Here is a 288358-nt window from a genome sequence, read left to right on the forward strand (position 1 = left end):
TCCTTGTTTTCCCTTTGCTAAATAGATCACGTGTAGGTTCAACAAAGTAATTTTATGCCATGAAAGCACTTACAAACCTACAGGCACTTTGTTTGATCCTGATGAGGCATTACAAGCAGTTGTCCATACAAGAAGCTTTTATTGAACCTTAAACTGATACTGTCACTTACAGCTCTTTGATCAGATAAATTTGCTTCCTGGCAGGGTCCTGAAGTAGGTAACAAGAATGCATCATTACCTGAACTTTCTCTTTAGTTCAGAAGCCAAACTCTAATTGCTCATTACAGTACCTTTATTGCATTAAAGTTCAATTAGCAAGTGTCAATTAAGATTTACACGGGGGAGAGTGGAGAATTCTAATCCTTCTGTTAGCCAAACAGAGATGCCAGCAAATCAAATCTTCATAGGCACATCTTTATTCCTTTGATTTTTCTTAACAGACTCAGTCAGCCATGTTCTGCATGAACAGAAATTAATGCCACCTCCTTGACTTGAGTGAAGCTATAAATATTGTTTTACATAAGCCAAGGATCTGGTCCCTACTGTTTAAGACCTTTCTTTTCCAATTATGCTTTCCACTCTCCATTTTAGACAACTAAACATATTAGAAGGGAAAAAACCCAACAATGCAATAAAATAAAGATTTCTAATTAATGTATCACCACAACAGGATTACTTAAGAACAGGGACATGACCCACAAGCGTCAGAAAACAATCTCTGAATCTTTGACAGCTGAGGGGAGGATGTGTGATTTTCACAAGACACACCCCAGCATCTAAAGCTTAACTCCACAACAGATTTCAAATAGCAACTTCACAGCTGGTTTTGCCTAAGATTTGAAATGGTAAGAGATTTTAGAATAGATGTCCATAACTTGCACAGATACATTCAATTTAGGCATTTTTATGGTCAAAGATAAATAGCACACCTCAGGCTCCTATACTGCCAGAAATTCTACAACAATCTCTTTGATTATATTTTTCCAATTAGGAAATCTTCAAAGGAAAAGAGGGCAGCAAAGGAATGCTTTCATATCCGTGGAGAAAATACATATGCACCTCAAAAATACATATCAAAAAAATACATATGCACCTCAAAAATACATATCACCTACATGTGATAAGTATTGATAGTCTTTGGTGCTCTCCTAATACCTCCTACCTAAAATCAGGTATTAATTAGTAAAAGAGAAACTTGTAACTTCTGTCTGCTTCCATACTAGCACCCACGATTTTGTGCTCTGAATTGACACCTTTTGAGTCCTGTTCAAGAGTCAGAGACACCTCTAGCTCTGTATTCACTCAATGTGCAGTCAACATAGACCAAAGTTCCAAGCTGTTTTACACATGGTACCAAAATACTGTGTGTTGAGGCAGCCACAAAGCAGAAGAGATAGACAATGCCAGCAACTGCAAGTTAATCATTATTTACAACCAAAATAACCACATGGAGCTATGAAATAAGTCAGGAACAAAGCCACAAGGTGTCAGCACTGGCCTGTGTATTTAGAAAATAACTATCCCTGCATGAGACACTATTTGTTTTAACCTGTGTTACTGAGCATTTGCAAACATTCAGTTGAGGCTAATCTCACTTCATAAATTCTCCTCAATTTAATGATAAAGTAATATCATCTTCAGATCAATGAAAAATACTTAATGTAAACTATTATAGTTTCACTAGTACCAGAAGCTAAGAAAAAAAAAAGTTAAAGTCAATTATTTAAGATACAACATTTGCATCTTTAGATCATCTGCATATACCTTTGCATTTTGGGCTAATGAAAAAATTATTATTTTATGCAGCTCAACTGCTAAGATGAGAAGGCTCCAAATTAAATGTCATTTACAAAATATTGGTGAAAATGAAAACCAATCTTTGGGAACACCATGTCTGATTGCACCCAGTGATTATAGCCTGACTTTATTGCAGAAACAACTTTGTTCATCATCTCAGTTAAAGTGTACGAAATTATCAGCAGAGCAACTCTTGAATGATTCACACAGAAGACTGAATCTTGTTCAGTTAACAAGGGGAATGAAATGCATGGTAGTAAGGCAGAGTGGTCAATAGCACCGACACAAAAGTGTTCAATCACTGGAAAAAGCATACAAAACAGCAGCAGTAGGACCTGTGGATGGACAAAATCCGGAGCACTATCTTTCATGGTTATCCCACATGATAACTGTGTGCACAGAACACGAGCTGGATATACAGAGATCTGAGTAACAGAGGAATGTTTGGGATCCATCAGGTTTTGTGACGAATTCCTCACCAGTCCATCAGCTGTCACGTAATGCAAGACAAACAGAATATAATTTAAATAGATTTGGTAAATGTAATGCCTCTACTGATCATGATGCCTTGGACAGTGCACAAGTAGCTGACACACACAAGATCCATCCTTTCTTGCAGCCTGCAGCTACAGGCTTGCAATAATACTACAAACACATCAAGCAGACCACACAGTGTAAAAGCAATACATTTCTTGTTGCTCTGAGCCAACTTTTCTTCCCAGTCCAACAGCAAGGAGGAGTAAGGAGCTGAAATACCTGCTGAAACCTTAACCATCTCAGAAATTGAAGCATCCCTGTTTGAGAGACTAATACAGCTAGTTTGCTTGCTAAGTATCATGGCACTTCCTCCTCTTTGTTGTCAGTTTCTATTATACTTTCATTTTCTTCTTTTTACAAAAGCCTGTTCTGGCTGCTTCAGAAGCTATTCTGGCGGAGGAACAGGGCAGTGATGACAGTAGATAAAGAATATCCAATTTGTAATATTGCAACTTGATCATATTTGTATCAAATAGTAACAAAAAAAACAGCACAGAGGTCAGCACAGGAACCTCTAAATTCTACATACTTATAGCAGTTGACAGTGTGATTAATACTGTGTTGAAATAGAAATGATCACATTTACTTACAGCTTCATTGTGATTCTCATAGTGGAAAAAAAAAAAGGCAGTCTTCTCACATCTGTTAATTTGCTAATGACCAGCCTCACTGACTTAAATGGAATTCGGCTAACAAATTCAAGACCATGACATGGGAAGGAATTATTAACATAGGCAGCGCAGAGGGTTCTTTAACCTCATGGAGACTTTTTTTCCCCTTTATAAATGCCATACACACATTTTCTTAGACTAAAAAGGCATTTATTGCAACAGTTTTATAAATATCATTGTCTGTCACTGTCAAATAGCTAACAAGGCTCACTTGAACACCAACATTTAGTATAAAACAGATGTTACAAAGCAATACTTTAGGGCATGCACGATTGTAAAGTAGTCCCATAGGTCACTGTAACTTCATTATCTATTCACTCAGTGTTATTTCTGCTGAAAAGACTAGAGCACAAAGAAGTTTGGCAAATTCTTCTGGACTATAAAACCTCCATTCTGCACTCCTATCCAACCAAATGCTCATTGACTTCACATGGCTGCTGGGTGTTGGCATACAGAATGAAGCCTGGCATGGAGAATGCAGAACACCACTTAACACTATAGTTACAAGTTTCTTATTTTTATGTTTTATCTGTATTTTAGTCTTGACAAAGACCTTAATAAATTCAAAAAGTAGAGATGGCATTTCAGGTTCAACCATTACAGTTCATGTAATAAGAAACAAGTGGCAAGAGTTAACACAGTTATGACAGCCAGCTTATTTGCAAAGAGGTTAAAGCAAACCAGACCTCAGGATATATAAGTCAGAAATACCAAGATATATCAGGCATCAGTTATAACCTAAACAGAACTCAACATGCTAATAAAATATATCTGCCTAAATAAAGGCTGGGAACATCACACACAAATGTCAGGGTCCCACTATTTCATTTATCTAATGAGTTAATAGGTCTGAAATTTAATCTTTGAATCTCTTTGTCAAGACTTGAATGATAATTCCAGCTTTAAAAATTCTATTGTGGTAGTTTTTTATATTTCATTATTTATCATTTGTTTCATATCACCAAAGGTAAAAAACTGAAAAAGAACCCATTGCTTTCTACGTGAGAAGTCAAGTATTTCAGAAGCAGATGCCATATTCTGGAGTTAAATACCAAGATTTTTTTCCTCCTAGGTTTAACTGTGGCATCTGTGCTTCCTTTCTTATTACCCTAATACTCTATATGACAACATTCTTTTGACTTATCGAACTTATTCTTGTTTCAGGTTGTATGCAAAAAAAAGTGAAAATAACACTGTAATACATCTAAGACTGAGGCTAATTTTTGTATTGAAGAAAGAAGGTGTGTGTATAAGAACTGCAAACATAACCAGCACTCACGTAATATCTCAGGCTTATACATTTTCTTCCTCAATCATTCTGTCTCCCCAAAATCAGCTAGGAGTCAGGGAATATGTAAGGTTCTGTGTTTTGTCTTGTCTCCAAAGGAGAATTTAGCCTTTTTTTTTTTAGACTATCTTGTATAATTCTCAGACTTTACATGCACACACAAATACCTTCAGCTAAATCACATTGCCTAAATATTAATTCTGTTAAGAATACTTTTCATTATCTAAATCTTACAGATGACTGTTGTGAAAAATCAGCAGGAATATTTTTATTCCTTGGCACAAAATCTAAGTGATTTTTTTCATTTATTTAGTCTTCTACCAATACCACCATAGGAAATTAAACTGAATGACGTCAAAACTAAGAGAGATATGAAGCTAAATCACGAGTTACCATAAAATGCTTGCTTCCCTGAGTAAGCATTGGAGCCATAACAGATTTGCAGCTGCTCAGCACTTCTGAAAAATCCAATTACTTCTTCAAAAATGCAAATATGAATTTAAGAATCATTTAGAAGCAGCTAAGAAAAGTACTGGTAATTTTATAATGTTCTATGAAGTCTATAAAGAGTAAAACACCTTTACAGAAAATGTCTTAAGAATGCCACATGAAAGTTCATCTTGTAAGGATATTCCTAATTAGCCTTTAATTGCAGATCAGATCGAGCCTATGTGGAGCAGCAGCTGTTCTAAGATACAGGATGTGAAGTCCTGCACTAATTCCAACCCCACACTGGTTTGGAAGAACATTCCTACTTAGCTAAGAAACACAGAAAGAGGGCAAAAGCAACAGTTGTGAATGGCTATGGAACCATGTCAGGGGAAGTTCAGATGGGAGCTTAGGAAAAGATTCTTGTCCTAGAGGGTGCCCAGTCACTGGAACAGGCTCTACAGGGAAGTTCAGGGAGTATCTGGATGATGCTCTGAGTCATATGGGTTAGTTTTAGGCAGTCCTGTGAGGAGTGTTTGTTAGGCTCTAAGATCCATATGGATCCCTTCCAACCTGAGATAGTCTATGAGTTCTAATCAAAATACTCAATAATCCAAGGGAAAAAATTCTCTCCCCTTCTTAACATCAGATTCATTGCTATTGCCAAGTTGTAACACAGATTTTCAAAGCAAGTAATGTCTTTTAAGTCTGCATTTTCACACCTATCAACTCCATAAGCTGCACACATCCTCTCTGACATTTCAAAATTGCACTGCTTTTGCCTCACTATCTGAGCCCAAATTAGGTAAGTTAAGTAACCATGTTTAAGCATATATAATTCTATCAAGCCTACTGTGAAAGTAGAAAAAAAAAAGTTACTGAAGGAATTACTTCATATTTATAAAAAATGTTTAGAAAAGGAAGGCTTACCTAGATCTTACTATGTATTTGCAAAAATCAGATACCTTGACATACAAACTGCATATAAATAACTAGATAAGAAAAAAAATATGTAAAAAGCTGGAATATGGTTAAAAAATTATTTTCTTTTTTTATTAATTTTTGTACACAAGGACTTGACATTTTCTTTAAAATCTTCCTTTTAGATCTGAGTCTATCCTGGGCAAGTTGAGGGAGAGCTGCCCAAAGAGACTGCTACAGAAATACTGATAATAAAATTTTAATTAGAGGCGCTAATGTACAAAGCTGTTAAGATTTAGAGTCCCCCATCTTTTGATACACAGACTGCAGCCAGCAGGGTGTACCTGCTCACTGGTCATTCTACAAACTGAGCAGGTACTCACTCCCTGCTGCAGCTGACTGCTGCTGTTGCCTCTGGGGTCTCATTGGGTTTTTGTACCTCTGAAGGCCAGATCAAGCCTCCAGCTCTAAACTTGGAGCCTGACAGCAGAGGACATCTTGCGGCATGGTCTGACCTGATCATCAGCCCTTAAACAGCTGGGACCTGTCTGACAGCCAAAATCTCTTTCAAGTCAGACTCTATTCCTTCCTAACCCTACATCAAATACTACTTAGATAAAGACTGCCAGATGGGCACTGCTGCATGTAACTTTATACAAAACCAGAAATTATGCCAAAACCATTAGCCCTGCCTTGTTATTTGTCCTTACTACCCGTCTCTCCATTCTTCTGTTCCAAACTGTCTGGAGTCACCAATGCCTCACTGTGCAGCATTCAAGCAAAATGCTTTACCAGTTTCATTACATGGGGTTGAAAAGGATCATATCAATTCTTGTAAGCCATGCACATCCACAGCTCCATGGAGCACTGAAACACTGTAATATTTAAAAGTATTTCTGATTCTATTATAAATCTAATGCTCTATGCAAAGTCATCTTTTGTATAAAACACTAACATAATAGCTACTTCTGAAAATAACTGGTATTAGACCTTATGTAATCCTCTGAAATACATATTTTGTTCTTGTTATGCCTATTACAAAATACTTTAATTTGGGGAAATTATTTGGAGGTGTTAAAACAAGAAGGGGGTGGGGGGAAGAGGGGGAATTATTGTGCCAAACTAATGAAACCATGGAGTAACAAAATGCCATTTAAATGCTATTAAAGTTACATAATTTGCATGTAAACTTTAATTCTGCCTCTGGAGTACTGGAGGGTACTCCAGACCTTTGCAAACTTCCAACAGACCAAGAAAAGACATGAAAGGCCAGACAGAGGGTCTACCCTCTAAAACAGGAATAATTTTCTTTTTTTGTAAATCTCTCATGTGTTGGAGGGATGAGAAAGTATGAAGACAAAAAAAAAAAAAAAAAAAAAAAAAAAAAAAAAAGAGGGTCTCTGTCTTCCCTTGAACTTATAGCAGCTATGTTAGTTATAGCAGTAACTAAGAAATAACTTCTTAGCTACTTAGGACATAGAGGCAGCTGCAGGGCTCGTTTTTCAGGATATGGTGCCCCAAGTGAGCTTCAAGACCACTTGTGGTGCCATGCTGCTGTACACCACACTCCAGTCATTCTCTAATCCCTGTGCTGAAGATTAGGAAAGTCAGTACCAAACACAGCTTTAACATCATTTAAGCCAGACTAGGGGTTTCTTCAGATTAGGGAGGCTGCAAGAGTTTATTTTCTTACTATCCAAGTAGTGCAAAACCCGCCAAGACAAAGAAGGCCACAGAGGGAGTTCAAACTTTTCTCATCAATACGTTCTCTTTCAAAAACAGAATACTTCCCTTGTAATAACAGAAGACACAACCACCCATTATCCAATTACATTACCAAATCAGTTAGGTGCTTTTTTTTTTGAGGGGGAAATCAATTAGCATTTCACCTATACCTGAAAAAAAACCAGTTATTTGATACCAGCAATGAAAAAAAAAAAAAAAAGCAAAAAGAAAATCTTTCTAATTAGTAGCCACAGTCAAATTTCCAAACAACACCATACTCTAAATATGCCCTCTCTAAACTCAATGCCTCTGTATGAAGTCACTCTGCAGCAAGAAATTCTTAAAATTAAAGCATTGTAGAAATGTGTTCTTTAATAGTTGTTTGGTAGTAATCACACTAAAGAAACAAAAAATTATTTGGAGAGGGAAATATCTACCTCCTTTTCCAAAGCACACCTTTTTTTCTAGTTTGTGTTTGTACCAGTCAATTAGAAAAAATAATAAAACAAAACATTTTTGAAATACCATAATCAATTAAAAATTACTTTGAAGTCTGTTACTTTATAGTAATTTTGTATAACAGGGATAAATCCTGCTTTTCAATATTAAAAAGAAAAAGAAGACAACATGTGAAAACCAAAATAGTCTCCATGACAAGTTACTATGCCCACTCAAATGTTAAGACTTACCAAATATCATACAAGCTTACATACCACATTTTCCTTATAACCTTTCTCTCCTCAGATTTCATCCTGACTACAAACTTCTAGATACTCACGTCTCCATTGTTTGTCAACTTGAACTCCACAGTCTTGATTTCCCACTGTGAGGAGGAACTCTTAGATAAACTCAGTGCTCAACTCAACCATCCATTTAAATGCCAGATAATAGATTGTTTTGCTGCTTCCTGTGGCCTTTTATTTCCACCCTTTTGATTAGAAACACTTTATTAGGCTAATTAAGTACTGTGAAGCCTAGATGAAAGATTTTTTAGAAGTGCAGATTTCTGCTAGTACTTCAGCAAGAGAAAAATATGATGACAAAAACACAGCACACTGACAAGTAATTTGAAAAAGGAATAAAAAATAATGTAAAATACTTTGCTCTTGCTTCAAATCCTGAACTTTAAACACATCTGACTCCATATATGTACAAAGCAGATTGATAGCTGTCACACAATTTTACCTTGGTATTATTATTGTCATCTATAACATACCTGTGTGCTCAGGTCCAACCAGGCTATCCTAAATCCAGAGCTCTATTAAAGAAGAAAAGAGAAGCCAAACTGGGTTTCTATCCAAGTTCAGTACCTTTAAATTAATAAATTAGCCCTTTAGTGGGTAATCAAGTAAACAGCTGAAACAGTAAAAACCAAGCAACCCTCAGGCTCTGAGAAAGAACTGCAATATCTCAGCTGCCTGAGAGAAAGAATTTACCCTAATGATTTCTTCACTTCACCTCTTTGCTGAATGTAAAGCTCATTATCCAGGCTTTTGCTTATCTGCTCCAGCCAATCTTAAGGCTAAATTACACAGCTGTTGTGGGCCAAAGCAGACCTTATTAGGTGGTCTCTACTTGATCAGATGATGAGTAAGTTAACCAACCTGAGAGAAGTAATTTATACTAAATAAAGCTACTCTATGCACTTTAGAAGTTCACTTCTGAATTTCTTTTCCCTGAACTCTAGTCCAGTAATTTTAAGTGAACAAATCCTTAAAGACATCAATGAAAATATAAAATATTAGTCAATCTTTTGAAATAGGGAGAAAGTGTTTGTTATGAATGTAAGTTCATCTTCAATCTAATTCATATACCTTAAATATAAGTTAGAAGAATTCTGAGCCTAAGAAAACTTAGGTCTACAGACCTCAATCTGTGAATAATGATGCAAACCCAACCAAGCTAATTAATCATTTTATACTCCATGCAGCAATGAAAATAGAAAGGAGTTGCATTACATATACTTTACCAGATTCTATGTTACAGAGTCCTCAAGTGTATCACATTAGATAAAACTTTGGCACTAGTTAGACTTTAATTCTACTTAAGTAGAATTTTAGCGTAAGTTGGAAAGTGAATGAGTAACCTTACCAAGCACATTTGACTGCTATATGTAAACGTGTCTTACAGTTCCTTTTAGGTAAAGAACAGAAATTCTTCACTCCAAGTTTTTATTATAGTCTGTGGCACACATTTTGACACTTTTCATTTCTGTAATTTTTAGCATTCCTCTTGTACTATTTCTTGGTGATAAAAACAGCTAATGTATTTCCTTTTTAGTTCATCTTTTTCCACAATACCTATATTTTAGCAGTGGTTTGATGAACGAAAGATACTGCTGCTCTTATTAATCCCTGTCTTTCCTTACAAGTAATCTCATTTATATTTCTTTGTAAGATTACACCAGGTGCCTACAGTCACCCTTAACATGAACAGGATTTGGTGGCATACAACACAGAAAAAGAGATTACTTCATACTACTGCACAATTACTTAAAAATATATTTACATGCCAGCAAAATTGCTTTTTTTTAATAAAAAGAGAAACGTTGATTTAATCTGTTAGGAGGACATCCTATGGCTTGTTGGGAACTTTTATATTCTGCATGTTTTACACCTGGTTTTCCTATGTATGGAGAATTTATATTGCTGTATTCTCCCTTCCCCTTGTTTAAATTACTTTATATCTCACTTTTAAAAGAAGTAGGCATTTCTTTCAAAGAGGCTATTGAAACACAATAAAGACATTCATCACCTATTTCTGTTGAAAAAAAAATCATGCTAATGCTTGAATATGCAAGTTTAGTTTTGGAAAGTACTACAGCAAGTACACTTTGATAAATATAAAAAAAAAATAAAAATTGAGAGAACTATGCACTACTGAAGGGCAGTTTTTATACTGCTGTGTTGGTTTCCAGGTCTTAAGATTAGGAACTGCACTTGGAGTTGTGCTCTCTGCTCTAGAAGTACCAAACAGCATTGCAGTGTTTTCCCAAATTTGCTTTTTTGTAGCAATTTGGAAGGCAATTTTGTTATTTGATAAGATGTCCATCACTAAATTCATCTGAACACACATACAGGCACCCCTCCCAAACACACAAACACACACATACACACATTGATCTTACAAAAGTCTCATTTTCCTTAAGCAAGTAATCACAACACTGAAAATACTCTCCAATGTGTTCACTGATTTTCTTAAATGATTTGTCACCACTCTGCCACTCAAGGGAGATGGTTATTTCACTCTTCTGAGAAGCTAACTATGTTCAAAAGCAGCTAGATGAGGATGGTGATGTGATATAAATTCCAAAAGAAAAATGCATTGTCCATCCATATAGCCGTCCATCCTGAGAAACTTCCACTGCCAAATTCTTGCTATTTCCCATTGGTCATGGGGTTCCCATCAATAAATAGAAGGTCAGTGCAACAATGAGGAGCAAGCAGAATGGAGAGGAGAAGGTCTGATAGGCAGCCGAAGGCATGAAAATATCTTCGTACTTGTAAATGCTGACAACACGCTCTGACACGGGTGGAGAGTCGATATCATGACGAGTTATAGAACCTTTAGCAGGTAAGAGCAGAAAGAAATAACGTCAGATGCAATTTTTTCTATAACTCTGCTGAGGAAACAGGCAGGCAGGTAATTTTCAAACCTATGGAAGCCTGCAATATTACACTGTCAGGGAGTACAAATGAAATTCAAGTAAACAACAAACATCTTTCAAATGAATTAAGAACTTCTAGTTATGAAATTCTTCTAAATTCAGCTTTAAGAAATGGGGATAGTAGATATATAGCCAGGAAAACAAGACATGTCCTGTCTTTCTTTTTTAAGACTCATGCTGCCAGAATTTTAGTTCTTAAAAAAAAAAAAAAGGTGGGGAGAGGGTGTGTCTAGTAAGAATCATGTAATTGAAAGACATTCATCAATTTTGGCACTTCAACTCAGTTGGTGAGATCAACTCACCCTGGATTGCTGGGCCCCAAGCAAACAGGTAATACCAACTCAAGTGCAAATCCACGATGGTTTCTTCTCGGGGAACATAGACAGGACGCTTGAATCGACACGTTACACGGTTGTTTTCAAAAACCCCCTCCTCATCTCTAGCAGGATTTCTCTGGATTTCTTTAGCCCACTGACCAACATTATAGAAGTGCTGTATTCGGACTCTTCCGTTATCATCATGAACACAAGCCATGACATCATCGCCTCCCTACAAGGTTAAAAAAAAATCGAAGATGGAAAACAAAAGGGTCATTAAAAACTTCCTCATTTATGTATATAATTTTAATTATTCAAAGCTAATCAAGACCTGCGATGCTCTTTCCTTCTTTCCAAGTTACATATACACAAATATTAGTATCCCTAATCAGGTGTCTTCAGTAAGATTGAAAAGCACGTTAAGTGGGTAGCAATAACTACATACTGTTACTACCTGTGAATTCTCTTTTGGATCTTTCTAGGAGTTATTTTACTTAACATATATTTGTAGAATATGATATCACTCTGACATCACATAATTAATTGATCCATGGAAGGCTGCTTTCTTTTGTTATTTGTGAAGTTCTGGCATACTGCTTCATAAAGTGTTGCAGTCTTGAATCCCTGATGTGTACAAAATCCACTGCATCAAATCATGGACATAAAACCAATAAACTTTAGTGAGACAGAGGAAACAAACCTACTACATATGAGAAAATAATAGCATTGATTACAGTAAGTGTTTTCTTATCTCTTCTCATGTTCACTTAGGGAACATCATTTCTCATATCTCTTTTTTCTTATAAGAAATGTTGTAATAACAGAATACAGTATACCACAAGATACAAAGAAAAAAAGTAATCAATATATGCTTCTTCACTTAGCATAAGCAGCCACCAAAGAACCAAGAGACAGAAGGGAGAAGGAGCCACTTATTTGTAGAGGTGATTCATGGAAATACTAAAGCAGTTGCTGGAGTAGTTACTCAAGGTGACTGACAAAGTTCCTGGGATGAGCAGGAACTTCAGGAGTACTACCTCATAGAAGCCTTAGCACCAAGAGCCATCAGAGCACTATCCAAGCTGGATGAGTGCCACAGCTATCAGTGCTGTATTAAACACAGGCCCTACTCCTCCCATATCTTTCTGATATGTCATACTGATGAAAGACATGATGCTTGCTACTGTGATCATCCCTTAGTTCTTTATTACAGGGAAAAGAGAGGGAAAGGGTGCATTTCAGAACTATGGGAATATTGCAATGTGCATTTGTAAAAGATATGCAAGAAGTGGGTGGAAAGAGGAGACAACTAGGTAAACCATATGCTTGAACAGTTTCTGCACCTTGGTGCTGCTGCAAACCTTTCCAGCCTCTGTCTTGAGACTACCACTGCTCTCCATAACTTATTTCCCAAGTTTAACTTCTATATATCTAAGCACAAATCCCTCATCCTTAAGTACAAAGAGGCAAAAATAAAGGTGTTTTTACACTGAAGGAAGAAAACTAAAGAGGAAATAAAAAGGCATTTTGAATCTCAGTTAACAGAATGACATTTTGAAATCTTGCTGAGGCACAAAAGCCTGAAAGTGGAAAAGCATAATGTTATTTGAGACAAAGAAATAGGTCATAAGACTTTAAAAAAATCTATTGAGGACACGAAATAGGTTTTTTTTTTCCTTAATTTCTGAAACTATCCAGGCCACACCATTTTGATCAGGGCCTCCAAAGCACAGCCCATTTCTCAGAGCTAAGCTGTTTTGACCCAGAGCCATTTTATCATCAAAGCCTGTGCATCCCAGGACACCAAAACATCCTGGAAGTTATGAAAAAGATGAAGTCAGCAGGAGAGCCAGACAGGAAGAGAGAGGCTAGCTGGTTTAGCCCAGCTGACTTATGGGCATTATATGATATGTGGAGCAAATTTGGAAGCAAAACCTTTTACTTTACAATTCTTTTATTCTTTTTACCAGAAGCTCAGACTTAACCTGCTGCTTGCTGTGCCTGCTTTCCAAGTGGCTGATGAGAGGAGTGCAGTGGGACCCTGGGGTCCACTGCAGGTACCTCAGAGGTACAAACTGGAAACACAATCTGATAGTTTGGGGACAAATACTTAGAGGTGCTGAGCTGCTTTGAAAACCCTGTTGAGTACCTGCATTGGCAAGCTTCTAAACTCTTCTCAAAATGTGGCTATAAAGCTGTTCTTTACATCAAAGCCACAAACTGTTTCTTGTGACATGAACTGTTCTTTATGACACAAAAACCTTCTACTGTCTTGTGTTTATTTACAGTGTCATATTAAAACATATGTAGTAATGACTGAGAAGCACTTGTCCTCACATTTTCTTTCTATTTCCTATTTTCGGTCAAATGATGCCTTAAGTTTTAGCTTTCACATTTTTCAGATTCTGTACTGCATCAGTATATAACTTTGCATTTCATATAAAGTGTTAGCAAATTCTCTTCACAGCTTAGTTAAACAAAACAACCCTTTTCCAGCCAAGAACCAAGGACATTGTTGCAGCTTCAGGCCCAAAAAGTGTAAACAAGAGTGAATTGAAGAGAGCAATCTGGGACGATGGGACTTCATAAAACTGCTGTTAAGTCAGTGCAAGTCTTCCAATTCATTTTTTGTGGAGGGGTCCTATCCCAGGACATCTAGTCCTGTATTTTTTCAGACTGCTACTTTCAACACCACAAGAAACAGTCCTTTCTTTGACTTGTGATTTAGGACATAGGTCCAGTATTGTTCTATAAACTTAGGAGAGTTTCTGTACATGAACACCAATATTATAAACTGCATTTTAATCCTAAACATTTTACCAAGGATCACAGACAAAACATCTTTGCAAAAGTCATCTATTGCTCGCATTTTTTAAAGTCCACACATTACATGCTTCTGTTTTGCTCACTGAAATTCAATGAAACGTGGAGCTTTTAAATTAAAAAGTAAGTACAGGAATCAGCATAAAACAGAACCCAATAACAATCCAGAGGAGAGAGAAGAAATTTTAACAATACTGCCTTCTTGAGTATAAATGTTTAAATTAGCAGGAGTCATTTTCTCACACATTTGTGGCTTCTCTGGAACAACATATGGGTATGAAAAAAACCAAAAAATTTCCCAAGTTAAACAAAAGTGAAATAAAAATTTATACTGCTGAAAGTCAGCTGATTTTCTCAAGAATAAAATTATTTGCTATTCAGTTTATGATGTGTCTTTAGCCCAAATTACACTGACATAAAGCACAACAGGACATTTCCATGTGAATTGGCAAATCCCTGAGGGCTTTTCTAATGAAAAGGCAAAAAGCTAGTGACATTCAAACATTCAGAGCTGAACTGAAATACTGTTGTAGTTCTCAGAGAAGAAGGGAAAGGAGATGTTAGGAAGGATGAAGCAGTTTTCTGTGAGGCAGTGCTCCCAGGGGGGCTACTGAATGGTGCTTTGTTTTCAGCAAGGCGGTTTTACCTTATGTGCTCTGTTTCTCACCGATCAAATATATAAATGTACATAAACCACTTATATCACAGCATGTGAAAGTGTATGTATATTGCCAACATGAAAAGCTGTACATATCTTACCATTTTCTTGTCTGAGGAAAATCCCACTGCCACCCAGCCATCTGTGTCAGCACTCAACTCAAATTCAACATCAGCTCCAATTCTGCGGTAACTTAGAAAGTAGTCACAAGTCTCTGCATTGCATCCAGGCTTACCATACCTAAATGGAATTGGAAATATACATACTATTTTCCTTGAAATTTCCTGCTATGGAACTTAATTTAAGGTTTTGAAAGAAAAAACTAAAAGAATGTATTTTGGTGTAATGGCAGTAAAGCATTTATTCTGCTGGACATAAAGTAGCATTAATTTTTTGCCAGTATTACTCTTTTAGTGTATAGCATTCAAACACTACAGCAAACAATAACACAAAATTTTACTCTGTTGACCTTCCTTGCTCTGTTTTTTTTAGTGCTTCATGAAAATACAAGAAAGACCTGTAGGTCCATAACTATGACATGTATTCTTATATAAACTAATGTCCTCAAATAATATATGTCCTCAAATAAGACCATACCATAGCACTATGGTCTTAAATAACAAACATTTATTAAAATTACTATGAAACACCAATCAGAGTCTCCAATATCATCAGTCAGCATCTGTAAACATAAAGGTATCTAGACTCTTATCTCAGACTGACCTGAAGCATCCCTTGGTTTTTCCACAGTCATCCACTCTGATTTTTGCGAATGGGTCCACAGGAGGAGCAGTAGGGAAAGGGTAACCTGTATAATCAGAATAAACCATTACTAAATAAAACACAAGGACTAAAAATCAATAATATTAAAGAGAAAGTCTTCCAGTAGCATTTACTTTGCTGATAACTGAAGTATTCAGATGAGTGACTACTTTGTCATGTACAAAACCCACTGCTCAGATGGTCCTGGATCCAAGTAACAAAGTAACATAAATAACTGAAAACAAAACTTTTCTAAGGTTTCCTACATTCATCAAGGAGAGAGAAGAATGCTGGAGAGAAAAAGTTAAATGTAAGGCAACAGGATCATGGACTATTGCAGTGCACTCTCTCCTTGTGCACTCATAGTTCCCTCAGGAAATCCGTAAGGGAACTGAGTCCTTAGCCATAAATGACAGCATTAGGTATAAATGCAGGCAGGGCACCAGCTGCAGAGCTGTAGGAATTGATACTGAAAAGACTTTGTAATACATCCTTCTTTATGAAGTAAAATAAAACACACATTGCAGTAAAAGGTAAGAGAGTATCAGGGCAGGGAATTGCCTGAAGTTATGGCCTTCAATCACTTGTGATGGCAGACCCAGAAGAGCCAGACAGTGAGAGTTATGATTCCAAGTGATCCCTTCTTCTGGATTATAGTACCAAAAAAAAAGTGAGAAAGTTTACTAACAGACCTATTCAGCCTTGGCTTGTGGGAGCTGGTGTCTGTTGCATAAGCACAGATATTTTAATAGGATGTTCTTTTACTTATCCATTTAAAAACCAAAGTGCTATCTGTGGAACTAGAAAGTCCTCTGAAAACGCTTCATTGAGTAGGAAAAGTGCTTCATTGAGTGGGAAATGAACACTGCAGTTAGTTACAGCACCAGCACACAAATTTTGACCTACACAACTTAGGGCATTCAGGAGCCCTGGTTTACTTCCCTAGATTTCTGACAATGGTAATGGAGAAAGTATGCTGCAAGCTGCAAATCACAGTTACACTAACTGTATCAAGGGCAGGTAAATTACCCTGCATTAATAAGTTTGCAGAATTTCACACCAGCGTGTAGCGGTGCATTACTGAAACACAGGTCACAGGACATGCAATTTTCTCACTCCTTACTTATTTTCAAATCCATTGAACAAATGGTTTTCTATGCAGCCTAGCTGCAAAAGTGGTGATTTAACATTCCACCATTTGTAAATTCAAAAAAAAACCCCACACCAAAAACGCACGACCACGCTGCTTCTTGACACTCTAGGGCATCACACGTCCTTTCGAAGCCCTCACACCCCAGGACTCCTTTTTACGCTACCAGCCCGGAAAGCTTTGCAAGAGGGGAAGGCGAGGGGCCGCCGGCTGGCCCCGCTCTGAGGGGAGGACGACGGCCCCCCGGCCTGAGCTCCCGCCCGGGGGGATGCCCGTGCCCGAGGATGCCCGTGACCGGGGATGCCATGTCCGGGATGCCCGTGCCCGGGGATGCCATGTCCGGGATGCCCGCGGAGCGAGGCGGCGGCTCTGCGGAGCGCGGGGCAGGGCACCCTGCGGCCCCGGCCCCGAGCGGCAGCGCCGGCTGAGGCGGCCGGGCCGGCGGAAGATGGCGGCGGGCGCTGGCCTTCGTGCTGAACAGCGCTGCCACCGCCTCCCGCCCGCCGCCCCCGCGCCCGCCCGCCCCGGCCCGGCGCTCCCTCCCGGCCCGGGGCCCCTCGCCCGCCGCTCCCCGCCCCGCCCGGCCCCGCCGCCCGGCCTGGCCGCCGCCGCACCCTCCTCGGAGAGGTAGCGCAGGTCGTAGAACTCGCTGGCGAAGGTGCCGTACGAGGAGTCGTGGTGCCGCGCCGCCTCCTCGCCGTGCTCCCCGCCGCCCGCCTCCCGCCGCCCGCCGCTCTCCTCCGCCGGGCTGGCGGCGGAGCCGGCCAGGAGCAGCAGCAGCAGCAGCAGCAGCCGCCGCCGAGCGCCGCGGCTCCGCTCCGCCATGGCGGCGGCGGCGGGGCGGGGAGGCGGCGGCGGCGGCGCCCGAGCGCGGCTCCGCGGGGGAGCGGGGGCGGCGGCCGGGGGGATCCAGCCCCGGGCACGGGCGGTGCCGGAGGGACCGCGGCGGTGGGCGAAGAGACGGCCCGGGAGGGCGCTGGGGGGAAAAGGTGTCGGGGCGGCGTGTGCGCGGGGATGCGCGAGGGAGCGGCGTGCGCGGGAGGGATGCGCCGGGAGCGGGATGCGCCGGGAGAGCGATGCGCGGGCGGTCACTGGCACAGCCCGGGCAGCACGGAGCCCTCCCGCAGAGACCGCCGCTGACAGGTTGCGTGGTGGCCTTCCCTGGATCACTGATTTCCCGCACCCCACAGCGCGCCCCACCCAGCAGAAACCCCGCCGGCCGCGGACACGTCTCCCAAAGGCCGGGCACAGCCGTCGAGGGGCAGTACCCAGCCATCCCTGGCTGCCCCTGTGGCCTCGATTCACTAAAGCCTCTTGGCATGTGCTTCAAGAGGACGTGATAAATCCTGCTCAGTGATTGCCGGGCAAACTTAGCTGTTTTCACTTTTTTTTTTCTTTTAATCTATTTATTTTATTATTATTGTATTATTTCTAATGACTTCTGGGATGGGACTGGAGGCACAGCGCAACTTAACATTCTTTTCAGGTAAAACCCCATGGCATCGAGCGTTCGCTATCCGATTGCATGTTCTTGCTTTGTATTTTTTACAATGTAACTGCAGAAATACCAACATACTCCAAACCTGGCAGGACTGAAGGAATTCCCAGGTTGCCCCCAAAATTGTCTTGGGCTCTGGTATCTGAAGCTGGACTTGCAACTCGGTATCCACGAGTTGATGGAGGAACCATGTCCTTTCATCCCTTGCCTTACTTGGGTTTGGATTGCTGTCTTTTGGTTATAGCTATAATTTTATTTTTATGTTATTATGCATGGTCACACTTCCTCCTCTGAGAGTCTGGAATAAAATTCGGGAAAACATCATGGGGGAGGGAGGGACAGAGAAAGGAGAACACACAGCAGTCAGCAATATTCTGGAAATTAAAATAACCCTCAATTTAAGTATTTTCTTTTTGTAGTGTCAACGACTGTACTGAGTTACTTTTTGGTGGGGCACTGAGACTGCCCAAGACCTGGGCTGCATTAGGGATAAGTTCATTCCTGTGGGCTGAGCGGTGGCTTGTCACACTGGAGTGTGCTCAGCTGCATCAAGTGGAGGATGTTAATTCACATCTCCATGGTTTAGTCTGGTGGAGTAGCATGCTATTTCTCACTGCAAATAGAGGAATAGCCACACAGAGGAAAAAAATAAGTTGCAAAAATAATACCAGTTGCATGCAAATTCAACATGCCCCACAGCAGCATATGGAAAAAGCTATAGGAAAGCAACAACAAGCTCAACTGCAAAATATTGAGTCCCTTCTCCCTGCCCCACTGAGCTTGGCAAACTTTAGCAGGCTAGTGGAAAACAAGTAAACAAATGGCAACAGAAAAGCCCTTATAAATCAGGCTAACAGGAAAGTAAGGCCGCAGCTTATTCTTTCTGGCAATAATTAACTCTGATGAAGGCCCCCCATCTCCCTTTTTGAAATAGCTAGCCGAGGGTTGTGGTGCCTGTGAAGAAGCATTTGCTCAGCAAGGGAGCAGCTGTCAGCTGCATGCTGGTTTCTCCTCCTTGGAAACAGGCTTTAGCACACTGTGATATGGGCAATGCTTCACAGTTATCGTAAACACTTAGGATATTTGTCATGTATTGTTTGTGCCTACATGACACCTATCATTTTAAATCTGGCAACTGAGATATCTCTCTGTGATTAAAGTGGAGCTGCACTGATATTCTGAAGTGAAGATATGGCTAAGAGACTGACCTTCCTCCTAGTAAATCCTTAAAAATTAAAACTAAAATGCTCCTGAATTTTTTGTTGCTTAGTAGAACCTCTTGTGGTTGTCTGAAGGTCGTCCCTATCTCAAAAATGGGTTGCTCAGGGAAGCTACATTATGTTGAGACAGGTGGAGCTTTAATGAATACCTTCAGTTTTCACCAGACAGAAAGGTCTACACTGCAACTAACAGCACAGCCAGCAGTGCTGCAGGAAAGATCCTTATCTGATTAAGTAATTGAGGTTATCATAAAAAAAAATAGCATTAGCAGAAAGAGCCCAAACTGCAATTGTATGAGCAGCCTTAACCCTCAAATGCCTGAACTCCCTGAATGCCACATTTCTCAGCTTGCACGTGCTTGTAATGCCTTTCTCAGAAGAGACACAAACAAGCACTGTGAGAACCACAGGCTGGAAGTCCTCTGGCAGAAGCAGTCCTCTAATTCAGCTTTTGCTGAATTAGACATGTGAGCATTTCCACCACTTCTTGCACCATCACCTCCTGCCTCAAGGGAATCCAGCAGTCAAATTCTTTGGATGGTTAATTGCTCTAGCTCGGGCAATTCTGTGGTGCTAGCACTCAGTCTGTGGGTGTCTTCCCAGGACTGGAGACCAGACTTATCCCCAGCTTATCCTTGAGGCCGACTGTGCCTTCTTTCTTGGCTGTTTTTTGTCATTCACAGTACACCTTTCCCCTGGAGGCTCATGCTTTTTGGGCCCTTTGGACTAGAATTAAAGTTTCAGGTAAAAGTCATAGTTTATATAACAGACATTCAGAAAAAAAAAAAATCTTAGTTCTCCTGGTCATTTCCATCCAATCAACATGTACTGAGAAATCAGTATGTATCCATCAGTGCTGACTGAGAAAACAACTCCTGAGACTGCAGTTTTCTTACAGCAAATCTGTAGTAACCTGCACCAGAGTTTGTAATTCAAATGCAGTTTTCTCAAACTCTTACAACACTCTTGTTCAATGTGGGGAATGTATCGACTCTACAAGTCATTTATCTTGGGCTTTCCTTTATTAAACAACAATAAATTGAGAAATTTTTTAATCATAAGTTTTCATTAGTAGTCATTTATCCCATGCTCTAGTTAACCACCTGGGACTCTACAGAAGCATGTTTGTGGTATTAGGTACTCAGACTAAGATATGGGAGAAAAAATGGTAGGAATTTCTTGCAAGTAGAGCTTTTTCACAGCATACAAAACAGAAAGATGATGGGAAATATGTCAAATGCCAATAGACGAAGCACTATGAGAAAAGTGAAAACTAAGTTACTGCCTTGGAAAAACCAAAGCATTACAAAGGAAACAGATGCATGCTATTTCTGAAAGCAGCTCACGAAAGAGATGAGTGAGCTTTTTGGAGGCATGGTATTACTTCAGATCTTCTGCAGAAAGGCAAGAAAATATAAACTCTAAATATGCTATCATCCAAATAAAAACTGCATTAGATCCTTAGAGCATCTTTTGCTCAGCACTGGTGAATTTTTCATTTTCTGCTGTCACTGAGTTATGCATCTGGTCTTGCTTCAAGAGTGATTGTGCCATTACTGCCCACAACAGCACTCTTTCTGTAAAATTAATTTAATGTAGGAAAAAACAGTGTCTCCAAGCTCTTTTCCACAAGCATAACATACACCATTCTAAAGACTAAGTCCAGAACTAAATCAGCTTGAGTTTTGCTTCAGTAAGCACTATGGACCCTTCCCAAGGTATATTAAAACTGCAGTTTTGTTAGTTAGTTTGTTTGGGTGTTTATGTGTGTGTGTGTGCGCGTGTGTGTGTGTTGGTTTACATCAGGTAGTTTATAACTTTTCTCCCAAGGCTGCATTTTTTTACCTTCTGGAACTCTTTGCTACCCCAGCTGGAATGCAGTTCTGGGAGGTGTATCTACCCTGAAAGCCAGATCTACCAGATGGTGGCACAACCTGCACCAGGAGGCTCTAGAGCAAAATGTTTCACTTTATTTTTTTAACAAGCCCTCATTACAAAGAGGTTATTTATAGTGTTATTCTAATAAGGAGCCAAAACAGAGCAGCCTTTTATTAGAACTCGCAATAAAGGGCATTACACTGAGGCCTTCCTGTGCATAAATACCACTTACTTACTATGCAAAAGTTGGCCTGGAGAGCAGAAAAATTCAGTTTGTATTAGCAATGGTTCATTTCAGTAGGAAAGTTTTAAAGAGTTTAAGCAGCATTAATTCAATTAATTCCACATGTGACTATGTAATTTTATGCTAATTATTTAAGAGTTCAGAAATGAGGGGGAAAAAAAAGTGAAGCTCTGATCCCTGATGAGACTTCATCTGAAGTAAAAGTCCTGTAAGTTTGCCTGTTGGAAAATAATCATTTAAAACAGCCTTTCCCCAAGCCAAATACAGATATCTCTCAGTCAAAATAATAATAACAATAATAACAATAATAATAATAATAATAATAATAATAATAATAATAATAATAATAATACCCTTATCTTTTAGGTGAATATAAGTGGGTGAGAGAAAGCAGCAGAAGAGCTCCTTTTGGCTCACGGCTCTGCAGTGAAGGTGTTTTCTATATGTCCCAGCATCTTCAGCCAGGGGATCTGAGGGACGTAGGTCTTGGCCCCTCCTGGATACAGGCTCCAGGAGGGTATGCTTTGTTTCAAACAACCCATGAATAAATTCCGGGATTAGGGCAGTTTTCTCTGGCTCCTGGAGTCCTTGGAGTGTGGGTGAAGAGCAGCCCTCAGGCTCTCTTCATGCTCCAAGTCTGGCTTAGGGATGGAGCATCCCAGTCACCCGCTGCTGTTCCTGGTGCTGCTGGCCCCCTGCCCGAACACACCCAGCGCTCTCTACACTGATTTTTGGGCTTGTGCTGCAGGACAGGTGCCTTCTCTCTTTCTACCCCCGCAAATGCAATAACGCGTTGCGTTCCAGCCGAAAGTGCAGCCTCGGGGTGTTTTTGAGGAAAGAGAGAAGGAGGGGAAGACGAGAGAGAAGAAATCGAGGAGGCAGATGAGAGTGTCCGCAGGATACAGCCGGTTCGGGCTGGGGACGGTGCGGGCGGCAGACATGGGCTCGCCTGCCCGCTGTGCCGGAGCATCGCCCCCGGAGCCGCCGGTCCCGGAGCACCGGGGCTGGCAATGGCACCCGCCCGCCGCCGAGCGGCACCAGGGCACCGAGGGACCGCCAGGTGCCCGAAAAACACACGCCATCACGGCGGCGAGGGCTTTTCCCTCTCTGCCAGCAGGAGGGGGACGGGGGGATGCTGACGGGGAGCCCCTTGGAGCCAGCCCGGAGAGCCTGAGGCAGCCGGGATCATCCCTGATGATCATCGTGAGCAAGGCGCACACGCCAGTGACTGGAAAACTAGTGGGACTGCAAGTCAGACTTCTCCGTTCTTAAGCAATAGCAAGGAAAAGGTTTCTGGAGCGGTAGGGTGAGTTACACAGCGAGGAAGGGAAATTCCAGCGCAAATTACAGCTTTTGTCTCAAGCTTCCCTCCTTGCACATCACTATCTACCAGGCATGTCCGTAGATGGTGAAGCCAGTCTGGTGCACAAGTGGCTTCATTGGCTTTTAGAAAAATCTGGGTTTTTTGTTCACATAAAAACTGGGGAAAATTAGTTATAATGAAGGCTTTGGGTACCAAAGAAGTCTACAGTAATGGGGCAGTGTTATACCCCTCAAAAACCTCACTGCAGGCTTTGGTAAGATCCACAAGGTTCACAGGACTCATTGAACCATGGATGCAGGGACCAACTAAACAAAAAATAAGTTTCTCTGATATAGAAAAGATCCCATACATCTGCTAGTGGTTTAACAACAAACAGCCTTAGAGAGTCTGGATATATTGTTTTGAATTGCTTGTAAACTCTGTTAAAAGGAGAAACATTTTTAATATTATCATTTATGTAAGTTGCTACTAATATTCAAATTAGCAAAGTCAAGTTTACTCCCCACAAAATCAATGAACTGAGAGTTCAGTGTGGCTTATTTATCCAGAAATTCTGGAATACAGGAATGCTGATGAAACAGTGTTATTGAGCAGAGCAAAACATTTTGCAAAAGACAAGATTAAGAAACATTTATACCACTTAGTGTGGGAATAAAAACATCGTAACTGAGGTGAAGCTGGGGATCTCTAGCCACTCTTACACCTCTTTTTTTTCTATTAACTGAAAAAATTGGAGCATTGATAAATGGTTGGGATTTTCTAGTTAAGGTCTTCATGTGACCCAAGCCATAAAGAATATTGAACTAATTTTCTTGTTTCTACTGTGCAGGTATGTAATATATCCTAGGGTTAATTCAGTGGTTTACATACAGCTGTTTACAAGGATAAAACTAATTAAAAATAAGTATTTAACTGGCTTATCTTCATTTGGCATTCAATACATGCCTAGAGGAAAGGTTTCCAACAGCCCATGCTGTGCAGTAGCCCCTTCCCTTACACTTCAAAAAATGAGAGCATGTTATGAATTCTGAAGCCATTTCAGTATGCCATTAAGCTGATGGTTATGAGTTTTGTTCTGATGCTGTTGCTATGCCAATTTGAGACAGGAAAACAGCCTCCAAGCATTTACTGAAAACATTGCTCATCAATTGGAAAAAAAGAAGACAGGGAAAAAATCCAGACATCAATCTGGTACTTGAAGAGAAACACAAGCTCCCCTGTTCTGGCAGCCGGTTCTCCCACATGTACACAGAGCCCTCTCCCTGCCATTGTGAAATAGTCACATATGTCAACCACCCAAAAATGTAGCAGTGAAGAGCAAAAGAGCACCAAACAGAGGCTTTCTTGCCACTCCTCACAGGCAGCCACAGTGTTGCTGAGTTGACACCCAACAGTTTTACCAAGCTCAGGCCACACTGGGGCAACAACATTTTTCTCCATAAGAGTTGATGAGCACAAACCCTGAACCCAGACATAGAAAGAGCAGTTAAACATTATTTACTGTGTGATATAGACAGTTTAAATCTGCCCTCTGAGCATCCTTTTGGACCATGAGAAATTAGTTTTTCCCCTCCCTTAGGCCTTTTTTGCCCTGGCCACATGCTGAAGGAAGAAATTGCAGGTGGATAGAGTGCAATAGGCTGAGGAGGTGAGATGATTTCTTTGTGCAGGCTCCAGGCAAAATGCTAACTGTCAGGCAGGACTGGATGCTGCTCTAGTCCCAGCTCTGGGCATCCCTCAAGGATAGAGTTAATGGTGTGTGGCATTAGGGATTGCAAAACAGCACAGCTTTTTCCATCCATGGTAAACCATGCTGCTTCTCATGAAATGTCTCAGCTTTTAGTTGAAGTATATTTAGAAGCATTCACATTTGCTGAAACAACACAGAGAAAAAACCTCAAACTCATCAGAACTCTCATTCGTAGTGAAGTATCAATATACTTTTACCCAAAGTAAAAGTCAAGAATAAGGCTTTGGTTTTCTAATCTTTTTTGGGAATCAGAGTTCTTTGTTTCTACAATTTTGTTCGAACTCATGACATCATACCATTGCTTATTGTATTCATATTTTGTGTGCCAAAAAGAGTTTAATAGCATCAGAAAAGGGAATTTGGATACTTTGCTTAGTATCTATCCATGGGAAAGTTTTACTTTTGGTTCTCAGTTTGAAGCAATTTCTCAAAACACAAGAAACTCTTGCTTCTGACCAGCTGCTCTCTGAAGATCAGTCCATGTTAAGTTGAGGTTGCTGCAGTCACCCCAGCCCCTCCACCCCTCTGCCTGCCCTCGCATGATGACTCAACCTCTAATGACACAGTCACACATGGGTTTTTCCACAGCACCTGTCCTGTTTGACAGCCTGCAATGAATGAAAGGGTTGAGCAATGTTTATTTTTATCTTCTCTTTTCTATTTGAGCTCTGCTTTGGGGACAACTGTCACAAGCATACTTAACCACTCACTTTTAAAGACTTGCACGCATCCTTCCAGTTGCATCCCTGTGCTTATAAAATTGACCTTCAGAACTACAGCAAAGTAAAGTCACAATTGCTGAGTGGAAGACTATTTTACTTTACTTTTCTGATTGAAGAGACCCAGCAGCATTTTGCGTTTCTCTTAAGGGAACATTTCATCTTTGGGGGGAAAATGGAGCTTTTCCAGCTCTTCCACAGCACTCTAGTTTTAATAGAGTCATTCTGCCCCATTCCACACAGGAATGCTATTACAGGTATTGCATGTAAAACATTTAACGAGGCAGCTGGCCATGGGACTGAGGGATGCTCACACAGACAATGCAAGTTGTGTCAACAAACACTAGCTTAACAAGCATGTAGGCACAAGTGCAAAAATAAACATTTCTTGTGCTTCCTTGATCCTTGTTTACACGATTGATGCTCGCATCACTTTCCTTTTTCTTCAGTGGTTGTTCTCTATCATCAAGAGTCTCATTTCCTTGTGCTGTTTTCCTTCTATCTGTTCCCATACTGGGAGGGTTTGATGGGTACCTGACCCAAGAAGGGGCTGGCAGAGAGCCTGAACAGATGTAAACCCTCAGCCCCTCTCTTACCCCAAACTTTCCTCTTCAGTCCTGGCTGCTCTTCCCCTGGAAACCCACCCACTTCCACTGAACATTTGCAGACAGAAGAACTTCCTCTGTGTGTGCACAGCCACAACAGGCAGCAACACACATCTGCCAGCTCCAGCTCATCAGGTGTGCTTGGCCAGCAGAAGTAGCAAAATGCATGCCCTGACAGCATAAGAAACCTGCAGTGAAACCTTTGATGCTTGCACGAACAAGAGCATGAGCATTTTGATTCATTCATGAAGGGCTTCTCTTCTCCACCTACCAGGAGGAGCAAATAGGATGGCCATTCAGGAGCTGTGCAGGGGACCAAACCTTTGGCTTTGTGTGCCCTGGAACTGTGGTTCCCATCTGCTTACATCAGTCTCTTTTTACAGATTGGTTCCTCCAACTTCCATGACCGGGTAGTAGTGGAGAGATTGCCAACAGGGGACTGTGTCATTCCTTATCCATGACCAGAGTCATGGCTTTCCCTGGAATTGCTTTTCCCTAGCTTTTCCTAACACATGCAAGCACCTGCAGTCCGTACTTGTACATCTGTGTATCCTTCAGGGGAGCTACTCACCTAGCCTGACCTTGTCAGATGCCTGAACTGTGCTGCAGGTGAATAAGAGGAAAGAGTTTCTGGATGCAACCATGTACAGTGGCTCCAGCTGCACTGCACACTGCTCTGCTTTCAGCATGTGGCAAAAGAAAGCAGGAAGTGAAGACAACATTTACAGTAGTTATCAGTGGGAAAAAGAGTGGGAGGCTTTATAGAAAATCTCTTCTCCAGATATTATTCACATCCACATCCAAGCATGGTTTTCCAGGGACCTGCCCATCTTGCCTCCCTTTCCCCTCCCAGGGATTTCTGCTCAGTAGGTACCACAGGGTACCACAGCAGTCTTTAACTGAGACCTCTGTCATTAGCTATCAGTGGTTACTGTCATAGGAGGCTCGCAGGTGAGATCAAGGCTTCACTTTTCCAGGTGATGGATCTATAAAGGTGTTGCAGGTCCCTGCTGTAGGGCTGGCCCTGAAATGAGGCCGCAGGTCACAGCAACCTTTGAAATACCAGCCCCAGCTGCTACCTCAAGGTTCAATTTAACCAGCCCAGCTCCCCAGAGAGTGGCATTACCAAGATCTCTTGGTGAGCTGACTCCACAGGCTGGAAGGGAAGAATAATATTTCAAATGAGTGGACTGGCAGAGTTCAAAGGGATAATAAGCATTTAAATTCAACATGAAAGACATCTTCCTCTGCAGAGCTTTAGGATGGAATGTAGCCAGGCAGATAAGCTATTTAAAAGCCCCTTAATCAAGACTATTAACATGGAGATTTTTGTCATAATTAAAAACATCCCCCTATTCAATCACCTTAAAGGGAAAGTGATACAAAATGTAACTTATTTTTCTATTTGAATCCCTCATGAAAGAACAGCAAAAACATTTTTTCCTTGCAGGGAATCAGAATGTAATTAAAATTATCTTTGAGAGAAGATTCATTCATGCTCATATTTTAGCTCGCAGTGAACTGTTGCACTTGTATTTTAACAAAAAAAGGTAGAAAGCCTACATTTTTACTTCCCAAGTGTTTAACTTTCTGACCATAAGCGATAGTGAGATAACTTAAAAGGAAATTTTTTCTTCTCACATATTTCCTGATATCTCAGAAGATGCTGTAGAAAACAATGTCAGCTCATGCAGAAAACACACTTCCTTTTTGTTGTTTTTTCACACTTCCTTTTCTGTTGTTTTTTTGTTTGGGTGTTTTTTTTTTTTTTTTTTTGTGTATTTGGAAGTAAACCACATTAAAAGAAGCCTACCTACCTTGCAGAAGGCAATGAAGACAAAATAGTGCCATGCACTTGTATTCAGCTAAGCTTGTGAGTACCAGAAAGGGAAGATGACACTTCAGGAGATACAGAGTGCTACCAATGCACCTCTCTCCTTTCCTAATTTAGGAGCTCTAAGTCCTGCCTGCTGTGGGAATCCCCTCTTCCCTCTAAAACAACTGTTGACTATTTAGCTTACAATGATGAAGAAAAAATTAACAGGACCAGAGAAACTTTCTCAAAGCAGCCACAGCAGGGATGCTTCAGGCAGAAACATGGCATCTGAATGGAAACAGGCAGTCCTTAGCAGGACAAGGGCTGCTGTTCACTTTGTTTTCAGGCAGATTCTCAGACCTGAGTGGTGACAGAGGAAGAGCAGCAGATGGGACGTGCGTGAAGCCTCGCTGAGCCTCCCACGCAGTGCTGCGGCAGCTAACTAAGAACGTAATCCTGGGCAGGGGAAATATCACCGTCTGACAGAGATTTGCCAATGTGAAGCAGCATTTCTCACAAGCTGAGAAGCTGTTCAGTGGTACAGCTGTGGGGACTCTGAGGATGTCTCCTGTTGATCTTACTAGACCCAAAGAGGTTGCAGAGTCCTTTGCTTGTCGTGCTCCTATTGCTTTGCACTCCTCATATTTTCAGAAAATGCCTTTGCTGAGAATTCTTCTTCATTTCAAACTGATACAGACTGAACTGGAAGATCCAGAAGGAGCATGCATCACAATATATCATACACATCAGCTCAGTGCTACCTCTGGTTTATAGCACAGCTGTGTGCTAACACAGACCCCTTGTTTTGTCCCTGGAACTTGGCTGGCCAGCTTCTGCAAAAAGCCTTTTGTTGGACTGCAAAACCTGAAAATAAATTTGAAAACGCCAATGTTCTTCCTGAAGTCTTGAGCAGTGCAATTTCAAAGTGCATCTTACCCTCTCATGGCATTGAAAGTGATCAAGCATCTCCTTACCTGAATTGAAAATGCTGAAGCAGCTGCATAACCAAGCATCTGCTTGATAAAGTGGGACATCTCCATGCAAGCACCCATCTGTACAGCCCTGGTGTAAGTGCCCTGTCTGAGCCAGAGGACATATGCTGAATGGCAAATACCATATGAGATTGCTGCATGACAGGCCTCTTCAAAGATCAAGATCACCCTTCACTAAAAATATTAGATATGTGTATTTTGTCCTATAGATCTCTATGGGTTCAGAGCAGCATCTACCTTTTTACAAGTAAGGAGCATCTGCATCACCATAGCTATTTATAGTAGAAACTTCATATCAGCTTTTCCAAGCAGGTCTAAATCACAGGCATCATCTTGCTTTCCTTGGCAGCTTAATCCTCTACCTTCACCCTTCAGAATCTTGATGAAATATGCTAATTTCCACCAGGCTCTATCTGTTCCTGTTCCTTAGAAGGTGTCTGTGCAGGCCACAAGCTGAACAGAGCTGTGCCAGCTTATGGCAGCAGGCATCAGCTGTGGTAAGACTTGCTCACCAAGCCTTGGGCACTGCCATGTTCTGCCTTGTGCATTCCAGGCAGCCTTTCCTTGGGCATACACGTCTGGAGGAACAGAAAAGGCAGGATCCACCTGAGGTGCTTGGATGGTTCCTAGGCATTAAATCTATTTAGTCACTGCTTGAAACTAAATCTATTTGAGGGCTGTTTGATGACTTTATTTAATTAAAAGACTCTTATTTAATGCTGGTTACTCTTACATTTAGTGAAAAAAGACTGATTATTTCCAACATTGTCTCTTAGGATAAGGAGAATTAGCTGCTTTTGCTGATATAATCTCCTCTTAGTAAGTAACCAAAGAAAGATTCATTATTGTCTCTTGAACCTAAAGAAATGTCAAAGGTATTAAAACATTGACATTTTGTTGCAGTGAGATCTGTGAGATAAACCAGTAAGCTGCCTGAAGGCAAGATCTGAGATTACTCATCTGATTCTGTTGCTGTGATATGTATGGCATTGTGGCATAAAATTGCTGTGAGTCACCCCCTCCCCTGTCAAGGTTCACACAAATGGCTGTGCACCATTTATCATGGTTATAATGGACTCAAAAGGAACAGAACTAGAAACTGAGAGCTGTTTGTGGTGCTGATTTTCAAAACAAAATATGAGCTTGTTAGAATCTGTATATTTTTTTACTAGTGCCAAATGAAATGCTGCACATGACCTTATCAGATGATGCTGAGAAAAAACAGTATTAAATAATTTGAGTTCAGCCAGTTGGTACTCAGAATTGTCTAAATGCCCTAAAAAAAGATTATTCATCCTAAATTAATCTCTTTTCTTCCACCTATCTTTCATGGTTCCATTTTTATTTTATCACAGTCCTTTTCAAGTCCATTAAGAAGACAACGTGAAAAAATCCTTGCCTGATGAAAAGACCTGTCCTGTCTGGGTGTCCAAGATACCAATTCTTCTTGCTCATCTTCTGGGGACTGTGTCTACTGTCCAGCTGTAGCTCTGTCCTTCAGCCTTGTGCTGGTGCCTTTGAGCTTACCATGGCCCATATTTCTGAACTTGCTTGAGTTAAACCATACAGAGGCAGGCAGTTGTCATCCAGCATGTATCAGCAGCCTGGGTTTCTCTCTTTGCTGGCCAGGACAGCCTGCAGCATGCCCTCAGCTTGTTCCACCCTTCCTGCAGGATGCCTGAAACTGTCACAGATCACAGCAGGTCAGCCATTCCCCCAGCACATTTCTTCCCTTTCTCTCAGTATATGTTTTAGAGGCAATAAATACTTCTGGGCTTTCACAAAACAAACAAAGTCAAAACAGGAGGAATAGCTTTTTTGACGGTTTGAAAAAAGCAGATTAAGGGTTTTTTTGCATTTCTTTGTAATAGAAGGTGGTAAGAAATGAGCTGCAGCACTGCAGCAATGAGCATCATTGAGCTGACATTCTTTCTCCACTAACCTCTGGCCTGCTGGTACATAAACCAGTGCTAAAGCAGAGAGGCCTTGGTGTCACTAAAAAACACATTTTCTCAAATGCCACTTTGGAATTAAAATGGATTTTAACATCAAAAATCCCATCACTACCATCACTTCAGCCTTCACAGAGTAAGGATACTACTCAAGCTATAGCAAGGCCTTCCTGCCTTCTCACTAATTCTGTTCTGGATTTTGTTTAGCCTGGAGAAAAGATAACTGACAGGGAACCTCATTAATGCCTGTGAGTATCTAAAGGGAGGGTGCCAAGAGGGTGGATCCAGGCTCTTCCTGGTGGTGCAAAGCAATAGGACAAGAGGCAATGAGCAGAAACTGATGCACAGGAAATTCCCTCTAAATATGAGGAAGAAATTATTTGCTGTGCAGGTGACCATGCACTGGAAGAGGTTGTCCAGAGAGGCTGTAGAGTGTCCCTCATTATTTAAGATTTGCCAGCCCTCAGGTCTTCTTTTAAGGAGAAGTGAGAACTCTATCAGTTTTGAGTAGTGGGGTTTCTTCAGAGTGGAGGCAATGCTTTATTGCTCTTAGACCCTGAACAAGGTCTATATATCTTGTGCCCACAGCAGAGGGATTTGCATCAGTCTCCATGCCCCTGGAACCTTTCAGGTGAGATAGCTCAGCCCCCCAGAGACAGTAGATTCCCACGCAGTTACCCATGCTACCAACAGTTCGTGTTTATTTTAGAGTGTTTTCAGTGGTGAGCCCTCTTCCTGCCTCTGAAGAGCCCAAAGGAAAGGAAAGCCCATTCAGTGGGGCTGCCCTGGCTGTGGGGTTCTGCTTGGCTGCTGCTGAGGATTTAATTTTCCCTCTTATTGCCACTCAGAAATGCTCAATTTTAGTGGCTCAAATCTCCTTGAGACATTTCAAGACAGCCCTCAACCGCTCCTCACTCAACCATTCCCCGCTGTTCCCTTGCTGGAGAGCAGACATAGCTGCTGTGCTGTGTCTGTGCTGCTCCAAGGAGGAAAGGGAATGAAAGAGCTGGATCACCGCAGTCGCCACAGGTCCAGAGCCACAGATTCATTTTCATGTGGCTCGTGTCTGCATGGGAAGAACCCACAGATTCAGTTTGGGAAATACATCCCATACTCAGACTTCTCTCCATGTCTCCTCTTCCTCACCCGAGGAAGATCCAACCTTGGTCTTGATTATCTATTTAATGCTCAAAAAAGATATCCCGGACTATCCTAAAAAGCCTCTTGACATGGACCCAGATCCAGATGCAGCCTACAGGCAGCCTCAAACTTAGAAAAGTCAGAAGTCACAGTGGACCCCGGCTGGCACTGGCACATGAGACACAGATGTAACCAGGAGAGAGACACCACCAAATGAAAACAGCAGCTCCATCACAGCTTCCAGACCTTCTCTGCCTTTCTGCAGCTCTGTCTGCCTTCAGAGTGCAGGGAATAGGGCACACACCCCATAGCACATCCCAGCAAAACATCAAAGTGAAAACAATCTCTTTTGGCCTTTAGCTGCTTTTGGCTCTTCCTTCTCCTGAAGCCTGGTCCCTGAAGAGGCCAAACTCCCCCAGCCACCCCTCCATCCCTAGGTCTGTCAACAGCACTGGATCCCTTTTGTCATCTAGCTGAGCTGTCCTCTCCCATGGTGCCTGACAAACCTCTTCCCCAGGATTTCTGCCCCACGTCCCATCTCCACCCTGGCACAGCGGATGAGCTCTGTGCACTTCCTGAGACACTGCCAGCCAAACGGGCAGAGCTCAGCCCTGAGGATTTGTCAAACCCTGACATGGCAGGCACAGAGAGGAAAATAACTCTGCTATCTTTTTCGGAGCAGGCTGCAGCTTCGTGCCTTCGTTATGTATTACTCTTGTCATCAGGCAAAAAGCATGCAGGAAAACAGCCAAGCCTGGCTTATCAAATGTGCCTGGTAAGAATATCTTGTGGTTTAAAGCCTTGGCACAGCACACAGCACAGGCAAGTGCTTCTGCTGCAACTGTTTGAATTTTCCTGGCTATTTTGGCGGGAGGCCATGGGGACCAGTCTCCCCCTGAAGTTGGGCATGTGTGAGTGTCTTGCTGAACCAAGGCCAAAATTTCCCTAGAAGAAAAAAGGCAGAGCTTGTATAAGCATGAAAATTAAAAACAACAACAAAAAAATCTTTACTCTCATTTCCATAAGGCATTGAAATGAGAAACAAATCTACAGTAAATTAGCTAGAGATGAACATTTGGATTCAGATTTCATTAACTTGCACATCTGGTTAAAATGATGTGTGATTTATTGCAAGCTCCAAGGAGATGTATGGACCTCTATTAAGTGATTAGGGAGAGGTATCTCCCTCCTCCTCCAATCACTTTGTTTCCTGTTTTAATTTCATAATAGCCAGTTTGAAATTTCCACAAACACTAATGGGATCTGTTTTCCCTCATGAGAGTTCACTCCTCCTCCTTTTATAATAATCAAAGCCTTTAGCAGGAGGGTGTTGGCACATCCCTGGACACAGTCTCCCAGGATGGACTCGGCAGTGCTGCAAAGGGCAAGTCTGCCCTGATGGGGAAGATTTTCTGTTCCCAGAAAGACAGCACAGCATTTATAAAAAGTCACTCTTCCATATTAATGAAATGGCTTGCACTAGGTGGGTGCATAGCTAAGCTGAGCACCAGGCACCTGATGGTGACATTATGCACCTGAGGGTGGGGGTGGCAGTGCCAGCCATGGGATGCTCTGGGGAGCTGCAGGCGTTGTGATTTTTCCACCACCACCAAGAAGTCCTGTTGTCCTGTCCCACTCTTGCCAGGCTGCTGGAGTTCTCATCCAGCCCATGGGCCACACACAGATTTTATGCCGATTTTATGCCCCAAGACTGCAGGATGCTGCTCCCTACCTAGTGCCATGGCATGGGTAGTCCAATCCGTTGCTGCATCCATCCTCTCAGGGGTAAACAGGAGGGGTAAGATTTATGTCCCTTCTCAGGTGCCCAAGGGTAGGAAAGGTAAAGGTGACTCCAAATAACCCCCATGTATATCATTGTTTACTCTAAGCAAGAGTTCAGCTGGCAGTGTTAGGTGTGTGTGAGGGAGAAATTAAGCAGCCGTGGGTTTCATGTGGCAGCTAGAGCTGAATGTACTCAGTTACTGCTCAAGCCCACACAGTAAGGCTGGAAGAGATACATGCATAATTCATATACTTTTAATTAAATGGTAACATCTTTCAATATATTGAATTTACTGCAATTACATTTATTGCAATTACATTTATCTCTTCACACCTTTTGACCTACTGAAGCATCTTTTTTTTTTTTTTCCTTTCAGTTACAATATGAGCATAAACAACATTAAGTGGACTTTAGGACTAGATGTGACAAAGGAGACCTGGAGCTGTTCCAGGCTGTCCCCACTGGAGAGAGCAGTGCCAGAACAGAGATGCCCAAGGGCTAGTGAGGGAGATAGAAGCTGCCCTGAGCTGAGCCACAGCTGCAGGGAACAAGTCCTGCACGTCCTAAAGCTCCTCCTTGGGGGCTGGATACAATGTTCTTGGAAGGGTTTTCAAGCAAGCAAGGCTTTCCTGCAGGAGCTTTGTTCAAGCAGAGGCCACAGTGGGAGCAGCGGTTTGGGCAGAGGTGGCCCTTGGACACCAATTGAGACACCAAGTGCTGCACAAAGATTTTGTTCAGGAGAAGGGTGTCCCTAGGAAGGGGAGCCTGGCCCTTTTCCCATTGAATTTGTAGGCAATGAACAGAGCTAGGAGATGTGTCACCGCTGAGGAGCAGGCTGCTGAGACCCACCACGGCACGTTCTTCTCTGCCAAACTCATTGCTCAGCTCCCCACAGTCTGGGATGGGATCTGCTGGGTGCAGTGCAGGGTCAGTGTCTGTGGGCTGGGCAGGCCCCAGCACAGCTGTGCTGGGCACCACTCATGTGTGGGAGGATGTTTCAAGGCACCAGGGATGGGACACAGGGCTGACAGTGCAGGGATTCAAGTCACTGCACTAACCCAGTTTTTCCAGAGAGGCAACCTAAATTGTCTTGCTGGGGAAGGATGGGAGATAGAAATTCCACAAGGGCAGAACGAGGGTGAAGAAAGGAGACCCCCTCCCTCTTCTACCACATCCCCCATTTATTTCCAGCGCTTCAAAGTTTAGCACAGCAGTATGGAGCAGCATAGCCAAAGACCTCGGAGGTAGGAAGGGATAAAAGGGTGGTCACTGCTACCATGTAGAATTATTGTGAGGACAGGGAGGCTGCAAAAATACCCTGTCTGAAGCAAGAAGAAAGAAAGGAGAGAAGAAGGGAGGAAGAGAAGGAGAAATAGAAGGAAGGAAAGAGAAAGAGGGAAGGAGAAAGAGAGGGAGGGAGCTAGGGAAGGAAGGTGACTTTTGTCACACTTCTTTGGGGTGCCTCCATTCATAACTATCATCCTCACTGATAAAATGGAGATTAACCATCCAAAATACGAGAGCAAAATCACTCACTTCATGGGTAAGGCAAATGATAATATTCTCTCTTTAATGTTTCTCTGTGTCCTTCTCTGGTGCTATGGAGTAGGCAGCAGAGTCATTGAGGATGAGCAGTGTACCCACAGGTATTTACTGGACTTGATGGGAGTTCCTGCAGCCCTGGCTGATGGTAGACCCTCACTAGTTGGTCTCTAATGAGAGATCATCTCACAGAGGTTTCCTGGTTGGTAAGAAAACGTGTTGTGCTGTAATGCCTGTTAGACACTTGACCCAGGACAGCAGGAGTGGAGGTGAGAGATGAGTGAGACACAGAGGAAAGGTAGACAAGTACAGAACACCTTCTGAGGGTCAGGGAAAGCAAGAGCTGGCAAGGGCCTTCAAAAAGGCAAAAGATTTTCAATGGGAAAGTCAACAAAGCCAGAGGTTCTTGTGTGGAAGGGGTGCTCACAAGGGTAAAGGAGGCAGGCACACATGAAGCAGTCTGTGAGTGAATGCCAAGCAGAGGAGGGAGGAGGATGGTTAGGCTGGCATAGAAAGTCACTAAGGGGTTGCAAGGCAGGTTATTACAGGAGGTACCTTCTGTTCCTGGTGTCTCACAATAGCCAGGGCAAGTTGTCAGGAACTCACACTTGAGCCTTGGCATGTGGAGCTGGAAGTGGAGAAAGGGGAATACTCTTGGGCTGCAGAGCTAAGTCAGCTCCAGCACTTCTCATCCCTGTGTTCAGACACCAGCAGCCTTGGCAGAGGAGTTTCTCAGGGGCTGTCATCCTGGCCTTGCCACAGGGGAGCTGTGAGCCACTGTGACAAGGACACTGCTGTTCTCACCTGGAGCAAGCACGCGCACTGCCACAGCACCCACTGCAGCTCTGCTGCAGACCTTGCTCTGTTCCTTGAGCCAAGACTGGTCCTGTGGGGTTTAGTCAGCTTTGGAGGGCACAAGTTTGAAATGTCTTTGCAGGAGGGAGGAGTAATCAGTCTCACAGTGATGCTTCTACCACTAAATCCCTAATTTTGCACACTGTGAGGGCACCTTTCTCCCCAGAGCCTCATGCATCTACTCATGGTCTCACAACACAGGCACAAGGCAGCCTCCAAAACCTCAGAGCCTCAGCTCTTATAGGTGCCTCTTATATACACAAGCTCAACTGCCCCAAACCCTCACTGGCTGGCCATGGAGCTGCAAATATCTCAGCTCCCAGCAAGGCAGTGCACATCCCACCTTGGAGAGCGAAGAGGTTGAGTCGGCCACAGCAAGAAATGCACCCCAAGAACGACAGAAGTGCTGGGTGCTATTAGCACTCATCCCTCCAAAAAAACCCCACCCAATCTTTGTTGTCTCATGCCAAACCACCTTGTGCCCTTGCCAAGCCTGGCATTGCTGGAAGGGGGTCAGCAGCCAGAGCAGAGCATGAGACAATTAGCACAGAAATTATGGGGTTTTTTTGTTGTTTTTGAGAGCAGCAAGGCAAATAATTAAAAAATGTAAGATATTTGAGTTCTTTGCATAATGGGGTCACTGGGATGCTAAGCTGACTGACCAAATATCTTTTAAGAAAATAATTTTTGCTATGGTTTTCTTGGATTTCCATAAGAGTTTGCTAACAAAAGGCAGAGGAAGAACAATGCAGGAGGGTTAACTTGCTCCCTGCTTGAAGAACTGAAATAATCACTGCATGAAACAATTAAGACCCATGTGGCTTTTATGCCACTCTGATGACACAGCTGAGCACTCACTGGCATGATACAGCAAACACACACACACAGTGGAAATACTCATTAAAAAAATAACACAATTAATATCAATTGCATATTGCTTATATAATGAGGCAATTTTGTATTTATAATTTTAAAACAAAGTAAAAAGGCAGATAATGTTTCAGGCAGTACTTTGCCATCAGGCTGCCCAGCAGGTGACAGTGTGGGTTGTTGCTGTTCTTGCTGTTGTTTCTTGTTGTTTTCCCCTATTCTCCTGACCATCATAGACCCTAAAGACTGGTGAGGAGATATCTCACAGGCCATATGCACTACTGGCAGCACATAAGATCGAGTTGTAATTGTCAGGGTTGTCAAACACATCTGATGCCACAGCTAAACTGCTCCAATTTCCAGCTTCTCGCATAAAGGGCAGGCTTGCTCTCCTCATCTGACACCAGAAGCTGGGATGCTCCCATGAACCTGTCCTGGGATGGCTGGGAAAGGGCAATAGTTGATTTTTTATTTCCCTCATACCCTGGTGTATCCTCTCACACATCTGGTCACAACCAAACATGACTCAGGGTTTGCTGCAGGGCTGCCCTTCGGGCCAAGTTGCATTTGGGCACGGGGATCCCAGTGCTGACCAGCCCCAAAGGCTTCACTGTGCTTGGCAAAGGCACAGCCATTGTCTTTCATGAGGCTTGGGGTTCCCTCCCCTTGCCTGTGTCTGCACCCTGATGGGTGCCTTCCCACCCCCTTGCTGCCACAGGACTTTTGCACCACAGCCAGGCTGAAACCATTGCCTGGCTGTAGTACAAAAATCCCCCTGCCCCAGCTTAACAGTGCCTGTATGCAAAGTCTGTTTTCTGCTTGAGAAAGCATGTCCCCAGAGGTATAGAATTAATCTCAGTGACTTCAAACTCAGTCTCATAGATCAGTCATCTGATAATGAACCAAAAGATTGTTCAGATTTACCTCTGAAGTCCCCACACTTCTCCATTGCAGCTGAATTCCACAAGAGTATTTGCTGACCTTTTAGTGCACAGCTTCTCATCACACTGCACCTCAGAACACTGTTCTTTAGCAAAGATCTTTATTAAGGAGAATTAATTAACTAGGTTTGCTGTCTGGATAATCAATTTTCTTGGTATAAATTGAGTGGAGTTGGAAGAACGCTGAGCTGTTGCTCCTCTGATTTCCCTGCACAGAGAATAAAAATAGTAGAAGATCCAGATGGAGAAATTGGGTTGGGATCAGATTCCTTCTGAATACAGAGTTTTGGCAACCTCAGAAAATGGGGTCAACATTTCTAGGATATAATTTCCTAAGTGCACTGGAAAAGTTAATGTCAAAATGTCAAAGATTTAGAGATCTTTCAAGGAAAGGGAAATGTTTCATTCTGAAGCAACTTTCCATTTAGACATTGAAAGAAAGGCAAAATCAAGGGCAAAAATCTGACTGAAATGTTTTAATTGTGTTTGAAAAACAAATGCAGTAAACAGGCTTAGTTTGTTTGGGGGTTTTTTGGTGAGTATGGTTTTAAATTTTTCTCTATGGAGCAGCTTAACAACCTGGTGTGTCTCAGCTCTGTGTGGAGCATTCCTCCCCACCCCTTCCACTCTAGTAATACTTTTTGCTGCCTTTTGATCCCTAGATGAAAGCCCAAAAACCTGCCAAGTTTTGTGTTTGTCTGCTTTAATCCTGCCAGTATTTTCTGGCTCTCTTATTCAGCAAAATGTGCTCCACCTAATGACCCCACAGATGATTGGCACCCACAACACTAGACTATAACTTTAAGCTGAAGAAAACCCTCTAGGCTTTATGGAGAAGTTATCTCTCCATTTTTAATTTGCGTTGTAATTTTTTATATGATGGTGGATCCACTTTCCTAGCAAGCAGATGTTTCCTTTAATTGGCATGTTGCCCCTTGCCTCCTAAATGACTGGTTTGACTACAAATTGCTCAGACTCTGTGATTTATTTTTCATCTCTTTTATTGCAGGCATGAATACAGGAACAGGTAAACAGCGGAGCCGTAAAAGTTTCTCATTAGGCATGTTTTCAACAAAATGCCATCATACACTGTCTGATGATACATGCTGCTACTCAGGTGAAACAAAATGGTGTGAGCAGTCTTGCTTTAAAGCTGCTACCCACCACTCCATGCTGCAGCTGCCAAAGAAGCCTCCACTTGCTCTCTATCTTCCCTCCTTCTCCACATCTTCATACAGCTTCTTTTACGGCACTTAACTTTACAAAACACAGTTGTGAGGCTAATCTTACATGCAATTACAGATCAGTCTCAGTATATTTATTGCAAACTCCTTGAACATCAGGACATTAAAGAAAAAAAAGAAAAGAAAAAAAAAAGAAAAAATATTCCATTGCATAATTACAAGTAGGTTTTTTTGTAGCAAATGAACCAGAAGTGTATTCAGGAAAAAAAAATAAATAAAAGCAAAGGCTATTTGTAAACAGTTCAAACAAAACATGATGCTGCCTCCAATGAAATGTTTCACTGCATTGCTAGCTCTGTTTCAAATGGGCACGTAGGCATCCTGTTGCAAGAGAGTGAAGCCATGAACTGAAATTTTGGAGGAGTTAATTTTCAAATTTTGCACTTCCAGGGTCTATGAAACATGAAAAGTCGGCACACATGATGGGATCTGAGAGAGGTGTGGAATCTCAACCAACACTTCTAAAGAAAACTCAGTTATTCCTTTTAAAACAAATAGTGGAAACAGCTGAGCCACACAAAAAAACAAAGCACAATTGGTTGGCTTCCATAAGAGACTGCAAAATGAGAAAATATTTAACTCCTTGCATAGCTATTTAAATGGCCAATAAATTTTGCTGGAATCACCTGAACATGACAACATTGCATTCCGCTGCTTAGAGACTTGGCGCTGAAAAGCTGGGATCTGCTGACGGGGCCGGAGCATCACTCGGGGCACTGTGAAAAGCCAGGGCCACCCCTGGTTAGCTTTGCCAGCGTGGCTATAGCAGGAGGTTTCATCAACTCCCAGATGGAGCATGACTACAGCGAAGCCTCTGCACTTATGTCACTGTAAGTTGTTATCCCAGCTCTCTGTTCTGTCAAAAGGATATTTCTGGCAGTTTATTTACACCTAACGCTCAGGGCTTTCACTGGCACAGCTACGCCGATCCCAAATCACACCTCGAAGCTGAACCCTGGATGATGCAGCTGAGTCAGCAAGGGCTTGCAATGTAGACCTAGCCAGAGGGAGGGAAAGCAGGATTCATCTCACTTAACTTTAGTCAGTATAAAGGTAGACACTAAAGTCAGAGGCACCTCCGGAAGACAGGTCCTTTGATCTCTCACCAGGTGAGAGCTGGGCATTTTAATGTTAGATGAGATGAACCCTTTCCCAGGAGAGCTGAAGAGACAAAATCCTTTCAGCCACCCTCTTCTGTCACCAGTTCTGGAGCCCATGCTTCAGAAGGCTGCTGTTCAAATGCGTTATCTTTACACATGTCAATGTACATGATAATGATAGCCTGTGCTGGGCTTCATGCTGCCACAACTACAAATGCAAGCTTAAAGCTAGCTCAGATACTTCTGCACTATTATATAGACATACCTTCAGGCAGAGTATCCTTTAACACCTGTAAAGTTAAATTATAGGAGCAAATCTGCAATATCTGCCCCTCTGCAATATGTTCATGTTGACATTGTCTTGTTCACAGCAGTTTTGGGTAACAGGTGTCCTAACACTGTAATCCCAACCAGAGGTGAGGCAGAAGTGTTTCTTCAGAGGATGTGAAAACTGAGACGCTCAAGCATGGCTGAAGAAGGTACGTAGTAAGAAAGAACAAGATGATGACGTTCCACAGTTAAAAGTTTAGTTTGATTTCAGTAAAACAGTTTTAATAAAGCTCCATTAGACTGCAGAATAGGAAACAGTGGCAGCCAGTGGATAAGACACTAAAACACAACAAGGCAACATACTTAGAGTTGTTCTGTAGAAAATGTCCCACAAATACTAAGCAGCCACATGAGCCTTTCCCTCTTCTCCTGGTGGGAACCAAAGAAGGAGGAATCTCTGCCCTTCTTCAGCTATCCCAGAGCATGCCTCAGCCATAAAGATTTGGCCATATAAAGTAAACTTGGTTCACGTTACCTCTGTTCCAGTTCTGATTATTTCAGCTGAAGAAATTTTATACAATGGGAGCAAAAATGATGCATTAAAAACAACACTGTTTTAGACTGTTTATGAGCCAGAATATCTTATAGGCTACTCTGACTCAGGCATTCAGTTTTGCTAAAGGCTTTTGCTTTAAGTGACCAGAAAGTCCTAACATGGATCTGTTTTGCCCCCAAACCTGAGGGCATATTGTGGGGTTCCTAAAGTCCACTGCATCAATCAGTATGACTGAAGGGTGTGTTCAGATTTTTTTCTGTTTGTTTGGTTGGGGCTTTTTTTCTGGGTTTTCTTTGACAATGACTTTGTGAAACTGTTGCCAGTTCAAACACAACTGAGGGTTACCTAACAGACAGAAAACCAGATTGAGCAGTCAGCACAATGGCCATTCTCAGTCAGCACTGTGCCATTCTCAACCTTACTTCATTTCCTTTCCCAAACCAGCATTTCTAGTTTCAATTTTCTTTTATTTGTTCTTCAAAATGCTCACTCTCACTTGGACACACTCAAAATGTGCTGCTGCTTCTCCCTCACCAATACCTTCTGGGAAGTGGTGAGAAAAGAGTAACAAGAAATTGCATTCTTTTGTGTCTGTGCATTTCCCCCTCCTTTCCAATTTTCTCACAGGGATTTAATGTTCCTAATCAATTTTTGAGAACCCTGGATTGATGGACTGGGGCATTAAAACAAAAGGAACAGAAGTGTCCTGGCACTGCCACTAGCAGGTGGACAGCATACAAGTCATATCTGATTACCCAGAAAAGTCACTGGAATGCTCTTAAATCTACAGTCCAGGTGTGTTTTTGTGGCTCCTTGTGCCCACTGCTCATGTTGAGCCACTTGATTAAATTTTGTAATGTGATTTTCTACCTAACAGTTGTGCTGTGTATTTTGACCCAATTTATGGCAACCAGAAAGTTTTGTGCTTGGTGGATTTAAATGGGAAGCCTAAAGCTAATTTTTGTCCCAGCAAATATAAAATAGACAAGTCATCTTATACCTTCACACTGCAATCCAGTCTTACGAAGGTCTCCAAAACTCTCATTTTAGGAAAACAGCAGAAGCTAACTCTGAAGGAAATCCAATCTCACAGCAATCACTTCCCAGCCTCCACACAAACAAACTGCTTAAGCTGAGATAAAGCCATTGTAATCAGTGCCAAATGAAGGGCAATATTTTATCTTAATACAAATAAGAGAACATAGTGTACAGAGTAACAGAACAATATACATCTTCAGCCATACAAAATGCACAAAACCTTTCCTGTTGAAAGAGTACCTTGTAGCTGACAGTCAGATATTGTTAGTTTTCTAGATGACCCTGCGCTACTGAACAAGGGGAAGCTGAGACCTTTTTTTTTTCCCTAGGAGATAGTTGGTAGCGTTACCTGTATCCCATCAATTCCCTCCCTGTGGCTGTGGCTCTGCTAGTGTTGGACTACCCACCCCACTTCATGCCTGAGATAGCTCCACTGGATGTAGAGGCTGCTTGGGTGTTGGAGGTGAACGGGATGTATAGCACAGGATTGCTGGGCCATACACTCTGATTAGTAGAATTAAAAATATGGGTATAGGCACAGCTATGCCTTAAAAGATCATCGTTCTTGTTCTTGAAGGGGACCAATCAATTCATGTCAGCCAGGAAGGTGTTTTTTTATCCAGGAAGGAAAAAATTCTCCTTGTGTGAGCTACACACCGCTGAGGCTCTGCAACCTTCAGTGCTGGGGCAGAAGATGTCTGAGCGTGGGCTAGCCTTAAAGCCTAGGCAAACTGGAGAAGGTAAAGCTCCTCACTTGCTCTAAAAAAGTCAGTATCAAGCTAGAAAGTCAGTAGCAAATTACTTTAAACAACAGATTTTTTCACCCATTAATGGAAATAGGGTAAGATTTTGTTGAAAGTTTAGGTCAAGGTGATAAGCTATAGGAAATATTGGGTGTGTGTATCTGTATGGTGGAGTGTCTCTCCCAGTTGCAGCTATTTATATCTCTGAGGGAAGGTTAAGGTTAGGAATTTAATAAGACAGCCATTTATTCTGTGGAGACTAACAGTCCTGGGGTTAGGATGTAATAATCATTCTTCTGCTTTAAAAATGGTTCTCTTAACAAATAGCAGTAGCTCATTGCAATTTTCAGTTGTACAAAATGACATATTTTCTATGTTACTATCAAAATATTCTGCATAACATTAATTTCTGTTCACTTATTAACATATGTACAGAACAGTGTTTCCCAATAGAAATCAGTATGCTCCTTGCTGATCCTCTTTGCCCTAGATTTACCAAAACCAAACCAGAAATTAATTGTGTTAATAGTATAAAATCTCAAGAGAGAGAAAGGATTGAAGGTTTATTTCCCAGCAGCAAATGAATAAAGGAACTCCTTCAAGTCAAAGTCTAGCCAAGACGTAATTTTAACCAACGGCGGTGAATCCAGGCGAGCCAGGAATATCACACATTTTCCCGATGCATTATGTTGAGTACACAGAAGCAGAGGAATGTAAACAGACAGAAGGCACATGAAAGGCCCCAATCCATTCTCCATCTGACGGAAGTGCGAGTTTCATAATTCTGTCATCAAGAGTCTTTTCATCATTTTCTCTCTCTCAAGTTCACGCCTCAGAGTCTCAGCACTGTGTAATTAATGCACAAACAGCCAATTATGGGAACAACAATAAGTCTCAGATTTCAATTTAAAATAATTAACATTTTCAAAATACCAAAGAAGGGGAAAAAAAGGTCAGACACAATTCAGTGAAAAAGCTGATAACTGATGGCTGATTCAAAAACAAGTATTGCTTGCTATTTCTGAGGAGCAAACAGAGGCAAGAAGAAGGGTATAAAAAGATCCACATGGCAAAACAGTTTATAATTTGATCTAACCCCCATTAAAGGCTACTGATTTCAAAGGAAGCTGGACAAGGACTCTAAAAATGGAGCAGCTGCAGCAAATGCCATTATGATAGACTACTGTTACAGCCTTCTGCTCCTTGGTGCAATCTGATATTGGGGGATATCTATATACATACATATATAGCTATGCTGAATTTACCACAGTCCTGCACATATCAGATGCCATAATCAGAGCCTGAGGTCCTTGCTCTACCAATTCACTCCAGAGCCCAGAGGATTTGTAACCCTGGGAATGTCCTGGTTTAGTGACTCAATTTCTGATACTGTTTACCATGCTGTTCTGAAAGTTATGTATCTCACACTTGTAACACAGTTTGGAGGTTTAAACGGCATTACAGAAACCTTGCAGCCCATTTGTGGACAAGCAGGGGTAGAATCACCCACTTGTGCATGAGACATCTTACAGAAGCTGAGTTCAGCACTACAGCTTCAGAATTACTTTTTCACTGGAATGATAATTTTTTAGATGAGTAAGCAATGTTGAATTAATGTGCAGGTGCAATTAACCAGCTGCAAAAAATAATTAACAACCAAAAATAGGAAACGACTGTGAATCCAAAAGCATAAAAGATTCATTCATTATGATGTCAAAGAAGTACTTTTTTCTTCATAAGCCTTGAATTATTTGTGCTCCAGAAGTACTGACTATATCCACTGCTACATTTATATTCAGTAAATTATCAGCTTGAGTTCAGTTTTGGTTAAATTATAGAATAAGAAGCCAGCATGCAAAACCAGTAGAATGAAAGAATAGAAAACTGAAGAGTCTGTCTGTAAAAAGGTGGTATAGCTTGTTGATTGTCTGAGAAATTACAAGACCACTGTAGCTTGACATTACTAAAATAGAAAAAAAAAAAAAGAGAAAGAGGAACAAGAAAGAAAACCAATGCCTGTTTTTCATTTAGGAGAACAGACATTTCTCAAACTCAGGTTTCCCTCATGGACATCTAATTTCAAAAAACAAATTGTAACAGCAGTTATTAAAACAAAAGTTTTGTGGTTCAGACAAAATGACTTGCCTGAGGAAAAATCTGCACAACCCTTTGTCCCCAGGCCATTGGTCACAGAAATGGTACACTGTTGGCTGCAGCAGCTAATTAAGGTAGGCTTTTCTTTATCTCAGAGCATGAGTATCAGTTACAGATACTTTACATAACCCACCTATTCTGAAGTAGTCAAGCAAAAATCTTTCAGTATAAGAGAAAAGGACACTTTATGGTAATTATGACAGAAAAAGGGAAATCAAGCTGATTCCTTCAATGCAGAAAACATCATGGTATTTCTGTGAAAGAACTGCACAGTACCTGTCTGCCAGCGAAATGGGCTTATGCGACGTATATACTGTCTGCACTGTTGGAGTCGGGATAGTCTCTGCCAGAGACCTCAGGACGGGTGATGGAGACACCAGCGTAATCTTAGGAGATGACTGCACCCCACAGCATTGTAATTTGCTGTCTGCAAATTCTGCCTACAAAAAAAAATATGTATACGCACACGCAGAAAGAAAAAATTGTAGATTAGCTTCTACTGGTCATCCTTCACTCTCCAATTCATTGCCAAGCACACAGTAACAGCAACTAAGAATGAGAACAAATGGGAGGCTGTGTCTATAACCTCTCAGTACAGCCTCTGCAGAGGCTCCACAGCCACCTCTTTTGATACCTGAGGGACCAGCCAGATAGCAACATGAGCTGAGTGAGGTGACACCTATGGGACTGGCAGCATTCAGCTAAAAAACATGATCAATTTGGAGAATGACACTTATCATTATTGTATTTTCCCTATAACTTATGCAGAATGTTGACAACATGAGATTTCTGGAATATCCTTCAGGAATCCTATTCAATTTCCTGGTGCGTCCTCTAACTACTCTGTGTTTATTAACAGCTGGGAGTCTGGGCTTTTAGGAGTCCAGGTTTCAAAATCTCCATCTCTTCCCACTTTTGCTAACTGAAACATGCCTCAAGAGAAATATTCTTTCAGTATCCAGTGAAAGGTAATGTTAAAGCAATATTGGAAGTCCAGATTTAAGACAAGCAGCAAGCAACCATCTCCTGTCTTTTAGGTGAGGTATTTCAGCACAACAATATTATAGCAAAGACAGGGCTATTTTTAGAACCAGAATGGGAAGATCCCTAAAAATCAAACAGTCCTGTCTTGCTTTTTGGTGTGGGCTATTTCTTATGCCAAACCACAGCAGCTAGTGCCTGTGGTGCATGTCTGACCCTAACGTGGGAAGAATACAGAGCAACTGCAATTGTCAGTGTGTCAAGATCATTAAAACACGCTGCTACTGGTATCTAAATCCTACCTTTCTTCCTTGGTGACTATTTCTTTTGAACCTGGTTCAGAGTCTAAGGCAGGGAGGAGGAAAAGTCACCATCATAAGAAAGCAGCTATTTCAAGAACAATCTTGTTTTTAGTCCAATTATTTCTCAAATTCTGCAACCCTCTGCAAGTGATTCACATACTTGGTTCAAACAGTGGGAAAACTATTTGAGCCCAGGAAAGACTGGCTGTGTTAGGTTTGCTTGCTTATTGTCACTTTTTAACATGTTTAAATACATCTCTAATGATCCAAAATAATCTCTGAAGCAAAAGGAATTCCATTAATTCCACAAAATTAGTAAAATGGAAAAATGTAAAATAAACTAAAGAAACTCTCATGTGTGTAAATAATGGCTAATAGGACCTGTTCAAAATTCTCTGTAATTCAACTTCTAAAACTCAACCTTACAAACTGCAGGGGTATGAAATTTGGTGTCCATGTTCTCCTAGGACTGCCAGATCTTACCCTACGGCATGAGAAGAAGACATCACTCTGAAGCTGATGTAAATTCTGCCAGCCTCACTGAAATCAGCAGAGTGATGACAAGCTACACTTGCTGAAGAACTGCCTTGAGTCCCATAGTGTGTCTGCTCTGCATGATGATTTTACAGTAGATATCCAAAGCATCTTTTTATACATATGTCTGATTGCACACTTAAGCCAAATATTTAACTGGTCTAAACAGATATAATTTCATTAATTTAAATCTATGTGGATTACATGTGCCTGAGATTATGGCCATCATGCCTGCCATTTTTCTATGGAAATCTCTGAAATTCAGAGGGTTTCTGGGCTGAAGATTATATTTAAACATTACAGGTAACCAAGTAATCTAATTTTTCATCTGATCAAATCAACACAACTGCATATACACCACCAAATTTGGAGCTATATACAAAAGTTAAAGCCTTCTAAACATCACTATACATAATCCTTTTCCTGCTCAATAACATTCCAATGTTTTCTTCCAAGTGGGAAAAAAAAAAAGAAAAAAAAAAGTGGAGGGTAAGGGGAAACAAGGACAGAAAAAAAAAAACAACCAAAAAAAACCAATTACCAAACATTACCATCTGGGTCTGCATGTGAGTGGATACCAATCAGAGTTAGATCTTCCTGCAAGTCCTAGCTACCCTTCCCTTAGAGCTCCTGCCTGTGGTGTAGCTCTCTTCAGGCAGGAGGAGCTCTCAGCAGTGCATCAGGATGATCTAAAATACTGCAGTGGAGAGACACCTCCCTTTGGGCTGGGAGAGAGGGCTATGAAACACCAGACCAAAGCCACCTAACTCTCCTAATTGTTTTCCCATCTCTGTGCAGTCCCATGGGTAGCTGCTTGTTCACCACAGATATTTGTACATAACTCACTAAAAGAAATGTACAGGGTCACGTGATGGATCATACATCATCCAGTTTTTATTGCAATGGTATTTTAAATATTGGTGGTCTCAGTTTTTCTCTCCACCCTGCCCAGGGAAATGGAAATCTATGGGGACAAGATGGGATTTCAGAAAGATTAGTTTGAATTTTGCTTTGCCTCTTTTCTCCTGACAGAACATAACAAAAATTCAACATTTGAATTTGCCATGAAATAGCCATTCTCTGCAATATGGAAATTTCTGTGGGTAAGTATATCAGTATATCTTCTGTTTGTGTTTTAGAGTTCTGAACCCCCAATTATGAAAATGTATGTTATATAGCCCTCCTAAATTTTGCTTTCATCCTAACTGTCAGAGACAAAAAAATAATATCTGACAATCAATACTAATTAGTGAGAAAGCTATTTTGGGAGGCACATAATTTTGCTTAGATAAAGGAGTACTGTGAAAGACACAAGCATTGTAACTTTGGGTTAGCTTTTATCACAATTTTATGATCTGGACTTGGCTGACATAAAGAAACATTGATGTGATGTTCCTGTGTACATTCAAATGCATTTGATTAGAGCTCAACTGTGGCACTTACACAGCTTGGGAAGGCTAACTAACTCTGGCTTTAAAGCACCTATTTGGAGAAAAAACACATTTACATAAAAGCCCATGATCAGGTTTATTGTGAAAGAAAAGCCTCATTCCTTAAATCATTAAATACAGACAGAACCTTCACATGAAGTAATTTATCTTGGATTATATGCCAGATATAGATTGCTGCAACCAGTAAAATTTAAGGTCAAAGTCTGAAATGCTTCATTTTGCAAATGAAACTTTAAAATTATAAATCATTTTACATGGCGTTTATAAGCAGAGTATTTCTTAAAGAGTAGTTAATTTTGTCATACTTTTTTGGTCATACTTATTAGATAATGCCTCTGCCACCAAAGCAAGATTTCGAACATACTTACTTTTTAAATTGTCTGATAATTGTTTTCTGTTTGTACGCAGTTTACCTCACCAAAATCCCTAAGTCATTTCTTCTGTGAATATTTAACAAGAATGAAGTTCAATATTGGATTCAAGTCCTTGGGTAAACATGAGAGTTTGTACAAGGATACCACTGCAGTCATTCACACACAAACTATAATTCTTTAAAGTTCAGTTGTACATTCAATGAAAATCAGGGCTCTCTTTGTGATGGCACAGCAGGTGGTTTCAGGCAGGAGGCCATGCAATTGCTGGACAGAGGACTAAATCCTTCCATTTCCTTACTGCTCCCTGTAAAGGTGTTATGGAGCTTCACCAGTGTCCTCTACAGTCCTGAAATGAACACTTTGGGACTGACTTCATTGGTGGTGAACCTTGACCTTTAACTTTTAGTCCTCTGTCTATTAAGCAGCAATGTCTGAATGCAGGCAACATTTTGTATAATGGGAATATTTAACTGCTTCGTACTCTTAATTTCTACTTGGAATTTATCTTTTTCAAAATTTTTTTGAGGACTGCTTAGTGCATAGATTTCTGACACTTTAAAAATCAGTTGGAATTGTGTTAAAACACAGTTTTTTATTTGCACATTCTACTTACAGAAAACTGTGGTACTGTTGTAAAGGGATCGAAAAAAGGATTAGATGTATCAGCAGGGAATGTCTTTATCTTTAAAAAAGATAAAGAAAAAGATGTTACTTTCAGAGCATAAAAATGCAAAAGAAAAAAAAAGCAGCAAAGCATTGCAACTACAGTGACATATCCAACAAATCAGAGCAGTTCAGCAGTGCTTGGACCAGACCCAAAAAAGACCCTTCCAAAAATGCATACAGAAACCTGATGATGAATAGTCAAAGCATAAATATGAAAACTTGATAAATTAATTTTACCATGTAATTAAATATGCTGAGCAAATACAGAGCTGGTTGCATACAATATATCTTCCAATTCTGTCACCAGAATTATTATGTGATTCTTTAGCCAACACTACATTTTAAGATATGCAATATGAAGTGCAGGAGCAAATTTTGCTGTACAGGGACTTTGGGTAAAGAACCTGTGCTTTAACTATTTTAGACTTCCAAATTTTCACTTACACTGTTGCTACCAAAGACAAACAATCACCCAAGGTGGGATCAAAAGAAAATCATAAATTAAAAAACCATGGGGACAACTGTTTGTTTCAGGCAGCTAGGATGCCCTGTGTTGAGTAGAGGGCTGCAGATAAAGGATAACCTTTGGAGGTTTTTTGAAAAGTGCATGGAAACAAAGAGGAGAGAGACCAACATATCCATCTGCCAAGAGGGTTTGGTCCATGAGGATATAGTCACTGGTGTGACCAGACCCTGCTGGAAGTCACTTCTGCCCTTAACGTAGTTTTAAACATTAGCTGAAATTAAAAATATATTAAAAGCAGCAACAATCTCTGTCTCACTTCATTGTGAACGCTGTTTCTCATTATTTTCCTTTTTAGAATGCAGACATTATTATTCATTCATTCAGAGAGGACAAAATAGCAAATAAACATTTGAATTTGAGTTGCACTTCATGCTTTCCCTTTGGAAAATTACATTTTTCACTGTAGAGGTGTGTTTTTCACTTTATTACAGAAACTGCTGTGCATTGCTTTGTTATGCATGTATTCAATCATCATTTACTAACTACAGCTATACAACTGTTGTCTAATAATGAGGAAAGCTACCTCAAGGGCTCCAAGCCCCTGTAGGCCAAAAAAAACCCTGGAATTATGACATCAAATATAATTAAGTAAATGTACAGTGTTTATTTTGCAAATAAAATAGCAGAAACATATTGGCTTCTAAAGGTACCAAGGGAAATTAACAGCTATCTGCGGGCTTCCTTCTGCAAATATGTGGAATTAAGCTTAGCATTAATTGTCAGGCTTCTTACACATGAGGAGTATGGATAACAATGATACTGTCAAGCATGTAAATGACTTTTTAACAGAGTAAAGGCGTTTGTAAATCAATTACACAGGCAAAAATGAGCTAACAACTCTGCGAAGGAGAAATTATTTCAAATCACAATTTTCTAGGCAAACTTATTAAAGGAAGTTTCACAGTCCTTTCACAGTCCTATATTCATGTCTGTTAGCAAAGTGTATGTAGGTCTGCTGTATTGCTGATTGAACCTAACTCATTAGACTGACACAATAGCTTCTCACAAATTTGTTATTTTACATTATACCCATATTATACATTATATGTCCAGAGCCAAATCTGGACAGCTGTAGCATATCTCACTCTTTTGAGAGACAGCAAATACCCATGAGCCCAGGCTGACATTCTCAGGTTATGAAGGGTTTACAATATGATGTTACAGTACAAAGTACAAGTGTACTCAGTTACAAATAAAATCTTTGAGCCAAAGACAAACAGAGATGGGAATCTGGTTGCTTGTGTGTCATAGGAGTTTGATATCCCACAGTTAAATCTCTCCAATTTTGCCAGTTAGTCTCATTACAGAAATGAAGCGTGGTTACTGAACACAGGAAAGAAGAATTATGCAGAATACTGGAGACGCCACTGTGATTTGGGAGCAGAGGCACATAACAGGAATCCGTCTGATCACATGCTGTGACCCACAGCCATACAGAATGCTCTCTTGCAAAACCAGCAATCTGTGGGTGTGTGTGAGGCCAGCCTATGCATCAGAACAGGGTAAGAAATGGTCAGTCTGGTTTCGTTATCAGTGTGAGTCCCTCTCTCAGGGAGCTGTGCTATTTTAATCTTGAGAATAGGACAATGTTGACAAATGAAAGGCTCACTGAATTATAAACCCCTCAATTTCTGGCCTTTTAAACAAAGTGGAAAGAGAAATTAGGGAACAGAGGGGAAAAAACCCCATACCTGTGTTCAATATAAGAGTGACAAACAAATCATCCCACTTAGCCTTTTAGTATTTACTCTTCCCCCATATTTTTTGCCTCTGAGAACAGGCCACTGTTACTCAAAAGGCACAACAGAGTTTATTGCTCTGGCTCAGGCCTTGATTAAATTATTGCTGCCAGCTTCCATAGGCAAGGCAGAGAGACAACACTGTTGTTGCCTCTTCAACACTGGCAAGAAGTTCTTATCTATTAATGGCTTGGCTCTTCTGAGTAGGAAGTTGGTACAATATCCTAATCCATACAATAGCAGAAAAAAATACATTCAAGATTATTGTTTAGACAGAGGATATGCAAGATGGGGAGACAACAGTGTGGAAAACATCACTTTAAAAACTGGTTTATGTGAAACCTGATTTGGAAATTTGAAAGGTCTCTTCAGCCAGGAATATACTTTGCCTACTTTAACCTAACTGTCCTGCATGTTCGCCATGGCCAGCAGTAGCAGTTGCCAGGACCTGGAAGGGGGAAGAAAAGCCTGTGATTCCCACTCCACCACACAAGGAAAGCAGCATCATGGGTGAGTCTTTTCCTTACCCTTGCATTGGAGTTGAGTTTATTGCGTGAATTCAAAAATCTCAGAACAGCTCAGAAATCGAAACAACTCCCTGAGCAGAACCTAAATGTTATGCCTTCCCCACACAGCCTCTCTCCCTGTCCTAGGAGGAAGACATACCATACCTTTAAATATCTCCTAACTCACATGGAAGAAGCAGACTCTTAACTTTTCCAGGGTGCTTTCTTCTCCCTGTCAGGGCAGGATCAGTTGAAAGATGCCACCTGGGAACTGAGAATAGGAGAAGGGCAGAGCCAACTCTGCCACCTACTTCAAAGCTGCAGTTCCTCCAGCATCTGAAGACCCTCAGCAGCTTCCAGGCTTTACCTGGGAAGGCATACACCAGGGGAAAAGGAGAGGGAAGAGGAAGTGGGCAGTTCCATGGGCAGGTTGATCTCATGAAGCTGAACTCTAGCTGCTCAGAGAAGTGAAACACAGTAGCTGTCAGTGCATGGACTGCCTATAGACCAGAGTGAGGTCTGCTGTCTGCTTTGGTATGAAACAAAACAAGCAACATCTTTAAAGTCTACAGCTGGGCACAATTCCTGTCCTGGCAGATGGAGCAGCAATCTCTCCCACATTACTCAGATAGGCATTTTCTGGTACAGTCAGGCTCTTCCACAAGAGCAACAGGGACTAACTGGTGTCACAGGGGCTACAGAAATAGCATGAGCAACAAGAGGTTAGAGCTGTGCTCTCCTTAACAGCACAGACAGGCTTTTAAGTAAGAAACTTGATTTCAAGCACACTTGCTCTCTCTGCAGGAGTGCCAAGAGTCTTGCAGCCAAAGTCACGGCCATAAAACGACCTTTAAGGCAAGCCCCGTGAGTAACTGTCAGGTGGCAGAGGCATGGCTTGAAAGGGGAGGGAAGAAGGCAGAGATTCCAGCAGCATCTCACATGCTGAGAGCTTGTTTCATAACCTGAAATGCCCCTTGCTTGAAAGGTCAGGGAGAAGTACCATAGCAGAACTACTTTGGACAAGTAGCTCCTTGTCTGGAATATTTAGCTTGGCAAGTTGAGAATTTACTAAGCTTAAAAGAACAGTTGACTCTCAAAAAAACCCCCAGAAAACAAAGGATTGGCATAGTCTCAAGAGATGTCCAATGGTTGAGTAATCTTTAAGGTGAGAAATCTGAAAACCAGTCAGATATAACAGTCACATCAATTTTCATGGGAAAAAAAAGCAAAAATTTATTTCTCTTTATTTTCTGCTAGTATTCAAAGATTCTTCTTGCATTATTGCTGTCCATTGGAGAGGACAGCAATAATGCAATAAGAGGAATCTTTGAGTACTAGCAGAAAATAAAGAGGAATCTTAGGAGGAATCTTTGCCACAGCCAGAAAGAATTAACACACTGATTTTCCTTGACATTTATATAGCAAGGGAGAATTAAGAAGCCTGAAGGAAGAATCTTCCCCTTTTCTTTGCATTTGTGAAAGAGTTCTTCTGGATGGAATTTCAAATCTCAGTAAAAACAATTGCACATTCCTGAAACACTTTTTAGATGAGTTAGGAGGAAAAAAAAAAGCAACTTTCTCATATAAACAAATGGAAGTGGAAGGAGATAAAGAAAGAGTACTTTGTTGAGTTTATTGATATAAAATCAGCTATTTTGGTATTTCTATCAGAAGGGAATATGACAAATGTCCTGGCTTTGGCAAAAAAAATACTACTTTTGGGAGAAGTGGGCTTAATTTGGATGTGTTCCCTTGCCTTTGGAATATCCCTGGCCTGGCACAATTATCCTTCCACAAAGGTCCAGTAAAATTTTCTGCTGTTGACGCTTTGCTTCACTGCCATCCCCTGCCCCTTGACAGGAGGCATTTGTAACATTATGGTGAAGATGTGTGATCTCAGTGGGTTTGCACTGTCACTTTATACACTGACCAGATGGAAGACACACTTCAGGCCAAACACTTCACTGGATTCCCATGCAGTACAGCAAGAAGAGGCAGAGCTGCTAACACCTGAAGCAGTGTCATAAATAAGGCCCTCAGGATACACATAGAGCCAGAGGAATATTCTGTTTTGCTTTATTTCATTGCTTTATACACAATGTAAGTTGAATACCATCATATCTATACAGCACAGAGACCTGTTTCTACTCATCAAATTAGAAAGAGACATCAGCTGAGATGTCTGGAGGATATTGCAATGGCATTTCCCTGTCCTGACATGTGATATGACTTAAAACATTAGGCCTGGTTTCCAAAACCAGTGTGAAGATTCCAGGCTCCACAATTTTTCAGTAAAGCTCCTTGTCTGCTGTAATACCATTTCAGTAGCTGAAATGAATACTGAGGCAGAAAATGTAAAAACCCAAAGAGTTTCTGGTATTTTTTACCATGCAATATCTACAGGGACAAACAAATTCTTTTGAGTGGGAGCAGTTTCAGGCTCAAATGATCCAACACTTGGATTATGTCAACCCCAGTTCATGTCCTTCTCATGTGGCAAATAGCCAGCATGAGAGGTAGGCATAATCACTGCCAGGATGCACAGGGTGAAAATCAGACCAAAACAGTGCAGCAAACTTGCAAGAGGACAGAAACATAAATCAGAAATACTATTGACTAATTAGTCTTGGAAAAAGCTGTGTGAACTTGATGCCCTGATGAACCACATTTGGTGCAAATCCCACATGTGTTGCATCACAGTCCACCTTCTTTTCATGGGATGCAGGATTTTTTCTAGTTTTTGAATTGATATCCAGTTGTTGGTGTCAGCAGAGAGATTTTGTTCACACTCATTAAAGAGGGCACTTCTGCAGAAATGTACTATGGAAAACACCCTGAGGAACGAAATTAGAAGTTTCTTAAGAGAATGGGTTTCTGTTCAAGCCACTAATCCAGGGAGGAAGAAGCTACATGTTCAGAACCTCCCCGCCCTGTCAGTCTCTCTGAGGAGACAACACTGGAAAATCTCCCTCATAGCTCCATCTGGTATTTGGGTCTCCCTTACTCATCTTGCAAAAAACTAGGGGAGTCTGGAGATCAAGGAAATACTTCCAAGAATATTCTTTGATTCCCAAGAACCACATAAGTGCATCCAAATCTTTGAATCATCTGATTTGGTGTGAGTTTCCACAGGACCACTGTACTGCAGTACAGAGTCCCAATTCCCACAGGTACCGCTCAATTCCTTCTGGTGAACTGAAAAAGCTCCACTTTGAAAGGTCCATGTTCATTCCACAGTATCTATGATGAGACAAGTTCTCTTGGGGCCCCTCAAACGGTGAGCTTGCCATTCCTCTGCTCACTGATGTACACCAGCCCTTCTTTGGCCCTTGCTGCAGGCTGAGTCCACCTGCCCTGGAACATGACCTGGCAGCATACACCACCTTCTTGATGTCTCACCAGCTGCTTGTACTTTCCTCTCCATCAGGTATTTTCCTCCCTCTTAGAGGGACACTGTGCAATCCTTCCTAACACAGAGGCATTGTCAGGAGGTGGCTATGTAGCTCCTTGATTGTGCTCCAGTGACTTCAGCCTCCCAAATGGATGTCAAGGGAGTTCATGACAGTAGAAGATGCAGAAGGTTCTGTTTCTGCTAAAGCTTGGATTTGCTGCAGTTCTAGCTTTTCACAGATACTTCTTGCATAATAGTTTGTGGCTGCAGTATAAACTATACATTATTTGCAAGCAGGTCTACCTAAATCACAGCAGTTAAGATGCCCTGGATATAAGCCTGAATCTTCATGTCAGCTTCTGTAACAATTTACAAAGACAGCCCTACAAATTTTGTTGGTGCTAGTATCTTTTTTATGCTACCTTTAGGGATCAAGTACCCTAGATTTTCACTCTAAGGACTGCAATTATGGGTTGCTAGTAAAGGGACTTCAGAGGTATTGGGAGAGCATGAGGGATGACGGATAATAGTGTTATTAAATCAGTCCAGCATCTTTACAGCACATTGGAAGAAAATGCATATCCTGGATCATTTTTAAGACATAACTTTGCCTTGTGAATATTTTTGAGAAGACATTTTTCAAAAGAATACAGAATAAGAACAATTCAGATGTGACAAAACAAGACGGTGTCCATGCTCTCACAGTCTTCGGGATTTTCAGTACTCTTTCACTGGTGCTGTGAAGGCGAGCAAGCTTAAGCAGAACATAACCACAAAATGGGCTGTCAGCCCAGTCACCATCCCCTGAGGAAAATGTGGCAAGGCAAAATGATGTCACAGTCTTGGTGTGTTGGCTAAAATGCAGACTAAAGATTTGCTTGGTCTTTGTTTAAAACACAGAAATGAAACAAACAGAAAGCAGTAGGTACCCACTGTATATGGTTGCTCTCCAACAGTTGCTGCATTAGTTGCATTTCTGGGACAGCTAATGCAAAGTTACCTTTCTTGTCCCTTGGCATTTACCAATGAAATCAACGGTGATCCAGTGGTTGGTGCCTACATCACGTGCACAGCTAACAAAATCAAGTGGAATCTTGGCAGATGGAGGCTGTTTTCACAGAAGAAAGTCACTAAAGATGGATAACATTAAGAGGAGGAAATGAGTGTTGTGATTCCTGCCAATTGAGAGTGCCCCAGGTAAGACATATACCTCCCAACTTCACTGCCAGCAAGCAGACTGTATTTTGTACCAGATGGAAAAATTCACCCCTTACCTCACCTGATTATTTCTAAGTATAGATACTGATTGCTCATCACCCAATAACTGTTAGTTCACCAAGACTTATTAACACGGAGACTTCGAACCCAGGAACATTCCCACAAAGGCTGATTAATAACCATGTAACACACCTGCCCTTTTTTAGAACCCTCAGGGTCACATTCCTGTCTTGAAAAGTTATGACACATTGGCACAAACAGTGTACTGCTTGACCTTAGTCCAACAGAAACAAATAGTTTGTCTCTCTAGTGTAATCAATCTCTACTTGTGTAAGAGAAAAAGCTGGCTGAAGTCCTTAAGCGTCTAGAAACTCAACTCATCACAGTCTCCTTGAATGTCAGGATAGTAAGAAATACTTTGCACCAATTTTCTGTCCTATTTTTCTGGGCTATTGAGCTCTGATAAAATCCCCAGGAGTTTATAAAGTTCATTATTATAAAGGAAAAGAATAGCACAGGTAGATAAAAGTCAGTGGAGCTGCAGAAAAAGTGTTAAAATTACAAACTGGTGCACTATTTATAAATCTATAAAGAAGAACACTTGAGTGTATTTTCAACTTCAGCATGTGACCAGTCCCAGGGACTACCACAGCCTTAATCTGTGCACGTGCCTACAAATTTTGGTGAACTCTCACAAGTTATGATCTCAAGTACACACAAGAGTGCTGACTGCTGTGCAACTTGCTGCTGCAACTGCCACACTACTCTAAACATCTACTCTGAATTAAGCTTCTATAAGACAATAATAATTTCCCATCATAATATGTCACCTTTTCCAACATGCATCAAGGAAGCAGAGCACTGCTTCTTTAAATGTAGTGAATACAAAACTATCAACTAATTATCAACTATCAACTCCAGCTGGAGTAGAAGCTAAAAGTCTGTAAGAAGCAATGTGTTGCTTAGTTTAAGATTCATGCATGAATAAATTCAATCCCATATCTAGTAAATGTTTTGTGATAAATGTTATAAATAAAAACCTATTTATTCATAACCTCATTCCCTTGACTATGAATCATTCATATTGCCAGCCATCAAGCATTAAATAAACACAAAGATTCTGTCTTGACTGCAAGTAAAATCTAGTTGTGTTCAAACACAAGAGCTCATTAGGCATATACAGATTCAAACACCTGCATTGTAACACTATGCCAATTCAGTGCTGTGAAACACATCAGATGCCTCTGTGTCTCAGGGATATTACCCTAAAAGCCAGTCTCCCAGTCTGAGACACTGCACTCAGATATGTCCCAGGCTAAAGAGATTAGTCCCAGCCAAGGGATAATCCAAATCAATTAGGACTATTAGCACATAACTCGCTCTTGCCCATCCTTAATTACAAAAGAAATATCTCCTTTGGACCAAGAGCACAAGTATAGAACACTTCTGCTTGGCCCAGGAATGACAGCAGTTTCAGTGCCAGAAGGCCGTTCTCATTTGAGCAGAGCTCTGCTTCCCCATATTTTCTTTATTGAGCTAAGGCTTGAGAGGATCCATTATTAAAGACATCTTTGTGAAGGCAACTGAAGAGCATTATAATGTAGCAGGAAGCAGGAAAAGTAAAATAGAAATGAGAGAGAGGCCAAACAATGACAGTCCTCTCCCCAGAGATCTGCTTGTGGCACCTCTTCAAGGGCAGAAATACACGATGAATAAAATGTCACAGGCAGATCCTGGTCCCCAGTTACCAACTTCCCGTCCATCCCAACAGGAGCTCACGGCTCCCAAACTGGGGCTGAAGATTTCCTGTGAGGCATGTTTCCAACACCACTGCCTCAAAGACCTCTTCCCAGCACCATGTGGAGATGAAGGAGGTGAAAACACTGTTGTCTGGCCATCTCTGCTGATGTTGTGGTCCCTGGGAAGATTACAGTTTACTCTTTCAGTTCAGAAAAACCCTGAAGTCTTCTAAAATGTAAGAGGAAGAAAAACTGGTCCAGTCAACTTCATAACTTGGAAATTATGAGGGGGCTTACAGTGTTTACTTTTAAATTTCTTCCAAAGAGCCCTGGGATAGCTGCAGGCTAAGGCCCAGGATACTCTCTTTTCTTGGCAGGGGGATAAAAGCAAGGCATCATTCTGATTTGTTGTTGGGTTTTGTTTTTTGGTTTGGTTTTGGGGTTTCTTTTGCAATCCTATGCCTGGAGCTTTTTGACTGTGCTTTCTATGAGCTTGGGAACTAACTGTTCCTGGTGCCCAACTTGAGCCACACTACAGATGTACAGAAAAGCCTTTAACCATACTGCCTCACCACCCTACTCATGGTGAGGAAGAAAAGAGAAAGCACAGTTTCTTCAACCCTTTCTCCAAACCAGTAGCAGCAAGACAGGAGAAGGCCAAAATTGCTTTAGAGGCACACACAAACATGGGCTCTCCTGACCACAGATATTTTGAAGAGAACAAGCTTTGTCTGAAGTCTGGGCAGCTCAGACACTGATGCAAACACATGGATTCTATCTGTATGTGAGCACTTGAGTTTCATGGTTATAAATTTTGACAGTTTGCTCAACTTGGCTGCAGCATGAATGAGTGCCAAATTGTGCACAAATTCAGGTGGTCGGAAGTCCACTGTGCTTGGCACATGACTTCCCATCTCCAGCACTGCCAACAGGGCTCTCAGCAGAGCATGTGCACATGGCTGGGTGTGTATGCCAGATGGCAGGACCAGCTCCTTCATCACAATCCATCCTGGCAATATCTGGTACTTTGCCAGAGGAGGGCAAATAACATTCCGCAGCACTGGAGCACTTGAAAGATTCTAGTCAGCCTTTTGACAAAGGACCAATAGATGACATTAACTTGCTAAATTAGTTTTATAGAGGTTTACTTTCCTGACCTCACCAGCTGCATCTCCTAGAAAGTACGAGCATTTGGTCTTGGTTTGCTGAAAATGAGAGGAATGTCATACCATAAAGCAAACCATATATCCATAGTTCTTCCATAGTGATTGTTTTGTGGACAAGTTCCAATGAATAATTCCGAGAAGCATGCAAGAACTGCTTTCTATTAATCAGGCTTAAAATGGTTGTACAGAATATCTAACTCTGTAGAATTTTTCTTCCTCAGCTCAAATCAGTTTAGCTTTTTTTTTTCAGAGTCATATAAGGGATATGAACAGAAGGGAACCCTTCCTACTAAGGTCATTGGTTTGCAATCCAGTTACCATGATAGCTAATAAGTTAGAATTAGGGAACTCCAGTTTTCTTTCTCCCACAATTAAATCACAATTTTCTTCCATGACATACAATGTCTGGGACAAGGCACAGAACTGTGGAATTACCATAGATGTGCTGAGGTTTATGAAAACTTCAATTTTATCAGTTTGACTTACTGGTTATTCTTCTATTGCTATGCCTCTGAGTTATAAGATTTATAACTCAGCTTATAAACTTTGTATAAAGTCATAGCAAAAAATCTCTCTGGATGTAAATCTCATAAGTCAGTGATTGTATTTCTGTTTTGGTTTTGCTTGCTAGTAGACAGACTACAGAAAATTAAATATATATTATGCATCAGTAGAGAATTTACCCACTGTTGTGAATAACAGCAAAAAGCAGAATAGGCCAGAAGAGAAAATCTCTGATCGCTTAGGTACCAATTGTGGTTCATCAAAAAGGACTGCTACTGCTTAGAAATTCTCATCAGAAAATGCCTATTTATTGAATGTGTATTGCCCTGAATGTGTTATAAAAGAAATGGTGCTGATTAAATTTTCTCTACATTTAAAAAATATATATTTTAAAGGCTTCAATCAGCACTTTCTCAGTGCAGTTTTTAGTGCCTAATTCAGAAATGACATTTTGGTTGGAAATGTGAGTTCATTGAAATTAATAATCCAACATCACTTGAAAATGAACCGCTATTTAATTTCAAATTGGTCTGATCTTTTTATCTACCCTTCTTACTACTCTCTGACATTCAGTTAAGGATATTTTCCAATACAGGCTTTTGAAAGGAAAATGTAGACAATCAGATTTTACTTTTCAAAGAAGAAAAAAATTCCTATCAGTTCTGATTATTCAATTGTGTAGCAAATGAAAGGAAAGTTTACTTGATCTTTTTGCTGGTTTTACAAGTTGAGTCACTCAGCCAGTCAAAAAGCTTCTGAAAGCAGATGTTCCTATTTTCTGCTGAAGCCTGGAGACATTCAACTGAAATTTCACAGAACAGCCAAGCTGTTAGTATCACACTTGTTATCACACTGGAAAAATGTGAATTAGAATTACACATATATCAATTCATTAGATGGTTGGAAAGAAAACAAACACACAATAGTTACTCACTGAAGTTTAAATGCAATTGTCACTAATCACAGCAAGGAAGAGAAATTAGGAACTTCGCAGCTGCTGAGACAAAAGGAATAATGTACTTCTCAGGTCAAAAAAAGGTGATCAATATGCCTTTATAAAAAGTCTTTGTGACATAATAGCTTCATCACTGTACTTGTCTCATCAAGAGCAAATGTAAAAAGATATACCTGGTTTCAGTCTTTGCACAGAAGCTGAGCATTCCTGTATCACATTGATTATTGTTGAGTGGAAGAGGAGACTCAGCCAGTACAAAAAGATGGTGCTTTATACTCTGTGTCTGGAAAGCATGGCCTATTGTTCACTTTTATTCTTCTTTGGCAGATGTTACACTTGCTTACTGATGCTCAGAACGTGGAACATATTTGCTTGAAAAGTAAAGCAATAATCTTAAATAAAAAAGATGTATGATTGAACACATCAGACCTGATTTACAACAATTCATGGGTTATAAAAGCTTTGCTAAAGATTTGCCTTCTCTGCTTGCTGTAGGAGGTAGATGCCAGCTGGTTTAAAATCTGTTTGCTTGCATTTACTTGATTCCTTTCATTTACTCTGATGTTGATTTCAAGCAAAAGAGAAAGCTGCTACTGGCATGGAATGATCCTTTATTTTTTCTTGAGGAGGCAGGAGAAAGGGATTTCAGGTAGTTTTCTTCTTTCTTTTATTTTTTTTTCTTTTTTTTTTTCTTTTTTTAAGCTTCAATAATGTTCATGACCCTCAAGTTTTCTGACCTTCCTAAACACTGCTGAAGTGGTGGCAATCTATATCACTTCAGAGGTACTGAGAAAAGCTCTGGACTAAAAACGATTAGTGCACTAATTGCACAAAAAGTGAAGCACACAGACAGTCTCAGACTGCCCTGTCTGTGGTGTTTGGCAGATGCTCTCCATCATCAGGGAGCAGACTCCCTGGGACCTTGCCTGTCAGTTGGCCTCAGGTCACCATTACTGCAGTCAAGCACATCCTATAACGCCTCCTGTAAATTGGTCAAACTTTAAAATAATTTCAGTAGTAGTTCCTTTTGGAGTACTACTCTAGAAACTACACTGCTGCAAATGTACTTTATCAGTCCTATAGTCCTCAGGAAAGCCACCTGTGAAACCCCAGGGTTTCATAGATTATTTGACCTAAAGCTAAGTAATTTTGTTTGTAGAGTTAGTGTTCAGCCCCACTAAGGAAGCTGGAGCAGATTAAAACATCCAGCACCCACCTACATGTGCAGCTGTGGCACCACAACCTCAGTCCTCCAGCTTCACAGGCAAATCTAGAAATGGCCACTGAACCACCACGTACAGGCACAGCAAACATCCCACCACTGTGCAACAATCTCAGAGTCATTAGCTACAGAGCATTTTCTATCTCTGCAGGCACACAGGTTCTACAGGATCCTCCAGTCTTCTGGTGTAAATATCTTCTCAAATGAGATCCCATCTGCTCAGGCCTGCTATGGAGTCCAGCCAAAGCCTTAAGTTCCAGGACCAGCTCTGCTTGCACGATCTGGCAGAAACCAGACTTACTGATAGGCATTTGCACATTTTATAACTTCTATGACCACGAAGCAGGTGCAAGGAATGCCAGAGAATAGTTAGGACAGCATATGAAAAATCATATAGGACAACAAAAAATAATTGTACGTGGCAGAATTTATCACCTCTCCAGGGAAAAGATTCTGCCCTCTTGATCCAAACTATCTTCTGACATTGCACCTTACCTTCACCTCAAGTTTTACAAAATGTTAGCCAGTGGACCATTGATTATTTAAAAGAACTGAATTCTATGATACCTGCCTCAATTTTTTTTCTGTTTAACACAGTTCCCTATTTTTGGAAGCTTTTCTTGCTCATATACACATCATTCCCTATTTATCATGGGGTCCACAGGTACAAAGTCAGCAATGGATTTCACTTTGTGGTTTTTTTTGGTTTTTTTTTGAGAATTCACTTTCAATTAGTTGAAGAAATAGAAAAGTGTTGAATCATCTGTCACATATCTAGAGAGTGCACCAAGTTGTCCTTCTCAGTATACAGATAATGGGGAAAAATATATTGGGCCAATGAATTTAAATCACTTAAAAGAGAGGAAAAATAAAAAGTAAATGTAGAAGCTTAGAGTTCATCTTTTAGAATTCTCTCTTCTTTCTTCACTGACTATTTCTATAATGGATGAATGGGAGAAAATCTGTAAATAGCAAATCTCTAAATAGCAGTCAAAGAGTTTTAGGTAATTTAGTGAATTTTAAACTAAGATTCAAGGGGCTGTCTCTGAGCCTGACACTCCATTATCTTGCATGTTAGTAATTCAACAGACTGCTTATGAAACTGGCATCCACCAATAAAGCCCTGTACTTTGCAGAGCTACATATTAGTCACAAGTCCTATTTATAATTCTTTATGTATTCACCCATTTATCTGGTTGTCCAAAGACTATGATTGTTCTAAAATGTTCTAAGTCCCATCCCTAGTTACTGACATGCCTTATATAACCTAAATGATGCTCAGGTAACCTGCATCTGCTTGCTTCAAGCTGTGTGCTCCCAGGAGCCTTATGCTGGATGGGTCCTGAGCACTTCCTGCAAATCCCCAGTCAAATGTGTGGTGCTCAGTTTGAGTGAGCCTTACAGTGCACCTCTTTGCAATGTGTTCTCATCTAGCTGGTGCCCTTTTCTTGAAGCAGAAAAGAATGGTCCTTTGCAATACGAGTAAATTTAGAGTATTCCTTGAGTTCACATGGAACTAGATTTATTGTCTGTTGCTGTAAGTTTTTTGTATTGATGTTGTTTGCTTTAGCAATTGCTGTTCTTTGCTTTATCTTAGTTTAATATGGAGTTAAAGGGCATGAACTTGAAACTGGGAATAATTGTGCATTTGACATCCTGCTTGCTGCTTTTACTTTTTATGTCTATGTTTAACAGACAAACTGGGTTTTTTTGCAAATCCTTTTGCTCATAATTGACCATTGCATGTAAATTTGAGTGTTCAAATGCTGTTAATTGAGAAGCTGGCTTGGGAAATAGCATTTTTAATATTCCCCTTTCAATCCATTGCATACTTATTGCTTCCAATTAATCTTATACTAAGAAACTTTTTGTTGTTGTTTTTGTGTTGAAGATGTAAAAGTAGAAAGGTTCTAATTCTGAAATATATCACTCAGTCTTCAAGAGTCCTATTTTTTCTTCAGTATGTGGTTCACTGTCAGTAAAGCATTTATAAATTTGTCTCTGACTGAGCTGTTTCAAAGGTCTTGGGGGCATGCAGAGATACTTGATCTATACTTTCAGTCAGTTAGATAGTAGATACATGCTAATGTTCTTATCAAATATCAGTCTTGAATTACATTATACTCACTCTTGTTTAGAATTCAATGCCAAAAGGACTGGTTATGGAAGTATTAGAGTTTGATACAGTTTCCTGTCTTCCACTGAAAAACTGGTCTGCACAGAAAGTGAAAAGTTCTTCAAAATGAAGGCAGGAATTACTGAACTCACTTCCCACTCTGTTATTTGGCTTATTGCAACCTTGCAAAGTTTTCATGAAAATTTAGCAAGTAAAAATTAAATTAACTCTTTTTATTAATCAAAAAAACATTAAAGGGAAGTAGAATGGAAAGATACATTACTTATTTTGCTCTATTCACTACCTCTTGCTCACTATCTACTGAGAGTTTGCAGGGATGTTTTATCACCTCCATCAAGATACAAAAACTTCTCCCATTTTCCCCATGAGCTGACTCACTTTTGACCTGGTTACCTTCAATCTATTTCCAGAATCGTAGATTATAATGCATTAAATTCTGTACACTTTCAGGCTAAGTGAGATCCCTTTGAATGAGCAGGACTGCATACCCTAGCAATGCCATCACTAAAATAGACATACTTGTTTCCAACTCATCCTAAATAAAAAATATCTTGTATTACACTGAAAGCATAAACTATCATACTGGTAATTTATACCTTTTAAACGTTATATCTAAAGCTTTAAATAGGCAAATAATTTTCTACTTTCCATTTTCCACCAATAGATGGCAGGTGAAGCTCTAGAAAATTATTCACTTGATACAGCATGAGATAACCTATAATTTGAAAGTACATAGCCAGCTGTAAATTACTGCTCTCTGATACCTCTTTAGATGTGATCATGACTTAGTCCTAGCCCATCCACCTTGCATTACAAACCTTAGCCTAAGTTTAGGAATACCTCCATGTTGTAAGTAGAACTCTTATTTCTTTTGTCCCACTCCATTAGGTCAAACTGAAGTTTGTGCACACTGATTTCTCTCTTGGTTGAGAAGGTACTGTCAGTGTGGTGCAGCAGCTGTTACATTCATTCAATGCCTTAAGACTGAGCTTTCTGTAACTAAACAAGAAAAGCTCTGCATTCATACACATGTCAGAAATCGCACCAGTTATAAGCCACAACAGAATAGCTTAGAGCTCTGTGATTTCCAGTTCCAGAAAAGCTAGAAACACAAGGAGGGAGTGCAGGAGGACAAAGAGCCCACTACAATGACAAAGCTTATTCATGTACCTCATTAAGGATGCTCCTAATGTGTTAAAATAATTCTTTATATATGATGCTGCATTTTTTAAAATCCATTTGCTTTTTCCAAAACACAAAAGCAGGAGGGATTGAATCTTGTTCACATACAAGCTAAAAGGACATGGTGCTAAAAGTCACAATAGAGAGATAAAAAAAGATGAAGACTCATGCTATAATTGTTTTAAGGACAACAAGTAATATGTTGTAGTCAATTAATTGTAGGATCTAATTGAAAAATGAATAGAAGTGTGCATAAACCACAGGGGTTTAGGACTGCAGAGCACAAAAGGATACCTTTCCCTCTAGGCAATCTGCATTAGTAAATGTACATTATTTTTCCTGCAAAATGATTTCCTGAAATCAGTCTGCCTCATAATTGCCCTGCTGTTACTGGCAGTCTAAGTATTGATGACTAAGTGACCATTAGAGCTCAGCTGGTTCTTGTATATATCACAATACCTCCTCCAGGCTGACTGAGTAGACAAATTTGATTGCTCTCATCCCTGCATTGCAGCTTTGGTGATTTCTATTAACTCACTCCACTCAGTAATCCTTACATTTTTACAATTTAATTTATTTTCCTGAGCTCCACTTCTAAGTGTAATTCGCAGCATATATTCCATTGTATTTGGTATCTTCCACTGTTTTGCTGGCAACAGCAGCAAAACATGGATAAAACCCAAGGCCATCAGGAAACATCAATGGTTAGACACTGAACAACGAAGATCATGCACCTCACTCAGTGACTATTAATCACTCTCTACCAGTAATGTTACAGAAAAGAAGGGAGGATATCTAAAGTTGCTTCAAATGAACAGCTCTCCAGTGAACTGGGGAAGTTTGGCAGCATACATCATGACGAAAACAAATTACAAAACCTAATTTTGGATGACCAATTTAGGTGTCTTTGTCTTTCTAGCCCAGACAACAAAGACAAGAGAGCTGTTGGAATAACCGTCTGCAGAAAAACCTTGACTACACAAGAATCTGAACTTCTGTCTCTATCACCTCAGGCAAATACCCTAAATAAGACAACATGAATGACCCCTTCAGATACTGTACCTTTTACTGAATGTGAAAAAAATGGGTGCAATTAACAACCAAATTCCCAAGGGCCAGGTCACAGCATCCAAAACCAGCATATGACCACAGACTTGAGAGTAACATGATGCTAAGCTACACATTACCTTGACCCTCAAATAACAGACAGCACATTCTATCACAACAGAACTATTAAATAATCAGACTGTCTCAAAGCTACACATTTGCCCTTAGCTTGTCTTTGCTTGGAGCCTCTCTCCTTGAAGAGTAAACTTTTCATTCAAACCTCAGCTGAGAGCAGCCTGTAGTCAGTGAAACTGCAGAGAAAGGTCTGTAAACAATACCTGCTCTGTAGAGAACAAGCTGACCTTTATAGATGTTAAACAAAACAAAAAGGGTTGATTGATGCTGGGCAGTACCTGCTCTCCAAAACATTAAAACCAAGAAAGTCAATGGAAGGTTAGTTCATGAACATACAGTGTGATAAATTATATCAGTGGGGTGGTGGGGTAGGGAAGGGGAAAGCATGATTTGGTAAAATATTTAGGGCAAAAAGCCTGTATGTTAATCTGGAAAGGGAAAAACTGGGTATTGCTGACTTCTGTAAAATGGAAAAAAAAAAACCAACCAACCAAACGTTATCTAGAGCAGGTCAGTTGCTGAAGTCTTCATGACTCATTTCTTAAATTCTGATTAACACAGTAAGACATCGTAGGTTTTTAGAATAAGAAATCTATTTGTAAATTCCAACAGAGAATTACAATTTAGCCACAAATGTGCTACTAATATAGAAAAGGACAATCTAACCTAGACAGAATCATGGAATCACTTATGTTGGAAAAGGCCCTCCAGATCATCAAGTCCAACCACAACCCAGCACTGCCAAGTCCCCCCCTTAAACCATGTCCCTCAGGGCAGCATCTACAAGTCTTTTAAATAGCTCCAGGGCCGTCAACTCAACCACTTCCCTGGGCAACCTGTGCCAATGCTTTATAAACCTTTTAGTGAACAAACTGTTACTAATATGCAATTTAAGGCCGTTTCTTCTTTTCCTCTCACTTCTGGCTTGGGAAGAGACTGATACCTATCTTGCTATAACCTCCCTCCTGGTAGTTTCGGTTTCAGTCTGCCTGTGTCTTGTGGATCCCCACAGCTCTCATCCAGTGGTAACAGGACATGAGTAGTTATTTGCAGATAACTACAATACTGTCTCAGAAGCAAAAGGCACAACCCCACAGCACATTTCCAATACTGTAAACTAGGACCTAACCATGAAGTGAAAGCAATGCCCAGGACAGAATTACCTTAATACAAAAACATTTATGCCCAAAATGTAATGTTGTCCTTGTCATGCTTTTTATACACTTTAACCCTGGTTTCTAGAAGAAGCAAAAATGCCTTTGGACAGCAGAGGAGCTATCTGGCATTAGAATTTTTTGCAATGCAGGATGACTTGGAGGAAGTTAAGGATTGTATTATGATTATGCAAGAAATCTGCTGAGACTCTGCGATGAAAGAGTTGAGATCACTGAAGTCAAGAGGTATTTAGATTTCAGACCAGCATCTCTCCCTGGCTTTTAAGCAAAAATAAAAATCACATAGCTCCAAAAAAAGAAGTTAATAATCAACACATTTTAGGCAATTTTGTCTAAAGTGAGGAAGAGAACTCTGCTAATGAAACATGAAAGTGCAGCTACATGTCCTGGGATTGGCTATTAGGTAAGCTCTGAACAAAATTGTGGCAAAAAGAAGTAACTTTTCAGACAACTCCCAAAAGCAAAATTATGATTACATTAGGAATCTGTGATAAAGGGAAAAAGAAGCTTGTGAAACCAGTGGAGCAATATGTAAAGATAGGAGAGAGAAATAAGCAGTTATCCAACAATAAATGCATTCAGAAGATCAGCCATAACACTTGTTGGTGTGGACTGACTTTCAGAAATTCTGAGCTGAGTTTGACAGAGGCTCAGGATCACTGAATATCAAGAAAATTTGCTTTATTCCTGTGCACCCTGTAACACACTGCATAGTATCCCATATGTTTTAGCTGCAGACAAGTGATTGAAAACTTCTACATTTTCCTGGTTACAAACTAAAACTATTTACCATTGGTGTGGCCTCTGTGAAATCCATCAGGAGGTCACCTGGCTCCAAAGCAAATGTACTCCCAGCATCTGTGGAACTCTAAAGGCAAAAAAGAAACCCAGCATTGGAATAAAGAACCATTTCATTTCTGTAATTTGGTTTGTTATTTTTGTTGGGTTTTTAATTCCTTAAAGCACAGATCGCCAAATGGATTTTAAATTTCACACCATGTTTTTCAGGTGTGGCTTCTCAGGAAAGGTAAAAAACATAATTACACACCTTCAAAATCCATGTGAGTAATCTTGATCCACTGCCCACTAATGCTGAGGAAAAACTGTTATGGATTTTATCTGAGTCTTGGAGCAGGCTCTCAATACTTCCTTACACAACAAGTTAAACAAATCACTACAACTCTGCATTAAAAAAAACTGCTTTTAAATGTAGAATTATTCCATCTAGGGAAAACCTTTTACTCCCAACTCCCTCCTATCCTTCCTGAACCCTCTCCCAAGTGACATGAGCTCATCCCTTTGTGTGTTACCTTGCCACCGGGCGAAACCTGTGCTTGTCCTTCTGATGTTTGTGGCGTGCACGTTTTCTGCGACCCGGGAGATGCTGAAGACACAGGTGTTGATGCTGCTGCTGCTGCTGCCAATGCTGGAGGAAGGTCATCTTCATCACTGCCATTGATAAAAACAGACAGATTTTCTCATTAGAAAATGCCACCGCACTTTTGACTCATTTGTGTCAGAGGAGGCACTGGTAACCTGTATGTCTCCTGCAATGCTTTGAAGTGAAGATCCATTTACTCTTCCCTCTAAAAAGCAGCTACCTTTTCAAGTAAATTAGATTTTTTTTTTAAGCTTTAAAGTTCCTTAAAAATGGATTGGCTAGGTACTTCTCATCTGCAAATGGAAGTCTTATGGTTATTAGGTGCAAGTAGCGTTTCTATGGATTATGTATATATGCATGAGTGAACGGACTAGATATTACTCCACTTTAATGTTTATTCTTTTCTGTGGAGGCTGGCAGCCTTGATAAGAACAGATATGGAGACATCCATCCATGGATCTGACTGCTTCATTGGCTTCAGACAATGCTAGGTTTGACACCCATTATGGAGCTAGTCTATGCTTCTATTTTCAAACTGTATTTAAAGGAATTCGATTGACTCCAAAAAAGGGTCTCTTTAAAAACATTCTTGTGAGGGTATCTTTCCTGTCCCATTTATTCCATTTACAGAGAAAACATTTTATTTAAGATGAGGTTGCATGCTTCCCCTGGGCTTTGGGCCGTCAAGCTGAACTCTTTCCATCTTACCTACTGTCACTACTAAATGAAAGCCAATAAAGAATGTCATACCTTCATTTAGTTTTACAGAACTTTTGCAGAACCCTATTGACTACAGATCACTGGGATCAGTCAGCCCTGAGTTAGGATGCTTCCAGTTGTTAATTGCACTTGGATGGAGGTAAACAGAGTCATAATTTGGCCTATGGAAGCCTTATTACTGGGAATGATGTGTGAAAAGACTACAGATTGACAGCTTAATGCACAGTGAAAAATAATGAGAAAAATTACTTCTGCTCATAAAACAGCACTAATTTTAACTACCAATTAGGTACTCACAGTGCACAGAAGGCTGCCATGCCAGCTTGACTGCATGTATCTGCCTTGCCAGATACTTCCAGAACAGAACTACACTTGATTTAATGCCACTTGAAGGCAGCCTGCCTGGACAACACAAAAACCTTCAAAACTACATGACATACAGGTTATGCAACTTTATGCTGGGTTACCTAGCATTGCTTTTTAATTAAGATGTAAAATTTTGGTGATTAATACTATCTTTTTCAAACTTCATTTTTTATTCCTTCTGGTTAAGGATAGAATTCAGTACACTGAATGCACAGTACACAGGTTTTGTGCTGGAAAGAAATTGTGAAATCTTTTGGACCTGTTGAATAGACATTTTATTAATGCAACAAGCCCAGAGCTGAGCTGCTGACCTAGTTAATCTCTCTTTCAGAAACATGTAGATGACATTTTCCCAGTCCTTGCTCTCCACTCTCAGCAGGAATTCACTGGCACCCTCCCCATTCTTTCTGAGTCAAGTTCCTCTGGTGTATACAAGGAAGTGGAAAAATAAGAGTTGATTTATCAGCCATCTAGCTATCAGCACACTAGCTGCAAGACTGAGAAATGGCCTTCACTGTATTACTTTGACAATAATCCTTTGCTGTTTCTTCACATTTCCCACATCTGCATTCCAGATACAAGATAATTTAAATTGAATAGAATTTGAGTTTACAAAAGGAAAAAAAAAAATAAGGGCCCATATTTTTCACTAGAGAGTCCTTCGCCCTACACATGGCCACAGTATAGGTGGCACCTGTGCTTAGATGTGTACGTCTGCTGTTCCTCACACCTTATCCTGGACAGCTAAAAATCCACATGGGAGCAAGACATGTTCATAACTGTTCATCAAAACATCATCAATCAAAAAGTGATTGCGTGTTTCCACATGCCAGTCTTGGCCTCTTGGATAGAGACCAATTTGGCTAATAGCTCATTTTCCTCCTAGCTTCAATTTGACTAGTTCCTCTGTTTCTTGTCCTAACTAATTTTTCAGTTTTGGTAATGCAGTTCGTTACAAAGACAATGTTTTTAACAGTGAAACAAAAAGCCCCAACATATTGATATTTATTAGAATTCTTTTGAAGAGACAAAAATATATTTACTCTCATTAGAATATTGAAATCCTGGACGGACTAACAGTTGCCATTCCACACAGAAAGCATACATATTTTTTTCCTTTATAATGGCATTGGTATTCTTGTACTTATAAGTTTATGCTGACATTATTCCTTTTTCCCTTTAATTTCTGGTGGCCTTGTCTGTCTTTTCATGGGAGGACAAATCAACATTGACTTTCACTTCTGCTCAGTACCTCATACCTCTAGAGACTTTCAAGTGGAATGAATTATGTGTAAATGGGATGCCAAAGCCCTCTAGGCACAGATCCCTCTTTCCAGGACTAAGAGAATTTGATTTTGCTGGCTGTAGCTGTAGCAGGCTCAGCAATTTCTTCATGTGACAAATCACAGAGAGGGAGGGTGCACTCTCTGAGAGGCAATGGCTCACAGCACAGCTTGATGCCCCAACAACTAAAGAATGTTTTCCTCATTTTGAAAATGGGGTTGTAATGAAGCCAACAGAGCAGCTTGTTCCAGCTCACACCAGGTCTTTGACATTTCATATGGTAAAGAGGTTTTTAATTCCTAACCCATAAGCTTGGGAAAAGGTGGATGGCATGCAATTCAAAGGGTTAGCCACTGCATAGGAAAGGCAAATTCATTTTGTATTAAAAGCATGAAGATTCTCAGTGATGAAAGGAATGGTATCGGTATAAGATCATTATCATGTAATTGCACTCATGTCTTTCAGAAGGCACAGCTAGAGCAATAATTAGCATCCCCTTTCATTTTCAGCTGTAGTAGGCAAAGCCACAAAGATAATGCTGTATGTTACTCACAAACTGTACTGCCTCGTTAACTTCCTCACACGGGGAGCTTTAACCTCCTGCTTTTCTGTAGGGACAGTTGTTGGTGTAGTTTCAGGTCTCACTGGAGCTGGACTTCTAAAAATAGCAAGAAAAACATATGTCATACAGGCTCTATTTAAACTACTTCAGGCATATCACCAAAGTTCTAACTCATCAACACTTACTTATCTTGCAAAGTGGCTGGTGCCCATTGGAGTTCATCCTTTTGTTCCATTTATAGTTCACTGGCCAGTGTGTGTGTGTGTACAGAAAAGGATGTGTGAAGTCACCCCCCCTGTGCTGGGTATACCATTTATAGAAGAAGCCACTGGTTACAAACACAGAGCCTATGTGAAAGACCATGTGGAAATGTCACTGTTTCCAAAATATCACATTTTAATAACAGACCAGCAGTTCAGTCACATCAGAAATATTTTTACAAAACATATGTTTAACAAAAACTATTTTATGAATTGTGAAACCTGTTCTGCTTAAAATATTTTTATTTGAAATTAAACATTATCCTTCCACAGTTGAAAGAGCAGCTCAAGGGAAATGAACTAATGGGTATGATCCAAGAAAAATGATCAAATTTTTTCCAGCTTGCTAGAAAAAAGCAAAACTCAGACGTGTTTCAGATGCTCATTAGTGTGAAATACATCTGCAGAGCTCCAGTAAAGGAAAGCTATGGCAATGAGGAGGTCCACATGAAAGAATCTTCTCCTTAACCATATATCAGTAGAATTAACTCAGGCTTCAATAAAAAAATCATAAATACTAAATAAAAGATCCTCATGACCTTGGGAGGAAACAACTTCAACCATGAGCTTGAGGGGCAAGAAGACACATGAAACATCTTAAATACTGCTTTTACTTGAAGCAACAGGTTATGATTAAATACACTATATATGTACTATAAACATAATAAATATGCCAAACATTAAAAAAAATCATTTGAAAGTCTGGATTAAAAATTTGTGAAATGGTATTCTGCCATCTAATCTGAAGTCAGATTCTAAATTATTAACTTGAGCAGCCCTACTGATTGCTATTGGGACTGCACATGCACTGAGGTACATTTCACAAATGGCAAACGTTTTTCTAGTCTACTTACATTGTATTAGCGTTCTAAAGCCTTAATAAGACACGCATGTTTAATTTTCACTATTGCAGATCCCTCTGATGCCCCTGTGTGTTTTAAGCTTTGCTAACTCTCTTTGATAACTTCTGAATCTGATATTGAGCTATAACAGAACCTACTGAGATGGCACAGCCTTCAGGTTATATATTCAGTTTTCCTAAATATTTCTTAGTCTTTGGAGAGGTCACAGAGCATAAGATGGAACAGTGGAAAATAGTAAAGTACAAAGGGAATAAATACATAATAAACCTGATTACTAGTTTCACTTCTCATAAAACAACTTTTGTCATTATTTACCTGCTATTTTTCCCATTAATTTCAAGAAGTTGGTATAGATAGCAGTAAGATATCAATATCAGACAGATTTCCTTTCCCCTGTTCAAATTTCAGTGTCAGTCATTTTTATCACAGATTTCTCAATGATATTAATGCAGAACAAGCCAGCCAGATCTGAAGGCCTTTTGCTGAGTTTGTTAGGCTATTAGGCTGGCAAATAAGGGAAAGATAAGCAAAGGGGGGGGAAAAAAGGCCAAATCATTTGTTTTAGTCTTGAATTCAATATATCTGATGTGAAAATATGTGAATCAACCTCATTATGGAAGCTCCCAAGTTCGTTTTGATCAAGTCAGACTTTAGATTGGAAGAAAACACTAGCTCTTCTTTTCCTGAAACAAAGGTATCTTTTGGCTACTGAAAAAAATTACTTGTTCTATTTACCCAAAGTGATTTCCAATTGAAGTCTGACATAAGCAGGATAAATATGTTATGACAATTAAACAACAAAAAATCACATTCTGAAGGGGTGTAAATGACTGTAATTATTTTCAGCTCAAATATATTGGCTGACATTCTTGCTCTGTATGAATGGTCCTCACAACTTTCCAATAATTTTGTAAGAGGATACCTTACAATTTTTAAAACTTTTCACCAACTCAATGAGAGTGGAAACAGAGTGGTATAAACTACATGAGTTGAATAACATTTCCTCAAAATGATATCAAGTTATGAACTAATACTATGAAGGGGTTCAAGAAACAGCAAAGTGTAGAATAGGAAAGCTGGTTACAAATCTATTTCCAGTTCATGGGTGCTTCAAATTTCTCAGGACAACATTATAACCTGTGATGTAAGTCAGTCAGATACTTTCACACCAAGGAAGATTTGAAGTGATAATTTCATCTCTTTTATTATGTTTCATTTTACAAAGCCTATGTATCTCCTTTGGAATACTGTGGTTTGTAATTTGAAAAAAAAAAAAAGAAGAGGTGGGGCTTTTGAAGCAGTTACCTCAATTGTCACAATCAAATTTTTGTTTGAAAAGATGTAGTGCAATTTTGTAACTAAAGCAGTTTGTAATGATTTCAAAGCAAGTTTTAAAACTCACTTATACTTATGAAAAATTTTTAAATTATGTCTGAATTAATGCTGAAAAAAATGTTTAACATGAAAAATTTCACTCAACTGTAAATAAAATGTTTGAGATACAAACAGCGCCTACTCTCTAATCCAATAGAAAGATGAAAAACTTATTCTTTTCCTTTGAATGCTGCAGATTTTCAAGTAGAAAAAAAAAATTCAAGTAAACATTAGACACACCTACTTCTTTTTCAGCCATTGTAATTGCTCAGATAAATTTATGTTTTGTACTACACCAGTAAAGTATTCCACTCATTTATCTTGCAAAATCAATACCATTTTAAAAGCAAAATCTTCTTTCCCATTATGATAAAATTTTGCCGTAAGTTTTGTTAGAGGCTGGTGGCAGCAAGTACCTTTCCTCTAATATTTCTCAGGCCTCTGGGGAAGAGACAAGCACCACTTATTGCACATTTTGAGAAACTGCAGGTTAGCTAGGATATAAATTGAAATTACCCCCGAATGAAAAGGAGCTGTGGCAATGCCTCTACCCAAAGAGGCCCTTAGCACAAGATGAAATGTTAGACTAGTCCTACAAACGGCAGAGCTGGAATTTTGCCCTCATTAAAACCTTGTTAGGTTACCTCTTTCAGCACCAGGCTAAAATTCCATGACAGCTCCTGTTCCATCTTCAAACACTCTTCCTCAGTCTGAACATGCTCAAAACTGTTGCTACTCTCTCAACAGCAACTAGATGCAAGAAGTGCTCAGCTTGATCAACCCAGTGCCCAATCTGTCTTTTAGAAATGGTAGGCTTTTAATATCATAGAAACTCTTAAAAAAATCTCATTGATATTCCAGAAAAAGTAGCAGAATAACTTCTGTTACTGTCCTCTGATTTCTACAGCCAGAATTCTTATATGGACAGATATGATTTTTGAAGAGAAGCCCTGTAATTATTTCAATTATTTAAATAGAGTGATTAGGTGCAGATATCACCATTTCAAGTTTGTAGTCCTATAAAAATTACACAGCTATATAAATCACAGTAGTCCTGTACAAAGTATACAGCTTGAGGAAAAGTATAGGAGAAAAGTGTTAAAGGATCAGTGGGACTCAGAATTAAAATAAAAATAAAATGTACAGTGTATTACAGTTCCTTTAGAAGGCTCTTTTTCAATGTCATTAATTCATAAACCTTTTTCCTGTAACAGTATCCAACCACTACTGCATACAAATGAAGGTACTGAACCAAGAGAGAGTTACTTAATGACCTGGCACCTTACATAAAAATCTGTCGTTTCCTGGTGAGAATGACAATAACAACCACGAATGTCAGCATGCAGTGGCAGGTCATCAGAAACTGCCTGTGCACTGAGAGCTCCAGCACCCTCCTGAGCCACAGCCAGCACACTCTTCTGAACTAGCTTCAGCCTGTTCCACCAGCCTGCACAGCAAAACAAACACGACCCAGAGAGAGATCCCCCAAACCCAAGGAATCTGTTTTATTCTCAGACTAGCAGCCAAGGAGGCGACTGAAACCAAAACTACTCACAAAAAAAAAATTACCCTGTGGAACATTTCAAGTGACCACAGATGTATGCTGGTTTACCTTAACCTTCCTTGGGGGTGGAATGCATGTGCTCATGCTGAGGGACTCAGGGTGTCCCACCTCACCTTGGCTCTGATTGCAAGGCTGAGGCTGCACTGCTCCTGCACCACCCATTTGTGTGCCATGGCTTCCTTGTCCCCTGCTTGGGAGGCTCTGGACAGACCTCCATGCTTGTTTGAAACGTGGCAATTGGGCTATGTGGGATAAAATGATTGTCCACGTCATAAACTGAATGGCATTTATTAACTTCTCTTGCCTTGGAGGATGCAGTTCAGGATTTTAAAACTACCAAAGTCTGCTGGGGGAACACACTTCCTGCACTTCTCTTTAACAGGCTTTATCCTCTTTACTTCTCTTTCTCTTTGTGTCTATTTTGTCATCTGGAACAATACCTCTCCCTGTGTCTTCCCAAACTGATGCCAAGAGATAGAGGATAAAAGCCCCATGATTACAAGGATACAGCCAGCTGCATGAAAGTTACCCTGCTTTCAGATGCTGACTCATGGAAAAGGAAAAAAAAAAACCCAGAGGTTGATTTTGGCTGCAGAATTCCTTTTGAGTGGGAACATGATAGTGAAAACTTGGGAAGGATAAGCAAAAAAGAAAGGAAAGAAAAGGAAAAATACTTGATAGATGCATTCTCTTGTATATCAAAGACATAGCCTAACAAGCTAAGCAAACACAGACAAACACTCAAATCTTTCCTAAGCCTGTGCTCTTAGTATTTCACACATTTCTTTTCCAAAGGTCATCTGAAGTTAAGAAACAATATGTTCTCTTTCCCTTTGATAAGGTACCTTTTCTCAGAAGACAGGTTAGCTCTTCAAAACATTGCTTGGACATTTTAAAGCTACTGCCCATATCAAATTTTCTGCATAAAGTTTTTTTCTTCTTTTTATCTCCCATACCCCCCTCCCTATAGATTGCAGATGTATAAAAAAGGTCCTTGCTACAGATTATGTGCTTTTCTTTCAAACAAATTGAGTTCTGCTTCTTGTAAAGGAAAAATTTTCTGTGCCCTCCACTGCCCTTGCAATGAAAATTATGTGCAGTCTAGACAAAAGTACAGTGCCCCTGTGGTCCAACAGATAGATAATGATCATACAGGAGCTGCTCTTCTCTCACAGCTCAGGGTAATGTAGGAGGTCAACATCTGGTATCTAAGGTCAAACTGAGCTGCAAATCCTCCCCCTACTCACAGCAACCAGGACAGCCATAATGAATTCTGTGCTTTCCAAGGAGACTAGGCACAGTTTAGGGGGCAGAGGACTAAGCCAAAGAAATGCACCTCAAGTGGGGTATTTCGTTAGCTTTTCCTCATCTGAAAGGTCTGAGTACTGCTCCTTTCTCTGTAGTATGGAGGTTAAGAATACAATTACAAACAATTCATCAGCATTTGGCTTCAGGCAGCAGGTCAAAGAGGTCTTTAAGACTCAGAATGAAGTAAAAGAACATACACAGATGTGCTATCTGCAATCTTTAATGCAGACTGTCATGCAAAGGCTATTCAAGAGTTCAGCTTGAAGTTATGACTTTGATGCAGAAATTACTGTGTGAGGTTCTCACAAAAAGCTAGAGCAGTAGATCCATTAATCTGTCCCTGGACTGAGGCCAGGATGATGTGTATTTAGATATTTGCTTATTTTTGGAAATGTTGGTTGAAATTTTTCAGTTGGAGACTGATTCTTTACAATCATTTTTTAAAGTAAAGACTGAATGAGAAAGAAGTTTTTTAAAAGCAATTCAAATTTCTTAGGAAGAAGCCAACAGAGATAATTATTTCAGTTTACCTGTATAATTCACAATATATTTAGAAGGAGATATTTAAATGCAATATTTCAGACTCTGCCTCACAGAGTTAACTCCATTCTGAGTTTAAGAAAAAGCAGCCTGCTTGAATTCACTGAAGTTCATGCCAGGTGAGACTAAGCACATAATTCTTGATCAGCTTCCTGAAAGTTCTTTTGGATATATCTACTTTTCCAGGGAACTGAAGTCTTCAACTTGGGGAAACAAGCTGCCCATAATCATGCAGGTGAGGTATCAGGTCACATAAAAGCTACCCTGAGCTTCAATGGAAGTATATGTATAAAAACAGATACTGGGATGCTAGTTTCACATTAAATTGTGTACACATTAGGCAAACATCACTACACTTTGCACCTTGCTTATACAGTCATATTTTGAGAACACCTGCAGAGAGCCAGAGTTCTCTGTAAAACATGGTTAAGGTTCAGACTGAGGTATGTCAGCAGGATGTTAGCTCAGAGAGCAAAAGATGACAATTTAAATGTTAATATAGTTTGTACAGGTGAGAATGGAGAGGCAAAAGCACAAGAGTGCAGACATTACTTTGAGAGACACTCCTTCCTTGATGATACATGGAAGCTATATTTTAGAAGTATCACTTTGGGCACAAAAGGTGTTGGACATTTTCCCATCAATTGAAAGGCAGCCAGACTCAAAGCCCAGTGCACCCCAGCGGCACAAGGCACAGCAGGTTGATCACATTCTGACAATCTGTATGAGCCAAGCTTACTCTGCAGTAGGCATTCAGAAGAGTGCCTGAGATTACTTCTCCTGATTCATCTGCACCCCGTAAACTTGATATAATTTAATGTTTTCCACCCCTCTTTTCTGGTGTGCAGCATCATCAAGCTCTACGAGATAACATTTAATTTTACGTTACGTGTTGAGCAGCTCCTAATGTAATTAGTCTGAATGTAATGGCGTAATTTGGTTTTGGATGGGAAGATATACAAAGAAAATTAGAATAAATGAATGCACAAAGCACCAGCTGGTGCTTATACCTACTCCCACATAAGAAGAATATTGCTATTTGCAATCCTATGAAAGATGAGATAATTTGGATAACAAGGATCAACAAAGGGTGATGCAGCAGTTGGTCTAAACAGAAAGAAATCCACAGACAAATCCTGAACCATGTGGGATATAAAGCCTGCCAAATCTGGCAGTAACCCAAAAGCATATTTTAAGGGAAATAAATATTGCAGTGCATAAATGTACCACATGGTGCATGACAGCAAATGGCAACAGCAACAAGAACAGTAATAACTGACCAGCCAACTCGAGGGTTTCAGCTGAAGAGGGCTCCTGACTGACAACTGAACTTATATTTACACTTTTGATCACTATTTTGAGTAAGATGCTGTCTAATCTCCATCCTGGGTTTGGAGGTTTTCAAAATTCAGATAGACAAATCCATGGCTGACTTGATCTAGAGTTGGTGACAGTCCTGCCTTGAGCCCTCATAAAATGAAGACTAACATGTAGGAGATGAAGAAGGTATTAGTGCTTACATGTAGCAAACGTATCATATCTAAGCTTTCCTGAGCAGCACGTGAACATGAAGAAAAGTGAACATTATCAGCAAATCCTGTTGCTAGGTAATTCCTGTCTTACAAATTTTACTTCAGTTGCTTACCCAACTTGTTTAACTTCAGGCATTTTTACCCACATTTTTACTGCTGGATTTATCCCAAGATGAAAATTTACTTTGGCAAACAGGCTTTGCCCAAAGACAGAGGGTATTTTGCTTTGTCCTAAGTAGTAGCAATTCTTAGCATCTGAACTATTTTGGTGTAGTTCTTAACTCTATGATTCCTTAAGCCAGTACAGCAGAATTATACCTGGACTTGCATTCAGACATGTTGGAAGAAGAAAACAAAATACGAAAAAGTGCAGACCTTTATCTTAAATACAGTCCAAATGTGTATGTGTGAACCTACATGCACATGTACTCAGGTATCCATGCTATATGATTATCCAGGTGGTCCTAGCCAGAAAGAAAACATGCTTCAAAGAGTTTTCAGGAGAAATTAATGTATAGGCACTGGCGAAATTGTACAGCTGGTGCTTCTGTCCGGCAAAGATTTGACTAAGAAAACAAATTCTTTTCATGGGGATCTGTGCTTAGCCATATATTCCTTATTATATTTAATAAATTAAGCAGGCTGGCAATTAGGGCAATACATTTCTGCAAAGAAAGTTCACGAGTTTATCTTTCTAGCATCCATCCCCGTACTGACAAATGGGTGAGGTTTATAAAAAAGTGAAAAGGTGACTTTGCAATTCCCATTCCCTTGATACACTGCAGGACAGAAACCTCCACGTCCCAAATCAGAAGGTGGGACATGCCTCTGATCAAGAGGAAAGTGTGACCAGAGGTGATAGGAAAGCTGCTGACTACACTTTTTATTTTCCTTTTTTGCACAAAATTACTTCCTTCACTATACTTCCTTCTTTGTTTTTGGCAGACAGCTGGAACCCTGATCTCTCAAGGCTAAAAGAATCAAATACAAAAAAACTAGTTGGTAGAGGCAGGGGATGAGAGCCTTAAGAAAACCATAAGGACATTCAGTAATCTCAAACGTGAATTAAATTAGATATCTAATCAGAAAATTCTCCCAAAACACTTCTCCCTCAACAGTTCCATCTGGACACAGAGACAGATACCTGAGTGTCAGGAATTCTCTAACAGATGGGAAAATTCCTCTGCTGCTTCCTCACAATCCCTTCTGGAGCATTTGCTACCATGACAGGTCCTTTTACAATACTAAAGAAGAAAGTGATCTGTTAGAAAGGCTTTTCTAGCTCTATTGTAAGATGAATTCCTCTTGTTGGCCTTGATAAGGATGGATGTGATCACTTCTTCCCTTGTACACTTGGGGTCTAGATCCCAAAAGAAGCACTATTAAAAATCCTAGCAAAATGACTGCCCTAACAAATTCCAAACTAACCCAGTGTTGACACAAACACATTTTTACTACATGCCTTAACAAAGCATGCCTCACCATGTGAAGTGGTGACTGCAAACTAACTGTATCTCTTCTTGATTCAACACAGGCAGCATAAAAAGAAAAAAAAAGAAAAACAAAAGAGTAAAAAAAAGTAAGCAAACACATAAATAACACTTTTTTTCCTCCAGAAAAATAAATAACACTTTTTTTCTATTTCTTCCAAAAACCAGTGTTCTCTTCTGCCTTGTCCAAAATGCATACAGCCCAGCTGTATAGTGACTAGTATATAGAGTACATATTACTTTGGTGTTGAAGAAAATGTGTGTGCTTTCAGATCTGTTACAACAGAGTTGTAATAAAGAAAGGTTTGGCTCTTCTTCAGAGGACTCCTGTATCTTATCAAGGTAACTCATGGCTCTCCTATTTAACCTGCTAGAGAAATTCCCCTCCTGTTAGCTGCTCTCATTTGACTTTGTTCAGGTGAGAACTCTGTCACATGCAGCCCAGACAGATCCAGCTGAGGCAACCATCCAACTTCCCTGTAGCCAGTGTCCAGATCTGCAGCTCTGTTACAGGTTATCTGCAAAGCAGTAGGGTAACCAAGGGGAATGTACAACTATGTCCCAATTCAGAGTGTAATTGAGGATTAAAGAGGATGTAAGCTAGAATGCTGCAGCATGTATTCAGTTACTGAGTCACCTGCTCTTTCATCATTTAATGTTGGAACCAGCACTTGAAACAGTCTGGGAGGAAAAAAAAATTCTATCCAGAGGAGGAAAACCTACAGAAAAATGTAGGTCTGCTCTCCAGAAGCAGGGAGTGAGAGAGGACTGCAGTCTGCTGTGATCCCATATCCTCCTGCATCCTAATCTGGTGTGTACAGGTTACCTATTAACTGCAAGATCAGGAGACAACCTTGCAATTCCAGCCTCTGCACCAAATGACAGAGCAAATTTAACAAGGCTTCCCCTCCTGAAAGCTGCAAAGTTAGTGCTAGTTCAGCTTCAGCTCTGATTGCCCCTTCCTCATACTTAAAATTACTTACATAAAGAAGTGTTCAGAGTTTGCCAGAAGACACAGAAAACAGGTGGATAAACTGCCTGATACATGACAACTTTGCATAGTACAACATTATCCTGAGGCCATGCCCAAGAAAATTACTGGAGACTTACTTGCAGGAAAAGTGGCTATACCACACAGACATATGAGTAATTACTAGTTGAACCAGAACTAATTCTACAAAGAGCTATAGCAATTGTTAGCCAAATTGAGTCTGTCATGGCAGATGCTAAAATAATTGCTATGGGAGATTACAGGCCATATACAAGCAGTTAATTCATTAAAAGTATAATATTCAGAATGGCAATGGAGGAGCAGACAAAATGGTAGCAAAGAGAGCACAATTTTTTAATCAAACAAGCACTACTGCCGTCCTCTGTCACCCTCTAGTTCCCTATTAATACAAACAATTCATGCTTCAGTTACTGCTCAAAAATGCATATGCATGCTTACTAGAAAGCCTGAATGAATTTCCCCGTGTCTTGGGTTTGGAAAAAACAAAGAATTTTGTAGTGTTTTGTACAGTTATCAGTGTGAAAAATAGACAAAGTCATTGTCCCTGCTATAAATCCCTCACATGAAAAGAGTGGAGTATTGTTAAAAAGCTGTGACAGCTACTGGTTTCAACCAGCAAGATATTTCAGCAAACAGAGTCCTCAAAGATTCACAGAGGCGTTGTTTACAGAAATGTCTGCATGAGCACTTGCAGGGAAAAAACATATATTCCATGTGGAAGGTTTTTTTTTACCAAGGGTTGTTTTGCTTGTCTCTGCTAAAGAGAAGAGAAAAGCTCCCAGACAATTTGTCTCCCAGTATGAACTAACCCTTGGCTCTACTCAGATGCAATTCCTAGCAGAGCAAAGGCTCATTTACGTCCATCAAATTCCACAAGACAGAGGTTATAGAGAATGTTATTGGCAAATAGATCACATGCTGGCTGGCTGCAGAGGTGCATATAGCCCTGCAGAAAGGGTAGCTGCTTGAAGGAGAAAGAAAATGGTTAGACACTGGATTTATTTTGCATTTTTCTCTGAGTTTTGAATGCAGGCTGTTAAAATTGGTCTATCCCTTAAAACTGGTCTATCCCTGAGCATTGATTACTTGGATATGTGCACCTTCAGGACACAGCAATAAAAGAATACCATTTCATTTGGTACAACTCACTGTAGAGGAAATGATGCTTGACATATCACAGATAAAAATAAATATTAGACAAATATACACCAGAATGCTGCATACCAAGAACTCCAATGAGACTTTTACAATTTTATAAGCTTGGATGTGTGTGAAAGAAAACAGTGAAATTTGCTTTGCATCCAGGTTACCAACCTTACCTCATGCTGAATAGTACTTTACTAAAAAGCACTTTACAAAGCACACCACACATTTACAGTTCAACATGATGCAGCAGGAGAGAACCTATTCCAAAATGTGGAGTAAAAAGGCTTTTCTACAGATGTTATGCAGAAGTTGAGCAGAAGTGATTAAGGAAAACAAGTCTGTAGCCACAATCCCAGTCACACAGGGATATTCAAATTAGGTCCTCCGGAACTGCTTCTGGAAGTGACAGCAAACAAAGAAAGTGCTGTGCCAGAGACAGCATGGGAAACCCATTTCAATGAAACAAAGAAATAGGTCACTGTGCAATGTATGTGATGAGTTTTCTTAAGAAAGAAAATAATTTCTCAAGAAAGTTTAGTGCAGGTCTAAGAAGAGCAACAGCACAGAAGAAAAATGGGTGAATCTAAATATCAAACAGACTTTACAGCCTCTTGGACAAACAAATGAGAAAATCATGGCCTCTCAGGTGAGACATTTCAGCTCTGCAGGGTATCACAAGATAAGAGACTGGGAAACTGGTAATCAAAGCTGCACTACAAGCAATCCAGGTGCTGCCATGGGAGGCAACAGCATCGCCTCTTGTGTCTCCTCCTGCCTCAGTACCATCAACCATGCCCACCATTCTTCTCTAGGTAGCTGCTTTCATTAAGCAAGCATAGGAACTCTGCTAGCCCATTCTGGTCAGAAAGGAATTTCTGAACAAGGTGGTTTTTGAAGGCTAGTGAAGATTTATCACACTGTAGGGAAAATACAATTTGAAATAAACATTGACAAAATTTTCCCAACTATAAGTGTTAATTTTTGAGTTCAGAATGACTTAATTTTTCAAACAAAATTCATTACGCGCCTCAACTAGATTTTTCTATAAGATGATTGTCTGTTTTCTGTTGCAAGAATCACCACTTAAAATTTATAAAATAAAATCATGAGATGACTAGTGCTCCAGTACATATGTGTATTACATATACATGAACATATAAAAACCAGATACACTGGTGTAACTAGCTGATTAACAGCCATGCTGTAAATCCACAACATTTTTCCCTCAAACTCTCCCCCCAGATTTCAACACTGCAGATGTTCAAAGTGATGGAACTACCAGACACATAGAGGCAGGTGATTTCCAAATTCTCCTGCTGTAACCTCCTCTCTAATCACCTGCTGGAAGACAGCATACTGTGCCACTCAAATCATCTTTACAATTAACATGCCTCTTCAAAATGGCCACTCCAATGAAGAAAGACTATTATCCTCTATCAACAGAAGAAAAGTACAATCAAAAGTAGTTACTACTGTCTGCAAATGAGCCATTTTTCTGAAGACTGTATACCAAATGCCTCTTCTTCTGTGAAGAAAAGACCTTGCACAAATCAGGAAAATGCAGACACAGGGATATTCCAGTTTGGACACCTACCATTTTTCTGATAGAAAAGTTATGAAAACTGTTTTGTCATTTATTGAAATAGATACACTTAGGCTGATATTTAAAGCTGAGATTTTATAAATTCTTAAACTATATCTGATATATATGTATAAAATAAGCACTGTTCTGACAGCCACCTTCTCCTCAGGTCATTGCATGGTGAACTATACACAGCAACCTGGAGATGAGCAAATTGAACTGTAACAACAAGTTGAAATAATGTTTGGAAAATGCCTCATTACATCATATATTAATTTTTTGCTTCCCCTACAGACAAGAAGCAACAGACCTTACATTAGGGTCCTGCAGACTGGAGGTCTTACTGGGATTTACAAAAGAGGTCTCTTCTTTCACAGCCTGTTAAAAGAAGGAGCCAAAGTTTAGTACAACATCCATGCACTTAGGATAATACAACTGTTTATTAAAAAATATTCCTGTAAGCAGCTCAGAAAACTGCAGCACCCAAAATGCCTACTCTGTCCAGATTTAAAAGACATGATCTTTTTGGGTTTTCATCACCTACAGCTGAGATTCACTGTGATGAGCAACAATGTACAATGGGCAATAGTATAAGGGAAAGAGAGATTGGTACTGGAGGAGAAAGAAAGGAACACTGACATTTATAGCTCCACCAGAAAGCACTTGAGCAGAAATCATACAAAATCTACACAGACAAACATACTGTAATTGAGCTGTCCTTTCAATTGGAGTAGAAGAAATATTTATTCTGAAATAATGATGCCAACTTTTCATTCAGTTTTTGAAAATCTAACTGAAAAATGTGATTCCCTACATATATTCACACTGTATGCACAATTCACAGAAAATCTCACTCACTACCGCTCTCTGCTAAATTACAGAGTCCTGTCTCTCATATGCCATTTTTCTGTCGATTTGAAAATACTAGTATTGCAAAATATCCCCCATGGAAATTGCTTTATTACCTAGGAAATGCCCAATCTGGGCAGGTGTTGATATACTCTTCATATGAGATGCAGTATTCTCAATCCATGTGTAAATGCCAGTGTGAGGACAACACTGCCCCCCACTACAGAAAATACTGACTACAGAGACAAGAGTATTTCCAAATACTCCTCCCCATCAGTCAGGGACTTCTCAGACTGTGACATTTTCATCCTGCTATATGAACAGAGGGGGACTGAAATAGTCCCACAACAGAGTGGTTTTTCAGTGTTCAGTATCTGAACCACAGTAATTTGAGGCCGTAGGTCCAGATCAAATTAAATTAAATGTGTCAGTCTAATCCTCTTAAAATAGGATGAAACAGATTTCTTCAAATCCATCAAATCCAAATCAAAGGATTTTACAGACACATAAAAATATTGTAATGTTACATAAGACCTTCCATTCAATAAAAATTGAAATATTTCGTTTGTGGGTACTCATAAGAAAAGGAAACAAAATCAAATCTGAGTTTCTTCTATACCTTAGTGATGAACTAAAATAAAAATATCAGTAGGGATACTCAGTGCTTGGGGAAATCACCCAAGTGTTGGTTTGTTTTCCCCTTATGCTAGAGGGAACAGAACCCTCACTGCCACTTCCCAGATCATTATTTACCAGATCATCAGCCATGGTGGGAAGGGACTGCTCCAGCTTAATTGTGTACACACAATTAACTGTATGGGCAATTAAACTGGAACCACTGGGAACCTGACAGAAAGTGAACTCTGTTCTGGGTCTCCTCCGGCCCAGGCAAGTAGCTGAAGTGATGGGTTAGAGGGCATTTTGAGACAAGTCCTTTAGTAGGAAGTTCATCCCTTCCTATTAGAATTGTTGAACCTTGTATATTGATACCAAAGCCCCCATGTGCAGAGAGGAGACCCTCTGACCCTCATCAGCAGCTTTATCCCTCTCCTAGGGGGCTAGTTCACAGAGGAAGCTGGTTTTCAGCTAGGTTACTTGGAGGAGAACAGGATCAGCAGCAGCTACTGGAGAAGCTCCACTCCATGTAGTACCCTTACATATTTGGGTTTAATCTCCCTCAGGCAGAGGTTTTCTCAGTCCTGCACAAACACTCCAGAAATTAAGGAATCAGATAAATGTGAGACATTATCCCTACACCACCATCATTGTAACTCAGCCACCAAATGTTTTGCTGCTAAGGTTTTCAGTGAATTAATGTCACATCATAAACCTTTTGGGGATCAGGAGTTCAATTTTAAAATTTTAATAAATAATTTGTAGCTTTAGGCAATTCAGCTCAGCTTTAGAAAACATTTTTACTAGTTTTCTAGTAGCTCTGTCTTGCATAATGTTTATTCAAACTCTATTGATTTCTTGAAAGAAAAAAAGTTTTTAAGGACTTGAGAGAAATCATTGAAAATCATTCTTTGTTGGCATAGATGAGCAGTGGAAGCAATATTTCTTTGTTCTACAGAAATTATAATGCTTTTTATAAAGCTGTTTGGTTTCTGAAATCTGTAAATGTGAATCCAGCTGTCAGAAACCTAATACAAGGTCTCTTCTTCCACACTGATGTCTTAGCAACATTTTATTGTTAAGCCTGTCAAGCTAGCTGCTTATTATGTGTCAAATTGGTTACTTTTTAAAACTACAAATTTTAGTTCATTCCAATTTTCACGAAAGTAATTGATCTGCATTTTAAGATGCACTTGAACACAACAATGGAAAAGAGATTACAGAGATCAAGAACGCAATGCAGGGGTTGTGACTAGCAATGAAATTATTAAAATTCCACCTCCTTAAATGCAATAAGCCATGGATCTCATTAGCCAGCTGAGAGGGCTTCACTATGTTAGAGCCTTCATGGCTTCTCAGCTCTCTGGCTACATTATTTCTCTCTTTTGTCTTCTCTCCATTGGAAGGCTAAGCCTGCATTTCAAGAAGTCATATATTCCTAAGCAGCATGACCAGCATCCTCTATCAATGAGGAATTTCTCTTGGTGTTAATTTTTCTCCGTTATTACTCAGGTTTTAGAGATCAGAAAATACTCCTGAACCCACAACTAAGCACTGCAGACCAGTGAGCAAGTAATCCCACTCTAAACTGTAAGGAGAGAGGGAGCATGCAAAGAAATGGGGGGGCTTGAACAGCCCCAGGTGATAAGGCCTGTCCTCAGGGTGCCATGGGTGTGCATTGGCAGGTACAGATTAACAAGGATGGGCTCATTCTTCTCACTTTATGCCTTTCCTCCCTAGCTGTGGATGAACAGACACAGGAAAATGTTATAATTGCAACCTCTTCTGCAAAGGGCTGCAGCTGAGAGAAAGTGTACCACCCCTGCTTCACTTGAGGGCTTATTGGCTTTTGGGGTGTTTGTACAAAATGAGGTCAGTAAGTCATCACCTGGCAGCCTGTTGCTTTTATTTTTCTTCTTAACACTGCAAATCACATTCACTGATCACAGAAGGACTTTCTCAGCCTTACTGAAAAGACATGACTGTAGAAGAAGGGTTATGCTTGTAGACAGCCCTTGCAATGTAATTCCCAGATGGTTTGCTGTCATTTGAAAACAAGTGTACCTGCTGGGGGCTAGGATTTGGGTTTCCATTGCAGGATGCCTTCCAGCAATGGAGAAAGGGGGTTTAGCCAAGGGTGGCAGGAAGTACCTAGTAGGGAATGTACACACAGAGCTGGGCAGAGGCTCTCACCCACTGAAAGCCCAGCACTGAGCTGTGTAAGAAAGACAGAGGCAGAAGCAAAGCATGAAGCTGCTTATGTCTTAACTAAGGCAGATTCTCCTCTCTCACAGAGGCTGCTACTCTGAGGGAGAGATTTCAGTGCATAACAGACCTGGAAGCCCAATTTATACAGAAGCAGATTAATTTAATAATTACCCAAAGAGAAACAAGCTACTTTTCTGGCTACCAGACTGCAAATAAAATTAAAAGTTTATCCATATAATCCATCCACACAATGCCATTCTGGGTTTTTTTTATCTGCATCAGGCCCAGAGGAAAAGAAAAATCATTAATTTTCTGTTTTCATATGCCATTAACTTTCTGGATGATATTAGAAACCAAGAACTACTTTATCATTTTAAGCATTGCTTTATACTATGACAGGACAAGAAACATGACTGGGCAGCAATGCCATTGTACAGGCTCTCTTCACAGATGATTGCTAAGAAATAGTTTCACCAAAGGATGAAAAGAGGAGAAAAGTATATAAATTTTGTCCACAGCTCCCTGAGCCATCTACCTATGGGCAGCTGGGAGTTCTCAGACTGCTTTTCAGTCAACTCCTGAGCAGTGCTAATCCCTGCTGCTGTCTTGGCAGCCAGGCCCTTTGGAGACTTAGAGAGGGGGTGGATGCTCCAGGGATGCTAAACCAGACTCTGCTGAGCTTTCCAGAGGAGGTGGGAACACTTTCTGGCCCCTGAGAGTAATCCCATGCATAAATTCATAAGCCCTGGTGGCTGGATTTGCCTAGTGAACAGCAGCTCCTTCAATTTTCTTCTGAAGAAAGAGTTAGCCCCAGGGTAATGGAGGACAGAACCTTAAAATGGGAATTCGTTGCACCAAGCATATACCAAGAGGGAAAATACAGTAAAGACAGAACTTTGGGTGCAGACTTCTGTGATTTTTGCCACTGGGGCACTGTGCAAGGCAGTCTGTGCTCTTCATGCCTCAAGCAAGCACCATGGGGAGCTAGTGTCACTGTGTCTCTCCTCCTTCACAAGGGGAATTGCTGCGGCTCTCACCTCTACTGACCCAAAATAGGAGCACCTTGGATAAGCAAAAAAACTGCATGAAGAATCAGATCACTGCAGCCCAGGGGGAGTGCCACGTTCTCATCTGAGAATGACAAGGGTCTAGAAGGCTCATAGGAAACATATGATGGCCCTTATTTAGCAATTTCACAAAGTTCTCAGTTGCTGAAAGGAAGGGAGAGCAACACAGCTTTCACATGTTTGGAGATCTTCAAAGGTAAGGAAGGAATGACTCTCACCACAGTGGCCTGGAAATACTTCTCTATCTTGGCTCTTTCTGAATCTGTAATGATGGTAAGGAGGCCTGAATCATATTTGATTTTTCAGCTCTTTATCAACAATTTAATCTTTTGTCAGCCATGCCAAATGTTGGCTGATCTCATTAGATAATACAGGCTAAGGAACATGTCATCAGGAAGAATGTTCTGCCAAGGTAAACCTACCTTGGTGATTTAATATGTCAAATGTAACTTCTCAGGCAGAAAAGCATGATGTTTATGTCTCTTGGGAGCAGACTACTCTGGTTTTTTTTCCTCTCTGAATGAGGTATAGCACCATGGGCTATGGTGAGGCTCTTACACATCAAGGCAATTAACAGTACTTGTCTCATCATGTCCTGGCCAACTCTCAGAGAGGAGACAGAGCTGACATACCCACAGCTCTGGGAGTCTTGTGACACCACTGCCACATTTGCCTCCACTATCCCAGGGAATAAACTCAAGATCTCATCAGTTCCCATAATCTGTTTATATACATCTTCACTCCCCTTCTGTACCTCCAGCAAGGCTGCCACAGTTCCTTCCCTGATTTTGAGGTATCATTGCTGACGCTCTTCTAATGAGCTGCCATGTATCATATATTCATCACACACAATCAAAATCTTGTCTTTTTGTACCTGTGGAACCATGAAATTCCTGTAGCCTCACTTTTTAAGTTGAGCAAACCTGTTTCGACGTAGCAACTGAACACAGAGAATTTGAAGCTGAGCCATTTTTAAATTCCATTGTTATGAACAATTATAACTGATTCGATGTTGCACTTGCTGCTCTTCCAGCTGAGAGTCCCAGAGCAGTTGCTTCTTTTTACCTAGCCTGAAACTTGACAGTGAGGTTATTGCTCATCCAAGTGGGTGACTAACAGCAACAGCTTTAGCAAGGAAGGCACAGTGTACATAAGGAGCTGTGGAAGCTTCCCCCACAGCCTGAACACCTCAGCTGTGACCTGCTATGCTCACATAATTTCAGTTCTGATCTCTGTGCAAAGACTGTCAAATTGTGCAGTAGCTCAGTGCTGTGAATAAAGACGGATGGAGAGAGGGAGGAAAGGAGGAGAGGGAAGCAAACAGCAACTAATTCATGATGGAAGGAGCCTGAAATGTTGGAAAAGCTGATCCTTTCAGGGTACTTAAGTCAACATCTAGTGAAAGCTGAGAATTCCTCTGGGTATCCAGAAGGATTTGTTTAAGTCCTATAATAAGAAAGATCACATATGATTATAAATCCTCAAGTGTCTTCCTCTCACCTACTCTATTTTCATTCATGACCTGATTAGGGCTTGAATCCAGATCTCCTTAAGTGAATAAAGTTCCAAAGACCCAGCTTACATAAAGACGGGGAATTTTTTCTAGAAATATACGGCAAAATCATCTGGACTTTGAAGATGAGAAGTCCTTACACTTGGCTCATTCCTTAAAGGAGGCAGAACACTAAAAGAGACAAAGAATTGTCAAAAATGTATTCATGACAGACTGGCACTGTGGATCACCTCACTTCTGCACCTTTTCTACCATAAATAATGCATAGATGCCAATCTCATTTACATTGCAGCCATGGCTTGCATCTATTTAGAGAGCACAGGATGACACCGGTATCCTGCATGATCTGAGGTATTTCTGTACCATGGACCTGTCCTTTCCTCAAGACAACTCTAAACAGCACAGACAACCTGCACTTACTCACATATTTGCAGAACTTAAGGCAAAACTACATGATATTCGGCCTGTACTTGTTTCTAGGAAAGGGAGAAAAAAGAGAGAGATGGCTATCGACCTGGCCTAAAAATTTGCATGTGTATAGGCTTGTCAAGAAAGTTAGAGTGTGAAAGGAGTTAGAGGACTGAACGTCCCTTTGTTCAGCCTAAATGTCCCTTTGTTTACTGAGAACCAAGGCAGGGGAATCAATGGCTTGAGAACCCAAACCTGGCTGATTGAAGATACCTCTCCCTGGCCAAGAGTTTCCATCAGGGGTTGAAAACGGAGAAATAAATGAGATTTTGTATGCTCTTTTGTAAGGACCCTGCAGCTCCAAACCACCTTTTCTCACCACTTTTTTTTTTTTTCTCAGCGAACAACCCATAATGTAGCTCATAGTAATGTCACGTTTATTTGTCTTCTATAAACTGCACTGCAAAAATGTACCTGCAAAATGAGCTTGGCCTTCCCGTGTCTGCAGACAAGAGGAAGATGTGAGTGATGCAAAAATCAGCTGCAGAAGAAATCTGTGAGAAAAGGGATCCTTCTCTCTGCTAACCTGCTGGACACACATCAACCCAAGGATTTAGGAAAGCCTGGGTAACAGGTACAGAATACAGACACCACTTGTGGATGACAAACTGCTAGAACACTGCCTGCCAAAATAAAAAGCCCTGCTGAGATAGCTGTACATTTGCTCAGGATCCTGTGCTTAATTTTAAGGATAATTAGGATTTGTCCAAAGCCAAAATGGATAAAAATAACAACTGAAACCTTCAAGTATCTTTCCTTCATCACTTGGGCCATGAACTTTTTGGCAAAAGGGACTCTTTGTTTGATACCAACAAGTTATCTCTGCTCAATCACAGCATTTCAGCACTGACTCATGCAAGCTGCAAAGGGGTTTTAAATGCTAGGGAGAGCTGGTCTTTTGTATTCTGACAGCTCCTTACTGCAGCTTTATAGGAGTACCTCTCAAATGAAGAGCCTGGAATATATGCAAAAAAAAAAAATAAAAGACATGTCAGTTGCTTCACAGTGTTTAGGGCTCCCCTGGAGCTTAATTATGTGGGAACTGTGACATGTAGTCTGTCAGCTAAAAGGTGGCAGATCCCTGTGGCACAGTTTGAGAGGTGTGTTGTGAAACATTACTCATTTACTCTCATGCTACAGGTAAGTATGGCATGCTCTGTGCAAGCCACAGGTTCCCACAGCTGCATGTGGGCTCCACACGTTTCTCATCTGTGGTGCCCATGGCAGTGAGCTCCTAGATCCAGCTTCCAGCATCCCTGTGCACGCTACATTGATTCTACATTTAGGTGAGTAGCACATAAACATTCCCATCTTCACCAAATAAAAAAAAAAACAACAACCCTCACTCATGTTAGTTTTCTGCTGCTCTATAACTCTAAACCAAAAGCAGAGCTAAGTGATCAGCACCATAACCTTACAAATTTTCTGTCTCTAACTCAGGGCTATAACTATGGGAGATGTATTGTCCCCTAGGAATGTGATAAGCTCTTTGGCACAATTCTGAAATGAAAAAGCACAGAGATCATATTTCAGGATATATTTTCAAATGTCTAGCCACATTTTCCCTGGTTTCATTTTTTAAATCATAAGCACTGGAATCATTCATTTCTAAGGCTCTCTCTTGTGTTGGTGCCTAGCTGCCATAAAAAAAAAGCAAACTACAAAAAAATTCTGTCCCAACTTATATTATCCATTTGCAAACATTTACTCAGTTCTCTGAATTAACAAGGAACAGCTTCTTCTTCTACTACATGCAGGAGGTGCTTTCATAAACTTGTCACATCCTGATGTTAGTAGCATATGGTATTGAAAATATTCCTACTGCTTGAAGGGAGAGCTGTTACAAATACTTCAAGCAACAGTTTGTTAATTTTGGATGTGATCCTACAGTGCACCAATATTTTTCTCATGCTTTTAAACATAACCATATAATGAAAATGCCCCATGAAGTTTCAAAAAGAATGAGTTAGACCATAGATTTTTTGGGGCCCTTAGAACATTTCCTTTCAAACACCAATGTGCATAAGACAGAGTGTTTCTTTCTTCTTCCTTTTACAAACTAGAGAAGCAAGTTCTCTTTTTTTCCCCTTCTTTTATTTTTTTTTTTGTGCTATCATTAAATATGGGAATAACTGTGCTCTACATGAAGAAAAGCTAGACTGCCTTGCTTTACAACTTGAGGAATATAGGCTGTGCCTTAGAGACCCTAGATATACCTCTTGCTCTGGCTGCCTAGTAAATTGAAATATGACAGTACAAAAAAGAAGAGATGAGAAATTGGAGTGTTAAGAATAAGGGCAGAAGGCAAGACTTCTAGGAGATATAATATGGAACTGGCATCAAAAGATAGAATTGGGCAGAGGACAACATCATTAGTCCTCCAGATATACTGAGGAGCAATATATGTCACATGGGGTCAAAGAGGGGCAGGATCACAGCCCTGGGGGAATATATGGAGTAAAGTAGTTGTCTTCCATGAAGAAAATTATTCCTTATCTGCTCCCTTGAAAGGATGCTGTGTCTCTCAGCACTGCAATTCCATCCCAGGTCACTTTTCTCAGAAGATGACTGAACTGCTACTGGGAAATAGCTTAGCTATTGGTATTCAGATAGTTGTCTGGGGGGCTGGGGGCCGGTAGAGAAGATAACTGGGTGGATTTATGGTATCTAATACCCTAAAGGGGTTTGTCAGGTCCTCCTCTAGCAGCTTTCCCTTCTCCCACCTTCTAGAGGATAAATGTTGTGTTTCCACTGGCTCCTTCACCATGACCATTTTTCCTACCTTTTTCAGTGCTTGTGTAGCCACAGCTTCTTATTGTAACAGCTGATCACTGCCTGGGCTCTGCCTGCTTTTTTTGCAATGTATCTGATATTTTATAATTGACAGGAGGGGAGCTCAAGTGCAAAAGAACTCGTCTCTAGTTACACAGGTAATTTTGTGGCTAAGCAGGTAGTTGAATGAGGATTTCTAAGATTAAGGTGACTTCCTATTTTATTGGCTATAAATCTTAAGCCACACTTTGTTAGCAATGAAATTTTCAGGGATTTCAAACTGAACCCTATGCCATTATTTTCCCACAATATATGCTATGGTGCAACAGTCTTCTTTACCCTCCTTCCCCTGAAATAAAATTTTTCTCATTGAGGCCAAATCCACAGATATCTACTTAATCCAATTTGATTTTTAAAGCCTTGTGAAAAACAACACAGGCAAGAAGGAAAAGAGGAATGCTCAATTTGCTGTGAAAATTATTTACAACACAACAACAGCTAAAGAATATGGTTATGGCAGAAAAAGCAACCCAGGACGCTTTCTCTTGGAAAGCCTCAGACTGAAAAATTAGGGCAGAGCAGGTCAATTGAGAGATGCATACGTTAAGCACATTTCCTATCTTGCCCTAATAATGTATTCTGAATGCAGCAGCACACACTGCTTTCAGCCTTTAACTAGCCAGTGAAACATGACCATTAAGCATATTCAGAAGGAAATACAAATATGAGAAGTATACCATGACATCCTGTAGAAAAAAATATACAGGAAAAACAGAAGGTAAACCCAAGGGCAGAAATATGCTACATAAAAAACAGTTGATACAACACAGAGTTCAGAGAGGTGAGAGAACTGCTTTAAGCAAAAACAAAAAGACAAAAAAATCACCCAAACAACTCCTTCCTCCTTATGCTGCCAGATTTATGGTTTCTGCTATTGAAATCTAAGGCAGTGAGAAAAACCAGATTTTGATGCTTACTTAGATCTAGCTAGACCAGATGTAATGTAGCTCTCAAATGAAGGATCTGCCAGGGAACAACAAATACACAAAGCTGATTGTTAACCAAGTCCTTTGCAGGGCAAGCTGACCTGGTACTTTATTGTGAAAAGAAACAAAGCAATGGAAATACCAACATAATTTGTATTCAAAGAGAATAGTGTGCTCCATGATACCACAGGAACTTGGGATAACATTATAAAAATCTTTTTACCTCTATTTTTCTTCCTAAAACTTTGTATTTGGCTTTATTTTTTGGCACCGATGGCATTATCTTTTGTCCACAAATTTCACTTAAGAAGAATCACATATTTTAGGTTTCAACTCTGACTGGGAAAATAACTTTTTACAGTCATGCTATTTAGCATCAGTTTTCAGTTGTATGGCATTATTAAAAGAGTATTTTTGAAACAGGATGTATCTAATGTAAACATTAACCAAGCAGTGAAAATAGAAGCTTAAAATTTAGTTAAAATCACATGAACAAGTAGGAAAGCGAGAGACTAGCTAATATTTCACACTCAGGTATCTAAAGATCATCCCCTGAAATAAAGGTTGAATTTGGATATATAGATATTATCACTAGAAAAATCTTAAACCCAGTTTCTGTGAGTAGTGGGTAGCCTCAGAAAACTCCAGAGGTTACTCTTTCTAAGCTATAAAGTAACTAAAAGCTAGAGTGACAAAACAGAGTTTTCCTGAGGCCATCTTTCCTATTTTCTCAGCCTCTCCTGGCTGTATTAATCATGCCAGTAAGGATAAATTTCCTACTTCCACCATATCAATCATTTTGAGTTACCTGAAGAAACTGCAGAACAGCTGGAGAACACTATGTCAATGTGCATACTTGACTAAAAATTACACGCTTCCTCAGGAGGAATGATGGGATTTTGGAAAACTGGTGAAAGCTATGCAACAACTAAAAAAGCAGAGTATTAAACTCAGATTACCTGGGCACCTACTCTAAAAGCAGCTTCCACTTGAGCTTTGAGGATGTTGCACTTCAAATGGTCAGGTACAGATGAAGGTGACACGGGGGCATGAAGAGTCTTTTCTGATACCTTCTTGTCTTCAGCCTGCATTTATTAAAAAAGCAGTGACATACATTAGAAAGATAAGTTCATAAAATTATCAAAGGTTAAATTTTTACTTAATAATAATTTAATAATTTATGGCTTAATAATTTAACTTAATTATAACTTAATAATTACTTGTAATAACTTGATTTAGCAACACTGGCTAAAACTTCCATATTCATACTCTGAAAGATACATCTTAGAAGATTTCGAAATATTTAATGACTTGATACTATGTTCAAGACAAGAATAACCCCAGGGAAGCCTAAGTAATAGAAGCAAGAAAATGATGTGGAATGAAGATACATTAAAAAAGCCCAGCCAGGCCCTGGAGTGGTTGTGCAAACCTGTGATCACACCAAGGAAACAAAACATTGTCTCAAAATATCCCACAGAAGGCAGAAGAGCAAACAGCACAATTATAGTGAACACTGGCTTTTTACACCACCCTTAAAATGCAAAGCTTTGCCAGGTTAACCAGAGAAATGTGAAGGAATCTCCACTTAATTGCGAGCCAAACAAAATCTCCTTCATCAGAAGGAAAAGGAAAATCAAGGAACTTTAAACATTGCTCATGCTGTTTCCACCTGATATCAATCCTTGACCTACGCAGTGATCTGAATCAGAAATTTTGGCCTCAGGATAGCTAGTGTAGTGCCCTGGTCAAACATGGCCTAAAGGTTTTGTGCCTTGAACAAACTATATCCAGCAGAAATGGCACAACAAACTTCTCATGCAGAAAAGGAAAACAAAAAGACAATGTAAGAATAATGTATCAACAAAGAGAGTATGGTGAGACCTGGATTGTAAACATGAACTCCAACAATGCAACTGCAATATGGCACATATTTTTAGAGAATAATTGGGCAATGGCATAACAGCCATTGCAAACTTTCCTATTCTTCCTGGAAGTGACATCTGAATTAGAGATGAGTAACAGCCCAGATTGTGCATTCATTTTCTGCTCTCCTGGCTGAGAAGGGTGAGTGGTTGTATACGTCCAGACAGAGCAGATATATAATGCTGTCATTCAGATTTCAGCCACAACAGGTATAATGCATCAGTACACCAAGTCTATTGATCCTCAAGGTTCACCTCTGCCAAGTATTTCAAGACAGAACCAATCATTTTCTTTGCTACTGAAATTACCATGTGATTAGCCCTTTAGCTTCAAAATCTGTCTCCTTTAACCTTCCTTCTGCCCTCCCCCATGGCATGCCACTGGCTGATGGTAACTACAATCTTACAGACTCTTTCCTCGAGCAAGCACAGACAAATGGGAATATAAAGATTTGGGGAACACTTTCTGCAAGTGGAGCAAGTCACAAAAGCAATTGTGTTGCCTGAGGAAACTGTTCAGCAAACACTGGGGAGGGAAAGAGCCAGACCTTAGCAGAACTCTGTTGAGACTGCAAGATATTTATGTGTAAGCAAAGTTGGTCTAGCAGCCTTCTGCATCCAAAATTCCATAGCTGCCAGGTATGATTTTGAACAACTGTCTGTTAAAGGACTGCTGGTCATGAGATTTTTTTTGTCTGCCAAATTTCTAATAATTCTTACATGTTTATTTGTCAAGCTACATTTACTTTTTTTAGAGGAAGATATATTTGAACTTCCCATTCTCCCCAGTCTCCTCCTAAGGGAAAAAGAAAATACATAAAATGAAAAGTGACAGTGTCTAGCTGGAGCAACTTATGGAACTGTAGTCGTCTATTCAGTCTTGATTAAAACAGTAGTTCAGCAAGTATATGGAATAAAACCAATGCACCAAACCCAAACATGAAATATTTGATTGCCATAGGTGTCTTTTCTAGGATACTTGTGAAGATGAGAAGGGGAGATAATCAAAAGGACAAAATTATTTGTAAAGAAAGCACAGCTTTTACTTCACTGATATTCTTGGTAGACAAAGTGAACCCATTTCAAAAAGGCTGTTATTACTGCCAACGCTCAGGTGTATTGATTTCTAACAGCTGAAAAAACAACACATTAAACAGTGGCATTTCTAAAGGCCATGCAAAATCTCACCTTTGTTTTAACACTGTATACTAATTAAATAACATTTCAGTCAAGCAATAATAGACAATGGTATTTTACTTGCTATAGCAAGACAATTGAAGCTTGTTTAGGAGACAAGCTTGTTTCATAACAAGAAATGTTCCCAAGTCCCATCCCTCTGTTATTCAGATGGATATAGATGTTTTTCAGTTCTATTATTCTTCTTCCACTGCCCAATTTTCCCACATTGACCAAGAGGAAGATAAAAACTCCCAGGGCTGCCCTATAGCTGGGAATCCTCAAAAGATCTAAATCTCCTGCTGTATTCAGTATTGTGCAGATGACTCCATTTAACAGAGATCCCCAGTGTGAGATCTGATGTGCAAGTCCCACACTGAGATTCTTGAGAGGTCCAAATACTGATGGTGGCTGACCTGGCTGAAAGAGAAAGCTGCTGCTAGAAGGTGCACACTTCTCAGAAGCCAATGCTGGGTATTCAGTTCTGCTTTAGTCCTCGTTTGGGTCACACTTTAAGGGTTTCATCTTCAGGCAAGCAAAACTTGCTTTGCTTGCACTGCATCAGGAGCAGCAGCACCTTTAGTGACTGGTCAGACATGAAGAGCAGACACTGCTGCAATTGCTGCTCAGCCTCATCCTGCTCAGCAGCTGCTGAGCCAGCAACCAAAGGCCAACATGTTCCCCTGCCCCAGTGGAAATGTCAACTGCATACAAACCACACACGGGGCACGGGAATACTTGGCCTGACCCAGGCCTTCTTCAGCTTCTGAACACATGTCAAAGGCTTCTTTGCCTGCCTGCCTTGGCAAGTGGCAGTCTTTTCTGCCACAGAAAAGCACATCCTGAATCATTGCTGAATTCTGCTCTCCCACAGCTGATTAGCTGAGACTATTACACAAGAGTCAGTAGCACTGAGTATCCAGATGAAAAGTAAACTTTAATCACAGAACAAAGCAGCATCTCCTTATTGCAGACTATTAGCTCTTCTAAGCATCTATATAAGCTCCTATTTTTCCCTAATGCCACTAATCTTTACATACAAGCTCGTTCATCTCCCATTTTAACTCCTAAAGTATAACTGTCATCAAGAATGCAAAAGAAAATATTTCACGGCTACAAAAGTGCATGCAGAATCTTCTGTGGTTCATTTCACTACTTTGTAAGAAAATCAAAGATCTAAAACCTGTCTGCATTAGGAAACTCCACAGAGTATTGCTACAAGAATGAAAGCTGTATTCTACTTTATTTTGCTGCATAATAAATAAATTTTATATTTCCAGAATCCTCACTGCTCGCAGCATAAAGAGAGCGGCTATTCATCTATTGAGCCAGGGTGGCAGTTATTAACATTTTGTTTTAATTTATATACTCAGAGTATTTTATTTGGAAATTATTACAATGCTAAGCATGGCAGGATGTTAATGAACCTTCCTATTTTATAATTTTTTATTACACAATTCAAAAGAATTTTAGATGCCCCTTTCAAGTGAAAGTCCTAGAGTCAAACTTGCATTTGAAAGAGATAATATTCTTGCTTAGAATTGCAATTTAAACTCATCCTAAAAGGTTTTAGGAAATTAAAACCTAAAAGGTTTTAAGAAATTAAGAAAAAACCCATTAGTATTCCTGATAAATCTCCAGTTTTCCATGTCCAATTCTGCTGATCTCAATAACAGCAATGTGTTTACATTTTTTTTACCATCAATGCAGAATTTTATTTTTCCATGGAAATAGAACACTGGAAAATTGAATTTAAATGGAAAAAGTCAAACAAGCTCAGATATATACACATATAAAATTAGAGGCATTTTTTTATTTTTCAACTGAAGTCTTACATTTGCTTTTTCTCCTCACAAACATTTCCTTTGAATTCAATTACATTTGCTGATACTAGAACTGAAGGCAGATTTATAGAGTGTCAGATAATGATGACACTGACTTTGGTTTGCAAAGCTAAGTGAATATTAAGTACACATACAGAATATAAAAATAGTTACAAAAAACACAGTGATACCACTCCTGTAGATAACATTTCCAAGCTCTGCTTTAAAAGGTTCATGCTTTGTTCTGCATCAAACTTTGTACCAAAGGCAAGATTCATGATCTTGTGCCTCTGTGAATTTATTGATAGCCTCTTCTTAGACAAACAACATGTTTAAAACATGTATTTGACTGGAGATAACTGAAGAATAGAATGAATATTTTCTTTCGGAATGCAGGTCTATTTTTGTCACTAGTCATCACTACTAGTGGGAGGTAAAATTTTAACAAAGACAACACAAATATATAGGTTCTGAAAACACATTAGCTAACAGATTTCCTGGGACTCAACTACATCTGCAAATGTGCATGGAAATCTACAGACTTTTTTGCCCCTTTTTCACCAGAAAATTTATTGCTTTTAACCATGTGACAGCTAACACCAATTATGAACAGATACCACAATTATAAGACCTGTACAATTATGTGTTACTCTTATTTGAGGTAAAGTTTACAAGCAGAAACTGCATCTTCTTTATTAGAAAAAAAGTACAATTGAAAAAACAAATAACAACCCCTCATTAAGCTGTCAGACACAGAATATTTTCCTCAGGTTAGCTATTACTTGGTCTAATGAAAAATATAACTCCCAATAAGTCTTGTTATGCTTATATCCTTGGAGTAAACCTCTTTAATTCTTGGTATAAAATTTATTTTATAAAATGCTATTGCTCAATGTTAATAAATCCTACTTCTGTCACTGCTAGCTGCGTGACAGTCTTAGAGGACCATGGCAGACTTTTTTCCTGGATATACCCTCTGATGCGTGCACCACACAGAAGAGTCTCAGGTACATCAAAAAGGTGGGTTTCATTTTGTCAGTTTTCTTAAACTACAAATGATTTTTGAAACCCCAGTGGATTTGGACATTGCTGTTAAGCAGGGAGCAGGTAGTTCCACAGATTTTTGCAGGTGGTGTCATTTGGAAGCAGACAATCTGTGTAACAGGGCAGTCCTATAATATTTATAGGACTATAATACTTTTGCCCTGCTAGCAAAAGGCCATAAGTTCTGAGCAGAGTTTGCAAAGATGTTAAGGCCCATCTGGCTAGCTCTCTCTGAACCTTTCTCAATCTGCCTGCAGCTTTGTTCTACTAAGTTTAGCTGTAGCAGCAATAATTTTATATAAAAAACACCAGTGTTCTTTGTAGAATAAGGTATTTAGGACTCTAACACAAACATGTAGTTTAAAACAATGTAGGGCTGATATGAAAACAGGGGCTTTGAGAAGGGAAGACACAGGACATGGTCTAGAAGAGTGCTGATATGGAGTGGTAGGGCAAAGGGCACAGTCTGGCACTGGGGACTCAAGGCTGTAAAGAACTCACCAATGGCCAGTTAAAGTGCAGACCTGAACCTGGACAAAATTGAGTTTAGGGGCAATAAAGAGAGTGAAGACATAATATATAGCATATATATGTAAAAGCCACCATGTACACTAAATTCAGGTGTAATGCAAAGATGTAGACCAGTGAAGAAAGAGCAAGATGCCAAAGCTTATTTGAAAACATACAAAAGGACCCAAAGTATATTGTAGACTGAGGAGAAATAAGAAAACATGAATATGCCTGGATAGAACATTGGAACAGGCTGCCCAGGGAAGTGTTTGAGTCACCATCCCTGGACGTATTTAAAAGACATGTAGATGTGGCACTGAGGGACATGGTTTAGTGTTGGACTTGGCATTGCTGGATCAACAGATGGACACAATGGTCTGAAAGGTCTTTTCCAACCTAAATGGTTCCATGATTCTATGACCATCATAATTCCCCCTCTGACCCAATCAAAATGAAATCACCAACCTTAGGACCCATAGGTGAAGGGAAAGGGTGAGCGTGACACCAGAAAAAGAGGTAGAAACAATTTGAAATGTATTATTATTCCTAATTTTTATGCCATAATTACAGCTGAGCTAATAATTACTAGACTCCCGAGATTTCAGAAATGCTAACAATACATTCTTGGCTTCACATCATAAACACACACACACACAAAGCAACAGGGGATGGGAGAATATATTTTTGTAATGAAAGGCTTCCAAGAAAAAAATCAGAAATACGTTCACAGCTACAACACTTAAGATTGTCTGTCTTGGAGATAAAGGAGTCTGCTAGAACCAAAGGGCATTGGAACACAAGTTGAAACAGACTTTCATCATTCAGAAGGTGGACAGACATGTACACCATACCAAACAGCTCTGGAAAAGAGGTTGGACACATCCGTTCATCATTCCCATGAGACAAAGTTTGCCGTAGCAGACAAATTAATTAACTGCAGAATCTAATTTACCCAATTTCTTGCTAATTCTCCTATGGGTCGATTATTAAGCCTGACAAATTCCAGCCTGAAAGCACTTTGCTTGAAAAAAATAACAATTAGCAACAAGAAGGGAGGAGTGAAAACTGTGACTCCACAACAGATGTGGAAATAATTCTTTTTTTTTTTTTTAATCAGAAATAGAGTAAATGAAACAGCTTTGTAACAGCTTCAGTGGTTTTATTTAAGCATAATATTTTGGAGGATGCAAGAGAAGGCCATAAAAGCACTTAGTACACCAGAAATCAATGGAGTGGTGCAGGAGAGGAGTTAAAGCTTCAGTTTTTTGCCAGAAACTAGACACACTGAACACTCATTGAAACCTGTTTGCTGCTGGACTGAGTAGCTAGCTAACTACCATAACCAAAGGAACTTTGAGACCTCACTCTCAGTTAAAAATTCTTGTCACATTTTGGAGTTGTTCAATCTGGTCTAACCTGCCCTGTTACCTTTCTGCTGGGCAGTGCTCTATGGCATTTCAGCCCAATATTTGCAGCATGTCTCTCTCTTTCACTGGAGAAGTCATCTGATGAGGCAATTCCAGGCTCTGCTCAGAGCTCAGAGACCTGGTTTGTTTGTTTTAGCTTTGTGAGCTCTGTATACACATTTCACCAGAATCTAGGTCGGACAATGGTGCTTGAAGAAACCACAAACGAAAGGCCAAAAGAACTTCAGAATGATTTGTTGGTCACAACCCATAGCCTGTAATGTAGGGCTGGATCACTGAAATGCTTTCCAGTGGTGACTCAGGGCCAGTTTCAAGAATATGTACAATTTTCAGATTGCTAAAACCAGTAATTTTAATAAATTTTGAAGGGCTGGCCTCTTTTGCATCCACATGGTAGCTGCTGTTCATGGGAATGCTGCCCAGTTCTTAAACCCAAACCCTCTATGACTGCCAGGGGAGGGTTTTCATTAGACAGCCCATGTCTCTAGTCTTGCCTTTTGCTGAGCTTCTGCCAGAAACAGAAGCATTTAGCAGCTCTTGGTGCTCATTACAAGACTTTTTCATCAGCTAAACTTTGACTGATGGCAGACTCATCACAGCAGACACAGGCTGCATTTACTGTGCAGCTGCATTTATTGTGAAGCTCTGACTTGTTATGATACTGGGTTCTGCTAATTAGTCCTTAAATAAATAATCCATCTGACTGTGGACAAGATTCTAGAGCTGTCAGGACAAGCCAAAGAAAACCTTTAATTATAAAAGAGCTGAGTCCTCCCTCCACAGACCTGCAGTGAATATGAAGGAGCAAGAGGATCAGAGATCAGGCAGAAGTTGCAGGTACAATATTTGGATTAGTTTCCCAGTATGGTGGGATAGAGGACCAAAGTGTTTTAAGCTTTCAGTTTAAGAAAACAGAACATAAATCTACTCATTTAGAAATCACAGGATCACAGGGGTACCATTAAGATCACATCTTTGAACCTTTTGTGCAGCACAGGTCAGACTGGTTTACCCAGCTGTGCGCTGTGGTCAATGTGGAGGGAGTCCTCTCACATCTTCACTTTGGCCCTTTAAATATGACAAACTCAGCTCTCAGTGAGCTCAATAGTGTAGGACAGTCCTTTAAAGCATGTTTTGGACATTACATCTGAGTGAATGTTCTCTGCTGGGGTTCAGATAGAACATCAGTAATCACAGGACCTGGGTATTCATCGGATGAGTCTGTGATGGAGAATTTTCCTTTTGCAAACTATGTCACTGCCTAACAAGCTTTGCCTATAAAAAGCTGCACTTATTACCAGTTGAGAATATTTCTAGAAGATGAACTTGAGAAATGCACATAGGAATGAAAGGTGACTACTTTCCCATTTCACCCCAGTTTGTTGACTTTATGATTTATCTTTTTAATTCCCACTTGAGCCAGACAAAATTAGAACCCCTCACAGGTGAAAACCAAATAGATTTGGGAGAAAGTCTAAAATATTCTGTTCATTGAGAGATCTCCAAAAATCATGACACAGGTCATTACCTCATGACTACATTAATAAGGCATAAGGACCTCAGTCCATAGCTGAACTACACCACAATCCTATGACAAACACTGAACATGGTTCAAGGAAGTCTTAATGATAGCAAATTCCTTCCATTATAGAATAAATTCAATTAACTGTAATGTTGAAAAAAAATTCCAGTATTTAATTGTCTCATTAGAAACACCTGGCTCACTGATTCACTGATTTTTAGCCTTGACTTCCATCTCCTGGAATCTCTCATCCAGAGAAGAGAAAGATTCTGATATATATATATATATCTATATATATACACACACACACATATATATATATATATGTATATATGTATATATGTATATATGTGTATATATATATATATATATATATATATATATATATATATATATATACAGTCCCTTTGTGCTTGTATTTTTGGTACACTTGGTCATGTTCCCTTGGATTTTAATTTTCCTAACACTTTTGGAAGCAATATCAATAACAAAAAGCTGTTTGCAAAACCAAGTTAAAATAATTTAGTTGAGTTCTTCCTCAAGCTGACAAAAAAACTCTCAAAACAACACTTTTCTTTTAAAAAGGTCTGTACAGAGTCACTGGGGGCTGGGACCCACCTCTTTTGAACAGTGGCAATTCTCTGATTGACTTCACAGGGTCCAGCTCAGGACCTGTGTGGTTGCAAACCAGAGATCCTGGTCCAGATTCAGATCAAGGGATCCCAGTTCAGGCACAGTGGATTTATCCTCACATGGATATGAGGAGCCACTGACTTGCTGATCTCTGGCAGAAACAGCAGGACATGGCTGTTTGGCCACCCCTGCAAAGACTGTCTCATAAAACACCCACTAACATCAGATGTGGGGTTTATGGCATAACACGGACTCCTCATGTAGAAAAACAAGATTTTTTTTATCACTTAAAGTGTTGTTATTTTTTTACAGCTCTGGGCTGCCTAGATGACTAACTCTTCACAACTAAACTAAAACTATAGCATAACATTGTTGCAGCAGCTTCTGAAATTTTAAAAGGCAAAGCTGATTGAATTGCTAAATCTAAAAACCAAATCCCAGTCCCATAAGAAGATGGTGAGAGGTGATTAAAAAGCAAGCCAGTTGAAGATGAATATTGATTTGAATTGGAGGTGAAAAAGCAGCAGCTTTTGAATATGAAGTGACAAAGGTGCTCTGGCATGTATATGTAAAAGTATTTATGTATATGCTATACCTTGTTCATGCTGACGTGCAGGGCTGGCCATGGTCCAACTACCTTCACACTCTCCGTTTCTATTTTCTTCAGATGAGAAGTTTCATCATAAAGAAGGGGAAGTCCTGAGCTCAGTTCTAAAAGGATGCCCAAAAGAAAGAAAGAAAAAGAGACAGTCTGAAGGGAGGCTACAGAAGAACTTCAGAGCAAGACACTCAACTGCATTTGAAGAGACGGCGGTTGGCAAAGCATCTTCTCTGTAAGACCCTCTAAAATGTTTCATAATTATGCCTGTTGGGTCATTTTGCCTTCTTCTATTTAGCAAACAATTCCTCCCCCTCCTCCTTCTCACCCATCCTTTCATTTCAGCAGAGCTTTTGCCAGCTTTGGGCTAGATATTTCTCTCCTTACCTCCCCACCGCCTCTACCCCCTCTATATTCTAAAACTTAGTTGACACCAGAGGGATTATTTATGCAGCCAAGGTGCCACTCTCAAAGCATGTGATGTGTAAAGAGATCAGAGTATAGCTTTTGGCTTCTCTCAGACATCTTTATTTATATGCCAGCCTCTTTAAGACTGTTGTCAGGAATTTGCTGTGCTTTGTCAACAGAGATTTTAAGCAAGCCACTGACACAGAAAGACAAGGAAAAAATACTTTTTCAGACAGCCCTAAAAGGTCTCTGTCATCATATATATATATATATATATGCAAGTACTCTGAGAAAAATAAACTTCATCATGTGATGATTTAATGAATCTCTGTGTCCTCCCATATTTCTTCTTGCCATGGATTCTAGATAATAACAGTTGGGAACAATCCAGTTCTGTGGAGTCTGATTCAAAGCCTACTGAAATCAATAAAAACCTTGCACTGACTGCAGTTTGGTTTGGATCAGGTTCTTAAGCTGTCCTAAGAATATTAAATATTACTCACTCAAGATCTAATTCTACAGCTGTTTAAATATACATTAAGGGCTTTGCTGACTAGAGACAAATTGCTAAAACCAGCTTAGAGGGATATAAGCGAAAAGCTGTTTTTTTGGTGTTAGTGAAACATTATCAGACCCTGAGGTAATAATGTCCTAGAAAGGGTTACAATATCATCATTGACCTCCTCTTCGTGGTCTTTCATCACAAGTTAGTGATGCCAGAGTTCAGCATTTCTCACATCACAGCTGCTTCTGTGCATACGAGACAGTGAAACTGCCTGATACCCTGGGAATAAATTAACACAGCCATAAAATCAGTCATGATGATGGGCAGTTTTTTTTAAGAAACAAAATCATTCTAATTTCCTCCTAAGAAAGAAAATAAAGGGGGGGGAAGTGCCTTATTTAAATTATTCAAGTTTGCTATTATTTTAAACTGATTTTTAAGCTGGGTTTTTTTTTTTTGGTTGTTTAAAAGGAGAGCTCTAGAAGACAAGCAGGCCAGTTTAGCCTTTTAACCCAACCTCAAAAACAAACAAAAGAAAAGGCAAAAATGAATTCCTACAAAAGGCATAAATTTCCTGAGTCAGCATTAAGTCTTGGCAAACCCAGGCTTTCATTCCAAGAAAGGATCTGGCAGCACTGTGGTTTTTCAAAGTTCTGTTTTCAGCTTGAAACTCAGTCTGTGTTAGACTATTCTCTGCTCAGGGTTATGCAAGGTCTTTTGTAGCGAGCTACTCAGGAGTGAAGGATGCCTGTTTTTGAAGTGATAACCTGCAAGCTCAGCCCAGAGTTCAAGAGGCAACCTGGGTCCCCTCTTCCCATTCCTCATTTTCTGTCATAAAAATTCTGTGAGCTGCACTGCATACATGTTGGCATCTGCTCCCAGTGATAGTCCCAGCTGCTGCCGGTGAGTCTGCTCATGTGCACCTGGAAATCCATGCACGACCTTGCCATGCCAATTAGGCTCAGCAAGCAGTTCACCCTCTCTGCCCTGTGAGGCCGACTGCTGTTGCATAGAGTGTGACTGGGGCTCTGGGATACACTGGGGGAAGATGTGCTGCACCACAGATGTGATGTTAGCTTTGAGGTGAGGGGTAGCATTGCGAGTACAAGGATCAGGCTGAATGCAGGAAAACAACATCTTCTGCTGAGCTGCCTTCATAAACACGCACGTCAGATTTGTTTCACTGGATTTCACTTCCTCCAGTAATTGAAGCAGACAAATTACTTGGAATGTGAAAAATCAGGCAGATCTGGCCCGGGTTTGTTTTCTGTTTGTTTCTGTAACAAAGTCCTGTGCTGTATGTTTGCTGGGAAACATGCACTAGTATTTAAAGGAACCCTGGCTGGGCACATTGTTGTTGCCCTCTCTCCTGCCTATGTCCCACTAATTGCCCTGGAATTTTGGAATTCTCAGAATAGATATAAGTGGAAGAAAGGCATATGCTTTCTCCCTCTCAGCCTGATGGTGGGTACATATCAGTGGGTCACTCCATGTTCCACTTCAGATGAATTCAAAACCATCTCAGAGCTCAGTGATGAGTGCAGTCCATAGCAACTGGAACAAGTCACAAAACACCTGTGGTCCCATGGAAAAGCACAAGGTAGGTTAAGTGCTGGTGTCACCTCTGTCAGCCTTATGGGGAAGTTTCTGCTAGGATAGCCTATTTGCCCCATGAGATCTTTTTGCTCTTCAGGCATTTCCACTTAAGATATTTTGGTCACAAGCACCCTCTTTCCTGAGAGCATCCCCATTTTAGTGACCACTTACTTCCTAGAAACACTTTCCCAGCACTGGCCTTTCCACACAGCCTGGAGCCAGACATCAGTCCCCCATGTCCTCACGTTCCTGAGGCAGACTGCTGATAGTGTTTCCTCTCTGCCTGATTTTTTCTTGGCCCACACACTGTGCCATGTCCTCCATAAACGGCCAATGGCCAGCACGCTCCTAACCATTTCAGTACATGCACTGTGAACCTTTCCCACAGGCTCTCTACAAGAGTTTTCTCAGCTGAAATAGCCTGAGCAGCATTTTAATGAAACCATTAAAAACAAACCAACCCTAGTCCCCTGAGCACCAACCTTGAAAAGGCACTTAAACCCATCACCCCAAGCTGCAAGTTATTAAGTCAGATTCTGTTTTAAGGGAAGTGCTTCTACCCAAACTGCCACTGCTCTCACAGCATGAACATGCCATATATAACCATGAACTGGCTTCTCAAGGGAAATCAGCTTTGCACCTCCAGCCGAATGCACAGGTGCCACAGAGGATCAGCAATGGGTTGCAGTGGGGCAGCACAGCAGCACAAAGACACTCAGCACACTGCATGCACAGCTGCCTAAACAGCTCAGCTGGGAGCAGTCAGCACAGCTGCACCACAGCCTCCCCCTGGAGGTGTCCCATCCCTTTCCACTCCCTTAGAGAAACTGGGAATTGGCATTTGGTGCTACTGGCATTAGGTAAGAACCAGCACTGATTCTCTTCTTCTGCACCAAATAGTGTGGAGCAGTGTTCAGCAGACCAAGTGAAGAGAAAGGTGAATCTGTCTCCACCAACAAGTGTCATACACGCCTTGTCTTCTGAAGTCCCGGTCAGAGCATGGCAGCTGCCAGACAGGCCAGGGACGCTGTTCCCCACCACCAGGATCAGTCTGGGGGAGAGGGCTCACTCTTCTCATGTCTGGGGCAGGACATGGAGCCTCCCAGGCCCCAGTTTCATCTCACTGAGCACAAAGAGAACTGCTCCTGATGTTTGCCCTTGTGCTCTTCTAGGCTTTCCCTAAGGTTGTTTCTGCAATAAGGAGAAGCAGGAGAGCTGTGTGACCTGAGAGGAGACAGAGTGCTGGAATAAACACCCTGTACCGTGTGGTTTTTGCTGTTTCTTTCATTACCCCCTGTCCCGCAGGTGGGCCCACGGCAGGGTGGTGGGGGGCTGGAGACCAGCAGCACTGCGGGGATTGAACTGGGGCACCGGGACGGGAGTCTGACACGGAGCTGTGGGCTGGAAGGGAGCCCCGAGGAGGGGGCCGCGGGAAGCAGGGCCGGCAGTGCCTCCTGGGTCGGGACAATCAGCAGCAGCATAGCTGGCTCTGAATGAATTTCCTGGCATGCTTCAGCTCTAATTTGGGAAAGGAAAATATGGGCTGGCACACCCCCCAGAAAGGTCACCGCCTCCCACGGTGCCAGGCTGACAGCCAGGAGAGGTTTTCCAGCACAGCCGTGCCAGCGTCCCCCCAGCGCCCAGCCCGGCGTGAGGGGCGGCCTTGGGGGTGCCGGGCCGAGGCCCAGCCCGGGCAGGGCCGGCCGGGGCAGCCCCACACCGGCACAGCTCGCAAAGGGCCGGGGCTGCCCCACACCGGCACAGCCCGGGCAGGGCCGGGACAGTCCCACGCCGGCACAGCCCGCATAGGGCCAGCCGGGACAGCCCCACACCTGCACAGCCCGCACTCCCCTCCTGAGGGGTGGCGGTGCGCTGCACAGCAGGGCCGAGATGCAAATACCTCAAAACTATCGCACTCTCTTGGGGATAGAAAATGAAAGAAAATGTTTCTGATCTTCTGAAACAAAGTCTGGTTAAAGTGCCTGTCCAGATAGGTGCCTATGCGATACTGCTAAGGTGGGACAGCTTACAGTCAGGGTCACCCAGTACAGTCCAAGACCCTGGTTTCAGGAATTTGAAAGTTATCAGATTAACTGACCAGGGTGAACGATTCCACAATGGATAGCTATCTCAGGGTCATTTACAGTTATGAAGGCAAAAACTGGGCAAGGGAAGAACTCATCATTTCCTAGAGACAAGGAATATAATAGATCATATTTTGTTTTGCCCATCATCTGCCATTCTTACACAGCTTCAGCATCTGACACACTACAGAGTGCAGAGATTGTAAATCTGGAGAGCAATGCTCAATGACAGGGATGTTTCTCTTCCAGTTCCTGTGTAAAATATTTGGCCAAGCTCCGTACCCTTAAAAATGCCTGTACACGTTCAGTAGCAGAGTCTTCCACCCAAACTCCCCCAGACTGCATCAGGAATGGATAGACTTCTCTACTCGTTGCTTTCTACAGGCCAAGAATTTCCCCACTAAGGAAGCAAAAATATTCCAGTCTTGGTTGCTAAAGCTTGCAATTATTCCGATTACCCAAACTAAGAGCAAGATGCTGCATGTCCAGGGCTCCAAAATTTCTGCTGCCTGTGCCCAGACATGAAAACAAGATCCAAACAATGAAGGCTGAGGGCCAGCTGGACTGATCAGCAAAAGACAATAGCAGATGAGGGTAGGTTTGTGAAACTATACAAACAAATAGTAACAATAAAAAAGGAGCCTCTGCCAAAAAGTGGTTAGAGAGTCAGTATCTGTGACTAATGGGGTATTTGTTCAGCTATGGAACACCCAACTAACACCAAATCCCACAACCCTGCAGCAAACCAAGGAAATTGCAAATCTTGTCTCATTTGCACATGCTACAAAGCTAGCAAATAATAACAGGAAGCACATTCTTCAAGGAGAAAAACTGAAATGCACACTGTTTTCCTTTCCTTTGCCTCCTTGCCTGAGACAAATCTGAAAGCAGCACATCACTGAAATAACAATCACTGCAGTGGACTTACTGGTTGGATTTGGAACTGCAGAAACAATGTCCTTGGTTTCGGGAGCAAGGGCACCGTAATTGGCGTGGTGGTGGTGATGCCGATGGTGGTGGTGGTGCCTTGCAGCCATTTTTGTGGTGTATGGAGTTCCACCATTCTCCTCAATGTTGAACGGATGCAGATCGCTGTTGTTCAACGGATAGCTACAAAATAAATCCAGTTCAAATTAGAGCAGTAAACAGTAGCACCAATTGTACTTTTGGAGAGACAGAGTGAAAACTTTCTTGGGAAAAATTGCACAGCATTTTTGTAAATAAAGTATTTTTTCATCCCAAATCTTTACGGTTTTCTATCTCCACAAGATTTTCCTGATGAGAAAAAAGGATGCCTCTGCTTGTTTGTATGACTTTAAGATCAGAACTATTTTTGATTTTACACAGTACATAATCTCTGCTAGAATCTTTCCTGGGAAAGGAAAGTCATCAAGCAGAAAACAGTAACTCTTTTAAAGTGAAATTGTCCGAAGACCAGACCAAGGAACAGTCTCAGAGTAAAACTACATTCATGAGAATGTTCAGGTCTCTAAATTTATGATGCAAAATAGCTATATAAAAAAAATTCTGACTTAGGGAAAAAATTGAGAAATAAAACAATTTACAGATAACAACATACAAAATAGCACTTGGTCAAAAAGGAATTAGACCAGTGCTGATATAACTAGTTTGGGTCTTGGCGGGGGGTTTTGCATGTGTTTAGTTAGGAGATTAACTATCATCAATCTGCAATAGCTGGCAAACAGGGACACATTGACATTTTAAGTCATCATCTCTAACTGAAAGATGACAAATTACAGTGCTGCTTTTCTTCATTAGCCTTAACTGATACTGTTTCAGCTTATTGTTTGAAATTACGATGAATTTCTAGAAGTGATATTTTCTCTCCATTCCAGCAACCAAAAAAGATTGAGATAATTCTACATAGATATTGCAAACGATTTGAATGTGCTTTCCTCAGAGGAGTGCTTAAAATTTTTATAAGGTTTTAACTTATTCTATAGTAGTGCATTAGACAGTAGTTGCAGTAAATCAATCCATTTCAACAAAAGATGAATCCCTGCCTATTTGAAATATGGTAAAGAAATTATATCTTCAGCTGCATGGGTTTTCAGTTTGCTTTTATTAATAACAGCAGCCAAAAAACCTGACAACTTGAAATTAAGGCAAACCGAATAATTATAGGAACAATGAATAAATTATACCTAAAATACTTGCTACATATGTTTTCTGCAGATTACTTAGTGATTCAGAGCAAAATTAACCAGTCATCTGGTAAATAAACACATCTGTATAATTTCCAAAGTTCTACTGAAACACGCAGTTTGGTACATCATTAATAACCACTGTCTTCTTAGTAACAACTTCAGACAACATAATGTTTCTGACTGGGTACTAATTGAATAATACTTTTATGCTGGTTACTTTTTGAAAGCAGGAGGCAGGGAGGGGAATGTTGTGTATATTAATCTTGGCAGGTTCCCAGCATGAAGCAACCACTGCCAATAAAGGCACTTCTGATGGCTTTCTTGCCTTAAGGAAACAATAGAAATAGGTGTCTGATACACAGGGAACAGCTTTTGTGAGCTCAAATCATGCAGGACTGGTCTGTCTTTTCAAACTACACTATATCTTTACCGCTATAATCAAATCAAGCAAGTGCCTACAGGGGGAAAATGGTACAGGCTAATGAGATTGCACACTAATTGTAGCAGCTCTCCTGCACTTTCCCTTCAAGGGCCTTGGATTGGCGTGTCATTTTTTGACTGAGAGGATAGGTGGTTTTGTTCACATGGTTAAAACCCTGCTGGGAAATGAGTTTAGGGATGGAGCCTCAGCACATCTTTTTTTTTCCATCTGATTCATTTTTTTTCAAGACACAAAGTCCTTCATGTAGGGAGTTTCATTTCACCCACTGGCAGGTTGGTTTAGCAGATTTTCAATTGGTCTTTTCAAAATTAATCACTCCAAATCCTTACACTGACTGGTCATACTGCTATGGTCCCAAGGTATCTTCCATTCTGAAATGAGAAGGAGCTGAGCACGAAACAAGCCAACTGAACTGACCTCTGGCACAAGGGCAAATGTGCACCAAATCCTCTAGATGTATTACTTGACTGTCCAGAGAGGAGAGTAACATGTAAAATGTAAAGTGCACGGAGAGCATTACATCAAAGAAGTAAAGAGCTAGCCCAGCAAAGCTGATGTTCAGCTATGCACTGAAGTCCTTGAGCACAGCAGGTCACAAAGCTGAAGACAGGGTGTCACTACCCAGGCAGTGCTCTCCGATGTGATATCCCACGTTCAAACTGCCGGCCATGTAAAAGCGTGGTCATCTGCACTCTTCCAGGGCTGACAGCAACTGACAGATGGCAAGGCAAGCTTATCTCAGGGTCAGCCAACTCTTGCATGTCCGATGCATATGAGGCTGGGTAGTGGTACAGATACCCTCACGACCAAGGAGTTACTGGACAATCAGAAACAACAGGCCTTGCAGCAGCTCCAGAGCCTACCAACTAAAAAAGCTGACAGTACCCAAACAAAAATATCATAAGTATTCTAAATCCCTTTTCTATATACTCATTTATATTTTAGGGGGATATTAGGTATCTTACTGTATTTTCTACAAGATGACATCATTATTATTATTATCTCATATCACATTTTTCACTTTTCTTCCACTGTCTTAAATATAGAGACTTAACACTTTTCCACTCAATGCATCCTTTTGTTGCTAACTTTGCTTTCTATGCATTCTTCTATCTGGCTTACCTGAATAGAAAACATGCTCATGTGTCTTTCCCAGTCTATGGATGTAAATAAATCACTACTTTCAGTGAACCAACTTTTTAACCATATGCTAAAGTGTTCATAGTCCTGACCTCCAGGAATTGATACTTGCTCCCCAGACATTAACTTATGCTTTCAGACTATGGGCATTATGTGGACAGGTAGTAGTTTTCATCCTTTCTCTTGCACCTGCCTTCTGGCCATCCTAGTATGCCAATGTCACACCTTTGGTTTACTTTTTAGACATCAGTTGTCTGTCCTGCAGATTTCCTCTTTCTCTGCTGTTATTTACTTGTGTGGCTTTCTCAACAAGCTTCACCTGTTTCCTATACAGACAGCTCCTGTCCTTCAAGGAAAATGAGGCAGGGCCCTACGGGCAAGTGTGCAAAGGAAGCAAACCTTTCTTCTTTGTCCCTCAGTCAGGAAAAAGCACTCCTGAGGATTCAGTTTCTGCAAGCTGAACCTTCAAAAAGGCCACTCAGTGTTCACAAGAAGGTTAGTGCTGCCTTTAGCCTCAAATTCACATTAATTACTTCCTTCTGGCCAAAAAGGCAGCACATTGAGGAACAAGGCAAATAACACATATCTACTAACTTCCTTTTCTATTTCACAGTTTTCATATACATTACTAGTCCTCTGTCTCAGTTTTACTCTCCTGACACTTTACCCAAAAAGCTGTTTTCAGTTGACATTCTTAGATTTCATGTGCTGCAGTTACCTACTCTTTACCAAACTATATCTCTAGTATAGAATCCACACACACAACAATAGTGTTAAGAGGACATAGGAAAATAAGGAACAGAAAAGTTTTTGAAGGCCTTCAAAACCAAAGTATGTGGGCCTGTGTTACCTGAACTGAACCTCCAACACCTTCACTAGCAGAGATTCCATGACCCTCCTGTGCAATCAATTTCAGTGTCTCAGCATGTCTACACTTATTTCTTTGTTTATTCTGTCTCCTTTACTGCAATTTAAGCCACTATTTTATCTCCCATCCATCACAGACACAGTAAGAGGTTTATTTCTTACCACAGAAGCCTGTGTTTCTGAAAATGGCCCTTTACACCTCCCCTCATCCCCTCAGGATCTGTAGAGCTCTGAATTCCTCAGTTGCCCCTCACAGGTTGCACATTATATACAGCTCCATCCTTGTCCACCCGGCTGCCCCCTGCTCTGCTTCCAACATGTGGTGCTAAGAACTGGACACCCCATTCCAGCTGAGGCCTTGCATACATGTTTCAAAGAGGAAGGGCTGCTTCCCATGTCCTACAGGATCTACTCCCATTTATACACTGGAACATGACATTTTTTAATATAGTCTGGGATTGTTGACTCATGTTTAACATGTGATGTTCAAGAATATCAGGTCCTTTCCTAAACTGACCAGGTGTCCAGCCCCACAGCCTCAGCTGTGACACATTACTCCTACCTAACAGCGCAAACATTCCTCCTGAGCTGTGCCCTAATCCTTCTGATGTGCTAAGATCAATACCTGATCAGGACTTTTCTCTCATCCATGACAGGCCCGGTATGCAAGGACTCCCATTTTGGTGTAACCCATGAGTGACAAGGGGTTTTTTAAAAAACATAATTGCCTTTCCATGCCATCCTCCCAGCTACCAGCCTCAGTCTCCTCTAGAACATAATTGTGTAGCCCTGCAGAAACATCTTGCACCTGTGTCCCAGAGCAGGCTTACTCCTGCACCCTGCCCATGCCCCCCTTTCCCCACTCTTCCTCTAGCCATCTTCCACCTGTCTGAAGTTACACTTGGAGAGCAAATGGTGGGGCTTTCTTCTCTCCTCTCCATGGGGAGGTTGGAGGGGAAATAGCAGAAAGCAGGCTCAAACTATCATGCCTTGTGGATGACTCTAAGAGTTCAGACCTTCCCTACCACAGCTGAACAGTGGTTTAAGAAAATCCCAGGCTTCTGAGTCTGGTTGTGATAAATAACCTTCAACAATTCCCACACCCACCTCTATTTGCTTTGAACATTCCTCCTGCACCAAACCACTGCAATTTTCCAGTATTTAAAAATCCTCAAACTTTCCACAAACATTTTCAGACTGCTCTCAGTCCTCCCCCATCTGTAGCTCGGAGCAAGCCTGGTGGTGATTTGCACAGGTTTTGGCAGCAAAAATTCACACTGCCGGCGTTGTACTGAATGTGCTGGGAGATGTATCACCCATCGCCGTAGCATTACAATGCCTTCTCCAACATCAAAATGGGCTTTAGATGTGCTCCCAAATGGCAGCCAGGGGAAGTGTTGCAGTGCCTGTTAACATATATGTGTATTAATGTGTATGTAATGAAAGCAGCCACTGCGTGTGAAATTTCAGCGTGGCAGCCAGGGGGAGGAAACTTAACAGCTATGCAAAGCCAAACATTCATTTTTGGGTTTATTATCTCCTTTACTGGGAAGATGGAGGGTAGACTCTGGGTTAATTGCCTGCCCATGCTTCAAAAGCAGTTAAAAAATCCCAACCAAATAAACTACAATGAACTGTTAGCTAAACTTCCTTTAATCATGCTTAGAGTCTCACATACCACTTGTTTTGCTAAAGGATGGCAAGTGGCACAGAGAGAGAAGGAATTTTGCATTCTCTGAAAATGTCCCTGTGGAGAGGAAAGAAGAGGAAATGAGGGGATAGGAAGAAGGCGTGTGGATATCACTTAATAGCCAGGGCTATTGGACTGAAGCAAAAGACTTGACCCAGCATTACATGAGAAGGGAACACAGACCACAGCAGGATGACTGCAATAACAGGAGAGAGGGTGAACTTTCATTTTGCAGCCAAGGACTGGGACATATAAAAGCAATGACTATTCCTAAGTAAAGGAAAACTGGGATCACTAAAACCAAATCTATGTTGTTTTTCTTCCTGCACTATGTAACCAAGATCTCTTTGCTGGCCAGAATTGGCTTCCTGAGCTGTGTGAAGTGTAACTAAAGCTAACATTGTGGTTACACTTCCTTGCTCTGCTCTAACACCAGAACATCACAGCTGGCCCATTTGCTTCCTTCAGGGAAGGCATGGAAAATTGTGTTGCAGATTTCTTTCCCTGATGCCAGGGATGATCCACAGTCCTCATTCAATCCTAGGGACACCTCAGAAAGCAGAGCAGGCAGCCAGCAGCCTGCTCCCAGACAACTTTGAAATTAAAGAGAAAATTATAATAGGGAAAAAATATATTAATAAATGGTGACAGAAGCCTGCTGTAGGACACAAGATGCTGAACTAAGTTTTGAAGCAAGACTAATCTGGAATTCTTCACCAGAATAAAGCCTGCAGCAAAGCATGTTCTAATAAAATACCAAGGAACAAATCTTGACTCGATAAAGACATTGTCCTCATAGATTTCACCTTATCTGCATAAAGATCATTAAAACAATATAGTCTTGCAAAACTGTCATGCAAAATATGCCCACTGGGGAACTAAGCGTGCTTTTCTTCATTTACAAAGGCTTTTAATTAACACTAACAATAGCTAATGATATTTAATCACCTGTCAAAAAAAAAATTCATTGTCCCAGATGTCCTTGTAGATGAGAAAACTCTGAAAAGCAGACATAAAATTTTCTAAGACCAACAAGATCCTCCCTCAAGTCTGCTGCCTTCCCCTTTTAGACAGAGGCAAAGGCAAATTTCCTTGTCCTTAAGAAATAAAACAACTTGGGGTGGCTAATCCAAGCAAGCTAGCTCAGGTTAAAACAGGAGCAAAGCCAAGCAAGGAGCTGTGGCCTCTGAGGTAGCCTGCAGCTGATCTCAGATTGCTAGCCATGGTGCAGCTTTTCCCACCACTTATCTCATGAAATAACTCAGGTCCTGTGAGCTAAGCACATCCCTGTCTCATCGCCACTGTGCTCAGTATCACACTGCTGCCAAAGGGTGCAGAGAGCAGGCACAGGCCTGAGGCTTAGCTAGGAGAGGAGAACACAAGAAATCACAGGATGCTACAGAAGTTGCTGGACATTAAGGTTAAGGCAGAAGCAGCCAAAAAATGCTATAGAGCATGCCCAGAAGGATTGCTGGAATTCACAGGTACTTATGGCAGGGATACATGAGCAATGGCCAAACATCACAGAGCTCTGAAGGGAGTATCAGGGTCTCTTGGGTGAGAAAAACCATGCAAGGCCAGCACTGGCTAAGAAACTCTATCAGTAACTCTGTGTAAGGTCCAAACTACCTTGGAAGCCTTGGGACATTTGAGTATGGACTTAGCAAAACCAGAAGCAATGCAAGGAAAAAGCACGGGTGCCTGCAAGGAGACAAGAGAAAGGAAAGAGGTGAATTCATGTGCAGGATGAATTTAATTCAGGATGCACGGGAGAAAAGTGACCAGCCCGATGCAAGCAAGCTGCTGGTCAGTCAGCTTGGCTGGTCAAGCTCTGATCATCACAGTCCAGGGCATCTTGTCAACTGTAGTCCTATTTTCTGTTTGCATCGAGGATGGAGCGCTCTGTGCTGCCCCACATTTGGGAGCTGCTGTTTGTGTATGCAGGTGCTGCTCAAGGTACTGCCCTTCTCCTCCTCTGCTCCTCAGCAAGGCTGGCTGAGTGGGTGCTCAGTGAGCATTTACATCTCTGGAAGGAATGCTCAGCATCTCATCCTGGGCAGTGAAGCCAGGAACTACAGCAGCCTTGCATCTGGCAGATTAGAAAGGTGTAATCCCTTTAGCCTTGAAGCCAATCCACTGGATTTATCTTTCCTTAACAATATGCTCCCATCTTACAAAATCTCCTTTCTGTCTCCATCCTTACTAAGCTGAAATTCCTTGGGAAAAAAACTTGTTTTAAAAGAAATTAACCAAACTGTTTAATTTTCATGCTTCTAAACTATTGCGATTCTGAACTGTGCTAATGCTTTACAAAAATATGCTGTCTTGTGAATTTTCAGTAATTTGCCATAACTTTAAAGTCCATCATGAACACAACCGACTCCATTGCTACACAAATGACTTCTTTTTAGATTATAGATTTTTGCCCTTTTTAAAACACAAACACAGTATTAACAGGTAAAAGTAGTACAAAATCACTCAGCACAGCAAGACCTCTCTTAATTACATACTTGCAACCTCTGCACTATCTCTGGGCAGGTTCTCACTTCAATACTTGGGCAACTCATCCAACTTACAGCAGGAAACTGTTCGTTTTACCTTTAAAGCCATTTTCACAGTTGTTTTTTCTTTTAAATCAGAAATAGAGAATGAGACACAAACATTATATGTAACCATTGAAACTGAAAATGAGTAATAACAAACAAAGGCCTCCTGGGCTTGAAATTTTGATACAGAAGCAGCATCCAATTTTACATTCAAGTTCCTTGAAGTTTGCTTCAAATCAGCCTTACTACTGATTCAGAAAGCCCCAGGTACTGAAGACACAGGTGCTGAAATCACAAAGCTCCCTTGCTGCTTTCATTCCTCTTCACCATTCTCAGAGTTTCTAGCAGAATCCATTGCTTTTCATTTTCTAGTTCCTTTCTTTTGCACATAACACTGTAAAACTCTGCTTCTCCTAAACCCTCTACTTGAGCTTTTTGTTTGCCTGACCCATTTTTTTCCTGAGCTCTTCCTTCCTGTTTGACTCCTATATTCCTACTGATGAGAAAGACTCAGCTGGAAGGCACCGTGATGCTGGCTCTGCTGCTTGCCAGCAAGGCCTTAATATTCAGGGCCTTGGCCCCTAGAGATGAAAGGAAACAGCCACTCTGACATCTGTTTAGGTACTGAGTCCATTACTGTGCAATTACACAATTTACAGAGCACTGGAGACTCACTAATGATTTGTATTTCTACTTCTCTAAGGAAGACAAAATTGCAGAAATTGGTAATGGTAGGTAAGCTACTGTCATTAGAACTCCAGCACAGAGTGTTATGGGTTTAGGGAGGAAAAAGTAACTTATAAATAATTAGCTGCTTATCCGGAGTTTAATTGCATTAGAGCAGTACTTCCTACTTCTAATTAGGTGTGGCTAATTCTTTCACTTTTGTTGTGACTCAGAAAGTAGATGATGTTTCTCATTGCCTCAGTTAAAAAAAAGAAATAGTGCTTTTTATAATCCATCAGCATAAGACATTGGTAAGCCAGCAACTAGAGGTTTTCCAAACTGTTCTTGTATGAAACATCTGTTCTTGCGTAATCCAAAACATCATTTGTGTGATGCAGATTTTGCTGTTTGATAGTTTTAAAGATAAAGGTCATACTACTACTGCTATGAAAGGAAAATGAAGAGGAAAGGGAAGAGGAAAAGAAAGAGAAAGATGAAAATGGAAAAAAAAAAATCAAGCACACTACAAAGATAGTATGTTCATGGTGGAAATATAATTGTGGTGGCAGTTTGAAAACAGAACCCTAGGGGCACTTCCACTGGTTCCCATAGCCACAGCTCAACATTTATCTTAATTTTAAATTGGCAGATTCCTCAGTTCTGAGAGGGCGTGATGATTAAGGCAGTCATCATAAATGCTTCTTCTGCTAGTGACAAACTAGATTGCTTCTGAACAGATACAGGCAACAGATCATAGAAGATAAGGTGCCACCAAACCCAAAGGAATATCCCACAGCCATTAGAAAGCTGCTATGCAAAATAACACAAAACAAAGAAGTAACATTGGGTCAGGCTGTGGAACTACTATCTCCACTAATCTATGTGCCAAATCTGCCAAGATTCTAACTGAAGGGGAAAAAAAAATCATCTTTAGAAAAGCTGGATGGAAAAGAAAGGGTTTTGGTTTTTTTAAAAATCTCTTCTTCCTGTTAAAAACTGAAAGTATATTACATGCATAAATTAAAAGCAATATGCAAGTTGTACCTTCCATAGCAAGATACTCATATCTGCAGAGGGAGGCCTGACTCGTGAACTTCACAATTAAATTCAGATTAACACTTGTGAAATCAGCTCTGTGAAAGTAAGTTGTTTTGCTTTAAAGCACAGTCATGAAGCAGTCATTAGTAAGTGCTTGAGAACAGCATTTACTCTAGCTTTATTACTGGAAATGATTCATACCAATGGAAGAACTCCAACTGAATTATCTGTTGGGGTTTTTTTGAGGTTTTTTGTTTGTTGTGGTTTCTTTTGGTGATGCAGTGGCAACAAGAGCAACAGCACATACACTGAGAAAGGGAAACTCTTTGGCCAGTCACTTCAAGGTACAAGAGTAGGTAGAAAGCAAGGAAAGCCAAACACCACCTTCATGATCACCACACACTACTTTGCCATGTACTGCAGGAGATAGACAGAAAAGTGTGGCCCACCTCTCTACATGTTTTTTTCTGATCTGATTTGACTAGGACTGTTTTTTTCCAAAAGCTGCATCCTTCTATGTGCCTGCTGGGAAGGAGAACTGATTTTCCTGCAGGCTCTTTGATACTAAAATTTGGGAGCAGCATAAGATCATTGTGATTTTCTAAGCATATGCAGTTTGGCTGTAACATAGGAAAAAAAGTATTTATTCTGAAACAGTTCAAAATCTCCATCCTCACAATTCAGCAAAAGTTTGGTTAAGGTGCATATTGTTAGTTCAAGCTGGCTCTCAAGGTTCACATGAAATTTCTGTCTTAACAAAAGAAGCCAGGGTCCTGGTGGATCAGTGCCCTTTCGAAGCACAACACACAGAGTCTGAGGTCAATTTAAAAAATTACATTTCCTAATTTATGTCCATTAATACTGGTCTGTAGCAGCTCTGGCACCAGCAGTCTCTTTAGCTACCATTAGCAATGCTGCAATGACAGCATTTGCCCTACAAGTCTGTTCTCCTTGGTTCTCTGTTGCAGAGTAATAGGAAAACCTCTAATTGCCAACACTCTTTCCAGAGAACTGGAGTGTCAGGTTAGATGGATGTCCATCAAAACTTCTCTCCTTTGAAATAGGTAGAAGCCTGCCTGCTTGATACACAAACTGAAAATATTTCTCCTCTCAAAAGAGATGATTGCAGTGCTGAACTGTCTGCTCTCTCTGAGAGAGCCCCATCTCGCCAACTCTGATGCCTGAGAAGTAGGTGATATACTCGGTTTCATTTTTCCCCTGCTGTCTTTGATGTTCCCCAGATCATTCCTTGCCTGCACCTAAAGTTCCATTTTCAAAATTACTTGCATGCTCTGCCACTCTTTCTCTTGCAAGCTGAAAAGACATCTTCTGCAGTGCTCATTCAGAGGAAGAGAAAATGACATTTTACATCACCAGGCCATAATATATGCCTTGTTGCCATCCACAATGTGAGAAAACAATCCTTCTCTTGGTCAGTTTGCCCATGGGTTCAATGATAACAGGGTCCAGAAGGACTTAATTCTTTCCTTTAAGTATGCAAACCCCTGACTGCCAGCTTTAGAAATGCATTATAAAACCTGATCCCTTTGTTCACTTTGCCTGTGACTCACATCAACTAGAGAAAAATAGCTGAAAATGAAAGTTTGATGAAAAAGCCCACACTAAAACAATATATTCAAAGTGACAACAGTTTCAGTATTGTATTTCAGGTATCATATTTCAGTATTCAATATTAGTCATTAGCTTGCATGCCAGGGCCTGGCTGGGGCTGAAAAGCGATATATTTCAGCTTGTGTTACAGATGTGGTGTCACAGAGTCACCAGCTTTTCAATTCCCCCAGTAGTTCCTGCGGGAGAGGACATGGGATTATGGTTATTACAAGGCCAATCCCTCTGCAAATCCAAATACACTGAGTGTAGAGCCAGGCCTGAGCCCTGCTAGGGAAGATCTGGTTTCCAGCTTTATTAAGCACAGGAGGAAGGTGTGCAGAGAGATGATCAAAAGATACCCTCAGCCAGGTTGTATCAATTAATTCTCCAGCACACGGAAGAAGCAATTCCATGTTGGACTTCAGATCAGTGCAATTTCTGCAAGACCTATTGCTATACTCAGACTTCCCCTCCATCCCCACCCAAGTTGATCCAAGGATAGTGTTTATGACCTGTAATCAAACTAGAGAAGCTTCTAAGTGCATGCTGGATTCATAAAAAGATTTCAGACAACAAACACACTTCAGAACAGGGTGGAGAAAGTTTGCACATGCAATTCAATGGGTACCCCTGAGAACACGTTTCATTTGGATTAAGGTGTTACCTCCTTTTAGCAATCTTCAAGGCTTTTTTAAAAAAAAGAACAAACAAACTTCCCTGTGTATATTTAGAACACATTTAAAATGCGTTGACTTAGAATGACTGTGTAACATGCTTTTTGGTAAAAACTGTGCAGCATTTCCTCATGAGGAAATCCTAGGTAAAGTAATTCAGTCATTCAGTGTATAAACACTCACATACCAGGCCATCAAGGTCCTATATTGAGTTTGTGCCTATAAACTACCAGAGGATTCCTGAAGCAGCACAAAATTAAGATGTAGTATTGATTTTTTTGGACAGAACTTTCCCAATATTTTAAATAAAAATTGCTGTTGCGTTTAACAACAGACTTAACCAAACATTTTCCAAACTTTTCTTCTGTCTCCCCTCTCTACATGTAATCTGGTTTCAGCTGCAGTATTTTGTGCTGCTTCAAACAAAAAATTGTAATCTTAGTATCACAAGACCTCTATGACTTGTTAAAAACAAACTGCTGTGAGTTACAACTGTGCTAATTTTAGGAAAAAAACACCAATGTGCTTTTTAATATTTAAAGCAACTCTCTTCTACTACCCTGCTCAGACAGATACCACCCATATCTACCTTTGTTTGGGTGGTAGAAGCTGCACAGGTGAGAGCAGTACTGGGCTCAGAGAGGAATCAGGCAGATATGCTCCCTCTTCCCAACTGCATCCTAGCCCATTTGCTACAGGAAGCCAACTATGGCTAGAGGAAGGAAGGACAGACACACTGATCTCTTCTTACCTAGCTGATGGCTCCGGCACTTGGCTGGCTCAGGTTTCTGCAGGCAGCAGGGAGGGTGAGGGATGAACAAGTGAAAAGGGAGTGCAGAATGTGTGGGCTCCTTCTCCAGAGGAGCAGAATGACAAGTGCTTCCCTCGAGGCGACACACACAAACTGCAGAGCACACAAGGCCCTCAGGTTGTTCTTCCCCAATGTGCCTGAGGCTTTTTAACACTTACAGGACCAGCTGGGCCTTGAGCTCTTTCCTTGCAGTCTGTCAGGGAATGGATCCCTTGCTCAGTGCACCTTCAGCAACAAACCAAACCACACACACAGCAACACAGGATGAGGTGGAACACTGGCAACAAAGCACATGGAAGCTGACAAGGTTATATGACAAGAATGACAGTGTATTATGAATGTAGGTGTGTAAAGAATAAAGCACCATTGCCTCACGCTTTAATGTGAGTATTCAAAAAATCCTCCTCCAGAATGCTTTCAGAGCAGCAGCTAAACTAGACTTTTGTTCCAGTGGCTCCAACAAAGTTTCTTTTTCTTCCTTTCTTAAATAAAATGCTGCTGAATTAGAGGAAGACTAGTCTGGGGAAACCAAAGTCAGCCTCTGTGATTACACACCTTGGGCTTACTCCGGCATTTTCACATCTCAGTGCACAATTGCTTTATTGTCTTGCTCTCTCTACCGATTGTACTGGAAACATTGATCCACCACAGCATTAGTAACTACAGGGGAAATCAGGTACAAGCATATCTACCCACCCTCCCCCAAAATCTTTCAAAAATAAATAATGCATCATAACCAGATCAACAAGATTGACATGTTTTTATTTGTACTTAGCACATACAGGAAAGATCAAAACAAATAATAAAAGATAGCATTTGTAAACAAATGTATTTCACAAAAAGTTATAAACTACCAAATTTCCTCTGAAAAAATTTGTTATAGCCATTTATAAATGTGTATTTATCAAAATCAAGTTTAAAACTACTTCATTTTGAAAACATCCCAAATGAAGATTCATTCATTCCAACAACTTCAGAGAGACCACAGATGTAAGGCCTAGCTAAAACAAATGCATGAGTGAAGATGGCACTGTGATTTTTGGTTTAAAGATAACAAAAAAGTCTGCAAGTGATCAAAATACCAGCCAGTTCAATTCAAAGTCCTAGGTCTGCAAAATATACATTCAACTTCACAAATGTCTAACTTTAAAAAAATAGATCTATTCCACTGGAATGTCCTCATTTTTTAATGTACTGATTGTATTTTTGAGCCCACTCAGAGAAAAGTTATCATCAGGTAGTTTCATGTAATTAAAAGTTCACTTCCATAATCACATTAAAAATAAGATGACAGCAGCACCCTTTTAGCAAGGACTCATTTTTAACATTCTTGCCTTTATAGCAGCAGGTATGGTTTTGGGGAATGCTATCAATATAAGAAGTAAAAAAAAACCCAAAAAACCAAAAAAAACAACATAGTCTGTGAAATTTATTACAGTGTTCTTTCCCTATACTTGTTTTCAAAGTTAGGTAAGCACCTCTATTTTCTTCTGCAGAACACAAAAACTAGAAACAAGTAACATCCAAACCTATGACTGCCTCAGTAGGCTCCCTTTGTTGGTGGCCCACAAGCCAATTTGATTGCCAGAATGAATTATTTCCTTCCTCCAATCTCCTATTTGCATGCCACTAAAAAAATCTCAGTCTATTCATTTGACTCAAAAGACACAAGGTAATAAAAGTAACTAAGGCACAAATGTCTGATCTTCAACACCAGGCAGAGGGTCACAGATTTGAAACTAGGGTAGAATGAAAACCCCCAGAAATATTTCTGGTTTCAGGGCACTGAAAATTCTTACCAGAATTCAAAAGAAGTTTTTCAAGATTTTTTTTTTTTTTAACAAAGATATGGAAAACACTTTTCCCAAGAATGTCCACAAACACTTAACAAGGATGGATGTACATACAAAGACACACACTTTATGCACAATACACTTTGAACATACTGCAGACAGACAAGGACCATGGAATGCAATGATGTCTAAGGTGGCAGGTGAAATGAAGATGGCTCTTTTTCAGAGAGTCGTCATGAGTTTATCTTGGTACACCATGCTTTGGACTCCTCCTAAATTCTTCTGGTTCTGTTCCTGGATATACCGTAAATTGCTGTCCTCTCCACTTGTGGGGGGTTTCCAATAGGGCCTGTCATCATGATAGGGTGGCCTGTACCATTTGCACAGTTATTGGTTAGTGAGGAATGGAAGTCAACTTAGGAGTGCTACACAGAAACATGAGCTCATCCTGCAAGTGCTAGGCATGCACACGGAGCTACAGCATGGCAAGGAAATGGGGACAGACCTATAGGTCTGATGCTGAAGCTGCTGAAGCAACTGGGAATCTTCTAGCTGATTTCAAAAGGCTTTCAACCAGAGCTCAATCATTAAAAACCCTCTCTGTTTGCAATGTTACAGACAAGCATAGTGCATCAATGCTCTGGAATTCCAAAGGACGGGTGGGGAAGGAGAGGAGGCTACAGGAAAACTAAATTTGTACAACGAACAAGTAAAATAAAACATATCATGCAAAACGCTGAGCTCATGACAGTACATCCTTAAAGTGCAAAGGGTTAAGAAAGGCAATCCTATTATGAATAAAAATAGCTCTGCAGTTGTTGCCATTCCTTTGGCACTGGTGCAGTTAATTAACAATAAAGCAGCCTGTAATTTATAGAGTTGCATTTTCTTAAGAACACCCCCAGTCTACAGTTAGTACGGGTAATTCTCTGAGACTTGCAAAAGTACTACAAGGAAAATATCTTTTTCCTTATTTATTCATTACTTATTGCTGCTTAGAGATACTAACTTCAACCATTCCTACAGTGTTCCCTGAATCATTGCAGCGGAGTGGGGAATAAATAAAACAACGATTTTGAACACTATGTAGGAAACCACAACATTTAACATTACCTTATTACCAAATTGAAGCTGCAATTATTATATATACGGAAGAAATTCTTTTCTGTGAGGGTGGTGAGGCACTGAAACAGGTTGCACAGAGAAGCTGTGGATGCTCCATTCCTGGAAGTGTTCAAAGCCAGGTTGGATGGGGCTTTGGGCCACCTGGTCTAGTGGAAGGTGTCCCTGGCCATGGCAGGGGGTTGGAACCAGATGATCTTTAAGGTCACTTCCAACCCAAGACATTCTATGATTCTGGTAAGATTTTTTTATAGTAGCAGAAACACAGGCAAGGTTTAGATTTTACCCTTTTTTTTTTTTTAGGTATCTTCTAAGTTATATAATGACAGCTGTAAATTGGATTTATTTTTTCAGAAGGTTAAATATTAAGCTAGCTGCAAACAATTTCACTGAAAGAATCTGCAAATAATTTCAGTGAAAGAATTTTACTAAGAAAACTGAGACACAATTCCACATACTATTTCAAAAATTATTCAACAAAAGCTCCATATATAACATGTATTACACAGTTAAATTCATTTCAGCACATGCCTATTCCACACTCTCATGCACAGCAGAAAGAATTTATGCATCTGTAGTTGTGATCTCAAGACTGCATTCAAATGGAATAAGCTTTTTCAAATCAAGCTGGTCAAGATTTTAAATTATCCAATTATTTCACTTCGACTCCAAGTTACAATAACTTGAAACTTCCACTTTAACCACACATTTAAATGCTTCTACCTGAATGGGACCAAAATTCTGAGCACCTTTTCAACCAAGCTTCTATGACTGAGCTTTTAAGTATGGGTTGTTTTTTTTCTAGGCTTACAAGCCTTGCTATAAAAAAGCCATTGTTCATATTTCACTGACCTTAGTCTTTGCCCAGGCAGTGGAGGGGCTGATGGGGGAGGTTGTCTACACACTCTACAATACATTATTGTGCTTATTTCAATATCACTCTGCTCCAGGGTGAACTATTTGGCTTTAAAATGTCACGGACTGGTATCGTAAGCGATAAAATCTTTAGAAAAATTTCAGCAAAACCTCAAATGATTTATAAAATCATTAGGCTCTCTTGGCAGCCACTCTTTCATAATGTGAAATTGCACATTTTAAAGAGCTCATAATAAACTGGATAAAGAAACCCTAAAACGAGGAAGACTCCTGAGCTTGAAATACAGGCAAAGTTCATTACACAACTTCAAGTCTCCTGTTTCTAACACAAATTTAATATCTGTTTTACTGCTGTGCACTAGGAATTTTGAGATGACAATGCCTGTCTGCTTCTCTGCCTATTATTTCTAATCATGTACTTGCCCTTTTCCTGGATTCTCAGACTCAAACTCACACCAAATTGTCTTTTCATCCATTTTAAACTTGGCCTCATCCCCAGAGCCTGCCCACACTAAAACCAAAGTCTACCTATTGTGATGTAAGAATATAAATGTTAGATAAGGAGAAACAAAAATTAGGGTATTGGTATTTTTCACTGAAGACAGTAATTATTTGTCTAAAAACCTGAGTCATCTAAAAAGGTTACTTTTCTTTAGGATAAAGAAGTGGCTGGTTTTTATAATGTGTACCCGTATAGATACATATCCACCAGCAGGAGCATGCCTTCACCGTGCATTCCACCAAGTGGGTTTTAATTGGACTGAATTTCTTCCAAAATTTCTTTTCACTCAAAGTTTCTCATCACTAGCTACAAAGAAAAAAGTATGCGAGAAGATAGGACAACAGCACATGCAGGAATGCTTTTGTGAAATGGTTCTCAAAAACTCAGTGCTATAATTTTACTCATTATCTCTAATGTTCTTGATAAATTGCTCCATGTACTTGCCATTTTTTCATATACATTTTTACAAAAGATGAAAACAGTGCTCCACTGCAAGAATATAATTATTATTAACTTAACTTTACACTAAAATGAGTTTCTCCTCTGTCTTAGGAAATTAAATACAAACAAATACCGATTGATTTGCAATTAAGCTACAGAGAAGCTCCCTATCCAACATATTCCCTACAGGAGATCACTAACATTCTCTTTTGAATTTTGAATTAGAAATAAACTAGAAAAAGAAATTCATATTCCAAAGCAAAGCTTTGAAGTTATTTAATACTGTCTCTATATCCCATACTTCTAACTTTTGCTTTTCATGTGCAGAGGACTGCCCAACAGGGCCACCAAAGCTTCATATCAAGTAACATAAAGAAAGAAGTAATCATCTTTTCTTCACAAAGGGAAGATTGCTTACCTTACATTCACAGGTGTGTGTGGATGCCAGTGTGGCTGAGCAGGATGTATATTAGGATGATACTGGGGCTGCAAATGGAAACATTGAACCTGGTTAATGAAATCATATTAAAGCTCCCTATTAACTTTTACTTTATTTCGTGGTGAACCCTATAAACTCTAGTGCTTCTGACCTTCTCCCATGTCATTGAGCACATAGTGAAGCCTCTTGGTGCCGAGCCTGCTCATTAGGACACTCTCATGGGACAATGCAAAGAAAATTGCTCTCCTGTTTAACAGGCAACCTGGCACATCCAGTGCTTCTCATAGAAAGCCCATCAAAAAATGTCAACTTTGATCAAAGGTGGAGAGTAAGAAAGGTTATAAAAGCAGGCTTCAGGAGGTCTCCTGTCTTTGGTGACAGGACTTCCTTCTTATATCCACAAGATCTTGAAGAGAAACAGTAAAACAAAATCACTGGTGAGAGTTTTAATAAAAAGTGTTAAGACTAAGTTTTCATGCACATACAGAGTTTGGAAGCTTGCTTTTTCTCTCTATCTACTGACTGTCAGCAGCACAGATGAAAACCAGGTAATGTTTTCCCTGGAGTGTATAAAAAAAACCCCAACAAGCATTTGACCAGCAGGGAACTCTGTAAGTGTTGTGATGAGGGAGGTAATTGCAACTTGGAAATTGTCACGATCACCTGCTGTGAGAGGCTGTTTAGACAAAAGCTTGCTCGCAGAGCAGTCTCCTGGGGCCCATCACATTCACAGTCCCAAAGGCTTTAACTTGCACAGAAAGAAAAGGAAGGGAAAGAAGATGGCAAATGGAGTGTACTCAGCTTGCAGAGCATCCAAGAACACAGGGGAAAAAAGAGAAAACTCCTTAACCCCAATATGGTGCTGTTTATTTCTGACGCATCATAACATCTCACTCCAGAGTAAGGAAAGGGGAGCAAAACAGCTGTACAAACTATAAAGAGCAAAAATATTTACCATAAAATATGGAAATGACCACATTTTCCTCTGTAACTGGTATGCTCTTACCTGGTAGTTATGGAGTTCCGGAGTATTTTTAGCACTAAGAGAGAAAAAAATTTGCTTTTATGTAATCAATACATCTACATCACAATGTTTTTTAGTTCAGGGAAGTACTACAGAGAAGTAAAATTCATATTCTTAAGGACATCATTATTTTATTCAAGATATACACCATAGCAGTTAACATGGGAAAGAGTGGTGTAAAACTTGTTTTTTAAATCTAAGGCACAGAAACAAGAACAAATTATGCTTGATAACGTAGCATAAGAGTAGTTAGCAAAAAGGAAGTATGTTTTACTTTGGTCTGATTTCATATATAAAAATAATAAAAGAAATAGATTAAACAATAGAAGCGGACAGACCCTAAGAAGAATTTGGTGATGCATAATGAGACATGCCAAAGCAATTCACCCCACACCAGAGAATCTGTTTCTACAGCAGAAATCCTAAAGCAGACATTGTCTTCAGAATCCTTTTAGCCTGAAAACAGCAACTGAGAGGTAGAAAAAAGTTGGGCAGTCACTTACCACAGTTGTGCTGCTTTCACAGGATTGTTTGCTTAAAAAGAAATAAACACAAAATCTTAAGACAAGTGAAATATCAGCTATTTTGCAGTTCTTGTTGGCTAAAGTGAATCCTTATACAGACATATTTGCACACAAGTGTCTGAATTTCAAGTGCAGCCCTGTGCTTTCTAGTAATCCTGTGCAACATCATGAAGTATGAGGCAGACACAAATCTCCCTCTGGTCCTGCCAGAGTGAAAGCTCTTTAGAGATGACAGCAGACAAGCATATTCTTCCCAAATGCCACAACAGGACTTTTGGCAAAGTATGTTCTGCACAACCAGAACAATTTTTCCTCATCTTAATGAAGTACCATGCCAATACCATCAAGTCCACTGGAAATCAGAAACTACCCCTTGCAGAAATTTCACTATCTTACAGAAACCAGAGTATTCACAAAGCTGGCAATGGCCTGTGTCTTACTGCAGGGAATAATGGTAGCCAAAATAGGCCATCAGCTGGGAATCCTGGGAGGCACAGAGTAATCTTGGAGAATAAGTTCTTGGCCTCTGCTTTGGACAGGCTGGAAAGAATGGTGAAGGTGGCAGCTGAGTAACTGGGGGGTATCATCTCTTTTCCATGACTGTGTGTGTTTCAAGAGAACTGAAAAACTTCTCAGAGAGAAAGTGAACATCCAACTGACTGCTGAATGCAGGAAGTCAATGACACACTGCAGAAGTCTCAAAAGTGACAGAGCTAGGGGAGAATCCAACCCTTGTGGGTTGCATTTAGACACAGGGCTTAATGGCCAAAAGATGCATGAAAAGACAACCTACAGAGAGTTTTTGCAATAACTTAACAAACATGCTGTTGAGCTCTCTAGAAGACAATCACTTGGGTGTGAAAGAAGTTCTGATTGGCTGCAATGGACAGAGAACATAATTAAGCATAAGCCATACTTTCTCTCTTCTGCCTCTCTCTCACAGACATAAGTACAGAAGCACTGAGACTCAAGGCAAAACCTGCAGGTCTGTCAGATCCTGTTATGGCAAGAATTAAATTTAAAGAATTCTTGCATTTCAGTTAAACTCCTTCCATGTACTAAGGAAGGAATCAGGGGAAAGAGTTACAGCCTCTAGAAAGCATGCACGCTTCTCACCCTCTCTCCCCCCACTGTAAATGAGACAAAAATGTCCCCATAATACCACATGGGCAGCTCATGGAACTGTGGTTTATATTCTGGAAATGCAAACGAGTGCAAAGACATTCTAAGGGAATGTCATCTCACCCTACTGTGTACAGCAGCCTTGCTCCATACAGCAACTATACCTGCAGGCTCAAGTAATACAGAATTTGGAGAGAGTTATCCTGCAGTGCTCCTTCCTAGGAGAAACAAAAACCTCAAGCTTTTTCTACATGGAACAAAAAAGCTCAAGTTTTTAAAGACAAATTACAAAACCACAAGGGAAATTAATTCCTTGTCATTCCATTTAAATTCAGCACATCTCAATTCCCCGGGCATGCTAGTAAAGGTCAGAGTATGGACAGGTGAATAACATGTCATTACGGTCAGAAAAGCCACAACAACTGCATAATGAGACTGCCCAATAACCCTAAAATTGTCTAGCTAGATAAGCAAGTCAGTGAGGCTTTTGGACACTGCTCCACCTCACATGACACAAGCAATTCTTCAAAAAAACATTACACGCTTTGCCTTAGTGGGTTTGTTGTAGTGCGTTTTTATATTTTGTAATACTCTAAAGTAGTTTTGTTTTGTATTCCCATATTTTTCCCAAATGGTTTATCCCAGACTGTACCCCCCTTCCCTTTACCTGTGTTATCCCTTTCCCGGATGAGATCATCCCCAAACCCCCACCTTGGCTCTCTGTCAATCACTCAGCATCCCATCCCTCCATCCAGAAGTTTCGGTCCAGGTTGTCGAGTGATCAGCCAGAGGCCAGGGGTCAGTCCCCCAAGCCTTGCCCCATATGCTGTCCTATATGTCTATCCCCCAGTACCCATCCCTTAGAGTCACTTATTGGTTGGTAAAATGTTATCTGCTTTTGGTTTCCACCTCCCTTTAAATGAGACCTTGGCACATCTCCCGGGGCTCTCGGCAGGAGGCCCCCTGAGGTGCAGGAGCTCCTTCGGGACTCCTAATAAAACCTTGGATTGACCCCTGCTAAGAGTCGGCCCTTTCTCTTCTACCGATGTCTCTGGTGTCTCTTGTGCTGCAAAGGCGCCCAGCCCAGGTGCCCTCAGTACCCTCGGGGCACACACAGAGAGTGTCTGCCTGCCAGCCCAGGTGCCCTCAGTACCCTCGGGGCACACACAGAGAGTGTCTCCCCCCAGCCCAGGTGCCCTCAGCACCCTCGGGGCACAGAGAGTGTCTCCCTGCCAGCCCAGGTGCCCTCAGCACCCTCGGGGCACACACAGAGAGTGTCTCCCCGCTGTCGGCCGTGTTTGGGCTGCTCCCCGGTGTCTGCCGACTCGGGACTGGCCCAGGGTTCCTGAGAGGCTCGCAGAGAGACCGAGACATGGGTTTTCTGCAACTTTTCTTTCCTCCTCAATAGAGCAACAAAAGAAACCATAGGGACCTCCTCCACAGATGGGGGTGGAAGAATTAATTGTAGATAGAGATTAAAAACAGAAGAGGGAAACAACGAACTCTGGCAAAAATCCTCCATGCATCTTCTGAGTTTTCAGGTGATCTGACGTACTCTTCTTTTTATAATGTGGTACAGATGTAATGATTGTAATGTGTCATTTATAGGATTTAATGGGACACCTGCATGACCAGCTCAGTGCACAGATATCTAGAAACACTTACCCTTGTAAGTGGAATGCCTCCTAGAGGGGTATCTCTTGCTGGGCCTTCTTTCAAAGGTGCTAGTTCTGCGTAACCTCGTCCCGTGTGTCGCTTGATATTCTGTCCTCCCACTTAAAACACAGAAACAAACAAAGTAAACTGCTGCCTTCTGCTGGAATCTATACCTGCTCCTTTGTACAAAGATAAATATATTGCTGTTACTTCACTAGATACCTGAATCTGAAGCGTGATCCCAGCCTTATGAAGTCGGATCTACTAGATTTACTATTTGCTGGGGCTCGCAATCTGAAGAAAGCGTGGTGCTCCACCGCACATTTCCACAAATGTTTGCACGTTTTGGCACTGTCTAACCGGAAAACAAATGTGTGCTCTTGCTCTCTGCCCTAAATGCAGAAACAAAAGCTTTGGAAGTTGGCATGCATGATATTAGTTATTGTCCTTGGTAGGAGAAACACAGCCTGGGCCAACAGTGTGCTGAGCCTCCCTTGTGTTCTTACCAGCCTGAGCACACACCACACTTTGTTGGATCAGGCTCAAGTAAGGGAAAGAAGTTACCTGTTCATCATCTTCTACAACCACGAGCGTTAGTTTGCTCTTTTTAAAGTCCATTTTTGTGATTTTAGGCCTAAACACAAAAATCAAAAAGAACAGAATTAAAATAATATTAAAATAATTTTATTTCTACAACTATTTCACATTTGAGAGTGGTACTTCTAACCAGGCCAATCCACCTTGAGATTTAACCTTCAGATTTTAAACTTTGTAGATTCAATTATAAATTACAAAATGCAGTCAAGATCCCATTGTGCAAAGGAGAAAGATTTCAGCATTTTAACAAAAAGGAATATAACACAAAAGCAGATTACCAAAAGAATAAGCCTATTTTGTTGGCTCCTTCAAAGATCAATATGCCTGTTGGTGTCAGTCCAAGAGCATATTCACAACCATCTCTTCCCTGCAAACAAGTACAGAATAAATAATCAATCTGCCATGAGCTGTGTACATTTTAATACAGTAGTATTGCAAAATCCATAGGTCTTAAACTAAACAATAAAGCTGCCATATTTTTTTAACATTGCACAGCAGAAGAATGTGCAGCTGTACTGGGTGCAGAGTGGTATATTTTGGCAACGGGAGGCTGCAGGGTATCCTATGTGGGAGGAGGCCGTGTGCTGCTCAAAGAGGCTCTGAGATCCATGGCGATGGACCCACACCAACAATGCATCCACGGCAGCCCACACCGCACCTCACCTGTTCAAGTTCCTGACAGAGGAAGGAGACACAACAGGAAGGAACTGAGGGACACAGGAAAAGGCATAGGAAAGGGATGCGGTGGGAGCACAGAGAAGCACCCTTGGGAGGAGTGCTGCAGGTGGGAATGACCTGGGAGGGACCACGGCCCATGGGACAACCCAGACCATAACAAGGACACTCCTCAGGGACTGACCCACACCAGGGCAGGGACCTCACACTGATAAAATAAAACATCACATGGATCTTACCTTAACTACATGCATATCTACACCATACATTTCTAGCCATTTAGCTTTGTTCAAGTAGCACAACTCAGCCTGCGCCGGGCTCTTTCCCCTATGAACATAAAATTCATACTTCATGGTAAAAAATTTGTATCCACTTTAAATGCTTTCAGATTCATTCCCCTAACCCTTTTCTTTGTGTCCTCAATCTTAATGACACTAAATTTTAGCTTATGTTTTTACCATCTTCCCTCCAAATGAAAATAAAACAGAGGACTGAAAATGCAAAAAGGTCTAAAATTGCCAATAAGGATGAAAGTTCCGGTAACAAAGCATCACCGAAATGTACCATATTTATTAACAAAAGACAGGAAAATGAGTCTGCTACCACTCTGAACACAAAATTTGTTTGAATGAAAGAAGGAGAGAAAGAGAGAGAAAAAGATTTATTTCTAACATAAACAGGAAAAAGACCCGTCTCCTTAAATTATTACAAAATGATCTAAAGAAAAACCATTAAACCTAAATTACTGCCTGCCATTTCTAGGGAATGAGAGGGCTCAAAGCCTTTTTACAATACTTCTGCACTGACAAACATAACCCCCACTTCTGTTGAAAGCCTGTTGAAAGGATTTGACTTTGGAAGAGAAGAAAACCTGTTGCTAGAGACCCCACTCCCACACAGGTACTCTACCTGCACTCTTTCCATTTCTGAAAAATGTCAAATTCCATTGCTTCAGTCTGGTTTGGTGCAAACCTGAATTCAGACACGAGCTCTGGTGTGTGCTCAGGGTGCTCACACTCTCCCAACTCAGCTGAAATCAATCAATTGAGAAATTAAAAATATAAAGATCTTGGGATGACCAGAAATATTCAATTCCATTATCCCTACAAAGACAAGGATAGTTTGCATGTTCCTAAGCATGTTGCAGAATGCTTTAAATTAACATCCCATCCCCCCACTCCTGGCCCCAGTAAATTCAAGCCAGATTTCACAGCAGAAGTCAGATAAATGCATTTGCAGGAGCAGAGTAAGGTTGTGGTACAGAATTCTGACATTCAGGAATGTTATGACTGAACCAGCTCAACTAAAGCTGCTTCTCTGGATTTTAAAGCACTTATAGGAAATAAAATTTCTATTAAAAACAATCATTAATGCATCTTCTGTTTTAGAAGAGGTGACTTTGAAACTTCCTCTCATTGTATACTTTTCACTCCCTAACACTTCCCATTCTATTGCATGCTTTATTTGTACCGGTTCAGGACAAATTCAGGAGTTATGTTTCTATTCATGCCAAAACATGAAGGTAATACCTAGTCTCATTAAACCAGTGATAAAGCTGTGTGTTTTTTTAAATCACAGTGGTGGTGTAATATTCAGATTAATAATTTTAAGGAAACAAATGCTGAAACATTGACATAATTAAGGTGTCACTTTCTACTTATATGCTTAGGCTCTGGTGTTTTCTAGGAGCAGAAGACTTTCCCACTCCACTGAGCTCAGCAGGAGATGCAAGTGCTGAGCATTTCAGTGACTGGCACTCTTAACTGCCTTGTGTCTGTGACAGCTTTGCTCCTGGAGCCTCTCAGCTGTACTCAGAGGCTGCAGCGTGGCTTCCTCAGGACTGTGTGGCAAGCACCAGTGGAAAATACACTCTTCAGCAATACCATGTGTCACCTGACACATGATGTGATTCCCAACCAGGCCTGTCAGTCAGTGCTTCTTAACTGTTTACTACTCCTACTACTACTACCAAAATAAAAACAAAAACGGAAAAGCATAGAGGGAAACTAAATCCCTTGAAGAAAACAGTTTTATTCCTTCAGGGAGCTTTTACACTTAACAGCTGCAAAAATTTCAGTCACAGCCAGACTTCAAAAATACTTAACAGGATCCATCAGTAGATAGGAAGTTACATTCAAAATCCAATCTGTTGGCTGATAACACCTACTAGGTGGTTTTGAGAACTTGAGCTTTGCTGAAACATTTAGCAGTCCTGAGGATATTAAAGAGATTGAGTTCATTGGTCTTCATCTTTAATTACTGTCTCACACACATTTTTTTCTCTCAACAGTTATCTTCCATAGTGAGTTACAGTATTCTTATCTCTGTTAAAGAAAAGGATGTACAGATATCTCAGCTCCCTGGCTGTTTCATGAAAGCTGGAAGCCTATTTAACACAGATATTATACTGGTAGTAATTAAACTGTCCAGTCTCCAATACAGAAGAGGGAGCCACAGCAAACACATTAGCAAGGAGGACTTCAAAGGGAGAGAAAAAGGTAAGGATCTGAAGTTTGATGTGTTGCCAACCATCTAGGAAAAACATGGGAGATTTCTCTACTGTTTAACTGAGAGAGGAGGTGGGGAGCAAAGGCTGACTGTGCTGTAAGGAGGATGTATAGGGATGAGAAGAATCATGAGCTTGTAGGACAGAAGACACACAGAGAGGCTCAGCAGCACTCATATTTTGAAATGCAAGGACACAGCAGAAGACCCATCTCTTAATTTTTGTCTTCATTACATGCTTTAGCATGCCTCTTCTTGGTCCTTTTATGAGGGGGGCAGTGAAAGGTGGGGCAGGTGTATATAACAAACATATACATTATCTGTGTTCTTCAAAAAATAACCTGTGGGACATTTTCAAAAGGATATTTCCTAGAAAGTTTTTGAAAACTCCAAAAATATATTTATTTTTAAATATATAGCTGATTCTTCTTTACAGAGGGAAAAAAAGTTTGCAGTATTCATGAGGATGTCTTATGATTAGAACTGAAAATCTGTCATGTGAGAAAATGTTTTCCTTTTTAATTTAATTAGCAGCTTCAAAAGTATATCTGGTAAAATACTAAGACCATACAACACTAATGATGCAGTTAAAAACTAAGTGTAACAGTGAGAACTCAAGTTTGATGACAATATTTCCACAGATAAACCCTAAGTGAAGAATAATGTTACCTATCTGCTTCGTATGTTACCCCATACTACAAACCAATGTTACTTGCTACAGATTTTCCTTCAAGGGACTGGCAACAAATCAACAATTTATGCTTGAAAGATGATTCACAAAAAAAAAACCCCATAAAAACAAACCCTTGGAAATTGCTATTGGAAACCAAGAATTACTTGAACAGAAAACTCCCTTGATAAAAAAGAGACATATGAAATTTAAAGCTTATCTGTGAAAAGACTTTTCTTTCAGAGGGCTCAGACTACCAATGCCTAAATAGCAATTCATAGCTTTTTCCTCACTCTTAGGAAAAACACACTAAGGAGCAAGACTGCATTTTACAAAGAAAATGTAACCCACTGAGGAGGGAATAATCAAAATTTCTTTATACTTTTCTGCTTAATTATGTTTCCAATGTCAATAAAATGTAGCAAACTTGACATCAAAAATACTTATTATTATGTATGCCAGCACAGAGAATGAATGAGTTGCAATAATGAAATAATTTTGGACAAGCTTATTGCAATGATATCAAAATAGTGGAAAACTGAAAAAAAAAAAAAAAAGACAGCAAAAGAGTATAAAACAATGTTCCCACAGACAGCAAGGGTATTAGCTTTGGTAGATAGCTGGACAAATCATAAACATGATGGACATAAACATGATGTATTGCATTTACACAGTAATCACAGGTGTCAGCTGCTACCCAAAATTTTGAGGCATTAACCTATTATTGTTTGCTTGGACCAGATGTGAGGCTACTGGAGTTTTTATCTGTGGAAACATAAGCAACAAATCAAATTTGGGCTCCACATTTCCTTCACCTCAAAAAGACAAAAGGAGTCTGCCTGCAGCAGCTCTCTGCACATCTGACAATCACAGTTGTGCCAACTGCTGCAGTAAAACAATCCACTGCCTTAAGATTTACACCTGTTGCTGCTTGGAACTGAATTCCCAGTTTTGCCTGTCAAGTTCATCCAGAACCACTGAGTTACTTCCACTGCTGTATTAAACTAAGCAACTCTGCCCAAGCTCTCTGTGTGCCATGGCCCAACCACCAGTGAAACAGGAAGAGAATTTTTCATTTCAATTCATGTTGCTGCTGATTTGCTTAGAATGGTCCAGCTCACTGCACTTTCTTTTAGAAAAAAATGAACTTGATTTAAGCTTCATTACAAAAATTTCCTCCCCATCTGCAAAACAAATTGCTTGAAATGAACAAATATTTGTATTAACATGCTTGCAGCAACAAAAAACCACACTGTCCTACAATAACATAATGAAACCCAGTATACTGGAATTGCTTTTACATAGTGAAATCCTTGCTCCTGCCACTAAGAAGTGATCTTAGTTCTTACCCTCCCATGTAATTCTCTCCTCTCCTGTACCTGCCACTTCCTCCCTCCTGCCCTGTAACCATCTCTTGAGTCACCCACTGTGGAGGCTTCTTCTCCCAGGCACAGTTCAGGCAGCAGGAAGCCCAAATTCACAGGCACCCACCTCCCACAAACTGTGTGAAGGGCCAGCTGGCTCTTCAGCCTCAAGTGGTAACACTTGAGCATGCACCACAGCTTCTCCCTCAGCAGGGAGCTATTTTGGGTTCTTCTTCCCTGATCAGCCCTGGGTTTCCATGAAACTTTTGTCCAGCCATGCTTTAAAGTCTCCCTCCCCATACCAGGTGTGCTGATATTGGCTAATGTAGACCAGAAGGTATGAATGGAGGCAAGTCAAGAAAGTGATCTCCCTAAAATTCTCCTCCTTGGGTAAAACAATGGCATTTCTATATGATCAGTAAGAATGCATTAGTGACAAAAGAAAAGAAACCAGTAAATGAGTTTTTCAATAAATAGGACAAACCGCTTTCAAAAGATTGCATACCTTGAAGACACAGAGCTGCTAGTTCAACAGCAGTTTCGTACGGGCATTTCAGTCTAAAAAACAAAACAAAAACCAGAACTATAAAAATCACATCTCTTGGCAGTGAATTCCTCTTGCAATTAAACTAAAAAGAAGCCTGATACAAAAACTGGAAACATTAACTTCCACAAACTACTCATGCTATGAAACATCTACAATTAATTGTTACTTGTATATCATTATTTCCTAAGTTGGTACATTCTGATTAGCATTAAATATGATACACTTCATTATAAATCAAGATTGAACTAACAGAGAAAACACTAAATCAACTAAGGAACCATTTTTGCTTTAACACTGTATTTTAGAATATACGACTTTGAGGTTTTTTATTTCTGTAATTAAAAAAAAAATAGTGCAAGTGTGAATGAATTTTGGTCACAGTAAGAGTATAAAAACACAAAGTATTTTTTCAGAGTTGACCTGAACAAAAAGTGTTGCACTTCAACTTTCTCATCCTCTATTTCACCCACCATACTGAAATTATGTGGCAAGCCCATGTTACATTTTCAAGTCATAACACCCAGGACAGTCTTCACTCTCTTTAAACACTTCCATCACCTCATCAATCGATCAAAATCTTTACCCATTCTGTTTGTCAGTAATATAGTCATGATACACACAAAGTCCTATATGTCTGTATTCTAAAGAAAAAAAAATGCATTAGGAGATTAACTATTATACATTCTTTAAATTACAGCTGCAAGTGTAAAAAGGTACTTACTTCCCTGAAAGAATGTCTTGCCGGAGCTGTAATACAAACAGGTACCTGACAAATAAAAAATTCAGAAAGTCAAAAGTAATTACAGTGGCATCCTTCTAGTTCCACTGGCTGGAAGAATATTCCAATTCATTGAGTAGTAACAGCAATTTGAGTAACTTGCTCTTTACAAAAAAAGGGCCTTTGGGATCACACAGATACACCCTGCAAGCTTCAAAGTTCCCACGGCTTCCACTAAAATCAAAGAGAGAAGATTTTTTTGTCCACTGGTTGTGTTCAAGACATTGCCCAAAGTCTTGCTAATGTTTAGGATGTGCTCTATCTGAGCATACACCACAGCAACCTAAATGTTACTAACACTGCAGTGTTCTCCTAAACTTGGGTCTCACCTAATTCAGGCAGGAATCGAACTACAGTATCTAGAAACAAACCACAGATAAAGGCATGTGGGCTTCAGGGCTGCCTTCTCAAACACAAATACAGAACATGGAAAAAGTCCAAATTGGGCAAAAGGAAAGTTTCATACCAAAATGTCACTTTAAAATAGCAGAGTTCTGAATAAAAGAATTCTGTAGACCTCACACATTTATTTAATATGCCAAGTAGGAATTTACAGCCTTCACACTGTTGTAGTATTTTAAGCTGCTGCTTTGCTAATCTTCAGTTGTAGGCATGCTTCACTGACACCACTCAGAGCTGGGCTCTGAGGCATGCACAAGTGCCCTGGGTCATGCAAGGGGTGTGTAGAGGACAGGAAGGCAGAGGCAGGCTCTGCACTGCTCTGGACACTGTGGGGTGAGGCTTGCAAAGATGAGTGACTCAAGAGAAGAAAGCATGAAGCACTCCTGAGCTCCCAGTAAACGCAAACACAGACCTCTCTTGTCTTTACAAAGAATGATAGAAAGACAAAGTGGGGTTTTTTCATCACAGAGAATGTGGAGTGAATGTGGTGAAGGACAAACAGTTGAAACCAGAAAGGGAAAACAGAAATGAAAAGGAAGATTGAAATTTCTCATGATAACACTAGAGCAGAATCAGATTTATCCATGTTAGCTCTTTGATACATCTCGGATTCACATACTTGGCTAATACCTGACTGCCAATCAAATCTGGGTATTTGCATGTGTAGATTAAGGGTAGACAAGTATACATCCAGTTCTTATTGATAGTCTGGATCATGCACAATCCCATGAACTCTTCTCAACTTGCAAGAAGACTCTGGGCAGTTCACCTATCAGTTTTAGGGGGCTTGTGCAGTGCTGCAGCCCTATTCTGATGGGTATGGCTTATCCTTCTTCCTTATCTGTGCACAGGCTGGCAAACACTGGCATCTCAATTGTTGCTACTCCAAATCAACAAGATAACTTAGAAAATTCTCCACAACACAAAGTTGTTCCTCAAACATGTTCCTCTGTTGTTCTTCTAACTAAACTAACTAATCAAGACTCAAAGAAGTGACAGAAGATGTCTTCCAAAATGCACTGTATTTCAACTGTGTTTTTAAACAAAAAAAAGACAGAGCAGTTTTAATGCTTACCAATATTGTGTTAATTATGAGAATATGATGTTTTTAGCTTCACTAGAAATTGAAGTCTAATAGAAAGCAGATCCCCAGAAGGAATTTTGAACACCCCCTACCTGAAAAGTTCACAGTTACTGTTAAGGATGATTGCTACACGGAAAATATGATCCAACTAGCATAAAGACTCTTAAAAAAACCTCCAATAATTGAAAGAATTAAAAATTTAAGAACTATGAAATTCTTAAATTCAAAATTACTTTCCCCAACCAAAAAAAAAAAAAAAAAAGGCAAAAAAAAGGCGCCCCAATTTTTCTTACACAGTTTCACAGTGGTCTTCTGTCAAGCTTAATTAAAAGAAATTGTTCACAACACTGAATATTTAGCTGACTAAAGTGTTTTTCTAATTAAAATAGTCTTCTGAAATGTCACCTTTCAGCAATAATTAGATCACAAGGCGTCAGAGGTTAATACTTTCAGACAAAATGTCTTACTTGATCACAGCAATGATCACATAGCTCAGAAACCCAATCTCACAGTGACTAGGATCATATGCTTCAGAGCACATAAGAAAGAAATCTTGTGGTAGACAGTAATGCCATAATTTGACCACAGGGGAAATGTAATACTTGTCAGACATGCACCCTGATGTATGAAGACTTACATCAATTTCCAGAAAACATATATTTTTCTACTAATTTAACTGCATTTTCTCATTAGAGATGTCCATAAATCATCCAGATTTTTGGCTTGTCTTAATATTTTATACTTAGCTACATAAGTGGCAGGGATTTCTATAAGTTAATCATACATTCTATAGGAATATGCCCTTTTATTGAATTATCACTGCTGGACTAAATTGATAACCGATATTGAAGACCCTGTGTCTCTATCATGAGGTGGTGACAATTAGCCCTTTAATCTTGTCTCAGGCAGTCAAAAAACCCATGGTGGGCACATCAGACAGCAGGGAGACAGTAATCATCTGCCTGCAGGCACAAGTTTAGTGTAAACATCACATGCACACGAACTACAACAATCAACCATCTTTAAACACCTTAGGCTGATTAGGAGTACACTGATTATTGCCAAGCAAATTAGAAGACGAAGAAAGTGCCCTACGGTGAGAGGCAGAACAAAAGAAAAGATAAAGTAACATTAAGACAGATGAATACTATACAGGGAAGACACAAAGTAAGCAGATACAAAAGATAAGTAAACCCCAGCTGGTCCTTTCCCAGCTTTCAGAATATCCTCTAAACCAAGGTGCTATGGATCCAGCAAGGTACAGGTCCACAGAGAGAGCCCAGCAGATTGAAAATAGAGATTTCCAGATATTTGTGGAGTGACTTTATACAATGCAGGCTTTTTCTTCAGAGTACCACAGGGAAGCAGAAGTGATTCAATCAACTCTCACCCCAGAGCTCAAGCTGGCTATTCGCACAATTCTCTACCCTTGGTACCACTATTAAATCACGCCCAAGTCTCAGGGCAGGAGGAACAAAGCAGGGCACTGGCATTTTAGCAGGACATGATGGAAACCCCTCTCAGAGGATGGCAGCTATCAAGAGCAGGTGTCTCCCAGCTGCAGCTTTCCCCACCCAACTCTGCCCTTCTTTGCCAACTTCAAAGCACCAGAACGCAGCATCTCCAACACACAAACACGCTTGGAGAGGCCCATGGATGCTTTCTGCCAGCAAATAAAAAACAAGATGTTTCTCTGACTGTAGGAAAACACCTAAGGAGGCAGACAAAATGAGCACCCTAAATAAGATAGCTCAAATCACCTGCTTGCAGTACCCCCACGTGCCTGAGGTGTCTCAAATCCCCCATCGGCCACGCGCAGTTCCTACCTTGTGAACTCTTCGTGAAGGTTGTTGGGTTCTGACGAGTAGTACTTAATGCGAAAATGCAGCGTGTACGGAGGTCCAACTGCACATGCAGAGATTTTTGGGGGAAAAAAGGTTTATACTCATTGTAGTCCTGCTGAGGCAGAACAGTCGCCACACCACCCCACAACCCAAGAGACCCAAAATTAATTACAGTTTTCAGATTCGTCAAAGAAAATATTTCATGTTTTTTTTTAATTTAAAAATGCATGCAGTAAACAAAAAATAGAGATGATTACCATCATTTTTGATACTCATTAATTCAAGTTTATCAAGGCAATAGTCCATTTGTCAAACACATTTTTGTCCAAAGAGGGGTGCCTCACAGCATTTGTGAATGACAGCAATTTCCAGGATCACTCCCTGTTGCTGGGCCCAGGGGGAAATGGAAGGAAGAGGCAAGGAGGGGGTGATGCTCCTTCTTACCAGGCACAAACACTACTCCAAAAAAAAACCCCTACCCAAAAGATCAGCTTTCAACTGAAACACATTAATTTGAAAAGGTAAGATAAATAGACTGAAAAGTTCTGGAGAAGACTCTAGAAGGCACCCATGAATACAGGAAGCTAAAAAAATTCCATGGGGTTGCAAGAATTGTGTTTCCTGAAATCAGAAGGTGAATGCTACATTGGAAGTCCCATGTAACACAGACAACAGGAAGTTATCCAGCTACCATGAAACTCTGACCAATGCATCCTTATCTGCCTAACCCTCATCTTCTGACCAGCTGCCTGCTGATGTATTAACTGATGGAAAAATTACTTTTCCTCGCTTTTCTAAGGTCTTCTGTAACACCACATCAACAAGCGAACACGTGCCTATTAATGATCCTTCCAGTAAGTTATATGCAGCTAATTAGAGCTTTGATTCTGTCTCCCTTACAGCTCCTTTAAGTCAGGTTATAGCACCCTGAGCTCACAGCTCGGCACCACTGCTGAGGTCTGCAAAGGTGAGATAATGACTTGGAAAAGACAGCGGTGAGCAACATCCATCATGAAGGAGGAACTCTTCACAAAGCATCTGCTGAATTCAAGGTAAAGGAAAGTAACCTGTTGTGAGACAGACCTTTACAACACCCAACAAATTGCTTCCCTCTTCAGCATTCCTCAGAGCCATGATTTGCTGAATTCTTTTTAAAACAGGCTCTTCATACATTAAAAACAGACAAAAAAAAATGCAACTAAATTGGCTGAAGGTCTTACAGAATTCACTGATTTTCCAGGACAAGGCTATTAGAGAAAGTGCAGCTGCAAATCAGCTAGTCACCTAAGGTAAAGCAGTCTGTTATGTGATGAACAGGGGAGAGAAAACTAAACAGCAAAAACCTTACCCATAGCAGCTATTTCCACCATGTATTCTAGCAGGCTGACACCCACACACCATGGAGTGACAGCAAACTACCCTAAAGGCCTCTGAAGAACTCCACTGTTTACAAAAATCATCTAGATACTTGGGTACTCATCAAAAAAAAAAACCAACAAAAGGCAAAGCACCACTCAAGCAATCAACACCTGTCTGTGTGAGGTCCTCCAAGGTGGGTCAACAATTTTCTTGAAAAACACATTTTAATCTCAGAGAAGCATGGCCCATGACTGTTGCCAACTGCAGTATTGTAACAAAACATGTTAATGCCAATGTTGTACTGTACCCAAGCCTGCAACCAGATTATCAAAAATCCAGGAGCTACTTCCCCTCCTTAGACAATTTTCACAGAAAATACAGTCCACCAACCCCTCCATCCAAAACTACCTTTGATGAAACAGCAGCTATTTCAAAACTACATTTGACAAAACAGCAGGTATTTCTGCTAGTTAAACTCCTAAAATAATAATCTGGAAAAAAATTTAAAAATTAATCATTACACAATGAATTATTTTCCATTCACTCTCTGAAAGAAATTGCAAGATATCTGTTCTGGATCAGAAGCAGTAACAGGAACTGTGTCCAGGCAACTCAATTTCACAGATCAGACTGAAATTACCTGGCAACCTACTCTGCCTTAGACAAACAGCACAGGTTTAACAAGGCCTTCTGAAGGCCTGGCTACTGCTTAATAAGTGCTCTTGCCTTTAGACACAATACAGTCAGCCAATTACCCATTAAATTAAAACTATTTTCTAAGGAATGTTTATTCCATTAAAGGCCATATTTAAACATTCTCTATCATGTTCTAATACACTAAATTCAAATTCTTTAGGAAGTAACAAAATAAACAGGCAGAGACACAGTACTTACTTTTTATTTGCTTCTTAATGAATTTTGAATGGTCCAACCAGTGCTAAAAAAAGAAAATCCACACTTAGAAGCAGTTCCATTTCAAGATTTTGTTGACTCCATAAACTAATTACAATAAAATTTAACAGATAAAAATCTCTTATAAGGAAATAGTGCCATATTTATTTTCTAAAGTTCTCATATTGGTGAAAGTATTTATTGGCATGTTTAATAACTTCCCTTCTTCCACATGGGAAAGCTTGATTTTTAAATTCATTAGTACTGCCAGGGAAGCCACTCTTCCAGAGAAGAAACTTCAAAATGCAAGGCCACAAAGCAGTGGTGTGTAAGGAAAGCACCCTTTTGCCCCAAACCCCTGAGTTTCAGCCTCCTTTAAACCTCTGTTTGATGGAGACCCTCCAGAGCCTGTACTATCCTGCCTTCCACTGCCCCATAGCCAAGTTTTTTCATGGTAAGGATGGAGACTTAACCCCATTAAAAGCATTTGGGAAACACTGATGTATATGCCACCCCTTCCTTTTTAAACTAAGGCAGAAGATCTGGAATAGTTCAACAATGATGACAAAAACATCTGATTCCCAGCCAAATGTACGCACTCTCTTGTCAGTAGAAGTTGCATCTACAAAAAGGCAGCAAGAAACACAATCTGGTGTAAATTTAGCTTAAATCTTTGACAGTCTCTGCTCAATGTCCTACAGAAGGCTGCAATCTTGTTTGAAGCAACTCCATGTAAATGCTTCTGTCACACAAAGTGGTAAGGGAGTTTTGGATTTCTTTGAAATAAGTGGTTTTCTATCTTTAAATATATTTTAAAATTATGAACTAGGTACTATGAAACAAAATCTTAGGAGAAAACCCTCTTCCTTCTTTCTTATTAAAGCATTAATGTTTTCAGAAAAAGGATAATCTCTCAATGACTACTTATTGTTACACCACCACCATGCTCTGTGGCTGAATAGATGTCCAGAATTATTTGTTGTCAAGTCAGTAAATAAATACCAGTATTACTATGTTCTAAACCAATGTAAAAATCTATCACAGATGTATAGATGTGTACAGATCAAAAGTCTGACAGCTTACGACCCTTAAGGTAAATAAATCTCACAAGAGGGAGAAAGAGAAATGGAACAATGATTCTGAAGGTGATTTTATTTGCAGGAGACTTGCAAGACTCCCTTAGATGAGGCTGCCAAGAAATCAATTCTTATAATCCTAATCTGGTAGAAATCTCTACCAGAATGGAAATAAAACATTACAGCAGCTGATATAAATACAATCCTTAGAGTTGCAAGTAATTTATTTTGTCTCTATTTTGCTCTCTAGTGAAAAATTACAGCCTTGTGAAATCTCAAATTTTTGATAAGGAAAGAAATATCAACATTGAAACTTTGCTTTTTTTTTAACTGAAATTATATAAGATAGTTACTTTCATAGCTCCAGGGCAGATAAATTTTTCATTCTTCAAACACCTAGCTGTGAAAATGTCTTTCTATTTAATATTTATTTTGGCTAAAGAAAAGTCCTTCAAAGACAAATATAATTAATGCATTAAAAGAAAAGTTTTTCATGTAGAAAAACATCTATAATACATGCTGAAAACTCCTGTTAGTACCATGTTCTGGAACAAGCACTGCACAACCTGAACTATAATAATTCCCAGTTAAAAAACAGCTGATAGTCCCTTTTCTTGGCATGTGGTCTTTAAGGTACATTAAAGCTCAAATAAGGGTAACTTTCAAACTGATTATTTGCAAGTGCAAATACTTCAAGTAATGGCTTAAAAAAATACCTAACAAGACTCCAGGAACTGCTTGTGCAGACCATTAAGTGAGACCACAGCTTAGACAGGAGCTATCATCACTCTCTGTACCTAAGCAGCCAGAGGCAGGCGGCTCCAGGAGATAAAGCACAGCAAGCATTAAAGTCACCTCTCTTCAGAAGCAACAGTGAGCTGCTGTTTCACCCCCATCCTGCACTGCACATCAAGTGTGTGATGTGCCTCCACATGGACCATAAACACAAAGACAGATGCAGGGCATGGACTGACAGCATTATTGGCGCAGAGCTCCAAGGCCTGGAAGCTTTCATGCAGATTTATGAACCAACTCCAATTTCAGAGTCAGATATTTTGTGCAATTTCTGTGAAAATCAGGCTGAATTTTAACACTTCTTTGCCTCAGATAATGTCAGAGGGCTTCTTCACACTGTGTACCACACCAGCCTTCCAAATGTCCCTCTGAGCTGAAAAAAAAAATCAAAGCATTCTAGCTAAAGCCTAAAATAGGTTTGGGCTTGGCTACATACTGCTTGCTGACTCAATTAGAGGGAAGTGAAAGCAATGAATTCTGAAGTCTCACTAGGAAGCTGAATAAAACCAGAGGAGCCTTGCTCTTCCCTCAGCATCTAAGACTGTATCTCTGCCTATCTTGTGCTCTGGCTAAATGACCATACCATAATTTCAGGATCTGGACTCACCAAAGAAACTTAACTATGGATCTCACAGTGTAGGACCAGGACTGACCAGACTCATTTCAACCATACCCCACCATAATCCCCATATCCTGTTCAGACTTGGAAGTATCAGTGCAGAACATGGAGGAGGAAAGGGATTAATTGCTTTAGGACTGTGTTATGATAGTAAGACAGTGTCTAAGCTATTTTACCCATAGTAAGGGAAGAAAAATCCAAACCTGATCAAACTGCAGGTAATCAGAATTCTATGACTATGCTAGAACAGAACAAGTAGTTCAGCTGGAAGGGACCTACAATGACCCTTCAGGTTAAGCGCATTGTCCCAACATCTCTTAAGACTGACAGGCTTGGGACATCAATTACCTCTCTAGGAAGTCTGTTCCAGTGTTTGACAACCCTCTTGGTAAAGAAATGCTTCCCAATGTCCAGTCTGAACCTCCCATGATCCAGCTTTGAACCATTCCCATGCATCCTTTCTAGGGATACCAGGGAGGAGAGCTCAGCACCCCCTCTCCACTTCTCATCATCAGGTCCAGAGACCACTGTGGTCCCTCCTTTAGTTTTGTCAGGTAAACTGGAAGGTCAAATGCTAGATTAACTCCCATTTATTCCTCTTTAATCTCAGCAAAATTTCATTGCTCTATGAAATGAAAAATGCTTTCTATGGTATTAACTGACATAACACGGTAGCCATTGACTGGGATTCATGTCTTGGAAACAAACACCAGTGAATTCCACATGAAAGAAGCACCATTTAAAAAATATAATTTCTCAAAATACTGGAAGCATGTATGTATCTCATCATGGTCTCCTGCTGATCACTCACTTCATCGAAGTGAAGAGGAAAAAATAAGTAGCTCAGCATTTCCTAATGGTAGTAGCCAGTATTTTCTCAAAAGATTTATACAGCATGGGAAGGATATATTTGTGTCAAGATACAGCAGATAAACTACAGCTGCTAAAGCAGTCAGCTTATAAGGACCATGTGAGTGCCAAATGAAGACCGAAAGGAGGATTTCCATAGCCTGACACAATCCCACAATCACACACCTGAGCTTGTGAATTCCACCACCTCTCTACTTGCTTCCTAAAAGAATGAAAATTCCTTGTCTTGATTTATACAGCCCTCAAAGGTGACCTGAAAAGGAAAAAAAATTGCATTTGACCCTTTTTGACTGGCTTTCTTTGCTAGTTTAAAATGCATGAAGAACATCTTGAATAGACTGTTCTCCCTTATGTTTATTTATATATTTAACTATCAGTAAGAGGAAGCCCATTTTTACTGATAGTTTTATTTGTCCTCTGAAAAATATTGGTTGAAAGCTTTCTCAAGTCATGCCTGGAGGTACAAAGGGAGAATCATGCTCAGTGATCAAGTTCAGAAAAGAAGGTGTGCTAAACAAAAGCTGGCACCTTTAAAACCAAAAGTCAATTATCTCTTCAGTTGTCTTCTTGCTTTCTGGTTTCCTAGGCACCTGAATCCCACCAAGTTGCTTGACATTACTCACACAACCTTCTAAAGCAGAGAAGTTAAAAATGTATGTATCACATGGAGGAAGGAAACACCAAAAAATCAAGCCAATAAAAATTCTTCCCACCAAACCACAGTTTGGGGATTTCTCTACATTTACAGATTGAAAAGGGAGCAAAGGAGCAAAAGTCCTCTTTTCTTTTGCAGGTCACCTTTCAACATTATTGTGATAGTAACAGAATACCAAATGAGAACTGGGGTTATGTAGAAACTCAGTGAGTACACAAACATACACTTAGAAACAGGATAATCTCCCAAGAGTTCACAATGTAAAACAATGAGGTATTGTTCCCGTGTTTCTCTAATCCTCCTACAAAGTTACGCTCCTCTTGAAAAGGAAGGCTCGCCTGACTGCTGACTTCAGCTGCTCACTGAAAGGCTGTAGAGAAGATGATTGACACCTCTCAGAGGTATTCCATGGCAGGAGGATGAGTAGCACCAGACTCAGGAGAAATCCCAGCTAGACCGGAAGACTGTCACCATGAGGCTGTTCAGACAAAGCGCAGGTGCACAGAGGGACTGTGGAGCCACTGTCCTTGAGGGTATTCAACCTGACTGAACAAAGCCCCAAGAAACCAGATACAACTGAAGCTGCTATGAGGAGCTTGGACAGAGACACCCCTTTCAACAGACAAGACCTGCAGGCATTTTTCAGGATGCTGCTCTACAATCTCACCTACTCAACTTGAAAGAAAAAAAGAAAAAAGGGAATGCACTTCTACTCAAATACCATTCAAATTATAAAGCCAAGCTGGGATTAAAGAGGTGAAAAATTTGCATTTGGGCTCAGATGAGACCAACTTTTCACAAAATAGTGGCAGGATCTTAGAGGGGTTTTAGCCCCAGCTGGCCAGTTTTGATTTAGACCCCCTTTGAACACTGCTGTCAGTATCTTGTTGAACAGGGCCCTGGCACAGTGGAACAGAACCACATCAACACCGCTGGAGGTGCTCCAGGTGCAAAGTTTTATCAGTTTTCTAAGTTGTCCCTGGCCTGAACAAGGCAGACCAGTTGCCCTCCAGCAGCCCCCTTCAGCTGACACCACTGTGCAGCTCCCATGCCAAGCTCTCTCTTGCCCTGAGAAGAAGGGCTGCCACCTTCCACAAGTCACACAGAGTGGGACAGAGTCAGCAATGAAGGGTGCAAGCAGAGCTGTCCAGCAGCAGGGGGGCAGATGGAGCTGTGATAAAGCTCCAGATTGTGATCTTGGGAAATACAAGGCCACAGATGCTAATTTCAGAGCCATGAGGGCACTGGTAGGCCTTAATGGACCTTTACCAGCCCTGAGACCTCCACATATTGTGTGGCATTCATGGAAGCCTGGCCTGTCCCAGTCTCAGTCAGTACAGAGCCATCTCAGGAGCATCCTGATAAATGATGTGGTTTAACTGCAGACCAGACAAACTAACCAAGAATAATAGAGAGATGTAAGGACATCCTTCAAGACCATTAGCCTATCCTAATTCATATCCATGTGATAACCAAATAGTATTTTGCTTTACAGATTTGACAGAATTAAAAGACAGAATTATATAAAAAAATATAAAAAACTTTCCTGGTCTAGTATATTTCTCATTAGATTTACTTTACAGACAATGAAAGCCAATACCACTCCAGATCAATTCTAGCAATTTACTTTTAATTTTGATGCCTATGTCCAAACATTCAAAAATAAACTGAAGGGATTTGAACAAACAAACCTGACTATATCAGTGGAAGACAACTGAGAAATCACTTCAGCTTATGTTCCAAGCACACACAAAGACAAAAGAAACCAGCACAGACTGTTTGCTGTCCCAGAGAGAATTCTTTACACTCAGGAGAGAGGTGCAGAAGCATCACTGCCAGACAGCACAACAACCACCTGCCCTCTACGGCTGCTTCTCAAGTCTGTGTCAGAAAAACGTCCTCCCAAAACAGCAGGTGCTACTGGAAGACTAAAGACTGGAATGTGTTAGTGTTTTGCAGTCTTTCACCAAGTGTTCACAAACCACAATACAGACTTGGACAGCAACAGATGGGAAGTGTTCCACATTCATCAGGTGTTCTGCATCGCTGTGGAGTCAGCCACACGGCCTGTGTCCAGTGACTGAACTGGCATTCCTATCATTGCCACGATTAGAAACTGAAGCATCAAGTGCTTCAGGATATTCTACAGCTTTTGGGACCCTCCATCTGCGACTGGTATTTTTTGCTCTTGGCTACAATCCACAGACACACATCCTGCAATCACCACAGTCTCAACATGCTCATCATCCAGAGGAACAAGAGAGATTTGGGGAGGGGAAACTGAGTCACAGAGGAATGTCACAGCTTACTCATGGGGAAAATAGCACTTTTCTAACAGTAGCAGGAAAGGAAACACTTAGAATTATCAAAATTTTTACCACTCTCCCTTCTTTCCCACATCCAGTATATTGAAAAAAAAGGCTTGTCCCTATTTTCTTCTGCTTCATGAACACTTGTTTAAGTATTAAGAAGTACAAAAGGAAAAAGACTCCCAGATATCACACTATGAGGCTAATTGACTGGTTTGAACTGCTCATTTTTCCCCATCCCTCACATCTTAAGAAGTCATAACAGTAATATCAAAAGCAGCAGCTGAAAAACTCGATCAACGAGCCCTTAAAAGAAAATTCAGATAAATATAGCAGAGGCAGTCATAATGAACCAAGGCCCTACAAGTCCCTGACCCAATACCTGAAACATCCAGGAATCTAGTTCTTGATGTGTTGAGGAAACAAAGGTACTGACATTATTTGTTGTCCAGCTTGCTTCCTTCCTGCCCCTCAGCACTACTGAAATCCTTTGTCATCAGTCATACACGGTCGTGGCTCTCTCAGAAAAACCTGGCCAGAAGGCAGCCTTTCATAGAGGTAAGAATCTCAGTGTCAGAATCAGTGCATCCTGACACACTGCTGCTGGTCAGGACCACTCTGGGCAACACAGCTTTGGGAAATTTTTTTCTTCTTGTTTTTTTTACTTGGAGCAATTGCTTTCATGCAAGCCTATTTCACTTCTACACAACCTTCTCCATGTCCTCCTTCCATTGTCTTCTCACCTCTTGCATCAACACCCAATTTAGAAACTGGTCAATATTGAGAAGTTCAGCTGCAAACATGGTTTACCAGGACAATTCACTGCAGGTTGGTCCTGGTACTCATTTTCCCAGGGAATACCTGTCCCTACCATAGCCATGGGCAGCACCTGCAGGAGGCACAGGGTGTCCTCACTCATCATTCTTGCTGTACACACAGTAAATCCAGTGCTTCCCAACGTGCCAGATACACTGCTGCAATCACACATCCTCCAAAGGGTTCAACTGGCTGCAGGGCACAGCTGGGAAAGGCTGTTCCATACAGAGCTTCTTTAATCTAAGGGGTCTTTGTGACATTAGAGATCAGACATAAAGGACTTAAATGACTTAGAGGATCACTGAAAGAGACACATGTGAGAAAAAGGGCAATTTAATTATTTTGCTTCCATCCATTCCCAGGGATGACAGCAGCTCATTTGCACAAACTAAAAAAATAGAGATTTCAAAGACTTATCTTAAAAATCCTTCCCTTTCAATTACTCTGCAATTGTTCTTGTGAACAGAAACAAAATTATGATGGAAGCAAGCAAATTCCAAGCTAACAAACATGGGCAATCCTTCAGTTATACATTCTTGTAAAACACAGGAGGGTTTGGGAGGGTATCCATGTTTTGCCATCAAAGGACAGAAAATTGGAACAAAGAATGCAACTGTAGAAATGGGGATATCTAAATCTTGAGAGACCCTATAGAGTTCACAAGGAGCTGTTAACCACAGAAAGCCTTTTTTTTTATTAAGATGATTTGGAATAAGAGAAAGAAAGGACACTCCTGGATTGAAAATGAATAAATATCAGCTACCAATATTCAAAAACCCAAATCAACCATTGTAAACCTTGCATGCAACCAGGTCCTACAAAGATCAGTGAAATACTTCCTCGTGGCAACCGAACTTCCATAGTATGGTCTCCCAAGATTTTACTATTGCTATTTCCAACCTCAGCTGAAGTTTTCAAGGCCTTCTGCTTTGCTAGAAAACACAGGCTGTAGTAAAAGTAACTGAAAACCCAATAAGCTTTGCATTTTCTCTAAACCACTGCAGAGACCTCCAACATCAGAGTGATACCCTTCAGTCACCCCAAGCACTCCATCTCTGTTGAAGTTCTGTAACAGCTAGAACAGGAAACTGTTTCCTTGTCTTAGAATATTTCTACTTCAAGAGTTCATAGCAAGTAACTCAAAATACAACAGTACACTAAGATTTGTTTTAGAATAAACTATTACATGATTATCTACATACTTCTAATCCTTCTGATGGATATCTTCAAAGAGCACAAGATACAAACTAATGCAGAGTTCACTGAAGTATTTTCTGCGTTACTGCTGACATCTTCTTCTTTACAGCTTTATGCTGGGGGTTTGTATTAAAAATAAGCTGTTCAAACAATTAAAGTTTTTTTCTCTCTCAAAGCAGATAAATTCTAATCATCATTTTGTTTTCTAAATCACAGCTATCAACACTGCTTGTCCCAAGTCTTTGGCAAAGTTACAGGACTGAAGGAAACAGTGAACTCAAGAGCTGCTGGCCTTGGAGCACACAGAAGCAATCTCCACTATTCAAAGACTATTTTGTGCTCTCTTACTTGTAATGGTGGCTTAAAGATGTTTAGCCCTTAACAATACATACTAAAGACAAAGGCTTAGAGCCTCAAAGGGGTTTACACAATTTTAATCTCCCAGTCCCCCACTTGGCATTGTGTGTCTGGGCTGGCACTAAGCAGAAGCCCATGGAAGCTAGGCATTAATTGCTGTGCAAACAAAAAGAGCAGGTCACAGGTTCAAAACAGATGAAGGAAGGCTCTTAAAGCATGGAACCTTTTGGCACAGGGTGCTGGGCAAGATAAAAGCTTGTGCTTGAAGTTCTCTAAGCTCTACTCTCTGCCCAGCTTGAGCCAGACCAAGAAACACAAGAGACAAGTAAGAGCTTTTGGCCTTGCACTTCAGGGAAGGCAAAAAACTTTTCCCTCAACACCCCTCCCAATTCAGGAAACCACAACCCTACCACCAAAGCCCTGCAACCAGAGTTGGCTTTTTTCAGACCCCCCCAGCAGCTGTTCACAGCCCTCATCCCTCTTGCAGCTGTAGATGCATCATGTACTTCCCTCCTTAACACAGCAAAGAAATAGCAAACAAACAAAGCTGAAACACTTGCATGTACAGGCACATTTTGCCCTCAACACCACTGAGAGAGCTACATACAGAAGACATAGCTACTCACATCTGCAGCTTTCTTACCAGCCAAAAGAGCCCTTCAGTTTTGCAAACATACAAGAAAATGGGTCTTCCCAGTTTCCTCAGCCCAGCTTTTGGCTGATCTGCCCTCATTCTTGCTGAGAAAGGATATTTCACTCTCCCTTTCAGCTTCACTTCGTTCAAAACATGGAGCTCCTTGCTAGGTAACTATTCCTAGCTATCAAATTCCCAGTTGGATGATTTGACAATCAGTGACAATATAACATGTTTTTCCCATTATAAGCAGGCTCTGCTCTATTAGCTGTGTCCTTATAATCAGATTCATCATAAAAGTAGACACAATTTATGTATTTAGAAATTTTATCCGGAGTACACACACACACACAACCACCTAAAAATCCCAAGCCCATTATGGACATACTTCATTCAAAACACCAGTTTTCAATGATATTAATCTAAATTAATTTAGACATCAAGATAACGTTTAAATAGATTAATACTGCTTCTCCCCAAACCCACAGATTCTCCTCTTCCAGTATCAAGTCATTACAGTACCTGGATAGGATTCCTGTTTGTTGTTTACAGTGACTGGTGAAACACAGATGATAATGCAGCTGCTTAAACCCTGATCCATCCTTTGACCCAAGCTCGTTAGAGAATAAAGCTGAGAATTCTGGGATGATAAACTTAGAACCTACCCTTCCCAGGATGTCAATATTGTAGCTACATTTTCCCATTATTTTATTATGTTATCCCAGAGAAGACATCTTCTGCTGCTTCATGGAAAAAACCACTTACGAACTGACCAGAGAGCACTAAAAGAAACACTTATTTTCCAAATATGCAAATTTTCTATCTACAGTGCAGGCTTTTGTCAAACTCCTGCTCACACGGAGTAAGCAGACAAAGGAAAAGATTATCTGTCAATACAGTGTAATCACAATGCTGTAGTCTTTTAACCCTATCCTATTAATATATCTATTCAGATCTGTAAATACTTTTTTTAGATAAATTTTAACCTGTAGATAATGGAGGTCCTTATATAAGGAAGAGAAGGAGAACTTTTAGCTAAAAGGTTTTGCTCTAGCAAATGAACCTAAACCCTCAAAGCAAGACAATGTGTGCACAGAACAGCAGAGAGAGAAAATTTACAAGAAATCCTTGCTTGCAAAACATTTTGAATACCATGAGTCTACTAACCATCAAGCACATTTTTCTTTACCAAAATTCATTGTTGTTTTAACTTGTGTGCAATCAATTCACACACGTCACACAAGATGACTCAGGACTCATTCAGAGGATGTAGCTTTATGTACAAGAACCAAACATGGCATCACTTGTTTCAGCCCCCAGTGCTGACATCTCTCCATGGAACTGCACCAGCAATAAAGTAACAGGCAACAGAAACTACCACAAAACATAAAAACCAACTTAAGTTATACTCACTGTAATTTGGGAAGCATCCATGAATTGCAGGCCAAAGTAATCCGTTTCTACAAGGTCCAAATGATACACAATCTGGTCAAATAACTCCTGTCCCTTTGCATGTTTCTGTAACAGAAAAGAAAACACTTTTTAAAAAACTAGCCAGTGTGGGTTTGTTTTGGTGTGTTTCTTTTCAAGTTCAAACATGTGAGAAGAGATACACGGAGGAAAATAATATCAAAAGAGCAATTCTATTTATTCTGAATAATTGCATTGACATATCTTTTATTTTCCTCAGGAAGCAGAGAGTGACATGCCATTCTTGTCTGCAACTATTCCAACAGCATCAGATTTCACTCTCAAAGCAAGCTTTCAAAGTTCATAATAATTAAAAAACATACAAGAGAAAGGGAAGGGTTATGCCCTACTTAGTATCCTAAGTCACAGAGCCATCATTTTGTACCCCAGGAAGTCAGATTCTCCAGGAAAAGCTTGATTAACACACACTGCCTGAAATCTGCTGGCTACCAACAGCAACTACAGTCATGCAGTGCCACACCACCACTGAAGCTGCAAAATAAATTCTGGACAGCCTGAACACTTGAAGAGCACTGTGAAGAAAATTAATGGGATTTGATAATATTTCATTTATGTTGCCAATTGCCATAATATTTACAGCCTTTAAATGAAGAAACAAGGGCCAAAAAAGCTGTAAATCTTACTTGGCATGCCATCTGAAACAGGCAGGCATGGAAATAAAAGTTAACAACTAAAACCCCAACTATGGCCTAAAGGTAAGGGTAGAAAACTTAGCAGATCTTAAAGGTAGGCTGCATTGGCCTGGGTACTTGTTTTGAGGTTAAGGCAAGAATTTAGATACTCAGTCTTCAGCACTAGAAAATCAAAGTTTGAACATGACAGGTGGGCTGAAGAAAAAGGCAACAACAAACCAATTTTTCATGCAAATCCTGTTGAGTTACTTCGGGAAGAAAGTTTTCAAGTTCTTGAGCAAAATCATCCCTTGGCCATAAATACATGAGACAATCATAAATCTGAGCAAGAGACTGAAGCTACAGCTGTACTTCATACAAGGAAGTACTGACCAGGATCCACTTTTGTAACTGCTGTCCCTCTTACAACTTTAAGGATTTTTTTTTCATTTTTTAAAACTAATATATTAGGAATTCCAATTTACCCCAAAATGTAGCAAAATTCACAGTGAAGCATTCAGTTCCTTTAGTTTGGTCTTCTGCACAAAGGCACCATCAATTATAACATGCAGAAGTCCTGTTCAGGGTTCTAGGCCTGTCTAAAATAAGTTTTCTTCAGCAACAAGCAAGATCACGGGTTACACCTCTGTTTTTCCAAGAAAGTCAAGCAAGCTCAAGTATAGGAAGCAAATTTTATTTAAGTTGTATTTTTTAGTGTTCTTTAACTAACAAAACAGAAGAACACGAATTGTATCAAATTTCAAGAGCAGAATTAAAGCTCCATAAAAGCTTAACACCAACATTAAACTGTCATTGTAAAATACTGTTCCATTATTTTCAGGAGGGCAAGAGGCAGATAATAGACATTAGTAACCAAAGTTCAACATTCCATTTAAGGCAGATGAGACTACAATGGCCTCTTAAAACAGTACATTGCTAAGAAGTGATCATCTTTACTCGTACTGTAATTGTTACAAACTGAATAAAAAGTATCTAGAACATATTTTCTCATATGGAGTAAAATCAGCACTTGTTAAAGGAAGCCAAGCCAAATCTCAACAAAATTTAAACAGATCTTGCTTAAGTGAGGGAGAGAAAACCCTCAAAAGCAATAAAGAGAAACGGCAGAACATGAAAAATTCAGAAGTAGGAAAAATGCACTTGATGCCCTACTCTGCCCATGGTTGCTTGCTTTATGGCATTAACTACCAGTATATGTTTATCTTCCACTGCCACACACCCAATAGAAACCAGAGAGAGCACACTCCACCTTCTGTACCCAAGCAGTAGTTAATGTTTAACATGTGTTACATGCAGAATAGCTCTGCACTGCACAGCTAGGCCATAAAATGCAGTACTACATACACAGCTTACAGGAGATTGTAACATTTAACTTGTCACTAAATGAGCTTTCCCAGCAACTTGTACCCCTTAAATGATAAAGCTGCTGCAGCTAGCAAATTGCTGACCCAAAACTCTCTTTGAGATGTTGCACTACAGGGGGAGATAAAAGCGACTGACTCCTTTCCTCTACTAACAGTAAAGGATTACCTGTTCTTTATTCTGCCTCATCACTGACTGACAATCCAGCAGGTCAGATTGTGACTGATAAATTAATGTGCACTGAATGAAATGGGTGGAATAGTCAAAATGGAAGACTTTTTCCTTAGGCATTACATATGCATGATAGTAGTCTCGAAAGCAAAAAAATTTGATTTTCATCATCCTTTTCTTCTCCCCTCTTCTAGACAAAACAGTAGCTAAAAGACATGTTTCCCCTTTCAAAATCTGGTACCACATAAAGACAATTAAATTATTGTGTACAGTAAAATTTTCATAGTAGATATAATAATCTGGAATTTAATAAATCACACTCTCTCTATGGACCTTTGACTTGTGCTTATTTTCTGAAGATACAGCTAAAAACCCCCAACCATAAACTAAAAATATTTTGCAGTCATACCTTGCTAGACAGATGGTTCAGAAGTATCAGATGTAAATGGCCTGCATAACTTATATCTCACAAAATTAAGTACATGGCAACAAACAGTATGCATATACTAGTAAACAGAGTTGCTATTTTGTTGGTATGGAAGTTACTATAATTGGGAACAGTGATGTAAGAAAACTTGCAAAACCTTGTGTTGACTTGGGTGTTTTTGTTTGTTTCTGTTGGGTTTTTTGTTTTGTTGGGTTTTTTTGTCTTTGCTTTCTGTTTTGGTAGGGTTTTCTTTTTGGTTTGGGAGTTTTTGTTTGGGGTTTTTTTTGTTTTGTTTTGAAACATCAATTAAAGCACCGCCAGTTTCCGGTGGAGTGTTCCTTGGAACTCAGGAGAACTTGTGTGAGCACCATGAAACCTCTCAGGCAAGCACTGGGAGGGTGGGCATGAAATGTTCAGCTTACAAACAAAACTACAGCTGCAACCTGAGGCATAACTGAATTAGCATGAGGCAGGCACTTGATGAAACACAAAAACTCAATTACACGTGCAGACTGGGAACCTACCTGATAATGAACAATCACTGAGAGAAAGGAGAAAAAAAAAGTTTCTCATATCAGTCGCCCCTGTTCCACCTAACAGTTATGAGAGTTTTGTCCACTGTTTCATTAAAGCCATTCTCAAATAAAACCCCTTATCATCTTCCTTGGGATCATCAATCACACTCAGAGAGAATTCTTATGTTAAATCAGGACTCGCTGAAAATCCTATGAGGACTCCAATTGGGATGGGTATAAAGCACCTTGCACAACAACAGTGACAGCTGCATGGCCCACATTTCAAGTAGGCTACATTTTCTGCTGCCAGAGAGTTCCCAGTCTCAGGGAATCTATGGAAATTCCTGTCAGCCAAAACATGACAAAACAAAGATTAACTTCTCTAATTAGAAACTCTTCCAGACTTGACATGGAAATAGGCAAGAGATTTTAATGTGCTTCTGGTAGACATGAAGGAAAGAGAACACTGATCAGCCAGGGACATTTTACACCAACTGGCCCTGTCTAAACAAGCTGATTAGTGTTGATCTTAGCTATTCCAGAACTCTTTGAAAGGTTTTTGCCAAAGGGCATGAAAAGTGGACATACATGCCAGAAAAGTCCCATTTTAGAGCAGATACAGTGCAAGGATGCTACTGATCACTCTCAGAGCACATACAAGCAGAGCTGGAGAGCTTCTGCCCACATTTTCCCCAAAGCCAAGTGCAGTTACTTGAACCCAAGTGGAGAGGCTGAAATTCTTGAGTCATATTAGAGAGCTCAGACTACAGGGCTACAAACAAACAACTAATAGATTTCAGAAACAGTTGAAGCACTGCTTGGGAAAACAACCTGTCAAATAGGCCAAGAGGTACATGAAATAGTCTGCCAGCTGACAAAATGACAACCGAAATTAAGGAAAATAAGCTATCACCAAGAGAAAAGTCAAAGCCAATTAGCTTTCCAACCAAAGCCAATGCATCTCAAACTGAATAGTGAGTAGGAACAACAATGGGTAGGTAGGGCAGGCTTAGTTTCTGTTTTGAAAGAAAGCACAAGATTATGGATTCTGCAATATGTTAAATACTTTTTCAGAGTGGGCTGCTGTGGTCTGGGGGTCAGTCACTCCAGGTCTGAGCTTCTAGTAAATTCTAAAAGGCACCTTTGTAGCTAGCAAGTCTCACCTCCACAGGCCTGATACTGCCCTGCTCTGATGGCACCAGCATTTCCTCTCCTTGGCACCTCCTGAAAACAACAGTAGCTCAATATGTTCTGCTCCGTCCTCTTACACCTGTTAGTGTTAACCTGAACTGCTATTAACTCCATTTTCAAACCTAAAGCTCATTTTCAAACTCAAGGCTTTAGCTGTTGGCCATACTGCTTAGCAGTGAGAATTTGCTTTGACTTTTAGCAGTCACTGGCAGTGCTGTCTCCAAGTGTCTCAGACAGGCTAAATGTGCATAAAAGCCATCTGTGCTCCTAATTAGCCTTGACTTCTGGTGCTCAGTTATCATCTGTCCTTTAACTTGCTTTCTTCTGGATAGTCAAGCCCTCAGTTGCTCAAACACACCCAGCTGTACTGAAAGCCAGCAGTAGTTCCATAATTTTAAACACAAAAATGCAACTGTTCTACATTCTTATAAATCCAGGGTATCCAACAGCTTCAGCCAAGTACATGTTGGAGGCCATGGCTGGGCTTGCAAAAGCTGCACTGAAAACCACGTGATCCATCCCAGTAGTGCTGCTGCAGGCAGTATTGTCAGAGTCAGCCACTTGTGCTCAAATTCCATTGTGCAAGCTGCCATCAGAGAGGACACACTACAAACCAGCCATGACCTGGGTGCCTGTCCTACCCTCCTCTGGTGGCCTAATGGTGGCCTTTCACATTTGGAAGAGTGGGGAAAGAGTTGCATTTTTTGTGCTTGAAATCATGCAAATACTACTTCGTTTTCCTAAAATCAGCGCTAACTGAAGAAAAGCAAGTTATTTACTAGCACAACATACTTCTATGAGGCTGGCTAACTTGCTCAAGCTGCAATGAAGATGTCAGGTTATTTTCTTACCAGTCAGCCATTGACTTAAATGTTCAGTTCTGGCTACAAGCTCACTTGAAAATGTGACACTGTTCAAATAACCATTAAGCCTCCCTGTCATGGCAATAACACCAGTACTGCTTCAGAGCCTGCTACTGCATGCAAATGATGTTTAAATGTAGTACAGACTACAGAAACAAGCAGCTTTGCTGAACGTGCCCAGAAGAAAATGCAAGTGATGACCACGTGAACTTTTTATCTGAAGGAGAACAAAATTCATTTTAGTTCCTTTGAGAAATTAGCTGAAAACAAGAGTCAAAATCCCCTTAACTTCCCCCTGCATAAAAAACTAAAACCAGCAAAAAATGCCAAATGCATACACACACCATCAAGCTCTCATCCCTTCATCAGCAGACAAAAACATCCCATTAATGGTATTTACTTATTATAACCTTGAAAGAACATTTTGCTCCCAGTCATTTCTGTCAGGGCCCCAAGCTAAAAATTTGCTATTTCCTGAGCAGAAGCAGCTTAGAAGCAAAGTTAAAGAACCCCTTGAAAAATGACAAAAACACCAAAGCAAAAAGAACCCCAAATTCCCAGAAATAATAAACCAAACCAACAAACCAAGCTGCTTCCTTCAAATTACTCTCTAAGCCTATGATAAAAGTCTCAAAAGCTAGCACTGTCACAAGTCACATCCCATCAAGGGGATGGAGGGAACCTCAGATAAGCACACAACCACTTCAGAATATTCTCTCTGAGGGCAGATCGGCCAACAGCGCAAGCCAGCTGGGTTCCTGCAACCAAGATGCCAATGAGAATTTGCAGACAGTCATTAAGAAAAAAAAAATCCCCTAACAGTGGGTATAGTAAATCCCACTATTGCTGCACAGCAGCATTTCTTAACAGCAGCCACACTTTCATCTCTCCACCAGCTGCTGACAAGAAGAATCAGCATTCACTGGAGGAGAAGCCTGAACAAGGACAAATAAATAGACCACCACATTTCATACGTACCAAGTCCCTACATAAACCCAAGTGGCACTGGGCTTCTAGTCAGATCACAGTACATTTACCATGCTAGTGTGACACTGGAAAAGTCTCTTGCACTGGCTTATGCTTTCTTCCTGTTATGTAAGAGCAGTCACTTGTCAATTTAAAAAAAAAAATATTAAAAATGGCCCAACAAAAAAAAGTAACAATAAAAACAAATAAAGCAAACGAAACCAAGAAACCCAAACTACTAAGAACTAAGGGTGGGGAAGGATAATATGCTATTTTCAAGCTTTGCAATAGGAGGAAAGAAAAGATTTTTCATTATTCATAAAGTACAAACTCATTAGGATGAATCAAAGATTGAATTGGCAGCACAGCATTATAGAGAATATACAGACAAGAGAGCAGAGAGAGAATTACTTCAGATGCAAACAATCTCCAAGGAATCCAAAGCCATGCCAGGAATCACTCACTGGAGAGATTCCTACATACAGTAACACAAACATAAAGCAGATCCAGGAAAGTCAGGTGAGATTTGAAGGGAGAGTATAGGGTTTCCTTTGCCACTTCACACATCCCTGCTTCCAGTCACTTCCTTCCCCACCTCTCAATCACATTCTGTCTCTTCCTCAACTAGACAAGTGAACCAAACTTATAAAATGATCTGAACAATGCTAACTTTTTCTGAAAGCTGGTTGTGCACAGTTGTTTTTGGAAAAGGCACTTTCACTAGCTGAATTTTACAGTACAGCCCTTCAAAAACTGATTATAGTAGCATATCCAGAGGCTCAGAAGCCTGTTTTGCTGCTGAAAAAAGGAGCAAGAAACTACCATGTCTCAAGACCTACATTACCTGGAAGGGATGATTTCACCACTTGCTTGGTTTTTTTACAGAGAAGATGAATGGGGCTGCCCCAGGCTGGACACAGCTGGTTTCAGTCATCTCCTCAGCAGACCCACCGACCACTGGAGGGGGAGGGTACAGAAGTCAGGAGTGAAGGACTGGATTTGAGGTAGGGAAAAGAGTCAGCTTTATCTTGACCCACGAGCCTTCTAATTTCCATTGTTTCTCTGTATTTTCTGCCCCCATCCTGCAGACTGAATGAGGGGCTGGGGAGGAGCCTGGCTGATGGCTAAGGCTAACCCACTGCAGTGGGCAAACCCTTATGCAGGCCAATTTCACATTTCCATCACTCATCTAAAGGGCATGCTGCCTTTGAAAAGCCTTTAATCTTTCCAAAAGTCACATGAAGGGCAGGCAGGTACTGCCATGGTGGGTGCCCTATACGTGCAATTACTACTGTCAACATTATTACCAGCAGTGACATTTTTATTTTATTAGACTCAGAGGAGGGTGAGGCTCTGCTCATTGTCCCTATCACCTACATGTACTACTGGCAACACAGACCTCTTCCCAAGAGAAAAGCACTGTCAGCACCTCTAAATGGGATCCTCAGGCAGCAGATAAAAGCAACCATCAGCCACAGAACGAAGCAGTAAAAAAAAAAAAATCCTTACTTGCAACTTTATGTTCTGGAAGTCAGTCTGGACTCCTGTTATTTCAGGAACAGACAGGTTACCCCATTACATTTATACATTCAGGGGCACAATTTTAAAAAGGGTTACTTGTATGTAAAGAAGATTCTTTTTCACCCCTAGAATGCCAGCTCCCCCTCCTGACCCACTTGAAATATTACATGCCCCTCCAACACAAAGTGGTGGAAACACGAAGTAGCTAGGAAAAGGAGAACAAAAACCTATGCTGAGACTCCTTAACGTACATGATTTCACTGAAAATAAAATTTACAGTTCTGCATTCCCAGAGGAAGAGGTATTATTTGATAAAGCTAAGCTATGGGCATTGAAGTGGAAGCCACCTCTTTGAGGTGATACCACCAAACACAACTCAACACTATGCTTTAGGCTGCCCTTGCCCATTGCCCTCCTGCACAAATCACAGTGGGATAGAGGTGCCATTTTTCTGGAGATCTAGAGAAAATTCTAGGTCATAAATTTAAACTGTACTTGAGAAATAACATGGAACACTGGCATAAGATGACATTAAAAAGAACAAGGAGAAATAGGCAAGTGCTATCAGAAGAGCTCCCAGGAGAGTTTAGCAAGGACTCTGTACTTTCTTATGCTAATGCAGTACCAAAGTTTCAAATGACATCTTTGCTTTCTTATACACCTGCATTTGAATGATCCAGGAGTAGAAATAGTTTTAAACAGATGCAATTGTACAAACAGAATTTTCCATATAGACACATCCTTCATTCACATGTATGGGTGCCTGACTCAACTACTTCCAATTTTTTAACTTGTTTTTAAATAGGACACATTTATGACTGTCTACAATAAAGCAGTTTACCTACAAGGCTCTACTGGCAACCTGGCTTCAGCATAAATGTAGCTCAGACCAGCAGTAATGGCCAGTCAGACACACAAGCAACACAAGTAGTTGTACTTGACATAAATTAAGGCTGCAGGGCTCCCACTCTTCCAGGCAGACAAGTCACAGGTTCTGTTCCTGACTCCCACCCAAGAGGTTTTTCAGGGCAGCTGAATGCCTTGTAAAGAACTGGCTACAGGGGGAAGTTACATCAGTTAAACATCACTCCTAATTCAAGCTAGCAGTGCTTTCAAACCCCCTCCCCACACAAACAACCACACAGCAGAGCCTGGCGTGGGCCTGGTGTGCCAAAAGCTCCTTCCTGACACTGGTATCCAAGCAAGGAGGAGGCCATGAAGCTGTGCTGAGGCTGGAAGGCAGAACCTAGGACAGCTGCTCTAGGAACTGGTATCTTACATAATGCCTTCAAGAGTGTCACTTCTGGGTGCATAGAACAGAATCCTCACCACCAAGTGCTGACCCGTAAACGCAAAAAGCAGATTCCTTTAGTACTATCACATCATGTATGCTGCATGAATTTACTTTTATGTCTGGATAAAACAAAAAGTTCCTTAAAACCACTCCTCTCCTCCAGCATAAACTGGCACACTGTTAATGCTCATATAATTCATAGTCAATTATTTCTATGTCTTTTTTAAAACTTAAATAACATCTACTATTTGTGGCACTTTTCATAGCACAGAATTAATTCCACATGCATGCTAGCATTAGAATTAATTACCTATATTAATTAACCTATAATGTGCTAAACCTTCCATATAAATCATATTTATTATTAATCACCCTGACAGTTACAGCCAGTAAAAGAACTTAAAAGATGTGAAACAGAAGCAGTGACCAAAAAGGGAGTCTGGAACTTGAGGATGAAGCTCTAATATGGCTTCTTTTCCTGAGAAGCTCTATGGATTTAAAAATGCAGAGAAACTCTTTCTGAAGTTCTTTATTCAGACAGCCAACTGACTTCAGTACTGTTCACTCTTTGCTCTTTATACACTAAGTCATAGTCTTCTCCAAAGAATCAACCCCAATTATTTGCTTCTCTCTGAAGAGACCCAAAAATCTAGAGATTCAGAAAAATCAGTAAACTCTCCTAAACTGCAGGCTTATAATCAGCAGATTTAAAAAACAGAGGAAGACCGGGGAAGTTTGCCAGTAAAAGTATTTCATTTAGTGGACAGCCAAGAAGACAATTATTTTTAAACACAAGCATAGTTAGACAAGTATATGCAATTAAAGACAATCACTACAAATTACATTTACTTTCAAGAAAGACAATATACAAGATGAAAAGCCATGTGGTTCTTGTTCAAAAAAACATCATTAGAACCACTATAAAAAAGAATAAACAGCAGTTCAAGTTAATAGAAAACACCTCTCTCAGACCATGCTACTGCTCAGTTAAAACCAATGGCAGAGGGCTAGGTTGATTATAACAAACTTTAGCACTCTAATCTTCTCAATGCTGCCAAGGAATTACATGACTTATAAATATTCAGATCTGAAGGACAAGTGAACACCTTACTGTCCTGAAATAGGCATCGCAGCACAATGTTCTGTTTATCCTCATTCTAAAAGATGACCAAGGACTCATGTCTGGGGTTTTTTACTGAATAAACTTAGAAGTTCTGAGTGTTAATATGAGAAGCAGAAATACTGAGTTTTAGCCAAAAAAATGATTGTTGGTATTTCATGGCAACGAACAGATCATCCAATCGAGTTAGGTAAGAAACTGAGAAGATAAAAGCTCTCATTATAAACAGAACCTCTGACCCCAGAGTCAGTATGCAGAAAAGAACAGTATTCATCAGAATCTGGAAAAGTGATGTTTTTGAAGAAGTGAGAAAAGAAGAACCACTAATCTGCACAAGTGTCAGGCTTCCTTCCTGTCAGGTTCCCTGCATGCTGCAGTTTTTGCTGCCTACTTGGGGGGAGTGTTGTGTGCCAGCATTTCCTCTGGATGTAGTTTAAATGACAGCCTTCAGAAATTTTAAGGCAAAAATACAGATGGAAACACATGATCAAAGGTCCATGTACATACATTCCAGAGAGTATAGACAGACTTGCAATAGCCAGAATGCTGCCCCACATATGGTTTGATTTGAAAATCCATTTGGAGAAGCTGCAGCTTTTAGTGGTTTGCAGGAAGGTTTGAGTTTTGTCCTTTGCTTTCAGGTTGGCTACCCTGCCTGCTCCATGCCATGACATGAATTCTGGACATTTGCATGGCAAAGGGAAATAAAACAGGAGCAAAAAACTTTCATGGAAATTAAATCCAAGCAGCATAAAGGAGTAAAAAAATATAGTATCGGCTTTTCATCTGGCTTATTATACATGTGTATTAATAACATCTCAACAGGAGCTTGCATTTTTAATTCAGACCACCACACAAACGTAGGGAAACTTTGCTATTGCTGTAGTGTCTGCCAGGGATTCAGCAGAACTCATTAAACTGGTGACACTCCCAGTGCACTATGACAGGCTAATGGGACATTCCTTGTGGCTGCTTCTTTTCACCTGGGCATTTTACCTCAACACAAGTTTTGCTCTGCTTGACAACTTTTGCAAATTTTTTTCTCTTAGAGTCTGACTCTCAAGATAGATCAGACCTGACACTCCAAATTGGCCAGTCACAAATGGCTGAACTACTACCACCTCAGTTCTTTAAAATAGCAACTTAATTTTTAAGTGAAGCTTCTTAATTTTTTTTTTACTTCAGGGAAAAAAAAGTCACTAAGGCCTTATAGTTTGAATACATCAAAGTCCATATCCAAAAGTCACTGCAACACAAAGCCACTTCACAGAATAGGTTTTAGTTGGAGGGATAAGGAACTACTTAAAAATGAAGCCACTCTTTGATGGCTCCAGCAAAGACTGTACCACTAGTTCTTTGCAGACAGTAACAAAAACCTTTGTTCACAAAGCCAACAAAATTGGTAGCAGTCCCTTTGTCTCAGAAGAATTTTATTTCACAATGAAAGTGAACGCAAGAGCAGAGAACTCCCACAAACTTGCAATACTTCAATTAGATATCCAACAGAACTTAAACTATCAGCATTAATACTAAACACTCTGACAGTCTGAAAAAGTCACTAAGTCACTGGAGGATCATATTTTGCTGCCCTAATTCTGTTTTCTACCACTAATCACAGAATCATAGCATACCAAGTTGGAAGGGACCTCAAGGGTCATCTGATCCAACCTTCCTTAGCAAAAGCACATTCTAGCCAAGATGGCCCAGTACCCTGTTCGGGTCAATCTTAAAAGTGTCCAGTGCTGCAGAATCCATCACCATCCTGGAGACATTATTAATATGAACAATGTTTCTCATTACCAGACTTACAGACTTGGACAGAGTCAAGAGCAAACTCAGGTTCTTCTGTTGGAGCAAAGTTCTGCATGCCAAACTCTGGCTGTAGGGACAACTTCACTCCCTGACAGCTTTTAGATGACACCAGCAACTCAGATGACTTCAAAGTCATATATATGTAACCAGCAGAGCCTATAATTGCAACCAAATACAACACCACTCTGCTAATGCAGGAAGAACAAGTGTCAACTCACTTGTTCAGCTGTGCTGATTGTGAAAGAGACAGGATGTCGTGAAGTTTATTCAGGCTGAGCAACAAAGCACATATGACTGTTGATACAGCCAGAGAGTCTGTAGACTAAGAGAGACTAGTCTTTCATCTCCCTGTATTGAAAATACCATATGTTGGGGGAAAACAAACAATTTAGATGAAGAGAGTGATAAGCTGCATGCTCACTCACCCATCACACACACTGAAGATCTTAAATTATGCTTTTTCATCATCTTGGATGAGAGACCAACAAAAGTTGTTTATTTCAATTGCTCTTGGTTTTCAGCATGGTCGCCCACAACATCCCCACATCCACACTGGGGCACTACAGTCTAGATAGGTTGATTATTGATGTCTACATCACTGGCCTCAAAGGGAAGTGGGTAGTGGCTTGAACACTACCTAGAGATGTGCTGTAATGGGAATTCCCTTAGGCATCCATCCTGGAACCTATCCTCTTCAACACCTGCATCTACCATATGGAGGAAGAGATGGAATACATCACTTTTCAGAAGACATCAAGCTGGGGTGTGCAGGTGACCCATGTAAAGGCAATAGCCAGGGACACTGCAAAGTCAGAGATCAGGGAAGAGCTACAACAGTGTTACAAGGCTGGGTCTTACATCCTATCAGGTTGACAGAAGTACAAAAAGATCACTACTGTGATGGGCAAAACAAATTTAACTTGAAGAAGATTAACTTATCTTATTGCTAATTAATAACAGCAGGATAGTGAGACATAAAACCAGAACTAAACAAACTTTCCCCCCCCCACTTTCTTCCCAGGCTCAACTTCACCCCAGACTCTTCTACCTCCTCCCTCACTGAGTGGATATGGGGAAAATGGGTAGTGTCTCTTCACTGCTGCTTCCTCCTCCTCCATTGCTCCTTCCTTCCCCTGTTTCAGGATAGGATCCAACCCCATGGGATAGACTCCTTCACTGACTTCTCCAGAGTGCAATCTTCTCAGAGTCTACAGTTCTTCAGGACTGGCTCCAGCAGGGGATCATTCCACAGAGCAGAGTCTTTCAGGAACAGACTGCTCCAGCTGTGCTCCAGCATGGGCTCCTCTCTCCATAGGGGCATAGTCTCCTTTGGACATCCATCTGCTCCTGCTTTAGATCCTCCATGGGCTAAAGGTGGATCTCTGCTCCCCCGTGGGCCTGCATGGGCTGCAAGAGGGCCATGGAGCTGCCTCAACCTGCTCTTCACCACAGGCTGCAGGGAATTTGTGCTCTGGTGCCTGAAGCACCTCCTGTCGCTCCCCCTCCAGTGACCTTGGTGTCTGCAGGGCTGTTTCCTTCACAGTTTTCTCGCTCCTCTCACAGCTGCTGTGCAGGGCTTTTTCCCCCCCCTTCTTAAATATGTTATCACAGAGGTGCTCCAACATTGCTGATGGATGCAGATTTAGCCAGTGGCAGCTCCATCTTGAAACTTGCTGGAACTGGCTCCAACTGACATGAGCCCAGCTTCTGAAACTTCTCACAGAAACCATCCCTGCAGCCTCCCTGCTACCAAACCCTGCCACACAAATCCACACATGTATGTAAACATACATATGTTTATGCCCTTTTGCAGACTCTACTGTCTTTACCTTGGTATGCACGCTTCTCATACATCACATACAGATTACTGGGCCATCAGTAGGAAATTCAAAATAGCCAGGGCTTCAGGGTGAGGGTAGAGAGTTTTGCTGTACTAGCTCAAGGCAAGGTTATCTTAGATCTGCCATACTCATCGTTACTGAAAGGCAATACTCTCTCTACTGACAATATCACTGAACTCATGTCCTCAACAAGGCATAAAAACTCTTTCAGTCTCTGAGAACTAGGCTGTCTCCTTTGTTTGTCTCTCTCATCTTCCCTCCCCACTCCCAACTTTCAGAGGAGGAAATGATTCCACACTTGTTATTCAATAACTCTGGGCGTTGAATTAAAGGCAACCTTATAACACATGTAATATATTTACTGATACAAACACAGTCGACCAACAAAATACAGCTTATTTCGATGTGAGAGCACTCTCTCCTTTCTGCTCAGACATTCCACACAAAGGGAAGTGCCAAGACTCCATGGGCCACAGGGAGTCAGCAGGGAGTGCACACCTGCCTGCAAGCAACACCAAATGCTTTCCAGCTTCATTTTCACAACATCCAGGGGCTGTGAAATCTCATGTGTTGGAAACCATCCTTCTTTCGCCTGAGCTACTCTCTCACTCCCAGTGAATTCATTTTCCCCAGTGAATCATGAAGACGCAAAATTTACAAACTACAATATGACAAATATTTAACAGTTTGAAACATTTTTAAAGCCTTATGTTATTTTAAATGTAAACATAGGTTTAGATTTATTATTTCCCAATCCATGTGAGTCATAAATGTTCCCACTTCCCCCCTCCCCAATTTAAGCCTCCTGTAAATGAAGAGACATAAGATTGACAGTTTGTCGGTAACAAGCCTTTTCTGACTTTGTGTGTAACTCATACTGAATTAATGCCATTTTGTTTACATGCAGCATTTAGAAGCAAAGCATTTTATCAAATTATGTTCCAGTTGTCTTTAGTTTTCATCACTGTTAAATCTGCTGGTTGTTTTGAATTTTCAGGATAAACCATGATTAGGGTAAGTATTAAATTGTAAGATTTGTTTGAAGCACAAGGGTAAGGGCAGACATCAAACTCAAACAATTGTCTTTGTGATTTTCCTCTGAAGCACCCACTTAGTTAAGTATAACTGCATGAAAAATGGAAGCCTAACTACTCAAAACAAGCATTTAAAAAAAGGTCCATTGGCATGATACATCTGGTTCCCAGGACACAAGATCAAACAACAATTTTCAGAAATATAAAGGTCTAACCAATCTGCTTTAAACCAACACAAGAAATGCTTAAAAACCATCTTCCAGAGAGTCACCAGTTGTCTTCAAGACCCCAGGGTCTTGAAGGAATATGTTACAGCTGGTTTACCATCTGGATACAGGCAGATGCTTTCCTGGTCAGTTAGGTAACTTGAAACTCCACTTCCCTCATGAAGAGGTTGTGCCACAAGCAATTTGTTCTGGAGGAACTTCTGCACTTCAGTAAGCTCAGCACCCATTTCAGAATAGGAAGTCTGCAAGGTAATCACAGCAGAACAACTCTGCTAGAACTACTATGGCTAAGTTTCTTATGGAGTTACATCTTAATACTAAAAACTAGGTTAAATACATATTTTCAACTGCAGAGTGAGACTGACTCAGCAAAGACTAAAAAGGGCTTAAAAGGCAAACCAAAGACATTGCTCAAAATAAAAAAAAACACCAAACAACTACAAGTAGTTCTGAACATATCCTATCAAGATGAATAAGAACTAAGTGTAATATGTACTTAGCAGGGCTTTTCACTCATAATATTTGCATCATCCTTAGACATGAGGATTTAAAAAAATTGTGAACATCTTCCTCCCTTTGAGAGATACCAGCAGGTATGGTGCACTATTTACAAAGCTTCACAAGGAAACCAGAACTGCCTTATTTACATATCAGAACAAGCTGGTGCACATGTAACACTACATAATGCAACAGACATCACATACCATACTTTTATCATGCACTAAAATCACATCTTAATTTTTCTCAGCTTTAGATGGCATCTGTATTTTTGTACTTCATAGCAGCCCAGCTATTGATCCTGTATTCTTTTTGCAGCATCTCTATGAACAGATGAAATATTATTTTGATGTTTTCAGACAGGGCAGGGGTTAGTGGAGTCAAGTAATATTTTCTTCATATAATATCACAATATTAATACAAAAGCAGTGTTTTTTTCTGTACTGAACATGGTAGGCAGATCAGTTAGCTTACAGAGAAAGCAAGCAATACCAGGAGTACACATCTAACATCTTGTACGCTACTGATCCAGAAACCAAAGGATGAAAGTCATTGAGTGGAGCAGAGGAGAAAGACTTGGAATGAAAAAAGTGAAGGCTGCAACTATGTGTAGCATGGAAGAGTCAAGAGAAGACAGCAATAAAATGAAAAAGAAAGTAACGAGAACCACAGAAGCAGATGTAAATTTTGAAACGTATGAGGTATAATTGAAAAATTCAACCTCGAGAAGAGACAATGTGGGAAAAGACAGGAGATCATCTGGTGGTCATCTACTACTACTAGCCCAGAACCCATAGAGATTACCAGCAGTAATACAACAACAAACACCTTTCTCTTCTAGATCGTATACATACTGAGCTTTACAAGACCAGTTTAAGGTCATAAATTTATCTTGCTGCATGATCCTGCAATGCCCAGCACAACCCTGCCTTAATTATGCCTGGCTGGGCACCATTAACAAGATCTAGATGCTCATCTTTAGGACTTGCACAGCTACAAGACTTGTAAGGAGACATTCTGTTTACTTTTTGCCCAACACAGCTATTTTAATTTCAAGCTACTTAAGAACTTCTTCAATCACAGAAACAAATGTAAATATTGAAACTGGAGGGCCCAGAGGGGGAAGTGGATGGCATTAGAAAACTTAAGCACAAAAGATATTTACAAACAATTTATCCAAAACCAACAAAATTATTGCATGTGTAAATAATTGTACTGGAGAACTGACTGCAATGCAAGAATCAAGGTACAGGAGGGAAAAGAGTTGGGCAATTAGTTGGCAGAAGGCCCTGCATCAACAGCCTAGGATTGCCCAAGCAACACACCATCCAGACAAACAGCTCCAGAAATTGTGCAACAAACTCCAAAGTGCCACTGCCTCAAATCAGGAGAAAAGAAGCACAGCTCTCACACAACCCACTTCCATGCTACAGCTTTCAAGCACAAACTCACGAGCAACTCACTCAGATATTATGCTTCTAGTTCACCACATCTGCCCACTACAGAAGAGCTAGACTTAAATATTATTATCAAATTACTGTCAGTTCCAGACAGCAGTATCAAGGATCAAGTGTAGAGGTATGGCATCCTACTTCTGAAAGGTAACAATTAAGCAGCAACTATGATGAAGGTACGTGGATAATCAGTGTTGTCCTAGTGAGAATGGAGGATTATTTCGCATTAAACATATTAAGCACAGACTTAGACTGTGCTGCTGCAGCAAGTCAATGTTTTTAGCCTCACAAAGTAAACTCAGCCTTTTGGCGTGAATACACCTAGTCTTTACTAACTCTTGAAGCCACAGACAGGAATTGCTAAACATATCTAAGAATTCTCAAGCTCTCTAGTGCTTTCTAGTTTCTTGCTTCCCGCTATGCTGAACTTGAATTGCCATCCATCAGTGACAGAGAGAGCCCTTGTGAAAGAGATGTTGATTTAGTGAAGTACAAGGAACTCAAGAGCAAACTGCTTCCGAGAAATCCCAGCTCCCCAAAGCAGTCAAACGTGTGCATGGGTGCACATGTGAAGATACCCAGGAACACTTCAGATCCCACTTTCTCAGTCCCATTTCAGGCAAGAAGCTGATTGGAGGCAACAAATCCTACAAGGATACTAAGGGTTCCCCAAAAGCTCTATTAGAATATCATTACTAGGAGAAAATGTCTCATCATTATGGCAAAGATAAAAACAAAAACCAACAAAACTTGCTTAGTAGAACTCTGCCTAGACTTCCACTCCCTCAATAGGAAGAAAAGCCAGACTATGATCTTGACATCTGAAATATTACCACGTTTTCCTAGGACAAAGCCCAAGAGACTACTGCTGCCAGCACTGAACAAAGCATTCTTGTTTAAAGGGACACAACTGTGGTTCTTTCTTTTCCCATCTCTTTCCCTATACACTGGAGGTACGTTCATTAACTGCAAAACTTGCTGCTTGGGCATGTTAAAGCATCTCCACTGAATTCAGAGAGACTTCACATCTATTTGTACACACCCCCAAGAAAAATAGAAGAAAAACAAAATGAGATAAAGTAAAACTATCAAAGGGCAGGAGGCTTCAACATACCCTTTGCCTTGCATATTTAAACACAATAAGGATAGATGGATGGATATCCATCCACCCAGCTCCTGAAAACTTTTATGGGGAGAGATCTCATGGCTTCTCTGGATAACCTGAGCTAGTGCTACGCTACCTTCCCAGTGAAGTAAATTTTCACAATGTTCACTGTAAACCTCTCAAGCTGAAAACAGGTCTTTGGTCTTGTTACATCATCCATCACTACTGACACAAGCTTGGCTCCATCATCTTTGTAACTGCCCTTCAAATAGTTGCAGAGTATTATTAGCTTACTCTACACCAGACAAGGCTCACTCCCCTCAGCCTCCCCTTGCAGGTCATGCAGACCACCCTGGGAACCATCCACTGAAACATCTGCAGTTTCCTGACATTTACTTTTCTAGTCAGCCCAAAAGGAATGTTCTTAGCAGAGGATCCTCAGTGCCAAGGACCAAGCAACAATAATTTCCCATAATCTGCTGGCTATACTCCTAATGTAGCACAGCACCAGATTTATTGACAATGATGGCACACTACTGGTTAATATTTAACTTGCTTTCAACCATAATCCCAGGTTCTTTTGAGCAGAGCAGCCACTTAGCCCATCAGTTTCCAGCTGCACTGATTCATGGTATTGTTAAGCATCAGGTGCACCACTTTGCACTTCATGTTCTACTTCATGAAGCTTTTGATGGCCCAAGCCTTAAGTCTCTCAGGATCCCTCTGGATTTATGTTTGGCCATATGTCATGTCAGCCACTCCCACTAATTTAGTGTAATTTGCAAATATATGTCATCATCCAAATCACTACATATTGAAAAATATGGACCCCAGGAGCAACCATTGGCACACTGCACTCAGTCAGCTGCCAGCTGGATGCTGAGCTATTGATAATAGTCCAGCTGATTTTCAACCCATTTAGCAGCTTGTTCATCCAGCCCATACTTCCTTAGACCTCTAAATGTGAATGCAGTTGGTGGCATTATTCAAACCCTTAGTAACCTCAGAAGGTGACACTTTTGCCATTCATACAGAGGGCTATTTTGCCACAGAAGGCAACAAGATTCAGTAAGCACACTCTTGTTAAATGCACACCATTAAGTAATAAATTCTTGACCATGCATTTACAAACTTAACCGATATGGAAACCAGCCATGATCCTTCCAGGGATGGAAATAAGGCTGAATAGCCTATTACTTTCAGAATTTTGCTGCAGTTTTTTTTGCAGATGAACATATGATTAGCCTTTTCCTACAATTTTTCCCTTATCTACTAGTAATTATGTAGAAACCCTTCCAGTTAATCTTCATTACTCTTCTGCTGGGCTTTGGCCTTTCATTTTTCATCCTTAAATACCTGAGTAATGCTTTCATACTCTTATTGCTGGTCCATTTTTCCACTTCTTATATGTTCTTTTTCATAAAGTTTTTGGTTTTGTTCATAAAGAAGTCTCTTGTTCAGTCAAGTGGGCTTTTCAGTTCAAAGTCCTGGCATACCTGGAAAGTGTTTTCTTGAGCTGTCCAACAGCTCAGATTTTCAAATTTCCTTTTCTAAGTCCTTTATCAAACACCTTCCCCAGAAATTCCAGTTAATTCTCAGATAAGCAAGTCTGAGTCCACTCCACAGGCCTAATTTTACTGCCCACCTTTCCAACTTTCTCCAAATCCTGAACTCAGTCATCTCATGATCACTCAAGATCCACCAGACTCTTTCATCTTTGTTGTATAATAGGGCAAACATAGCACTAGTCCCATCTTTTAGGAATTCATCAGCAAAACCTCTAGGAACCTCCACCATCATCTGCCAAAAGTTTGGAGGCCTTCTTAGCAGATGTCTGGATGGCTGAAAGCCTCTGTGATGACAAAGGGCAGGAGACCTTTAGATGTTTTCAGAAAGCATTAACCATAATATTATAAGGCACACAAAGCAGATGATGAAGAAAAACAGTAGCGTGTATTTACCAAGGATAAATCTGCTTGTTGCTCACTTTGACTAAAGAACGTTCAGCATTATAACTGACAGCATCCTTGAATCCAGGTTGGTGTATTGATAGTTAACACATCTAGACTCTAGGTGGATGAAACACTGGCTGGATGATTTGGCTCAAAAGGCAGTAGTTATCAGTCCATATTATACCTAAAGTTACAAGTAGAGTTCCTCAACCAGAATGCATCCTCACTGAGATGTTGGCACACAGTGAGCTGAGGGGTCTAGTCACACTGAAGCGCAGGGCAGCCCTGTGGTGGTGTTCACAGGGGTCCCAGGATGAGGGAAGAGATGAGAATCTTGACTCCATGTTTCAGAAGGCTGATTTATTATTTTATGATACGTATTAGATTAAAAGAAAATTATATATTAAAACTATACTAAAAGAATAGAAGAAAGGATTTCATCAGAAGGCTAGCAAGGAATAGAAAAGAAATGGAATGATAATAAAGTCTTGTGACTGACCAGAGAGTCCGAGACAGCTGGATTGTGATTGGCCATTAATTAAAAACAACCACATGAAACCAACCAAAGATCCATCTGTTGCATTCCACAGCAGCAGATAATTATTGTTTTTCTTTTTCTCTGAGGCTTCTCAGGAGAAAAAATCCTGGCAAAAGGATTTTTCATAAAATATGTCCGTGACACAGCCCCTCAGAGTAACCCAGACAGGCTGGCAGAATGGTCCAACAGGAACATCTCCCATGAAATTCAAACATGGGCAAATGCAAAGTTCTGCACCTGGGACAGACTAACCCCCCGCAGTGGTACAGGCTGGGGTCTGACTAGCTGGGAGCAGCTCATCTGGAAAGGACCTGACACTCAGGCAAACCAGGAGCATGCCCTGGCCACAAGGAATGCAACAAACACACTGGACTGTAGCCACGGGAGCATTACAAGCAGACGGAGTGAACTCACTCTTCCTCTTTACTCAATGCTTCTTAGATCGCATCTGGGAGAAGGCAGCAGAAGTTACGAGAAAGCCACTGATAACTGGAAGGGGTTCTGCAAAGGGCAGCACCTTCTGCATGAAGAGTGGCTGAAGGAGCTGGGATTGTTTGGGCCAGAGGAAAGAAGGTTTGGAAAACACAAGAGCAATCTGAGAGCTATGCAGAAGTAGCTGCAAAGACAGAGCCAGGGTCTCTGCTGAGATGCATGGTAAGATAACACGACACAAATCGACAAAGAAAAGGTTCCAATTAGATGTCCTAAAAACCTTTTACCTTAGGGTTGCCCAGAGAAGTTGTAGCACATTCATCACTGTTTTCAAGATGAGATGATATCCTCAGTCTGAATTCAAATAAAAAGTCTAAATTCAGTTTTGACTCTGCTTTGAGTAAGAGCATGGAACAACCCATATGATTGCCAACTAAAAGCATCTAGAAAGGTCTAATAACAAGAATATCCTCTAGTCCTAAGCATTTTTCTGTTTAAGTTCCTATGAAGACACAAGCTTTGGACAGCAACTTTCTGTCTTTATATACCACATCATTTTTTCTTCCACTGGGGAATTCCAAATGGTTTTATAACTTTAGTCTTTTACAGTTCAGTCACTTACAAAGAATCAGCTTATGACAATTCATTATGGCCTCTAAATGTAACATGACACCAAAGAAAAGAAACTGAATTCAAAGAGGGAAGGAAAACACCTCTCAACATTAAGATATTTCAAGATTTTTCTGTGAAAAAAATCAGAATTATTACCTATAGTCACAGACAGAAGAAGGCATCTGAAGGTAGTTTCAACATTTTAAAAGTACTTCTGTATTGAAAAGTACAGAAGCAACAGTTACTCTGTTGCAACAAAATACACAGGAGAACATAGATCACAGTATCTCTCCACCCTTAGGAGAGGGGGGAGCACTCTTTCAATTCCTGATCCTTTCTGACAAGAGTAGAAAGGCTGATAAAAATACTGCACTGACCAGCAGTCAAGAGAACAATGCTCAGAGATCTCTGTGGTAGATGGCATTTTCTGGTGGAAAGAAGAAACTGCCTTTTCTGCAGTAGGCTGGAATAACTGATTTCAAAGTAACAATGAACAACTCACAAGGTATCTCGATTTGCAGACACACCATGAAGCATCTGTTCTACTGTGTCTATACTTCTGTCCTGAAGGGGCCAAGGCAGGAATCTTTCTGCTCTCTTACAAACTGAGGGATCTACATGCTATAGACAGGTATAACTACACCTCAGCAACACAAGCCTCAAATTGCCAGCTGGCTTTCTCCTCACAGAGGCGCAGATTGGTCTGGGACCCTGAACCTGCACAGCCCCACTGTCAAGCAGGCTGCAGTCAGAAAGAAGCTTTGCACTGCTGATGCCAACCAATTTTCCATGTGCCTTTTTCCCCCCCCAAAACTTCTACTTTTAAAATGGAAAAGTCATCTATTTATTTTCTTTTGTCAACATATAATACCATAAAAGCAAAGCTGCTTTCATAACCAATCATTATATGAGAAAAGTTACCACTGAAGTGGAAAAGAGCAATATCCAAAATAAATCCTCATAACAACACAGTGGTGCCTCAGTGAGATAAGTACAAAGGGAAAAACTCCCAAAATACAAAGCAGTCCACTCCAAGAAAGCAGTTTAAGTAAGCTCTTCCACAGTATTGGATTCTATCGCTACTAATTACTAACAAGCAAATTCACATTAAAAAAAAAATTAAAAAAAAAAACAAACAAAGAAAAAAATCCTTCTGATACACAATTCAGGTACCACATTCATTTAGAACAAAGGTCCTGGAGAAATATTTTTAATATTCATGTATTTTTCCTCAGTATACCTTAGAGAGTGGTTGATTTCTGTAGAAAATGGCATAGCTAATAGTATGAAGTCAAATGCTTTTACAACCTAGAACCCTATTTATATACTATTTCTTCAATCCTAGTACTTAAATAAAAAGCCATATACTCTTGTGCTACTTTCTCCAGCTTGTGGCCTCTATCAGAATTAAGAGAGGACTGCTCTTTTTCTACAGTTAAACTGTTTTTGCAAATTCTCATTATTTCAAGTTTCAATGTAAAATACTTGGCTTCTCTTCACAGGAGAAGTTCATATGAGATGTTGGTTTTTCCCTTTCCCTTGGACAAGGGCATTTCAAGTATTTTCATAGGACATATTACTTTCAAGGTTTCCACAGGGATGCAAGTCTCCCACTGAAGGGTCAAAGTACAGAAGATGTATCTGAGAAGAGGACTAAGACATATGTTATGGAATGGCAAACCTTCCCCATTCTATTCCAGCAGAGCAATTAACCCGAAGATTGAAAGGAACACTACTGGTGAACTATCAGCCTATTTTAATGTGTTCTCAAAACATATGAAAATATGTTTTTCTAAATACACTACTAAGCAAGTTAGAGAAATGTAATCTAAAGTAAAATTAGTTGGGGACTCATATCCTTGATCAATTGTACTCACAAGACAGCAGCTAAATAACCAGGAGATGGACATTTTAAGTTATTTCCTGGATGTTATTCTTTCCAACAGTTTTAACTGTTGTCTTGAATGACAAACATTGGCTTTTAAAATTTATAGATGTTATCAAGACATAGGTCAAATAACTTAGGTGAAAGTCTCCAAAACAAACAATTCTGTACCAAGATTTCTTTTTTAAAGATTAAACCCAGAAAAGCAAAGCAGCACTAATAAAGAAAGCATCAATCAAAAGAGGTTTCAACATTGAAAAAAAAAATCCATTAGACATAAGATACCATACAAAGAAGATAAAATCGAAAAAGCAGCAGAGCAGAGAGAATGGGGTGCTCACAATGGATTAAAAATTCCATGTAGTCAATACCAGACTGTTGCCCAAAGAAGCAGGTTCGATTTCCAGCAGGAGTGTTATCCTCCTAGGAGGGTTATCAGTGAAGTCTCTGGAAAGCAATTACAGTTCCTCAGTGCTAATAACAAATCTCAACTGGAATCCCATACTCAGTTTGGAGCACCGTGTTTACAACTGCTGACAGGAAAAGAGAAAGAACCAAAGAGAGAACTGCAAGGAAAATAGTTTTAGCAAACGTGGCTCATAGATAGAAAACAAAATAAGGCTGCTTGGATGCTTGTGTCAAAAATGCTACCATCTAAGAACACAGCCCAATCACAAGAGTCTCCATGTTCACTCCTTCAATACACCCAAGTGCTTTATGAAGAGGACAGCAATTAGTGATGTTCTATATGAAACAGGAAAGTTTGAACTTGCAGCTGAGCTTATTTAGACTAGGGAAAGTTTTAATAGTTAGAACAGTAAAACAAAGGAGCAAGATGCCCAAGGATGGTGTGGGATGTGTGCAAATTGCCTTGGGCGATTTGCAAGAACTAGACTGACAAATACTCCGAAGAGACTTGATGCTGCCCCAGTATCCTGGGCAAATGAACAATATCACTTGCATTTCTGTGCTATAAAGTGACTTTGCAGTACTAGTACTAGGTCCATGATATCTTCAGAGTAAATCTGTTCTTTAACAACTGCCCATGTTAGAAATGGAAATCAGAATGGTTGAGGTTGGAATTCACCTCTGAATGTCTAGTCCAGCTACCCTGCTCAAACAGGGCCAACTATAGAACACTGCCCTGGACTGTGTCCAAACTGCTTCTCTGTCCATGGATGGAGACTCCATGACCTTTCTGAACAACCTATTCCAAGGCTGGGTCATTCTTACATAAAGAATGTAAAATATGTAAAAAAACTTTTTCTGATGTTTAGATGGAGCCTCCTGTGTTGCAGTTTGCATCCATTACATCTGGTTCTGCCACTGAAGAGAGCCTGTCTCCATCTCTGCACCCACATTCAGGTATTTAAACACAAGCTGCGTGTGCCATCCATGTGTCCCTGCCCAGCCCACGAGACTTCTCTTGTACAGCCTAAACAGTGCCAGCTCTCTCAGCCTTTCCTCCTACAAAATGTTCCAGTCACTTGATCACTTCAGCAGCCCCTCATTCAGCTCCCTCTGTTATCCCCGTGTCTCTCTCGTACCGGGGAGCTCTGAACCAGGCCCAGCACTCAGGTGTGGCATCCCCAGGGCAGAGCAGCAGGGGAGGATCAGCACCCTCGGCCTGTTGGTGACACTCCATCTAGTGCCACTTGCCTCCTTTGTGCCAAGGGCACACTGCTGGCTCAGGCTCCACTTGCTCCACCAGGACCCCCAGGGCCTTTTTGTGCACAGCTGCTTTCCAGCAGCTTTCCTCCAATCCAGCATCTGCTGATGCCTGGGTTTGCTCCTCCATTGGTGCAGCACTTGGCACTTGCCTTAGCTAAGGGACAGGAATGGAAAAGTAAGACTTTATAACCTTCCTTTCAAGACCGGTTCAAGCAACCGGTTTCCCAACTGTCTTATTTTATACTCTCTCTCTTCCCTATATTCTTCCATATTTTTCCATCTTCTACCAAATCTTTCCTCTGTTCCCTGCAACATTTCAACAACTATTCAGAGCTATAAACTCCTTACAGATCACATTTGCCTTGCTACTACTTACACTTCAAGATCTTGTCAAGCCTGTTCTTCAAGGCGCACACACCTTCAAGCTAAACGAAATATATTTAAATCAAGTCTGAAATTACTGCTTGATGAACAGCACTGCACATGTACCATGTCTCAGATGTGACTCATCTCTACCAGGGGCTAATATATATGCATGCCAGGATCAAACGGAACAAAACAAATGCCATCAAGATTAAGAAGAAACACACATACACAGAGGTTTGTATTTACAAAGCAGCCCAAAGGAGTGTGCACCCAACTAAAATGAAGTGAAGTTCAGGCACACAGCACCACCCTCCAAGGCACATAACCCTGAGCTATACTTCAGGTTCAAATAAAGAACAAATAAATTAAAAAATAAGACAACAACAATCAAGGCAGTAACCAACAGAAATAACTCAGTGCTGGGAGGCAGACTTCCCTAGATTTTGTTATTGCTTCAGTCCCTTGTTTTTGCAATTTTTTAAACAGCTGTCTGTGAAGTTTAACATGTAAACAATGCAGAGAGGATGATATTGCTTTAAATTAAGCCTGCACAAAGTCCAAGTAATTTCATTGGAAACATAGTTCATAAAAAACTGAATTTGTTCCAAATAATATTGTTAATAAGAGTGTTCTTTACCTGGAGTCATTGTGCATTTCTGTCTGCCTCCAAGTACAGAAGCAAACTCTGCTACCAGTCAGCTGTTTCAACACCCAAAACTCAGATGGAGAGATGGTTTGTAATGATTCTTTCTGCGTAAGTTTCTCCTCTGTATTCCACTTTGCAACAAGCAAGCTATGACTGGTAGAAGCTTGCTTTATTCCAGGCTATTTAATGGCACTGAGTTCATATTTCCTCCAACATATGAGGAACACTCGTTGATAATACACATCAGATAATCCAGGAACGCAGGTTCAGATTTCACCTGAAGCACTGCTGCTTTATTGCAAGCAATTAGGCTGGTTTCTACATACTCAAAATGCTTCTACTGAAACTACAAAGTTCTCTGCTATCTGAGACTTTCACATCTTTACTGGCAGAAAAGTGTTCCATGCCTTCACAGTTTGTTTTTGGGAAAAACATATTTAATTGTTTTAAATGTCATTGTTCCTACAGGCTACATATCATTGTTCTTACAGCTCTAATTGTCTCATTAATCCTTTGTCAAATATGAAAGCAAAAAAACAAACTAAAAAAAAGAAAACAAAAAACTCGACCAAAAGAACCTGGGTTTTATTTTATTTTTTTAAATGTTATCAGCTTTCAGGAAAATATTTACTATATTCAGAAAATCAACTGACATGTAAAGTTTCTGTGGAATAGGATTAATGGTCCTTTATTCTAAGGGTGTAACTCCTTAACATCTTGGAGGAGAAGTACAAGAATAAATTAATAAAATTTGAGTTTTCTTCCAAGTTCTGTAAAAACAATAAGCAATCCCTCTTGGCATGTATGTCATTTAATGCTAGAAAAAGAGAACAATCAAAATAGATGTCACTAGTAAAAGCTGTAGCATAAATATCTTTTTCAAATTGCACACGCATACACAAGAACAAACAAAATTCCAGCCTCATTCATGTTTAAATTAAGATTCAGAATACCTAAAGGCTGCTTCCAAAACATCTGTTAATTCAGCCTTTTTTTTGAGGGGAAGAAGGAGTAAGGCACAATCTCTCATTTATTTAAGCAGCTATTCCAAGAAAACTGATTATCTCTCCAAGAGAATGTTAATTCTACCTTTTCATTCAGCAAATGAACAACAAGACATACATATCTGTAATACACAACAAGATTGAGGCATGCACTCACAAAAGGAAACAAAAACCATTTTTGGATGCTTTCAGCAAAATTTTCTTTATATGGCAAGAGATTAAAAAGGCACAGAAGTGTCTGTACTCTCAGCTCCTTTAAGAAGATCACACTACAAGTGTGCAGCAAACATACAGGAGCTTTGTCAGAGTACAACAGAAGTAGAACACCACTAGAAATCTGTGCCTTAGCTTGAAAAACAGCAAAATCTTCCCTGAAGTGCACATGCAGGCTCTGAAACCCTATCTCACAATCACAGGCAAGCATGGTAACTGGGCAAATTATAGAAGTTCTTGCCAAAGGTCTTTTGTGATGACCAGGCAGGGTTGTAAAGACATCTGCAATCGACATATCAATTTGTGTGGACAGTGCTGCTGATTTTCTTCCCTTCCTCTTCCTAGGGGATATTATTCATGGCATGTTATACAGGTACTGTAACTATAAATTTAACCAGAAAATAAAATTAGGTCTACAGGAGAATTAGCATAAAAATCATTATGTGCTTCTGTTACCTTTGGATGGCTAATTATTATACAATAGTAGATTACAATACAGCAAGAAAAGGCATATACCAGAGGTTAGAATTGTGAAATTTAGCTGCAATTTCTATGTTTATCACAAGACAAGGGAATGAAACCCTCATTTTCATTTTACTGCCCAGAAATATTCCTCTGTTCTGAGCTCCTGCTCTGCCCTCTCTCGCTCTTGGGAAGGCCAGAATAGGGTCCCAGTTTGCACAAAGGTAAAAGCTCTCCAGCATTACTTCTCTTTAAAGCTCTTTTCAAACCTAAATGTTCTGTGATTCAGTAACTGGGTCTCTATAAAGAAAACATATCCCTGTGGATTCCAGATCTCCCAGGCAAGCAACTCAGATTTTTCAGAGTGTATCCAACTGGCACAGTGCAGGGAGACTGCTCACCTGTGGAGAGCACAGAGCCTAGAACTTCCCAATAACCCCAGATGTGAGCAGTTTCTATAGAAAGCCAGCTTAGGCTCCGCTGTCCCACTTTCCTGGCTAAAGGCTCATCTCATCATCAAAGATGGGGGCTGAGGAGGAATGTAAGTCAAGTAAGACACACAGGGAGTCCAAACAACCACAGGTTGTGTAAGATCTGCTCCCTCATTCCCTCACATTCTGCTGGCTCTCATCCCACTTGTGGCAACAAAATACTAAATCCCTCAAAGTCTGCAAGATAAGAATCTGAGTCTTAGCTACCTTTAGCCACCTAAATAAGAACAAAAGAACTGGGCTCCTGCTGAACTATTTCAGGGAAAGGAACACCCAGGATGAAGCAGCAGTCCTACAGACATCCAATACACATACACTTTCTCAAACAGACAGAGGCTGCCAGGACTTCTTTTTGAAGTGGAAAAGAGCATCTCTGTTAGCTAGAAGTCTCCTTGCGCAAACAAAGTCCTCATTTTTTCCCCACCAGCAAAACTAATGGACCTAAAGATCTTCCAGGTGTAAAAGTGACTTTGGGAAAAGTGAGTAGAACTCATATTCTGGTTTCACTGAAAAAACCCAACATGCTAAACAAATGGAGTAGGAAAAGGAGGTAGGAGGACCACAGCAGCACCTTAGTTCAAGTTAACTAAAGCAGACAGAGCTGGGCTGACCTAGGTATTAAGCCTGAATTGTTCCCAGGGGTAAGCTTCAAGAATCAGCATCTGAGGAGAGTACATTAGCAGAGCTCAAAAATGGCTTATGATACAGGCTACAGCCACTGAAAGGCAAAAGTGCTGAAGACACAGGAACTAGGGCTAACATAAAACACACCACTAGAATTTTTTTAAATAATGAAGTGTAAGAGATGAGCTCAGGTTAAAACCATCTACTTTTATCAATAATGCAATCTTGCAAAAGGTTTCTGGTTGACGATGGACCAGCCCAATTTTCTTAAAAAAACCAGTTTCTTAAATGGAAGACAGCAAATCTGAGGGGTATCTAAATGATGTTGACTTGCTAGATTTGCACTGACCCTCTCCTTTCTCAAATCCCCACCCTGCAAACCATATTTAGAAAGAAGCAAACATAGAGAATACAGAGGAAAAAAAGGCAGTCTGAAGCTTGACACCTGTTTCAAAGCATGGTATTTTCCATATAGAAAAACAGATCTAAACCAAATCTGAACTGTGAAAGATGAATTCATCATAGCTGGCTACATGTCATCTGCCAAGAGTGTCTACCAGATCAGTGTTTGTTCTGGGCAGGGGAAAGGCCTATTGAGAGATCACTGTTTGCACTGCCTACTTGTCCCCTGACAAGGGTGGAGCACTGGAATAAGCAGGTCCCAGCTTGTTGGAACTACAATAAACTGAGAAATGCTCATCTTACTCTGGTTCTTTCCGAAAAACCTGCAGCTGTGCCTTTGTGAGTTTCAAGTACAGTGTTGTGGCATCCAATGGCTCTTTGGGACAAAAATCTAGAATGAAACAGGACCTGAAACACGGCTTCAAGGAGGGAAATGTAAGGATATACGGGCTATATATGTGATGCTACTGACAAAATGAATACAATCACAGTATGCCTGAAGTCCACATCACAAAAAAATGGATCCATGCAGGTAAAAACACCCAGCAGCAAATTACTACAATTCACTGACATGAGCAGTGGCATACTTTCAGCACAAGCCCCTATTTAAATAAGTACTAAGTTGGCATTTAGTACCAAGACTGATAGTATGTCACCATATCAGCTTGCTTAGAGCCCTTAATTAAGGGGACACATTACAACTTTTCCTTCAGTGTTTTTCTCCCCCCACCCCTGCCTCCCATCTCCTTCCATCACACCCATAGGGAAAATAAAATCATCCTGCAACAGTCAAGCATCCTTCCAGTGTCTCAGCCTTACATTTTTCAGTATGAATGAACACTGGCCTTATACTCATTTCTAAGGCTCATTTACAATACAACTGGATCAGTTCTTTCCTAGTTCATTTGCTTTCAAGAGGGGCTTCATTCTCAATTCAAATGACAAATTGCTCCAGCAACCACACAAACACATGGCTTCCACAAGCCTGGCATTTTTTAGGTTTAATGAAGCCTTTTAAATGACTGTTGTTTAAATTACTGTGTAGCAATATATACATGTTAATTATTTTGGAAGACCTGTGCAAAGTAGACAAGCATTCAACTTTAATACATAAATATTGTAGCCAGGATGTTTTAGCTACTGAATAGAGTTCATACTGTTGATTCATTTCATCTTTCATGCATTTTTCTGGCAAAAAGCTTCTAATAACATGAACTAAAGAACATAATCCCTTAAACATCAGGAATAATAGCAACTCTGTTGACCTGAATCTGTTTCCTTAACTTCCTTTATCTGAAAATTGGCACTCATGCTAAATGGACAACATAAATAACAGCATTTAGTGATTGGTGTTTGCTGGATAAGCTCCTCTACTTTTCCATATTACTCTAGGAGAACTGCATTTTAAAAGTAATGATCTTTTTCAGATATTGCACCCTACTGAATACTTCTTGCTCATTTCAGGCTGCCAGATTTCTTAATTTCAGAAGAAAGATGGCACAGTCATCTCAGTTTCTCAACAAAATAACATCATAATCTGTATTTTATCTTTGCTAGACCTTAAAATTGCACGAAGGGCTTGTAAAACATTTATTACTATAAATAACACTTAGTGCAGGAGGGAGGACGCAAGAAAAATTAGATTTGGAGTATGTTACAGATGTGCCTACATTTGTTATTAGCAAAGTGCATGCACATTGTGTGTTTAATCAGGAAGCAAGAGTCCTTCTCCATTCTGTGACACTGGCAGACATGTGGAGGTGATGACTATCAACAAAGAGAGCTTGTGATCTGCAGCAGCTCAAGGTACGCACATGATGCAGTCGGCAACAAAGTCACATTCTCTTACTGCCTTTGCCCTTCCTCTCAGTTCTGCTGCTCTTTTATTCACGCAATCTTTTACATTAACACAAGATTCTCACCCTTCACACCACACCTTCCACAGCAGAGGCTTTAGTCTCATTAATTTCCAGAAACCTTACGTTAACCCTGATTTGAAAAACTATGTCAGCATAAAAATTTTGAGGAAAAAAAATGCAACACTGGAAAATGCAGGTCTGACCTAGTTCAACCTAATTTATACAAAGAAAAGGTGCTTTGGCTCTCCACAATAGAAACTCTGTAATAACCAGAAATCATTTGACTACTACTAAAACATAGAAGATGATTATCCTAATGACAACAGACAAGTTTTCCCCTATTCTATTAAAGAATCATTTTCTTCAGGAATGCAAGTCTGATTTTATCCACAAACCTTTTCTCTATTCCTCCACTTCTCTCCTCAAACTAAACAATACATCCTCAATGCTGGAAGAACAAAGGCAACAGGTATTTTTTTTATTTTCTTGATAAACTTATTATATTTACCTTCCCAGGTTCGGATTTGCTTTTACACTGTGCCAAGTACTGTTGCCAGTTAAATTTATCTACTGATTTATAAGGTTTTATCACTTGCTAGATCTTCAGGTCCCAGAGCTGTACTTTGAGTTTCCTTTGCCCAAAGCAAGTGCACTGTGAACCAACATACAATTAAGATGGGAAGTCAGGCAACAATCATCAAAAATTAATGTGAAGAGCACAACAGATTCAGGAAGCAAAACCCAAAAATTGTTGAGTGTCATGAGTTTGGTTTGTCACCACAGCCCATCCCCAGATGATTCACAGTTACTCAAAACAAAGATCATTAGAGTCATAAAGCATACATAATGAAGTTTTCTTCAACAACCAGGTGCACTTTAGCATCATTACAGCAAAACCACAAAGTTACTGCATTGTATGAGCATAAGATCACTGAGGAATGCAACAGATTTTATTCAAATATACCAAGTGTTCATGTATTTAAAAAACCCAGCCCTTTCTCAAATCATCTCCTATTTGCACCTATTTCTATGCAAGTTAGCAAACATTTTCAATTTATTAAATGTGGGGGAAACCCCATACTTGACAATCTCAGGTTGATTTTTTTTTTCCTTAAAAATATGCAGCAAACTGAAGACATGTTATTTTTGTCAAAACTGTTATGTTAGCATGCAAATTCAGCATGTCAAAAAGAAGAATGATTATGTTGAGGTGCATGGTTTGTTACATTCTTTTTTCCTGTCATGAACAAATTATGATAAATTACACGGGCTTGCAATAGCTAACGCAATTTCTCCTTTAATACAAAAATATAAGAGTTCATCATTGTTTGGAAAAATGCACTTTGAATGGATTGCTATAAGCTCTTGAGTTTCTAACTTCAGTATTTTGCCAATAATCTTTTCATGTGTTAATGCTTAACATTCCATTTAACTAAACCCAAATATCACTAAGTTTATAAAAACCAGTTTAACCCATTTTTTGACTGTTATTTTTTATTGAGCTGCAAAACACGGTCTTATTCACTACAAGGCCTAAGTAGAACAACTCATCAAATCTTTTCCCACAGGTTAAAGAAATTCTGTCCACTGAAGGAGTGAACTCCAGAGCACCATAAAGGTCTCTACTACTTGACTGTCTGAGGAAACCTTCCTTTGCAAAGTCTCCATAAAAGCCAGTTTACAACATTACTTCTCACCTAATCAAAACAAATACAGTAGTCCTACTTTGCTTATTGTCCCAAATGACATTAGCAGTCTGAGGTTGGGAGCATCACTCTCCTGCCTTATTCTTGTAAGATGTTTTCCAGATGATAGCCACCAGGTCATCCTAAGAAATAAGATTTCTACCACTGGTTTACTTTTTGAAGGCAACAGATTCCTCAAAATCTAGATAAAGTTAAGACACACGCAGTAAAGACCTCAACGCATTCTCATCAAGTACCAAAACCACACTTCATGTCATAATAAGCAAGTTCTAGCCTCGAAACATTTCTATCAAAAGATGAAGTTCAAGACAAAACATCAAGAGAAAAGAGTAGGCTCCTGCAGATGTGAGAAGATAATTATCTCTTGACTAACTCATGACCCACAGCACTTATGGAAGTACACATGCTGTCCCCCAGGCCGGAGAACAATATGCTGTGAGCCTGGCACACCAGAACAGAGTATTTCAGATTCAGAGAATGAAACCAAGTGCACGGAAACAGCCTGAAAAGCACAATCATTGGGACAGACAGGTTGTTCCCATTCAAAGCATAGTAACACAGAACTTCAGCTGCAGCACCAGCCACACTCACGTGGTATATAATTTTTGATACATTGGCCAAGGCAGTTGAATCAGACAGGAAAGGATTATCATGGTAAAATAGATGACCTTGGTATCAGCAGCATGAAGTTTGGAGAAAGCTGCAATCATCATCAGGCAGATTATTAGTTATTTACATATCAAAAGAGTAGAACATCGACATCTTTTAAGTACCGTTCAAGAACATGTGGGGAAAAAAAAAACAAACTAGAGACAACACTAAGAAAACCATGAATCTAGCACTTAAGAGTGAAAACAATTTAACATAAGTCTGCCAATTTACAAGCTCTCACGTTTCATTGTGACTGGCAAAATTGTAAAGAAAGTGTATTACAACATTTTAGATGATGCACAACATAGGAGTACCGTATTTAAACTTAGCTGGTTTTGATTTGTTTTACACTGACAGTGAACTAGTAATTTGTGTGTTTAGACAAGTCATAAACTCGTATCAGAAAAGAAAAGAAATCTAACAGGCAATGTGTTCAAAGTCTCAAGTTCTATTCTGATACATTTTTAACAGGCAAATTGGTTTTCTCTCCCTCTCAGAATCAGCAGACATGTTTAACAAAAGTCTCAAAGAAATCAGAAGTCTTAACTTAATAAATTTGAAACTGAGTCCCCAACCTCCCTCTTCCACCCTGTTAATCTAAAGTACTCAGGGTGGGGGAACTTCAAAACAAATTTTATCCAACAATTTGAAAAGTTAATGACAAATATCTGTGATTTCAAGTGTGCAACAAGTCACAATTAATTATAATATCTGTAATCTGTCCATATTAGCTGCAGCACAGATAGATTTGTATTTCAGCAAATTAGCAGCTTTGTCTATGCTTCATCACAGTTCTTAACCCAATTCTACACTGCCAGTTTCATGCAAAAAGAGGTGCTTTTAATTTAGGCTTATTGGGTGTTCCACAAGTAAAGCTCATATCTTCTACCCTACAAGGTTATCACAAGACAGTCACCTCAATTCAATAAAAAATGTCAGAGCAAAAAGAACTTTGTACTGTAACACTGCAATACCTTTAGTCAGCTCCCAGTATTTGTGTAAGGTGAAATTCTGCTTCTAGAACAAAGTCCAGATAAAGGGGCACTACAGCTAAGCTTGTTTCCTCGGTCTCACATAGTCAAGGGGCTTTGCATCTACAGAATGTGTCTTAAGTATCCACACTTTTATAATCTAATTTTTCCCTCCAGCAGTCTTTCAGATCCTCTTTTGGCCAGCACAGAACTCAAGCATTTACTCCCAAAATACAATGGCAATAGTTTGCAGGGGCTTTCCAGACAAAAACCTGTACAGAGGAATACAGTGGGCGCAGAAAGACCAATCCAGAGCCATACCAAGAGGCCTGACAGGGCAACCTCACTGAAGCTGTTGAATTCACTGGTACTCTACCAAACCCACATGCACCCATGACTGCTAGAGATCACCATTCCCTGCACAACACCACACACACACACACCTTTATCTCAGCCATTGCAGCTCAGTGTCTCTCATGGTTTAAACTCACACAGCTGGTTATGCAGCAGACCCTTCTGTCAGTTCAGCCACAGAGCGAGACAGCTGAAGGCAGCAGCGTCTTAGGCAGCCTCCAGTAATCTGTTCTGCCCACTTTATCAGAGCCTCAAGTCTCCTGTCCAGATGGGGATAACAGACATTGTCACCTCACTACCCAGACAGTATAACACCTCCAAAGATGCTTTGGGAGTATCACAAGAGGAGCAGCAAATGCCTAATAATTAAAAAAAAATCAGATATTAAATTGGAAACCTTCACCCATGAACACTAAAACCAACAATTTCCAGCTCTGGTTGGCATCATCCTTTAAGTTTCCCAGATCTAAGTTGATCTCCCTCACCCTGAAGCTGCAGCACAACAGCCCTGACTGTAAATGGATGCAGGCATGCATGTATACAAAGAAGCACCAGATGGCCTGGGAACTCTGTTTTCTTTAGAATTTTGAAAACAGGATTTATGCCACAAGCCATCAAAAGAACACAACTACTTAGTCATAAGAAAGAAAATCCCGATGCAAAACTTTTTTTTGGTGGTTTTCCCCCTCAAAAAAAAAAAGCATGTTTATTCAAGTGTTTAAAATAGTTGTCATTTTAGTAGAAACCTGTCGTTCTATTGTAACTTGTGTACTTGGAAGTAGAAGCATATTTTCCACTGGAACACTTTCAGCATGATTCAGAGCTATCCATTTGTTCTTTCAAGACAAATAATCTTCCACCTGCTTCTTAAAAAGCACTGATTGAGATCATTCTCTTAAACAACACTTCCTTCCATAAATGCAGTAATTTAATAGTAAACCTTAAAAGGTTAATTTGGAAAATGTAACATGAAGTCAAATTCATCCACAGTCTACTTTCTACTTTCATGGAGACTAAATTAAAAATAATTGAGGTATTAGAAATGGAAAGATAAAATTTAATTGACATTTATTCACAATCAAGAATTACTGAATTTGTAGAAGCAAGACCCATTTCTGGAATATCTACAAATAGAGATCTACAATTAAACTCAGACCACTTGAATTTTATGGATCCTTAATAGATTAGGAATCCAGGCCCTGCTTAATGCAGCAGTCATTTTTCCTGAACATAGTTTCCTTCCACCTCACCTGCAGCCAGTCTTAAAGGGATAAGGAATGCACTCCATCACAGGATATCCAGATCAAGGAACAACCCTAAGACCACCTTTTCAGTCCTGCTTCCATTTGAAACTCCACTGGTGAAGCATAGACAAAATGTGACTTCTTCTAAAATTTCTAGTGTCTTTCTAAATTCAGTATCAGCTTTATTATTCTTATCAACTCTAGCTGAGAGTTAATTCCAGATTCTGAAAATAAAAACTAGAGACAGCGGGGTCCAGTCTGCAATAGATTAGATAACAGCAGCATAAATTATATCATATATAATGATCTCAAGAAAATTGTCTCATAAAACAAGTCCAACTTCTTCTCCCATAAAACTACGCTGTTATTTGACTACAGCAGTAAGAAACCTTAGATGAATTTCTGCAAGATCTCTGACTTTGGACCTGATGAGTTCTTGCAAATCTAGCTTGAACTATTTGCCACAATTTCTGTCACTGAACAACATGACTGCAGCAACCAAGCACTTATTTCTTCTCCACACTAACCTGTCTTACTTTGGTGGGACAGACCAGAAGCACTCACATGACCAAGCTATAAGAGCACCAAGCACATGAACCAATCCATTCCTAAAGTGATTACGTAGAGCCTCACAGCCCAACTCAACAACACAGGCTGCTGCTGAACTTTCACTTTACAGAGCTTCTGTGCCCTCTGGCTACTGCTTGGACCTTCGCTTATGCCATACTTTCAACAAATTTCTGACATTCAATGCTGCAAATGTGCCTTCCCCCCCTCCCCTCAATGAAACATCCCTGGGTCTGATCCCTGACCTGGCTTTCAGCACACCCCACAAACAGCTGAAAGGGCAGGTGCTTGGGTCTGTCTAGAGCACCATGATGGGATGAGAAGCCAAGAACTGTTTCAAATTAAACTGACCACAAAACACCCATACTCTCAAAACACAGCTGATGAGTCTGACAGAAGCAAGCAGAAGCATCCTAAAATAGATGTGTGTAGTTCACAAGAGGCAGATTTTAAAAAAAATTAATCACGCAGGGAAAGGAGGAAAGCAGCCAGCAAGAAGCACTGTCAGTGCAACCCTAAGTGTTCTGTTCACAGTCACTCACCAGTTTTCCCTGGGAGGGAACTAATAAAATTACTCCTGCTGAACAAAGCTGGCACAGTAGAAGGAGATGATGGGTCTTTTTGGTTGTACATACTGATTTGCAAATCCTGGGGTTGCAGAACTGCATCAACACACTGCAGCTGAATTCAGTGAAAGCACAAGTCACACAGAGAGGAACGTGAGTTTCACTCACACTCACTAGGTCAAAGAAAGTGCCCCGACTTTCAGCAGCACTGCAAGAACCCTGGTATAACTACAGAAAAACAATGGACTGTGACCTCTCAATGCAACATTACAGCCAAGAAAACAAACAAGGGGAACATTAGGTAAGAAGCAATGCCATTTCATATAACGTTCAGCAAACCACACTAACAACATTATAATAACACAACATTACTGTGCTCAGCTCAAATGTCTGCACAATAGTCACAAAGTCAGAAAAAAGCTATAAACAATATTTCTGAAAAGCCTGAAAAGCATCTGTAAATAAATTTTGTTTTTATCTATTTAGACATAGACAAGACTAAGAGGTGGCATGTGTATGAATTTCACATACCTGTATGTGGAATATTTTTTACCCATAGTTCCATGACTTTTTGTTCCCTGCCTGCTCAAGTACCAAGACAGGGAATAGCAGGGACCATAAAAATATTAGATACCATAAAAGATCAATTATTATACTGATAAGTCCAAATGCAACATAAATAAGTAACTGCTTCTCATTAAAGATTCTTGAAGACAGATAAAATAATGAGATCCAAGGAGAGCACCAATAGTAAAAAACTGACAGCCTTAAAACATCTTCTTGGAAGATGCTCTAGAGACTGATTAGGGAAGGGGAACAGATTAAGGGTTCACAATGACCTTTTCTGACCTGAAACAAACCTGCAGTTCAGATCCTATTTGTTTACAAGCCATCCATATGACTCTCTCCAATACAAGGAGTGATAGAAGAAATTATGTAGTCTAGGAGAATAGTCAGTTGACTTCCATTTAACATCATCCTAACAGCCTCAACAAAAGATGTTAAAAGGAGGAAAAAATGGGAATTGAGACAGCTGAAACACCTACTAACCACTAATGCGAAGTAAATTTTCTTAGCAAATGCAGAAGCTTGGTCAGAAGTGGTGGTGAAGTAGACAGGGTTTTTTTGGGGTGAGCAAGGTGGAAATAAAAGCAGGTAACAATAATCAGAGACTTTCTGCATATATTTCATTCTGATAACTCTCTGTGAAAAATAATTATTTGTAAAAAAAAGAAGTTCTGTTAGTATGTCTAAGTTTGTATTCATTTAGTCAACCCTTAAGAACACTGTCTCCCTCCCTATTCCAGCTCAAAAGGAAAATGTGCATCATAAATCCTAGCTACCTCAAATATAAATCCCATTTCTTACTGCCACGAGGAACCAGCAGCCTCACAAAGGCTTTAAGAGATACCAAAGGCACTTTAAGGAACACCATAAATTCATTTAGATCTGAAACCAAAGCTGCAGGCTTGTCTACGGTGCCATTTCTGCATTTATAACCAATCCTTTAGCAGTAAAGCCACCCCAAGTTTATTAGTACTGTGGGTACAAGACAGAAAGAGAAGTATACTACAAAGCATATATTTTCATTGTAGAACCACAGAGTCATTAAGGTTGGAAAAGACCTCTGGGATCAAGTCCAAACACTAACCTAAGACCTGGAGATCAGGTCCACCACTAAAACACATATCTAAGCATCACATCTACATATTTTTGAACACTTCCTGGGATGGTGATTCCATCACTTCCCCATGCAGCCCATTACAATGTTTGACAACCCCTTCAGTGAAGGAATTTTTCCTAACATCAAACCTAAACATCTCCTGGCACAACTTGAGGCCATTTCCTCTTGTCCTGTGTCTTGTTACCTGGAAAAAGAGACTGACCCCCACCAGTCCACACCCTCCTTTCAGGCAGCTATGGAGCAGTAAGGTCACCCCTGAATCTCCTAGAACATCAGCCTTACACCCAGCCTCCCACGCCCTGATCTGCCTCTCAGGGAGCTTCCACTACCATCTGTGCAGAGGCAGAGATTACCCAAGTTTGGCATTTCACAGAAGATATTTTCCAAGCAAAGCAGACAACAGTCTCGGAAGCAGAGGAATTGGTCACATTTTTGTCCCTCCAGAACTGCACTGAATTCATGTTTTGCTTTCAGAGACACTTTTTCAGCACCATGAACTGGAGCTGGATCACAGAGTCAGTCAAATATCTGCTGTTTCCAGTGAGCACTTTCACATCATGCACAAGACAACAGAAAGAAAAGAACTGCATCCTCCACCTCACCTGGATCAGCTCTGCAATGCAGACAGACCACTGCACCATTTAAGAAATCAGTACAAAAAATATATATGTAGTTCTCTAAGACTCAAAAGGAAAACTGGGAGAAAATCTTCCTTCCCATATACGGGATTTTGGAGTCTAATCCAAAACTTGTGCAAGGAATGCAGGCAGTGCTGCTCAGAGAGCTGCTGTCTGTAGGGAGAGCTCCTCAGGCCTGAGGCTTTTCATGGGATCTGTATTTGCTGGCTCCCACAAGTCATTTAATGCTGCCCCAGTCTTGACAGCCTTGTTAATGAGGTTAGTGCATATGTATTTAAGAGAAATTCATATTCTTTAGATGTTCCCCTATCTCTCTCACAACGTAACCAGTTGTTTGCCCTGTAGCTTGCAAGAAACAACTTTTCCAAACACCTTACTGAAGATTTTGGTATCATGTAAAAACTCTATCTGCCTTAAATTAAGAAGTAACTTTTGATTTCAGTAAGCAGTAAGGTGCCTTACAGAGTGCAAAAGAAACAAGGTTCATTTTGAGGGCTATCCTTCAAGCCAGCACTTGCACTGCAGGTTTCCCACTCTCAGCAGCTCCCAAAAGTCACAGCAAGCTCACACAGAGGTGTCACACAGAGGTTCTTCTCACTATTTTCTCTTCCTAGAAAGCTTCCAGCATGCAGCTTACTGAAACAGCTGGGAAAGTTCTCCCCTCCTGGCATTACACAAATGCTGAGAAACTGGCAGCTTTTACAGGGAAAAATCCGCTTTCTGAAACAGAATTTGGATGAACAGTATTTTCTGTTTACGAAAGAACATATCTTTCTGCTTTGTTTGACATTTTTTCAAGATCCTGATCATACTGGAAATGCTGTCAGATGATCCGTTTTGCTCTGTCGAAGTGAGATGAAATTCTTCAAGAAGAAACCATTCTATCAGTAGCTAATACAATAACATGTATTAAATATGGTCCACTTTTCTGACCATAACAATGTTGCAATGTTGTTAAAGCAAAACGTTTGCTGAAACAGATGAACTTTTTTTTTTACAAAACATGTTTTATGATCAAATCACAGACCAAAATACGCTGGGTGTTTAATGTGAAAATAAATCAAAATCCAAGCACATGAACTGTAAAATGAGAATATCTGCTGGCAAATTTCAATAGCAGCAAACAAAACCCACTTGTTTTTGTTTCACAGCACTGAATTTTTCTATTCCCACTCCCTTCTGAGAAATGCAGTCATCAACTTAGGCCTATTTTTTTGCTAATATACAGACAAATGCGCCAACTCCTCCCTCATTTTTTCCATCTTTAAAATAAACATCTTTATTTTCTAATGCCAGAAATGACACATCAGAAAAGTTTTACTGTAGGATAAATTTTAATGCATATAATGCATCAACATGCTACACAGGGAAAAAAAACCCACAATTATAAGTAATACCAACAAAAGAGGGGATGGCTCAGGGAATTCAAGGGAAAACATGAAGGCAGTGGGTAAATAACTGTTGTATTGCACTGAGGGCAAAAACTGACAAATAATCTCATCTTGTTTACCATTATAACTTTAAGGATACTGTATAAAATATTTGTTGTTAAGATAATTTCTTCATAGATTGACCTCTCAAAATATATTATACGCCCTTCATGAACTAAACCCCTCTAATTAGAAGAAAAATTCCTCTCCAAGTGCCTGTTGTTTGCAACAGTTTGAGTTTTGGTGCCCCAAAGGCTCACCGATTTTCACACCTAAAAACAGGGGGTTGATTTTATAAGTTTTGAAACAGCTCATTGAACAGAGAAAAGCCAAATGTGAAATATCATTGTACGAAAGAAGGGAATGAAGGCAACAGAGCACACACACAGGCTGATAACAGCTTAAGCAATCAGCTTAGGGGAGAAAGGGAAAAGTGCTACAGTCAACATTTAATGGCTTCACTGGCCTCTGTAAAAGGAACCAGGGGTCTCTACTGTCTTAGTAAGCAAGTTCCCCCATTAAAAAGAAAACCCATCAAAATGAACATCTAATTAACTGGAAGAACAAAACTCCAATGTGCTGCTGAGAGCTGCAGGCAGAATTAGTAGCGCCAGAGAGCTGCTGGGCACACGGAGCCACCCTGCAGCTGGGTGCTCCCAGCCCCACTCACAGCGTGCCCTGGGCAGATGAGACCCCTGGGCTGACTCCAGACAGTGAGAGCAGGGCTGGAAATGCTCCTCCTCAGGGAAAGGGGATGCCAGCCATAGAGAAGAACATTTCCTGCCACCCTCTGTTCATTGCTGAACAGCAGGGAAAGAAACTAAATCAAACCCAGTAACATGAAACAGCAGGAAGAGGGAGGAAAAGAAATTAAGTCTTTTGCACAACAAAGTTATGTTGTTACACTATTAAACCAGCTCGTCCCTCCCCAGAGCTACAGCAGGATGTCTGAATTCACAGCAATTTCCATAGACATCCAAAGACCAAAAAATGAGAGAAAAGTGGATACTGCTCACTGGACTTTACATTTGCAGGGTGCTGCCCTTCCTAGCAATACAACCTACTTTGAAGAATACCACCACTCTTCACTTATTTGCTTAATTCAAAGAGATAACAGACTCATCATTCATCATCTCTCAAAGCACAGCACTCATGGAAGGTTCATTATTCGGGAAGAATTTCTACTCAGTAAGTAGCTTGAATATAAAACCTCCACACTGAGGATCAGCATCTCTACTGAATAGTGATCTTTATTGCAACACAATGATTGCACTGAACACTGGTGTGTTCAGACCTGCTTACGAGAATGGAAGTTCTTGAGTTTGGTCTTTTTACATAAATGTAAGCACTTAATTTAAAACCATACCATTTTCATAGATCCAGGAACCACTAACAAGGTATGAAATAGATTTGTTTAAATGACAGAAAGCAGCCTTGACCAATTCTGGATGGAAACAAGGGAGAAGGAGGAAGAAATATCATAGGACTGCTTATTTTCTCAGAAAACTTGGAAAATACTCACTTGCACAGGTAAAGCAGGCAATGTTTGGACCTCATACCATCAAAAGAGATGTGATGCAGTCAGTCTGCTAATATTATTTATCAAAATCAAAGTGAGAATTTGTTCAGAACCTGGGATAATCTTAAAGCTTACCAAAGGCAACTGAAATTGTTCATCATCCAATATATAACCTACAAGACCCCACAGTGAAATGCACACAATAGGAAACTTTAAACTTAAAAATGGGAAGCAGTATCCTTGTTTAATGTCAGTTGAGAACAAAAAATAAACAAGTGTTTTCCCAGTCAAGACTGCTAAATTACAAAAATCCTCTCAATCCTCTACATTTTTTAGATATATATCTATATAATAAATGTATATATCTATATAATGAATGTATATATTATATACATTTATTTTAGATATATACATATACAAATGAAAATAATACATACAATCAATTACTAGTGCTACAAAAAACTACTGAGGAAAGCATTATTTTCAAACAGTCACAGAAGAATTAATCCTCAAATAAGTTATCCTTCAAAATAATGTTACAGTCTAGAATAATTAAATTACAGGTCACAATCCATAAATGGTAACACTGCTTTTCTAGCTGTATATTTGATACTGCTATGTTCATATGAAGTGAAGTTCTTCTAAAGAAAGTACCAACATTCTCCATGTATTTATGTAGAGATATTTGTAATATCTCACAAACATTAAACTGGCTCTTCTATTAGGATTTCCAGTCTCTTATACAAACTGTACCACACATATTAAGATAATGAAATACAGAATAAATTCAATGTGTTTAAAGAAAAAAAAGGGAAGGGAAAACAAAAAGACAACATTTGGTATTTGTTTGGATAAACTATCTGTGGTTCCATAACAACAAGGAAGGGAAACAATTTGAATCTGTACAGATCAAAACCAAACAGCCAACATAAATTAACTCTTAATATTTTTCATGCTTCATAGCAGGAGTCTGAGTCTGTAACTTCAACAAATATTTCAAAATAATCTCATCACAATATAGCTAATGGTCCAGGACACATTTAAATTGATGCATAGTAATAAATGGAAATAGTAAGTCAAATGAAGAGCAGATGGTCACTCTAAACACTTCATTACTCTTCAACCCTTTTATTTCTAATGCAGAAAAAATAAAAGAATAAAAGAACATTTACCATAGTCTACATTGGAAAACAAGTACTAAAAGCCCCCTGTTTTTCAAGTATTTAAAATACTAACCCAGAAACACTGTACATACTGCTAGCAGCTGTTGAGTTCATCCTTCTAGCAAAAAAGGAAACTATTTGTACTTATCCTTACCTTCTATTTACTTTGCAAAGAGCCTAAAAACTCAATGATGTGTATGTTCTCCCTCCTTCTCTCCACCTCCTGTCCACATCATTTGACTTTTCAGGTCCATTTTTGCTGTCCTATGTGAAACCATACATTTTTAAGGTATGGATGTTTAACCTTTGAATTAATAGCAGTAGCTACCAGTGTTTCCCTAATGTCAGCTGTACAGATGTTCACAACAAGCTGCCCTCAACCTGCACCTGCATTTGTGCCCTGGCAGAGGGGGCACAGGGGGGTGAGTCAAGCTGGCTGAATGAGCTGCAGAGCCAGCCACAGACTCAGGGCCACAGCAGGGAAATTGAACTTTCCCGGGGAAGTGACAGGACTGAGGAGCCTTTCAAATTCCTGACAAGTGCAGGAAAACACAGAAATTTTATAAACTAGTAAAAGAGGGAATAGGACAGAGAACTATGCTCAAGCCCCAAACCAGAAGGAAGCAGACTTCTAATGCTCTTTAAAGAGCACCTTCCAGAAGAGATCCCTCACAGCTTGTGTAGCTAGCTGCTCCTGGGAGGAAAATAAAACTACTTTTACAGACTGGGAAAACAGAGTCAAATAAAGGAAGACTCATGTAACTAAAATAAACCTGCTCTTCTAAGAAGAAAATTCATTAGGTATCATGCTAGTAATACAGATGATATCCACACAGAAAAAGTATAGATAATTGCTCAAGGAGAAGATTGCAAATGAAAAGGGAGGGCTGAAATGGTTGGGAATTTAACAAAATGAATTGCAAAATGGGCCTAGGCTTGAAGAAGGAGAGACACTAAACAAGGCCTCTCAGAGGAAGTTACATAAAAAAGGTATTTACAGAGGCATTGCAAACAGGAGCACAAGGAAGTACATGAAGACAAAGCATATGCAGAGAAGCAGGAGCAGAGAGAGCTGTCCCCTTTCGGTTTCAGAAAAGAAACAGATGAACAATAAATCCCATGCTTTATATATAGTTATACTGTTGCTCATACAGTCTCTTCAGCTTTTTTCTTCCTGTACCATCTTCTGCAATCCAAACAAAACTAGTCCTCTGCTTGCTCTTACACACGTACTGCACTTCCAAAGTCTCTCTGCTCCTATTTCTTACCTCATACGAACTTTTTACTTGCCCAGATGCTCTTTTTCCTCTTCAGGACTCCTACTACCAGCCCAAAGCTACAGACTTGCCACCCAGCACTACAGGCTAGAAGAGAACCATTGGAACAAAGCCCCAGAACATATTAGACATACACTTGACAAAAAAGTTTCTGTATTGTCAAGTGTTCTGTAAGTTTCCTTCTTATAGACCCTCTCCCTTCAAATCCATGGTGGTTTTCCAAGTTTCTCCAAGGTTTGCCATCAGACAGGTAAGCCCAGGGCAAACATCTGCTATGAAATGCACTTTTAGACTAATAAATGAGAGCCACACCGACTTTTCACATGGTTTTTCTCCTAAACATAGCTGTGCTCTAGTCCACTGCTAAAAGGCTTCTGAACAAATGCATACAACAACTTTATTCTCCACCCACCTTTCCAAACCCATAAGCTCTGCATCAGGGAATTAGTACCAGGTGCTCTTGCTTTTGCATTACACTGCTCTCATCACCGGCTCTCTCCCCCTGCCTGGTTGTCAACTCTTTGCAGCAGCACTCCTGTCATCCTGTCTATCTGTATTACACTGAAAAATTGTATTGGTTTTCATTAATAACTAATGGAACTCACAAGCAGAATCTCTCTTGCATATGCCAAAACAAAACGCTGCTTTTTGTCTCCTTATTCTACAATGTACTCCCTTTCCTACTATCTTTCTTTTATCTGCTGTAGATTTATTGGGGATGTTTGGCAAGCACATCAAGGGCCAAAAATTCCCTCTTCTCTCTCAAGAGTCTCATCTCATACATTTCTGAAGCATGGCTGCAGTCATGTTTGTACACCCCATCTCATTTTTCTCTCTCTGGGGCTGTGCATGTTCCTGATTCTGTATGTGACTGTACTGCGAATGCCTTTCACACACCTCCAGCACACACTGCAGCAACGCATCAAGGCATATGGAATAGGGATAACATAATTAAAGGTTATTACCAGCAGACAACACATTGAGTTCCAGATACAGCTGCTTAATCAGAGCTGTAAGGTACTCAAAAGGCATTCCAACACGAACTGAAGAAGCAAAGACATCCAACCTCTTCATAAACCGATCAGGCTCTGTTGGTAGAAGGAAATTACTGGTGCTGGTGCTCACAGGAGCTCGTGAATATGAGAGGCCTTTCCCGTTCCAGTGTTGCAAATATGCTTTTAACATTTTCCAGCAGGTACTCTAATTCTATGTTGTTGAAAGGTAACTTCTGCATAAAGAAGGCATATTACCAATTTTATAAGTGATAAAAGCTTTAAAGAATTTATTAAAAAATCCTATTACTCATGTGATGTAATATATCTGTCAGAGGGGGGTGTATGTGTGTGTAACTGCTTAGTTAGGGAACTCCAGAGCACAACCTGAATCCAAGTATCTACATGCATAATAGAGCATGTCTCTAGAGATAATATTCACGAAACAGTGCTTGGAAGTCACATAAGATATGAAAGAAAGAAAAAATGAGTTGCACTTCTCTCCTGATATTTATAACTTTATCAAGTCAAATACACTAATCAATAAAACTGATATGGACTGCTCTAGAGTTAATTTAACATTTATATTTGATGTAAGCATAGAGGCCAGACAGCAATTTTTGCTATGTTCATGTTACCCCCATAAGAAAAGAATACAACACACAGCAGTTCAGAGATTAGAAAACAGTACTGAAGAACATTTACTATTCCTATCCTGAAGTGTTTCCATAGCAGCCAAAACAATTATTAAAACAGATACACCAAAAGGATGGCAAAGAAATAATAGAAAAGCCATTCATCTGAAAATAATTCACAGATCTGAAGAGTTATATTTGAGATTAATTTAATCCTTAAACATTACATACTTTCTAATACATCACACAAGTCTTTGTAACAGTCTTCACAGCAGCAGAGGAATTTATCAGAGCAAGAAGATTTTTAGAAAGAAGTATTTATAACAGACAACATGTTGACTGCTGTGGATTCACATCACAGAAAATGTAAGGTATCTCAGATCTGCTTTGCAGGATAAGGATTTTCATAGTGGAGGAAGCTTACCATTTGCTTCTTCTTTTATCCCACTTAAGACTACAGAAAGCCAAGAACGCTCTACACATTCTCCTCCCGCCCTCCCACAATTTATCAGAAAATACCATTTTCAACAGCATTAAGCAACATTAATTCCTGCTACTCTTGACAGTCACACTGAATAGCCATCTTTCATATCTGCCCTTTAAGCTTTCAAAAGATGCACCTAATTAAAAATCAAAGGCTCAGTTTTTAGAAATGTCAGCCATCATGCCTTAGAGTTAAGGAAAATTTGGCTTTTTGGCTTTGTCTGAAAGATATCTATGTATTAACTAGCAGGCACCATCACTGCTGCCTAAATGTCAATGCTCTCCCCTTGCATTCTTTCTGTAAGAACACAGCATCACCTACAACCAGTTCTTCTTTCATTAAAGTCACGAGTCCTCCAGAAAAACAGAGGCAGGATTGTTTTGGCAACAGCGAACAAGTGGCCTTCCATCTACCTACAACCAAGCTGCGAACTCTGAGCAGCTAACAGCCTCCAGTGTAAGTGAGAGTGGAACACAAAAGATAGTGAACAGGTTCCCAAAGGTAAAAAGAAATACACAGACAACAGGTTCCCAATGGTAAAAAGAAATACACAGGCAGCTATGTGTGAGGGAGGAAGGATGGTTTCTAATTGGAAGCGTTTTTTCTCCTTGCATCAGTTCTCATTGCTGGATTTCAGATGTGCAGACACGTGGTGTCAGGTCAAGAAGAAGTAATGACACCATTTATGTTCCCCTTCCCATGGGAAATCACCCCACAGCAACAGAACTGGTCAACTGCCACTCACTCCTGTATAACAGGACCAACCTTAATAGCATCTCACATTCAATACAGGGCCCTGAGGAGCTCGTGGGTTTAAAAAGCCATCCAGTGCATTATTCTGTTCAGAAAGAATACTTTTAAAGCACATGATTCTTGCCTTAAGAGTGAAAAGCCAGCATCATTAAGCAATCCTTGAAATTTCAAGAATGCAAGAAGCTGAGTATAGAAACCATTATCCAGGGGTATCTGCTCAGAATAATCTTATATTGACATTTGTGTGGGGGCAGCTGGGTAAGAAACAAGTTTGTGAAAGCCAGAGAACACCTACAAATGAAAGAGTACACAGCACAGAGAAGGGCAGGCTAGCAGATGGGGTAGTCCAAGGGCAGAGCACATGCAATAAAAAGAATAAAGTGCAAATGCTCCAGTAGAAAGAGGGTGTGGAAGCACCAATGAAGAAGGAAGGTGACTCTAGTTCACTACTGCTATACAGCCTAGAGAAGAACGAGCTAAGGAAGAACTTGGAGATCAGGATAGATCTCTGCTTCTGTTACCACCATAAACTAAAAAGAGCTTACAAGACATGTACTTTCTGATACAGACACTATCACACAAATTATAACATTAACTACAAAGACAGTTATCGATTTACTGATGCAGGATTTATTTTTCCAACGACCCCCACCTATAAGAAAACACCGTGGCAGAACATGTTACATTTAACTTGGACAAAAGTTTCAGGGTTTCAGATTTATTGGAATATTAAAAAAAAACAAAACAAAACAATAACTAAAAGGAAAAGAACTTTGAACCTTTTTTCTGTGGGTATAGCTAATTTTCCTCCAGTCATGTCTTTTCTGTCATTCCTCCACACAAGCAAATAAACCCCATAGTCTTTGAAATCCAATAAACCTTTCAATTACTTCTAAACAAAGTCTTAGAGATAGCCTAAAAAGTTGTAGTTGCAAGAGTATCGTGTTCTAATATCAACAAGTTACTTTTTCAACTAGAAAGGCAAGAGGGGAGCAGTGTCAGCATGAAGAGCACATTTTATAGACGCCAGTATCTCCTGAAATAAGTGCTGGCAAACACAATCAGCAGCACAGTGAAATCCTCTGCAATCATCTATGTACTTGACTTCATGAGTAAGCTGCTCATTGGTGATGAAGCCTACACTCCCTCCTTTAGATAAAATTTGAGCTAAAATGAAAGAAAGCACCATACACTTTTTTTAAGAGATGCTACTCAATTCATTCAGCTCAACCATCCCATACCTCCGGCTTGTGAGTATTACAGCACGCTATGTTTCACGCCCTATTCCCATGAAATATAAACCTGCAAAGCCCAGAGAAACTTCACTGATCAACTTCTATAAACGGTTTTCAGTTTTTTTCTAAAACTCTTTCAGTTTTTCTAACTCTCCAGGTGGGTGTCACTTTCTGTTAAAGAAAGGAAAAAAAACATGAGGAAAAGATATGTAATTCGACAGAACAGTTTTTAATCCTCAAAACACTGACAGCTTTTACATGCTCCAAAGTCCTCCATCACTCTAGTGATTTGGGTGAAAAAAAATGCCAACTTCTTAGTTTCTCTTTGGACAGCTGAGCTACAACCACCACATGTGCAGCTCACATTCTGAGAGCACTGGCAAGTCTAAACTTCATTTGGAGGTCAGTTCAAGCAAGAATGCTCCACAGCTTCTTTACTGGGCCAAGCAGGTATGTCCATGTTTTCAGCACTCAAGGACTAGGAGTGTCATTACCTCACTTTCTGATCCTACAAATCCTCAGACCGTCTTAAACGGGCTCTACAGCAAAATCTGACCTTTGACAAATCAGAGTATAACCTTAAACAAAATATTGACCAAGCTTATTGACATAGACCTCTATAAGTAAATGCTTAGCACACTGATAGCAATCATCAACTCTACATTATAAAAGATTTGTGCTGAGATGCTAGGAGTGCAGCAAGTTGAGAAGGAGATGTGAGGAAAGGAAATATATTAGCATTTCAAATATCTAGAAATGTGCAATGTAGTCTGTAGGCAAGGGAGGCCTGATAATGCTGCAGCGAGTATCTCTAGGTGGCTCCGTTCACATACTTCACTTGTAAGAGTCTTACTCAATCTCTTCTGTTTCTTTCAAGCAGAAACAATAGGGTTGCCAAATTCCATGTTTTAGTGAAATGATGCCAATATATACAGATGACAGCTAATATGAAAGGCACCTAACAAGAGTCTAAAGGTACTCTGAAAAAAACCCTCTCTTTTATATTGCTGGAGATTAAAGCAGTGCACAATTTCTCAAGCTGTTACACTCACTATTACTAAGTTCTCCCACCTGTTTTTGGAGACCAAGCTTAATGGCTGGTGACTATTTAGGTTGAAATGGAAAGAAGACTAAATGCTTTTCAAACATAGTAAACTTCCACATTATTTCATGGGAAACTTGGGTTTCAAGAGGGAGGGAAAAAGTGAGCAAAAAAAAAAAAAGGATGGGTGGTGAGTACTTAGCAGCTGCGAGGAATGGAAAAACCAAAACTGCAAATTACCGATACATACCGTGCAGCTGCGTTTAAGAGCGATAAAAGGACACACAACGGGCTTTGGGGATGCCGAAACACCGACAAACACGGCCCAACCTCAGCGAGCAGGCACAAACAACACACGCACAGCCCCGCAGGCCAGCACCGTCCCTTCCTCATTCCTCAGGCACAGCGGCGAGAGGGGAGAAAGTTCAGCGCCGGCCCCGCACCCGTGGGCCGGCTGGGGCTGCACCCCCGGAGCCGCCCGGGCTCGCCCTGACCCCGACCCCGCACCCGGGCGCCACGGGACGGGGAGAGCAGCGCCTCGGGCATCCCGAAGGGCCCTTCAGCCGGCCCCGGCAGCGGGGACGGTGGCAAACAAGAACTAAGGAGAAGAAGGAGGCGGCGACCCCCCGGAGACCCCCACCGCGGCCGCGCCTCGCTGTCCCCGCGGCGCCACAGGTGCTGGGGGCTGGAGGCTGCGAGCCCCAGCCAAAGGCACCGCTGCCCCGCAGAGGCTCCGTTCTCCCCCGGCCGGCACACCGGGATGTCCCCCTAGCCGGCGGTGCCGTCGGGCGGGCTCAGCGGGCAGCCCCCCGCAGCAGCCGGGAAAAGGCACAGGTAGCGCCCGCACCGCGGGAGGGAGGCAGGCAGCGCTGCAAGGGGCTGCTTTCGGCTGCGCAGGGGAGGAGGAGAGCGGCTGCCCACCTCCCGGCTGGCTCCGGGGAGAGGGAAGAAGGGCGCAGACGGCTCCAGCCGGCAGGACGGGGGCGGGCGGCGGTCATGGCGGGGAGGCGCGCCGCGCACCTGGCAGCAGGTGCATGCAGGCGGAGACGGCGGCGAGGGCGCCCGCGGAGGGAAGACGAAACTAGCGAGGCTTTCCCGGAGAACGGCGCCTGTTGTGCGGCCGGGGGGGGGCACTCGCAGGTGCCCGTCGCCGGGGAGGGGGGACGATGCGGAGGAGGGGAAAGGGTAGCTGCAGGCGCCGTTTTGCAGGCGGCGGAGGTAAGCGCGCACTACTCACCGGCAGCTCCACGTTGACTTCGGTCCCGTCCAGGAGAAGGACGCGGCACTGCAGCACCGGCTTGCTGCCGCCGGCCGCCGGGATGTGGACGGGCGCCCCGGAGCTGTGCACGACCCCTCCGGGGAGCGGCGAGGACGGGAAGGCTCCCGAGCCGACGGCGGCGGCGGCCGCTCCTCGCAGCCCCCCGTCCCGCTCGTCCCCCTCGCCGCCGAGCCCACCTCGCCCGGCTCCGCGCCCGGCTCCTCGCCCGTAGCGCTGCATCGACCGCCGGCCAAAGGTCCTGCGCAGGAACCGCAGCATCCTGGGGGCGCCCTGCCCGGCCGCTCACACCCCCGAGCCCGCAGCTCCGCGCCCGGCCCCGCGGCGCCTCCCAGAGCAACGCAGCAGCGCCGCCCGCCGGGAGCCAGCCCGCGCCGGGCGCCGGCCGCGCCGCCCGCTCCGCCCTCTGCAGCGCCGCCCGGCAGCGGCGGGGCGGGGCGGGACGCGGCCCCTCCCGCCGCCGCGCACCGGGGCGTGCGGCGGGCAGGGGGAGCTGCTGAGGCGGCCACCTGCGGGGGAGGCCGGGGCGAGCGCCCCGCAGCTCGGCTGGGCAAGAGCCGAGCCGCGCTGCTCCTCTCTTCTCCTCCCCTCCAGAAGCAGCCCCGGCTCCGCGGGCGCTGGGGCGGTGTCTGCGCGATGGCAGCCCCTCGCCACCGCCCCCGGGCCGGGGAGGGGAGAGGAGCGGCGGGGGCGCGGAGCCTCCTTCGCCGGCCGGGCTCGCCGGGCGGCCCCTGCTGCGCGCCGGGCTCTGCGCGCTGCCCCCGCCCCGCGTCCCTCCCGCGCCCGTCTGCCGCTTCCGCCCCTTCGGACGGGCGGGAGAGGGGAGGGGGGAAGTTATTTGGAAATAAAAAAAGGCAAGGAGGGGGGGATGGAGTACTGGGCGCAGGCAGAAGGACGGATCTCGCCTGTGTTGGAGGTGGCCGAAGCGGCGGATCCCACCTGCAGGAGGAGGAGGAGGAGGAGGGCATCGCACCGCCTCTCCCGCCGCCGCCTACATCCCCCGTGCACAGACACGTCTGCCCGGTGCGTGGGAATGCCCCCGCGTTTGCCCTTTGCCATCAGCGCGGTCTGGTGGTTTAAGGAATCCGCTGTGAGAACTTGGCCCCGTGGAAAAACCAGACCCTCCCGACCGTCCCGGGGTTTTACTCCCTTTCGCTTCCGTAAGGAGTACGGGTTTGTTTATCTGTCACAGCAAATCCATAGGTACAAATACTCTCACGGTCGCTCTGCCAAAAAGTTAAGTATTTATGTAGACTGGCTCGGGTGGGAGCGTTTTTGCTGAATTGCTACGTATAAACTACTGGACGTGAATCACGTCTTGCAGAAACAATCAGTGAGGCTAATTCTGTTACCCTATGGTCAGATGTGATCTGAAGAGCTTTGAACTGAAATAATTTGCTGCTTCTAAAGTGTGGGTTTGGGGATTTTTTTCTGCTGTGAATTTATTTCTCTGCACCTCACTTCCAGGCCCGTTTACACAAGCATTGTCCTATTAGGTATTCAGAAAGCCTGCCAAAATGTCTCAGCTTGTCATTTTTTTATTGAGACTTGATAGTATTAGGTAACTGCCTGCTGCTTCTGCATCCTTTTCCATGTTCCTTCAATGCCCTGGATCAGGTCTTGAAGTGTCTCATCAGCCAAGACCGTCACCAAACTGCATGATCTTTGGCAGAGATCTAATTGCAGCCCTTCTGCACTTTATGGCTGCATAAAAGAGCTTTTATAGAAACAGAGTGGAAAGGTGCTAATCTCTGCCTGATACTGCTCACAATCAAAAGTAGACACTTAATACAGGTTATGGCTTTTTTTCTCCATTTTTTTCCTTGAATTAGGAGCAGAATTTCAATTTTCTTTCAGATCCTGAATGGTGCAGCATACCTTGGGGTTCTTTCCCTGCTTTGAACACTGTGAAGATATCCCAGTCCCAGAAAGCTCATTTGCATACCACAAGCAGCACAAATTATCTTAAGAGTTGGAAATTCAGCAGAAATACTCTTGTCTCTTGAGGGAGCTACAGCAATTCTGGTGCAAAGGAGAGTGGGGTGGAAGAGAGGTCTTGCATCACTTGGGACTGGACTGGCAGAAAACCGAGCAAATCTTTTGCCGTGCTAAAAATCTTTTTTACTCTGGAGCTGTGAGACTTCAGCCCTTTGTCTCTTTCAAGTTCTGTCATGGAAACAGGAGTCTGGTATTTTAAAATGCAGAAACGTAGGCTTGCTTGACTTACATTAGCAGCACACCTGATACGGGCCAATGGCCATACCCCAAAGGCAGTCCTGCATTTACAGAGCTGCTGTAGGGATGCTGAGGTCCCATTAAGGGTCATGTTAAGAAATACAAGGTATTGCTCACAGTAAAGCATCTTTTAGAAGGAGCTGGTGGTGGGAGGAAATAAAGCTGGTTTCTTAGTACCCAGCCTCTCTTGGAGTAAAACAATTCCACCGTTATTTTGTCTCATGTTACCAGCAGAGCTATCTTTAGCCGTGAAACAAAAACCTTGAGCAACAGTGGTACTGAGGATGCCTTGAGAAGTATTTAAACTAGCATTTATATTCAGATTTCTACCTTGCATGTTTCACCCATCTATGTCCTCTCTCAATTTTTGGATGGACAGGTCCTGAAGGGACCTGGTTTGCTGGCACCTGTCCTGCAGTCCCTCCTCAGAGTGCCTTCAACTTGCTTGCTTTCCAGTGAGAGACACAAGCTGAAACTGCCATGGTCTTCATCTGTACTGTAGTTAAGGTCATTTCCCTTAAATCTTTATCAAAATAGCCTTCCACTGCAACATCAATTTCCCACAGAGTACTCCAGTCTCCACTGGAAGCCATGATTTGATTACTGCCACAGGAAAGGTCGTGACCTAGGCAAACCATTTTTCCTAACCCGTATTGAAGTTCTGGTACCAACCCCTGCAAGTGACCAGTCTTACCCGCAGCTTTGCCATGGTGCTGAGCAGTGTGTAAATGGGAGAGCATTTACCAAAATCCTTCCTGACACTGGCAGCAGCAAGATGGGAAATCTCTAACCATTGGAGCCCCTGTTGCTGCTGGTACTTAAATAACTACATAAAAGTTTGATAGATACAATAATGACTACAATACAGTTTGACTTTATTCTTGCTCTTTCATTCAGCATTTTGGTTTTGTTCAAATCTTGTCTGGAAGCTTTTGGAAAGCTTGGAAATGGAGGCAACCATGTCATGGGGATGAGGAAGCAAAGCCATCGACAGTTCTGTGAAGAGACTTCTCCTGACGGGGCATGCATGTGCTGCCTGGACATCAGAGATCTCTCTCTTGTTTTACTTTCTGTCACTGCAATCACATTTATGGATTTTTTCTGGCCTGCCAGACTTTCACTCTATGCAAAGGAGTGTTCTAAAATTAATTTACATGCAGCTAGAGTTTCTTTTTCTGCATTTTTGGAGAAATGTTATCTTTACTGAGTAACTTAAACAGGCTTGTATTTTGCAAGGTTCTGCCAAGGTATGTTTTGTTACAGTCATTACTTAGAGCAAACTTACATATACAGATTCAAAGAGCAAGTATTGGTGCAAACCAAATGTCTATGTTAATAAAACTGGGAGGAAAAAGAAACTTGAGAAGTTATGACATAAATTCACTCAAGCTTTTGGATATTAATTTTCTGGGGCTGTTTCTCTAAACACATAAATCAAATTAAATTTTTTATTAAAAATTTCATTAAAGGAGATCTTTTCAGCGTTAGCACTCATTCCATTACAACATTCATGCAGCAGCTGACAGTTCTATCTGTTTATTTTCCCCAAAAGCATGTCAGCTATATGAGCAGGTCTAATGTCACTGGTTTTCAGGATTTTTATATTTCCAGACACAGATTTAGAAGAAAATACAAAGGTAATTCTGAGTTATGAGGCTAAGGATAATTTGCATTTCTAGTCCATCTTTCATCTAGAGAGATCCCAAAACACTTTCATTTCAAAAAAGGAAAATTATGTGTAGAACTGTTTTACTAGCACTGAAATGCAGCAGCTGTTTAACAGCCTAGAAAAATACTAAATCTCTCTCCTACAATTGTAATGGAAATATGCCTTTGAATAGGCAGAAAGTTACCCCAGTCATAGGGCCATGGTGCTGGAGCTGGTGGATGAATTCCTGCAAAAGGTACCACATGATCATAGGTAGTCAGGACTTTTCTTTATCATGTTTTACTCCAAGTGTTTCAAAAGTCCTCCATTAAAAAAAAAAATTAATACTTCTCCATTTAGAATATCAGTGTTTCAGTAGGTATGAATTGTGGCAGCCATTGCTGTCCATGTTAATCCATATATACAGAAAAAAATCCTTTTTTTTTGACAGAATAAATAAAATAGTAGCTCACTGAAGAATAAATGTGTCCACTCAAAGAGCTGGTTTTGTATATCCAGAGAGGTTTGCTCATAAACATGTAAGAACAAAAAACTTTCCATTAGAAAATCTACAGAAAGAAAATATTTCTTGAGGTGTGAACACTTTACAATGCCTCCCATCCATCTAATAAGCAGGTTCAATACGACTTAATCATATGTTCTTTCCTTTAGTAAGAATTTTATCAGTTTTGTAGTGACTTCAATGCATAGAAATAATAATGAATATTATCCTTATTCAAACTTATTATTAGGTTTAAGGCATTAATGAAAAATGTTTTCAATGCTTTGTTAAATTGCAAAGATAACAGGTGCTCAGCTGAAAAATTGAGGCATCTTTCCACTGGTGAACTGTTTTGATGTTAATCTGTGGTGAGCCTAGAAGACTGCTCAGAATGTTACCTATAAGCAATAATCACATGCTGAAAGAGTAAAGTTTTCTAGGAACATTTTCTAACCATAATTATGCATCTTTTAATACTATCTCCACTGAAAATAGATAGCCATGGCTTCTTGTGCTGTGCATGAATTATTGAGGTCTAAAATTTGCAACAAAAATACCTTTGAGACTGCAATGCTGAATGAGACCTTGTATAGGTCTGATAGGCAACAAACCACTTAGGAGAACTGCTGGAAACTTTCAAGGTGTATTAAAAATCGACTGAGCAATAAAGCAAAGGTGAAGGTTATAATGAACAAGCATCACATTAGATTTGGTTAATTAAAAGATGCATAGGTCAGATACTCTAGGTACTCCACTGCCTGGATGTTACGCTGGTGGCAGAAAGGAGATCCCCTCCTCATTTGGAGACTTCAGCTCTTCACCTGTTGAACTGTTTGAGAGTACAAGGGACAGGAGGCAGCCAGGGCTCTGTGCTTCAAGAGGAGGAACTTGTTGGAGGCAAACTAGTCAACAAATGAAGAGATGAGTCAGTGAAAGTAAGTATTTCTAAGAGAGCAGAAGTGGAAAAGCAACAAAAAGAAAAAAAAAACTGAGGCTGCCGAGTCAGTTTATTTGTTCTGTGCCTACCAGTAACAAGAAAACAGGAAAGAAAAATCCAAGCTGAAAGACTGAACCATCAGTGGCAATAGTTGAAATAAAATTTTTTTTTTTTAAATCAATTTGTATTTCTAATCTTACATTATCCATCACAGGTTTTGCTGAAACCTGAGGGATATGGACCTCATTTGTCACAGAATCACAGAATCACAAGGTTGGAAGAGACCTTCAAGACCATCAAGTCCAACCCATGCCCCAACACCTCAACTAAACCATGGCACTGAGTGCCACATCCAGTCTTTTTTTAAATACATCCAGGGATGGTGACTCCACCACCTCCCCAGGCAGCAGGACATACTATGTTGTTGACATACTATGAAGTGTTTTCATAAAGTAGAAATGTTCTGTAACTCTTGTTTTTTAGAAACTGCATTTTCCTAAACAGCAAACAGCTCATTTTAGGATGTAAAATAAATGTTCATTAAAATGTTATTTATATCTGACTGATAATCTGAGTATAGAAGGAAACAGCACCATCTACTTCCTAATGAACTCTCTTATGTGTATATGGACTTCAGCTTCCTAGATAGATTGTCAGACACAAATGCAAATTTATCCCAGTAAAAAAAGCAAAATCTATCATAGGATTGGAAAGCAGTATCTCTTCACAATATGTGACCTGGAGGGGAAAATCTTTGAGAGATTTTGTGACTTAGCATCTACTTGATCATTAAAGTTTCCTGACATACTACTTGCGTACTGAGTTTGTGGGGTTTTCGTTTCATAAGAGTGCAGCACCAACTGAAGGAAATCTATTCCAAATCCTTCTCCTCTCCTTCCCTTCCTCCATCAAATAGTAATGTACATGTACTGTCAACAGAGGCTCCTTCTTGCCCAGCATTTTCCTCTTTTTATTGCCAGACACTCTGCTGTGCACACACTGTCCTATGCCATCTCGCAGTGATGGCATCAGAACACTCTAATGTTCTTCTGAGTCTGTTTTCCTTCTCTGGTCACATAAATGAGTTTTTATTTAACAGTATTTTTAGTCTCTCTGGATCCTCTGTCAGAGGATGGCAGTGTAAGGTGGAGAGACACTTAGACCACAGAAAGGGTTGTGATGCTGCCAAATGGTAGAAAAGGGGGTTCATGTCAGCTTGAGATATTCCCATGCCTATGGCATTTACCAGTTGGAATCACCAGGAAAAACTTCTGGCAGGTTTTCAGAAGCCCTTTCCCAAAACCAAAAGTAAAGTCCTGTAGACTGGCTGGAGTATGTGAAAAGATCAGAAAGATCCTCCTTATATCACTGGGATGAAATTTGTATCCTTTGAATTTATCGGGAGCAAACACAGTGAATCCCAAGCATGCAGAGAAATAAATTTATTTTTCTCATCTTTCTAAAGTCAGTGATACAGAAAGATATGTTTCTTTTATTAAGGGCTGCTTCTGCTCAGAAGACAGTGCTGCATAATAACACACAGCAAAGTGCTGGCTACTACATCTTGAGCCAGAGAAGTTTAAAAATATATAAATTATTAATATAATAAGTTTCGTTTTATTCATCCTATGACTTAACTATAAAGAAATGTTTTTATATTTTCTTAAGAAAGTTTGATAACTTTAGCAATATTACAACACATTGCTGAAGAGATGGAAACAATTATTTCTTTGTTTAGCTCTATTTCCCTTAAGTGTAGTCCCAGTTACAGTGCAGAAGAAATCTGTCTAAAAAGCAAGTCATTCTATGAAAAAAAAAAGCCTCATACAGTCCCAGTTACAGTGCAGAAGAAATCTGTCTAAAAATCAAGTCATTCTAAAAAAAAAAAAGCCTCATACAGACAGTTCTGTAATGAACTGAAATGAACAAATAAATTTATACAGCATCATTTTTATGTGAACAACAATATCCACAGTTATTTTCTCCAAAATACTTGGTGTGCCTTCAGCCACACATGAACTCAGTTGACTGGATGTATTGCTTTCAAAAGCAATGACACAATCCTGACTCCTTTACAAATTTGAATTTATGAACTCTTCTAAATTTGCAGCAGAGAAAATATCTGTCTTACACCCTTACAATAGGACCATTTGCACCCCTGAAAGTCACTGGGCAGCTTTAGGTGAAGACTGGAGATTCATGGAGTGTTCCTTTACTGTTCACTGGTGTGAAGCCATGCAGAGAGAATTTTGCTGGGCTGGACGGGATTTTTTTACCCTGGCAGCTCATGAAAGAGTAAGGCATGTGTCATTCAAATTATTAAGATGTAGTGAAAATAATTGCAAGCCTATTTAAATGTAAGTTCTTTATTGTGTATAAGATCATTGTGTTAAAACTCTTTGCAATTAAAAAAAAATCTGAGCCAGAAATAAAGAATGTTAGTAGTTGTACCTCACTGTAATCTCTTTTCCTGCTGAAAGCACAACAGATGTTTCATTCCCATGTTTACAGTTTTAGAGGCGGGCGTAAAAAAATTGTGCTAACAGGCAGGCAACCATAAGTATTCTCTGTTTGGATATTTAAGTATTCTCACCATCATAGATGAGCAAAATTAAATGGGAGAATAGACTGGGCTGTAAACATTTGTTCATTGAGGTTGCCTTGCATGATGCAAGAGAATCAGTGGTAGGGTGAGGGGTACTGACTGCTCCCATCCTGTGCTCCAGGGAGGTGAGGGGGCCTTTTGAAGAGAGGTGGGAAGAAAAGAGATTTCAACTCTTCTAATGGATCTGATTCTCCACAGGGGCATACCAACATGTTACCATCTCAAACAGGGCCCAAAACTTATCCCAGAACCACTGAGCCAAACACTTGCAGCTATCAGCTTGAAACCCTGTAACACTAGAGTTCCGTTGTCTCCAGGTTGGGATCCTGTTTAGTGGAGAAATTGAGTCAATATAGCTTGACCTGAGTGAAAAGGAGTTTCAGTGCACTACTGGAATAGCTCTTGAGTGTGGAGAAATGGACTGCTTACTTTTTGTCAGGAGGTTTAATGTTTTCACATGCTTTGCTGCAAGATTAAATTTAAAAATGAAAAAAAACCCAAGGGTTTTGTGGTTTTTCAATGTCTTTTGAAATTGCTGAGCAGGTTTATACAGTTATCCAGAAAATGTAAACAGAAAGTTCCTGGATTAGGTTTACATGTAGGCATTGAGATAAAGCATTATGATTGAAATCTTGCTTTCACTGTCTTTCTTAAATGTTAGCAGCTGATGTTGTGTATTCTCAGCAATTAATGTTTTATTGCACTTGAAAACTAGAGCAGAGGGAGACTCCCCAGCACAGAGCTGCAACAAGTACACCCGGTGACAGAAGCAGGGAAAAGCCAAGTCAGAACTGAAGTGCAGACAAATGCTGCAGTCTTCAGTGGTGGCAGAGCCCAGGCTGTAGGCAGCTGTTGGATGCTGTGGGAAGCTGGGATTGGGTCCCTCCCCAGACTGTGGGAACACCAGGGCTGCATTTGCATAGTGGCGCAAGCTAATATTAGGAGCGGCTGGGCTCCCAAGCTGAAGTTTACCAAGGGTTCTTTCACTGTGGGGGAAGGACTCGCCTCTCAGGTTAAAAAAAAAAAAATAGGATGGAGAAAGTGTTTACTTGTTGATGCACATGTTCTTTCAAAGACCAGCTTCTCAGAAAATTGTGTTTTGCGTGAATGTGGCTGGCCCCCTCAGTCAGTCAGACAGTTTCTGTGAAACACCCACTTAGGCATGGGGAGAAAGGTAATCCCGTTTCATTTTCCAAGAGCAGCAGAAGAAATGGAACTGTACCCAGCCAAGCCTAGTGCCTGGTGTCACCATGTGCTCTCTCGGACTCTCATGCTTATCACCCTTCCTCCAAACTCAGAAACTAAGCATGCATTTTATTCTTTCTCTGATTCAATAATGAAAATTTTGGTTTTTTGTAAGAGTGAAAACTATGAATCTTTAAAGTGCATTGGATAGAAAGAAATTATTTTCGAGACTTCAGATAGCCTAGAAAAGAACACTGCCATGTGTAAGTTAGAACAGAGTTGTATCTCTGGGAAGTTACCTCTTATCTACCTGTGTTACAAGGGCCATCTTCATCCTGCATGGTGGAATAACTCCCTGCTTGCCAAGATCAAATGTGTAGCTGAGGTATTTATTCAGTTCCTAAAATGTATCTATACCTGCCTGGAGGCACATCTACATAGACTAGAGAGTTGTTTACATAAAAAGAATGAAACCCAGAGGGGTATAGCCTCCTCTGGTAAAAGTCAGACAAAAAAATCTCTCTCACTTGTGAGGACTGAAAACCCTTCAGGCCTGGTTTCAGGCAAAAACCTCTGCAGATAAGATAAGCCTGGTTGCAATCCCAAACTGAATCCCAAACAGGAGTTCCACCCAGCCAACTGGGAGAGCTGGGAGCTGTGCAGGGGCAGTGCCTCCAGTTCTGAGGTGTAGAGGATGCCTCAGAAAGGGTGAGAAGAGCTCCCTGGCTGCTGCTGCTGGAGGTGAGGAAAAAGGATCAGCCAGGAGATAGCCAACTCCAGATCTTAATTAGCCTTTAATATTGGGTGAAGCCACTGACTGAGAAGACACTGCAACCTGTGCTACACCAACACCAAGCTTTCCACAGCAGGAATACATCGTGACAGATGGCTATGCTGGTGGCAGTGGGAGGCATTGAAGTCCAGTCCCAGATAAAGCACATTCTAAATTCTGATGCAGGACAGAGCTAATGATCATGCTAACAAGAGTGGTGGCCTGATGGCTGGAATCTTCCTTCTGCATCCTTTGGCAGTCATAGCACAATTACAGATCTTGGCTATCAGCTAGTGTATAATTTTATAAAACTCAATCAGCAACTGATGAGAAGCCCATTGCCAGCATGGAACCTGGCTCTTCCCCCATCAAGCAGCAGGGTTGTCTAACATCCCACATCACAGCAGGAAAACAGCCCTTTCTAGTCTTCCTGAAGCAGATTCGGAGGAGACTTTTGTAGGTATAAGATCATTCAAAATGAAAAACCTCAAAATAAAAAATTAATGTTTAAAATTATTAAAAATAAAAGAAACTATTCTGACAATATGAACTTGGCAAAGAAAAGAGTAAAGCTCCGTATAATAAAATTTTAAAAGTATAGGGCAAGTATAGGGCTGCTTTTCTATTCTTTTTCTTGTCCAACTGGTGTTGTTGTAGAAGCATGGAGCAGAGTTAAAGCTCTGCTAGTCTTTCTCCTGAGAAGTGTCAGGAAAGATGAGTGCCTGTCCTACTCCTGTGCCTGCAATGAGTTGTACTGCTTTTGTTTCCATCCACCCAGTGGAGGCAAGATCTGATATCCCATCTACAAGCAGAGGAGGAGCAGTCATGGTCATATTGCTTGCCTAAGAGGATGGTTAGTCCCTTTTTGTTGGTTCAGAATCAGCACTATTTGTGCACAGGGGAAAGGAAAGATTGCAGTCTCGGAGCAGAGTTGGTTGCTAGCTCAAAGTTCACGCTGACCCTGAGAGCAGCACAGTGGTATGTAACAGCTCATCAGACCTCTCCCCTTGGGAAGGCTGGTTTTCTGCCTCCCTCCAGCTTTGCTTAGGAAGAAGAGAGTATTGTGTGGGTCACTCTTTCTCATATGAGGGGAAAGGGTTCCCACATCTGGCCATAGAGGAGTTATCATTCTCCTCTTCCTACTGTTCCAGAAGAATGAGAATAGATGTAACAAGACATGTTGTGGAGTAAAGGGTGTACTTAAACAGTAGGGCTCTTTTGTCAAGTAAAAAGCAACTCCAGCTTAGGTGTACTTCAGTTTGCCTTTTTTAGGTGGAGTTAACGGAGTTCATGTGCACTCCCTCAGCCTATTTCTGGGCTTTGCTATTTTATGTAACAAATCTTTTACATCAGTTTGGGCCCAGATCCCATAAGAGTATTCTGAGCAGATTTGATGTCTGGGTGATGGTCACAAGGAAACAGAAGTAAATACACAACCAGGAGTGAGCCAGTGGCAGAGGAATGGACTGGATGCCTTTGGTAATGATAGGATCTGCAATTCTATCTGACTTGACTGTTCAGGAAAGAGTGACGGGAGTGTTTGAGAGCTACCCACTCAGTATGCCAATATTCAGACACCTCACCTTTGTTTTTCTGAGTTGGAGCTCTGTCATCTGATAACACCTAAAAATTATAAAATAAAATGAACCAAGAGGCAGATATAAAACCTCACAGCAGCACTGAACTTTGCACAGTTTAATTAAAATGCTTAATTGGATTAGCAAACAATAATTTGGATTATTAGACTTGCCATACAACAGTTTTCAAATTCATGATGAATCTCAACAATGTAAATTCTCTCTCTTAAGTGGGGCAGCAGTTGAAGTGCACTAATTGTTCCAAAATATAGCCTGGAAAAAACTTTATGAAATTTTTATTAAAAACAAACAAACGAAAAAGGGGAGCAGAGTGTCCCAACTCTGAAAGTGTTCAAGGCCAGATTGGATGAAGTTTTGAGCCACCACCTGCTGTAGTGGAAGGTGTCCCTGCTATGGCAGGGGGATTGATCTAGATGATCTTTAAGGTCCCTTCCAACCCAAACCATCCTATGATTCTATGATGATTCTGTTTCCCAGAAGCACTTGAAAAAAAAAAAAAAACAACCAAAACCAAGCAAACCAAATTGAAATAACAACAAAAAAACGCTGACAGAAACTTTTTTGGCAAAGTTCCAGAATTGTCAATTAGCATCTACTAATTTCATAAGCCTGATCTATAGCTCCTATCAGCAGCTTGAGTTTTCAGGTTGGACTAAATAGCTCAGCTTTGAAAATACATGTCCATATATGCCATGTCAGATATCTAAACTGAGCAGCAAGATCAAACATTTAGTCTTGGCCTGTGGTTATTGCTCTGACTCTGTATTTTCCACTCTAAAGAATCTTGCAGTAAAAAAGATACTGTGCTAATGCTCAAGCTTGAGAATACCTGGGAGCCAAGGTGTCCATAGCAGAACTAGCAAACAAGCAGCCTGGATTCAGCCAGGTTAGTGGCAGCTGATCACTACAGACAATAATCTTCGATACCTGACAGAAAACAAACTGATTTAGATGTTTGACATTTTGCAAACATGGTTAAAATGTAAAGAATGGAAACACAGTGAGGAAGTCTAGCACTCAGAATACAAAACCCCAAAGCCAATCAGGTGTCTGATACTTAAAGAAATGTCTAGGAACTGGACATGCTGCAAATGAATTTTCACTGTAGAAGCTTGCTGGAAATGTCACTGAAATATGATTCCCAGTAATTATTTGTAGCCCTAGACAAGTGTCATTGTTCGTGACCAGCAGTGTGAAAGTAACATAAAGTGAATATGTGGAATTCTGTCTAAAACAAACAGCTCGACATTATTTGCTCAGCTAGTGAGGAGCATTGTTTCTGTGAATACCAGCCATAATAGAAGTCTGAGCACAATATTTCAATAATAGCTTAAATAATCTTTGATCAAGGAGCAAGAGGGTGGTATTAAGAGCCAGACAGATTAAATCTTCCTCAGAGAATATGGAGTCCCAGACCTCACTGCTCCAGATGAATTGACTGGAGGGACTGGTCTTTTCTCAAGTAAGGGATGCAACCAGGCAGCGTGTGAGCAGGGAGGGAGTAGAGCAGGGCCATGTTCCTTGGGCAAGGCTGTGGTGACAGCCTGAGGATCTTTCACTGTCCTTCTTCTACACCTGGAAGAAGGTGTAGAAGAAGGACAGTGAAAGATCCCCACAGAGAGGATCCCCACAATGTCCCCGCATTGTCCCTTTGACTGCCTGACTCCTGCTCTCTGAGGCACAGCTTGGGTCCCAGTCCTCCCTGTCTGGGTGCTGCCTTCCTCCATTCACTTGCTCAATTGCTCAGTGTAGCTCACAGCAGCTGATTCTCTCCTGGCCCAGGAAGTGGCAAAGGAACTGGAAGGAAGGTGTGAGGATGACTTTCATCACCTGCTGCTGCTGTAAGGTGCAAAATGAAAGACAGCATCCAGGTGGACACATACCTGTGAGACACAGTGTTTGAATGGACTTATGTGATTGTCATCCCTCTACTGAGTGCTGCCAGATGGCCAAAGCCTTGCTGTCCAGCTGTCCAGTGTAGAGAAAATAGTGACATGAAGGCTGAGGGCATTTGAAGAGTTGGATACATCAGGCAGGGTGATCCCTTCTATGCTCCTGCAGCACACTGTGGACACACCACTCGCTTCCCTGCAAGAAACTCTGCCTCAGCCACATTATGCAAGTTATAGACTATGGCAGAGGAGGGTCTGTGTCTGTATGGTGGCAGCAAAACAGAGCACCTCCATCACAAAACTCCTGTTCACACACTAAGGAAAAGGCATTTGGATACAATGCTGTCACCTTATAATAGCTCCCCCTGCAGTACAGAAGTTCTTTGGTTTCCTACCTTTAATCTGTATAAACCTGTGGCTTTCCTATACACAGAAAGAGGATTTTGTGCATTCATTCCTTGCTATCACAACTATCCTGATTTGTATTCCATTTTAAGGTGGATCTTGGTAAATCGAAATTGTTCACTGTCTACAAAATAAAGAAAAAGAAGGTGGGAAGTGAATGTCAGAGGGGATTTCATCAGTCTCTGATTATCTGAAGGAGGGGTGTAATAGGGATGGATCCAGCTCTTCTCAGTGGTGCTGAGCAATAGCAAAAGATGTAACAGGCAGAAACTGGAACAGAGGAAGTTCCACCTGAACACGAGGAACCTCTTTGTGTGTGAGTGACCAAGCACTGGAACAGATTCTCCAGAGAGACTGTGAAGTCTCTCTCACTGAAGATATGGAAAAACATCTGAACAGTCCTGTGCCATGTGCTCTAGGATAACCCTGCAGGAGCAGGGAGGTTGGACCAGATGACCCACTGTGGTCCCTTCAGCCTGACCCATTCTGTCACTCTTGACAGGTGCTGCACACCACTCTTCTTAGGAAGGGGCACTCCCAAAATGCATCCTGCCTGCCCAGGACTCAAGGCCTGCAATGCTTATCTTTGAAGGTGTACAGAATAGCAATCTCTGGTGTGTGCATACAGATCCTGAGTTATTCAGGCAAGGCTGGCAGCACCATACCAGCCAGCTTAACTAAATAATCTACTTGTTCTTAGTGCTTTCCCTCATTACAGCATTTTACAAAACCTACCTTAATTAAAGTTCACAGCAGTCCTGTGAGTTAGCAAAATGTCATTATCCCAATTTTACAGATGAAGAAATTGCAACAGAGAGGGGAAATGCTGTGCTTGAGGGCACAGAAGGAGAGTTTTAGGGGCAGGATTAGCCATTGGGAACTTTTGGCTCCGTGCAGCACAGCCAGCCTTCGAGGGCACTGAATAGGCTCTCAGAGATGCTGAAAACACTGTCCTCCCCCAGGGCTCCTTTGCAATCTCTATGTACTGTCCATAAGGTGACAAAGGACACTGGTCTGGGATCTGGGTGCTGGCATTTGTTATCCCATACTTACGTTGCAGAGCTAGGCCGTGACAGGCATGTGCTAAGGAGAAGGAGGAAATCAGCAACATGACCTTTCTTGGGCTATTGTGGAGTCTCAGAGTGCTGCTCAGTGAACAAAGAGGGGCCACAAACAACTTAGAGCAGTCTGAGGCTGGGCCAAGCCACAGCAGGCACTGTACCACCTTTGACCGCTGCTGGATTCCAGAGGGCTCAGGACTTAATCCCCAAACCATGCTGCCTTGCTGAGCCAAAACCTCATGGTGACCACAAACATATCCAAGACATCTAGGAGCAAGCTGAGGCAAACATGGATCCAAATGGTGTGACATTGGCAACCCATCTGGAGTGGCACAGGGGGCAAACTTCTACTCTGAGTCATGCAGCAGAGATGTGGAGCTGGGTCTCACACCTTTTGAGCCACCACCCTAGCTAGAAGGCTCAGAAGGCTCAGATGTTTGCAGCTGACATTCCTACACCTTCCATTTTCATGTAAATATCCAGAAGAGTTTATTTTTCCTTATAAGAAAGGAAAGCCCCCATTCTACATGTTAAAAAAAAAATGCTTCACTACAAAGCAAAATCATTACCTGCTACTCAGCTGAGCATGAAACATTTGGGTCAAAGGCACCTCAGGATGTCTCTAGTCCCACTTCCTGCTCAAAGCAGGGTCAGCTCTGAAATCAGACCAGGGTACTCAGTGTTTTATCCAATTGTGTCTTGAAAAATCTCCAAGGATGGAGATTGCACAATGACCCTGAGCAACCTGCTCTAATGCCTAATTTTCCTCCTGATGATTTGTTTTTCCTTCTATCCAGTTGGAACCAGTTGGACTGGTGTCCTAGAAAGTAGTGTGTTGTTTCACCTGTGGCTACTTCCAGAATTTTTTTCTTTGTTTAAAGCTCTGCTAAAAAAAAAAAAAAATAAAAATTTAAGAAAAAGAGACCATGGAAACTTTTCAGTATGGATTTTAGTACAGTAGCACTCTGTCAAGATCTCAAGCTGAAGGTTCATGATTACATCAGAAATATAATAAGAATATATCTTTTTTTTAATGTGACATTATGCACCAACTTTTTTAAAACTCCAGTGTTATTTGATTTTCCCCTCTTGTTTTTGTAAGGCAGTGCTTTCATGTTCCTGTAATGGAACACAGATCAGAGGTCTCTAAAACTCTCAAGTCTGCATCACATCTTAATACCCTAAGGCATAGGTAACATGATTGAGGTTTACTTCTGAAATTCACCTAATATATTCTTGTTACATCAGTAATGTTAGTCACCTGTTACTTTCTTGAAATTCTTTTTAGAAACATAATACTCAAATTTTCCTGTGAAGTTATTTCTATATTTACTTCCCTGACTTGAGGGAAGGGGGGAGCCAAATGCATAGTGCAGGATCTAGTGTTCCCTGAATCACTTCTCAGTAATTATACATGCACCAAAGCCAGGAATTGTGTGTGCCATGCAAATGAGGGAGGTAACATGGATCTCATTTGGCTTTGTTGTGACAAACCACACCATAATCCTGTGTTGGAGTAAGCCTAACATTTATCTGGTCGTGCTTGTAACTGTGTATGGCATTGCTGGGAAATATTCTGCCGTGTTTACTTTGCTCAGTAGGCAGGAGTTACTGCACCCACCTCCCAGACTTACTTACTCCATGGATATGGAGTACTCCTTGGTCTGGCAACCAACAGAAATGTAGTGTGGAGTCTCCCAGAGATCAGTGATAAGAGAGTGAGGAGTTGGATGTGACTGATAAGGGGTGTGCCAAAAGTGGTGCCAGGCTATTCTGCCACTGGTATCTCCTGGCAGGAAGTTAATGAAGGGATCCTTCCCATGGAATGAAATACAGAGGGATACTATGCTAAGGCTGTAGTGGTTCAGCCTTCAGACGGTGCCGTTTGCTCATGCATATTGAGGGCCATGCCTCCTACACTTTAGACTGCAAATGAAAGTGTAGTAATCACTGGAAATGGCCACATTTCCTGGTGAGCGCTGAAACCCCACTGTGAGTCATCCAGGACCTTGCTCTGCTTACCCCTCCCTCCCTGGTGAGTTCCTTGATGCTGTCACTGTCTTTCCTCTCCCTCTCAGGTTTCAGCTGATCTGCACTGCATGAGCAGGAGGGCACCACACAGCTCTGCCATGCCTAAAGGGAGAAATGAAGTGGGGAAGGCTGATCCTACCGATGGACTGAGATCCTTGAGAAGCCAAGGGACTCATATTCCTGAACTGTGTCTCAATGGTTAATGCAGAGCAGCTGTCTTGAATTGTTCTGGAGAATACTGACTTTTGGAACTTTCACTGTTCCTTTCCCCTATCCCCCCCTCTTTTTTTTTTTTCCTGTTTTCACTGTTTCTACACCTAGCTGGGGGTCAGAGAGACAAAGCAGTGAGCTGGCTTGGGCACTGCTTGGACCACAGGTGCCACAGTGATGCTGCCAAAGGAGTTGGCTGACTGGAGAGGTGAATTTGCACTCATGTCCCTGCTGCCAAGGCAGGCCTGGGCCAGAGCTCAAGCCCAACTCAGGTGTACTCATGTGACCTGTGGTGGCTGCAGTGTAGACATATGGTCTGTTTTACTCGAGGCCAAAAGCGACAATTATTTATAACTCAGTCTTAGACATGGGACTGCACTCTTTTATTTCTCACCAAGATGAGTAAGAGGCAATAAGAGGGTCTTATTCTCATGCTCTTTTTTCTCTCCTCCCTCACTGACAAGAAAGATTTTGATTGGTTTCTGCTGTCCTTGTTTTGAGCACTCATGTGATTTCATCATTAAAGTGTCTAATATAAAAAAATACCTGTCTATACTTTGATAGAAGTTGACAAATAACTCAGTAGGGTGAAGTTCCTGCATTTGTAAACACAGCATCATTGCTTAGTGTTCAAAGTTCTGCAGTGAACCAGCCATATAACCACTAGTATATCTCTGAAATTCAATACAGAAATTCTTACCTGGTTTTGTACACATACCCTTTTTGTACAAAATGGTCAAGGAACCTGTGTCCTTTAAAAGCAGACCTTTGATGTTTAGGATGACATCCTGGTAAATGGGACATGCAATCCTATAATTTTGTTCCACTTCTAGACTGAAGTGAAATTTTATTAAGTACCGAGAAGAAAAAAAAATCAATAGAGTATTGTGGAGTTCCCCCTAAGTTTAGCTGTGAGGATCTTATTTGTGCTAGAGGGTTGATCCTGCTGTCCCTGGCGTCTCATTCCAGAGCCCAAACTGAACTGAAAGCACAGAAATTACTTCACTAAAGCTCCTAAAAGGGCAGGGTGACACGCTGATAGGAACCCCAGAGTCTGCAGCCCTGAGAGGTGGGAGCAGTAAACAGAGTGACTTGTGAGAAATGCTGTGCCAGAGCTCTTGGTGAATCATGTAGCCTCAGAGGAAGAGTAGATGAATTTTCTCTCTCCTGCATCAAGGATAGCTAGAAAGCAACACCAAACACACTGATGGCTGTCACTCACTGAGGTGCACCCAAACAGAGCTCAAAATGAATTTTTGATGAGTTAATAAATGTTGTGCCTAAGGCCAGGTTTTGACTTCTGAAAGGGTCCTGGCACTGTGAGCAGACTCCCTGAAGTCAGTGGGAGTCCATGCTGAGTAATGTGTAACCTACCACGAGGCAGTGCATCACAACATGTTTCAAATAATATTCAAGGGCCCTAATCCCAAAAGCACATCTCTAGCTTCTAGAAACTGCATCAGCAGAGAACTTTCCCTTCTTTTAATAGAATCACCTGCAAGGATAAAATTGCCCACATCCATAAATTGGATCAGGACCTTGAAGCATATTTCTACTGGAGCCAGGACTGAATACCTGCATTTTTGTGAGCATAACTGAATATTCTGCATGTGCTGAAATCACAAGAATAGACACAGTTTCTTGAATCTGGAAGAAGGCCCACATACCTACTTCCATGCCCTGCCCTGTCCTATTTTCACAGACCAAATACTGTTGTAGGAAAAATATGCAAAAGAAACAGGAAAACCCCTGTACCTTCTGCTTGGGGTAAGGCTAGAAATGTTTCAGTTCCCAGAGGTTTGTTCTATAGCCAGTAATGAAGTGAACTCTTAGTCCATAAGATGTATATTGAAAGAAAGCAGATTATACCGTGACATATCTTAATTGTCTCTGCACAAAAACTGAGGCATTTTTAGCACGTTATAGGAGAACACAGAATGATTTGAATTCCACTGGTATTTTATTAAAATTGTTATTTTGATTATACATTATTTTCCTATCTGTGGTGAAATATTTTTAGTGAGGAAAGAAGACTTATGTAAAAAAGTGCTTATACCTGTAACTCCAGGGTTCTGGGGCATGTAGGACGTATTAGGCACTTTTGGTCATTGAAGTTATAGATTCTCTTCCTCACTGTGGAAAAAGTGCATGGGGAGTCAGTTATCAATAGAGGTATCTATCACAAAGCAACCTCTGTGACACTATAACAGTGCCTGGTCCACTATAATAGGTACCAAAACATGAAGTCTGAGAAAGGTGATTTCTGTCTCTTCCTTTTCCCAAAATTGCCACCTATTTCATCTCTATTTGAAGGTGACAGGTATCATCTGCCTTTGATCTTTAACAGGAAAACTAAGCAACAAATGACATGGTATAAAGGACATTTTTAATAGATATTCAATATTACCCCAAATAGGTGCATCATGAAGAAGCAGAGGTCAACAATGAACACATGGGCTAGAAACTCTGTCTTCTGACAGCAGTGCATAATTTGCATAATTATGTCTGTAGCCATTACATCTGACTCCAGCCTAGGCTTCTCTAAGCAAATGAGAGATGCCAAATTTGCATTAAGAGTATTGCTTTTTCTGCCAGTGAGTTGGACTTTCTGTCTTTGAGCAGAGAGCTTTTTGATCAGGTGTCCAATAGCCATGTTTTTCACAGCAGAGTTTCTCTGTTTAAAGCCTTTAGCATTGCATGAGAGCATTCTGCAACCTGGAAGCAATAATTTGTTTGATGGTATTCAAATGATGTTTGAAATGCTGAGGTGCATTTTTGTATGTAAGATTTGCAAGTTGTGGTTAGCTATACTTACCAAAACCAACTTTTTAAGAATGTTCAGCCAAATGGTTTGCCTTTATACAAGAATATACACTGAGACCAAACCAAGAAAATTTTAGATTTAGTCAGGAAGCTATTGCCTAAATATCAATCAAAATTTTCATATAATTGCAATGTGAACTGAAGAAGAAATCTTGAAGTGATTTTTCTCTGCAGCCGTTTTCTTGGTTAGCAGTTCTTTGAAATATTTCCTCTTCCTCATGAATAACTGTGAAGTCCTGCAAGGCAGCTGCCTTGTTATTCTGGCAAGTGTACTGCAACACATCTGCAGTAGCCCAAAACACAGAACTGCTTGGGACTCTCTGACCTGAGACAAAACAAATGTAATAATCATTTACCTGCTTCACTGCAAGTTTTGTCAGAAAAATACAAACTATTATATGTATGTAAGATACTTTATATAATTAAACATACTGTGTATAATACTGAGAGTAAATGCTAGATTCTATATAAAATAAAACTTAAATAGACAATTGAATCCACTACCTGTTGACCTTCTTAAGTGGGAGATTGTTGTGATACACAGAAACTTCAGGAATCCTCTATGCTTTAGGAATCTATTTTCTAAATAGATTTTATTTGAGCAACTATTTCCACAGAGGTTCTCTGGCTAAAAGTGACTAAAATGTAACCATTTTTACTACTACCCGGAATAGCATAATTATTCCCCATCAATTTCATATACTCATGAATATGCATGCACTACTACTTTCTTCGCAAAATGGGAGCAATGTGAGAAAACTAACTTATGGCTTCAGAATATGTTAAATATTTCACTTACAGGAATCCATGAAGACCGGTTTTTTCCCCCCTGGATTCCACTGACAACAGGAATTGATTTGCTGCACTCTCCTCAGAGAAAAGGTGCTTGGCTGCAAAGGTGCCAGAAGCTGCAAGAAGGGTCTGCCTAATATTCTTGCCTACACAGATAATGCATATGTGAGTGTACACACATGCTAGAGCACCATGGCTTGGAAAAGCTGCTTGAGGCGTATTCAGCATTTAGCTTGGACCAAGCTGACCTAGTGCTGAGAATAGCTGCTGGACATGTGAGGAAGGGAAAAAGAGTCCCACTGAGAACAGCACAACCACCACCAGCACCATCTAGCAATTAGTGCCCCTTGCTTATGCATACTGAAGACAATCCTACACACCATTGTATCAGTGAGCATCAAAGTGCAAGCTGATTCTTTAAAGAGTCAGAGAATCATAGCATCATAGAATTATAGAATAGTTTGGGTTGGACGAGACTTTTAAAAGTCCCCTAGTCCAACTCCCCTTCATCGAGCAAGGACACTTTCAAATCAGGTTGCTCAGAGCCTGGTACAACCTGGCCTTAAATGTCTCCAGGGATGGGCTGTCCACCACCTCTCTGGGCAACCTGTTCCAGTGTTTCACCACCATCATTGTAAAAAAATATCCTCCTTATATAAGAATATATTCTTGCTTCTTTCCATCCACCAGGTTTCTACTCAGCTCCCCACCCCCAGGAGATGTCTGCTAGTGAGAGAGAGACTGGTGCTACCACTGAGAGAACTGAGAAACAGACTATTGCCAGGCCTGGCAGGACCAGCCTACTAACCAGCAGGGACATGCAGCCCATTTTCAGTGCTGCTGCTGACACTGGGACAGGCAGAAGGGTTTCTGTGAAGCACTGTCAGTGCTGACTGCCTCACTTGTTTAAAAATGAGCCTGCAAAATTTATTAGATGGAGCCATCTGCTTCTCAGTCATTCTCCTACACTACCTCTGACAGTGACTGACAGGAGAGAAACAATGAATTTACAGCAGTGGGTGAGAATCAATTGCATTTCTGATCCCTCTTCCAGAGCTGCTTGGAGCCCTTACAGTTCAACCTGGAGTACCTGGAACACATCTCCTGAACTTTTAAGATGCAGGGTTAGTATTCTTGGTTACTTTTGCTTTGCTCCTTGCAAAAGCCAATGAAGAAGAGTATGCAAAGGAGCAAAGGAGTTGAGTTTGCAATTTTTATTGTTAATCAAGCTAGTAAAGGGGAAAATTCACTATGACAGCCCCAGCTTTTCTCTTGTTTTTTAAAGGGACCCATTCAAAGGTCATTTGGATCTTATTGCCATATAACCTCTGATTTCAATAATCCAATAGATTTTAATAGTTCCATAGGCCTTAATATGGTTATAAGTGTATGAGTACATGTTCTTTGAACAAGGAGTGAACAATGATTTTTTTCATTAACCGATTCCAGTCTAGAACATTAACTTTTTTTGTCACAAGTACATAATCATCATTGCAAAATGACTTGCAGTTGTGTATGTTTCTTTTGACTGTTTACTCAATTCCTAATGAAAACTGAAAGCATTGTGGGTTGTTTTTTTCTGATATTTATTTGGTGTGAAAATCAGGTGCAGAAAATTATAAAGTTTTGTCAAAACAAGAGAAGAAACTGCTTTGATTCACTTGTATTGCAAATAAATGTATTAGTTCTGCTCCTTCCACTCCAGACCTAAAAAAGAAACCATATGTCCCAAACTTTGGCTACTTTTCAAATTGTACTGGTTGATCTAACTAGCAGTACCACTTTTGCCTGCAAACCTCAGATGACAAAAATATGGACTCTCGAAGTTAATCAGTGACTTAAGGCAGCAGCATAGCTAATTTGTTTCAGCTACTCAAGAAGATAAAAGAAACAAGTGAAAGATGTTGCTGCCATTTCTAAAAGCTGATTCACATGTCCTCAGGAATTAGTTTTTAATACCTGCTGCATAAGCTGTGTAAATTGTTGGTAGGGTTTGTGAAGGAAACCATGCACAAGCAAAGAGGAGCCCCAGCAGCAGCTCAGCAGAGAGAGGAGCCCTCGGGCCAGCTGCTGCGTAAGGCAGAGCACAGGTGCCTGATCTTGCAGTGGTGGCAGACACCAGACCTGCTAAATTGGATCTGCTTCTCATCAGCCTGCACACCTTTGCCAAGGGCAGGTCTTCACCCCAGGCTGGCTGCATACTTGGGCTTCCCTTTCTCCCAGAAAGCAGCACCCTCCTGGCTCCTTGCTGGCCAAGGAGCCACCGCTGGCTGACTGGCTGAGGTGAAAAGTCCTGAGACAGTGATGTCTCCTCCCTCAGCAGTATTGCATGGCTCAGGGGTTCTTTCTGTGTAATGCCTTGCTGGTGCTGCTGGCAGGGCCACCCACTCACAGCTCACCACAGGCTGGAAAACAGGCCTGTGTTTGGCAGCACAAGTGGGCCAAAGCCAGGCAGCATCCTGTCTGTGTTGGCTGCCACCCCCATGGACTCAGGATCCATGACCAGTGCTCGTCACTATGTGGTCAGCTGCTCCTCTGTACTGTAGGATCCTCTCTGAGTGGCAGCTGTGGTCATGCACATTTAAAAAAAGTCCAAGCTCCAGGGTAGTGCCCAGGTCGGCTTGGTGACCTGTGCTGGAGCTGCAGGGTGTCAGAGGAGTCAGCAAGCCAACAGGGGAGCTTGCAGACAGCCCAAAGAAAACATTGAGGGTAGGCTGTCCCTTCAGCATGTCCATCTCAGGGCAGAGTACCAGGAGCCACTTCTCTCTAAAAAATGTGCAAGTCTTTACTGTCACATGGAGACTGATGCTTAAAAAATTCTTGTGTTTTCCTCCCTTTGGTATTTTTGAAGTATTTTGGTGTTATATGTGAGTAGCCAGCTCACCATACAGGTGACAAAAGGCTGCTCCCTGCTCAAGACAACTTAGGCCAATGTCTCACCTCTGCTGGCTGTAACATAAAGAGAGACAGAACTTGGGGCACTCATACTTCTCCTGGAGGAGCTGTCCATCTTTCCATGGCATTGCTAGGCACCAGCTGGAGGATGGAAGAGATCACAGGTAGCCCAAGGCCACTTTGGTCTCAGCATTTCCCTGGGGAGAGGGGATGGTTTGTGCTCCATGCCCATCCTCCTGAGCATATCTCAGATCCCACCTCCCCGTGTGCAAGCTCACCACCCATGACCTTGGCTGCACAGAGGCAAATTCCATCTTGTGCTCTTTCTCACCTTCAGTGAACATTTATTTATCCCATGCAAAGGGAAACACATCAATAGGGCCCTGTGCCTTCCTGGAGAACGGCAGTTGCAGACAGCCAGCTCTTGTGGCACATTCCTGGGCCAGAGTTTGACAGTGCCCTTGGATCAGGCTCTGCTGGTGGCACAGGCAGAGAAGCACCTGGCCTGTGACTCCCCAGGGCAAGGAGATGTGTGATAAGGGACTGGCCCTTGTGCTGCTCAGCATCATCAAGGCAGGAGCATGCCTGGGCATGCTGAGAAGCAGAATGTGACAACTCCGAAAAATCCAAGTTTGGGAAATACTGATGCATTCAAAATGAAGTTGCTGTGTCAATTTTGGGGGAAAGGAAAGCTACAGAAACAGTTCATCTATTGTTTGTGAGCAGTCTGTGGTATCAGCAAATACAAAGTAGATACAGTGATATACCAAGAAGTGCTTGAGCATTATAAGATTAGATGTAAGAAACATAATGTTGTACTGAGCCATGTGACTGGGTGATGATTATATTTCTAAACCTACAAGACACAAATGAGTGCTTTATAAAAGAAAGGGGAGAAAGGTGTCATGCAAAAGGGGAGAAAAATGTCATGTTATCTGTTGGAATTGCTGCAACGTGATGAAAGTGATTTGCAGAAATATGCACAACTCACCAAGAAATACTGCCTGTGTCTCATCCCATCCGTAGGAGAAGAAAGCTGGCATGTGTAGAGCTTCTTGATGAAAGTACTGAGCACATCCTCCTCCTTCTCCTGCCTTGCCTGGTGGCATAGCAAAGCTCGTTTAGCTTTCACTGAAATCAATAGCTGGGGTCATTTAACATCTACCTGAAACATTTTGCATCTTGCAAAATGAGGTACTGTGAGGCTTTGGGGTTTGTTTTTATTTTTGCCCCCCTTGCTGTGCAGGATTCCTGCTAAGAGCAAGTGCTAGAAAGCAGAGGCAGAGGTATTTTCTGGTATTCTCTGGAGAGGTTGAGCTTTAGCTCCAGCAATCTGTGTTTTCTTTTTATAACAGCACCTCTCACTGTGGTATCTTAGCACTTGCTAAAAGGTAATCTCAGAGAGTAAATACATGTCCACTCCTCTGAGTTGCCTAGATTGGAATTTGTCCTTTAATTCCATGTTCTGGTGGGATTGCTTATGTAATAGTTTTGTTTTTTTTTTTCTTCCTTAAACTAAGGTTATAATTCCATGGTACATAGAATTAGGCAAACATTTCATATCATAAAACTACAGCCTGTGGGTGTGATGGGCTTTGGGCCAGCATCTATGAACAGACAAATGCTTTTTGTCATTTTGAGGAGTTAGGAAATCAGACAGATCACACAGAGATGAGAAATAGTAAATGTGTTTAATTAAAAATTATTTTCTCAAGATGGTTTCAACAAAAATATTGAACATTGGAAATGTTGGAACACCTTCTTCAGCATTGCAAATGTAGGCCAGCAGGCCTGCTTTAAAGGAGTAAGAGGGAGGAATGGAAGCAAAAGTGGATAAAAAGTCCTCAAAAAATCCAAATGTGTCTCTATTTCTTAGGGAAGCAATCAGTTTAGCACACATGTTGATGTGTGGTGGTACACTTTCTGTTCACAAAAAGGACTTGGCAGGCACAGTTTGAATGGCTGCATGAGGGACACATGCCTAGTGTCATTTTGGTGTCTTGTGCTAGGGGGACTTTTGAAGGAGCAGTGGAAACCACCCATGAGCAAACTGGTGAGCTGCCCTCTGATTCTTCACAGAAATGCTTGTTAGACCAACTAGAAAGGTTGAGACAGGCAGGGTGTGCCCTCTTTCTGTAGATCTGGGCAGCATCTGTGGAGTCTTACTGAAAGCAGCTCACCCTTTAAAGAGTGACACCCCACCAAACCCTGGCAGGGTAGTTCCTTCCTTTGACAGTGGTCACAGGGGTCTTTGGATGAGGGAAGAGACGAGGATTTGACTCCATATTTCAGAAGGCTTGATTTATTATTTTATGATATATATATTACATTATAACTATAGTAAAAAGAATAGAAGGAAAAGCTTCATCTCAGAAGGCTAGCTAAGCTAAGAATAGAAAAGGAATGATAACAAGAGCAGCTGGCTCGTACAGAGAGAGAGAGCCAGCTCTGCCGTGACTGGTCACTAAATCCAAACATCCACACAAGACCAATCATGGATCCACCTGTTGCATTCCACAGTAGCAGATAACCATTGTTTACATTTTGTTTCTGAGGCCTCTTAGCTTCTCAGAAGGAAAAATCCTAAGAAAGGATTTTTCATAAAAAGATGTCTGTGACACCTTCTAGTACCTCTGTTCTATCTGTTTTCTTTTACTTTGTGCATGAAGGTTGAAATTAGCTTAAACCAGTCGATTCCACTTGCAGAACCACTGCTCTGGCCAGCCTCACCCTAGAAAAGTCAAATCTTTGGCTCAGGGTGGAGGGGCTCTGTGTCTTTCATCTGTCTCCCTGATGGCTCCAAGACCAGCTATCCTATCCCATCCCATCCACCTGGGATGAGCTATGACTAAGGCTGATGGAGCAGTTGGCATAGGGAGCCAGCACCACCTCCCAGAAATAGCCAAGCCAAAAGGAGACATGGGCAGATTTTCAGTGGTGTTTCAGTGGATTTTCTAAAGGGCCAACACTGCCTTTCAAAGATGAGAGAGGTTATTAATTAGCTGCCCAGGAAACATTGTTTTCCTTTGTAAAGCAGTCTCTCCTTTGGAGCTGGGAGATACACTGCTAATGCTGCATAATCACTCATTTGGGACGCCAAGGTGTCACAGGCTCACCACAGCCCTGGGAGGAGTTAGGCCTTGGGAGGGTAATGCCAGATTTCCACACTGTTATCCCAGCTCTGGGCAGGTTTTCTGGGGGGCCATAAGCTGGTCACTTCTGTCTTTCTACCTTCATTTGCCCCCCTGAATGAATTAGAAGATGGGCTTTGTTGATTAGCTGTCTAATAAATTACATTGCACTTTGCATATGCAGCACATGATTAAAGCATCCCCATGGCAGTTCATTAAAAGCCCTAGAGCAGTGGTATAACAACAGGTAAGCACATAAATTTTGACAGCCCCAGTTTTGCAGATGCATCTGGTTACAAACAGAATTTAATGTGACTTCAAATAAACCATGTGAAAACAAGCTCTTCCATTTGTCTGGATTAGCATAAGCTCTTCCTCCCCTCATCTCATTTCCTGCATGTTTAAACTACAAATACAGCTGAATTTGAATGTAATCCTCATGTCTTTACCAACTCATCTTCACTGACAAAAGTGCATCATTAAGAAATAGTAGTGTAAGAAGTGGGGGGGGACAGACTAGCCTCCTGTTTTTAAATGTGATAAAAGCAAACCCATCCAAATCTGTGTTAGTGAGTAAAAATTTATTCCCTAAGCACGATAAAAGGTATCACAGAGCATACAGGCACCAAAAAAATCTAGCTTCAAGATTACCAGAGCATTTCTGTAAATTTGGGATGCTCTTCTCAGTTCATAAACACTTATTACATGTAAGCAGACCCAGTGCCTGGAGAAAATGTGCCGTTTAACCTATTATTGATTACTTTTACAATCTTCTGAAGCAGCCAGATTGTATTTCAGGGGAGAAATGGAGAAGCTGAACGTGCAGTGCATACTCTGGAGAGCTGCCAGTTCCACCTGTAAGGTAACAGAGGGTTGATCCAAGCCCAGTGGACCTGGGAGAGGCAAGTGGTCATTACCTGATCAGGGTAGCAGCATGCAGTCAAACAGTGTTTGTTTGTTTTGGGGATGGGGGTTTTGGGGGTTGCTACAAGATGAGCTGGTGCAAGAGACATTTCTTTAAGACAAGGAGTGTCTAGGACCTGAAGCAACTCATCACCTGGAAGTTGTAGTGAGATCCCTGAAGACTGATCCAGCTGTAACTTCCTTTGCCCTGGCGAAGTCTGGGACTGTGGGAACTACAGCCAAGTGTACCAGCAACCAGACCGGAAAGTGGTAAAAGAGACTTCAGTGTAGAGACCTAAAAATCACTTTTCAGGAAGACTTTGAAAACCCTTCTTCCCCAATTTAGATACTCCTCTCTGTTATTGCCTGTCCTGCCCTGGAGAAGATAGTGACCACTGAAAGAGATGCTTATTGAAGGCACAGAAATGTGTAGCTAATCATATATATGCCCTGCCACAATAAATACAGAGAGAAGTGAAACATCAGGGTTGGCCTGGTGCAGCTCTTGTGCTGTGGCAAGACAAAATACACAAGGAAACCTGTGGCATTACAAACCGTCAGAGACATCAGAGTGGCCAGACTGAGTCAGACTATTTGCCAATTTGACCCAGTATTGAGTCTCTGACCACAGTAATAGTGGACATGCAAGAAAGAGTGCAAGAACAGGTTAGGTCTGTTTTCCCAGAATAATCTCCCAGCCTTTGAAAATTTGCAGCTCCTGACCCAGAAGAGTTATTCTGGTATTTAGAAGCTGCAGTGGATGTTTATGAATTAACCCAGTTGGTTTTGGTCCAATGTGGATATTTTATCCTGTCTCTGTGAAGAACTTTTTCCTTTTGCCAGTTCTGCCCTAGGCACTCTCTGGTGTCACTGCATCCTGGTGGGACATCAAACTCATGTGGGACAGCCAAGAGTCACTCCCTACCCATCCTTCCATGATACTTGTTGGATCTAGAGACCATCAGTCCCTTTCCTGGGTTGGAGAGTCCTGGTGTCTGTGGCTGCTCCTGGTGTAAAAGTCATTCCACACTTCTGAATATCCTGGTAAACCCATCTCTGAATCTTTTCCCATCCTCTTATTTTGGGATGAGGGCAGATGTACCCTTTGTGGAGCAATACTACATTTATGAGGTACCAGCCCTACCTCTGTTGCTGACACCAGTCTTTTATCCAATACTAGTCACTCTTCTGAAGATGGCCACCACCTCTGCAGCTGAGAACAAGAGCACAGCTGGGCTACAGGGCACTCACAAGCCCCCAGCAGTGATTTTGGCAAGGGGGAACTGTTGTGCCACCCCTGCTGTTCCTGGTTTGGAGTTGATTGCAGGAGTAGATCCCTGCAAAACTGGCCAAGCAGGGAACAGGGAGAGAATTCAGAGAAGGAGGTGCTTGAGGGATCAACACTTCTGAGACCACCAGCCTTTTCCTCACAAGTATAATACTTGATGGCGTAACAGTAATCTTTTTTCCCCCAGCACGCCAGTCCTGTGAAATGAATGTCATCCTTTTTATGTTGCCTGGACTCACAACAATGAGCTTTGTTTTTACAGGCTGCCCAGCCTAATTGCTGTGCCACGCTGGGAGCTTACAGCCAGTTTCATGGCTTTGCTGCACATCATCTCACCCAGCACTTTTCCAGCATTGCTACTTTATAAGCACCTCCAGCCCCATCAAACAGCTACATGTGTTTCTTCATTTCTTCTGGGTGTATTAGCTGGTGTTGTTCAGGTTGGATTTTATTACTATATCCTCCAGATAAGGCTGCTGCCTCTATGATAGAGTTTTTGCCACCTACTATGAGATTAGCTGCAAATTTAATTTGAGAGCTGTTCACCTCCTCTTGATACCTACCATTAACAACAATAAAAGTAGAAATCACAACTAAGATTCCCAGAACCCTTCAGGTTCCTGGCCTTATTTCAGTATACAGTTGTTGATTGTTCAGTTTTATCCATTTACAGTCCTTCAAGTAGTGTTTGGTATACAGAGCAGCTCTCTGACATGCTATTAATCACCTTCTTTGAAATTACTGTAGAAAAGATATTGGGACAGGAGCCAGCAGTTTTGGGATCATGTTAACGGTTTGCTGTTGTATTTCAATCACTTGCACTGTGCAAAATAACCCAAGATGTCCCTCCCTCAGGGTATTAAGTAAAGACTGCAGCCCCTGTGATAAGGGAAGATTCTGAGAAGCATTAATCTGAAGGGAGCAGTTCGGTGGGAAATGCAGGGCAAGAGCATCGTTCCTGCACAGGGATTGCATTTTTTGAGGGCATGCACTTTTTAGGAGGAATCCTGTTTCCCCAGCATTCTGTCATTGCCACAAATATTGGGGCGCATTTGGATGTTTCGCAACATCCAGAGCTTTCAATTTATACAGATTTAGAAAATCCTTAATTAAACAACAGAAGGCATATTATCCTGTCTCCTTTCATCAGCCTGGTACCCATCAACTACAGCTGGCACAAACCAATTATCCCTGTGGCAACCACCGCTTTTGACAGCTCTTGACACAGACCGTTTTCAATTTTGTAGGCACCCCATGCTATTTTTATGCTTCTGCAGATGATGGATGCACTCTGCACCTTCTTCTCTTGGACTTGTGCTGTGGCAGTCAGGAGGGGGCTTTGGTATTGCTCTTCACCAACAGCAGCAGCCAAGGCTTCCAGGACAGTGGTCACAGTGCAGTGCAGAATTTGGCCATCCTTATCCTTGGGAAGCAGGCTGTTTCCATCAGGCTGAAGCTGATGCTCCGACTTTCTCACAGTGGCTGTCATTCCCTGCAGCCCAGCACTGCCAAGGTCAGTGATTGTAGCCTGAGATAAGCCTGTGTGATGGAACTGCCCTCCTGTGACACCCATCCCATTGTGCAGGCTCTGGGATATTGTCTCAGAGTGCCTATTGCCTGTCAGCTGTGGAGCAGTGTGCAAGGTGATGGAGACCTGTTGCAATATTTGAGAGGAAGGGAAAAAAAACAAACCATGAGGTCTTTCAAGTCAGCATGACGTCAGTTCAGCCAGTTCACAGCTAATTAGAGGGCAGAGTCTCTTTGTGGGCTGGTGACCAGACTGGCTCTGCTTCATGGCTGCTGTGCAGCTGACAACGAGCCATGGATGACCGTGAGCTCAGGCTTTGGGCTGGGTGTCACCACCCCACTCAATGGCAGAGCCAGCCAGTGGTTCAGCAGTCACCTCCCGGGCAAAGATTGTCTCCTGGCTCAAAGGGAGATTTAGCATTTTTCTTGGTTTGATCCATTTATCCTTCTCCAATAGCCCAAGCCAAAAGCTATTGACTTAAATGGGTTTTGCATTGGGTTTCCAATTTGTTGCAATGAGAGGCATATGAAATTGTCCCAAATTTCCTCATTTATAAGAGTCTTACTTATGTTCCCTCTGTGCTTAGTTCCATGAACCAACAGAAATCCCAGCATGTAGTAGGAGAGAGTTACTGCCTCAAGGACAAAAAATTGTCTTTTTCTTTGCAACATCTCCCCATGGATTTTTAGTCCAAATCTCTTCTCATGGAAATCAATGAGCATTTTAGAAGTAAGATCAAGGAGGATCCAGAGCAGAGTCCCTCAACACTTTTTGTTTACCTCAGCTGGGCTGCAAACCTTTTCTCTCTTCTTTTAACAGAACACGGTGTTGGCACATTTTCTGGATAAACCTGCAATATACAGACTTTTAAGGGATCAATGTGGAGATTGTCAAAGAGTAAAGAGTCGTGATTTCCCACACACACAGAGGATGGTTGGCTTGTTTTGGGGTTTTTTTAAAATGAAAAGCAGAATACCAAGTAACAGTCTGAGGAGTAGGAGAAAAATTGTATTACCAAATGCAGAACATTCTTAAATTCCTGGTTTTTACCTTTAAAAGGAAAACTCTAAGAGCTTGAAATTGATATTTTATATGTTGCATTTGTGGGTATTTTCTAAAAAAATATATAGAGAAATTTTTCCTCAAGTATCTCCACAGGTAATTAACTGGATTGACCTTTCAAAAATTGTGTCTTCAGTAGAAAGATAATACTTTGTAAAGTTCTATACTAAAATTGTATGGACTTTTGTGAAGTTGGATGACACCATCAAATGTTTGAATATCTCTTTAATACACTGGTAATTTAGGCTCTATAATTTTAACCACTGGAGGGCTCCCCAATTTTTTAATTAATTTAGTAGGACATATAGTATGAAAGAATGGAGGAATAAAAAGCAGGGTGGTCCTAGTCACTACAATCATCTCCACAAATACTAAATTTAATGTGAATTCCAGGTATTCCTTGGCACAATAACTCAACCAAAATACTGGGAGAAAGTTTTTAGTGTTTTGGGTAGAATACATAGTTCACTATGAGTTGACCAATCAGCAAGACTGGGTTTAATTTTTTAGCTAGATATGCATAAAAATAAAGTTTCAGGACTTTGTAGCATTATGAAATCAGGTAAATTCCCTGCAAAATCCCTACAAAGTTTACTCTAAAATATCAGTACTTTAAAATATCCATTTTTCATGTGGATGTTTTGTTATCATTGCAGATTCTCCATGCTCCTAGCCTACCAGCTCACCTCTATACTGCCACTTCAGTGATAGCCTTTCCAGAGGCAGCTGCTCAGGAAAACTGCCTTGGGTTTTTTTAGTAATTATCTACACAGACATTTCTGTACTGAACATGGCTACTCATGGCCAGAACAGATTCTACTCCTGCTTCCTGCTCTAGCTCCAAGCACTGACCATCTTCCAAGATCCTAGATCTGGTTCCATGACAATATCCATGCCAACTCTTGTCAGAGACCTGGTGGTGTCCTTGCCACAGCTGACTGCAGAAGGAGAGGCCAATAATCCCCACTTTGAAACATTTGTTGGTGAGCACAGGAAGACAGGTCACAAGCAGGCCTGTCCCACTAGCAACCACTTTGTCAGAACTAGGTTTGAGCAGATTTTATAGATAGTGTTGCAATCCTCTCTGTCCTACTGACCTGCTAGCTGCCATCCTGATCAGACCCAGACCCAGGGATCTGGCATGGCTTGGATGATGCAGCTGCACAGTGGCTGGTAAGTACTGCAGAAAGCAATGTGAGTGGGGAAAAGCTGAACTCTGAGACTCAGGCTTGCAAATCAAGGCACAGAGAACGCAAATGCTCCGCAGTATGGATGCATTTGGTGCACCCTTAGGAAAGAGAAATGAGTGGCACTAATTGTTCCCTCAGCTCTGGTCTTTCATACTGCCTTTGTGCAAGGCAAAGGTACCCATACCTCAGCATGGTGAGCAGTAGTTGTAGACTCCTTAGCAGAAAGGCATATTTGCTGCTAATAAAATATTAACCCAGATGACGGGCTGTTAAAATATTTAAATATCCAACATTCCTCTACTCTTCAGCTTCCCAGCTGGCACAAGTCACTACCATGATTTGGAATCTGATCAAACATGTTTCATCGGTACAAAGAGGCTAATTTATAAAGAAGGATTAAACCCTTTGCAAGACCAGGCTGGTTGGAGTTTCTCTTTCCCCTTTTCATGCTGTAAGGCTCTTAAACTTTTTTCCACACAGCGCTTTTCACTAACTGATCTTACAGCCTTTTGAGGCGACATATTTTAACTCAGAAACCTGAGGGCTGAAAATTCCTATTTATCCACAAGGCAAGTTCTATTTTGCCCTTGGCCCTATGAACAGCTTTCCATTAACCCCTCAACATACTTCAAGCTTGACCTGTAGGAGGGCAGACAAGGTTACAGTAAGTCTTGGGACCAAAAGAGATGATGAGCGAAGGTGGAGAATCATGCCAAAGGTAGAGCAGATACCTAGAGGTGGTGCAAATGATGTTTGTCTGGGACATGGCAAGGGAGTAGAAACAAAGGGAGCACACGACAACCTTGGCCTGAGGCAATGCAGGTGCACATACCATGGTGATGAAGGCCACATTTCAATTAGAAGTGGTGTGGAACAGCATTGCTTTTTGGGTTAAATGTGGGCTGCGTCGTCATTTCAAGGGGTGCCCCTGAGCACTCTGAGAAATGGGACAGAGAGGGAAGTTCCCGTACTTGTCCTGTTGTGGCTTTGCTGGTTGACCTCCCTCTCTTCTCAACTTCAAGCTGACAGAAGCCAACATAGCTGGTACTGAAACAGCAACATCACACAGAAATGCCTTAAACAAAAGCCATTGCTTCTTGGCCACAGGCAAGTCTGAGTCTTCTGTGGCATTTTGAAGCAAGATGCCCTCCAAAGCCTGCCTTGGAAGAAGACCCAGTTGGCAGCAAATAAATGATATCAAAGGAATGCTTGATGTGAAAGGTGGGTTTTTCACCTTACCCAAAAACAACTACCTACCCAGCTTACTCCAGTGTCCTGGGACAAGATCCAGGCCCCACTGCATTTCTTTTTCTGCTCATCACAGTAGCAGAGCTGCAAACACACACACAGAGGTAAGCCGGCTCCAGACATATGCATTGATAATTTGCTAGGTAAATTAATTTAAACAACAAATTGGCATTAGACCTATCTTGGAACTTTAAAATCATTAAGTGTTCAATTATTTCCTAGGAAAGCTTTCAAGTGGTGCAGTTAGATTCAGCTCTCCAGCTGCTATCAGTGAGCTGCAGAATATGGCATTTGCATACTCCTGGCTTGGATGCTGAGAGCTTTCCTGTCATTATTTCATTGGGTCTAGGTGCAGATTATGGTGATGATGTAAAGGTTCGTCAAAGTTTTTTTTATTATTTGGTTTTAAATTTACATTACGAACAATTCTTAAAAAAGATCCAGTTAATCTCAGCTTGGCCTGTTGCCTGGGAAACTTTCTGTGTGGTATTTAATATTAAATATTACTCTTGAAGATTTCTTTATTTTCTGAAGTGTTTATAATTATTTCTGTTTTCATCACAGTTTGAAATTTGTTATTTCATGAGTACACAGGTAAGAATGAGACACTTCCTATGCTTCATGCAAAAATCACCATTATTTTGTTAATCACTGAAAAGATGTTGCTAATACAATAGCCTGCAGAAGATGAGAAAGGGAGAACTGAAAGGTTTCTGTAAGAATGCCTAAAGAAATGGCAGAAACATGATACAGCTTTCAAACACAGACAAGGCTTCATTCTTTCTGTCTTGTTTGATAAAAAACGAACCACATAGTGAATACTGTAGCTTCATGTTACTCCTGTCAAATCTTTAGTAAGTGGGTGTCCAGGGAATTAGATCATAAGCAGAGGGAATATTCCTCTCATTTGAAAGGTTTCTCATTGTGTTTATTAATTTAACTGTTAAGAAGGCAAAATATGCTATTTTCAAAGGGATTCAATGAAGTGAGATCTGCCTGACCCCTTTACAGGCTATTCTGAGAGACACTTATCCTATGTATCAATGGAAATACCCAGAGAGAATACATGTAATATAATTATTCATAAAGAGAGCTAAATCACCGAGCAGTTACACATCACTTAGGCTGAAAATATCTTCAATTAAGGTAGGAATGAAGTAATATCACATTTTATGCAAGTTCCCATCAATAAGCCTGACACATGTCAGCTCTCTTTAATAACATATTTTACTTCTAATAATTCTTCTTTTTTTCCAGGTTCAAAAAATATCGAAGAAGGCTCAACTGTTCACAGAAATGAAATGTGGTTGTAGGAGGAATTAAGGTTTCATGTTTCAGGGCACAAAATAATCTCCTTCTGAGGAGGCTAAGATGCATTTTCCTGTTTGGAAAGGAGCACCAGCATCACTGGGATGCCACATCATTGAATGCAGGAAATGGCTCAAGTGGGAGGAGAGGTTACAACCAGCTTGACAAGTCCTGTGGTTCATACACCTCCACTTCTGTCCCCAAAATGTTTGGGAGGTCCTTTCTGCCTGAGCCAGTGCTGATTGCCTCATGTAAGTAAACAGAAAGGGCCACGTTGTTCTGGTACACAAATGTTTCCAAAGCATTAGACTTTCTCAAATTAAGTGAACAAAATGCAGCTTCATCCTGAGCAGCAAATGGGAAGGGTGACAAGTGAAAAAAGCAAGATGTTAGAGATGGGCTAGGACTGGGGAGTCATCCTGAGTGATGGGCTCTGGGCCACCAGAACAACATTTCCTGCCCAGGCAACACTGCAGCTGGTGAGCTGGAGAGATGAGGCTCTTTGCCCCCATTAACCATCCTAAATCCTGCTCTGCATAGATTGCAGGGATGCCCTGCATGTAATCCCACCCCTCAGCACCTGGATCTCAGTGTATGCAGCATGGAGGGAAACCAGGCTGGGAAAGGAACCAAGAACACATAGAAGCCATTCCCACAGGGAGCTTCACTTAATCCAACCCCACACAAACACGCTCAGTCAGGAAACAGAAGGGCTGCAGCTCCTGCCAGGCAGCTCTAACAGCAGTGTAATCAGAGGGAAAGAGCAAATCCATCCTGCAGCAGCTCTTAAAAAGAAGCTGCCAGGCTGCAAGAGCAGCAATGTAGGCAGCAGCAGTTAGGAACATGAATTTCCATGTCAGCGTCTCAGGCTTCTCTCCCTCCATTATTTCCCTCAGTGAAAGGGTTGCAAACTGGGATTCAGCTTTTTAGGTGTGCAGTGCCATTTTGGGCACTCTCAGGTTTCAGAGAGGTTTGCGCAGCACTGGCAGGTCCCTGGGCCAGCCCCTGGAGGCCAGGTGGGAGAGCACAGAACATCTCAAACAGCATCCCAGCCCCATGTTAGGCAACTAATTCAAGGTAAACTCAGAGAAATCCCTGCAGATACGTGGATGTAAAACTAAAGGGATGAAAGGCAAAAATGCAATGAATTATTGTCAAAACTCTAAATTTAGTTTCCATAAACACAGACATAAAAATATAACTGTATATATTTGTATAAAGAAATAAAAATAAAATGTATTTTTTAATGCACTATTATCTGTTGTGAGACACTTTAAATCAATTTAACGGGAAATAGTGAATTCTGCATAGAAAACACATTTGCTGAGATGTTTTCTGATGCACCTCACTAGTGCTGCTCTTCCAGCAGAGACCCAAATTTTGTAAGCTCTGTGTCAGGAAGACCATTTTCTTGGTCTTTTTGGCCATTTTTTATGTACTGAGATATGCCAGCCCTATGTACAGCCTGGCCTCCTTCATCTCACAGAAACAAAGTTACTTTTTAGTTCCAGTGACAGTGCCCTCAAATTTCTTATGATTTTAAGGTATGGGAAGAGGGGGAGTAGGACTTGAGCTTTTCTTGCTGTCTTGCTTAAAAAAAAATCCATATTTATATACTTACCAGTAGCTTACTGGTATTTCATAATAGACCAGCTCTCCCCATGCTCATTAAAGAGGAAATTTGGAAGCAAGAGGGACCAAGGAAGCTGCAAATTAATGCTGATGAAAATGAAGACGAGAGCAAGTATTCCAATAATTCTTTCCTATCTCTCCCAAGGTGTGCTCCAACAGAGAAATAATCTGACCCTCCAAACTGAAATCTAAAAAGTGCAGGATTCCTTCCTGACTATAAACTACACAGAAAGCCCCAAGTGTAACTCTTTCTATACAGCCTTTGGGAATGTGATGATTTCTCAAGTAGACACTGTTTGCAACAAGTCACAGTGTCGAGGCAGAAGAGATTCTCACTGAATGATTTATGGGAATTTAAATTACATTTCATATGGCATAGCTGTAAGTGAAACTAACCACAAATGTAAAGAAAGAGAAAGGTCTTTATCATGTTGAAATAAATTGCTCACACATGACTTGTGAGAAAATTATTAAGTATCAAGTCAGCATTTCCCAGACATTCTGGGTAATGCAAAATTTCATTTTTCTTATATCCTGGTTCCAGTTAAGAAGGATTTTCCCCCTTGTATAAAATGGCAGGATTGTCCTTGTAAAAGACATTCAAGTTCCCAGCAAACTCTGCTGTTGCTTTGTTCACCTCCAGTTCTGGTCTCCCGAGCTAAATGAATAATGTTGTATTAACTCTGCTCTCATTGGCATGAGCTGGTTTACTTCACTTGTTCAGAGGCCACTTAGAAAGTGTGAGTTGTCTCTGGGCAAAGGCTGTGGCTTTCTTCTGTCGTTCATTACACCACATCTTCACAGCACACTGAAGCATCGACTTCAGCGCTATCCTTCTTGAATAACATTAGAAAGCTTTATGGTCTGCAATCATGAGCTCATCTCTGTGCAGCATCTGGTTACAGCTATAATGAATATACCTGTATTTATTGACCTGTAAACTGGCTTTAAGATACACCTGGATAACCCCTCACAGCTGTTCCTCCGCTGCCGATCTCAGCTATATCCGCCTGGTTAGGAACAAATGATCCTGATTTCTCTGGAGCTTTGGGATCTGGTAAATGAAGTGTGAATGTGATTTCGCACTAAATGAGTCTATAAAAGTAATGATTTAATGCATGGCATTTGTTTATACCTTAAAAACATCACGACCCTTTGCACAGATAACATGGCCAAGGCCCACAGGGATCAGGGCAAATCTAGGGAGCAAAGGCACAGAAATGGGGCTGCTGTAAGGCCAGCAGGGAATTCTTGCAGAGAAGCACGAGGGCACACATTGCCTTCCACACACCCCAGAGCTGCTGGCAGCATTCCTGTGAGCTGATTGGCACAGGCAGAGGGTGCCTGCCCAGGATCTCTGCACCTCTGCAGGCAGGGCACAGCAGCTGCTGCCCCTTCAGAGTGCGCTGAGCTCTTGGTATTTCTAAAAAATACAGGAATGGCAGGGTATCAGGTACAACTCTGGACAGAGGAAGGAGGCACAGACATGGAAATCAGGTTCCCAAGGAAAGCTCCTGGTTGGAGATTACTTGCATACCCCTCCTGGTTTCCTAACTGCAACTGAAAGATCTAAAGTTTATTTCTGTGGAAAATACTGATGGGAGCTCCCCATCTGCAGTGGATGCCTTGGCTCTAGCAAAAATTTTGGCACTTTGGTACCGAGGGAGTCAACTCTTGGGTTTACAGGGGGTGGTTTCCCTGATCTGGGGCTCAAATGGCCCCAGAAAAAATGGAAAAAAATGGAAAAAAAAAAGGGAAAAAAAGTGACTCAGAGTTTAAAAAAGTGACTCAGAGTTTAAAACTGCTGTCGTTCTGTGGGATAAACATTGCTGTTAATGTAGAAGGTATATTTTCATGGGCAGTGCACATTTGAAGAAGTTCCTATATGACTTCCTTTATGACAAGTCATTACTTTGTTCTGCTGAAATATATTACACAAACATGGCATATACAAAATCTATAGTGAGAAAGGGCAATCCTGTAACTGGCTTCACAATAAAGGAAAGAAGTAATAGGAACACCGAAACAACTCTCTAAAAGTCTCATAAAGCAAACCAGATTGAAAATCGTTAGTGATAATACCAATGTAATTCCAGTTTAACTCCATTACACTGAGAAATTACCAATAAATGACAAAGAAGTGCTTGCTGCAAGCCAGAAAGCCCAGACAACAACAGATTTTGCCAGCTTTTCTCACATTATCTATATACAATACTGCTCAGCTTCTTAATGGAAACAAGGTTTGAAGCTGATTTTGCTTTGTTCCAAACAATGGTGTCTCCTGTTGGTGTGGCATGATTGCTAGGTATTTTTTTCCTGAATTCACACAGTCATTTCCTTCTGCCTTTACATTTAAGGTGTTATGCGTAAAGACAATGTCCCATAAAATTGTATTGTACAATCTGTGACTACATTTGAGTTCACACATTCCCTAGATAATAGTGGAATATATTTGTTTGAGGTTCAGTAGTCACCAACATTTTTTACTCATTACCTGTTGGCAGATTTGTTTGCAGTGTACCATAGACTGTGCATGAATGCCTGTTTTACATTTTCTGAGAGGCTGTGTATTTATTTTAGCACACCTGTACACACTGTCAAGCACCTAGATTCAACTGGAAATTTCTTTCACATCAATGGGCTTTTCTGTTTCCCTTTTTTAATAATACTTCAGAAAAATCCACAAGAGCACAACAGTATAAAATGGGCATACATAGGCACATGTATCTATTCAAGATTAGAAAGCAAGCTTCCAAAAGCATTCAGAAGCAAACAAAGAGACAAAGCTACCCTTGAATCAAATTGCAACCCCTTTCAGCAGTGTTAGCAAATACTTTTCTGCAATATGAATATTTTCCCCTTTTCCAGGACCAGTTAAAAATGTTTAGTTCCGCCCTGAAAATTGCCTGATACTGCATCTAATTTATCCAAATCTAATCTTCCCATCACAGATGTCACGTGTTGGCTCCAGGAAAAAAAAAAAAGAAATAAATGCAAGCTGTGCATAACAGAACTCTGAACTCTGAAAGGCTGCTCTTGTATGTGTATGTGTGCAGACTTGCACATGTGCTGTGTGTGGGCAGGGGGACATGGCCAGGAAGGCAGCTGGATAATCAGACTGGGGAAATAGGTCTAACTGTCCCTAGTCAGAGCTTTGCCATTTCCCATCACCCTCCCCAGTGCCACCAGAGCCTCTGGGGACTTGTCAGAGCAGTTCCCCCACATTGCTGGGAGCAAAGCTTATCTGCCACAGACTGCCAGGAAAACTCGCCTCCAGGCTGAGGAAGTGTCAGGACCTGTGGGAGGAAGACCAGAGTGAACCTCATAACCCAGACCAAAGGTTCAAGCCAGGATGTAAACAGAAACTGGTTATGAAATCCAAGTCTGAATTTGGTGGTTGGTGTGAGTGCCATAACCTAACCCTGGTCAAAAACTGGTCCTTGGAAACTGAGTGCTTTTAGGGGTGCTAATAACACCAGGATTGTGGGTTTGATCCCTCTACTGGCCATTCACTTAAGTGTTGGAATCAGTGATCCTTCTGGGTCCCTTCCAACTCAGACTATTCTGTGATTCTGTGACAAGCACAGGAGCTGACTTGGAAGGATAGACTCAGCTGTCATCACTCAGGATGCATCCTGGTGTAGTGCAGCAGATGGGCACGAAGCTGAGTAGGCTTTTGCTGGAAAGGTTCAGTTCATGAGGGTAGGAGAGCAGTGACCCAGCAGCAGATGCCTGTAGTTCCAGTCATCCTCAGGGAGCAAGGATCTGTCTGGCCCAATCAGAGGATGACCAGGCAGTGACTCTTCTCAGAATGGGGTTAATCCTCTTTAAGCTTCTGATTTTGGCCCAAAGCATTCCTGATGGCTTCACTGGCACCATGTAAATTTCCATCCACCAGGCTAAACAGGGAGTAGTATCTCAAACAGCTGTCTCGTGTTGGAGCCCATTTCAAATATCCAGATCTTGGTGCTGCCCTAGTTGCTTCCCTAGGTGCTGGGGAATGGGGGAGCAGAGAGCAGGGGCTGGTAGCTGCTCAGAGAGTTCATGTGACCTGGTCTAACCTTCAGTACAGATGTCATCCATAGGTGGGCTGTGATAGATCATGTGTAGGGAAGGCATTTGAAGCAATCTTCATGTTAAATGGAGATTTTTTTTCCCCCTGTAATTACCAATTATCATAACAAAGAAACTGAAGGGGCTGATCAGATTTGTATTGAGAACAGTTTTGTTTCCGCCTCTTTTCTCTTGTCTTGGGAATAAAACATGCAAAGTAGCACAGAAGAAACTTTCTTATAAATTGTTGAATTATAACTAAGCATTTCAGAGGTTGCTTATGTATCTGTGTTTACATATATATATATATATATATAAATATATAAGAAAGCAAAGAAAAGCATCAAGTTGACAGACATAATTTGTCTTACCTTATGACTAAGGTGTATTTTTCCCTTCCTGTATTACACCATCATAGCTTCTCTTACACTCAACTGCCTGCCCCTGCAAGCCAAGTTAACAATTCAAAATCTTGAGTTCCTCAAAGAATCCTAATCACTGTGCCCCACCACTTGGGGCAGAAAGTGAAACACATGCACTCTGTGATGCTTTTGGGTTTTACCCCAATTATTATATAAGCAGTAATATCAGAGTGCTGCGAATACAGATGAGGCAATACCTGCTTCTTCCTTTTCTTCTGCTTTACTTGTGATCAAAGCAATCCCATTTCCCACTTTGACTACTCTTAGGACCTAATACGCACATGTGCTGTGGAGCTGCTGCTTGCTGGGCTCCAGTTCTGGTTTTCTGGAAGTGCTGCATCAGCTGCACTGGTGCACAGTAACCATGCAAGTCACTGATGGGTTTATATGACAAGGTTTTGATAGCAAGGGTGCAAACATCAACTTCCCATGTGATGCCACCAATGGGGCTCTCAGCAGTGTTAGGAATCAGGAGGATCCTGGCACCTTTGGTCAAGACAGGTGGAGTCTAGAAACATTGAACTGTGAAGTAGCAACAGCCCCCCCATTTAGATTTTTTAGAAAGCAGAAAAAAACCCAAACAAACATATACCCAAAGAAACATGAGTGAACATGCATTTTTGGAACCTGCAGCCTTTTCTACTGGCTTCCCTTCTTTATCCCTCAGATATTTGAGCTGCATTAAGGATTTTTTTCCTTTCTTATCACGGATTTTTCCATTTCACTTTGTAGGTAATTTTAGGCCAACAAACTAGTTTCCCCTTCTCTGTCTAACATTCAATATAGCTTCAGAGGATCCAATTAACTTTCTGTGCTTGTCTTCTTCTTTGCCTTGCCAGTTCACCATGTTTGTCTGGGCTTTCCTGACTTCTCATGGATGTCCTGCTCTTCCCTGCCACATTCCCTTCTTACATTGGCAGTTGAAATGAACTTCTGTCATGTACCTTGCCTTTTTTCCCTTCTTGTCTCCTTCTGATTTTTGTAAATCCACTTGCCTTAAGGTGTATTCCTGTGACAGGAGCTGTCCCTCTTCTGTGACCCTCAGCATTAAATCTCATAGGCCTCCTTTGATCAAAGTGTCTCCAGGGGAAATGGCTTCTCTTCACTGTTCTGTGAACTTTAATCAGTAAAGATGCAATCCTCACATGCTTGAAGAAATTTAAGTAATTCTTATATGGGCAGCAAGAGTACTGTAAATATCATCATTTCCATAGAAATGTAAACCAGCAAATACAAGGTTAGAAGGCAGCTCTGCACTTGCATTATTGGAAAAGTGTGCATAAAGGGACATGTGATGAATACAGCTCTGTAATGGACTCTGGCTACCGTAGGATTTGCTTATTTTCCTGCATTAATGTACCCTCTCTGAGGGGCTGAGAATGAAAGCTTGACTGGGCGTGGGTGCATTTATAACAAACTTTTGTCTTCTTGTTTGTCTGCAGCGACTCATTCTCAGACAATTAAATTTTCTAAAATAAGTTATGGAATTTGGAAAACATCAGTTTATTTGGCACTAAGGATTAAACCCAAAGAAATCAGGTGGTTTTTAACAATCTTTGTCAATTTAGCTCTGTTTTCTTTTGAAGATTCTTATTAAATAGTAACCACATTTGAAATGTAGTCTAATTAAGAACAATTCATGAAAGAGAAGGGAAGAGAGAAAGCTTTGACACAGTTGGTAATTGTTAATAGTTTTTCTACAAGCACATTCTAATTCTTCCTCATTTGCCACCGCTGGAGAGTTGAAATCTGAATCTTGACTTCTATGTAAGAAGTAATCCTAACTTCTATTCTTGCATAGGTGGTGAACAGTCTATTTTAATTTATTTTGGTGCCTGACCAGCAGTCCCTCCACATGGCTGAGTGGCTGTTTCTTATTTACTACATTCCCTTCAGCTGCATCCATTTTATATGAGAATAAATGCCTTCCTTCTGTCCTGAGATCTGAGACCAAGAGCTGCAATGATATTGTGAAATACTGTCTTCAAGCACTTTATCTGCTTTAGACAAAGAGGATTTTAGAGCTTACTCCAAAGCCTACATCTCTGTATTTCTGAAGTTCTTTATTACTTTTGCTATTCTTCCAGGGCTACTTGCTCTTCGACTGCTCAAAAAGTTCTAGTATTTTCGACAGTTGTTTTCCTCTCTTTCTCATGTTTCTTATAACCTGCACCTACCAGCTATTCTCCTCATTATACCCAAGTCTCTTCTTTTAGATCATGGAGCTGCCTTCTGGGCACCACAATTAAAAACATAAATAGAAGGGAAAACTTTGTATTTGTGGTGGTATGTGGAAGTCATCTTTTTGGGCATCCTACATATTATTGATGAATGCAACCTCAAGACCACCATCGCATTTATGTTGGGTCTCACTTTGGTTTGTGTGTTAGAAAGCATCCAGTGCGGTGTTTGGTTGATGTGACAAAACCACTCTAAAACAGAGCTCATAATACAGAAGGGTCACTGATGACAGAGTGATGACACTGTCTGTTCCTGCTTGTCATTTTCCAATTCCATGCTAAGTCAGGTGTGCTCATCAGGACACTCTATAGTTATTTTGAAAGATTTTCTGATATTTCAGACTGAGTCTTTTTAGTAGATGATCTTTCTCTTGTTGGGACAAAATTTCAGTGTTTTCTAGGCTTTGATGCTCATCTGAATTCAGCAACAGCTCAGAGTTAGAAAAAACAAATCTCTCTAGAGGAGAAATATAGCAAAAAGAATTCCTCAGCCACCCCTTGTGTATAGCATCTATGCAAAATCAGAAAAAGCAATTGGAAAAAAAAATACTGTGGTCTACCCAAATATCTCTACTAAAATAGGCTGGTAAAATAGATGACATTTTCATGCACAATATATGAAGTGATACTGATATGGAGCTATTTTGTCTTTCCTAAGAGAAAATTTTGGTAAAGTGAAACAGAACTTTTCCATGAAAAGGTTCAATTAACTTGGTATATTGATCCAGAAAGCTTACTAAGCCCAGGATTGATTCTAGGAAGTGAAAGTCACTGAGATTCAAACCAACCAGTACTTAATGATTAAAGCATTCTCCTGAGATGCGTGAGGCCCAAACTGAAATTCTTACTTCTCCTTTAAGGCTGCTAATTATTTGGCTAAATATATAAACTATGGTAGTTTGATTTGAGAGGTAAAGCTATTTCTTCATAAATCTGTTTGTCCAGAAAGCTGCTTGAATCATGGTCAACACAAGCAGACTTACTCCTGTGACCACCACATTCAGCCAATTTCTGTCCACAGAGTAATTTCCAGGTTATTGTTTGGACTCTCTTGTCTATGTTCTCTTTTCTAAGCTAGGTGGTTTTCTTCACACTCTGTTCAGAATGGAAATTTCAGACTCCCAATTTTTTAAACAAAAAGCAAACCTCCTCAGTTTTCTGCCCCGAGCCAAGTTAGATCTGTGTAAATGGCTAAAGCCACAAGAATACCACATTCTGCTGATGTACCCCTGTACAAGCTATCAAACCTAAATAGTGTAACTATCTTTTATACATGTGCTTGAAATGGGATTTCTGTCTCTTCCATAGCACTTCAGTTATCTCACTTTTGCTGCTCCTCATTACTCACAGCAATTTGTGTGTACTACTTTCCATTTATCATCTGGCTAGGATGAAAGCTGCTGACAATGAGAATCAGGGCTCCCATGTCTGATGCTCCCAGTATCACATGTGGCCCTGGGACATATGTCCAGAGAGAGCTCTTGTAGAAAGTGCACAGTCACAGGGATACCCAGGTGTTGGCAGGACATGTGTGGGAATGCATTTGAAAACAAAATGAGTAAACACATTAATGGAAAGAACCTGCAGCACTGGGAAAAAACACCTTCCAGGAGTTAAGGCTGATGTGCTCCTGCTTGTCTTAGCTAAGCCCTCTGAACTTATGAACTGGACCTTTGTTTTCAGTGTTAGCATTACCAGACTTAGGTACGGCATGAGTTGCTGACATGTTTAGACAGCGATCTATTACTGAAAAATGTGCCTCTCCCTGAGCCTGATTGGTAGTCATCACGCATTTCAGAGGTAAATAGCGCCTGTGGTGAACACTGAATCCAGCCAGCAGGAGCAATGAGTGTTTATTAAATCAGCATTTGTGTTGAGGTGGTTGCAGCAAAACCAGATAAATTAGTTCTGTTGTCCTGGGTGGTGCCTCTCTCAAGATCCTTTCTTCAACATGATTCTAGAGCCCTGAATTATAATGACACACGTGATCTGTTGAATTTGAAAATTAATATTTAACTGCATTGACTAGTTGGTAGTTGCATCACAGACAGATCCTGGATCCCATTTTGACAACGGGAAATGAAAACAACAACAAAAAAAGAACGGCTTATATCTGCTTTATAAGACTGTCATCTGAATCTGTGTTTGTGTTTGCATTTTTACAATAGGGGAAAAAACCTTGCTATACTGGAGTGGAAGTCTCTATCCTCCATTTTAGAAATCTAGGATGAAAGATGCTAAAGCATGTCTAACTGTTCACTGTCTGTGAACATAAATCCTACCCTGTATTGTAGCAAAAATCACAGTTCATGCCTGCCCAGATAGCAGGTGGTGGAAATTTTCTGCATGTATTAACATGGAACTAAAGTCTAAGGAGATACATGTCATGCCTACTTGTACATGCATAAATAGAGAAGTTAGTTTCTGATTTCTAAACACAGTATTTAAACTAAGTAAACAGAACTATAGCATGACTACCGAGTGACTTAATGAACAGCATATCAGAAAATAAGATATCACAGTTCTTGTTGAAGTTCTCATTTATCATAGCAGACTTGAGTGATTTTCATCAAATAACTTCATCCTGCTGTGCCTCATACTCTCCTCAAAAAAATCAGGATAGATAGATCTCTTACAGAGTGAGGCGAAGATTTGCTGTCAGTCTGTGCATCATTTCATTAGAAAACGACGTTTTTTTAAAGAATGTGCATTCAAAACATGTAAAAACTGCAATTTCCATCAAGAAACGTAAATAGTTTTTTCAGAAATATTTGAGACTCCTACAAGGCTGGAGTTGTTGTGAGGAGAGGGCTTAGGGGTACTTTACAGAACCCAGATATTGTGCTATGCTGCACAAGTTGCAGAAATTTTGATATTTCCTCATGGCTTTGTTTTGAAGCTAAAGAGGATAGTGGCAGTGGTAACTGAATGTCAGAGTAGGATGTGCTCAGGGATGAACGCTTTGGCTATCCCAGGGTACTCAGAGATCAAATAGCATGGCTGATGGCCTTCACCAGTCTGACATCTCTGGTGAGAACCCACTTGTGACCTAAAGATCAGCAGCTGAGCGAGTTGTCATTATGGAGAAGAAACTGTGCTTTTTTCATAGTGCTGCTGCTGCCCTGTAACCCCCATGTTGCTGCCCCTGGGGCTCTGTGAACCCTTCTGATCACCTAAAATCATGCAGAAGTGTTTCAGAGTGATGTTGAGCATGTAAATGTGATGACTGGGGAAGGCAAGCATGGGCACAAACAGCTGGGGACGGGTCACAGCGAAATAAGTTATGGAATGGCAGAGATAAGATAAAAGGGGAACAGGAAAGCTGTGCAAGGCAGGAGCTCAGGTGGTTGTTCCCTTAATTAGGACAGGAGCTCACTGCCACAAGAACTCAGTGAGTCATTCCTAAGATAATTGAGGTGTTGTAGGTGGCAGATTCTGGAAGAGATACAAAACCTGTTTCAGACCACAAGCCAATTTTGGACTACTGAGGGCCTACACCTAGCATGGATGCTGCTCACTTCAGGTTTACACAGTTTTAGCACAACCAAACCACACTCCTTCACCTATGACAAGACTCTAAACTGGAAAGGTAGGTGGAGCAATCCAGCCAGATCACCATACAGCAAAAGCATTTTAGGCAATGAAGATAAAACTCATGTGAGTAACAGAATCATCTTTTGTCATTACTTGCAATGAAACCCAGGTGACTCATCTACCCTCAAAAATTTATTTCCATGGTACTCTCAGTGTCATTTTTGACTGCAAAAGGTTCGAGTGAATCATTTATGAACATATTCTGGCAACTCAGCCAAGGGATATTCCTCCAAGCCTGGTTTCTTGATGAGACAAAAATGGAAAATGAAAACCTGCATCAGATCAAACTAAAGCTTTTTTTGAAATTTCACCTCAGCTTAGGAAAACTGAGTTCAAAAATCTCCTCTGGTCTAGGGCCAATTCAAACTTAGTGTCTCTGCCTGTCAGAAGGGATAACATATAATTACCTACCTCACCAGGGCATTGCAAAAATTAGTTATTATTTGCATAGAGTGGTTGAGTAATTTAAAAATCTTCATCTCAGCTCTCATGAAAGATTGTCTTTCTAAAGTAAAATAAACTCCTAGTAATTTCAAATTGCTAGAAGGCATGTCTCCAGATCACAACTTGAGTAATTCAGTGATGCCCAAGAGAAACAGGCAGGTACCAGGGAATAAATGGGATGTGAAGGACCAAATAGCTTGCTTCTGTAGCAGATGTCCTCTTGTAGGATTTTGGACCACCTGTCTGTCCTTCCAATGGAAGACAGAAGCAGTAATTAAAGAAAACATCAGGAAGTTGCTTAGTTTTTTGTTTGTTTCCAGTTCAACTGCCCTGCACATTTATCACAGCTTTCCCTCATTTCTTGGTTAACCACACCTAATGGCACCCCTTTGCCCCCTCAGGTTTCAAGGGGTGCCTGTGCCCCAAGTGCAGTGAGAAAATGCACATCCTCTGCTCACATCCCAGGACTTTGTGCTGCTTTCACCTCACACAGCAGAACTGCCATGACATGGAAGCTGTAATTTGGTTTTGGTATTTACATTGCACTTAGCAAAACAGTTCATTTGCATTCACAGTCTCACCCTTGATGACACCTGACATTTGAAGTCCATTATATTTGAAAATGTCTTGTCTGTCACTTGCAAGATAAGAGAAACAAGGGGGGGCTGTGTTCCCAAAAATTCCACAACAAAAATCTCTTCTGTCCACTTGCTTCCACTCAATTCAGCATTAGTTCTTGTTTCCATCCATGTGATGGGGATGGCACATCAGGACTGAGCAGAGCTATGCAGAAGAGACCTGCTCCAACTGGTTTTTCAGTGCTGTGCTGCAGTGCCAGTGCTGTGGTGGGGACCCCCTGCTCCATGCCCCACTGTCACAGGCCAAGGACAGTGGGTCTGCATCAGGGTTTTTGGGGCAGGGGCTTTGCAGTCAGAGTGAATCCTGGCTACACAGTGTCAAGAAAGCCTGACTGGATTTCTCTCTTGCATTGTCTGGTTCAAAATGAAGTACTTAGAATTCAAATTGTTGCACACTTCTACTACGATTTATTTAAAATTTTGGTATCCAGGTTTCCTCTCTCCTAAGACAAGTGGCCCTTTATTCACACAGGGTGCCACCATGTTTTTTAACCAGGTGAGATACATTACACAAGGCTGCAGATATGGTGCCCTGGATAGGTTTGCATTAAGAAAGAACTGTAGCAATCTCAGTGTAGAAAGCTTTTACAGTTATATTTTATTGCCTGAGTGTTCATAATCTACCTAAACACCCCTAAATCCCTACATAAAGGGTGGAGGAAGGAAGGAGATCAGGATGGGATTACCATGAAGACAGGGTGTTCAGGAGTCTCCCTGAGGTATGGGAACATTAATTTGATCTCCTAGGCTTGTGCTGTCTACTCCAGTATGAGCTTTTGTGATTTCACCTTCAGAGTCACTTGGGTCTGTAAAAGTGAAAACACAGTAAATACAGGCATTTCATTTTTCCTTTCTAAGGAAGACTCACAGATATGGTTGGGTTTGATCATTCATACATTTGTTTGTATTAAAACAACTTTCTGGCTAGGAGTTTCCTGACAGAGATAGGCATTTGTCATCCCATACCACAGCATAATTAAGTATTCCCATAGGAGCATGGGGTTTGCTTTGTGCTTTGTTCCTCCATCCAGGATCATGAACGAAATGAGAAGATAGATAAAATAGAGAAGCAAAAAAAGGACATGCAGAGGAGATAAAAATGCGCCGTATGTTCACCCTCCTAACCACTGAGGAATTTTCTTTCCTAATTGCATAAGCATTAGTTTTATTATCTCATTGCTTCTCCCCCTCTCTTTACCCTTAGCTTTGTTTGGGGTTGGGATTAATTAGCATAAAATGTTAGAGCATATGAATCGCAGGAAACTTCTGTTTTATTCCACAGCTGGGGTGGCCAAGGCACTTAAAATCAAATTCTCATTGATGTTTCTGGGAAGAGATTCAGAAAGGATTTTAACCTACATAGTTCTGACATGTAACAGGAACTAAAGGAAAAAGGATTACATTAAAAGAAAAAAGATATCCTTCTCTACTCACCCAATCTTTCAACAGTTCATTTCAGTTTTTTATGAAATGTATTGTTTTAATGAAAAACAATAGTTCCAGCAGGGAGGGCAATGGACTACGAATTTTCCACTTGTGCGTATCTACCCCCTGTGGTAAAGTTCATACCAATGACAAAGAAGCTACTCAAGAAGAACAACTTTTGGTTTTTTTGTTTTGCATTCACAATACCATTTATAACTGAAATCCCTCTGAACCTTATTAAGAAATTCAAGCAAAGATTTTTGCTTCAGTTCCTCACTTACATCAGCCCAAAGGCATAAATTAGAAGCCTATCCTTACATGCGTACCTTATGCATGTAAACGTCCTTGGGCATCTGCATTCACATGAGAGCCCTAGGTCTGCAGGAATATTACCAAAAGATGATACAGTTGTGAAAATATCTGTAAGAGTGCCTTTTGAAAAGCAACAGTCCCTGAATGTGTTCTCACTAATAAGTATTTGAAATTAGATTTCAAAACTGGGAAGCAGTTTTCTTGTGAAACTGGATCTCTGGGTTACACAGAGATCCCTGTGGCTGGTGGAAAAGGACATGGAAGGTCCAAATGTACCATTCCATGAAAGACTCCCCTATTGTCTTCCTATTCTGATAGAAGATGTTTCTTTTTTTCTTTTTCCAAAGCTATTTCCTTCCCCTTCCTTCTACCTACGAGTGAAAAGCATACTCATTAAGAGCTGTGAGATCTACTTTTCTTCATTAAAAGTATATTAAAAAACACAAACCAGAATTAGAGCTGCATAATGCAATCCTCATCACATGATAAAGTACCACCAACAAGAAATATTGTTATCAACACTGTCTTATATTCATTAAGTAAACACTACTTGAGATGGTGCTCAGATTTCCTTCATTTTTCTACTACATGATCCATTGGACTTTATTTTCTTGTGATTATGGAAACAACTGAACATTACACCTATAAGTTCTAGTTGCTTGCTCCATCATTTTCTTTTAATAGGTTTCAACAGCAAAGAGAAAATTAAACCAGGGAAATCTTGTAACAGAAAATGAAGAATACCTGATTATGTGCATTCAGCAATTACTGAGGAAGAGGGGGTGGTGCAGCTCTTTTCAAGCTATGCCTACAGGGCACTTCCACTGCTTTGGTACATAGGCGTGCAGTTTGCCACTCACTCATATTTTGTGAAGACATTTCACATAAAATTCTGACTACTTGCAAGACAGTGCTTTGATACCTGCTTATCCAAAATGGAACAGGGACTGACTTTGCAGTTCATTCAATGGAACTGGGTTTGCAGTTTATCCAACAAATGAAAATGGACTTCGCATTCTGCAAAATTCCAGCAACAGCCAAAAGGATGACTCTCACAGTTTGACTGTCACTGCCTTGAAGGTTCCTAGGTCCACTGTGTCTGACTGAAAACCTGCACATGCATTGGGCATCACCCCATGCAATAAGGTGCTCCTCTCCCAGCTGGCCTAAGTGATCATGAACTGTGTTTCTGCTAAAACTTAGTACAATTCAGGAGAGGAGGATGCTTCTGTCCATGGAAAGGGGTGAGCTGCCTCCAGTAATCATTGTCTGAGCCTGCTGGACTCATGAGACAGGGCACAGAACAAAATCCAGCTGTTGACATTTGGAATAGTGATGGCAGCTGTTGCACTCTCAGTTTCCATGTCCCTAGACCCTTCCAAGGTGCAATGTTTTCTTAGCAGTGGGACAACAGCTCTCAGGGATTCAGTTTCCAACAAGAAATCAGCAGGCTGCATGTCCCTGTGGAAACTGTGCCACCTTGCTGAAAAAGATTTTAATCAGAACAGAGAGGATGCAAATGCCTGCAGTGTCAAAGGGGCATTCAGCTGAGATTTGAGCCTTTGATTCATGAGGACTCTCAGCTCTGCTGCTGGATTTTATCCAGAAGCCACAAAAATAAACAAATGTACCAAACCAAACAAAACCCTACCAGTGAGAAACTCCTACTCTGCTCTGGGATTTTTAACAAGCCATGGATACAAGGTGCCATCTTCCCCCATGATAATGTTATACATGGCAGATGGAGCTTCTGCCCTGTAGCCCTTGATAAGCGCCTAAGGCATTGCCCGACTCGACTGCTGCAGCAGGATGCAAATTTGGCTGATTGCAGGTGACTTGCAGCTCCCCAGTCAGGCTAGTAACTAGTGCTGGTAACTCAACAGGATAGGAAAATAGGCATGCAAGTGTCTCCTCAGAGGCAGAGAGGCTCTCATAAATTAGGTACTACAAAGGTCACGTTTAGCTTTTGGTCCTGTTGCTAACAATCTCTGGGGCCTCTCTGGCAGCTCAGTACTACCTTAAAAGTGAAATTTAAGTTCTCTGCAAGCAATTTGCAGCAATATAAAGAAACCTGACTCTAAAGGAGAGTCAGGCATATATAGAAGATATATGTGCAAAGCTCTGCAGTTCATGAGAGGATTCTTTGTTTCCACCACAACAGCTGGAGATGAACTACCACCGTTCTGTTGCTTCCAGGGCAAAGACAGCCTAGTTAAGCTGAGCTTCCCTCCATCCTCTTCCCTAATGGAGGTATCATGCTGCAAGAAATTTATATGTTATGTGGAAGTTAAAATAATTCAGCTAGAGATTTGCCTGTCTTCATAATAGCAATTGTATGCTGATTTTTACCTCTAAAATTGTCCTTGTTTAAGGTCTACCTAGAATCATTAAAAGAAAATCATTTGGGCTTGTACCTGGAAGGAACATGGTCCTGCCTTCTTCACGCATAGAGAGCACTTGGCTGTTTGTTGCTGGAAAACATGTCACACAAGAGAAGGACTCAGTGTCAAAGTTACAAAGCTGAAGATAACCCTTGCCTCAGAAAAATGTGCCATGAACTAACTCCACTCAGCTCTTCTCTTCAGAAGACAGAAAAGAGGAGTTTGTGCTAAAGCACCTTGCTACAATACATATCACATTGCTAATCTCCCTTTGAAGCTGAATGCAGAAGCAGCATTTCAGTGCTTCTGACTGAGAGAGAGCAGTTCCATATATAAACAGCCTCACACTGACAATATTTTTGACCACCCCACAGGTATAAGGGTCTGAAGCCTCAGGAGACTTTGCCCATCAAGATCAAGGGGGCACAGTGCATGTTTTGTGAGGTTTTCCATCCTATCCTCAGGTACTGCAAGAACTCCTTCTCTCAGGCATATCTCCAGGGGCTGTTCAAGGGTCATCTATGAAGACACTATTCTTATAGAACTGCCATGCTCTGCTTTTTGGGAGAGTTTGCTCCTTTGTTTTCCCAAGTAGGAAATTATTGATACGTGTTACTGTAAGAAAAAGAAACAGTTCAAAGCATGCACACACCATTTCTTCTGCTGCTGGTATTCATGAATGCACAAACTACTGCTTCTTTTAATGTCACATGACCACAAGTTATTTCCCAAATGCTGGCTTTAAAATCAGCTTGTGGTTTTGGAGAAATATAGGGCAAGTAGCACAGCTAGATTTGCTGTGACTGCCTAGAGCACCTAACAGGGAAGAAACCAAGACTTCAGCACAGTTCCCTCTCTTCTGCCTCCCCAGTCTGGTGCAGCTGTAGCAGTACTCTGCCAACTGCTCTGTTGCTATGCCAGCTTCAGTCAGAGGTTATCTTTGTGGTAATGCACAGCTGCTTACAGGCAGCAGTGCTGCTTTAATAGCATAGTACAGAATAAATGAATAAAATGAACGTAAGTTGCTGGAGGATTGCAGGGCACTTTCAGGAGCAGCATAGCACTTGCCACTCTGCCAGATAACCTGTGCCATGTCTGCTTGCTGTCCCTGGGCATGGGCTTGCTGTTCATTGGCAAGGCCAGCACATCCTCATAGCATGCAAGGAGAGTGTATGTGGGTGTCCCTGTGTTCCTGCCCTGGGCAGTTTGGTTTCCCACCTAATTACATTGCCTTGGGATGTTTTTCTCATACTCTGACCCCCAACTTGGTCACTCCTAATGATCTCTGTGGGTCTCAGGCCAGTGCCTGTGTTGTATAACACATGAGAATTAAAGTTCTGCCTTCTGGTCATTGTGATTTAATGCTGTGTTGGTATTTGTGCTGGTACCTCCACCAGACATTACTGTCCCAATGACAGAGACAGTGCCACTTTTACAGAGCTCCAGAAGCTCAAAACCCCAAACCACTGCTGATTTCAGCTTGTTCACATATTTTTAGCAACCAATTGCTGTAGATGAGGAGCAGAGGTGCTCACTGTTCTGCTGTCTTAGCTGGCATGCAGTAGCTCCTGGGAGGTGTCTGGGCATCATTCCACCTTAAATTCCTCTCCAACATGAATCCTGGTGGGGTGGAATAATAGAATTGTTGAGTTTGGAAGAGATCTCTAAGGTCATCAAGTCCAACCCTTAACCCAGTTCTGCCAAGTCCATGTCTCTATTCCATGCTCCTTGGTGCCACATCTACATGCCTTTTAAACACCTCCAGGGATGGTGACTCAACCTCTTCCTTGGGCATCCCATGCCAGTACTTGACAAACCTTTCTGTGAAGAATTTTCCTCTAATATTTAATCTAAACCTCCTCTGCCACAACTTGAGGCCAATTCCTCTCATACAGTCACTTGAGATATGGGAGAAGAGACTTACCCTCCCACCTGGCCACAATCTTTTTTCAGATAATTGTAGAGCAATAAGGTCCCCTTAAGCTTCCTCTTCTCCAGGCTGAACAACCCCAGCTCCCTCAGCCACCCCGCATCAGACTTGTTCTCCAGACCCTTCAGCACCTTTGTTGCCTTTCCCTGGACATGCCCCAGCACCACAGTGTCTTTCTTGCAGGGAAGGGCCCAAAACTGAACACAGGATTTGAGTGCTGAGTACAGGGGAAGAATCACTTCCCTGGCCCTGATGGCCACACTACTTCTGATAAAGGCCAGGATGCCACTGGCCATGAAAACAGCAGGTGCCGAGGAAAATCTGGTTAGCTTGTTTTTTTAATTGACAAAGTTACATTTTAATGGAAAGAACAGAAGCATCTAGTGCCTGATTTTTAACCCCACAGCTTTCAGTGTGACCCAGAGACACGCACTAGCTCAGGCCACACAGGTGGCAAGATGATCTCTTACAAACTCTGTAAGACCAGCAGATTCCTAGAAATTGCTGCTGTACATGTTTTGTTTCTCTGTGCCCCGCTGCTCTTTCCCTTTTGCTTTTGCATGTCTGTTTGCATTCCTTTATCCTGAATCTTTTCTGCCCTTTCTTATGCATGCCAGTGCCCAGTACAGCATAATACAGCTTGATTGGCTCACAATCAACACTTCATAATAAAAATCACGTACTATTGTCTGATATAAGTCAGACATAGTGGAGAATAATTTGATATTTTCCTCTCTCTTATACCAAGAAATTTGAGGACACTTTGGTAATTCTGCTATAATGCTCTGTGTCACTTTGGAGACCTTCAAAGGCCACTGCCTTGCAAATAGCTATCAATTTGTGAGACTTGAGAAAGCTTTATATAGCAGTTTTTGCATGTAGCATAACTGCAATAAGCACCAATTTTGCCTATAAACGGGTACTACTTCCCATTCTTTAGGGATTTCTTTGGTAGGAGGAATTATATTAAAAATAGACACGTTTAGTTTTGCAATTATCTCAGAAATCAAGTTTAAAATGCAGTTTTAAGGGTAACCCTTTACTGACAATGGATTTTGCATTAAATTTTCTCATCTGTTTTGTGCAGACTATTTTTAAGCAATGTGGTATGGTATCGGTCTATGATGTCAGCCAAGATTTGGAATTAAAGTCCTTCACTGTGTAACTTTCCAAATCTTACTCTCCATTTCCTTGTCCTTTCTACAGTACAGCCTGCCTTTTTGATCAGGTTTTTATCTTCAGCAATCAGATAATACACTTCAGTGCCACGAAGCCTCAGCACCAAGAAATTCAGATAGAGTCTTGATGGTGTGAAGATGTGTCAAACTCTTTTCTTAAAAGAAAGTTAAACTTTATGCTGAACAAAACATACTTACATTGGAAATTTGTACTAAAATAAGAGAAACAAACTTCTGTCTCCCTTGAGAGGTCTGTGCTACTTAAAAGCTGCCATTACCTAGGCAGGCAGAGGAGTAACTCACCCATATTGCACAAAGGCTACAAAGGCATCTCATTGTGAGATGCTCTGTCTACAGCACTTTTGAATGGTGTATCAGTAGAAATTTACCCACCAGTTCCCTCTTGAGTGGCACTCCTGTGGCTTCTAGGAAAGGTATTGAGCCAATATCAGACTTTAAATAGTTCAGCCCCAGCTGAAAACTAAGAACCAGGGAGCTGCTATCTCACTCCTCACCCCCGCCCTTCCCCACATAGGATGGGGAAGAGAATTTGAAAGAAAAAGGACAAAACCTGTGAGTTGAGATAAGAACCCAGTTTAATAAATGAAAAAAAATTCATCCTCATCATCATCATGTAATTAAAATGGCCGTAACAAAAAGAGAGAGGAATAAAATCCAAGAAACACAACTGATGCATGATACAGTTGCTCACCACATGCTGACTGATGACAGACCAGTTCCTGAATAGTGATCAGCCCCTCTCAGTAACCCCCACCCCCCAATTTATATACTGGGCATGACATTCTGTGCTATGGAATATCCCTTTGGAAATTTGGGTTAGCTGTCCCAGCTGTGCTACCTCCCAGTTTCTTGTGCAGCTCCTCACTGGCAGACCATGGAATGCTGAAAGTCCTTGACTCTGGGTAAACACCGCTAAGCAACAACCAAATCATCAGTGTGCTACCAACATTATTCTCATGCTAAACCCAAAACACAGCTCTGTACCAGCATCTAGGAAGAAAATTAACTCCAGCTGAAACCAGGACACCTGGCTAAGTATAATGTAGTAAGGTGAAGTAAGAAGGAAACTTTTTTTCTGGACATTTAGTCAGCAAAAGCAAGACTGTAAGAGGAAAAAGCCAGACACCAGTCATTATGGCTTAGCATTAATCAAAGAGCAAAGCAAAACTGGAGATTTGGCCAAGAAGTGAAGTCATGCTGAACAGCACAAAGTCACCTTCTAGAGGAAAGCCTTATGCGACATAATTGCTGCTATGTCCCATCCAGGTGGTATGGTTTACCACGTCAGCATCCTATCAAATGTGGGTTTTCTCTAGTTCTGTGCAGGTTAGGCATTAAAATACCCCTCACACACTGTGAACAGGACAAAGCTAGTCTACAAGTAGTAACATGATGGAGATTTTTAGAGAAAGTTTCCAAAATTTCTGTCTGGCCTTTGGAAACGGCCAACTTGTGTCAGCTAAGATTGGGTCCCTCCCTTCTTCAAACAAGTAAATACAAACCAGTTAGTCTGAGGCATCCCTGCAGCATCAAAAACATCTCATCCTTATACTTACTGTCAGACAAGACTAAAATAATTCTTTGTAGAATTATTTTAGATTTGTCTTCCCTGCAATTAGGGTGATCATGCAATGTAGAAGTGTCTTGTACCCTGTTTTTTCTCAGTTTCTGCTGTGCTTAGGTCAATTTACAGTTTCGGTTGGCAGCAGTGTAGTCCCAGTGTCAGAGGCACACTAGCTAAAGCTGTCCCTATAACTCAGGCAATACCATCTGCCTTTGCTGTTCATCTCCCTTAAAGATTTTTGGCTTTGGCTGGTGGCTGGGCAGAGAGGGCCTCACTTCTGATACTCTCTGCAGCACCAGGCAGGATCCTGCTGGATATGACACTCACTCAGAGAGCCAGCCCAGTGCCACCTTCAACTTCAGAGACATCCTGGATCGTCACCAGAGACCAAAATCAGGAGAAATCCAGGATTTTATTCCCTGTACAATTAGTTAAGCAACTAAACCAGATGACATGTACTTGGAGTTGTGCAAAGCCTTTGACACTGGTGACACTGGAACAGGTTGCCCAGAGAAGTTGTGCATGTCCCATTCCTGGCAGTGTTCAAGGCCAGGTGGGATGGGGCTTTGAGCCCTGCTCCAGTGGGTGCCATCCCTGCTCATGGGTTGGAACTGGAACATCTTTGAGGTCCTTCCAACCCAACCAATCTATGATCCTGCAGACCTTTCTGACAGCTTCACAGCATAACAAGCAAGAAATCTTTCAGAAGAGCATCCTTTCAGTAGTTGTCTTGCTCAGTGCTCACCAGCTGTTAGAGGCAAAGAGATCTGTATCTCTATAGCTTCAGGCCACATGGCTTGGCTCAGCAGTCAGTGTTCCAAGCCACATTTAAAAGGATTGCTAACTAACTACTCTTTGCTATTATCTGTCACTAGACATTAATTTTGGGGTAGAGATTGTACATTGGAGTTTTTAGGAGAATGCTAATGATGTAATGGTAGGCGAGGGGAACCTTTTGATGCCATAGTAACTGAAGAGAGAGAAATGAAAAATTTTACTGGTTTGCAAAATATTGCAAACCAGTAAAGAATTTAACAAACCAACACAATTAATGGAGCAAAAATCACTTTAAGTGGCTTCGTATTTGCATTCACCATCAAGGTCTCATTAATGCAATTATTATAATATTGATCCTATTGCAAAGGAAAAAATGTAGTGATAATTTTTTTTGAATATAAGAATAATTGTAAAAAGTGTTCTTGTAAACAGGGATGGACTGGATGATTTCAAAAACATTTCATTATCCTGAAGCCTGGAGCTCAATTATTTACCAGCAGTGGTTCAAATTCTAAATCTCACTCTGCTCATCCCAATCACTTATGAGAAGGACTTGGTTTACAGTAAATTCTTTTCCCTTGGAGCTGTGTCCTGCATTGTATAGGCATTTGCAGATATGAGAAGTGGTCACGATTTCTGGAAGCACTGGGTTCCTAAAGAAAATGATTATGCATTTAGGAGGTTTTTCTGAAATATCTAAATGGCTTGTAATTTTTTTTTGCAGGTTTACTGTGATACCTCTGCAGACCTCACCAGTTATGTATTTGAATCCCAAATGTCTTAGAAAATATACAGAAAGATACTGCAACCACCTCTCCCAGTTTGTGTTACTGAGCATTTCATAATTTATCTGCTTTTTGGAAATCCTTTGCATACATTTTAAGTAAATATATTTCCGTAAAACACTCTCCAGGGATGAGATAAGTGCATTTCTGAGAAACTGTAAGAGAACCTGGACAGATCTATCTCAAGTATGCTGTTGCCTTTTCATGAGGGAAAATGGTACCCATTTCAGTTTCAGGCTCAGTGCATCTCCTGAGGTACAGGGAGGTTGTGTCCAACCAGTATGAAGTCCTTGCTACTGATTCCACAAAGTCAACACCTATTTTACAGTTTTCACATAGGTGAAGCCTAGATTGAACATTTATGTTATTCCAGCAAGTTGTAATGCAAGTCAGTCTGTCAGTCTTGCCCCCACACTGATCTATTATTCCCTTTGATTGCCAGATACAAGCAATTTGAAAACAAAATGCTCCTAAAATGGCTTGATTTCTCTTCTTGTAAGTAATCAATTACTCCCTAATTGATTAAGAAATATATGATTTTATGATGTCTCTTGTATTGTCTTCCTCTCTGTTTTGTCCATGTGCTCAGAATAAATATCTGCCCTATGAAAACCCCTCCTTCTTGCCAGCAGCACAAAGTGGTCCTCAGCCAGCAGCTGAGATTGCTTCCAGCACAATCTAGTCCAGCAGTGGCCTTTGATAGCCAGCTCTGGTCAGGGCAGGCCTAACAGTCCCTCTGAGTATGGGAATTGTTGAATTGCAGATGGGGCTGGGATGAGATTTATTCATACCAACCTGCTCAGCAGCACCTGCCAGTAACAGGGACTGCAGTGCTGTGGGGGCAGTCAAATACTGGATACTTTGTTAGGCATGAGCAGAACATACTTGATGAGAGATAGTTGGTCAATCAGTCATAAACCAGCTTGTTACCACTAATGGAAAAATAAAAAACTGAATTCCATGTACTTAGGATGTGACCTCCCCTAGAACAAAGGCCAGACTTCAATGGACCACTTCTGCTAAGTGTCTGGGAATAATCTTGCATAGCTCTGGAAAGTGCTATTTCTCTGTCAATTCAATCTGATCTAGGACTGCATTGCTGCTGAAATTGATGTGCTATTCCCTCTTCTGACTTGTGGTTTCAAGTCCCTCAACCTGACTTGTAGTAATGCAAGTAAAAGGGAAGGAAAACGTGAGGAGGGGGAGGGACTCCTGACTGGGGCTTGCTTGTGCAGAGCAATAGCCAGGCTGCCAGCTGAAAGGACAGCCCCTGCTGTCTGGTCAAATACACAGAGAAGATTCATATTGGAAACTTTCAAACTGCTAATAGCACAAAGTAGGTGATGCACTGCAGGAATAGCAGAAATGTCCTTTCTGCAGTGAGCACTCCTGCATTGTCTAGAGGGAGTCTGCTGCAAAAGCAGAAGGTGTTATGGCAGAGCAACAAAAATGCAACAGCAGCACGTTAGCACTGAATTCGCTTTCCATAAATGGGAGTTGGTTAAGACTGATGTCCCAAAATCAGCTATCTTGTTGTGGTTTTGCCTTGAAATTTTCAGTGTGGGAAAGAACAATAGGTAAAGTCCCAGCTACACTTGGGAAATGTGATGTTAAATTATTGTGTTGGAAGGAAATTAAACCATCTCCTTCCCAAGTGCTGATCTACAAGAACATTCAACTTCTGCCCTTTTACTGCACAACCTCAGACCAGAGCCATGTCTTTCCAATTCCTCAGTGTGCTGCTTTCTGACTTTCTTTTGTTTCATTTCTGCCCAGAATTCACGCCCCAGGGTGGAGGACTTGTGGGAGAGAGTTTAGTCCTGCAAAAGCTCACTCAGAACAAGCACAGGGACCATGACCTACCCCTCACAAGGGACCCAGTTAATATGTGCGAGCAGCCACGTAAGAACAGCCTGCAGCACCTTTCTCTTCATCTGGAGCACACCTGGGCAAGGTAATTTAGTAGCTGAACAGCATTTCTATCAGCTCAGGACACATGCCAGTGCAGAGGAGTTTCATGGGATGGAGTAGTTCAGTGGGGTGAAGGCTACCTGGGCTACCTGAGCTTTCATACAACCGCAGAAACAGTCCCTATCTGCCTAAGACTTGCTTTGGAACAACTGAAAGCACATCCAAGCCTTAGCAGAACATGGCCTCTTTAGCCCTCTCCTCATGGAGAAATTGGGTGTTTAAGACATCACAACAGCATTTAGACACTTCCTCAACAACAACAACAACAACCACAACAATTAAAAGGAAAAAAAAAAAAAAAGCATTTACCCATATTCCAGAAGGATTTCACCAGGGGAGAAGTCTGAAATCAGCATCTCAGATGCTCTTTGCGCATCAACTATGGAGCTGTTGTAGAAGGTGTTAAGCTTTCTGTTACCTGTCCTGCTCTTCTGCTGTCACTTCAGCTTCAGGAGCTTGCTAAGCTTTGCTGTAATACATCTTCTACCAGAAACAAGGAGAAACAGGAAAGCAGCTGCAGTTGAATAAAAAGGTCGAAAGCCATAACAGCAATGCAGAATTTCTGATGCTGGTTCTCAATCCAAGGCATTCATTATCTTGCTCTGCACAACAACATTTTTCCTATTCCTACCTGCTGTTGCAACCACAGCCTTGTTTACCATTCATTTAGTGCACAGTCTTTAGGAAAGGATGCTTATGAGATAATTCGTCTCTCTTCACATGCATAACAAAGAATAAATTAATAACTACATTAATAAAGCAGCTGCATTATTATAAGTTCTTTTCTTTATTGCTAACATAAATCATGAATGCCCCTCCACCCAAATTATAGCACAGAGCACAATTCTTACTCATAACTCAGAGCTTTCAATTATTTTTTCAATTTATAGCAACTTACCTTCTCTACCTACTACAATGTCCCCAACAATTCTACTGCCTGCAGACACTAACTAGGAACAAAACATGCATTAAAGCTTGTAGAAATCACATTGTTACTTCAAAATTTAAGCAAAGCATTAACAAAGTTATACATATCAAGAAGTGGGTTAGCACTACATATTTCTTCCCAAATGATTGTGTAATTAGTTCTCATCAACCTCCAGACTTCCATACCAACAGCTGGAATTGCTTTCACTACTACTTCCTGGCACATCTTGTGAATGATGACTACAGAAATCCTGTGACATTCAGAACTTTGACATGATGAAAATTAATCTTCATTTTAGGAACATGGGAGCAAGCAAATGTGAATGTTAATGTAATTAAAGACTTGCCAGTTGGGGAATGTTGGGCACGAGGCTTGAACTTATAACTAACATCACATTTTCACAGCTGTGATGCATGTGTTTAGAGAGAAGAGTGATGCATTGAATTCTAAACCATTTAACATTTGCAAATAGGTGTCATGCTCACTCTGTGTAATTGAGTGCAATTCCAAACAAAGCCACCAAACCCACTTCCATCTTGTACTTGGGATATTTCACCTGCCTTCACTTCTATGTGGTGCAGGTCTGCTAGTCCCAGTGATGGAGCTGATGGCAAACCATAACATCTGGAAACGTATTCAGTTTTCCACATGGTTCTCTATTTTGTTCCTATAAGTCAGAAGGGGATTTCCTCTTCCCAATTTTCTTTGCTTGTGGCCAGCAGGAGAATATATTGCAGCAAAAATAGACATTTCATACATAATAACATAATCTCAAGCACAAGGAGTGTATTTTTTCTGAAAAATCTCTTAAGTAAGACAATAACAATTAATATTATGCAACTGGGGTAAAGAAATCCAAAAACCCATGATTCTTTCTATTTCTCTGCCGATATTTCTGATTTGGAACAAGAAGACAGTACATGACTGTGTCACAGGATGTGAGGTATTCAAAAACTAAAATACTTGGATGTCTGGGAGCAAATTTATCTCCAGGGTAAGTGCTTCACAGGCCTTTATTCCATACCCAACATACTGAACACTGCCTTTAGACTGGCATCTGCCCAGAAAAACTGACCATTACCTCCTTTTCATATTTATTTCAGGCAGAAATGAATTCGTTAGGAGCTGAAGATACCCAACATTCATTTTCCAACTAGGAGAGGCCTAGCTCAAAAGCAAAAATCTGCTGTTGTCTTTCAAGGTCAAAGGCATGCTGTCCATGGGGTTAAATGTGTAACTATAGCAAATATTTCTCTTCTTTCCCTCAACACAACCTTGTAAGACTATGAGGAACAGGGTGGATTAAAGCCCAAAGTAGACATGCCACGTCCAGGTGCTCAGGAGGACCCCAGATATTCCATAAGTTGTGAATTTAGATCATATTTCTCTGATATACTTGTCTTATAGGCAGCAACTCTCTAGTTTTCCCTCCCAGTCATAGCTCGTCCTCTTGAGCTTTGACAGAGAAAGAAAAGTGGATGAATCTCTTTCTCTTTGAGACTGAAAATGGGATGTGAATTCCCTCAGCCAGGAAAAAACAGGGAGGTCTATGCACCTCAGGCCCAGTCTATTTTTTTCTCTTCCCTTCTTTACCTCAGGGAGAATGACAGCAGTGGGGAAGTGCTTGCTGTCAGGTGGCTCAGGGCAAGAGTAGGGCACTCACACCCTGAAAGGGCTTTTCTTCTCAAGGGGCTTCAGCACTGGCTCTGCCCCTCAAACCCCTTGGCCCACTTCTGCAAGGAAAGGGAGTGTAAACATCACCTCTCCAGAGAGCAGGGGCAGGGGACAGGCAATAAGAAAGAGATTGCTCCCAGCACTCCTTGAGGCCAGCCCTGAGGACAGGAGAAAGAGGACCAAGGACAGCTGGGCCATCTGTTCAGTTCACTCCATAGGCACCCACCTGTGGCAGTGGGATGCGCTGAAATCTACTCTTCCAATGAGCTATGTTGTGGGATCCCTCATTTCTCCTCCATTTTTCCTTTCCCAGGAAAATGCAGGAATGGACCTCATGTGCCGTGAAAGGCAGTTTACCCCCTGCTTAATGAATTTACCTTACTTATAATGAGTTTCAGCATACTTTCATGGAAGGTTCATGCTCTCAGCTTGGTCCTCTCTTTTTTCAGTTCATTAAACCAATAATGAAGATACAGCTCAAGTACTAGGATTGCTAGTGAGCTGATCATGGCTAAAGTGGAACACCCATTAAAGCCCAAACTAACTGCTTCAGGTAGACTTTCTAGTTATGAAACTATCAATTTAAGGATTTCACCATTTTAACAAGTCCTATTTCTTTCATGTATGTAATAAAAATGAATCTATTAATCTTCAATGTGCATATCCCCAGAAAGAAATGAGCAGGAACATTTTAATTTTCAATCAGCATTTCTGGTGGATGAACACAATTAAGTACTGTCATATAAAATATCTATGATAGCTTAAGGGCTTAGAGTAAAACTACATGAATAAATAAAAGGGCCAGTGAATGAATAATAAAAACTTACATCTAAACCAGTGAATTCTTTTTTAAGGTAATAAATCGGGATTAACCTAAGCACATTACCGTATTTGTGTCTACATACCTATGTGCTCAACCTGCATTTCAAATCCCTTCAAAAACATCCACTATTTTAACCAGTGAACACACATACAGTTGTGTGGACAGTTGTGTGGTGTTATTCCAAGCAGCAAGAAAATGCTGGTAATCAAAACTTTATGGTAAGATATTTATAAAAATAAATTTATAAATATACAAATTCTGCCCCATTTCCTGTTACAAAGGTTGTTCCATATGACCAATTGTAAAATCTTCGTTTCCATTATGTCCCACATGTCTGCTCCAGGCAAATTCCAAGTTCTCCATGCATCCTCTACAATCCTAGCAGAAAAAATGGTGATTTAGGTGAAGATGGGACAAGTGTCAGACTTGCAGAAGAAGTCAAGGCATAGCAGCTGCGGGGCTGCCTGGTCACAGAGGTGGAAGGAGAAGCTGAAACGGATGGGGCAGGAGCATCAGGAGCTGCTGGGTAACGTTTAGACAAGCAGGAAGGATATAATGAGAAATAATCTGGAGGGATAAAATCTTAGGGCAGGAACAATGACAGCTGTAAGACATGTTTACTGTTGAACAGGAGCAATAGGAGGTAGACAGGAGATGAGGACTGATGGCCCTGAACCAAGACAAGAGTGGGGTAGAGCATGGAGATCAGATGAAGATTAAATGGGATTCACCGAGCAAATCTGTGGATAAAAAGCAAATAATGAGACTTGAAAAAGATTTCTGTAGATAGGTCTGAAGGAAGAAGATGTGTTATAAAGTGGTGGTGGTAATGTAAAAAAGAGAGAAAACAAATCTCTACATGCAAATTTATTTAGTTTCCCTTGCACATTTTCGGGAAGAGTGGGATTAATTTATCATTTCTATTGAATATTTGGATTGATTAACTTTTCTTTTTCTCTTTTTAAAGTATTTTGCTGCATAGTATTTATCCTCTGCACACTCCCACAAACACATGTACCTATGTCACAAAGACATGAACTGCTGAAAGATAAAAAGTACTAGCTAAAAAAGTGTTAATGAATTCCTCAGGGCTTTGAGAAGCAATGAGTAACAACCACCAAAACAAATATACACACTGAAGAATATTTTAAACTGACTTGTTCACAGAAGACTTTTCCCAGACATATTTATTATAAAATGCTGTGAAGCGGTTTGTCTGGATTTAGAAGAATAGCCTGGAAGCTAAGTCATAACCAAGTCTGTAATAAAATTAAAAAAAAAAAGATGAAAAATGTGCAAATAGACCACATTAAAACTTGCTTATTACATTTCAGTATTCTCAAAATATTGTTTACTGTATATTTTATCTTTCCTGATGGTAGATCCACATTTCATTTTTTCTATCTGTCAAAACTATTTCACTTACAGTATTTGTCGCTTAAACACTTTCTCAGTGGCAGCAATTGTATTTATCTGTTGTCTCATCACCTGTTCCCATTCAGGTATAAGTTTTAGCTGTGGCAATATAAAGTTAAATGTGCTTGAATATTGTTTCACATAATCTATGGAGGCTTTAGATTTCATTAAAAGTTTATTTGTTCTATTGAATATATGTACTATTTCAGCAGTGTGAGAATTATTTCAGCAGTGTGAGAATAAAATTCAAATAACCAAAAATCAGTACAAGGTCTGCTAACAGTATTTGGCTCATTAAGATTGGATTTGAAATGAGCTACTCAAAATGACTGATTTACCTTCTTTTTAACAGTTGGAGAGTGCTTAAATTTTAAAGTCTATGGCTTTTATTGAATTAAGTAAAGAGTACGATGTCTATAAACAGAAAAGATACTTATTCTTGAGTTGAACAACAAATCAAAAGTTCTTGTTCAGCTTCTAGCAGTGCAGGAAATAGAAGCAAATATATTTTATGCTTTATGCCATATACAGCAGAAGAAGATTTTTTCCTACTTAAGAAGTGAATCTCCCTATTCCTGATTGAAACAGGTACATATAACTAAAATGTGCAAGAGTGGTAAATACCACAGTTTAATATTTAATAATCCTATGATCAAACTGGTTTTATCCTGTAAACGGAATCAATTTATCACTCATTACGTTTTTATCTGATGTCCAGCGCTGGGGATACCAATCTACTGCAGATTGGTAGACATAATTTGGGTCAGCCTTTACTGGCTGACAGAGATCAGCAGCCTGATACTTGAGAGATTTTGATACTGAATGAGTAAAGTTCCATCAAGCTCTCCTCAAGTGAGAAGGAAACTTTACTACTCTTATCTGGTCATCAACTCTCAGAACAAATCATCAACCAGGTCGTGGTTTGAGACGAAGTGAGGTTTTTTGGGATGCTGTGGTCAAACCAATAGGTGCTCAGATTTGAATATTGCATCTGGTGTAGCCACTGAGGACATGGATATGCCTCTGAGAACACGGGGGGTTAAAAGCAAAGAACGCCCAGGAAAACTTTCTCTTGGTTCGGTCAGTGAAAGGTTCAGAGCTCCCCTGCCCGGCTGCTGCGGCTGGGCAGGGGACGGGAAGCCATGCGGCCGGGTGAGGTAGGCCTTGGACAGAGAGGGGAGGTGAAGGGCCTCTGCAGGATGGAAGGGTGGAGGAACATTGGAGAGGCATCAGGCAGCCACCCCCGAACCCAGGAGAGAGAGGGAGAGCCTGTGTGTATGCCACCTTGAAATTCCATAGCAGCTGGCTGAGAAGGAGAAGGGGGGGCGCAGTGAGAAGGTGCCCAGCAGGGCAGCCGTGGGAGTTCTGGACAGGCAGAGCCGGAGATTTTTTTCCATCATCCTTTTCTTGGATGATGGAAACCTTACAAATGCCTCCTGGAGTTGAATGAGAAGAGAGATAGAGACAAGATAAGGGGAAATGGGCCACGAGAGAAGTTGAGAATAATCTTGGGTGGGCGGAGGACATGGAGTGGCCTTTAGCTGGACTTTTCTTGTATAGCCATGGACAGAACCATTTTTCCTGTGACACATGGCTTGGAGCCAAGAGAGTTCAGTGTTGTTATGTGAAGGAGTGTGTGAACAGAGACATTGGGTGAGGAGGGTGGTTGGTGCCCTCTGTCTTCAGGGAAGAAGATTTCTGTTCTTGAGACCCCTTGAACCCAGGGGGTGAATTTGGGGGGGACAGGTGTCCCGAAAGTGAGAGACTGTGCTCTTTTTTGGAACGGGACAAAGCATCCTTAAAAGGGGAACCCTAGAAGCGGCTCTGGTCCGTGTGCAGTGGTGAGAGCACTGGACATGGAAGGAAGAATTCATGATGGCAGATGTACTCCGGGCGAGTGACGTGGAAACACACGAGGTCTCAACTCTGCTTCCAGGGGAAGCCTATGGCACAAGAGCGACTTGTCTCTTCTCGATGAACTGAGAATTGATTATCTGAAGGGTGGTGATGGACTGAGAGTTGGTGATCTGAGGGATGCATGTATTGGAAATTTGGTGGGGGGAGGAGGAATGTTTTTGGAAGGTTTTCATTCTTTCTGTATGTTTCTTTTTACATATAGTTGTAGGTTAATAAAATTTTCTCTTCTTTATTCCTAAGCTGGAGCCTGCTTTGCTTATTCCTGGTCACATCTCACAGCAGACACCAGGGAGAATGTATTTTCATGGGGGCACTGGCATTGCGCCAGCATCAAACCATGACAATGTGATGGAATAAGATTTGGAACAGAAAAAACAAACATGAAAACATCTTTTTTTTTAGTGCTGGTTAGTCCTTTGCAAACTTATCTCCCATTAAGGCCTTGCATGTGGAAGTGTCTTCTCTGGAGTAAGTCTGCTGGAAGTGTTACCTACTCCAGTGGACAATCTGAGCAGGAAAAGGAATGGAAATGGGGCTTGCCCTGCCAGCCCACAGCAAGATTAAGTGTTCCCTGGATAAAGCATTCTTCTTGAAGACCTGAAATTTTTCTACGTGTTGCATTTTTTGATAAGAAAATATGAAATCTTACTTTGTGTCAAAGTCACATGTGAAATTCTCCAGCTCTGACTCACCTAACACTGGCTTCTTCAGCCTTGCAGTAATATTGCTTGAAAAAAGAGCTCCACAGAACTCTTAAAAGCTTTGGAATACAGTGCATTGCTCCTCCACAAATATCACTAAAGCCAAAGGTGTGTGTACCTCATCTCAGTAAATCCTCAAGAGCAGACCTTGTGGCTGAAGTATGGAAATTATGCAGAAAATAAGCTTTTGGTTTGTGCTCCTCTCCACCACTACTTCTTCCCTGAGGGAGTTCTCTGTTGCTCTATCTTTGCTCTTTTTCACTAGCAGGCAAGTGTATACAAAATCCAGTCCAAGCAAGATGTGATACTTGGACTGAATATTTGCAAATGGACTGCAGAAAGAGCAGAAGAATTGCCCCACACTGTCCCTTCAGATGTGATTTTGCCCTGCAAGATGTGGCAAAATCACATCTAAAGCCACAGTTACAGCACAGAAAACACTGAATCCCTGATAATGGGTACTTTGTGTTTCCAGGAAGCTGAGGACAAAACCTTAACTCCTGAGATGATGCACACCATTGCTGAGCATACACACAGAAAGAGGGCATCAGGCAGAGAAGGGAACTACATGGTGCAACACAGAGCTTGAACTGAACACAGGTGTCTGAAACAAATTGCTCTGGAGGACCCACATCCATCTCTCTACAGGTAAAATCCGATGGAGAAATTGTATTCCCAGCAAGGATGGCAGATGGGGCAAAATATCGATGTACTTGAATAATTTTAAGAAGGATCTGACAATTATTAATGGTTAGTCTTTAGATTGTACTTTACATTTACAAATCTCAGTACAAGTTGTATTAAATTATTGATAAGTCCTTAAATACACTGGAGTTGAATTAATAAAGCTTAGAATGACTGATGCATGAAGACAGAAGAATCCTTAACCTTAATGAATCATGTTTGGGGCAGTGAATAGAGTAAGTATTAGAAATAAACATGGACAGTGTGAGTCAGGTTGGTAAGATAAAAAATTAGTCACCTAATACAAGCTTTTCTGTAGCATTCCAGCTTCTTACTGTTTTGCTGGTAGATTAATGGCCATGGGGTGAGTTGGGTTGCAGTGGGCAGCCACGTGAAGATACACAGTGCTTGCTCATGATGCCACAGGCACTGGTTTCCTCTGTCTGCTACCAGTACTGCCATGGCACTTAGTGATTCCTGAGGGTTTTAGCAGATGCAGAATCAAGTCTGTGAGTAACCATTACATCACTGTTACTTTCAGGCTTTTGGAATGGGACATAATGGAGCACTACTAATTAATGTGTATAATTTTAACATCAATAATGTCAACATTGCAGAATCAAAATGAAAGGCCTGATGAAGACCATCACCTGCTTAAGCAGATAACCAGGATGATTGTGGTATGAAATTACTTGAGATGAAACTGTTGCCTCCCCAGTCAGGCTGAGAGTGATTCTCCTCTGGGTGGAAGAGCACTTCAAAAAGCTTTGACCATCCATCAGTTACAGGCACTGCATCGTCATAAAAACCCTGCAATTCACTGGCTCCGTGCCCTGTATTGCTTTTTGGAAATACCAGACACTATCTCAATCTAATATATTTACAATTGCATTTTGAATATATCTAGAATAACTGGCAGACAGATCAATTTTTTTGATAAAAGTGACTTTTCTATATTAAAAAAAAATCTGTCTAAGCAGTCTGCATTTAAATTTTTCTATAACATATTGCTGTTAAACTTTCTGTGTCTGCTTCGGTGTTTATAAGTAACACCATTATTCCATGACCAGATAAGCACCCTTCATTTTCCATTAAATTTTCTCATTCTTAGCCCCTTGAATTGAGGGAAATGGCAGGCACATCTGATTCAGAGGTTGCTAGCAGAGGCTGCAGCAGAGTATCAAATCACATGAACACTGATTACCCACCCTTGCACCCACGGGTGCCTGAAGGGCTCCTCCCAGCCTTGCTGCTTAAGCTTCCTTATCTCTACTGGGGCAAAAGCTGGGTTTGACTGACATCTGTTACTGACTCCAGAATTCTTGCAACAGCATGAAACTCCTCAGGTTGTAGAAAAACCCTTTCCCAACAGCACAGTTGTTATTTAACTGCACAAAAATCTATAGCCTACACCAGGACATCGACATCCAGCTATAACCACACTGAATGCTGTGGTTAGACAGTCCTGTGTTTCAAACTTACAAGCTATTACTAATGGTATCATAAAGGATCTTCATATTATTCTCATTCCTTTAAGCAATCCGCCACATTAAACAAATGTTTATTCTTTCATTCATGTAAGAGACAGAGGCTTTGCTCCTTTGTGCTCACCCAGATTAACTCCCCCCTGCAGAAGCAAACAAGAAGAGGACACAGCTCTTGCTATAAGTATAGGTAGCCTGGTAGCTATGGTAGCAAGAGTTTGCTGGAGTGAGCCCTGTTTTGGAAATAAGAGTGAATAGGTTACATGAAGGAAAATAAGCAGAGATTTGTTTACTAGTAAGCTGCTGTGATAAATAGAAATGAAAAGGATTAGGCATTCCTTTGGGAAATGTGTATCTTCTTCATATTAATTACACTGACAGTAGCTTATTAATGCTGTGTCAGCTTTTGTTTACACAGTTTTCACAGACAAAAAAGAGAATTGCTACAACAGAATGTGAATACAGACATTTATTTTTTTGCTCGGTACATGTTTCAGTGATTATTTGAATAAACAAATGAAGATAGCCTCACCATTATAAGATAAAGCAGAAGAACTGAACTAAAATTATAAAAGAAAACTGTCAAAGCTTCACATTTGCTGCTTGGGGAATGCATAATACATGTAAGATTTTCTTTGTGGAATCTGAAAGTCATCTTACTCAGATCACCTTCAATCTCATTTTCTCAGGTGAAGTTTCAGCTTAAGTTTTTGAGGGAACATGAGGAGATCTAGGTCCTTGAGAAACCACACTTCTTGTTCTTTTGCTCAGCTGCAAAAATCATCATAATATGTTTATATTATAATGATATGGAAAAGTCTGTATTGGTCCCATATAAGACATTTGTGTTGCATAGCCCCAGGGAAACCCACATAACCCCCTGCCCTAACACAGCAGGAAAGGCCTGTACTAAGGTCGTGCTGTACCACGTACACTCCTGCCAAATTTAGCAAGAAACACAGAGGAAACTGCCTGGGCTTTACAAATAAAACAAGAGCTATCTGTTTTGTTGAAGACACTGAAATATCGAGGGGAGGGCTAAAGAAATGGGTTGTGTTCTAAATAAAAAAAGAAACTCAATGCTTGATCAGATCTCTGTTCTAGGATATGTACAAAACTCTGGTCTTGCTTAATTTTGTGTGCAGCTGTATCAGCAGTTCCATCAGGACCCTGAGAGAATAGTGGAAAAAGTTGATGTGCAAGTGTTTTACATCGTAAAAACCTCTTTTCCAGTTGTTTTTCTGTTTAGTTCTGATTAATTCTTATCAAAGTTCCTCAACTTTTATTTTCTCTCTCAGGAGTTTATTGCTTAGCTCAGTTGATTAGAGTATGGTGCTACTAATCCTGGTGTTGTGGGTTTGATCCCCATATGGGCCGTTCACTCCAGAACTGGATTTGATGATCCTTGTGGCTCTCTTCCAACTCAGAATAAATACTCTGTGATTCTGTTATCCTGCCTCAGACCAGATGGGAGTACCAGGGATCTCAGTGGCAGGTACTTCACTCACTAAATTGGGAACTTCAAACTGAAAATGTAGTAATTTTACAGCAGTCTGACCTGCCTTGGATATTAATCATGCATTGTTTGTGGGGGTTAGACCTTGGTGCTTTGTCATGGAACAAACTCTAAAAATATAAGTACCAGTAATAAAACCGCTCTGGCAGGCTGGGACGTGCTGCTGAGGTTTAGTGTCAGAGGTACGGGGAGAAGCTGCTGGGGCTGAAATCCATCACCCTGAGTTGTCCCTGGCATGTTTCCCCCGGTGCTGCCGGCATCATGGTGAGTCAGCTGCCGCTCCTCGATTGCCAAACCTACGTCAGCCACCTGGGGTTAGTCACAGAGGGACCAGGGGAGACGTCTGTCTCTCCCCACACAGCCATCATTACCAAGGCTGTGGCCCTGAATACAGAGTGCTGCTGCAGTGGAGAGGTGACCAGGCCCTCAGGAGGCTCCAGGAGATGATGGTCCACAGCTTCACTGGGCCTGCTTGCTCTTAATTGCCACTGTCCTGTCGCCTGCCTGTGTCATAGGGTGACCTGGTGGCAGGACAGGGTCTTAGATTTGGGTGTGCCATTGGGGGTGAAGAAGGGGTCATTCTTTATCTAGGAACTGGCCCAGGGTCTGGGATCCTTTTGTGAAACCTTTGTGCTGTGCTGTCTGGCATGACAGGGAGCACATCCACCCACATTGTGCCCACCTTAAATGACTCACGGGCTGGCACCTCGGCTACCCAGGAGATTCAGGATGATGCTTCAGAGACCAGGGGGATGCGCACCCAAATCTCTGGAAATCCAGTGGGACTAAGTTTTCTGAAGAAGTGGCCTAGTTTTCTAAAGAGGCCTATCTCTATAAACTCCCTTATTATACTGGTGAATACTCAGATACCTTTTAGAAAGGCTGTGAAAAGCAATAGAGGAGGGTGTGTATTTGCACACATATACTTATAATGTAAAACAGATGTTCAAACCCATTATTTTATCTCATGCAAACATTTATAATGTTCCCCTAGAAACAGGCAACCTTTTCTTCTTTGGCAATTAAATGCATGTTTGGCTGCATTCCTATACATTGATAGCATCTATTTTTTGTCACGTAAATGACTGGGTTAAAGAAATAAATAAAATTAAATAGGAATTTTTTCTTTTTCTCATGTTACTTGTCACATGCAGCAAGGAAACTTTCCAAAATCCTGTGTATGTTGCTGCTGTTGTATAATGTTTAGAGTTTTGAGAGCCTTGTTATTTTAAGCATATACAGACATAAAATAGCAATATAGTGATATTGAATATTTACCATTACTGTAGATGGTTTTATTTGTAGAAATCCAACTGCCTAATTTCTATTTTAATCATGTTTGGGTGGATGTTCTGTCATAGATTTAAAAAAAATGACCTGCTCAAACATCAAACAGATAGGTTCAGTTCTTCTAGGTCTAGACTGACATTTATTACTTATGGGAAATACAGCACAGATTGTCAACAAAAGTTTTCTTGCCTTAAGTTGCCACATGTGTCCATAGCATATGGAAAAAGGGAAATAAAAGGATGATTAAGGACCACATGCCAGAAAGTGAAGAAATATTAATCTAGCTACAACCTCAGAAAAATCATTTCAAAGTATAAATCTTGACAAGTCAGATCCCTTCAATGCTAACACAACATCATCAATGACAGCTGTGTCCTGAGTGGAGTCATAAAGGGGAAAGCCCATAGAAGAACACTTGTATTTTTTTTTTTTTACACAGAACAATATGGTCATCAGGCAATAATCAGCCTGACAGTAATCATTCTGGCTACATGAGAGGACTTTTCTCAGTGCAATATGAAAAAGGCTGCCTCTTGATACTCAGTATTTAGCCTTGCCGTTGTCAGGGTGACTGGAAAAGAGCTGTGCATAGAGAGGGATAAAAGAGAAGAAAAATGATAAAAATTTTTTTGAAGGAAAAAAAAAATCTGTTCTACAGGAAGAAAATACTGGTTTCAAATCATACCAATCATGCAAAAAATTACTAGAACTAAAATTTAGGGAAAAAGCTGAAGTCTGACATGACAAAATGTTTACAGAATTATTTTCTTTATTCCAGGCAACATTAAATGAGAGAGAAAAGAAAATTACTTGAATGAAGGAAATGAGGGAAAATAACATGTAATGACATTTTTGAGTGACTTATCAGTTGGGCCACTCCTCAGATCTCATAGCTTCTTGTCTGTAGGATTTCACTCACTTGAGTGACCAGCACGGGCAGGCCCTGTGCAGCAAGTTTCACAAGTATCCAGCTGGGAATCAAGTGCTGCTGTGCTGCTGCCTCACTGCTGGGTGTCCCACCCTTGCTGAGCTAATGCAAGATGACCCACTCGAAAAGCTGTAATGGCCCTATACCTTCCCAGAGAGGCATTTCCTTGTCTCCAGTAGCTTAGACCAAAGGAATTGTGTTTAAGGCCCAGTGCTGTGGCACATGGATTTGAATGAGTCATGTACGTGAGTAGGACCTTGTTTTATCCCTCAGCAGTGGTGAGGGGGAAGAGGAACAGCCTCACATTTTCCCATTCATATTTTGAAAACCTAAGACATGATATAATAGACCTCCTAGAATTAGGTAATAAATAAAAGGATAGAACTAATCTGCACATTAAATTAAAAAAAAAAAAAAAGCTTTCAAAGTGAAATGCCAAAGCTTATCTGTGCTAACATTGACATCACCAAAGAAATTTAAAAGTATTCCACTTCCCTACCTCACTTCTATGTTCTATGATTGCTGATTTGTCTCTATCACATCTCGTGTGTTTTTCAAAGAACTCTGCTCCAGGATGGACCAGTCTGTGGACTTGTTCTGCTTTAAAATACAACTCTTAATCTGTGATAAAAACCAGTTTGTGGGAAACCTGCAAAGCAAGCCATGCAGCAGGGAGAATGGTCCCCTCTGTCCCAGTCTATCTCAAGGCCTGAATGAAGTCTTCTAGGGCTGGCTTCTCTCCCTACCTCTGCTGAAGAAGACAAGCCAAGCTCTTTGTTGATGGCCACAGACTGTGGAGTCACTGCTGACAAAGTGCATCCATCAGGATGGTCCCTCTCTGACCGAAGGAGCACGGCAAATAAAAGTGTTTGCAAAGTAACACATAAAGGCCCACAAAGCAAAGAATAACTCATTTCATGTACAGCACTTGGTAAACCACCCATTAAACAATAAAAGAACAACAAAAATTTATGTTTGCCCATAAACTAGGTACTATCTGTTTTGTGTGCCAGACACACAGTTTCCTGGGAATAAAACTGGCCATGAAACAAAAGGTTCTGTTACGTGCACGGGGGGATGAGAGCCCCTCTCTTTCTACCATTGTAGCTCTCTACTTGGCAAGCACTACAGCCCTTCAGCACTGCCTGCCGTGTACAGTCACCTTATATAGTGCTATTTTCTGACTCAGCACAGGACATGCAGACAATGTGCCTCATTGAAGGAATAAATAATGTAAGGAGGTTTTTTCACCAAACTGAAAGAGAAATGGAAACAAGCACAGAGAAAAGCACAGTGCAAATTCACAGGGAACCTACACGTGACCATGGTCTTGCCAGGTGGCTGTCATTTTTGTCCCCAGATAACCTGTGCTTAGTGGGGGCTCAAGCCATGTCCAGTTCCTTGGGAACTGAAATGATGTAAGGATGGCTAAGGAGAGCAGGAAAAGAAAGTCAAGTTTACTCAAAACAAACTCAGGTTACTTAAAGCACATGACTGGTTTTCATTTTTTGGCTGAAACAACTCACTGAAAATTTGTTATGTGATGACAGAAAGAGGGAAATTGCCATCTGCTGGTATCCAATACAGCCAACAATATTTTCCTATCCAAGCACCAAAACTGCTTTTGTGCCATATATTCTTGAGCAGCTGGCAATCATAGCAGAGCAACAAGCTGCTTCAGTGCTTTGACACATGGTGAATGAAAACAAAAGGAAAAAAACCAGTGAGAAGATATTGGAGAGTGGTTAGAAATTGGCAAGTTGTTAAGCACTAATCTGTGTCTAGACCCCAAATCCTTCATACCTGTGGGCCGAGTGGATCTGTGGTTTGGTTCACTCCTTTCAGAAACCCAAAATTTGTCTTCCTTCCTGTGCTGAAGGCATCCAGCTAATACACACAGGAATCAGCTGCAACCCAACAGATTTAGCATCTTTGTGTTTATGTGTGCTTATGCTCCCAAGTGACTGGTATGAGTAACTGCAGCAACTTGCTTCTTAGCCCTGCAGGACACCTCAGCTGCAGGGCAGGAGAACTGCGGTCTGCTCCTCACAGGCAGCCGTGACATCCATTGGCATTGTGAGTTACTGTGAATGACCAGGAGGCCACAGATACCTCTGCAGTGTCATCCCCATGATTCCATTGCTGTTGGTTGTGAATGACACAAAGGAAGAAGGCAGATGGAGACCCTGGAGAAGCAGCCTTTGCAAAGCCATTGGATAAGGAAAAGTCACGTGGTTCTTACTGGCACAGACAATGGACCAGTAGATGACACCTAGTATGCCTTTCCTATTTCAGAAACTTTTTTAATTTTAGAGCAATCTTTATAAGACAAGCCTGTGTGGCCTTGCACTTTTTGATAAAGGTTATAAATAGCAGGTCTGGTTTTGTTTTCTTTTTTCAATAATGCCTGTGGTTTTGCTAGCAAGCCTCTGAAGTTTCCTGTTTGCTTCTGATGCTGACATCTCATCTCATCATGACAGAACCTGTGTGTCTGTGTACTGGTATAACCAAAGTATATATAAGCTTCAGGTATTAACTTCCAGAGCCGCTTCTTTCTCCAATTTTAGGTGTCTCATAATTCTTTTATTTTTTGCCTTCTCTCAATTCCCCATGTCACTTAGTGTGAGCTTCTCTTCTTTTTTGAAATCACAGTATCACAGAATTGGTAGGGTTTGAAGTGACCTCTGGAGACCATCCAGTCCAACCCCCCCTGCTAAGGCAGGGTTACCTGGAGCATGTTACACAGGAATGTGTCCCGGTGACTTTTGAATGTCTTCAAAGAGGGAGACTATATGACCTCCCTGGGCAGCCTGTTTCAGTTCTCTGCCACCCTCAACAAAAAGCAGTTTTTCCTCATGTTGAGGTTGTGTTTTAATTTATGGCCATTGCTCCTCATACTGTACTGGACATCGCCAAAAATGTCTGGTACCATCCTCTTGACACCCACCTTTGAGATATTTATATGTATTAATGAGATCCCCTCTCAGTCTTCTCTTGTCCAAACTAAACATCCCCAGCTCCCTCAATCTCTCCTCATAAGAGAGATGCTCCAGACCCCAAATCATCTTTGTGGCCTCTGCTGGACCCTCTCCATTACCTCCTTGTCTTGTGCCCAGGAGCCCAGAACTGGACACAGCACTCCAGATGTGCCTCACTAGAGCCAAGCAGAGGGACAGGATCACTTCCCTTGGCCTGCTGGCCACACTATTCCCAAAGCACCCCAGGATCCCACTGGCCCTCCTGGCCACAAGGGCTCTGCTGGCTCATGGGCAACTTGTCATCCAGCAAGACGCCCAGGTCCTTCTCTGCAGAGCTGCTCTCCAGTGGGTCACAGCCCAGCCTGTGCTGGGACTTGGGGTTTTCCTCCCCAGGTGCAGGACCTTGCACTGGCCCTTGCTGAATCTCATCAGGTTTCTCTTCACCTAATTCCCCAGCCTGTCAAGGTCCTGAATGGCATCTCAGGCTTCATGTTTATCTGCCATTCCCCCCAGTTTTGTACCATCAGCAAATGTGCTCAGGGTACATTCCTGCCCCTTCTCCAGGTCATTGATAAACCACTTGGATAAGACTGGAGCCAGTATTGATCCCTGGAAAACACCACTGACTGTACCCCTCCAGCTGGATTCTACTGTGCTGATCATGACTCCCTGAGGTCTGCCATTCAGGCAGAGCTTGCCTATAAAATAATCTAAGCAAGTTTGGTCTCAGAAAAGACAAGCTATAAAAGGTGTAACCTGGAAAAGGAAACCACCACTTCTTTTTCTTGCATTTGAGAGAGGAAAACAGAGCCTATTTTCAATTTCTTCAAAGGATTATACCACTTGTTGCTTCTTTTATGCTTTTGTAGGTTTCAGAATATCTGGGGCTTGACTATCACTGAGCAAGAAGGACAGGGTGTTCCAAAGGGTGGTAGAGGTGTGTGGTTACCCATATTTTTTGTTCACTGTATCACATTTTTAGCATCCTGCTGCAATATGGCTTTTTCTGGCTGATGCACAGACACTGTTAAGTAGAGTTCCACTTCACAGCCTAAATTCCTTACTAAACGTGAATACAAAGTGCAGCTATATCTGGGATTTCAATTACTATTGTGGAGAAATCTCCTGTTGACACAAAAACTAAAGAGAAGCTCCCTGTGTTTAAAAAAAAAGAAAAAGTTTGCATCTTCCCTGAAGAGCTGGAATAATAGAAGCCTTCAAAATACTCCATGGCCTGTCATTTGTAAGCTTCATCTGAGTCTGTGTTTCAAATGCAGTTTGTGTATCTCCTATTCTACACTGCAGAATCCCAGAACGGCAGCTATAGGAAAAGGAGTAGTTTGCTGACAGAATATACAGCAGAGACATTTCAATTGCTTAAACGTGGGGTCCTATTGCCTTTTTAGATGGTACAGAGCATCTTGGATAGAGATGGGACTATCCATCTGTCAGTACTAGCAGGACGTGACTCAAACCTCACAGGAGACCCCACAAATCTGGGGAGACAGCTGAGGACCAAGTGGTTTGTAATACCTGAAATGATGCAGGACCTGTGTGGAGAATGGGGCCAAGCCTTGCAGTCTGCACTATACTCAGCTATCTGTTTCTTTCTTTTGAGAACTTACTTCCAACATAAGAAGTAGGCTTTCTGTGTTACCCAAAGTATGTTTGTTTCCAGTAATTTTGCTCCAGAAGCCTGTCTGTCATTTTGGGCTTCCCACTTGGACTTACAGATGTTTGAAATATCAGCAGCTAACCCTAGTTACTTACCCTGACCCCGATAGTCCATGTATCCTATCTTAGCTTCACAAAGACAGGCACTCTCAGATGCTTGAGGCCAGAAGGAAGAATTGATAACTGAAACTACCACCAACTGTAGGAGAGAGAATTTGGTTAGACTAGACACTCATTTCAGGAAGTTTGAAATGAAATTAGAGGTATCTTCCAGTTTGAGTAAGACAAATGTTACAAATAAATCCTTCTGTGCTGCACTTTTATCCTGAATCCTGGTGTTTCCACAAGTTGCAACATAGGCCTCATTCTTCAAAGGCAATCAAGCCCTCTCCTTATACTTTGGGAAAGTCCAAAGTTCTTTGCCTTGCTAACTTCATTATAGGCACTAATAGCAAATCTAAATACAATATAAAACCTTCCAGCCCATTAGTCAAGGAAGATGCACTCACATCTATACAAACACAAATAATTTAATGCTTTCTCTACAAGTGTTGATTAGACCTTGAATGAGGAAAAGAAAATGGATCTTGGATTCCTGGAATGATGTGAAGCGCTTAATTTAAAAAACTGTTCCATAAAGTGAAAGTTTACTTTTTATTTCTTGAGACGTAAATTACTTTGAGTGAGTAACAATGATGGCTGTTTATTTAAAATGGTCATTATGGCAAGCTTCTTATGATTTTAAGGTTTTCCAGATTATTAGAAGGTGACAAAGATATATGGAAGGTTGGGCAACTTTTAGGCTTCTGTGTTTTTCTTTATTTACCAGTAGAGAAAGTGAAATTGTGAGAAAGTCCTAAACAACATGGGCTACTTTGAGAAGAGACACAGGGCTCAGGTTCACAGTTAAACTCTACTGAATTAATAAGTTTTGCATCTGTTTGTTTCAGGGCTGGGAGGCACGTCCAGCTGGGCAAAGTGGCTCAGCTCACACATAGGTGCCATCTGGATGAATATTTTAAG

General features: G+C 40.9%; 2 protein-coding genes across 6 annotated transcripts; both read right to left on the reverse strand.

Moving 5' to 3' along the window:
- Positions 1-7722: 7722 nt before the first annotated feature.
- On the reverse strand, positions 7723-17761 carry FRRS1L (ferric chelate reductase 1 like). The gene is made up of 5 exons (XM_036379162.2): positions 17360-17761; positions 15557-15641; positions 14935-15073; positions 11338-11584; positions 7723-10932 (listed from the first exon to the last, which is right to left on the reverse strand). Exons 1-5 carry the CDS (start codon positions 17568-17570, stop codon positions 10760-10762), a joined length of 855 nt encoding a protein of 284 aa, XP_036235055.1. The 5' UTR covers positions 17571-17761; the 3' UTR covers positions 7723-10759.
- Positions 17762-38857: 21096 nt separating this feature from the next.
- On the reverse strand, positions 38858-209058 carry EPB41L4B (erythrocyte membrane protein band 4.1 like 4B). 5 transcript variants are annotated; one of them, XM_054517630.1, is made up of 26 exons: positions 208668-209052; positions 157252-157356; positions 146514-146556; positions 144243-144321; positions 140874-140918; positions 140111-140163; positions 135976-136096; positions 135306-135393; positions 134670-134758; positions 134359-134428; positions 134017-134186; positions 133804-133913; positions 130996-131026; positions 130475-130508; positions 129448-129515; positions 127202-127312; positions 111571-111752; positions 106047-106162; positions 96363-96476; positions 85224-85291; positions 72234-72338; positions 69240-69378; positions 68720-68797; positions 49235-49303; positions 45256-45419; positions 38858-43671 (listed from the first exon to the last, which is right to left on the reverse strand). In XM_054517630.1, exons 1-26 carry the CDS (start codon positions 208965-208967, stop codon positions 43602-43604), a joined length of 2622 nt encoding a protein of 873 aa, XP_054373605.1. In that variant the 5' UTR covers positions 208968-209052; the 3' UTR covers positions 38858-43601. The 5 variants fall into 5 exon arrangements, 4 of the variants coding, with proteins under 4 accessions (XP_054373605.1, XP_054373603.1, XP_036251086.1 ...); XM_054517628.1 differs by having other exon boundaries at positions 96351-96476; XM_036395193.2 differs by lacking the exon at positions 127202-127312 and having other exon boundaries at positions 96351-96476; positions 208668-209050.
- Positions 209059-288358: the final 79300 nt, after the last annotated feature.

The sequence above is a fragment of the Molothrus ater genome, chromosome 1 (assembly GCF_012460135.2).
Source record: "Molothrus ater isolate BHLD 08-10-18 breed brown headed cowbird chromosome 1, BPBGC_Mater_1.1, whole genome shotgun sequence".
Lineage (NCBI taxonomy): Eukaryota > Metazoa > Chordata > Aves > Passeriformes > Icteridae > Molothrus > Molothrus ater.

Coding starts and splice junctions, on each gene's coding strand:
- EPB41L4B (XM_054517628.1), bottom strand. CDS start 208,967: ATGCTGCGGTTCCTGCGCAGGACCTTTGGCCGGCGGTCGATGCAGCGC. Junction 140,919..144,242: donor CTTCACGAAGAGTTCACAAG/GTAGGAACTGCG, acceptor TTTATTTGTCAG/GTACCTGTTTGTATTACAGC. Junction 111,753..127,201: donor AGCTTCAATTTGGTAATAAG/GTAATGTTAAAT, acceptor TTTATTTTGTAG/CTATCCGTTGAACAACAGCG.
- FRRS1L (XM_036379162.2), bottom strand. CDS start 17,570: ATGGCGGAGCGGAGCCGCGGCGCTCGGCGGCGGCTGCTGCTGCTGCTG. Junction 15,642..17,359: donor GCGCTACCTCTCCGAGGAGG/GTGCGGCGGCGG, acceptor CTGATTATACAG/GTTACCCTTTCCCTACTGCT. Junction 10,933..11,337: donor TTGGGGCCCAGCAATCCAGG/GTGAGTTGATCT, acceptor TACCTGCTAAAG/GTTCTATAACTCGTCATGAT.